A 288,358-nucleotide genomic window follows, 5' to 3' on the forward strand; every position below is an offset into this window, starting at 1 on the left:
GTAGCATAGTTGGGATAGACAGTAGCTAGCACATTGGTTTGATAGTAGCATAGTTGGGATGGACAGTAGCTAGCACATTGGTTTGCTAGTAGCATAGTTGGGATGGACAGTAGCTAGCACATTGGTTTGATAGTAGCGTAGTTGGGATGGACAGGAGCTAGCACATTGGTTTGATAGTAGCATAGTTGGGATGTACAGTAGCTAGCACATTGGTTTGATAGCATATTTGGGATGGACAGTAGCTAGCACATTGGTTTGATAGTAGCATAGTTGGGATGGACAACAGCTAGCACATTGGTTTGATAGTAGCATAGTTGGGATGGACAGGAGCTAGCACATTGGTTTGATAGTAGCATAGTTGGGATGTACAGTAGCTAGCACATTGGTTTGATAGCATAGTTGGGATGGACAGTAGCTAGCATATTGGTTTGATAGTAGCATAGTTGGGATGGACAGTAGCTAGCACATTGGTTTGATAGTAGCATAGTTGGGATGGACAGTAGCTAGCACATTGGTTTGATAGTAGCATAGTTGGGATGTACAGTAGCTAGCACATTGGTTTGATAGCATATTTGGGATGGACAGTAGCTAGCACATTGGTTTGATAGTAGCATAGTTGGGATGGACAGTAGCTATCACATTGGTTTGATATTAGCATAGTTGGGATGGACAGTAGCTAGCACATAGGTTTGATAGCATAGTTGGGATGGAAAGTAGCTAGCACATTGGTTTGATAGTAGCATAGTTGGGATGGACAGTAGCTAGCACATTGGTTTGATAGTAGCATAGTTGGGATGGACAGTAGCTAGCACATTGGTTTGATAGCATAGTTGGGATGGACAGTAGCTAGCACATTGGTTTGATAGTAGCATAGTTGGGATGGACAGTAGCTAGCACATTGGTTTGATAGTAGCATAGTTGGGATAGACAGTAGCTAGCACATTGGTTTGATAGTAGCATAGTTGGGATGGACAGTAGCTAGCACATTGGTTTGATAGTAGCATAGTTGGGATGGACAACAGCTAGCACATTGGTTTGATAGTAGCATAGTTGGGATGGACAGGAGCTAGCACATTGGTTTGATAGTAGCATAGTTGGGATGGACAGTAGCTAGCACATTGGTTTGATAGTAGCATAGTTGGGATTGACAGTAGCTAGCACATAGGTTTGATAGCATAGTTAGGATGGACAGTAGCTAGCACATTGGTTTGATAGTAGCATAGTTGGGATGGACAGTAGCTAGCACATTGGTTTGATAGTAGCATAGTTGGGATGGACAGTAGCTAGCACATTGGTTTGATAGTAGCATAGTTGGGATGTACAGTAGCTAGCACATTGGTTTGATAGCATATTTGGGATGGACAGTAGCTAGCACATTGGTTTGATAGTAGCATAGTTGGGATGGACAGTAGCTATCACATTGGTTTGATAGTAGCATAGTTGGGATGGACAGTAGCTAGCACATAGGTTTGATAGCATAGTTGGGATGGACAGTAGCTAGCACATTGGTTTGATAGTAGCATAGTTGGGATGGACAGTAGCTAGCACATTGGTTTGATAGTAGCATAGTTGGGATAGACAGTAGCTAGCACATTGGTTTGATAGTAGCATAGTTGGGATGGACAGTAGCTAGCACATTGGTTTGCTAGTAGCATAGTTGGGATGGACAGTAGCTAGCACATTGGTTTGATAGTAGCGTAGTTGGGATGGACAGGAGCTAGCACATTGGTTTGATAGTAGCATAGTTGGGATGGACAGTAGCTAGCACATTGGTTTGACAGTAGGATAGTTGGGATGGACAGTAGCTAGCACATAGGTTTGATAGCATAGTTGGGATGGACAGTAGCTAGCACATTGGTTTGATAGTAGCATAGTTGGGATGGACAGTAGCTAGCACATTGGTTTGATAGTAGCATAGTTGGGATGTACAGTAGCTAGCACATTGGTTTGATAGCATAGTTGGGATGGACAGTAGCTAGCATATTGGTTTGATAGTAGCATAGTTGGGATGGACAGTGGCTAGCACATTGGTTTGATAGTAGCATAGTTGGGATAGACAGTAGCTAGCACATTGGTTTGATAGTAGCATAGTTGGGATGGACAGTAGCTAGCACATTGGTTTGATAGTAGCATAGTTGGGATGGACAGTAGCTAGCACATTGGTTTGATAGTAGCATAGTTGGGATGGACAGTAGCTAGCACATTGGTTTGATAGTAGCATAGTTGGGATGGACAGTAGCTAGCACATTGGTTTGATAGTTGCATAGTTGGGATGGACAGTAGCTAGCACATTGGTTTGATAGCATAGTTGGGATGGACAGTAGCTAGCACATTGGTTTGATAGTAGCATAGTTGGGATGGACAGTAGCTAGCACATTGGTTTGATAGTAGCATAGTTGGGATAGACAGTAGCTAGCACATTGGTTTGATAGTAGCATAGTTGGGATGGACAGTAGCTAGCACATTGGTTTGATAGTAGCATAGTTGGGATGGACAACAGCTAGCACATTGGTTTGATAGTAGCATAGTTGGGATGGACAGGAGCTAGCACATTGGTTTGATAGTAGCATAGTTGGGATGGACAGTAGCTAGCACATAGGTTTGATAGTAGCATAGTTGGGATTGACAGTAGCTAGCACATAGGTTTGATAGCATAGTTAGGATGGACAGTAGCTAGCACATTGGTTTGATAGTAGCATAGTTGGGATGGACAGTAGCTAGCACATTGGTTTGATAGTAGCATAGTTGGGATGGACAGTAGCTAGCACATTGGTTTGATAGTAGCATAGTTGGGATGTACAGTAGCTAGCACATTGGTTTGATAGTAGCATAGTTGGGATGGACAGTAGCTATCACATTGGTTTGATAGTAGCATAGTTGGGATGGACAGTAGCTAGCACATAGGTTTGATAGCATAGTTGGGATGGACAGTAGCTAGCACATTGGTTTGATAGTAGCATAGTTGGGATGGACAGTAGCTAGCACATTGGTTTGATAGTAGCATAGTTGGGATAGACAGTAGCTAGAACATTGGTTTGATAGTAGCATAGTTGGGATGGACAGTAGCTAGCACATTGGTTTGCTAGTAGCATAGTTGGGATGGACAGTAGCTAGCACATTGGTTTGATAGTAGCGTAGTTGGGATGGACAGGAGCTAGCACATTGGTTTGATAGTAGCATAGTTGGGATGGACAGTAGCTAGCACATTGGTTTGACAGTAGGATAGTTGGGATGGACAGTAGCTAGCACATAGGTTTGATAGCATAGTTGGGATGGACAGTAGCTAGCACATTGGTTTGATAGTAGCATAGTTGGGATGGACAGTAGCTAGCACATTGGTTTGATAGTAGCATAGTTGGGATGTACAGTAGCTAGCACATTGGTTTGATAGCATAGTTGGGATGGACAGTAGCTAGCATATTGGTTTGATAGTAGCATAGTTGGGATGGACAGTAGCTAGCACATTGGTTTGATAGTAGCATAGTTGGGATAGACAGTAGCTAGCACATTGGTTTGATAGTAGCATAGTTGGGATGGACAGTAGCTAGCACATTGGTTTGATAGTAGCATAGTTGGGATGGACAGTAGCTAGCACATTGGTTTGATAGTAGCATAGTTGGGATGGACAGTAGCTAGCACATTGGTTTGATAGTAGCATAGTTGGGATAGACAGTAGCTAGCACATTGGTTTGATAGTAGCATAGTTGGGATGGACAGTAGCTAGCACATTGGTTTGATAGTAGCATAGTTGGGATGGACAACAGCTAGCACATTGGTTTGATAGTAGCATAGTTGGGATGGACAGGAGCTAGCACATTGGTTTGATAGTAGCATAGTTGGGATGGACAGTAGCTAGCACATTGGTTTGATAGTAGCATAGTTGGGATTGACAGTAGCTAGCACATAGGTTTGATAGCATAGTTAGGATGGACAGTAGCTAGCACATTGGTTTGATAGTAGCATAGTTGGGATGGACAGTAGCTAGCACATTGGTTTGATAGTAGCATAGTTGGGATGGACAGTAGCTAGCACATTGGTTTGATAGTAGCATAGTTGGGATGTACAGTAGCTAGCACATTGGTTTGATAGCATATTTGGGATGGACAGTAGCTAGCACATTGGTTTGATAGTAGCATAGTTGGGATGGACAGTAGCTATCACATTGGTTTGATAGTAGCATAGTTGGGATGGACAGTAGCTAGCACATAGGTTTGATAGCATAGTTGGGATGGACAGTAGCTAGCACATTGGTTTGATAGTAGCATAGTTGGGATGGACAGTAGCTAGCACATTGGTTTGATAGTAGCATAGTTGGGATAGACAGTAGCTAGCACATTGGTTTGATAGTAGCATAGTTGGGATGGACAGTAGCTAGCACATTGGTTTGCTAGTAGCATAGTTGGGATGGACAGTAGCTAGCACATTGGTTTGATAGTAGCATAGTTGGGATGTACAGTAGCTAGCACATTGGTTTGATAGCATATTTGGGATGGACAGTAGCTAGCACATTGGTTTGATAGTAGCATAGTTGGGATGGACAGTAGCTATCACATTGGTTTGATATTAGCATAGTTGGGATGGACAGTAGCTAGCACATAGGTTTGATAGCATAGTTGGGATGGACAGTAGCTAGCACATTGGTTTGATAGTAGCATAGTTGGGATGGACAGTAGCTAGCACATTGGTTTGATAGTAGCATAGTTGGGATGGACAGTAGCTAGCACATTGGTTTGATAGTAGCATAGTTGGGATAGACAGTAGCTAGCACATTGGTTTGATAGTAGCATAGTTGGGATGGACAGTAGCTAGCACATTGGTTTGATAGTAGCATAGTTGGGATGGACAACAGCTAGCACATTGGTTTGATAGTAGCATAGTTGGGATGGACAGGAGCTAGCACATTGGTTTGATAGTAGCATAGTTGGGATGTACAGTAGCTAGCACATTGGTTTAATAGCATAGTTGGGATGGACAGTAGCTAGCATATTGGTTTGATAGTAGCATAGTTGGGATGGACAGTAGCTAGCACATTGGTTTGATAGTAGCATAGTTGGGATTGACAGTAGCTAGCACATAGGTTTGATAGCATAGTTGGGATGGACAGTAGCTAGCACATTGGTTTGATAGTAGCATAGTTGGGATGGACAGTAGCTAGCACATTGGTTTGATAGTAGCATAGTTGGGATGGACAGTAGCTAGCACATTGGTTTGATAGTAGCATAGTTGGGATGTACAGTAGCTAGCACATTGGTTTGATAGCATATTTGGGATGGACAGTAGCTAGCACATTGGTTTGATAGTAGCATAGTTGGGATGGACAGTAGCTATTACATTGGTTTGATATTAGCATAGTTGGGATGGACAGTAGCTAGCACATAGGTTTGATAGCATAGTTGGGATGGACAGTAGCTAGCACATTGGTTTGATAGTAGCATAGTTGGGATGGACAGTAGCTAGCACATTGGTTTGATAGTAGCATAGTTGGGATGGACAGTAGCTAGCACATTGGTTTGATAGTTGCATAGTTGGGATGGACAGTAGCTAGCACATTGGTTTGATAGCATAGTTGGGATGGACAGTAGCTAGCACATTGGTTTGATAGTAGCATAGTTGGGATGGACAGTAGCTAGCACATTGGTTTGATAGTAGCATAGTTGGGATAGACAGTAGCTAGCACATTGGTTTGATAGTAGCATAGTTGGGATGGACAGTAGCTAGCACATTGGTTTGATAGTAGCATAGTTGGGATGGACAACAGCTAGCACATTGGTTTGATAGTAGCATAGTTGGGATGGACAGGAGCTAGCACATTGGTTTGATAGTAGCATAGTTGGGATGGACAGTAGCTAGCACATAGGTTTGATAGTAGCATAGTTGGGATTGACAGTAGCTAGCACATAGGTTTGATAGCATAGTTAGGATGGACAGTAGCTAGCACATTGGTTTGATAGTAGCATAGTTGGGATGGACAGTAGCTAGCACATTGGTTTGATAGTAGCATAGTTGGGATGGACAGTAGCTAGCACATTGGTTTGATAGTAGCATAGTTGGGATGTACAGTAGCTAGCACATTGGTTTGATAGTAGCATAGTTGGGATGGACAGTAGCTATCACATTGGTTTGATAGAAGCATAGTTGGGATGGACAGTAGCTAGCACATAGGTTTGATAGCATAGTTGGGATGGACAGTAGCTAGCACATTGGTTTGATAGTAGCATAGTTGGGATGGACAGTAGCTAGCACATTGGTTTGATAGTAGCATAGTTGGGATAGACAGTAGCTAGCACATTGGTTTGATAGTAGCATAGTTGGGATGGACAGTAGCTAGCACATTGGTTTGCTAGTAGCATAGTTGGGATGGACAGTAGCTAGCACATTGGTTTGATAGTAGCGTAGTTGGGATGGACAGGAGCTAGCACATTGGTTTGATAGTAGCATAGTTGGGATGGACAGTAGCTAGCACATTGGTTTGACAGTAGGATAGTTGGGATGGACAGTAGCTAGCACATAGGTTTGATAGCATAGTTGGGATGGACAGTAGCTAGCACATTGGTTTGATAGTAGCATAGTTGGGATGGACAGTAGCTAGCACATTGGTTTGATAGTAGCATAGTTGGGATGTACAGTAGCTAGCACATTGGTTTGATAGCATAGTTGGGATGGACAGTAGCTAGCATATTGGTTTGATAGTAGCCTAGTTGGGATGGACAGTAGCTAGCACATTGGTTTGATAGTAGCATAGTTGGGATAGACAGTAGCTAGCACATTGGTTTGATAGTAGCATAGTTGGGATGGACAGTAGCTAGCACATTGGTTTGATAGTAGCATAGTTGGGATGGACAGTAGCTAGCACATTGGTTTGATAGTAGCATAGTTGGGATGGACAGTAGCTAGCACATTGGTTTGATAGTAGCATAGTTGGGATGGACAGTAGCTAGCACATTGGTTTGATAGTAGCAGAGTTGGGATGGACAGTAGTTAGCACATTGGTTTGATAGTGGCATAGTTGGGATAGACAGTAGCTAGCACATTGGTTTGATAGTAGCATAGTTGGGATGGACAGTAGCTAGCACATTGGTTTGATAGTAGCATAGTTGGGATGGACAGTAGCTAGCACATTGGTTTGATAGTAGCATAGTTGGGATGGACAGTAGCTAGCACATAGGTTTGATAGCATAGTTGGGATGGACAGTAGCTAGCACATTGGTTTGATAGTAGCATAGTTGGGATGGACAGTAGCTAGCACATTGGTTTGATAGTAGCATAGTTGGGATAGACAGTAGCTAGCACATTGGTTTGATAGTAGCATAGTTGGGATGGACAGTAGCTAGCACATTGGTTTGCTAGTAGCATAGTTGGGATGGACAGTAGCTAGCACATTGGTTTGATAGTAGCGTAGTTGGGATGGACAGGAGCTAGCACATTGGTTTGATAGTAGCATAGTTGGGATGGACAGTAGCTAGCACATTGGTTTGACAGTAGGATAGTTGGGATGGACAGTAGCTAGCACATAGGTTTGATAGCATAGTTGGGATGGACAGTAGCTAGCACATTGGTTTGATAGTAGCATAGTTGGGATGGACAGTAGCTAGCACATTGGTTTGATAGTAGCATAGTTGGGATGTACAGTAGCTGGCACATTGGTTTGATAGCATAGTTGGGATGGACAGTAGCTAGCATATTGGTTTGATAGTAGCATAGTTGGGATGGACAGTAGCTAGCACATTGGTTTGATAGTAGCATAGTTGGGATAGACAGTAGCTAGCACATTGGTTTGATAGTAGCATAGTTGGGATGGACAGTAGCTAGCACATTGGTTTGATAGTAGCATAGTTGGGATGGACAGTAGCTAGCACATTGGTTTGATAGTAGCATAGTTGGGATGGACAGTAGCTAGCACATTGGTTTGATAGTAGCATAGTTGGGATGGACAGTAGCTAGCACATTGGTTTGATAGTAGCAGAGTTGGGATGGACAGTAGTTAGCACATTGGTTTGATAGTGGCATAGTTGGGATAGACAGTAGCTAGCACATTGGTTTGATAGTAGCATAGTTGGGATGGACAGTAGCTAGCACATTGGTTTGATAGTAGCATAGTTGGGATGGACAGTAGCTAGCACATTGGTTTGATAGTAGCATAGTTGGGATGGACAGTAGCTAGCACATTGGTTTGATAGTAGCATAGTTGGGATGGACAGTAGCTAGCACATTGGTTTGATAGTAGCATAGTTGGGATGGACAGTAGCTAGCACATTGGTTTGATAGTAGCATAGTTGGGATGGACAGTAGCTAGCACATTGGTTTGATAGTAGCATAGTTGGGATGGACAGTAGCTAGCACATAGGTTTGATAGCATAGTTGGGATGGACAGTAGCTAGCACATTGGTTTGATAGTAGCATAGTTGGGATGGACAGTTGCTAGCACATTGGTTTGATAGTAGCATAGTTGGGATGGACAGTAGCTAGCACATTGGTTTGATAGTAGCATAGTTGGGATGGACAGTAGCTAGCACATTGGTTTGATAGTAGCATAGTTGGGATGGACAGTAGCTAGCACATTGGTTTGATAGTAGCATAGTTGGGATGGACAGTAGCTAGCACATAGGTTTGATAGCATAGTTGGGATGGACAGTAGCTAGCACATTGGTTTGATAGTAGCATAGTTGGGATGGACAGTAGCTAGCACATAGGTTTGATAGCATAGTTGGGATGGACAGTAGCTAGCACATTGGTTTGATAGTAGCATAGTTGGGATGGACAGTTGCTAGCACATTGGTTTGATAGTGGCATAGTTGGGATAGACAGTAGCTAGCACATTGGTTTGATAGCATAGTTGGGATGGACAGTAGCTAGCACATTGGTTTGATAGTAGCATAGTTGGGATAGACAGTAGCTAGCACATTGGTTTGATAGTAGCATAGTTGGGATAGACAGTAGCTAGCACATTGGTTTGATAGTAGCATAGTTGGGATGGACAGTAGCTAGCACATTGGTTTGCTAGTAGCATAGTTGGGATGGACAGTAGCTAGCACATTGGTTTGATAGTAGCATAGTTGGGATGGACAGGAGCTAGCACATTGGTTTGATAGTAGCATAGTTGGGATGGACAGTAGCTAGCACATTGGTTTGATAGTAGGATAGTTGGGATGGACAGTAGCTAGCACATAGGTTTGATAGCATAGTTGGGATGGACAGTAGCTAGCACATTGGTTTGATAGTAGCATAGTTGGGATGGACAGTAGCTAGCACATTGGTTTGATAGTAGCATAGTTGGGATGTACAGTAGCTAGCACATTGGTTTGATAGCATAGTTGGGATGGACAGTAGCTAGCATATTGGTTTGATAGTAGCATAGTTGGGATAGACAGTAGCTAGCACATTGGTTTGATAGTAGCATAGTTGGGATGGACAGTAGCTAGCACATTGGTTTGCTAGTAGCATAGTTGGGATGGACAGTAGCTAGCACATTGGTTTGATAGTAGCATAGTTGGGATGTACAGTAGCTAGCACATTGGTTTGATAGCATATTTGGGATGGACAGTAGCTAGCACATTGGTTTGATAGTAGCATAGTTGGGATGGACAACAGCTAGCACATTGGTTTGATAGTAGCATAGTTGGGATGGACAGGAGCTAGCACATTGGTTTGATAGTAGCATAGTTGGGATGTACAGTAGCTAGCACATTGGTTTGATAGCATAGTTGGGATGGACAGTAGCTAGCATATTGGTTTGATAGTAGCATAGTTGGGATGGACAGTAGCTAGCACATTGGTTTGATAGTAGCATAGTTGGGATGGACAGTAGCTAGCACATTGGTTTGATAGTAGCATAGTTGGGATGTACAGTAGCTAGCACATTGGTTTGATAGCATATTTGGGATGGACAGTAGCTAGCACATTGGTTTGATAGTAGCATAGTTGGGATGGACAGTAGCTATCACATTGGTTTGATATTAGCATAGTTGGGATGGACAGTAGCTAGCACATAGGTTTGATAGCATAGTTGGGATGGAAAGTAGCTAGCACATTGGTTTGATAGTAGCATAGTTGGGATGGACAGTAGCTAGCACATTGGTTTGATAGTAGCATAGTTGGGATGGACAGTAGCTAGCACATTGGTTTGATAGCATAGTTGGGATGGACAGTAGCTAGCACATTGGTTTGATAGTAGCATAGTTGGGATGGACAGTAGCTAGCACATTGGTTTGATAGTAGCATAGTTGGGATAGACAGTAGCTAGCACATTGGTTTGATAGTAGCATAGTTGGGATGGACAGTAGCTAGCACATTGGTTTGATAGTAGCATAGTTGGGATGGACAACAGCTAGCACATTGGTTTGATAGTAGCATAGTTGGGATGGACAGGAGCTAGCACATTGGTTTGATAGTAGCATAGTTGGGATGGACAGTAGCTAGCACATTGGTTTGATAGTAGCATAGTTGGGATTGACAGTAGCTAGCACATAGGTTTGATAGCATAGTTAGGATGGACAGTAGCTAGCACATTGGTTTGATAGTAGCATAGTTGGGATGGACAGTAGCTAGCACATTGGTTTGATAGTAGCATAGTTGGGATGGACAGTAGCTAGCACATTGGTTTGATAGTAGCATAGTTGGGATGTACAGTAGCTAGCACATTGGTTTGATAGCATATTTGGGATGGACAGTAGCTAGCACATTGGTTTGATAGTAGCATAGTTGGGATGGACAGTAGCTATCACATTGGTTTGATAGTAGCATAGTTGGGATGGACAGTAGCTAGCACATAGGTTTGATAGCATAGTTGGGATGGACAGTAGCTAGCACATTGGTTTGATAGTAGCATAGTTGGGATGGACAGTAGCTAGCACATTGGTTTGATAGTAGCATAGTTGGGATAGACAGTAGCTAGCACATTGGTTTGATAGTAGCATAGTTGGGATGGACAGTAGCTAGCACATTGGTTTGCTAGTAGCATAGTTGGGATGGACAGTAGCTAGCACATTGGTTTGATAGTAGCGTAGTTGGGATGGACAGGAGCTAGCACATTGGTTTGATAGTAGCATAGTTGGGATGGACAGTAGCTAGCACATTGGTTTGACAGTAGGATAGTTGGGATGGACAGTAGCTAGCACATAGGTTTGATAGCATAGTTGGGATGGACAGTAGCTAGCACATTGGTTTGATAGTAGCATAGTTGGGATGGACAGTAGCTAGCACATTGGTTTGATAGTAGCATAGTTGGGATGTACAGTAGCTAGCACATTGGTTTGATAGCATAGTTGGGATGGACAGTAGCTAGCATATTGGTTTGATAGTAGCATAGTTGGGATGGACAGTGGCTAGCACATTGGTTTGATAGTAGCATAGTTGGGATAGACAGTAGCTAGCACATTGGTTTGATAGTAGCATAGTTGGGATGGACAGTAGCTAGCACATTGGTTTGATAGTAGCATAGTTGGGATGGACAGTAGCTAGCACATTGGTTTGATAGTAGCATAGTTGGGATGGACAGTAGCTAGCACATTGGTTTGATAGTAGCATAGTTGGGATGGACAGTAGCTAGCACATTGGTTTGATAGTAGCAGAGTTGGGATGGACAGTAGTTAGCACATTGGTTTGATAGTGGCATAGTTGGGATAGACAGTAGCTAGCACATTGGTTTGATAGTAGCATAGTTGGGATGTACAGTAGCTAGCACATTGGTTTGATAGCATATTTGGGATGGACAGTAGCTAGCACATTGGTTTGATAGTAGCATAGTTGGGATGGACAGTAGCTATCACATTGGTTTGATAGTAGCATAGTTGGGATGGACAGTAGCTAGCACATAGGTTTGATAGCATAGTTGGGATGGACAGTAGCTAGCACATTGGTTTGATAGTAGCATAGTTGGGATGGACAGTAGCTAGCACATTGGTTTGATAGTAGCATAGTTGGGATGGACAGTAGCTAGCACATTGGTTTGATAGTTGCATAGTTGGGATGGACAGTAGCTAGCACATTGGTTTGATAGCATAGTTGGGATGGACAGTAGCTAGCACATTGGTTTGATAGTAGCATAGTTGGGATAGACAGTAGCTAGCACATTGGTTTGATAGTAGCATAGTTGGGATAGACAGTAGCTAGCACATTGGTTTGATAGTAGCATAGTTGGGATGGACAGTAGCTAGCACATTGGTTTGATAGTAGCATAGTTGGGATGGACAGGAGCTAGCACATTGGTTTGATAGTAGCATAGTTGGGATGTACAGTAGCTAGCACATTGGTTTGATAGCATAGTTGGGATGGACAGTAGCTAGCATATTGGTTTGATAGTAGCATAGTTGGGATGGACAGTAGCTAGCACATTGGTTTGATAGTAGCATAGTTGGGATGGACAGTAGCTAGCACATTGGTTTGATAGTAGCATAGTTGGGATGTACAGTAGCTAGCACATTGGTTTGATAGCATATTTGGGATGGACAGTAGCTAGCACATTGGTTTGATAGTAGCATAGTTGGGATGGACAGTAGCTATCACATTGGTTTGATATTAGCATAGTTGGGATGGACAGTAGCTAGCACATAGGTTTGATAGCATAGTTGGGATGGAAAGTAGCTAGCACATTGGTTTGATAGTAGCATAGTTGGGATGGACAGTAGCTAGCACATTGGTTTGATAGTAGCATAGTTGGGATGGACAGTAGCTAGCACATTGGTTTGATAGCATAGTTGGGATGGACAGTAGCTAGCACATTGGTTTGATAGTAGCATAGTTGGGATGGACAGTAGCTAGCACATTGGTTTGATAGTAGCATAGTTGGGATAGACAGTAGCTAGCACATTGGTTTGATAGTAGCATAGTTGGGATGGACAGTAGCTAGCACATTGGTTTGATAGTAGCATAGTTGGGATGGACAACAGCTAGCACATTGGTTTGATAGTAGCATAGTTGGGATGGACAGGAGCTAGCACATTGGTTTGATAGTAGCATAGTTGGGATGGACAGTAGCTAGCACATTGGTTTGATAGTAGCATAGTTGGGATTGACAGTAGCTAGCACATAGGTTTGATAGCATAGTTAGGATGGACAGTAGCTAGCACATTGGTTTGATAGTAGCATAGTTGGGATGGACAGTAGCTAGCACATTGGTTTGATAGTAGCATAGTTGGGATGGACAGTAGCTAGCACATTGGTTTGATAGTAGCATAGTTGGGATGTACAGTAGCTAGCACATTGGTTTGATAGCATATTTGGGATGGACAGTAGCTAGCACATTGGTTTGATAGTAGCATAGTTGGGATGGACAGTAGCTATCACATTGGTTTGATAGTAGCATAGTTGGGATGGACAGTAGCTAGCACATAGGTTTGATAGCATAGTTGGGATGGACAGTAGCTAGCACATTGGTTTGATAGTAGCATAGTTGGGATGGACAGTAGCTAGCACATTGGTTTGATAGTAGCATAGTTGGGATAGACAGTAGCTAGCACATTGGTTTGATAGTAGCATAGTTGGGATGGACAGTAGCTAGCACATTGGTTTGCTAGTAGCATAGTTGGGATGGACAGTAGCTAGCACATTGGTTTGATAGTAGCGTAGTTGGGATGGACAGGAGCTAGCACATTGGTTTGATAGTAGCATAGTTGGGATGGACAGTAGCTAGCACATTGGTTTGACAGTAGGATAGTTGGGATGGACAGTAGCTAGCACATAGGTTTGATAGCATAGTTGGGATGGACAGTAGCTAGCACATTGGTTTGATAGTAGCATAGTTGGGATGGACAGTAGCTAGCACATTGGTTTGATAGTAGCATAGTTGGGATGTACAGTAGCTAGCACATTGGTTTGATAGCATAGTTGGGATGGACAGTAGCTAGCATATTGGTTTGATAGTAGCATAGTTGGGATGGACAGTGGCTAGCACATTGGTTTGATAGTAGCATAGTTGGGATAGACAGTAGCTAGCACATTGGTTTGATAGTAGCATAGTTGGGATGGACAGTAGCTAGCACATTGGTTTGATAGTAGCATAGTTGGGATGGACAGTAGCTAGCACATTGGTTTGATAGTAGCATAGTTGGGATGGACAGTAGCTAGCACATTGGTTTGATAGTAGCATAGTTGGGATGGACAGTAGCTAGCACATTGGTTTGATAGTAGCAGAGTTGGGATGGACAGTAGTTAGCACATTGGTTTGATAGTGGCATAGTTGGGATAGACAGTAGCTAGCACATTGGTTTGATAGTAGCATAGTTGGGATGTACAGTAGCTAGCACATTGGTTTGATAGCATATTTGGGATGGACAGTAGCTAGCACATTGGTTTGATAGTAGCATAGTTGGGATGGACAGTAGCTATCACATTGGTTTGATAGTAGCATAGTTGGGATGGACAGTAGCTAGCACATAGGTTTGATAGCATAGTTGGGATGGACAGTAGCTAGCACATTGGTTTGATAGTAGCATAGTTGGGATGGACAGTAGCTAGCACATTGGTTTGATAGTAGCATAGTTGGGATGGACAGTAGCTAGCACATTGGTTTGATAGTTGCATAGTTGGGATGGACAGTAGCTAGCACATTGGTTTGATAGCATAGTTGGGATGGACAGTAGCTAGCACATTGGTTTGATAGTAGCATAGTTGGGATAGACAGTAGCTAGCACATTGGTTTGATAGTAGCATAGTTGGGATAGACAGTAGCTAGCACATTGGTTTGATAGTAGCATAGTTGGGATGGACAGTAGCTAGCACATTGGTTTGATAGTAGCATAGTTGGGATGGACAACAGCTAGCACATTGGTTTGATAGTAGCATAGTTGGGATGGACAGGAGCTAGCACATTGGTTTGATAGTAGCATAGTTGGGATGGACAGTAGCTAGCACATTGGTTTGATAGTAGCATAGTTGGGATTGACAGTAGCTAGCACATAGGTTTGATAGCATAGTTAGGATGGACAGTAGCTAGCACATTGGTTTGATAGTAGCATAGTTGGGATGGACAGTAGCTAGCACATTGGTTTGATAGTAGCATAGTTGGGATGGACAGTAGCTAGCACATTGGTTTGATAGTAGCATAGTTGGGATGTACAGTAGCTAGCACATTGGTTTGATAGCATATTTGGGATGGACAGTAGCTAGCACATTGGTTTGATAGTAGCATAGTTGGGATGGACAGTAGCTATCACATTGGTTTGATAGTAGCATAGTTGGGATGGACAGTAGCTAGCACATAGGTTTGATAGCATAGTTGGGATGGACAGTAGCTAGCACATTGGTTTGATAGTAGCATAGTTGGGATGGACAGTAGCTAGCACATTGGTTTGATAGTAGCATAGTTGGGATAGACAGTAGCTAGCACATTGGTTTGATAGTAGCATAGTTGGGATGGACAGTAGCTAGCACATTGGTTTGCTAGTAGCATAGTTGGGATGGACAGTAGCTAGCACATTGGTTTGATAGTAGCATAGTTGGGATGTACAGTAGCTAGCACATTGGTTTGATAGCATATTTGGGATGGACAGTAGCTAGCACATTGGTTTGATAGTAGCATAGTTGGGATGGACAGTAGCTATCACATTGGTTTGATATTAGCATAGTTGGGATGGACAGTAGCTAGCACATAGGTTTGATAGCATAGTTGGGATGGACAGTAGCTAGCACATTGGTTTGATAGTAGCATAGTTGGGATGGACAGTAGCTAGCACATTGGTTTGATAGTAGCATAGTTGGGATGGACAGTAGCTAGCACATTGGTTTGATAGTTGCATAGTTGGGATGGACAGTAGCTAGCACATTGGTTTGATAGCATAGTTGGGATGGACAGTAGCTAGCACATTGGTTTGATAGTAGCATAGTTGGGATGGACAGTAGCTAGCACATTGGTTTGATAGTAGCATAGTTGGGATAGACAGTAGCTAGCACATTGGTTTGATAGTAGCATAGTTGGGATTGACAGTAGCTAGCACATAGGTTTGATAGCATAGTTGGGATGGACAGTAGCTAGCACATTGGTTTGATAGTAGCATAGTTGGGATGGACAGTAGCTAGCACATTGGTTTGATAGTAGCATAGTTGGGATGGACAGTAGCTAGAACATTGGTTTGATAGTAGCTTAGTTGGGATGTACAGTAGCTAGCACATTGGTTTGATAGCATATTTGGGATGGACAGTAGCTAGCACATTGGTTTGATAGTAGCATAGTTGGGATGGACAGTAGCTATCACATTGGTTTGATATTAGCATAGTTGGGATGGACAGTAGCTAGCACATAGGTTTGATAGCATAGTTGGGATGGACAGTAGCTAGCACATTGGTTTGATAGTAGCATAGTTGGGATGGACAGTAGCTAGCACATTGGTTTGATAGTAGCATAGTTGGGATGGACAGTAGCTAGCACATTGGTTTGATAGTTGCATAGTTGGGATGGACAGTAGCTAGCACATTGGTTTGATAGCATAGTTGGGATGGACAGTAGCTAGCACATTGGTTTGATAGTAGCATAGTTGGGATGGACAGTAGCTAGCACATTGGTTTGATAGTAGCATAGTTGGGATAGACAGTAGCTAGCACATTGGTTTGATAGTAGCATAGTTGGGATGGACAGTAGCTAGCACATTGGTTTGATAGTAGCATAGTTGGGATGGACAACAGCTAGCACATTGGTTTGATAGTAGCATAGTTGGGATGGACAGGAGCTAGCACATTGGTTTGATAGTAGCATAGTTGGGATGTACAGTAGCTAGCACATTGGTTTAATAGCATAGTTGGGATGGACAGTAGCTAGCATATTGGTTTGATAGTAGCATAGTTGGGATGGACAGTAGCTAGCACATTGGTTTGATAGTAGCATAGTTGGGATTGACAGTAGCTAGCACATAGGTTTGATAGCATAGTTGGGATGGACAGTAGCTAGCACATTGGTTTGATAGTAGCATAGTTGGGATGGACAGTAGCTAGCACATTGGTTTGATAGTAGCATAGTTGGGATGGACAGTAGCTAGCACATTGGTTTGATAGTAGCATAGTTGGGATGTACAGTAGCTAGCACATTGGTTTGATAGCATATTTGGGATGGACAGTAGCTAGCACATTGGTTTGATAGTAGCATAGTTGGGATGGACAGTAGCTATTACATTGGTTTGATATTAGCATAGTTGGGATGGACAGTAGCTAGCACATAGGTTTGATAGCATAGTTGGGATGGACAGTAGCTAGCACATTGGTTTGATAGTAGCATAGTTGGGATGGACAGTAGCTAGCACATTGGTTTGATAGTAGCATAGTTGGGATGGACAGTAGCTAGCACATTGGTTTGATAGTTGCATAGTTGGGATGGACAGTAGCTAGCACATTGGTTTGATAGCATAGTTGGGATGGACAGTAGCTAGCACATTGGTTTGATAGTAGCATAGTTGGGATGGACAGTAGCTAGCACATTGGTTTGATAGTAGCATAGTTGGGATAGACAGTAGCTAGCACATTGGTTTGATAGTAGCATAGTTGGGATGGACAGTAGCTAGCACATTGGTTTGATAGTAGCATAGTTGGGATGGACAACAGCTAGCACATTGGTTTGATAGTAGCATAGTTGGGATGGACAGGAGCTAGCACATTGGTTTGATAGTAGCATAGTTGGGATGGACAGTAGCTAGCACATAGGTTTGATAGTAGCATAGTTGGGATTGACAGTAGCTAGCACATAGGTTTGATAGCATAGTTAGGATGGACAGTAGCTAGCACATTGGTTTGATAGTAGCATAGTTGGGATGGACAGTAGCTAGCACATTGGTTTGATAGTAGCATAGTTGGGATGGACAGTAGCTAGCACATTGGTTTGATAGTAGCATAGTTGGGATGTACAGTAGCTAGCACATTGGTTTGATAGTAGCATAGTTGGGATGGACAGTAGCTATCACATTGGTTTGATAGTAGCATAGTTGGGATGGACAGTAGCTAGCACATAGGTTTGATAGCATAGTTGGGATGGACAGTAGCTAGCACATTGGTTTGATAGTAGCATAGTTGGGATGGACAGTAGCTAGCACATTGGTTTGATAGTAGCATAGTTGGGATAGACAGTAGCTAGAACATTGGTTTGATAGTAGCATAGTTGGGATGGACAGTAGCTAGCACATTGGTTTGCTAGTAGCATAGTTGGGATGGACAGTAGCTAGCACATTGGTTTGATAGTAGCGTAGTTGGGATGGACAGGAGCTAGCACATTGGTTTGATAGTAGCATAGTTGGGATGGACAGTAGCTAGCACATTGGTTTGACAGTAGGATAGTTGGGATGGACAGTAGCTAGCACATAGGTTTGATAGCATAGTTGGGATGGACAGTAGCTAGCACATTGGTTTGATAGTAGCATAGTTGGGATGGACAGTAGCTAGCACATTGGTTTGATAGTAGCATAGTTGGGATGTACAGTAGCTAGCACATTGGTTTGATAGCATAGTTGGGATGGACAGTAGCTAGCATATTGGTTTGATAGTAGCATAGTTGGGATGGACAGTAGCTAGCACATTGGTTTGATAGTAGCATAGTTGGGATAGACAGTAGCTAGCACATTGGTTTGATAGTAGCATAGTTGGGATGGACAGTAGCTAGCACATTGGTTTGATAGTAGCATAGTTGGGATGGACAGTAGCTAGCACATTGGTTTGATAGTAGCATAGTTGGGATGGACAGTAGCTAGCACATTGGTTTGATAGTAGCATAGTTGGGATAGACAGTAGCTAGCACATTGGTTTGATAGTAGCATAGTTGGGATGGACAGTAGCTAGCACATTGGTTTGATAGTAGCATAGTTGGGATGGACAACAGCTAGCACATTGGTTTGATAGTAGCATAGTTGGGATGGACAGGAGCTAGCACATTGGTTTGATAGTAGCATAGTTGGGATGGACAGTAGCTAGCACATTGGTTTGATAGTAGCATAGTTGGGATTGACAGTAGCTAGCACATAGGTTTGATAGCATAGTTAGGATGGACAGTAGCTAGCACATTGGTTTGATAGTAGCATAGTTGGGATGGACAGTAGCTAGCACATTGGTTTGATAGTAGCATAGTTGGGATGGACAGTAGCTAGCACATTGGTTTGATAGTAGCATAGTTGGGATGTACAGTAGCTAGCACATTGGTTTGATAGCATATTTGGGATGGACAGTAGCTAGCACATTGGTTTGATAGTAGCATAGTTGGGATGGACAGTAGCTATCACATTGGTTTGATAGTAGCATAGTTGGGATGGACAGTAGCTAGCACATAGGTTTGATAGCATAGTTGGGATGGACAGTAGCTAGCACATTGGTTTGATAGTAGCATAGTTGGGATGGACAGTAGCTAGCACATTGGTTTGATAGTAGCATAGTTGGGATAGACAGTAGCTAGCACATTGGTTTGATAGTAGCATAGTTGGGATGGACAGTAGCTAGCACATTGGTTTGCTAGTAGCATAGTTGGGATGGACAGTAGCTAGCACATTGGTTTGATAGTAGCATAGTTGGGATGTACAGTAGCTAGCACATTGGTTTGATAGCATATTTGGGATGGACAGTAGCTAGCACATTGGTTTGATAGTAGCATAGTTGGGATGGACAGTAGCTATCACATTGGTTTGATATTAGCATAGTTGGGATGGACAGTAGCTAGCACATAGGTTTGATAGCATAGTTGGGATGGACAGTAGCTAGCACATTGGTTTGATAGTAGCATAGTTGGGATGGACAGTAGCTAGCACATTGGTTTGATAGTAGCATAGTTGGGATGGACAGTAGCTAGCACATTGGTTTGATAGTAGCATAGTTGGGATAGACAGTAGCTAGCACATTGGTTTGATAGTAGCATAGTTGGGATGGACAGTAGCTAGCACATTGGTTTGATAGTAGCATAGTTGGGATGGACAACAGCTAGCACATTGGTTTGATAGTAGCATAGTTGGGATGGACAGGAGCTAGCACATTGGTTTGATAGTAGCATAGTTGGGATGTACAGTAGCTAGCACATTGGTTTAATAGCATAGTTGGGATGGACAGTAGCTAGCATATTGGTTTGATAGTAGCATAGTTGGGATGGACAGTAGCTAGCACATTGGTTTGATAGTAGCATAGTTGGGATTGACAGTAGCTAGCACATAGGTTTGATAGCATAGTTGGGATGGACAGTAGCTAGCACATTGGTTTGATAGTAGCATAGTTGGGATGGACAGTAGCTAGCACATTGGTTTGATAGTAGCATAGTTGGGATGGACAGTAGCTAGCACATTGGTTTGATAGTAGCATAGTTGGGATGTACAGTAGCTAGCACATTGGTTTGATAGCATATTTGGGATGGACAGTAGCTAGCACATTGGTTTGATAGTAGCATAGTTGGGATGGACAGTAGCTATTACATTGGTTTGATATTAGCATAGTTGGGATGGACAGTAGCTAGCACATAGGTTTGATAGCATAGTTGGGATGGACAGTAGCTAGCACATTGGTTTGATAGTAGCATAGTTGGGATGGACAGTAGCTAGCACATTGGTTTGATAGTAGCATAGTTGGGATGGACAGTAGCTAGCACATTGGTTTGATAGTTGCATAGTTGGGATGGACAGTAGCTAGCACATTGGTTTGATAGCATAGTTGGGATGGACAGTAGCTAGCACATTGGTTTGATAGTAGCATAGTTGGGATGGACAGTAGCTAGCACATTGGTTTGATAGTAGCATAGTTGGGATAGACAGTAGCTAGCACATTGGTTTGATAGTAGCATAGTTGGGATGGACAGTAGCTAGCACATTGGTTTGATAGTAGCATAGTTGGGATGGACAACAGCTAGCACATTGGTTTGATAGTAGCATAGTTGGGATGGACAGGAGCTAGCACATTGGTTTGATAGTAGCATAGTTGGGATGGACAGTAGCTAGCACATAGGTTTGATAGTAGCATAGTTGGGATTGACAGTAGCTAGCACATAGGTTTGATAGCATAGTTAGGATGGACAGTAGCTAGCACATTGGTTTGATAGTAGCATAGTTGGGATGGACAGTAGCTAGCACATTGGTTTGATAGTAGCATAGTTGGGATGGACAGTAGCTAGCACATTGGTTTGATAGTAGCATAGTTGGGATGTACAGTAGCTAGCACATTGGTTTGATAGTAGCATAGTTGGGATGGACAGTAGCTATCACATTGGTTTGATAGTAGCATAGTTGGGATGGACAGTAGCTAGCACATAGGTTTGATAGCATAGTTGGGATGGACAGTAGCTAGCACATTGGTTTGATAGTAGCATAGTTGGGATGGACAGTAGCTAGCACATTGGTTTGATAGTAGCATAGTTGGGATAGACAGTAGCTAGCACATTGGTTTGATAGTAGCATAGTTGGGATGGACAGTAGCTAGCACATTGGTTTGCTAGTAGCATAGTTGGGATGGACAGTAGCTAGCACATTGGTTTGATAGTAGCGTAGTTGGGATGGACAGGAGCTAGCACATTGGTTTGATAGTAGCATAGTTGGGATGGACAGTAGCTAGCACATTGGTTTGACAGTAGGATAGTTGGGATGGACAGTAGCTAGCACATAGGTTTGATAGCATAGTTGGGATGGACAGTAGCTAGCACATTGGTTTGATAGTAGCATAGTTGGGATGGACAGTAGCTAGCACATTGGTTTGATAGTAGCATAGTTGGGATGTACAGTAGCTAGCACATTGGTTTGATAGCATAGTTGGGATGGACAGTAGCTAGCATATTGGTTTGATAGTAGCCTAGTTGGGATGGACAGTAGCTAGCACATTGGTTTGATAGTAGCATAGTTGGGATAGACAGTAGCTAGCACATTGGTTTGATAGTAGCATAGTTGGGATGGACAGTAGCTAGCACATTGGTTTGATAGTAGCATAGTTGGGATGGACAGTAGCTAGCACATTGGTTTGATAGTAGCATAGTTGGGATGGACAGTAGCTAGCACATTGGTTTGATAGTAGCATAGTTGGGATGGACAGTAGCTAGCACATTGGTTTGATAGTAGCAGAGTTGGGATGGACAGTAGTTAGCACATTGGTTTGATAGTGGCATAGTTGGGATAGACAGTAGCTAGCACATTGGTTTGATAGTAGCATAGTTGGGATGGACAGTAGCTAGCACATTGGTTTGATAGTAGCATAGTTGGGATGGACAGTAGCTAGCACATTGGTTTGATAGTAGCATAGTTGGGATGGACAGTAGCTAGCACATAGGTTTGATAGCATAGTTGGGATGGACAGTAGCTAGCACATTGGTTTGATAGTAGCATAGTTGGGATGGACAGTAGCTAGCACATTGGTTTGATAGTAGCATAGTTGGGATAGACAGTAGCTAGCACATTGGTTTGATAGTAGCATAGTTGGGATGGACAGTAGCTAGCACATTGGTTTGCTAGTAGCATAGTTGGGATGGACAGTAGCTAGCACATTGGTTTGATAGTAGCGTAGTTGGGATGGACAGGAGCTAGCACATTGGTTTGATAGTAGCATAGTTGGGATGGACAGTAGCTAGCACATTGGTTTGACAGTAGGATAGTTGGGATGGACAGTAGCTAGCACATAGGTTTGATAGCATAGTTGGGATGGACAGTAGCTAGCACATTGGTTTGATAGTAGCATAGTTGGGATGGACAGTAGCTAGCACATTGGTTTGATAGTAGCATAGTTGGGATGTACAGTAGCTGGCACATTGGTTTGATAGCATAGTTGGGATGGACAGTAGCTAGCATATTGGTTTGATAGTAGCATAGTTGGGATGGACAGTAGCTAGCACATTGGTTTGATAGTAGCATAGTTGGGATAGACAGTAGCTAGCACATTGGTTTGATAGTAGCATAGTTGGGATGGACAGTAGCTAGCACATTGGTTTGATAGTAGCATAGTTGGGATGGACAGTAGCTAGCACATTGGTTTGATAGTAGCATAGTTGGGATGGACAGTAGCTAGCACATTGGTTTGATAGTAGCATAGTTGGGATGGACAGTAGCTAGCACATTGGTTTGATAGTAGCAGAGTTGGGATGGACAGTAGTTAGCACATTGGTTTGATAGTGGCATAGTTGGGATAGACAGTAGCTAGCACATTGGTTTGATAGTAGCATAGTTGGGATGGACAGTAGCTAGCACATTGGTTTGATAGTAGCATAGTTGGGATGGACAGTAGCTAGCACATTGGTTTGATAGTAGCATAGTTGGGATGGACAGTAGCTAGCACATTGGTTTGATAGTAGCATAGTTGGGATGGACAGTAGCTAGCACATTGGTTTGATAGTAGCATAGTTGGGATGGACAGTAGCTAGCACATTGGTTTGATAGTAGCATAGTTGGGATGGACAGTAGCTAGCACATTGGTTTGATAGTAGCATAGTTGGGATGGACAGTAGCTAGCACATAGGTTTGATAGCATAGTTGGGATGGACAGTAGCTAGCACATTGGTTTGATAGTAGCATAGTTGGGATGGACAGTTGCTAGCACATTGGTTTGATAGTAGCATAGTTGGGATGGACAGTAGCTAGCACATTGGTTTGATAGTAGCATAGTTGGGATGGACAGTAGCTAGCACATTGGTTTGATAGTAGCATAGTTGGGATGGACAGTAGCTAGCACATTGGTTTGATAGTAGCATAGTTGGGATGGACAGTAGCTAGCACATAGGTTTGATAGCATAGTTGGGATGGACAGTAGCTAGCACATTGGTTTGATAGTAGCATAGTTGGGATGGACAGTAGCTAGCACATAGGTTTGATAGCATAGTTGGGATGGACAGTAGCTAGCACATTGGTTTGATAGTAGCATAGTTGGGATGGACAGTTGCTAGCACATTGGTTTGATAGTGGCATAGTTGGGATAGACAGTAGCTAGCACATTGGTTTGATAGCATAGTTGGGATGGACAGTAGCTAGCACATTGGTTTGATAGTAGCATAGTTGGGATAGACAGTAGCTAGCACATTGGTTTGATAGTAGCATAGTTGGGATAGACAGTAGCTAGCACATTGGTTTGATAGTAGCATAGTTGGGATGGACAGTAGCTAGCACATTGGTTTGCTAGTAGCATAGTTGGGATGGACAGTAGCTAGCACATTGGTTTGATAGTAGCATAGTTGGGATGGACAGGAGCTAGCACATTGGTTTGATAGTAGCATAGTTGGGATGGACAGTAGCTAGCACATTGGTTTGATAGTAGGATAGTTGGGATGGACAGTAGCTAGCACATAGGTTTGATAGCATAGTTGGGATGGACAGTAGCTAGCACATTGGTTTGATAGTAGCATAGTTGGGATGGACAGTAGCTAGCACATTGGTTTGATAGTAGCATAGTTGGGATGTACAGTAGCTAGCACATTGGTTTGATAGCATAGTTGGGATGGACAGTAGCTAGCATATTGGTTTGATAGTAGCATAGTTGGGATAGACAGTAGCTAGCACATTGGTTTGATAGTAGCATAGTTGGGATGGACAGTAGCTAGCACATTGGTTTGCTAGTAGCATAGTTGGGATGGACAGTAGCTAGCACATTGGTTTGATAGTAGCATAGTTGGGATGTACAGTAGCTAGCACATTGGTTTGATAGCATATTTGGGATGGACAGTAGCTAGCACATTGGTTTGATAGTAGCATAGTTGGGATGGACAGTAGCTATCACATTGGTTTGATATTAGCATAGTTGGGATGGACAGTAGCTAGCACATAGGTTTGATAGCATAGTTGGGATGGACAGTAGCTAGCACATTGGTTTGATAGTAGCATAGTTGGGATGGACAGTAGCTAGCACATTGGTTTGATAGTAGCATAGTTGGGATGGACAGTAGCTAGCACATTGGTTTGATAGTAGCATAGTTGGGATAGACAGTAGCTAGCACATTGGTTTGATAGTAGCATAGTTGGGATGGACAGTAGCTAGCACCTTGGTTTGATAGTAGCATAGTTGGGATGGACAGTAGCTAGCACATTGGTTTGATATTAGCATAGTTGGGATGGACAGTAGCTAGCACATTGGTTTGATAGTAGCATAGTTGGGATGTACAGTAGCTAGCACATTGGTTTGATAGTAGCATAGTTGGGATGGACAGTAGCTAGCACATAGGTTTGATAGCATAGTTGGGATGGACAGTAGCTAGCACATTGGTTTGATAGTAGCATAGTTGGGATGGACAGTTGCTAGCACATTGGCTTGATAGTAGCATAGTTGGGATGGACAATAGCTAGCACATTGGTTTGATAGTAGCATAGTTGGGATGGACAGTAGCTAGCACATTGGTTTGATAGTAGCATAGTTGGGATGGACAGTAGCTAGCACATTGGTTTGATAGTAGCATAGTTGGGATGGACAGTAGCTAGCACATTGGTTTGATAGTAGGATAGTTGGGATGGACAGTAGCTAGCACATAGGTTTGATAGCATAGTTGGGATGGACAGTAGCTAGCACATTGGTTTGATAGTAGCATAGTTGGGATGGACAGTAGCTAGCACATTGGTTTGATAGTAGCATAGTTGGGATGTACAGTAGCTAGCACATTGGTTTGATAGCATAGTTGGGATGGACAGTAGCTAGCATATTGGTTTGATAGTAGCATAGTTGGGATAGACAGTAGCTAGCACATTGGTTTGATAGTAGCATAGTTGGGATGGACAGTAGCTAGCACATTGGTTTGCTAGTAGCATAGTTGGGATGGACAGTAGCTAGCACATTGGTTTGATAGTAGCATAGTTGGGATGTACAGTAGCTAGCACATTGGTTTGATAGCATATTTGGGATGGACAGTAGCTAGCACATTGGTTTGATAGTAGCATAGTTGGGATGGACAGTAGCTATCACATTGGTTTGATATTAGCATAGTTGGAATGGACAGTAGCTAGCACATAGGTTTGATAGCATAGTTGGGATGGACAGTAGCTAGCACATTGGTTTGATAGTAGCATAGTTGGGATGGACAGTAGCTAGCACATTGGTTTGATAGTAGCATAGTTGGGATGGACAGTAGCTAGCACATTGGTTTGATAGTAGCATAGTTGGGATAGACAGTAGCTAGCACATTGGTTTGATAGTAGCATAGTTGGGATGGACAGTAGCTAGCACATTGGTTTGATAGTAGCATAGTTGGGATGGACAACAGCTAGCACATTGGTTTGATAGTAGCATAGTTGGGATGGACAGGAGCTAGCACATTGGTTTGATAGTAGCATAGTTGGGATGTACAGTAGCTAGCACATTGGTTTAATAGCATAGTTGGGATGGACAGTAGCTAGCATATTGGTTTGATAGTAGCATAGTTGGGATGGACAGTAGCTAGCACATTGGTTTGATAGTAGCATAGTTGGGATTGACAGTAGCTAGCACATAGGTTTGATAGCATAGTTGGGATGGACAGTAGCTAGCACATTGGTTTGATAGTAGCATAGTTGGGATGGACAGTAGCTAGCACATTGGTTTGATAGTAGCATAGTTGGGATGGACAGTAGCTAGCACATTGGTTTGATAGTAGCATAGTTGGGATGTACAGTAGCTAGCACATTGGTTTGATAGCATATTTGGGATGGACAGTAGCTAGCACATTGGTTTGATAGTAGCATAGTTGGGATGGACAGTAGCTATTACATTGGTTTGATATTAGCATAGTTGGGATGGACAGTAGCTAGCACATAGGTTTGATAGCATAGTTGGGATGGACAGTAGCTAGCACATTGGTTTGATAGTAGCATAGTTGGGATGGACAGTAGCTAGCACATTGGTTTGATAGTAGCATAGTTGGGATGGACAGTAGCTAGCACATTGGTTTGATAGTTGCATAGTTGGGATGGACAGTAGCTAGCACATTGGTTTGATAGCATAGTTGGGATGGACAGTAGCTAGCACATTGGTTTGATAGTAGCATAGTTGGGATGGACAGTAGCTAGCACATTGGTTTGATAGTAGCATAGTTGGGATAGACAGTAGCTAGCACATTGGTTTGATAGTAGCATAGTTGGGATGGACAGTAGCTAGCACATTGGTTTGATAGTAGCATAGTTGGGATGGACAACAGCTAGCACATTGGTTTGATAGTAGCATAGTTGGGATGGACAGGAGCTAGCACATTGGTTTGATAGTAGCATAGTTGGGATGGACAGTAGCTAGCACATAGGTTTGATAGTAGCATAGTTGGGATTGACAGTAGCTAGCACATAGGTTTGATAGCATAGTTAGGATGGACAGTAGCTAGCACATTGGTTTGATAGTAGCATAGTTGGGATGGACAGTAGCTAGCACATTGGTTTGATAGTAGCATAGTTGGGATGGACAGTAGCTAGCACATTGGTTTGATAGTAGCATAGTTGGGATGTACAGTAGCTAGCACATTGGTTTGATAGTAGCATAGTTGGGATGGACAGTAGCTATCACATTGGTTTGATAGTAGCATAGTTGGGATGGACAGTAGCTAGCACATAGGTTTGATAGCATAGTTGGGATGGACAGTAGCTAGCACATTGGTTTGATAGTAGCATAGTTGGGATGGACAGTAGCTAGCACATTGGTTTGATAGTAGCATAGTTGGGATAGACAGTAGCTAGCACATTGGTTTGATAGTAGCATAGTTGGGATGGACAGTAGCTAGCACATTGGTTTGCTAGTAGCATAGTTGGGATGGACAGTAGCTAGCACATTGGTTTGATAGTAGCGTAGTTGGGATGGACAGGAGCTAGCACATTGGTTTGATAGTAGCATAGTTGGGATGGACAGTAGCTAGCACATTGGTTTGACAGTAGGATAGTTGGGATGGACAGTAGCTAGCACATAGGTTTGATAGCATAGTTGGGATGGACAGTAGCTAGCACATTGGTTTGATAGTAGCATAGTTGGGATGGACAGTAGCTAGCACATTGGTTTGATAGTAGCATAGTTGGGATGTACAGTAGCTAGCACATTGGTTTGATAGCATAGTTGGGATGGACAGTAGCTAGCATATTGGTTTGATAGTAGCCTAGTTGGGATGGACAGTAGCTAGCACATTGGTTTGATAGTAGCATAGTTGGGATAGACAGTAGCTAGCACATTGGTTTGATAGTAGCATAGTTGGGATGGACAGTAGCTAGCACATTGGTTTGATAGTAGCATAGTTGGGATGGACAGTAGCTAGCACATTGGTTTGATAGTAGCATAGTTGGGATGGACAGTAGCTAGCACATTGGTTTGATAGTAGCATAGTTGGGATGGACAGTAGCTAGCACATTGGTTTGATAGTAGCAGAGTTGGGATGGACAGTAGTTAGCACATTGGTTTGATAGTGGCATAGTTGGGATAGACAGTAGCTAGCACATTGGTTTGATAGTAGCATAGTTGGGATGGACAGTAGCTAGCACATTGGTTTGATAGTAGCATAGTTGGGATGGACAGTAGCTAGCACATTGGTTTGATAGTAGCATAGTTGGGATGGACAGTAGCTAGCACATAGGTTTGATAGCATAGTTGGGATGGACAGTAGCTAGCACATTGGTTTGATAGTAGCATAGTTGGGATGGACAGTAGCTAGCACATTGGTTTGATAGTAGCATAGTTGGGATAGACAGTAGCTAGCACATTGGTTTGATAGTAGCATAGTTGGGATGGACAGTAGCTAGCACATTGGTTTGCTAGTAGCATAGTTGGGATGGACAGTAGCTAGCACATTGGTTTGATAGTAGCGTAGTTGGGATGGACAGGAGCTAGCACATTGGTTTGATAGTAGCATAGTTGGGATGGACAGTAGCTAGCACATTGGTTTGACAGTAGGATAGTTGGGATGGACAGTAGCTAGCACATAGGTTTGATAGCATAGTTGGGATGGACAGTAGCTAGCACATTGGTTTGATAGTAGCATAGTTGGGATGGACAGTAGCTAGCACATTGGTTTGATAGTAGCATAGTTGGGATGTACAGTAGCTAGCACATTGGTTTGATAGCATAGTTGGGATGGACAGTAGCTAGCATATTGGTTTGATAGTAGCATAGTTGGGATGGACAGTAGCTAGCACATTGGTTTGATAGTAGCATAGTTGGGATAGACAGTAGCTAGCACATTGGTTTGATAGTAGCATAGTTGGGATGGACAGTAGCTAGCACATTGGTTTGATAGTAGCATAGTTGGGATGGACAGTAGCTAGCACATTGGTTTGATAGTAGCATAGTTGGGATGGACAGTAGCTAGCACATTGGTTTGATAGTAGCATAGTTGGGATGGACAGTAGCTAGCACATTGGTTTGATAGTAGCAGAGTTGGGATGGACAGTAGTTAGCACATTGGTTTGATAGTGGCATAGTTGGGATAGACAGTAGCTAGCACATTGGTTTGATAGTAGCATAGTTGGGATGGACAGTAGCTAGCACATTGGTTTGATAGTAGCATAGTTGGGATGGACAGTAGCTAGCACATTGGTTTGATAGTAGCATAGTTGGGATGGACAGTAGCTAGCACATTGGTTTGATAGTAGCATAGTTGGGATGGACAGTAGCTAGCACATTGGTTTGATAGTAGCATAGTTGGGATGGACAGTAGCTAGCACATTGGTTTGATAGTAGCATAGTTGGGATGGACAGTAGCTAGCACATTGGTTTGATAGTAGCATAGTTGGGATGGACAGTAGCTAGCACATAGGTTTGATAGCATAGTTGGGATGGACAGTAGCTAGCACATTGGTTTGATAGTAGCATAGTTGGGATGGACAGTTGCTAGCACATTGGTTTGATAGTAGCATAGTTGGGATGGACAGTAGCTAGCACATTGGTTTGATAGTAGCATAGTTGGGATGGACAGTAGCTAGCACATTGGTTTGATAGTAGCATAGTTGGGATGGACAGTAGCTAGCACATTGGTTTGATAGTAGCATAGTTGGGATGGACAGTAGCTAGCACATAGGTTTGATAGCATAGTTGGGATGGACAGTAGCTAGCACATTGGTTTGATAGTAGCATAGTTGGGATGGACAGTAGCTAGCACATAGGTTTGATAGCATAGTTGGGATGGACAGTAGCTAGCACATTGGTTTGATAGTAGCATAGTTGGGATGGACAGTTGCTAGCACATTGGTTTGATAGTGGCATAGTTGGGATAGACAGTAGCTAGCACATTGGTTTGATAGCATAGTTGGGATGGACAGTAGCTAGCACATTGGTTTGATAGTAGCATAGTTGGGATAGACAGTAGCTAGCACATTGGTTTGATAGTAGCATAGTTGGGATAGACAGTAGCTAGCACATTGGTTTGATAGTAGCATAGTTGGGATGGACAGTAGCTAGCACATTGGTTTGCTAGTAGCATAGTTGGGATGGACAGTAGCTAGCACATTGGTTTGATAGTAGCATAGTTGGGATGGACAGGAGCTAGCACATTGGTTTGATAGTAGCATAGTTGGGATGGACAGTAGCTAGCACATTGGTTTGATAGTAGGATAGTTGGGATGGACAGTAGCTAGCACATAGGTTTGATAGCATAGTTGGGATGGACAGTAGCTAGCACATTGGTTTGATAGTAGCATAGTTGGGATGGACAGTAGCTAGCACATTGGTTTGATAGTAGCATAGTTGGGATGTACAGTAGCTAGCACATTGGTTTGATAGCATAGTTGGGATGGACAGTAGCTAGCATATTGGTTTGATAGTAGCATAGTTGGGATGGACAGTAGCTAGCACATTGGTTTGATAGTAGCATAGTTGGGATAGACAGTAGCTAGGACATTGGTTTGATAGTAGCATAGTTGGGATGGACAGTAGCTAGCACATTGGTTTGATAGTAGCATAGTTGGGATGGACAGTAGCTAGCACATTGGTTTGATAGTAGCATAGTTGGGATGGACAGTAGCTAGCACATTGGTTTGATAGTAGCAGAGTTGGGATGGACAGTAGCTAGCACATTGGTTTGATAGTGGCATAGTTGGGATAGACAGTAGCTAGCACATTGGTTTGATAGCATAGTTGGGATGGACAGTAGCTAGCACCTTGGTTTGATAGTAGCATAGTTGGGATGGACAGTAGCTAGCACATTGGTTTGATATTAGCATAGTTGGGATGGACAGTAGCTAGCACATTGGTTTGATAGTAGCATAGTTGGGATGTACAGTAGCTAGCACATTGGTTTGATAGTAGCATAGTTGGGATGGACAGTAGCTAGCACATAGGTTTGATAGCATAGTTGGGATGGACAGTAGCTAGCACATTGGTTTGATAGTAGCATAGTTGGGATGGACAGTTGCTAGCACATTGGCTTGATAGTAGCATAGTTGGGATGGACAATAGCTAGCACATTGGTTTGATAGTAGCATAGTTGGGATGGACAGTAGCTAGCACATTGGTTTGATAGTAGCATAGTTGGGATGGACAGTAGCTAGCACATTGGTTTGATAGTAGCATAGTTGGGATAGACAGTAGCTAGCACATTGGTTTGATAGTAGCATAGTTGGGATGGACAGTAGCTAGCACATTGGTTTGCTAGTAGCATAGTTGGGATGGACAGTAGCTAGCACATTGGTTTGATAGTAGCGTAGTTGGGATGGACAGGAGCTAGCACATTGGTTTGATAGTAGCATAGTTGGGATGGACAGTAGCTAGCACATTGGTTTGATAGTAGGATAGTTGGGATGGACAGTAGCTAGCACATAGGTTTGATAGCATAGTTGGGATGGACAGTAGCTAGCACATTGGTTTGATAGTAGCATAGTTGGGATGGACAGTAGCTAGCACATTGGTTTGATAGTAGCATAGTTGGGATGGACAGTAGCTATCACATTGGTTTGATAGCATAGTTGGGATGGACAGTAGCTAGCACATTGGTTTGATAGTAGCATAGTTGGGATGGACAGTAGCTAGCACATAGGTTTGATAGCATAGTTGGGATGGACAGTAGCTAGCACATAGGTTTGATAGCATAGTTGGGATGGACAGTAGCTAGCACATTGGTTTGATAGTAGCATAGTTGGGATGGACAGTTGCTAGCACATTGGTTTGATAGTAGCATAGTTGGGATGGACAGTAGCTAGCACATTGGTTTGATAGTAGCATAGTTGGGATGGACAGTAGCTAGCACATTGGTTTGATAGTAGCATAGTTGGGATGGACAGTAGCTAGCACATTGGTTTGATAGTAGCATAGTTGGGATAGACAGTAGCTAGCACATTGGTTTGATAGTAGCATAGTTGGGATAGACAGTAGCTAGCACATTGGTTTGATAGTAGCATAGTTGGGATGGACAGTAGCTAGCACATTGGTTTGCTAGTAGCATAGTTGGGATGGACAGTAGCTAGCACATTGGTTTGATAGTAGCATAGTTGGGATGGACAGGAGCTAGCACATTGGTTTGATAGTAGCATAGTTGGGATGGACAGTAGCTAAAACATTGGTTTGATAGTAGCATAGTTGGGATTGACAGTAGCTAGCACATAGGTTTGATAGCATAGTTGGGATGGACAGTAGCTAGCACATTGGTTTGCTAGTAGCATAGTTGGGATGGACAGTAGCTAGCACATTGGTTTGATAGTAGCATAGTTGGGATGGACAGGAGCTAGCACATTGGTTTGATAGTAGCATTTTTGGGATGGACAGTAGCTAGCACATTGGTTTGATAGTAGCATAGTTGGGATTGACAGTAGCTAGCACATAGGTTTGATAGCATAGTTGGGATGGACAGTAGCTAGCACATTGGTTTGATAGTAGCATAGTTGGGATGGACAGTAGCTAGCACATTGGTTTGATAGTAGCATAGTTGGGATGGACAGTAGCTAGCACATTGGTTTGATAGGAGCATAGTTGGGATGTACAGTAGCTAGCACATTGGTTTGATAGCATATTTGGGATGGACAGTAGCTAGCACATTGGTTTGATAGTAGCATAGTTGGGATGGACAGTAGCTATCACATTGGTTTGATATTAGCATAGTTGGGATAGACAGTAGCTAGCACATAGGTTTGATAGCATAGTTGGGATGGACAGTAGCTAGCACATTGGTTTGATAGTAGCATAGTTGGGATGGACAGTAGCTAGCACATTGGTTTGATAGTAGCATAGTTGGGATGGACAGTAGCTAGCACATTGGTTTGATAGTTGCATAGTTGGGATGGACAGTAGCTAGCACATTGGTTTGATAGCATAGTTGGGATGGACAGTAGCTAGCACATTGGTTTGATAGTAGCATAGTTGGGATGGACAGTAGCTAGCACATTGGTTTGATAGTAGCATAGTTGGGATAGACAGTAGCTAGCACATTGGTTTGATAGTAGCATAGTTGGGATGGACAGTAGCTAGCACATTGGTTTGATAGTAGCATAGTTGGGATGGACAACAGCTAGCACATTGGTTTGATAGTAGCATAGTTGGGATGGACAGGAGCTAGCACATTGGTTTGATAGTAGCATAGTTGGGATGTACAGTAGCTAGCACATTGGTTTGATAGCATAGTTGGGATGGACAGTAGCTAGCATATTGGTTTGATAGTAGCATAGTTGGGATGGACAGTAGCTAGCACATTGGTTTGATAGTAGCATAGTTGGGATGGACAGTAGCTAGCACATTGGTTTGATAGTAGCATAGTTGGGATGTACAGTAGCTAGCACATTGGTTTGATAGCATATTTGGGATGGACAGTAGCTAGCACATTGGTTTGATAGTAGCATAGTTGGGATGGACAGTAGCTATCACATTGGTTTGATATTAGCATAGTTGGGATGGACAGTAGCTAGCACATAGGTTTGATAGCATAGTTGGGATGGACAGTAGCTAGCACATTGGTTTGATAGTAGCATAGTTGGGATGGACAGTAGCTAGCACATTGGTTTGATAGTAGCATAGTTGGGATGGACAGTAGCTAGCACATTGGTTTGATAGCATAGTTGGGATGGACAGTAGCTAGCACATTGGTTTGATAGTAGCATAGTTGGGATGGACAGTAGCTAGCACATTGGTTTGATAGTAGCATAGTTGGGATAGACAGTAGCTAGCACATTGGTTTGATAGTAGCATAGTTGGGATGGACAGTAGCTAGCACATTGGTTTGCTAGTAGCATAGTTGGGATGGACAGTAGCTAGCACATTGGTTTGATAGTAGCGTAGTTGGGATGGACAGGAGCTAGCACATTGGTTTGATAGTAGCATAGTTGGGATGGACAGTAGCTAGCACATTGGTTTGATAGTAGGATAGTTGGGATGGACAGTAGCTAGCACATAGGTTTGATAGCATAGTTGGGATGGACAGTAGCTAGCACATTGGTTTGATAGTAGCATAGTTGGGATGGACAGTAGCTAGCACATTGGTTTGATAGTAGCATAGTTGGGATGGACAGTAGCTAGCACATTGGTTTGATAGTAGCATAGTTGGGATGGACAGTAGCTATCACATTGGTTTGATAGCATAGTTGGGATGGACAGTAGCTAGCACATTGGTTTGATAGTAGCATAGTTGGGATGGACAGTAGCTAGCACATAGGTTTGATAGCATAGTTGGGATGGACAGTAGCTAGCACATAGGTTTGATAGCATAGTTGGGATGGACAGTAGCTAGCACATTGGTTTGATAGTAGCATAGTTGGGATGGACAGTTGCTAGCACATTGGTTTGATAGTAGCATAGTTGGGATGGACAGTAGCTAGCACATTGGTTTGATAGTAGCATAGTTGGGATGGACAGTAGCTAGCACATTGGTTTGATAGTAGCATAGTTGGGATGGACAGTAGCTAGCACATTGGTTTGATAGTAGCATAGTTGGGATAGACAGTAGCTAGCACATTGGTTTGATAGTAGCATAGTTGGGATAGACAGTAGCTAGCACATTGGTTTGATAGTAGCATAGTTGGGATGGACAGTAGCTAGCACATTGGTTTGCTAGTAGCATAGTTGGGATGGACAGTAGCTAGCACATTGGTTTGATAGTAGCATAGTTGGGATGGACAGGAGCTAGCACATTGGTTTGATAGTAGCATAGTTGGGATGGACAGTAGCTAAAACATTGGTTTGATAGTAGCATAGTTGGGATTGACAGTAGCTAGCACATAGGTTTGATAGCATAGTTGGGATGGACAGTAGCTAGCACATTGGTTTGCTAGTAGCATAGTTGGGATGGACAGTAGCTAGCACATTGGTTTGATAGTAGCATAGTTGGGATGGACAGGAGCTAGCACATTGGTTTGATAGTAGCATTTTTGGGATGGACAGTAGCTAGCACATTGGTTTGATAGTAGCATAGTTGGGATTGACAGTAGCTAGCACATAGGTTTGATAGCATAGTTGGGATGGACAGTAGCTAGCACATTGGTTTGATAGTAGCATAGTTGGGATGGACAGTAGCTAGCACATTGGTTTGATAGTAGCATAGTTGGGATGGACAGTAGCTAGCACATTGGTTTGATAGGAGCATAGTTGGGATGTACAGTAGCTAGCACATTGGTTTGATAGCATATTTGGGATGGACAGTAGCTAGCACATTGGTTTGATAGTAGCATAGTTGGGATGGACAGTAGCTATCACATTGGTTTGATATTAGCATAGTTGGGATAGACAGTAGCTAGCACATAGGTTTGATAGCATAGTTGGGATGGACAGTAGCTAGCACATTGGTTTGATAGTAGCATAGTTGGGATGGACAGTAGCTAGCACATTGGTTTGATAGTAGCATAGTTGGGATGGACAGTAGCTAGCACATTGGTTTGATAGTTGCATAGTTGGGATGGACAGTAGCTAGCACATTGGTTTGATAGCATAGTTGGGATGGACAGTAGCTAGCACATTGGTTTGATAGTAGCATAGTTGGGATGGACAGTAGCTAGCACATTGGTTTGATAGTAGCATAGTTGGGATAGACAGTAGCTAGCACATTGGTTTGATAGTAGCATAGTTGGGATGGACAGTAGCTAGCACATTGGTTTGATAGTAGCATAGTTGGGATGGACAACAGCTAGCACATTGGTTTGATAGTAGCATAGTTGGGATGGACAGGAGCTAGCACATTGGTTTGATAGTAGCATAGTTGGGATGTACAGTAGCTAGCACATTGGTTTGATAGCATAGTTGGGATGGACAGTAGCTAGCATATTGGTTTGATAGTAGCATAGTTGGGATGGACAGTAGCTAGCACATTGGTTTGATAGTAGCATAGTTGGGATGGACAGTAGCTAGCACATTGGTTTGATAGTAGCATAGTTGGGATGTACAGTAGCTAGCACATTGGTTTGATAGCATATTTGGGATGGACAGTAGCTAGCACATTGGTTTGATAGTAGCATAGTTGGGATGGACAGTAGCTATCACATTGGTTTGATATTAGCATAGTTGGGATGGACAGTAGCTAGCACATAGGTTTGATAGCATAGTTGGGATGGACAGTAGCTAGCACATTGGTTTGATAGTAGCATAGTTGGGATGGACAGTAGCTAGCACATTGGTTTGATAGTAGCATAGTTGGGATGGACAGTAGCTAGCACATTGGTTTGATAGCATAGTTGGGATGGACAGTAGCTAGCACATTGGTTTGATAGTAGCATAGTTGGGATGGACAGTAGCTAGCACATTGGTTTAATAGTAGCATAGTTGGGATAGACAGTAGCTAGCACATTGGTTTGATAGTAGCATAGTTGGGATGGACAGTAGCTAGCACATTGGTTTGATAGTAGCATAGTTGGGATGGACAACAGCTAGCACATTGGTTTGATAGTAGCATAGTTGGGATGGACAGGAGCTAGCACATTGGTTTGATAGTAGCATAGTTGGGATGGACAGTAGCTAGCACATTGGTTTGATAGTAGCATAGTTGGGATTGACAGTAGCTAGCACATAGGTTTGATAGCATAGTTAGGATGGACAGTAGCTAGCACATTGGTTTGATAGTATGATAGTTGGGATGGACAGTAGCTAGCACATTGGTTTGATAGTAGCATAGTTGGGATGGACAGTAGCTAGCACATTGGTTTGATAGTAGCATAGTTGGGATGTACAGTAGCTAGCACATTGGTTTGATAGCATATTTGGGATGGACAGTAGCTAGCACATTGGTTTGATAGTAGCATAGTTGGGATGGACAGTAGCTATCACATTGGTTTGATAGTAGCATAGTTGGGATGGACAGTAGCTAGCACATAGGTTTGATAGCATAGTTGGGATGGACAGTAGCTAGCACATTGGTTTGATAGTAGCATAGTTGGGATGGACAGTAGCTAGCACATTGGTTTGATAGTAGCATAGTTGGGATAGACAGTAGCTAGCACATTGGTTTGATAGTAGCATAGTTGGGATGGACAGTAGCTAGCACATTGGTTTGCTAGTAGCATAGTTGGGATGGACAGTAGCTAGCACATTGGTTTGATAGTAGCGTAGTTGGGATGGACAGGAGCTAGCACATTGGTTTGATAGTAGCATAGTTGGGATGGACAGTAGCTAGCACATTGGTTTGACAGTAGGATAGTTGGGATGGACAGTAGCTAGCACATAGGTTTGATAGCATAGTTGGGATGGACAGTAGCTAGCACATTGGTTTGATAGTAGCATAGTTGGGATGGACAGTAGCTAGCACATTGGTTTGATAGTAGCATAGTTGGGATGTACAGTAGCTAGCACATTGGTTTGATAGCATAGTTGGGATGGACAGTAGCTAGCATATTGGTTTGATAGTAGCATAGTTGGGATGGACAGTGGCTAGCACATTGGTTTGATAGTAGCATAGTTGGGATAGACAGTAGCTAGCACATTGGTTTGATAGTAGCATAGTTGGGATGGACAGTAGCTAGCACATTGGTTTGATAGTAGCATAGTTGGGATGGACAGTAGCTAGCACATTGGTTTGATAGTAGCATAGTTGGGATGGACAGTAGCTAGCACATTGGTTTGATAGTAGCAGAGTTGGGATGGACAGTAGTTAGCACATTGGTTTGATAGTGGCATAGTTGGGATAGACAGTAGCTAGCACATTGGTTTGATAGTAGCATAGTTGGGATGTACAGTAGCTAGCACATTGGTTTGATAGCATATTTGGGATGGACAGTAGCTAGCACATTGGTTTGATAGTAGCATAGTTGGGATGGACAGTAGCTATCACATTGGTTTGATAGTAGCATAGTTGGGATGGACAGTAGCTAGCACATAGGTTTGATAGCATAGTTGGGATGGACAGTAGCTAGCACATTGGTTTGATAGTAGCATAGTTGGGATGGACAGTAGCTAGCACATTGGTTTGATAGTAGCATAGTTGGGATGGACAGTAGCTAGCACATTGGTTTGATAGTTGCATAGTTGGGATGGACAGTAGCTAGCACATTGGTTTGATAGCATAGTTGGGATGGACAGTAGCTAGCACATTGGTTTGATAGTAGCATAGTTGGGATGGACAGTAGCTAGCACATTGGTTTGATAGTAGCATAGTTGGGATAGACAGTAGCTAGCACATTGGTTTGATAGTAGCATAGTTGGGATGGACAGTAGCTAGCACATTGGTTTGATAGTAGCATAGTTGGGATGGACAACAGCTAGCACATTGGTTTGATAGTAGCATAGTTGGGATGGACAGGAGCTAGCACATTGGTTTGATAGTAGCATAGTTGGGATGGACAGGAGCTAGCACATTGGTTTGATAGTAGCATAGTTGGGATGGACAGTAGCTAGCACATTGGTTTGATAGTAGCATAGTTGGGATTGACAGTAGCTAGCACATAGGTTTGATAGCATAGTTAGGATGGACAGTAGCTAGCACATTGGTTTGATAGTAGCATAGTTGGGATGGACAGTAGCTAGCACATTGGTTTGATAGTAGCATAGTTGGGATGGACAGTAGCTAGCACATTGGTTTGATAGTAGCATAGTTGGGATGTACAGTAGCTAGCACATTGGTTTGATAGCATATTTGGGATGGACAGTAGCTAGCACATTGGTTTGATAGTAGCATAGTTGGGATGGACAGTAGCTATCACATTGGTTTGATAGTAGCATAGTTGGGATGGACAGTAGCTAGCACATAGGTTTGATAGCATAGTTGGGATGGACAGTAGCTAGCACATTGGTTTGATAGTAGCATAGTTGGGATGGACAGTAGCTAGCACATTGGTTTGATAGTAGCATAGTTGGGATAGACAGTAGCTAGCACATTGGTTTGATAGTAGCATAGTTGGGATGGACAGTAGCTAGCACATTGGTTTGCTAGTAGCATAGTTGGGATGGACAGTAGCTAGCACATTGGTTTGATAGTAGCGTAGTTGGGATGGACAGGAGCTAGCACATTGGTTTGATAGTAGCATAGTTGGGATGGACAGTAGCTAGCACATTGGTTTGACAGTAGGATAGTTGGGATGGACAGTAGCTAGCACATAGGTTTGATAGCATAGTTGGGATGGACAGTAGCTAGCACATTGGTTTGATAGTAGCATAGTTGGGATGGACAGTAGCTAGCACATTGGTTTGATAGTAGCATAGTTGGGATGTACAGTAGCTAGCACATTGGTTTGATAGCATAGTTGGGATGGACAGTAGCTAGCATATTGGTTTGATAGTAGCATAGTTGGGATGGACAGTGGCTAGCACATTGGTTTGATAGTAGCATAGTTGGGATAGACAGTAGCTAGCACATTGGTTTGATAGTGGCATAGTTGGGATGGACAGTAGCTAGCACATAGGTTTGATAGCATAGTTGGGATGGACTGTAGCTAGCACATTGGTTTGATAGTAGCATAGTTGGGATGGACAGTTGCTAGCACATTGGCTTGATAGTAGCATAGTTGGGATGGACAATAGCTAGCACATTGGTTTGATAGTAGCATAGTTGGGATGGACAGTAGCTAGCACATTGGTTTGATAGTAGCATAGTTGGGATGGACAGTAGCTAGCACATTGGTTTGATAGTAGCATAGTTGGGATAGACAGTAGCTAGCACATTGGTTTGATAGTAGCATAGTTGGGATGGACAGTAGCTAGCACATTGGTTTGCTAGTAGCATAGTTGGGATGGACAGTAGCTAGCACATTGGTTTGATAGTAGCGTAGTTGGGATGGACAGGAGCTAGCACATTGGTTTGATAGTAGCATAGTTGGGATGGACAGTAGCTAGCACATTGGTTTGATAGTAGGATAGTTGGGATGGACAGTAGCTAGCACATAGGTTTGATAGCATAGTTGGGATGGACAGTAGCTAGCACATTGGTTTGATAGTAGCATAGTTGGGATGGACAGTAGCTAGCACATTGGTTTGATAGTAGCATAGTTGGGATGGACAGTAGCTAGCACATTGGTTTGATAGTAGCATAGTTGGGATGGACAGTAGCTATCACATTGGTTTGATAGCATAGTTGGGATGGACAGTAGCTAGCACATTGGTTTGATAGTAGCATAGTTGGGATGGACAGTAGCTAGCACATAGGTTTGATAGCATAGTTGGGATGGACAGTAGCTAGCACATTGGTTTGATAGTAGCATAGTTGGGATGGACAGTTGCTAGCACATTGGTTTGATAGTAGCATAGTTGGGATGGACAGTAGCTAGCACATTGGTTTGATAGTAGCATAGTTGGGATGGACAGTAGCTAGCACATTGGTTTGATAGTAGCATAGTTGGGATGGACAGTAGCTAGCACATTGGTTTGATAGTAGCATAGTTGGGATAGACAGTAGCTAGCACATTGGTTTGATAGTAGCATAGTTGGGATGGACAGGAGCTAGCACATTGGTTTGATAGTAGCATAGTTGGGATGGACAGTAGCTAAAACATTGGTTTGATAGTAGCATAGTTGGGATTGACAGTAGCTAGCACATAGGTTTGATAGCATAGTTGGGATGGACAGTAGCTAGCACATTGGTTTGCTAGTAGCATAGTTGGGATGGACAGTAGCTAGCACATTGGTTTGATAGTAGCATAGTTGGGATGGACAGGAGCTAGCACATTGGTTTGATAGTAGCATTTTTGGGATGGACAGTAGCTAGCACATTGGTTTGATAGTAGCATAGTTGGGATTGACAGTAGCTAGCACATAGGTTTGATAGCATAGTTGGGATGGACAGTAGCTAGCACATTGGTTTGATAGTAGCATAGTTGGGATGGACAGTAGCTAGCACATTGGTTTGATAGTAGCATAGTTGGGATGGACAGTAGCTAGCACATTGGTTTGATAGGAGCATAGTTGGGATGTACAGTAGCTAGCACATTGGTTTGATAGCATATTTGGGATGGACAGTAGCTAGCACATTGGTTTGATAGTAGCATAGTTGGGATGGACAGTAGCTATCACATTGGTTTGATATTAGCATAGTTGGGATAGACAGTAGCTAGCACATAGGTTTGATAGCATAGTTGGGATGGACAGTAGCTAGCACATTGGTTTGATAGTAGCATAGTTGGGATGGACAGTAGCTAGCACATTGGTTTGATAGTAGCATAGTTGGGATGGACAGTAGCTAGCACATTGGTTTGATAGTTGCATAGTTGGGATGGACAGTAGCTAGCACATTGGTTTGATAGCATAGTTGGGATGGACAGTAGCTAGCACATTGGTTTGATAGTAGCATAGTTGGGATGGACAGTAGCTAGCACATTGGTTTGATAGTAGCATAGTTGGGATAGACAGTAGCTAGCACATTGGTTTGATAGTAGCATAGTTGGGATGGACAGTAGCTAGCACATTGGTTTGATAGTAGCATAGTTGGGATGGACAACAGCTAGCACATTGGTTTGATAGTAGCATAGTTGGGATGGACAGGAGCTAGCACATTGGTTTGATAGTAGCATAGTTGGGATGTACAGTAGCTAGCACATTGGTTTGATAGCATAGTTGGGATGGACAGTAGCTAGCATATTGGTTTGATAGTAGCATAGTTGGGATGGACAGTAGCTAGCACATTGGTTTGATAGTAGCATAGTTGGGATGGACAGTAGCTAGCACATTGGTTTGATAGTAGCATAGTTGGGATGTACAGTAGCTAGCACATTGGTTTGATAGCATATTTGGGATGGACAGTAGCTAGCACATTGGTTTGATAGTAGCATAGTTGGGATGGACAGTAGCTATCACATTGGTTTGATATTAGCATAGTTGGGATGGACAGTAGCTAGCACATAGGTTTGATAGCATAGTTGGGATGGACAGTAGCTAGCACATTGGTTTGATAGTAGCATAGTTGGGATGGACAGTAGCTAGCACATTGGTTTGATAGTAGCATAGTTGGGATGGACAGTAGCTAGCACATTGGTTTGATAGCATAGTTGGGATGGACAGTAGCTAGCACATTGGTTTGATAGTAGCATAGTTGGGATGGACAGTAGCTAGCACATTGGTTTGATAGTAGCATAGTTGGGATAGACAGTAGCTAGCACATTGGTTTGATAGTAGCATAGTTGGGATGGACAGTAGCTAGCACATTGGTTTGCTAGTAGCATAGTTGGGATGGACAGTAGCTAGCACATTGGTTTGATAGTAGCGTAGTTGGGATGGACAGGAGCTAGCACATTGGTTTGATAGTAGCATAGTTGGGATGGACAGTAGCTAGCACATTGGTTTGATAGTAGGATAGTTGGGATGGACAGTAGCTAGCACATAGGTTTGATAGCATAGTTGGGATGGACAGTAGCTAGCACATTGGTTTGATAGTAGCATAGTTGGGATGGACAGTAGCTAGCACATTGGTTTGATAGTAGCATAGTTGGGATGGACAGTAGCTAGCACATTGGTTTGATAGTAGCATAGTTGGGATGGACAGTAGCTATCACATTGGTTTGATAGCATAGTTGGGATGGACAGTAGCTAGCACATTGGTTTGATAGTAGCATAGTTGGGATGGACAGTAGCTAGCACATAGGTTTGATAGCATAGTTGGGATGGACAGTAGCTAGCACATAGGTTTGATAGCATAGTTGGGATGGACAGTAGCTAGCACATTGGTTTGATAGTAGCATAGTTGGGATGGACAGTTGCTAGCACATTGGTTTGATAGTAGCATAGTTGGGATGGACAGTAGCTAGCACATTGGTTTGATAGTAGCATAGTTGGGATGGACAGTAGCTAGCACATTGGTTTGATAGTAGCATAGTTGGGATGGACAGTAGCTAGCACATTGGTTTGATAGTAGCATAGTTGGGATAGACAGTAGCTAGCACATTGGTTTGATAGTAGCATAGTTGGGATAGACAGTAGCTAGCACATTGGTTTGATAGTAGCATAGTTGGGATGGACAGTAGCTAGCACATTGGTTTGCTAGTAGCATAGTTGGGATGGACAGTAGCTAGCACATTGGTTTGATAGTAGCATAGTTGGGATGGACAGGAGCTAGCACATTGGTTTGATAGTAGCATAGTTGGGATGGACAGTAGCTAAAACATTGGTTTGATAGTAGCATAGTTGGGATTGACAGTAGCTAGCACATAGGTTTGATAGCATAGTTGGGATGGACAGTAGCTAGCACATTGGTTTGCTAGTAGCATAGTTGGGATGGACAGTAGCTAGCACATTGGTTTGATAGTAGCATAGTTGGGATGGACAGGAGCTAGCACATTGGTTTGATAGTAGCATTTTTGGGATGGACAGTAGCTAGCACATTGGTTTGATAGTAGCATAGTTGGGATTGACAGTAGCTAGCACATAGGTTTGATAGCATAGTTGGGATGGACAGTAGCTAGCACATTGGTTTGATAGTAGCATAGTTGGGATGGACAGTAGCTAGCACATTGGTTTGATAGTAGCATAGTTGGGATGGACAGTAGCTAGCACATTGGTTTGATAGGAGCATAGTTGGGATGTACAGTAGCTAGCACATTGGTTTGATAGCATATTTGGGATGGACAGTAGCTAGCACATTGGTTTGATAGTAGCATAGTTGGGATGGACAGTAGCTATCACATTGGTTTGATATTAGCATAGTTGGGATAGACAGTAGCTAGCACATAGGTTTGATAGCATAGTTGGGATGGACAGTAGCTAGCACATTGGTTTGATAGTAGCATAGTTGGGATGGACAGTAGCTAGCACATTGGTTTGATAGTAGCATAGTTGGGATGGACAGTAGCTAGCACATTGGTTTGATAGTTGCATAGTTGGGATGGACAGTAGCTAGCACATTGGTTTGATAGCATAGTTGGGATGGACAGTAGCTAGCACATTGGTTTGATAGTAGCATAGTTGGGATGGACAGTAGCTAGCACATTGGTTTGATAGTAGCATAGTTGGGATAGACAGTAGCTAGCACATTGGTTTGATAGTAGCATAGTTGGGATGGACAGTAGCTAGCACATTGGTTTGATAGTAGCATAGTTGGGATGGACAACAGCTAGCACATTGGTTTGATAGTAGCATAGTTGGGATGGACAGGAGCTAGCACATTGGTTTGATAGTAGCATAGTTGGGATGTACAGTAGCTAGCACATTGGTTTGATAGCATAGTTGGGATGGACAGTAGCTAGCATATTGGTTTGATAGTAGCATAGTTGGGATGGACAGTAGCTAGCACATTGGTTTGATAGTAGCATAGTTGGGATGGACAGTAGCTAGCACATTGGTTTGATAGTAGCATAGTTGGGATGTACAGTAGCTAGCACATTGGTTTGATAGCATATTTGGGATGGACAGTAGCTAGCACATTGGTTTGATAGTAGCATAGTTGGGATGGACAGTAGCTATCACATTGGTTTGATATTAGCATAGTTGGGATGGACAGTAGCTAGCACATAGGTTTGATAGCATAGTTGGGATGGACAGTAGCTAGCACATTGGTTTGATAGTAGCATAGTTGGGATGGACAGTAGCTAGCACATTGGTTTGATAGTAGCATAGTTGGGATGGACAGTAGCTAGCACATTGGTTTGATAGCATAGTTGGGATGGACAGTAGCTAGCACATTGGTTTGATAGTAGCATAGTTGGGATGGACAGTAGCTAGCACATTGGTTTAATAGTAGCATAGTTGGGATAGACAGTAGCTAGCACATTGGTTTGATAGTAGCATAGTTGGGATGGACAGTAGCTAGCACATTGGTTTGATAGTAGCATAGTTGGGATGGACAACAGCTAGCACATTGGTTTGATAGTAGCATAGTTGGGATGGACAGGAGCTAGCACATTGGTTTGATAGTAGCATAGTTGGGATGGACAGTAGCTAGCACATTGGTTTGATAGTAGCATAGTTGGGATTGACAGTAGCTAGCACATAGGTTTGATAGCATAGTTAGGATGGACAGTAGCTAGCACATTGGTTTGATAGTATGATAGTTGGGATGGACAGTAGCTAGCACATTGGTTTGATAGTAGCATAGTTGGGATGGACAGTAGCTAGCACATTGGTTTGATAGTAGCATAGTTGGGATGTACAGTAGCTAGCACATTGGTTTGATAGCATATTTGGGATGGACAGTAGCTAGCACATTGGTTTGATAGTAGCATAGTTGGGATGGACAGTAGCTATCACATTGGTTTGATAGTAGCATAGTTGGGATGGACAGTAGCTAGCACATAGGTTTGATAGCATAGTTGGGATGGACAGTAGCTAGCACATTGGTTTGATAGTAGCATAGTTGGGATGGACAGTAGCTAGCACATTGGTTTGATAGTAGCATAGTTGGGATAGACAGTAGCTAGCACATTGGTTTGATAGTAGCATAGTTGGGATGGACAGTAGCTAGCACATTGGTTTGCTAGTAGCATAGTTGGGATGGACAGTAGCTAGCACATTGGTTTGATAGTAGCGTAGTTGGGATGGACAGGAGCTAGCACATTGGTTTGATAGTAGCATAGTTGGGATGGACAGTAGCTAGCACATTGGTTTGACAGTAGGATAGTTGGGATGGACAGTAGCTAGCACATAGGTTTGATAGCATAGTTGGGATGGACAGTAGCTAGCACATTGGTTTGATAGTAGCATAGTTGGGATGGACAGTAGCTAGCACATTGGTTTGATAGTAGCATAGTTAGGATGTACAGTAGCTAGCACATTGGTTTGATAGCATAGTTGGGATGGACAGTAGCTAGCATATTGGTTTGATAGTAGCATAGTTGGGATGGACAGTGGCTAGCACATTGGTTTGATAGTAGCATAGTTGGGATAGACAGTAGCTAGCACATTGGTTTGATAGTAGCATAGTTGGGATGGACAGTAGCTAGCACATTGGTTTGATAGTAGCATAGTTAAGATGGACAGTAGCTAGCACATTGGTTTGATAGTAGCATAGTTGGGATGGACAGTAGCTAGCACATTGGTTTGATAGTAGCATAGTTGGGATGGACAGTAGCTAGCACATTGGTTTGATAGTAGCAGAGTTGGGATGGACAGTAGTTAGCACATTGGTTTGATAGTGGCATAGTTGGGATAGACAGTAGCTAGCACATTGGTTTGATAGTAGCATAGTTGGGATGTACAGTAGCTAGCACATTGGTTTGATAGCATATTTGGGATGGACAGTAGCTAGCACATTGGTTTGATAGTAGCATAGTTGGGATGGACAGTAGCTATCACATTGGTTTGATAGTAGCATAGTTGGGATGGACAGTAGCTAGCACATAGGTTTGATAGCATAGTTGGGATGGACAGTAGCTAGCACATTGGTTTGATAGTAGCATAGTTGGGATGGACAGTAGCTAGCACATTGGTTTGATAGTAGCATAGTTGGGATGGACAGTAGCTAGCACATTGGTTTGATAGTTGCATAGTTGGGATGGACAGTAGCTAGCACATTGGTTTGATAGCATAGTTGGGATGGACAGTAGCTAGCACATTGGTTTGATAGTAGCATAGTTGGGATGGACAGTAGCTAGCACATTGGTTTGATAGTAGCATAGTTGGGATAGACAGTAGCTAGCACATTGGTTTGATAGTAGCATAGTTGGGATGGACAGTAGCTAGCACATTGGTTTGATAGTAGCATAGTTGGGATGGACAACAGCTAGCACATTGGTTTGATAGTAGCATAGTTGGGATGGACAGGAGCTAGCACATTGGTTTGATAGTAGCATAGTTGGGATGGACAGGAGCTAGCACATTGGTTTGATAGTAGCATAGTTGGGATGGACAGTAGCTAGCACATTGGTTTGATAGTAGCATAGTTGGGATTGACAGTAGCTAGCACATAGGTTTGATAGCATAGTTAGGATGGACAGTAGCTAGCACATTGGTTTGATAGTAGCATAGTTGGGATGGACAGTAGCTAGCACATTGGTTTGATAGTAGCATAGTTGGGATGGACAGTAGCTAGCACATTGGTTTGATAGTAGCATAGTTGGGATGTACAGTAGCTAGCACATTGGTTTGATAGCATATTTGGGATGGACAGTAGCTAGCACATTGGTTTGATAGTAGCATAGTTGGGATGGACAGTAGCTATCACATTGGTTTGATAGTAGCATAGTTGGGATGGACAGTAGCTAGCACATAGGTTTGATAGCATAGTTGGGATGGACAGTAGCTAGCACATTGGTTTGATAGTAGCATAGTTGGGATGGACAGTAGCTAGCACATTGGTTTGATAGTAGCATAGTTGGGATAGACAGTAGCTAGCACATTGGTTTGATAGTAGCATAGTTGGGATGGACAGTAGCTAGCACATTGGTTTGCTAGTAGCATAGTTGGGATGGACAGTAGCTAGCACATTGGTTTGATAGTAGCGTAGTTGGGATGGACAGGAGCTAGCACATTGGTTTGATAGTAGCATAGTTGGGATGGACAGTAGCTAGCACATTGGTTTGACAGTAGGATAGTTGGGATGGACAGTAGCTAGCACATAGGTTTGATAGCATAGTTGGGATGGACAGTAGCTAGCACATTGGTTTGATAGTAGCATAGTTGGGATGGACAGTAGCTAGCACATTGGTTTGATAGTAGCATAGTTGGGATGTACAGTAGCTAGCACATTGGTTTGATAGCATAGTTGGGATGGACAGTAGCTAGCATATTGGTTTGATAGTAGCATAGTTGGGATGGACAGTGGCTAGCACATTGGTTTGATAGTAGCATAGTTGGGATAGACAGTAGCTAGCACATTGGTTTGATAGTGGCATAGTTGGGATGGACAGTAGCTAGCACATAGGTTTGATAGCATAGTTGGGATGGACTGTAGCTAGCACATTGGTTTGATAGTAGCATAGTTGGGATGGACAGTTGCTAGCACATTGGCTTGATAGTAGCATAGTTGGGATGGACAATAGCTAGCACATTGGTTTGATAGTAGCATAGTTGGGATGGACAGTAGCTAGCACATTGGTTTGATAGTAGCATAGTTGGGATGGACAGTAGCTAGCACATTGGTTTGATAGTAGCATAGTTGGGATAGACAGTAGCTAGCACATTGGTTTGATAGTAGCATAGTTGGGATGGACAGTAGCTAGCACATTGGTTTGCTAGTAGCATAGTTGGGATGGACAGTAGCTAGCACATTGGTTTGATAGTAGCGTAGTTGGGATGGACAGGAGCTAGCACATTGGTTTGATAGTAGCATAGTTGGGATGGACAGTAGCTAGCACATTGGTTTGATAGTAGGATAGTTGGGATGGACAGTAGCTAGCACATAGGTTTGATAGCATAGTTGGGATGGACAGTAGCTAGCACATTGGTTTGATAGTAGCATAGTTGGGATGGACAGTAGCTAGCACATTGGTTTGATAGTAGCATAGTTGGGATGGACAGTAGCTAGCACATTGGTTTGATAGTAGCATAGTTGGGATGGACAGTAGCTATCACATTGGTTTGATAGCATAGTTGGGATGGACAGTAGCTAGCACATTGGTTTGATAGTAGCATAGTTGGGATGGACAGTAGCTAGCACATAGGTTTGATAGCATAGTTGGGATGGACAGTAGCTAGCACATTGGTTTGATAGTAGCATAGTTGGGATGGACAGTTGCTAGCACATTGGTTTGATAGTAGCATAGTTGGGATGGACAGTAGCTAGCACATTGGTTTGATAGTAGCATAGTTGGGATGGACAGTAGCTAGCACATTGGTTTGATAGTAGCATAGTTGGGATGGACAGTAGCTAGCACATTGGTTTGATAGTAGCATAGTTGGGATAGACAGTAGCTAGCACATTGGTTTGATAGTAGCATAGTTGGGATAGACAGTAGCTAGCACATTGGTTTGATAGTAGCATAGTTGGGATGGACAGTAGCTAGCACATTGGTTTGCTAGTAGCATAGTTGGGATGGACAGTAGCTAGCACATTGGTTTGATAGTAGCATAGTTGGGATGGACAGGAGCTAGCACATTGGTTTGATAGTAGCATAGTTGGGATGGACAGTAGCTAGCACATTGGTTTGATAGTAGCATAGTTGGCATTGACAGTAGCTAGCACATAGGTTTGATAGCATAGTTGGGATGGACAGTAGCTAGCACATTGGTTTGCTAGTAGCATAGTTGGGATGGACAGTAGCTAGCACATTGGTTTGATAGTAGCATAGTTGGGATGGACAGGAGCTAGCACATTGGTTTGATAGTAGCATTTTTGGGATGGACAGTAGCTAGCACATTGGTTTGATAGTAGCATAGTTGGGATTGACAGTAGCTAGCACATAGGTTTGATAGCATAGTTGGGATGGACAGTAGCTAGCACATTGGTTTGATAGTAGCATAGTTGGGATGGACAGTAGCTAGCACATTGGTTTGATAGTAGCATAGTTGGGATGGACAGTAGCTAGCACATTGGTTTGATAGGAGCATAGTTGGGATGTACAGTAGCTAGCACATTGGTTTGATAGCATATTTGGGATGGACAGTAGCTAGCACATTGGTTTGATAGTAGCATAGTTGGGATGGACAGTAGCTATCACATTGGTTTGATATTAGCATAGTTGGGATAGACAGTAGCTAGCACATAGGTTTGATAGCATAGTTGGGATGGACAGTAGCTAGCACATTGGTTTGATAGTAGCATAGTTGGGATGGACAGTAGCTAGCACATTGGTTTGATAGTAGCATAGTTGGGATGGACAGTAGCTAGCACATTGGTTTGATAGTTGCATAGTTGGGATGGACAGTAGCTAGCACATTGGTTTGATAGCATAGTTGGGATGGACAGTAGCTAGCACATTGGTTTGATAGTAGCATAGTTGGGATGGACAGTAGCTAGCACATTGGTTTGATAGTAGCATAGTTGGGATAGACAGTAGCTAGCACATTGGTTTGATAGTAGCATAGTTGGGATGGACAGTAGCTAGCACATTGGTTTGATAGTAGCATAGTTGGGATGGACAACAGCTAGCACATTGGTTTGATAGTAGCATAGTTGGGATGGACAGGAGCTAGCACATTGGTTTGATAGTAGCATAGTTGGGATGTACAGTAGCTAGCACATTGGTTTGATAGCATAGTTGGGATGGACAGTAGCTAGCATATTGGTTTGATAGTAGCATAGTTGGGATGGACAGTAGCTAGCACATTGGTTTGATAGTAGCATAGTTGGGATAGACAGTAGCTAGCACATTGGTTTGATAGTAGCATAGTTGGGATGGACAGTAGCTAGCACATTGGTTTGATAGTAGCATAGTTGGGATGGACAACAGCTAGCACATTGGTTTGATAGTAGCATAGTTGGGATGGACAGGAGCTAGCACATTGGTTTGATAGTAGCATAGTTGGGATGGACAGGAGCTAGCACATTGGTTTGATAGTAGCATAGTTGGGATGGACAGTAGCTAGCACATTGGTTTGATAGTAGCATAGTTGGGATTGACAGTAGCTAGCACATAGGTTTGATAGCATAGTTAGGATGGACAGTAGCTAGCACATTGGTTTGATAGTAGCATAGTTGGGATGGACAGTAGCTAGCACATTGGTTTGATAGTAGCATAGTTGGGATGGACAGTAGCTAGCACATTGGTTTGATAGCATATTTGGGATGGACAGTAGCTAGCACATTGGTTTGATAGTAGCATAGTTGGGATGGACAGTAGCTATCACATTGGTTTGATAGTAGCATAGTTGGAATGGACAGTAGCTAGCACATAGGTTTGATAGCATAGTTGGGATGGACAGTAGCTAGCACATTGGTTTGATAGTAGCATAGTTGGGATGGACAGTAGCTAGCACATTGGTTTGATAGTAGCATAGTTGGGATAGACAGTAGCTAGCACATTGGTTTGATAGTAGCATAGTTGGGATGGACAGTAGCTAGCACATTGGTTTGCTAGTAGCATAGTTGGGATGGACAGTAGCTAGCACATTGGTTTGATAGTAGCGTAGTTGGGATGGACAGGAGCTAGCACATTGGTTTGATAGTAGCATAGTTGGGATGGACAGTAGCTAGCACATTGGTTTGACAGTAGGATAGTTGGGATGGACAGTAGCTAGCACATAGGTTTGATAGCATAGTTGGGATGGACAGTAGCTAGCACATTGGTTTGATAGTAGCATAGTTGGGATGGACAGTAGCTAGCACATTGGTTTGATAGTAGCATAGTTGGGATGTACAGTAGCTAGCACATTGGTTTGATAGCATAGTTGGGATGGACAGTAGCTAGCATATTGGTTTGATAGTAGCATAGTTGGGATGGACAGTGGCTAGCACATTGGTTTGATAGTAGCATAGTTGGGATAGACAGTAGCTAGCACATTGGTTTGATAGTAGCATAGTTGGGATGGACAGTAGCTAGCACATTGGTTTGATAGTAGCATATTTGGGATGGACAGTAGCTAGCACATTGGTTTGATAGTAGCATAGTTGGGATGGACAGTAGCTAGCACATTGGTTTGATAGTAGCATAGTTGGGATGTACAGTAGCTAGCACATTGGTTTGATAGCATATTTGGGATGGACAGTAGCTAGCACATTGGTTTGATAGTAGCATAGTTGGGATGGACAGTAGCTATCACATTGGTTTGATAGTAGCATAGTTGGGATGGACAGTAGCTAGCACATTGGTTTGATAGTAGCATAGTTGGGATGGACAGTAGCTAGCACATTGGTTTGATAGTAGCATAGTTGGGATTGACAGTAGCTAGCACATAGGTTTGATAGTAGCATAGTTGGGATGGACAGTAGCTAGCACATTGGTTTGATAGTAGCATAGTTGGGATGGACAGTAGCTAGCACATTGGTTTGATAGTAGCATAGTTGGGATGGACAGTAGCTAGCACATTGGTTTGATAGTAGCATAGTTGGGATGTACAGTAGCTAGCACATTGGTTTGATAGCATATTTGGGATGGACAGTAGCTAGCACATTGGTTTGATAGTAGCATAGTTGGGATGGACAGTAGCTATCACATTGGTTTGATAGTAGCATAGTTGGGATGGACAGTAGCTAGCACATAGGTTTGATAGCATAGTTGGGATGGACAGTAGCTAGCACATTGGTTTGATAGTAGCATAGTTGGGATGGACAGTAGCTAGCACATTGGTTTGATAGTAGCATAGTTGGGATAGACAGTAGCTAGCACATTGGTTTGATAGTAGCATAGTTGGGATGGACAGTAGCTAGCACATTGGTTTGCTAGTAGCATAGTTGGGATGGACAGTAGCTAGCACATTGGTTTGATAGTAGCGTAGTTGGGATGGACAGGAGCTAGCACATTGGTTTGATAGTAGCATAGTTGGGATGGACAGTAGCTAGCACATTGGTTTGACAGTAGGATAGTTGGGATGGACAGTAGCTAGCACATAGGTTTGATAGCATAGTTGGGATGGACAGTAGCTAGCACATTGGTTTGATAGTAGCATAGTTGGGATGGACAGTAGCTAGCACATTGGTTTGATAGTAGCATAGTTGGGATGTACAGTAGCTAGCACATTGGTTTGATAGCATAGTTGGGATGGACAGTAGCTAGCATATTGGTTTGATAGTAGCATAGTTGGGATGGACAGTGGCTAGCACATTGGTTTGATAGTAGCATAGTTGGGATAGACAGTAGCTAGCACATTGGTTTGATAGTAGCATAGTTGGGATGGACAGTAGCTAGCACATTGGTTTGATAGTAGCATAGTTGGGATGGACAGTAGCTAGCACATTGGTTTGATAGTAGCATAGTTGGGATGGACAGTAGCTAGCACATTGGTTTGATAGTAGCATAGTTGGGATGGACAGTAGCTAGCACATTGGTTTGATAGTAGCAGAGTTGGGATGGACAGTAGTTAGCACATTGGTTTGATAGTGGCATAGTTGGGATAGACAGTAGCTAGCACATTGGTTTGATAGTAGCATAGTTGGGATGTACAGTAGCTAGCACATTGGTTTGATAGCATATTTGGGATGGACAGTAGCTAGCACATTGGTTTGATAGTAGCATAGTTGGGATGGACAGTAGCTATCACATTGGTTTGATAGTAGCATAGTTGGGATGGACAGTAGCTAGCACATAGGTTTGATAGCATAGTTGGGATGGACAGTAGCTAGCACATTGGTTTGATAGTAGCATAGTTGGGATGGACAGTAGCTAGCACATTGGTTTGATAGTAGCATAGTTGGGATGGACAGTAGCTAGCACATTGGTTTGATAGTTGCATAGTTGGGATGGACAGTAGCTAGCACATTGGTTTGATAGCATAGTTGGGATGTACAGTAGCTAGCACATTGGTTTGATAGCATATTTGGGATGGACAGTAGCTAGCACATTGGTTTGATAGTAGCATAGTTGGGATGGACAGTAGCTATCACATTGGTTTGATAGTAGCATAGTTGGGATGGACAGTAGCTAGCACATAGGTTTGATAGCATAGTTGGGATGGACAGTAGCTAGCACATTGGTTTGATAGTAGCATAGTTGGGATGGACAGTAGCTAGCACATTGGTTTGATAGTAGCATAGTTGGGATAGACAGTAGCTAGCACATTGGTTTGATAGTAGCATAGTTGGGATGGACAGTAGCTAGCACATTGGTTTGCTAGTAGCATAGTTGGGATGGACAGTAGCTAGCACATTGGTTTGATAGTAGCGTAGTTGGGATGGACAGGAGCTAGCACATTGGTTTGATAGTAGCATAGTTGGGATGGACAGTAGCTAGCACATTGGTTTGACAGTAGGATAGTTGGGATGGACAGTAGCTAGCACATAGGTTTGATAGCATAGTTGGGATGGACAGTAGCTAGCACATTGGTTTGATAGTAGCATAGTTGGGATGGACAGTAGCTAGCACATTGGTTTGATAGTAGCATAGTTGGGATGTACAGTAGCTAGCACATTGGTTTGATAGCATAGTTGGGATGGACAGTAGCTAGCATATTGGTTTGATAGTAGCATAGTTGGGATGGACAGTGGCTAGCACATTGGTTTGATAGTAGCATAGTTGGGATAGACAGTAGCTAGCACATTGGTTTGATAGTAGCATAGTTGGGATGGACAGTAGCTAGCACATTGGTTTGATAGTAGCATAGTTGGGATGGACAGTAGCTAGCACATTGGTTTGATAGTAGCATAGTTGGGATGGACAGTAGCTAGCACATTGGTTTGATAGTAGCATAGTTGGGATGGACAGTAGCTAGCACATTGGTTTGATAGTAGCAGAGTTGGGATGGACAGTAGTTAGCACATTGGTTTGATAGTGGCATAGTTGGGATAGACAGTAGCTAGCACATTGGTTTGATAGTAGCATAGTTGGGATGTACAGTAGCTAGCACATTGGTTTGATAGCATATTTGGGATGGACAGTAGCTAGCACATTGGTTTGATAGTAGCATAGTTGGGATGGACAGTAGCTATCACATTGGTTTGATAGTAGCATAGTTGGGATGGACAGTAGCTAGCACATAGGTTTGATAGCATAGTTGGGATGGACAGTAGCTAGCACATTGGTTTGATAGTAGCATAGTTGGGATGGACAGTAGCTAGCACATTGGTTTGATAGTAGCATAGTTGGGATGGACAGTAGCTAGCACATTGGTTTGATAGTTGCATAGTTGGGATGGACAGTAGCTAGCACATTGGTTTGATAGCATAGTTGGGATGGACAGTAGCTAGCACATTGGTTTGATAGTAGCATAGTTGGGATGGACAGTAGCTAGCACATTGGTTTGATAGTAGCATAGTTGGGATAGACAGTAGCTAGCACATTGGTTTGATAGTAGCATAGTTGGGATGGACAGTAGCTAGCACATTGGTTTGATAGTAGCATAGTTGGGATGGACAACAGCTAGCACATTGGTTTGATAGTAGCATAGTTGGGATGGACAGGAGCTAGCACATTGGTTTGATAGTAGCATAGTTGGGATGGACAGGAGCTAGCACATTGGTTTGATAGTAGCATAGTTGGGATGGACAGTAGCTAGCACATTGGTTTGATAGTAGCATAGTTGGGATTGACAGTAGCTAGCACATAGGTTTGATAGCATAGTTAGGATGGACAGTAGCTAGCACATTGGTTTGATAGTAGCATAGTTGGGATGGACAGTAGCTAGCACATTGGTTTGATAGTAGCATAGTTGGGATGGACAGTAGCTAGCACATTGGTTTGATAGTAGCATAGTTGGGATGTACAGTAGCTAGCACATTGGTTTGATAGCATATTTGGGATGGACAGTAGCTAGCACATTGGTTTGATAGTAGCATAGTTGGGATGGACAGTAGCTATCACATTGGTTTGATAGTTGCCTAGTTGGGATGGACAGTAGCTAGCACATAGGTTTGATAGCATAGTTGGGATGGACAGTAGCTAGCACATTGGTTTGATAGTAGCATAGTTGGGATGGACAGTAGCTAGCACATTGGTTTGATAGTAGCATAGTTGGGATAGACAGTAGCTAGCACATTGGTTTGATAGTAGCATAGTTGGGATGGACAGTAGCTAGCACATTGGTTTGCTAGTAGCATAGTTGGGATGGACAGTAGCTAGCACATTGGTTTGATAGTAGCGTAGTTGGGATGGACAGGAGCTAGCACATTGGTTTGATAGTAGCATAGTTGGGATGGACAGTAGCTAGCACATTGGTTTGACAGTAGGATAGTTGGGATGGACAGTAGCTAGCACATTGGTTTGATAGTAGCATAGTTGGGATGGACAGTAGCTAGCACATTGGTTTGATAGTAGCATAGTTGGGATGGACAGTAGCTAGCACATTGGTTTGATAGTAGCATAGTTGGGATGTACAGTAGCTAGCACATTGGTTTGATAGCATAGTTGGGATGGACAGTAGCTAGCATATTGGTTTGATAGTAGCATAGTTGGGATGGACAGTGGCTAGCACATTGGTTTGATAGTAGCATAGTTGGGATAGACAGTAGCTAGCACATTGGTTTGATAGTAGCATAGTTGGGATGGACAGTAGCTAGCACATTGGTTTGATAGTAGCATAGTTGGGATGGACAGTAGCTAGCACATTGGTTTGATAGTAGCATAGTTGGGATGGACAGTAGCTAGCACATTGGTTTGATAGTAGCATAGTTGGGATGGACAGTAGCTAGCACATTGGTTTGATAGTAGCAGAGTTGGGATGGACAGTAGTTAGCACATTGGTTTGATAGTGGCATAGTTGGGATAGACAGTAGCTAGCACATTGGTTTGATAGTAGCATAGTTGGGATGTACAGTAGCTAGCACATTGGTTTGATAGCATATTTGGGATGGACAGTAGCTAGCACATTGGTTTGATAGTAGCATAGTTGGGATGGACAGTAGCTATCACATTGGTTTGATAGTAGCATAGTTGGGATGGACAGTAGCTAGCACATAGGTTTGATAGCATAGTTGGGATGGACAGTAGCTAGCACATTGGTTTGATAGTAGCATAGTTGGGATGGACAGTAGCTAGCACATTGGTTTGATAGTAGCATAGTTGGGATGGACAGTAGCTAGCACATTGGTTTGATAGTTGCATAGTTGGGATGGACAGTAGCTAGCACATTGGTTTGATAGCATAGTTGGGATGGACAGTAGCTAGCACATTGGTTTGATAGTAGCATAGTTGGGATGGACAGTAGCTAGCACATTGGTTTGATAGTAGCATAGTTGGGATAGACAGTAGCTAGCACATTGGTTTGATAGTAGCATAGTTGGGATGGACAGTAGCTAGCACATTGGTTTGATAGTAGCATAGTTGGGATGGACAACAGCTAGCACATTGGTTTGATAGTAGCATAGTTGGGATGGACAGGAGCTAGCACATTGGTTTGATAGTAGCATAGTTGGGATGGACAGTAGCTAGCACATTGGTTTGATAGTAGCATAGTTGGGATTGACAGTAGCTAGCACATAGGTTTGATAGCATAGTTAGGATGGACAGTAGCTAGCACATTGGTTTGATAGTAGCATAGTTGGGATGGACAGTAGCTAGCACATTGGTTTGATAGTAGCATAGTTGGGATGGACAGTAGCTAGCACATTGGTTTGATAGTAGCATAGTTGGGATGTACAGTAGCTAGCACATTGGTTTGATAGCATATATGGGATAGACAGTAGCTAGCACATTGGTTTGATAGTAGCATAGTTGGGATGGACAGTAGCTATCACATTGGTTTGATAGTAGCATAGTTGGGATGGACAGTAGCTAGCACATAGGTTTGATAGCATAGTTGGGATGGACAGTAGCTAGCACATTGGTTTGATAGTAGCATAGTTGGGATAGACAGTAGCTAGCACATTGGTTTGATAGTAGCATAGTTGGGATAGACAGTAGCTAGCACATTGGTTTGATAGTAGCATAGTTGGGATGGACAGTAGCTAGCACATTGGTTTGCTAGTAGCATAGTTGGGATGGACAGTAGCTAGCACATTGGTTTGATAGTAGCGTAGTTGGGATGGACAGGAGCTAGCACATTGGTTTGATAGTAGCATAGTTGGGATGGACAGTAGCTAGCACATTGGTTTGACAGTAGGATAGTTGGGATGGACAGTAGCTAGCACATAGGTTTGATAGCATAGTTGGGATGGACAGTAGCTAGCACATTGGTTTGATAGTAGCATAGTTGGGATGGACAGTAGCTAGCACATTGGTTTGATAGTAGCATAGTTGGGATGTACAGTAGCTAGCACATTGGTTTGATAGCATAGTTGGGATGGACAGTAGCTAGCATATTGGTTTGATAGTAGCATAGTTGGGATGGACAGTAGCTAGCACATTGGTTTGATAGTAGCATAGTTGGGATAGACAGTAGCTAGCACATTGGTTTGATAGTAGCATAGTTGGGATGGACAGTAGCTAGCACATTGGTTTGATAGTAGCATAGTTGGGATGGACAGTAGCTAGCACATTGGTTTGATAGTAGCATAGTTGGGATGGACAGTAGCTAGCACATTGGTTTGATAGTAGCATAGTTGGGATGGACAGTAGCTAGCACATAGGTTTGATAGCATAGTTGGGATGGACAGTAGCTAGCACATTGGTTTGATAGTAGCATAGTTGGGATGGACAGTAGCTAGCACATAGGTTTGATAGCATAGTTGGGATGGACAGTAGCTAGCACATTGGTTTGATAGTAGCATAGTTGGGATGGACAGTTGCTAGCACATTGGTTTGATAGTAGCATAGTTGGGATGGACAGTAGCTAGCACATTGGTTTGATAGTAGCATAGTTGGGATGGACAGTAGCTAGCACATTGGTTTGATAGTAGCATAGTTGGGATGTACAGTAGCTAGCACATTGGTTTGATAGCATATTTGGGATGGACAGTAGCTAGCACATTGGTTTGATAGTAGCATAGTTGGGATGGACAGTAGCTATCACATTGGTTTGATAGTAGCAGAGTTGGGATGGACAGTAGCTAGCACATAGGTTTGATAGCATAGTTGGGATGGACAGTAGCTAGCACATTGGTTTGATAGTAGCATAGTTGGGATGGACAGTAGCTAGCACATTGGTTTGAAAGTAGCATAGTTGGGATGGACAGTAGCTAGCACATTGGTTTGATAGTTGCATAGTTGGGATGGACAGTAGCTAGCACATTGGTTTGATAGCATAGTTGGGATGGACAGTAGCTAGCACATTGGTTTGATAGTAGCATAGTTGGGATGGACAGTTGCTAGCACATTGGTTTGATAGTAGCATAGTTGGGATGGACAGTAGCTAGCACATTGGTTTGATAGTAGCATAGTTGGGATGGACAGTAGCTAGCACATTGGTTTGATAGTAGCATAGTTGGGATGGACAGGAGCTAGCACATTGGTTTGATAGTAGCATAGTTGGGATGGACAGTAGCTAGCACATTGGTTTGATAGTTGCATAGTTGGGATGGACAGTAGCGCTAGCACATTGGTTTGATAGTAGCATAGTTGGGATGGACAGTAGCTAGCACATTGGTTTGATAGTAGCATAGTTGGGATGGACAGCAGCTAGCACATTGGTTTGATAGCATAGTTGGGATGGACAGTAGCTAGCACATTGGTTTGATAGTAGCATAGTTGGGATGGACAGTAGCTAGCACATTGGTTTAATAGTAGCATAGTTGGGATGGACAGTAGCTAGCACATTGGTTTGATAGTAGCATAGTTGGGATAGACAGTAGCTAGCACATTGGTTTGATAGTAGCATAGTTGGGATGGACAGTAGCTAGCACATTGGTTTGATAGTAGCATAGTTGGGATGGACAGTAGCTAGCACATTGGTTTGATAGTAGCATAGTTGGGATGGACAGTAGCTAGCACATTGGTTTGATAGTAGCATAGTTGGGATGTACAGTAGTTAGCACATTGGTTTGATAGCATATTTGGGATGGACAGTAGCTAGCACATTGGTTTGATAGTAGCATAGTTGGGATGGACAGTAGCTAGCACATTGGTTTGATAGTAGCATTGTTGGGATGGACAGTAGCTAGCACATTGGTTTGATAGTAGCATAGTTGGGATGGACAGTAGCTAGCACATTGGTTTGATAGTAGCATAGTTGGGATGGACAGTAGCTAGCACATTGGTTTGATAGCATAGTTGGGATGGACAGTAGCTAGCACATAGGTTTGATAGCATAGTTGGGATGGACAGTAGCTAGCACATTGGTTTGATAGTAGCATAGTTGGGATGGACAGTTGCTAGCACATTGGTTTGATAGTAGCATAGTTGGGATGGACAGTAGCTAGCACATTGGTTTGATAGTAGCATAGTTGGGATGGACAGTAGCTAGCACATTGGTTTGATAGTAGCATAGTTGGGATGGACAGTAGCTAGCACATTGGTTTGATAGCATAGTTGGGATGGACAGTAGCTAGCACATTGGTTTGATAGTAGCATAGTTGGGATGGACAGTAGCTAGCACATTGGTTTGATAGTAGCATAGTTGGGATGGACAGTAGCTAGCACATTGGTTTGATAGTAGCATAGTTGGGATGGACAGTAGCTAGCACATTGGTTTGATAGTAGCATTGTTGGGATGGACAGTAGCTAGCACATTGGTTTGATAGTAGCATAGTTGGGATGGACAGTAGCTAGCACATTGGTTTGATAGTAGCATAGTTGGGATGGACAGTAGCTAGCACATTGGTTTGATAGCATAGTTGGGATGGACAGTAGCTAGCACATTGGTTTGATAGTAGCATAGTTGGGATGGACAGTAGCTAGCACATAGGTTTGATAGCATAGTTGGGATGGACAGTAGCTAGCACATTGGTTTGATAGTAGCATAGTTGGGATGGACAGTTGCTAGCACATTGGTTTGATAGTAGCATAGTTGGGATGGACAGTAGCTAGCACATTGGTTTGATAGAAGCATAGTTGGGATGGACAGTAGCTAGCACATTGGTTTGATAGTAGCATAGTTGGGATGGACAGTAGCTAGCACATTGGTTTGATAGCATAGTTGGGATGGACAGTAGCTAGCACATTGGTTTGATAGTAGCATAGTTGGGATGGACAGTAGCTAGCACATTGGTTTGATAGTAGCATAGTTGGGATGGACAGTAGCTAGCACATTGGTTTGATAGTAGCATAGTTGGGATGGACAGTAGCTAGCACATTGGTTTGCTAGTAGCATAGTTGGGATGGACAGTAGCTAGCACATTGGTTTGATAGTAGCGTAGTTGGGATGGACAGGAGCTAGCACATTGGTTTGATAGTAGCATAGTTGGGATGGACAGTAGCTAGCACATTGGTTTGACAGTAGGATAGTTGGGATGGACAGTAGCTAGCACATAGGTTTGATAGCATAGTTGGGATGGACAGTAGCTAGCACATTGGTTTGATAGTAGCATAGTTGGGATGGACAGTAGCTAGCACATTGGTTTGATAGTAGCATAGTTGGGATGTACAGTAGCTAGCACATTGGTTTGATAGCATAGTTGGGATGGACAGTAGCTAGCATATTGGTTTGATAGTAGCATAGTTGGGATGGACAGTAGCTAGCACATTGGTTTGATAGTAGCATAGTTGGGATAGACAGTAGCTAGCACATTGGTTTGATAGTAGCATAGTTGGGATGGACAGTAGCTAGCACATTGGTTTGATAGTAGCATAGTTGGGATGGACAGTAGCTAGCACATTGGTTTGATAGTAGCATAGTTGGGATGGACAGTAGCTAGCACATTGGTTTGTTAGTAGCATAGTTGGGATGGACAGTAGCTAGCACATTGGTTTGATAGTAGCGTAGTTGGGATGGACAGTAGCTAGCACATTGGTTTGATAGCATAGTTGGGATGGACAGTAGCTAGCACATTGGTTTGATAGTAGCATAGTTGGGATGGACAGTAGCTAGCACATAGGTTTGATAGCATAGTTGGGATGGACAGTAGCTAGCACATTGGTTTGATAGTAGCATAGTTGGGATGGACAGTTGCTAGCACATTGGTTTGATAGTAGCATAGTTGGGATGGACAGTAGCTAGCACATTGGTTTGATAGAAGCATAGTTGGGATGGACAGTAGCTAGCACATTGGTTTGATAGTAGCATAGTTGGGATGGACAGTAGCTAGCACATTGGTTTGATAGCATAGTTGGGATGGACAGTAGCTAGCACATTGGTTTGATAGTAGCATAGTTGGGATGGACAGTAGCTAGCACATTGGTTTGATAGTAGCATAGTTGGGATGGACAGCAGCTAGCACATTGGTTTGATAGCATAGTTGGGATGGACAGTAGCTAGCACATTGGTTTGATAGTAGCATAGTTGGGATGGACAGTAGCTAGCACATTGGTTTAATAGTAGCATAGTTGGGATGGACAGTAGCTAGCACATTGGTTTGATAGTAGCATAGTTGGGATAGACAGTAGCTAGCACATTGGTTTGATAGTAGCATAGTTGGGATGGACAGTAGCTAGCACATTGGTTTGATAGTAGCATAGTTGGGATGGACAGTAGCTAGCACATTGGTTTGATAGTAGCATAGTTGGGATGGACAGTAGCTAGCACATTGGTTTGATAGTAGCATAGTTGGGATGTACAGTAGTTAGCACATTGGTTTGATAGCATATTTGGGATGGACAGTAGCTAGCACATTGGTTTGATAGTAGCATAGTTGGGATGGACAGTAGCTAGCACATTGGTTTGATAGTAGCATTGTTGGGATGGACAGTAGCTAGCACATTGGTTTGATAGTAGCATAGTTGGGATGGACAGTAGCTAGCACATTGGTTTGATAGTAGCATAGTTGGGATGGACAGTAGCTAGCACATTGGTTTGATAGCATAGTTGGGATGGACAGTAGCTAGCACATAGGTTTGATAGCATAGTTGGGATGGACAGTAGCTAGCACATTGGTTTGATAGTAGCATAGTTGGGATGGACAGTTGCTAGCACATTGGTTTGATAGTAGCATAGTTGGGATGGACAGTAGCTAGCACATTGGTTTGATAGTAGCATAGTTGGGATGGACAGTAGCTAGCACATTGGTTTGATAGTAGCATAGTTGGGATGGACAGTAGCTAGCACATTGGTTTGATAGCATAGTTGGGATGGACAGTAGCTAGCACATTGGTTTGATAGTAGCATAGTTGGGATGGACAGTAGCTAGCACATTGGTTTGATAGTAGCATAGTTGGGATGGACAGTAGCTAGCACATTGGTTTGATAGTAGCATAGTTGGGATGGACAGTAGCTAGCACATTGGTTTGATAGTAGCATTGTTGGGATGGACAGTAGCTAGCACATTGGTTTGATAGTAGCATAGTTGGGATGGACAGTAGCTAGCACATTGGTTTGATAGTAGCATAGTTGGGATGGACAGTAGCTAGCACATTGGTTTGATAGCATAGTTGGGATGGACAGTAGCTAGCACATTGGTTTGATAGTAGCATAGTTGGGATGGACAGTAGCTAGCACATAGGTTTGATAGCATAGTTGGGATGGACAGTAGCTAGCACATTGGTTTGATAGTAGCATAGTTGGGATGGACAGTTGCTAGCACATTGGTTTGATAGTAGCATAGTTGGGATGGACAGTAGCTAGCACATTGGTTTGATAGAAGCATAGTTGGGATGGACAGTAGCTAGCACATTGGTTTGATAGTAGCATAGTATGGATGGACAGTAGCTAGCACATTGGTTTGATAGCATAGTTGGGATGGACAGTAGCTAGCACATTGGTTTGATAGTAGCATAGTTGGGATGGACAGTAGCTAGCACATTGGTTTGATAGTAGCATAGTTGGGATGGACAGCAGCTAGCACATTGGTTTGATAGCATAGTTGGGATGGACAGTAGCTAGCACATTGGTTTGATAGTAGCATAGTTGGGATGGACAGTAGCTAGCACATTGGTTTAATAGTAGCATAGTTGGGATGGACAGTAGCTAGCACATTGGTTTGATAGTAGCATAGTTGGGATAGACAGTAGCTAGCACATTGGTTTGATAGTAGCATAGTTGGGATGGACAGTAGCTAGCACATTGGTTTGATAGTAGCATAGTTGGGATGGACAGTAGCTAGCACATTGGTTTGATAGTAGCATAGTTGGGATGGACAGTAGCTAGCACATTGGTTTGATAGTAGCATAGTTGGGATGTACAGTAGCTAGCACATTGGTTTGATAGTAGCATAGTTGGGATGGACAGTAGTTAGCACATTGGTTTGATAGTGGCATAGTTGGGATAGACAGTAGCTAGCACATTGGTTTGATAGTAGCATAGTTGGGATGGACAGTAGCTAGCACATTGGTTTGATAGTAGCATAGTTGGGATGGACAGTAGCTAGCACATTGGTTTGATAGTAGCATAGTTGGGATGGACAGTAGCTAGCACATTGGTTTGATAGTAGCATAGTTGGGATGGACAGTAGCTAGCACATTGGTTTGATAGTAGCATAGTTGGGATGGACAGTAGCTAGCACATAGGTTTGATAGCATAGTTGGGATGGACAGTAGCTAGCACATTGGTTTGATAGTAGCATAGTTGGGATGGACAGTAGCTAGCACATAGGTTTGATAGCATAGTTGGGATGGACAGTAGCTAGCACATTGGTTTGATAGTAGCATAGTTGGGATGGACAGTAGCTAGCACATTGGTTTGATAGTAGCATAGTTGGGATGGACAGTAGCTAGCACATTGGTTTGATAGCATAGTTGGGATGGACAGTAGCTAGCACATTGGTTTGATAGTAGCATAGTTGGGATGGACAGTAGCTAGCACATTGGTTTGATAGTAGCATAGTTGGGATGGACAGTAGCTAGCACATTGGTTTGATAGCATAGTTGGGATGGACAGTAGCTAGCACATAGGTTTGATAGCATAGTTGGGATGGACAGTAGCTAGCACATTGGTTTGATAGTAGCATAGTTGGGATGGACAGTTGCTAGCACATTGGTTTGATAGTAGCATAGTTGGGATGGACAGTAGCTAGCACATTGGTTTGATAGTAGCATAGTTGGGATGGACAGTAGCTAGCACATTGGTTTGATAGTAGCATAGTTGGGATGGACAGTAGCTAGCACATTGGTTTGATAGCATAGTTGGGATGGACAGTAGCTAGCACATTGGTTTGATAGTAGCATAGTTGGGATGGACAGTAGCTAGCACATTGGTTTGATAGTAGCATAGTTGGGATGGACAGTAGCTAGCACATTGGTTTGATAGTAGCATAGTTGGGATGGACAGTAGCTAGCACATTGGTTTGATAGTAGCATTGTTGGGATGGACAGTAGCTAGCACATTGGTTTGATAGTAGCATAGTTGGGATGGACAGTAGCTAGCACATTGGTTTGATAGTAGCATAGTTGGGATGGACAGTAGCTAGCACATTGGTTTGATAGCATAGTTGGGATGGACAGTAGCTAGCACATTGGTTTGATAGTAGCATAGTTGGGATGGACAGTAGCTAGCACATAGGTTTGATAGCATAGTTGGGATGGACAGTAGCTAGCACATTGGTTTGATAGTAGCATAGTTGGGATGGACAGTTGCTAGCACATTGGTTTGATAGTAGCATAGTTGGGATGGACAGTAGCTAGCATATTGGTTTGATAGAAGCATAGTTGGGATGGACAGTAGCTAGCACATTGGTTTGCTAGTAGCATAGTTGGGATGGACAGTAGCTAGCACATTGGTTTGATAGCATAGTTGGGATGGACAGTAGCTAGCACATTGGTTTGATAGTAGCATAGTTGGGATGGACAGTAGCTAGCACATTGGTTTGATAGTAGCATAGTTGGGATGGACAGCAGCTAGCACATTGGTTTGATAGCATAGTTGGGATGGACAGTAGCTAGCACATTGGTTTGATAGTAGCATAGTTGGGATGGACAGTAGCTAGCACATTGGTTTAATAGTAGCATAGTTGGGATGGACAGTAGCTAGCACATTGGTTTGATAGTAGCATAGTTGGGATAGACAGTAGCTAGCACATTGGTTTGATAGTAGCATAGTTGGGATGGACAGTAGCTAGCACATTGGTTTGATAGTAGCATAGTTGGGATGGACAGTAGCTAGCACATTGGTTTGATAGTAGCATAGTTGGGATGGACAGTAGCTAGCACATTGGTTTGATAGTAGCATAGTTGGGATGTACAGTAGCTAGCACATTGGTTTGATAGTAGCATAGTTGGGATGGACAGTAGTTAGCACATTGGTTTGATAGTGGCATAGTTGGGATAGACAGTAGCTAGCACATTGGTTTGATAGTAGCATAGTTGGGATGGACAGTAGCTAGCACATTGGTTTGATAGTAGCATAGTTGGGATGGACAGTAGCTAGCACATTGGTTTGATAGTAGCATAGTTGGGATGGACAGTAGCTAGCACATTGGTTTGATAGTAGCATAGTTGGGATGGACAGTAGCTAGCACATTGGTTTGATAGTAGCATAGTTGGGATGGACAGTAGCTAGCACATAGGTTTGATAGCATAGTTGGGATGGACAGTAGCTAGCACATTGGTTTGATAGTAGCATAGTTGGGATGGACAGTAGCTAGCACATAGGTTTGATAGCATAGTTGGGATGGACAGTAGCTAGCACATTGGTTTGATAGTAGCATAGTTGGGATGGACAGTAGCTAGCACATTGGTTTGATAGTAGCATAGTTGGGATGGACAGTAGCTAGCACATTGGTTTGCTAGTAGCATAGTTGGGATGGACAGTAGCTAGCACATTGGTTTGATAGTAGCGTAGTTGGGATGGACAGTAGCTAGCACATTGGTTTGATAGCATAGTTGGGATGGACAGTAGCTAGCACATTGGTTTGATAGTAGCATAGTTGGGATGGACAGTAGCTAGCACATAGGTTTGATAGCATAGTTGGGATGGACAGTAGCTAGCACATTGGTTTGATAGTAGCATAGTTGGGATGGACAGTTGCTAGCACATTGGTTTGATAGTAGCATAGTTGGGATGGACAGTAGCTAGCACATTGGTTTGATAGAAGCATAGTTGGGATGGACAGTAGCTAGCACATTGGTTTGATAGTAGCATAGTTGGGATGGACAGTAGCTAGCACATTGGTTTGATAGCATAGTTGGGATGGACAGTAGCTAGCACATTGGTTTGATAGTAGCATAGTTGGGATGGACAGTAGCTAGCACATTGGTTTGATAGTAGCATAGTTGGGATGGACAGCAGCTAGCACATTGGTTTGATAGCATAGTTGGGATGGACAGTAGCTAGCACATTGGTTTGATAGTAGCATAGTTGGGATGGACAGTAGCTAGCACATTGGTTTAATAGTAGCATAGTTGGGATGGACAGTAGCTAGCACATTGGTTTGATAGTAGCATAGTTGGGATAGACAGTAGCTAGCACATTGGTTTGATAGTAGCATAGTTGGGATGGACAGTAGCTAGCACATTGGTTTGATAGTAGCATAGTTGGGATGGACAGTAGCTAGCACATTGGTTTGATAGTAGCATAGTTGGGATGGACAGTAGCTAGCACATTGGTTTGATAGTAGCATAGTTGGGATGTACAGTAGCTAGCACATTGGTTTGATAGTAGCATAGTTGGGATGGACAGTAGTTAGCACATTGGTTTGATAGTGGCATAGTTGGGATAGACAGTAGCTAGCACATTGGTTTGATAGTAGTATAGTTGGGATGGACAGTAGCTAGCACATTGGTTTGATAGTAGCATAGTTGGGATGGACAGTAGCTAGCACATTGGTTTGATAGTAGCATAGTTGGGATGGACAGTAGCTAGCACATTGGTTTGATAGTAGCATAGTTGGGATGGACAGTAGCTAGCACATTGGTTTGATAGTAGCATAGTTGGGATGGACAGTAGCTAGCACATAGGTTTGATAGCATAGTTGGGATGGACAGTAGCTAGCACATTGGTTTGATAGTAGCATAGTTGGGATGGACAGTAGCTAGCACATAGGTTTGATAGCATAGTTGGGATGGACAGTAGCTAGCACATTGGTTTGATAGTAGCATAGTTGGGATGGACAGTAGCTAGCACATTGGTTTGATAGTAGCATAGTTGGGATGGACAGTAGCTAGCACATTGGTTTGCTAGTAGCATAGTTGGGATGGACAGTAGCTAGCACATTGGTTTGATAGTAGCGTAGTTGGGATGGACAGGAGCTAGCACATTGGTTTGATAGTAGCATAGTTGGGATGGACAGTAGCTAGCACATTGGTTTGACAGTAGGATAGTTGGGATGGACAGTAGCTAGCACATAGGTTTGATAGCATAGTTGGGATGGACAGTAGCTAGCACATTGGTTTGATAGTAGCATAGTTGGGATGGACAGTAGCTAGCACATTGGTTTGATAGTAGCATAGTTGGGATGTACAGTAGCTAGCACATTGGTTTGATAGCATAGTTGGGATGGACAGTAGCTAGCATATTGGTTTGATAGTAGCATAGTTGGGATGGACAGTAGCTAGCACATTGGTTTGATAGTAGCATAGTTGGGATAGACAGTAGCTAGCACATTGGTTTGATAGTAGCATAGTTGGGATGGACAGTAGCTAGCACATTGGTTTGATAGTAGCATAGTTGGGATGGACAGTAGCTAGCACATTGGTTTGATAGTAGCATAGTTGGGATGGACAGTAGCTAGCACATTGGTTTGATAGTAGCATAGTTGGGATGGACAGTAGCTAGCACATTGGTTTGATAGTAGCAGAGTTGGGATGGACAGTAGTTAGCACATTGGTTTGATAGTGGCATAGTTGGGATAGACAGTAGCTAGCACATTGGTTTGATAGTAGCATAGTTGGGATGTACAGTAGCTAGCACATTGGTTTGATAGCATATTTGGGATGGACAGTAGCTAGCACATTGGTTTGATAGTAGCATAGTTGGGATGGACAGTAGCTATCACATTGGTTTGATAGTAGCATAGTTGGGATGGACAGTAGCTAGCACATAGGTTTGATAGCATAGTTGGGATGGACAGTAGCTAGCACATTGGTTTGATAGTAGCATAGTTGGGATGGACAGTAGCTAGCACATTGGTTTGATAGTAGCATAGTTGGGATGGACAGTAGCTAGCACATTGGTTTGATAGTAGCATAGTTGGGATGGACAACAGCTAGCACATTGGTTTGATAGTAGCATAGTTGGGATGGACAGTAGCTAGCACATTGGTTTGATAGTAGCATAGTTGGGATGGACAGTAGCTAGCACATTGGTTTGATAGTTGCATAGTTGGGATGGACAGTAGCTAGCACATTGGTTTGATAGCATAGTTGGGATGGACAGTAGCTAGCACATTGGTTTGATAGTAGCATAGTTGGGATGGACAGTAGCTAGCACATTGGTTTGATAGTAGCATAGTTGGGATAGACAGTAGCTAGCACATTGGTTTGATAGTAGCATAGTTGGGATGGACAGTAGCTAGCACATTGGTTTGATAGTAGCATAGTTGGGATGGACAACAGCTAGCACATTGGTTTGATAGTAGCATAGTTGGGATGGACAGGAGCTAGCACATTGGTTTGATAGTAGCATAGTTGGGATGGACAGTAGCTAGCACATTGGTTTGATAGTAGCATAGTTGGGATTGACAGTAGCTAGCACATAGGTTTGATAGCATAGTTAGGATGGACAGTAGCTAGCACATTGGTTTGATAGTAGCATAGTTGGGATGGACAGTAGCTAGCACATTGGTTTGATTGTAGCATAGTTGGGATGGACAGTAGCTAGCACATTGGTTTGATAGTAGCATAGTTGGGATGTACAGTAGCTAGCACATTGGTTTGATAGCATATTTGGGATGGACAGTAGCTAGCACATTGGTTTGATAGTAGCATAGTTGGGATGGACAGTAGCTATCACATTGGTTTGATAGTAGCATAGTTGGGATGGACAGTAGCTAGCACATAGGTTTGATAGCATAGTTGGGATGGACAGTAGCTAGCACATTGGTTTGATAGTAGCATAGTTGGGATGGACAGTAGCTAGCACATTGGTTTGATAGTAGCATAGTTGGGATAGACAGTAGCTAGCACATTGGTTTGATAGTAGCATAGTTGGGATGGACAGTAGCTAGCACATTGGTTTGCTAGTAGCATAGTTGGGATGGACAGTAGCTAGCACATTGGTTTGATAGAAGCGTAGTTGGGATGGACAGGAGCTAGCACATTGGTTTGATAGTAGCATAGTTGGGATGGACAGTAGCTAGCACATTGGTTTGACAGTAGGATAGTTGGGATGGACAGTAGCTAGCACATAGGTTTGATAGCATAGTTGGGATGGACAGTAGCTAGCACATTGGTTTGATAGTAGCATAGTTGGGATGGACAGTAGCTAGCACATTGGTTTGATAGTAGCATAGTTGGGATGTACAGTAGCTAGCACATTGGTTTGATAGCATAGTTGGGATGGACAGTAGCTAGCATATTGGTTTGATAGTAGCATAGTTGGGATGGACAGTAGCTAGCACATAGGTTTGATAGCATAGTTGGGATGGACAGTAGCTAGCACATTGGTTTGATAGTAGCATAGTTGGGATGGACAGTTGCTAGCACATTGGTTTGATAGTAGCATAGTTGGGATGGACAGTAGCTAGCACATTGGTTTGATAGTAGCATAGTTGGGATGGACAGTAGCTAGCACATTGGTTTGATAGTAGCATAGTTGGGATGGACAGTAGCTAGCACATTGGTTTGATAGTAGCATAGTTGGGATAGACAGTAGCTAGCACATTGGTTTGATAGTAGCATAGTTGGGATAGACAGTAGCTAGCACATTGGTTTGATAGTAGCATAGTTGGGATGGACAGTAGCTAGCACATTGGTTTGCTAGTAGCATAGTTGGGATGGACAGTAGCTAGCACATTGGTTTGATAGTAGCATAGTTGGGATGGACAGGAGCTAGCACATTGGTTTGATAGTAGCATAGTTGGGATGGACAGTAGCTAGCACATTGGTTTGATAGTAGCATAGTTGGGATTGACAGTAGCTAGCACATAGGTTTGATAGCATAGTTGGGATGGACAGTAGCTAGCACATTGGTTTGATAGTAGCATAGTTGGGATGGACAGTAGCTAGCACATTGGTTTGATAGTAGCATAGTTGGGATGGACAGTAGCTAGCACATTGGTTTGATAGTAGCATAGTTGGGATGTACAGTAGCTAGCACATTGGTTTGATAGCATATTTGGGATGGACAGTAGCTAGCACATTGGTTTGATAGTAGCATAGTTGGGATGGACAGTAGCTATCACATTGGTTTGATAGTAGCATAGTTGGGATGGACAGTAGCTAGCACATAGGTTTGATAGCATAGTTGGGATGGACAGTAGCTAGCACATTGGTTTGATAGTAGCATAGTTGGGATGGACAGTAGCTAGCACATTGGTTTGATAGTAGCATAGTTGGGATGGACAGTAGCTAGCACATTGGTTTGATAGTTGCATAGTTGGGATGGACAGTAGCTAGCACATTGGTTTGATAGCATAGTTGGGATGGACAGTAGCTAGCACATTGGTTTGATAGTAGCATAGTTGGGATGGACAGTAGCTAGCACATTGGTTTGATAGTAGCATAGTTGGGATAGACAGTAGCAAGCACATTGGTTTGATAGTAGCATAGTTGGGATGGACAGTAGCTAGCACATTGGTTTGATAGTAGCATAGTTGGGATGTACAGTAGCTAGCACATTGGTTTGATAGCATAGTTGGGATGGACAGTAGCTAGCATATTGGTTTGATAGTAGCATAGTTGGGATGGACAGTAGCTAGCACATTGGTTTGATAGTAGCATAGTTGGGATAGACAGTAGCTAGCACATTGGTTTGATAGTAGCATAGTTGGGATGGACAGTAGCTAGCACATTGGTTTGATAGTAGCATAGTTGGGATGGACAGTAGCTAGCACATTGGTTTGATAGTAGCATAGTTGGGATGGACAGTAGCTAGCACATTGGTTTGATAGTAGCATAGTTGGGATGGACAGTAGCTAGCACATAGGTTTGATAGCATAGTTGGGATGGACAGTAGCTAGCACATTGGTTTGATAGTAGCATAGTTGGGATGGACAGTAGCTAGCACATAGGTTTGATAGCATAGTTGGGATGGACAGTAGCTAGCACATTGGTTTGATAGTAGCATAGTTGGGATGGACAGTTGCTAGCACATTGGTTTGATAGTAGCATAGTTGGGATGGACAGTAGCTAGCACATTGGTTTGATAGTAGCATAGTTGGGATGGACAGTAGCTAGCACATTGGTTTGATAGTAGCATAGTTGGGATGGACAGTAGCTAGCACATTGGTTTGATAGTAGCATAGTTGGGATAGACAGTAGCTAGCACATTGGTTTGATAGTAGCATAGTTGGGATAGACAGTAGCTAGCACATTGGTTTGATAGTAGCATAGTTGGGATGGACAGTAGCTAGCACATTGGTTTGCTAGTAGCATAGTTGGGATGGACAGTAGCTAGCACATTGGTTTGATAGTAGCATAGTTGGGATGGACAGGAGCTAGCACATTGGTTTGATAGTAGCATAGTTGGGATGGACAGTAGCTAGCACATTGGTTTGATAGTAGCATAGTTGGGATTGACAGTAGCTAGCACATAGGTTTGATAGCATAGTTGGGATGGACAGTAGCTAGCACATTGGTTTGATAGTAGCATAGTTGGGATGGACAGTAGCTAGCACATTGGTTTGATAGTAGCATAGTTGGGATGGACAGTAGCTAGCACATTGGTTTGATAGTAGCATAGTTGGGATGTACAGTAGCTAGCACATTGGTTTGATAGCATATTTGGGATGGACAGTAGCTAGCACATTGGTTTGATAGTAGCATAGTTGGGATGGACAGTAGCTATCACATTGGTTTGATAGTAGCATAGTTGGGATGGACAGTAGCTAGCACATAGGTTTGATAGCATAGTTGGGATGGACAGTAGCTAGCACATTGGTTTGATAGTAGCATAGTTGGGATGGACAGTAGCTAGCACATTGGTTTGATAGTAGCATAGTTGGGATGGACAGTAGCTAGCACATTGGTTTGATAGTTGCATAGTTGGGATGGACAGTAGCTAGCACATTGGTTTGATAGCATAGTTGGGATGGACAGTAGCTAGCACATTGGTTTGATAGTAGCATAGTTGGGATGGACAGTAGCTAGCACATTGGTTTGATAGTAGCATAGTTGGGATAGACAGTAGCTAGCACATTGGTTTGATAGTAGCATAGTTGGGATGGACAGTAGCTAGCACATTGGTTTGATAGTAGCATAGTTGGGATGGACAGTAGCTAGCACATTGGTTTGATAGTAGCATAGTTGGGATGGACAGGAGTTGGACATTGGTTTGATAGTAGCATAGTTGGGATGGACAGTAGCTAGCACATTGGTTTGATAGTAGCATAGTTGGGATTGACAGTAGCTAGCACATAGGTTTGATAGCATAGTTGGGATGGACAGTAGCTAGCACATTGGTTTGATAGTAGCATAGTTGGGATGGACAGTAGCTAGCACATTGGTTTGATAGTAGCATAGTTGGGATGGACAGTAGCTAGCACATTGGTTTGATAGTAGCATAGTTGGGATGTACAGTAGTTAGCACATTGGTTTGATAGCATATTTGGGATGGACAGTAGCTAGCACATTGGTTTGATAGTAGCATAGTTGGGATGGACAGTAGCTAGCACATTGGTTTGATAGTAGCATTGTTGGGATGGACAGTAGCTAGCACATTGGTTTGATAGCATAGTTGGGATGGACAGTAGCTAGCACATTGGTTTGATAGTAGCATAGTTGGGATGGACAGTAGCTACCACATTGGTTTGATAGTAGCATAGTTGGGATAGACAGTAGCTAGCACATTGGTTTGATAGTAGCATAGTTGGGATGGACAGTAGCTAGCACATTGGTTTGATAGTAGCATAGTTGGGATGGACAGTAGCTAGCACATTGGTTTGATAGTAGCATAGTTGGGATGGACAGGAGTTGGACATTGGTTTGATAGTAGCATAGTTGGGATGGACAGTAGCTAGCACATTGGTTTGATAGTAGCATAGTTGGGATTGACAGTAGCTAGCACATAGGTTTGATAGCATAGTTGGGATGGACAGTAGCTAGCACATTGGTTTGATAGTAGCATAGTTGGGATGGACAGTAGCTAGCACATTGGTTTGATAGTAGCATAGTTGGGATGGACAGTAGCTAGCACATTGGTTTGATAGTAGCATAGTTGGGATGTACAGTAGTTAGCACATTGGTTTGATAGCATATTTGGGATGGACAGTAGCTAGCACATTGGTTTGATAGTAGCATAGTTGGGATGGACAGTAGCTAGCACATTGGTTTGATAGTAGCATTGTTGGGATGGACAGTAGCTAGCACATTGGTTTGATAGTAGCATAGTTGGGATGGACAGTAGCTAGCACATTGGTTTGATAGTAGCATAGTTGGGATGGACAGTAGCTAGCACATTGGTTTGATAGCATAGTTGGGATGGACAGTAGCTAGCACATAGGTTTGATAGCATAGTTGGGATGGACAGTAGCTAGCACATTGGTTTGATAGTAGCATAGTTGGGATGGACAGTTGCTAGCACATTGGTTTGATAGTAGCATAGTTGGGATGGACAGTAGCTAGCACATTGGTTTGATAGTAGCATAGTTGGGATGGACAGTAGCTAGCACATTGGTTTGATAGTAGCATAGTTGGGATGGACAGTAGCTAGCACATTGGTTTGATAGCATAGTTGGGATGGACAGTAGCTAGCACATTGGTTTGATAGTAGCATAGTTGGGATGGACAGTAGCTAGCACATTGGTTTGATAGTAGCATAGTTGGGATGGACAGTAGCTAGCACATTGGTTTGATAGTAGCATAGTTGGGATGGACAGTAGCTAGCACATTGGTTTGATAGTAGCATTGTTGGGATGGACAGTAGCTAGCACATTGGTTTGATAGTACCATAGTTGGGATGGACAGTAGCTAGCACATTGGTTTGATAGTAGCATAGTTGGGATGGACAGTAGCTAGCACATTGGTTTGATAGCATAGTTGGGATGGACAGTAGCTAGCACATTGGTTTGATAGTAGCATAGTTGGGATGGACAGTAGCTAGCACATAGGTTTGATAGCATAGTTGGGATGGACAGTAGCTAGCACATTGGTTTGATAGTAGCATAGTTGGGATGGACAGTTGCTAGCACATTGGTTTGATAGTAGCATAGTTGGGATGGACAGTAGCTAGCACATTGGTTTGATAGAAGCATAGTTGGGATGGACAGTAGCTAGCACATTGGTTTGATAGTAGCATAGTTGGGATGGACAGTAGCTAGCACATTGGTTTGATAGCATAGTTGGGATGGACAGTAGCTAGCACATTGGTTTGATAGTAGCATAGTTGGGATGGACAGTAGCTAGCACATTGGTTTGATAGTAGCATAGTTGGGATGGACAGCAGCTAGCACATTGGTTTGATAGCATAGTTGGGATGGACAGTAGCTAGCACATTGGTTTGATAGTAGCATAGTTGGGATGGACAGTAGCTAGCACATTGGTTTAATAGTAGCATAGTTGGGATGGACAGTAGCTAGCACATTGGTTTGATAGTAGCATAGTTGGGATAGACAGTAGCTAGCACATTGGTTTGATAGTAGCATAGTTGGGATGGACAGTAGCTAGCACATTGGTTTGATAGTAGCATAGTTGGGATGGACAGTAGCTAGCACATTGGTTTGATAGTAGCATAGTTGGGATGGACAGTAGCTAGCACATTGGTTTGATAGTAGCATAGTTGGGATGGACAGTAGTTAGCACATTGGTTTGATAGTGGCATAGTTGGGATAGACAGTAGCTAGCACATTGGTTTGATAGTAGCATAGTTGGGATGGACAGTAGCTAGCACATTGGTTTGATAGTAGCATAGTTGGGATGGACAGTAGCTAGCACATTGGTTTGATAGTAGCATAGTTGGGATGGACAGTAGCTAGCACATTGGTTTGATAGTAGCATAGTTGGGATGGACAGTAGCTAGCACATTGGTTTGATAGTAGCATAGTTGGGATGGACAGTAGCTAGCACATAGGTTTGATAGCATAGTTGGGATGGACAGTAGCTAGCACATTGGTTTGATAGTAGCATAGTTGGGATGGACAGTAGCTAGCACATAGGTTTGATAGCATAGTTGGGATGGACAGTAGCTAGCACATTGGTTTGATAGTAGCATAGTTGGGATGTACAGTAGCTAGCACATTGGTTTGATAGTAGCATAGTTGGGATGGACAGTAGCTAGCACATTGGTTTGATAGTAGCATAGTTGGGATGGACAGTAGCTAGCACATTGGTTTGATAGTAGCATAGTTGGGATGGACAGTAGCTAGCACATTGGTTTGATAGTAGCATAGTTGGGATGGACAGGAGCTAGCACATTGGTTTGATAGTAGCATAGTTGGGATGGACAATAGCTAGCACATTGGTTTGTTAGTAGCATAGTTGGGATGGACAGTAGCTAGCACATTGGTTTGATAGTAGCATAGTTGGGATGGACAGTAGCTAGCACATTGGTTTGATAGTAGCATAGTTGGGATGGACAGTAGCTAGCACATTGGTTTGATAGTAGCATAGTTGGGATGGATAGTAGCTAGCACATAGGTTTGATAGCATAGTTGGGATGGACAGTAGCTAGCACATTGGTTTGATAGTAGCATAGTTGGGATGGACAGTAGCTAGCACATAGGTTTGATAGCATAGTTGGGATGAACAGTAGCTAGCACATTGGTTTGATAGTAGCATAGTTGGGATGGACAGTAGCTAGCACATTGGTTTGATAGTAGCATAGTTGGGATGGACAGTAGTTAGCACATTGGTTTGATAGTAGCATAGTTGGGATGGACAGTAGCTAGCACATAGGTTTGATAGCATAGTTGGGATGGACAGTAGCTAGCACATTGGTTTGATAGTAGCATAGTTGGGATGGACAGTAGCTAGCACATTGGTTTGATAGTAGCATAGTTGGGATGGACAGTAGCTAGCACATTGGTTTGATAGTAGCATAGTTGGGATGGACAGTAGCTAGCACATTGGTTTGATAGTAGCAGAGTTGGGATGGACAGTAGTTAGCACATTGGTTTGATAGTGGCATAGTTGGGATAGACAGTAGCTAGCACATTGGTTTGATAGTAGCATAGTTGGGATGGACAGTAGCTAGCACATTGGTTTGATAGTAGCATAGTTGGGAGGTACAGTAGCTAGCACATTGGTTTTATAGCATAGTTGGGATGGACAGTAGCTAGCACATTGGTTTGATAGTAGCATAGTTGGGATGGACAGTAGCTAGCACATTGGTTTGATAGTAGCATAGTTGGGATGTACAGTAGCTAGCACATTGGTTTGATAGTAGCATAGTTGGGATGGACAGTAGCTAGCACATTGGTTTGATAGTAGCATAGTTGGGATGGACAGTAGCTAGCACATTGGTTTGATAGTAGCATAGTTGGGATGGACAGTAGCTAGCACATTGGTTTGATAGTAGCATAGTTGGGATGGACAGTAGCTAGCACATTGGTTTGATAGTAGCATAGTTGGGATGGACAGGAGCTAGCACATTGGTTTGATAGTAGCATAGTTGGGATGGACAGTAGCTAGCACATTGGTTTGATAGTAGCATAGTTGGGATGGACAGTTGCTAGCACATTGGTTTGATAGTAGCATAGTTGGGATGGACAGTAGCTAGCACATTGGTTTGATAGAAGCATAGTTGGGATGGACAGTAGCTAGCACATTGGTTTGATAGTAGCATAGTTGGGATGGACAGTAGCTAGCACATTGGTTTGATAGCATAGTTGGGATGGACAGTAGCTAGCACATTGGTTTGATAGTAGCATAGTTGGGATGGACAGTAGCTAGCACATTGGTTTGATAGTAGCATAGTTGGGATGGACAGCAGCTAGCACATTGGTTTGATAGCATAGTTGGGATGGACAGTAGCTAGCACATTGGTTTGATAGTAGCATAGTTGGGATGGACAGTAGCTAGCACATTGGTTTAATAGTAGCATAGTTGGGATGGACAGTAGCTAGCACATTGGTTTGATAGTAGCATAGTTGGGATAGACAGTAGCTAGCACATTGGTTTGATAGTAGCATAGTTGGGATGGACAGTAGCTAGCACATTGGTTTGATAGTAGCATAGTTGGGATGGACAGTAGCTAGCACATTGGTTTGATAGTAGCATAGTTGGGATGGACAGTAGCTAGCACATTGGTTTGATAGTAGCATAGTTGGGATGTACAGTAGCTAGCACATTGGTTTGATAGTAGCATAGTTGGGATGGACAGTAGTTAGCACATTGGTTTGATAGTGGCATAGTTGGGATAGACAGTAGCTAGCACATTGGTTTGATAGTAGCATAGTTGGGATGGACAGTAGCTAGCACATTGGTTTGATAGTAGCATAGTTGGGATGGACAGTAGCTAGCACATTGGTTTGATAGTAGCATAGTTGGGATGGACAGTAGCTAGCACATTGGTTTGATAGTAGCATAGTTGGGATGGACAGTAGCTAGCACATTGGTTTGATAGTAGCATAGTTGGGATGGACAGTAGCTAGCACATAGGTTTGATAGCATAGTTGGGATGAACAGTAGCTAGCACATTGGTTTGATAGTAGCATAGTTGGGATGGACAGTAGCTAGCACATTGTTTTGATAGTAGCATAGTTGGGATGGACAGTAGTTAGCACATTGGTTTGATAGTAGCATAGTTGGGATGGACAGTAGCTAGCACATAGGTTTGATAGCATAGTTGGGATGGACAGTAGCTAGCACATTGGTTTGATAGTAGCATAGTTGGGATGGACAGTAGCTAGCACATTGGTTTGATAGTAGCATAGTTGGGATGGACAGTAGCTAGCACATTGGTTTGATAGTAGCATAGTTGGGATGGACAGTAGCTAGCACATTGGTTTGATAGTAGCAGAGTTGGGATGGACAGTAGTTAGCACATTGGTTTGATAGTGGCATAGTTGGGATAGACAGTAGCTAGCACATTGGTTTGATAGTAGCATAGTTGGGATGGACAGTAGCTAGCACATTGGTTTGATAGTAGCATAGTTGGGAGGTACAGTAGCTAGCACATTGGTTTTATAGCATAGTTGGGATGGACAGTAGCTAGCACATTGGTTTGATAGTAGCATAGTTGGGATGGACAGTAGCTAGCACATTGGTTTGATAGTAGCATAGTTGGGATGTACAGTAGCTAGCACATTGGTTTGATAGTAGCATAGTTGGGATGGACAGTAGCTAGCACATTGGTTTGATAGTAGCATAGTTGGGATGGACAGTAGCTAGCACATTGGTTTGATAGTAGCATAGTTGGGATGGACAGTAGCTAGCACATTGGTTTGATAGTAGCATAGTTGGGATGGACAGTAGCTAGCACATTGGTTTGATAGTAGCATAGTTGGGATGGACAGGAGCTAGCACATTGGTTTGATAGTAGCATAGTTGGGATGGACAGTAGCTAGCACATTGGTTTGATAGTAGCATAGTTGGGATGGACAGTTGCTAGCACATTGGTTTGATAGTAGCATAGTTGGGTTGGACAGTAGCTAGCACATTGGTTTGATAGAAGCATAGTTGGGATGGACAGTAGCTAGCACATTGGTTTGATAGTAGCATAGTTGGGATGGACAGTAGCTAGCACATTGGTTTGATAGCATAGTTGGGATGGACAGTAGCTAGCACATTGGTTTGATAGTAGCATAGTTGGGATGGACAGTAGCTAGCACATTGGTTTGATAGTAGCATAGTTGGGATGGACAGCAGCTAGCACATTGGTTTGATAGCATAGTTGGGATGGACAGTAGCTAGCACATTGGTTTGATAGTAGCATAGTTGGGATGGACAGTAGCTAGCACATTGGTTTAATAGTAGCATAGTTGGGATGGACAGTAGCTAGCACATTGGTTTGATAGTAGCATAGTTGGGATAGACAGTAGCTAGCACATTGGTTTGATAGTAGCATAGTTGGGATGGACAGTAGCTAGCACATTGGTTTGATAGTAGCATAGTTGGGATGGACAGTAGCTAGCACATTGGTTTGATAGTAGCATAGTTGGGATGGACAGTAGCTAGCACATTGGTTTGATAGTAGCATAGTTGGGATGTACAGTAGCTAGCACATTGGTTTGATAGTAGCATAGTTGGGATGGACAGTAGTTAGCACATTGGTTTGATAGTGGCATAGTTGGGATAGACAGTAGCTAGCACATTGGTTTGATAGTAGCATAGTTGGGATGGACAGTAGCTAGCACATTGGTTTGATAGTAGCATAGTTGGGATGGACAGTAGCTAGCACATTGGTTTGATAGTAGCATAGTTGGGATGGACAGTAGCTAGCACATTGGTTTGATAGTAGCATAGTTGGGATGGACAGTAGCTAGCACATTGGTTTGATAGTAGCATAGTTGGGATGGACAGTAGCTAGCACATAGGTTTGATAGCATAGTTGGGATGGACAGTAGCTAGCACATTGGTTTGATAGTAGCATAGTTGGGATGGACAGTAGCTAGCACATAGGTTTGATAGCATAGTTGGGATGGACAGTAGCTAGCACATTGGTTTGATAGTAGCATAGTTGGGATGGACAGTAGCTAGCACATTGGTTTGATAGTAGCATAGTTGGGATGGACAGTAGTTAGCACATTGGTTTGATAGTAGCATAGTTGGGATGGACAGTAGCTAGCACATAGGTTTGATAGCATAGTTGGGATGGACAGTAGCTAGCACATTGGTTTGATAGTAGCATAGTTGGGATGGACAGTAGCTAGCACATTGGTTTGATAGTAGCATAGTTGGGATGGACAGTAGCTAGCACATTGGTTTGATAGTAGCATAGTTGGGATGGACAGTAGCTAGCACATTGGTTTGATAGTAGCAGAGTTGGGATGGACAGTAGTTAGCACATTGGTTTGATAGTGGCATAGTTGGGATAGACAGTAGCTAGCACATTGGTTTGATAGTAGCATAGTTGGGATGGACAGTAGCTAGCACATTGGTTTGATAGTAGCATAGTTGGGATGTACAGTAGCTAGCACATTGGTTTGATAGCATAGTTGGGATGGACAGTAGCTAGCACATTGGTTTGATAGTAGCATAGTTGGGATGGACAGTAGCTAGCACATTGGTTTGATAGTAGCATAGTTGGGATGGACAGTAGCTAGCACATTGGTTTGATAGTAGCATAGTTGGGATGGACAGGAGCTAGCACATTGGTTTGATAGTAGCATAGTTGGGATGGACAGCAGCTAGCACATTGGTTTGATAGCATAGTTGGGATGGACAGTAGCTAGCACATTGGTTTGATAGTAGCATAGTTGGGATAGACAGTAGCTAGCACATTGGTTTGATAGTAGCATAGTTGGGATGGACAGTAGCTAGCACATTGGTTTGCTAGTAGCATAGTTGGGATGGACAGTAGCTAGCACATTGGTTTGATAGTAGCATAGTTGGGATGGACAGGAGCTAGCACATTGGTTTGATAGTAGCATAGTTGGGATGGACAGTAGCTAGCACATTGGTTTGATAGTAGCATAGTTGGGATTGACAGTAGCTAGCACATAGGTTTGATAGCATAGTTGGGATGGACAGTAGCTAGCACATTGGTTTGATAGTAGCATAGTTGGGATGGACAGTAGCTAGCACATTGGTTTGATAGTAGCATAGTTGGGATGGACAGTAGCTAGCACATTGGTTTGATAGTAGCATAGTTGGGATGTACAGTAGCTAGCACATTGGTTTGATAGCATATTTGGGATGGACAGTAGCTAGCACATTGGTTTGATAGTAGCATAGTTGGGATGGACAGTAGCTATCACATTGGTTTGATAGTAGCATAGTTGGGATGGACAGTAGCTAGCACATAGGTTTGATAGCATAGTTGGGATGGACAGTAGCTAGCACATTGGTTTGATAGTAGCATAGTTGGGATGGACAGTAGCTAGCACATTGGTTTGATAGTAGCATAGTTGGGATGGACAGTAGCTAGCACATTGGTTTGATAGTTGCATAGTTGGGATGGACAGTAGCTAGCACATTGGTTTGATAGCATAGTTGGGATGGACAGTAGCTAGCACATTGGTTTGATAGTAGCATAGTTGGGATGGACAGTAGCTAGCACATTGGTTTGATAGTAGCATAGTTGGGATAGACAGTAGCAAGCACATTGGTTTGATAGTAGCATAGTTGGGATGGACAGTAGCTAGCACATTGGTTTGATAGTAGCATAGTTGGGATGTACAGTAGCTAGCACATTGGTTTGATAGCATAGTTGGGATGGACAGTAGCTAGCATATTGGTTTGATAGTAGCATAGTTGGGATGGACAGTAGCTAGCACATTGGTTTGATAGTAGCATAGTTGGGATAGACAGTAGCTAGCACATTGGTTTGATAGTAGCATAGTTGGGATGGACAGTAGCTAGCACATTGGTTTGATAGTAGCATAGTTGGGATGGACAGTAGCTAGCACATTGGTTTGATAGTAGCATAGTTGGGATGGACAGTAGCTAGCACATTGGTTTGATAGTAGCATAGTTGGGATGGACAGTAGCTAGCACATAGGTTTGATAGCATAGTTGGGATGGACAGTAGCTAGCACATTGGTTTGATAGTAGCATAGTTGGGATGGACAGTAGCTAGCACATAGGTTTGATAGCATAGTTGGGATGGACAGTAGCTAGCACATTGGTTTGATAGTAGCATAGTTGGGATGGACAGTTGCTAGCACATTGGTTTGATAGTAGCATAGTTGGGATGGACAGTAGCTAGCACATTGGTTTGATAGTAGCATAGTTGGGATGGACAGTAGCTAGCACATTGGTTTGATAGTAGCATAGTTGGGATGGACAGTAGCTAGCACATTGGTTTGATAGTAGCATAGTTGGGATAGACAGTAGCTAGCACATTGGTTTGATAGTAGCATAGTTGGGATAGACAGTAGCTAGCACATTGGTTTGATAGTAGCATAGTTGGGATGGACAGTAGCTAGCACATTGGTTTGCTAGTAGCATAGTTGGGATGGACAGTAGCTAGCACATTGGTTTGATAGTAGCATAGTTGGGATGGACAGGAGCTAGCACATTGGTTTGATAGTAGCATAGTTGGGATGGACAGTAGCTAGCACATTGGTTTGATAGTAGCATAGTTGGGATTGACAGTAGCTAGCACATAGGTTTGATAGCATAGTTGGGATGGACAGTAGCTAGCACATTGGTTTGATAGTAGCATAGTTGGGATGGACAGTAGCTAGCACATTGGTTTGATAGTAGCATAGTTGGGATGGACAGTAGCTAGCACATTGGTTTGATAGTAGCATAGTTGGGATGTACAGTAGCTAGCACATTGGTTTGATAGCATATTTGGGATGGACAGTAGCTAGCACATTGGTTTGATAGTAGCATAGTTGGGATGGACAGTAGCTATCACATTGGTTTGATAGTAGCATAGTTGGGATGGACAGTAGCTAGCACATAGGTTTGATAGCATAGTTGGGATGGACAGTAGCTAGCACATTGGTTTGATAGTAGCATAGTTGGGATGGACAGTAGCTAGCACATTGGTTTGATAGTAGCATAGTTGGGATGGACAGTAGCTAGCACATTGGTTTGATAGTTGCATAGTTGGGATGGACAGTAGCTAGCACATTGGTTTGATAGCATAGTTGGGATGGACAGTAGCTAGCACATTGGTTTGATAGTAGCATAGTTGGGATGGACAGTAGCTAGCACATTGGTTTGATAGTAGCATAGTTGGGATAGACAGTAGCTAGCACATTGGTTTGATAGTAGCATAGTTGGGATGGACAGTAGCTAGCACATTGGTTTGATAGTAGCATAGTTGGGATGGACAGTAGCTAGCACATTGGTTTGATAGTAGCATAGTTGGGATGGACAGGAGTTGGACATTGGTTTGATAGTAGCATAGTTGGGATGGACAGTAGCTAGCACATTGGTTTGATAGTAGCATAGTTGGGATTGACAGTAGCTAGCACATAGGTTTGATAGCATAGTTGGGATGGACAGTAGCTAGCACATTGGTTTGATAGTAGCATAGTTGGGATGGACAGTAGCTAGCACATTGGTTTGATAGTAGCATAGTTGGGATGGACAGTAGCTAGCACATTGGTTTGATAGTAGCATAGTTGGGATGTACAGTAGTTAGCACATTGGTTTGATAGCATATTTGGGATGGACAGTAGCTAGCACATTGGTTTGATAGTAGCATAGTTGGGATGGACAGTAGCTAGCACATTGGTTTGATAGTAGCATTGTTGGGATGGACAGTAGCTAGCACATTGGTTTGATAGCATAGTTGGGATGGACAGTAGCTAGCACATTGGTTTGATAGTAGCATAGTTGGGATGGACAGTAGCTACCACATTGGTTTGATAGTAGCATAGTTGGGATAGACAGTAGCTAGCACATTGGTTTGATAGTAGCATAGTTGGGATGGACAGTAGCTAGCACATTGGTTTGATAGTAGCATAGTTGGGATGGACAGTAGCTAGCACATTGGTTTGATAGTAGCATAGTTGGGATGGACAGTAGCTAGCACATTGGTTTGATAGTAGCATAGTTGGGATTGACAGTAGCTAGCACATAGGTTTGATAGCATAGTTGGGATGGACAGTAGCTAGCACATTGGTTTGATAGTAGCATAGTTGGGATGGACAGTAGCTAGCACATTGGTTTGATAGTAGCATAGTTGGGATGGACAGTAGCTAGCACATTGGTTTGATAGTAGCATAGTTGGGATGTACAGTAGTTAGCACATTGGTTTGATAGCATATTTGGGATGGACAGTAGCTAGCACATTGGTTTGATAGTAGCATAGTTGGGATGGACAGTAGCTAGCACATTGGTTTGATAGTAGCATTGTTGGGATGGACAGTAGCTAGCACATTGGTTTGATAGTAGCATAGTTGGGATGGACAGTAGCTAGCACATTGGTTTGATAGTAGCATAGTTGGGATGGACAGTAGCTAGCACATTGGTTTGATAGCATAGTTGGGATGGACAGTAGCTAGCACATAGGTTTGATAGCATAGTTGGGATGGACAGTAGCTAGCACATTGGTTTGATAGTAGCATAGTTGGGATGGACAGTTGCTAGCACATTGGTTTGATAGTAGCATAGTTGGGATGGACAGTAGCTAGCACATTGGTTTGATAGTAGCATAGTTGGGATGGACAGTAGCTAGCACATTGGTTTGATAGTAGCATAGTTGGGATGGACAGTAGCTAGCACATTGGTTTGATAGCATAGTTGGGATGGACAGTAGCTAGCACATTGGTTTGATAGTAGCATAGTTGGGATGGACAGTAGCTAGCACATTGGTTTGATAGTAGCATAGTTGGGATGGACAGTAGCTAGCACATTGGTTTGATAGTAGCATAGTTGGGATGGACAGTAGCTAGCACATTGGTTTGATAGTAGCATTGTTGGGATGGACAGTAGCTAGCACATTGGTTTGATAGTACCATAGTTGGGATGGACAGTAGCTAGCACATTGGTTTGATAGTAGCATAGTTGGGATGGACAGTAGCTAGCACATTGGTTTGATAGCATAGTTGGGATGGACAGTAGCTAGCACATTGGTTTGATAGTAGCATAGTTGGGATGGACAGTAGCTAGCACATAGGTTTGATAGCATAGTTGGGATGGACAGTAGCTAGCACATTGGTTTGATAGTAGCATAGTTGGGATGGACAGTTGCTAGCACATTGGTTTGATAGTAGCATAGTTGGGATGGACAGTAGCTAGCACATTGGTTTGATAGAAGCATAGTTGGGATGGACAGTAGCTAGCACATTGGTTTGATAGTAGCATAGTTGGGATGGACAGTAGCTAGCACATTGGTTTGATAGCATAGTTGGGATGGACAGTAGCTAGCACATTGGTTTGATAGTAGCATAGTTGGGATGGACAGTAGCTAGCACATTGGTTTGATAGTAGCATAGTTGGGATGGACAGCAGCTAGCACATTGGTTTGATAGCATAGTTGGGATGGACAGTAGCTAGCACATTGGTTTGATAGTAGCATAGTTGGGATGGACAGTAGCTAGCACATTGGTTTAATAGTAGCATAGTTGGGATGGACAGTAGCTAGCACATTGGTTTGATAGTAGCATAGTTGGGATAGACAGTAGCTAGCACATTGGTTTGATAGTAGCATAGTTGGGATGGACAGTAGCTAGCACATTGGTTTGATAGTAGCATAGTTGGGATGGACAGTAGCTAGCACATTGGTTTGATAGTAGCATAGTTGGGATGGACAGTAGCTAGCACATTGGTTTGATAGTAGCATAGTTGGGATGGACAGTAGTTAGCACATTGGTTTGATAGTGGCATAGTTGGGATAGACAGTAGCTAGCACATTGGTTTGATAGTAGCATAGTTGGGATGGACAGTAGCTAGCACATTGGTTTGATAGTAGCATAGTTGGGATGGACAGTAGCTAGCACATTGGTTTGATAGTAGCATAGTTGGGATGGACAGTAGCTAGCACATTGGTTTGATAGTAGCATAGTTGGGATGGACAGTAGCTAGCACATTGGTTTGATAGTAGCATAGTTGGGATGGACAGTAGCTAGCACATAGGTTTGATAGCATAGTTGGGATGGACAGTAGCTAGCACATTGGTTTGATAGTAGCATAGTTGGGATGGACAGTAGCTAGCACATAGGTTTGATAGCATAGTTGGGATGGACAGTAGCTAGCACATTGGTTTGATAGTAGCATAGTTGGGATGGACAGTAGCTAGCACATTGGTTTGATAGTAGCATAGTTGGGATGGACAGTAGTTAGCACATTGGTTTGATAGTAGCATAGTTGGGATGGACAGTAGCTAGCACATAGGTTTGATAGCATAGTTGGGATGGACAGTAGCTAGCACATTGGTTTGATAGTAGCATAGTTGGGATGGACAGTAGCTAGCACATTGGTTTGATAGTAGCATAGTTGGGATGGACAGTAGCTAGCACATTGGTTTGATAGTAGCATAGTTGGGATGGACAGTAGCTAGCACATTGGTTTGATAGTAGCAGAGTTGGGATGGACAGTAGTTAGCACATTGGTTTGATAGTGGCATAGTTGGGATAGACAGTAGCTAGCACATTGGTTTGATAGTAGCATAGTTGGGATGGACAGTAGCTAGCACATTGGTTTGATAGTAGCATAGTTGGGATGTACAGTAGCTAGCACATTGGTTTGATAGCATAGTTGGGATGGACAGTAGCTAGCACATTGGTTTGATAGTAGCATAGTTGGGATGGACAGTAGCTAGCACATTGGTTTGATAGTAGCATAGTTGGGATGTACAGTAGCTAGCACATTGGTTTGATAGTAGCATAGTTGGGATGGACAGTAGCTAGCACATTGGTTTGATAGTAGCATAGTTGGGATGGACAGTAGCTAGCACATTGGTTTGATAGTAGCATAGTTGGGATGGACAGTAGCTAGCACATTGGTTTGATAGTAGCATAGTTGGGATGGACAGGAGCTAGCACATTGGTTTGATAGTAGCATAGTTGGGATGGACAGTAGCTAGCACATTGGTTTGATAGTAGCATAGTTGGGATGGACAGTAGCTAGCACATTGGTTTGATAGCATAGTTGGGATGGACAGTAGCTAGCACATTGGTTTGATAGTAGCATAGTTGGGATGGACAGTAGCTAGCACATTGGTTTGATAGTAGCATAGTTGGGATGTACAGTAGCTAGCACATTGGTTTGATAGTAGCATAGTTGGGATGGACAGTAGCTAGCACATTGGTTTGATAGTAGCATAGTTGGGATGGACAGTAGCTAGCACATTGGTTTGATAGTAGCATAGTTGGGATGGACAGTAGCTAGCACATTGGTTTGATAGTAGCATAGTTGGGATGGACAGGAGCTAGCACATTGGTTTGATAGTAGCATAGTTGGGATGGACAGTAGCTAGCACATTGGTTTGTTAGTAGCATAGTTGGGATGGACAGTAGCTAGCACATTGGTTTGATAGTAGCATAGTTGGGATGGACAGTAGCTAGCACATTGGTTTGATAGTAGCATAGTTGGGATGGACAGTAGCTAGCACATTGGTTTGATAGTAGCATAGTTGGGATGGATAGTAGCTAGCACATAGGTTTGATAGCATAGTTGGGATGGACAGTAGCTAGCACATTGGTTTGATAGTAGCATAGTTGGGATGGACAGTAGCTAGCACATAGGTTTGATAGCATAGTTGGGATGAACAGTAGCTAGCACATTGGTTTGATAGTAGCATAGTTGGGATGGACAGTAGCTAGCACATTGGTTTGATAGTAGCATAGTTGGGATGGACAGTAGTTAGCACATTGGTTTGATAGTAGCATAGTTGGGATGGACAGTAGCTAGCACATAGGTTTGATAGCATAGTTGGGATGGACAGTAGCTAGCACATTGGTTTGATAGTAGCATAGTTGGGATGGACAGTAGCTAGCACATTGGTTTGATAGTAGCATAGTTGGGATGGACAGTAGCTAGCACATTGGTTTGATAGTAGCATAGTTGGGATGGACAGTAGCTAGCACATTGGTTTGATAGTAGCAGAGTTGGGATGGACAGTAGTTAGCACATTGGTTTGATAGTGGCATAGTTGGGATAGACAGTAGCTAGCACATTGGTTTGATAGTAGCATAGTTGGGATGGACAGTAGCTAGCACATTGGTTTGATAGTAGCATAGTTGGGAGGTACAGTAGCTAGCACATTGGTTTTATAGCATAGTTGGGATGGACAGTAGCTAGCACATTGGTTTGATAGTAGCATAGTTGGGATGGACAGTAGCTAGCACATTGGTTTGATAGTAGCATAGTTGGGATGTACAGTAGCTAGCACATTGGTTTGATAGTAGCATAGTTGGGATGGACAGTAGCTAGCACATTGGTTTGATAGTAGCATAGTTGGGATGGACAGTAGCTAGCACATTGGTTTGATAGTAGCATAGTTGGGATGGACAGTAGCTAGCACATTGGTTTGATAGTAGCATAGTTGGGATGGACAGTAGCTAGCACATTGGTTTGATAGTAGCATAGTTGGGATGGACAGGAGCTAGCACATTGGTTTGATAGTAGCATAGTTGGGATAGACAGTAGCTAGCACATTGGTTTGATAGTAGCATAGTTGGGATGGACAGTAGCTAGCACATTGGTTTGATAGTAGCATAGTTGGGATGGACAGTAGCTAGCACATTGGTTTGATAGTAGCATTGTTGGGATGGACAGTAGCTAGCACATTGGTTTGATAGTACCATAGTTGGGATGGACAGTAGCTAGCACATTGGTTTGATAGTAGCATAGTTGGGATGGACAGTAGCTAGCACATTGGTTTGATAGCATAGTTGGGATGGACAGTAGCTAGCACATTGGTTTGATAGTAGCATAGTTGGGATGGACAGTAGCTAGCACATAGGTTTGATAGCATAGTTGGGATGGACAGTAGCTAGCACATTGGTTTGATAGTAGCATAGTTGGGATGGACAGTTGCTAGCACATTGGTTTGATAGTAGCATAGTTGGGATGGACAGTAGCTAGCACATTGGTTTGATAGAAGCATAGTTGGGATGGACAGTAGCTAGCACATTGGTTTGATAGTAGCATAGTTGGGATGGACAGTAGCTAGCACATTGGTTTGATAGCATAGTTGGGATGGACAGTAGCTAGCACATTGGTTTGATAGTAGCATAGTTGGGATGGACAGTAGCTAGCACATTGGTTTGATAGTAGCATAGTTGGGATGGACAGCAGCTAGCACATTGGTTTGATAGCATAGTTGGGATGGACAGTAGCTAGCACATTGGTTTGATAGTAGCATAGTTGGGATGGACAGTAGCTAGCACATTGGTTTAATAGTAGCATAGTTGGGATGGACAGTAGCTAGCACATTGGTTTGATAGTAGCATAGTTGGGATAGACAGTAGCTAGCACATTGGTTTGATAGTAGCATAGTTGGGATGGACAGTAGCTAGCACATTGGTTTGATAGTAGCATAGTTGGGATGGACAGTAGCTAGCACATTGGTTTGATAGTAGCATAGTTGGGATGGACAGTAGCTAGCACATTGGTTTGATAGTAGCATAGTTGGGATGGACAGTAGTTAGCACATTGGTTTGATAGTGGCATAGTTGGGATAGACAGTAGCTAGCACATTGGTTTGATAGTAGCATAGTTGGGATGGACAGTAGCTAGCACATTGGTTTGATAGTAGCATAGTTGGGATGGACAGTAGCTAGCACATTGGTTTGATAGTAGCATAGTTGGGATGGACAGTAGCTAGCACATTGGTTTGATAGTAGCATAGTTGGGATGGACAGTAGCTAGCACATTGGTTTGATAGTAGCATAGTTGGGATGGACAGTAGCTAGCACATAGGTTTGATAGCATAGTTGGGATGGACAGTAGCTAGCACATTGGTTTGATAGTAGCATAGTTGGGATGGACAGTAGCTAGCACATAGGTTTGATAGCATAGTTGGGATGGACAGTAGCTAGCACATTGGTTTGATAGTAGCATAGTTGGGATGGACAGAAGCTAGCACATTGGTTTGATAGTAGCATAGTTGGGATGGACAGTAGTTAGCACATTGGTTTGATAGTAGCATAGTTGGGATGGACAGTAGCTAGCACATAGGTTTGATAGCATAGTTGGGATGGACAGTAGCTAGCACATTGGTTTGATAGTAGCATAGTTGGGATGGACAGTAGCTAGCACATTGGTTTGATAGTAGCATAGTTGGGATGGACAGTAGCTAGCACATTGGTTTGATAGTAGCATAGTTGGGATGGACAGTAGCTAGCACATTGGTTTGATAGTAGCAGAGTTGGGATGGACAGTAGTTAGCACATTGGTTTGATAGTGGCATAGTTGGGATAGACAGTAGCTAGCACATTGGTTTGATAGTAGCATAGTTGGGATGGACAGTAGCTAGCACATTGGTTTGATAGTAGCATAGTTGGGATGTACAGTAGCTAGCACATTGGTTTGATAGCATAGTTGGGATGGACAGTAGCTAGCACATTGGTTTGATAGTAGCATAGTTGGGATGGACAGTAGCTAGCACATTGGTTTGATAGTAGCATAGTTGGGATGTACAGTAGCTAGCACATTGGTTTGATAGTAGCATAGTTGGGATGGACAGTAGCTAGCACATTGGTTTGATAGTAGCATAGTTGGGATGGACAGTAGCTAGCACATTGGTTTGATAGTAGCATAGTTGGGATGGACAGTAGCTAGCACATTGGTTTGATAGTAGCATAGTTGGGATGGACAGGAGCTAGCACATTGGTTTGATAGTAGCATAGTTGGGATGGACAGTAGCTAGCACATTGGTTTGATAGTAGCATAGTTGGGATGGACAGTAGCTAGCACATTGGTTTGATAGCATAGTTGGGATGGACAGTAGCTAGCACATTGGTTTGATAGTAGCATAGTTGGGATGGACAGTAGCTAGCACATTGGTTTGATAGTAGCATAGTTGGGATGTACAGTAGCTAGCACATTGGTTTGATAGTAGCATAGTTGGGATGGACAGTAGCTAGCACATTGGTTTGATAGTAGCATAGTTGGGATGGACAGTAGCTAGCACATTGGTTTGATAGTAGCATAGTTGGGATGGACAGTAGCTAGCACATTGGTTTGATAGTAGCATAGTTGGGATGGACAGGAGCTAGCACATTGGTTTGATAGTAGCATAGTTGGGATGGACAGTAGCTAGCACATTGGTTTGTTAGTAGCATAGTTGGGATGGACAGTAGCTAGCACATTGGTTTGATAGTAGCATAGTTGGGATGGACAGTAGCTAGCACATTGGTTTGATAGTAGCATAGTTGGGATGGACAGTAGCTAGCACATTGGTTTGATAGTAGCATAGTTGGGATGGATAGTAGCTAGCACATAGGTTTGATAGCATAGTTGGGATGGACAGTAGCTAGCACATTGGTTTGATAGTAGCATAGTTGGGATGGACAGTAGCTAGCACATAGGTTTGATAGCATAGTTGGGATGAACAGTAGCTAGCACATTGGTTTGATAGTAGCATAGTTGGGATGGACAGTAGCTAGCACATTGGTTTGATAGTAGCATAGTTGGGATGGACAGTAGTTAGCACATTGGTTTGATAGTAGCATAGTTGGGATGGACAGTAGCTAGCACATAGGTTTGATAGCATAGTTGGGATGGACAGTAGCTAGCACATTGGTTTGATAGTAGCATAGTTGGGATGGACAGTAGCTAGCACATTGGTTTGATAGTAGCATAGTTGGGATGGACAGTAGCTAGCACATTGGTTTGATAGTAGCATAGTTGGGATGGACAGTAGCTAGCACATTGGTTTGATAGTAGCAGAGTTGGGATGGACAGTAGTTAGCACATTGGTTTGATAGTGGCATAGTTGGGATAGACAGTAGCTAGCACATTGGTTTGATAGTAGCATAGTTGGGATGGACAGTAGCTAGCACATTGGTTTGATAGTAGCATAGTTGGGAGGTACAGTAGCTAGCACATTGGTTTTATAGCATAGTTGGGATGGACAGTAGCTAGCACATTGGTTTGATAGTAGCATAGTTGGGATGGACAGTAGCTAGCACATTGGTTTGATAGTAGCATAGTTGGGATGTACAGTAGCTAGCACATTGGTTTGATAGTAGCATAGTTGGGATGGACAGTAGCTAGCACATTGGTTTGATAGTAGCATAGTTGGGATGGACAGTAGCTAGCACATTGGTTTGATAGTAGCATAGTTGGGATGGACAGTAGCTAGCACATTGGTTTGATAGTAGCATAGTTGGGATGGACAGTAGCTAGCACATTGGTTTGATAGTAGCATAGTTGGGATGGACAGGAGCTAGCACATTGGTTTGATAGTAGCATAGTTGGGATGGACAGTAGCTAGCACATTGGTTTGATAGTAGCATAGTTGGGATGGACAGTTGCTAGCACATTGGTTTGATAGTAGCATAGTTGGGATGGACAGTAGCTAGCACATTGGTTTGATAGAAGCATAGTTGGGATGGACAGTAGCTAGCACATTGGTTTGATAGTAGCATAGTTGGGATGGACAGTAGCTAGCACATTGGTTTGATAGCATAGTTGGGATGGACAGTAGCTAGCACATTGGTTTGATAGTAGCATAGTTGGGATGGACAGTAGCTAGCACATTGGTTTGATAGTAGCATAGTTGGGATGGACAGCAGCTAGCACATTGGTTTGATAGCATAGTTGGGATGGACAGTAGCTAGCACATTGGTTTGATAGTAGCATAGTTGGGATGGACAGTAGCTAGCACATTGGTTTAATAGTAGCATAGTTGGGATGGACAGTAGCTAGCACATTGGTTTGATAGTAGCATAGTTGGGATAGACAGTAGCTAGCACATTGGTTTGATAGTAGCATAGTTGGGATGGACAGTAGCTAGCACATTGGTTTGATAGTAGCATAGTTGGGATGGACAGTAGCTAGCACATTGGTTTGATAGTAGCATAGTTGGGATGGACAGTAGCTAGCACATTGGTTTGATAGTAGCATAGTTGGGATGTACAGTAGCTAGCACATTGGTTTGATAGTAGCATAGTTGGGATGGACAGTAGTTAGCACATTGGTTTGATAGTGGCATAGTTGGGATAGACAGTAGCTAGCACATTGGTTTGATAGTAGCATAGTTGGGATGGACAGTAGCTAGCACATTGGTTTGATAGTAGCATAGTTGGGATGGACAGTAGCTAGCACATTGGTTTGATAGTAGCATAGTTGGGATGGACAGTAGCTAGCACATTGGTTTGATAGTAGCATAGTTGGGATGGACAGTAGCTAGCACATTGGTTTGATAGTAGCATAGTTGGGATGGACAGTAGCTAGCACATAGGTTTGATAGCATAGTTGGGATGAACAGTAGCTAGCACATTGGTTTGATAGTAGCATAGTTGGGATGGACAGTAGCTAGCACATTGTTTTGATAGTAGCATAGTTGGGATGGACAGTAGTTAGCACATTGGTTTGATAGTAGCATAGTTGGGATGGACAGTAGCTAGCACATAGGTTTGATAGCATAGTTGGGATGGACAGTAGCTAGCACATTGGTTTGATAGTAGCATAGTTGGGATGGACAGTAGCTAGCACATTGGTTTGATAGTAGCATAGTTGGGATGGACAGTAGCTAGCACATTGGTTTGATAGTAGCATAGTTGGGATGGACAGTAGCTAGCACATTGGTTTGATAGTAGCAGAGTTGGGATGGACAGTAGTTAGCACATTGGTTTGATAGTGGCATAGTTGGGATAGACAGTAGCTAGCACATTGGTTTGATAGTAGCATAGTTGGGATGGACAGTAGCTAGCACATTGGTTTGATAGTAGCATAGTTGGGAGGTACAGTAGCTAGCACATTGGTTTTATAGCATAGTTGGGATGGACAGTAGCTAGCACATTGGTTTGATAGTAGCATAGTTGGGATGGACAGTAGCTAGCACATTGGTTTGATAGTAGCATAGTTGGGATGTACAGTAGCTAGCACATTGGTTTGATAGTAGCATAGTTGGGATGGACAGTAGCTAGCACATTGGTTTGATAGTAGCATAGTTGGGATGGACAGTAGCTAGCACATTGGTTTGATAGTAGCATAGTTGGGATGGACAGTAGCTAGCACATTGGTTTGATAGTAGCATAGTTGGGATGGACAGTAGCTAGCACATTGGTTTGATAGTAGCATAGTTGGGATGGACAGGAGCTAGCACATTGGTTTGATAGTAGCATAGTTGGGATGGACAGTAGCTAGCACATTGGTTTGATAGTAGCATAGTTGGGATGGACAGTTGCTAGCACATTGGTTTGATAGTAGCATAGTTGGGTTGGACAGTAGCTAGCACATTGGTTTGATAGAAGCATAGTTGGGATGGACAGTAGCTAGCACATTGGTTTGATAGTAGCATAGTTGGGATGGACAGTAGCTAGCACATTGGTTTGATAGCATAGTTGGGATGGACAGTAGCTAGCACATTGGTTTGATAGTAGCATAGTTGGGATGGACAGTAGCTAGCACATTGGTTTGATAGTAGCATAGTTGGGATGGACAGCAGCTAGCACATTGGTTTGATAGCATAGTTGGGATGGACAGTAGCTAGCACATTGGTTTGATAGTAGCATAGTTGGGATGGACAGTAGCTAGCACATTGGTTTAATAGTAGCATAGTTGGGATGGACAGTAGCTAGCACATTGGTTTGATAGTAGCATAGTTGGGATAGACAGTAGCTAGCACATTGGTTTGATAGTAGCATAGTTGGGATGGACAGTAGCTAGCACATTGGTTTGATAGTAGCATAGTTGGGATGGACAGTAGCTAGCACATTGGTTTGATAGTAGCATAGTTGGGATGGACAGTAGCTAGCACATTGGTTTGATAGTAGCATAGTTGGGATGTACAGTAGCTAGCACATTGGTTTGATAGTAGCAAAGTTGGGATGGACAGTAGTTAGCACATTGGTTTGATAGTGGCATAGTTGGGATAGACAGTAGCTAGCACATTGGTTTGATAGTAGCATAGTTGGGATGGACAGTAGCTAGCACATTGGTTTGATAGTAGCATAGTTGGGATGGACAGTAGCTAGCACATTGGTTTGATAGTAGCATAGTTGGGATGGACAGTAGCTAGCACATTGGTTTGATAGTAGCATAGTTGGGATGGACAGTAGCTAGCACATTGGTTTGATAGTAGCATAGTTGGGATGGACAGTAGCTAGCACATAGGTTTGATAGCATAGTTGGGATGGACAGTAGCTAGCACATTGGTTTGATAGTAGCATAGTTGGGATGGACAGTAGCTAGCACATAGGTTTGATAGCATAGTTGGGATGGACAGTAGCTAGCACATTGGTTTGATAGTAGCATAGTTGGGATGGACAGTAGCTAGCACATTGGTTTGATAGTAGCATACTTGGGATGGACAGTAGTTAGCACATTGGTTTGATAGTAGCATAGTTGGGATGGACAGTAGCTAGCACATAGGTTTGATAGCATAGTTGGGATGGACAGTAGCTAGCACATTGGTTTGATAGTAGCATAGTTGGGATGGACAGTAGCTAGCACATTGGTTTGATAGTAGCATAGTTGGGATGGACAGTAGCTAGCACATTGGTTTGATAGTAGCATAGTTGGGATGGACAGTAGCTAGCACATTGGTTTGATAGTAGCAGAGTTGGGATGGACAGTAGTTAGCACATTGGTTTGATAGTGGCATAGTTGGGATAGACAGTAGCTAGCACATTGGTTTGATAGTAGCATAGTTGGGATGGACAGTAGCTAGCACATTGGTTTGATAGTAGCATAGTTGGGATGTACAGTAGCTAGCACATTGGTTTGATAGCATAGTTGGGATGGACAGTAGCTAGCACATTGGTTTGATAGTAGCATAGTTGGGATGGACAGTAGCTAGCACATTGGTTTGATAGTAGCATAGTTGGGATGTACAGTAGCTAGCACATTGGTTTGATAGTAGCATAGTTGGGATGGACAGTAGCTAGCACATTGGTTTGATAGTAGCATAGTTGGGATGGACAGTAGCTAGCACATTGGTTTGATAGTAGCATAGTTGGGATGGACAGTAGCTAGCACATTGGTTTGATAGTAGCATAGTTGGGATGGACAGGAGCTAGCACATTGGTTTGATAGTAGCATAGTTGGGATGGACAGTAGCTAGCACATTGGTTTGATAGTAGCATAGTTGGGATGGACAGTAGCTAGCACATTGGTTTGATAGCATAGTTGGGATGGACAGTAGCTAGCACATTGGTTTGATAGTAGCATAGTTGGGATGGACAGTAGCTAGCACATTGGTTTGATAGTAGCATAGTTGGGATGTACAGTAGCTAGCACATTGGTTTGATAGTAGCATAGTTGGGATGGACAGTAGCTAGCACATTGGTTTGATAGTAGCATAGTTGGGATGGACAGTAGCTAGCACATTGGTTTGATAGTAGCATAGTTGGGATGGACAGTAGCTAGCACATTGGTTTGATAGTAGCATAGTTGGGATGGACAGGAGCTAGCACATTGGTTTGATAGTAGCATAGTTGGGATGGACAGTAGCTAGCACATTGGTTTGTTAGTAGCATAGTTGGGATGGACAGTAGCTAGCACATTGGTTTGATAGTAGCATAGTTGGGATGGACAGTAGCTAGCACATTGGTTTGATAGTAGCATAGTTGGGATGGACAGTAGCTAGCACATTGGTTTGATAGTAGCATAGTTGGGATGGATAGTAGCTAGCACATAGGTTTGATAGCATAGTTGGGATGGACAGTAGCTAGCACATTGGTTTGATAGTAGCATAGTTGGGATGGACAGTAGCTAGCACATAGGTTTGATAGCATAGTTGGGATGAACAGTAGCTAGCACATTGGTTTGATAGTAGCATAGTTGGGATGGACAGTAGCTAGCACATTGGTTTGATAGTAGCATAGTTGGGATGGACAGTAGTTAGCACATTGGTTTGATAGTAGCATAGTTGGGATGGACAGTAGCTAGCACATTGGTTTGATAGTAGCATAGTTGGGATGGACAGTAGCTAGCACATTGGTTTGATAGTAGCATAGTTGGGATGTACAGTAGCTAGCACATTGGTTTGATAGCATAGTTGGGATGGACAGTAGCTAGCACATTGGTTTGATAGTAGCATAGTTGGGATGGACAGTAGCTAGCACATTGGTTTGATAGTAGCATAGTTGGGATGGACAGTAGTTAGCACATTGGTTTGATAGTGGCATAGTTGGGATAGACAGTAGCTAGCACATTGGTTTGATAGTAGCATAGTTGGGATGGACAGTAGCTAGCACATTGGTTTGATAGTAGCATAGTTGGGATGGACAGCAGCTAGCACATTGGTTTGATAGCATAGTTGGGATGGACAGTAGCTAGCACATTGGTTTGATAGTAGCATAGTTGGGATGGACAGTAGCTAGCACATTGGTTTAATAGTAGCATAGTTGGGATGGACAGTAGCTAGCACATTGGTTTGATAGTAGCATAGTTGGGATAGACAGTAGCTAGCACATTGGTTTGATAGTAGCATAGTTGGGATGGACAGTAGCTAGCACATTGGTTTGATAGTAGCATAGTTGGGATGGACAGTAGCTAGCACATTGGTTTGATAGTAGCATAGTTGGGATGGACAGTAGCTAGCACATTGGTTTGATAGTAGCATAGTTGGGATGTACAGTAGCTAGCACATTGGTTTGATAGTAGCATAGTTGGGATGGACAGTAGTTAGCACATTGGTTTGATAGTGGCATAGTTGGGATAGACAGTAGCTAGCACATTGGTTTGATAGTAGCATAGTTGGGATGGACAGTAGCTAGCACATTGGTTTGATAGTAGCATAGTTGGGATGGACAGTAGCTAGCACATTGGTTTGATAGTAGCATAGTTGGGATGGACAGTAGCTAGCACATTGGTTTGATAGTAGCATAGTTGGGATGGACAGTAGCTAGCACATTGGTTTGATAGTAGCATAGTTGGGATGGACAGTAGCTAGCACATAGGTTTGATAGCATAGTTGGGATGGACAGTAGCTAGCACATTGGTTTGATAGTAGCATAGTTGGGATGGACAGTAGCTAGCACATAGGTTTGATAGCATAGTTGGGATGGACAGTAGCTAGCACATTGGTTTGATAGTAGCATAGTTGGGATGGACAGTAGCTAGCACATTGGTTTGATAGTAGCATAGTTGGGATGGACAGTAGTTAGCACATTGGTTTGATAGTAGCATAGTTGGGATGGACAGTAGCTAGCACATAGGTTTGATAGCATAGTTGGGATGGACAGTAGCTAGAACATTGGTTTGATAGTAGCATAGTTGGGATGGACAGTAGCTAGCACATTGGTTTGATAGTAGCATAGTTGGGATGGACAGTAGCTAGCACATTGGTTTGATAGTAGCATAGTTGGGATGGACAGTAGCTAGCACATTGGTTTGATAGTAGCAGAGTTGGGATGGACAGTAGTTAGCACATTGGTTTGATAGTGGCATAGTTGGGATAGACAGTAGCTAGCACATTGGTTTGATAGTAGCATAGTTGGGATGGACAGTAGCTAGCACATTGGTTTGATAGTAGCATAGTTGGGATGTACAGTAGCTAGCACATTGGTTTGATAGCATAGTTGGGATGGACAGTAGCTAGCACATTGGTTTGATAGTAGCATAGTTGGGATGGACAGTAGCTAGCACATTGGTTTGATAGTAGCATAGTTGGGATGTACAGTAGCTAGCACATTGGTTTGATAGTAGCATAGTTGGGATGGACAGTAGCTAGCACATTGGTTTGATAGTAGCATAGTTGGGATGGACAGTAGCTAGCACATTGGTTTGATAGTAGCATAGTTGGGATGGACAGTAGCTAGCACATTGGTTTGATAGTAGCATAGTTGGGATGGACAGGAGCTAGCACATTGGTTTGATAGTAGCATAGTTGGGATGGACAGTAGCTAGCACATTGGTTTGATAGTAGCATAGTTGGGATGGACAGTAGCTAGCACATTGGTTTGATAGCATAGTTGGGATGGACAGTAGCTAGCACATTGGTTTGATAGTAGCATAGTTGGGATGGACAGTAGCTAGCACATTGGTTTGATAGTAGCATAGTTGGGATGTACAGTAGCTAGCACATTGGTTTGATAGTAGCATAGTTGGGATGGACAGTAGCTAGCACATTGGTTTGATAGTAGCATAGTTGGGATGGACAGTAGCTAGCACATTGGTTTGATAGTAGCATAGTTGGGATGGACAGTAGCTAGCACATTGGTTTGATAGTAGCATAGTTGGGATGGACAGGAGCTAGCACATTGGTTTGATAGTAGCATAGTTGGGATGGACAGTAGCTAGCACATTGGTTTGTTAGTAGCATAGTTGGGATGGACAGTAGCTAGCACATTGGTTTGATAGTAGCATAGTTGGGATGGACAGTAGCTAGCACATTGGTTTGATAGTAGCATAGTTGGGATGGACAGTAGCTAGCACATTGGTTTGATAGTAGCATAGTTGGGATGGATAGTAGCTAGCACATAGGTTTGATAGCATAGTTGGGATGGACAGTAGCTAGCACATTGGTTTGATAGTAGCATAGTTGGGATGGACAGTAGCTAGCACATAGGTTTGATAGCATAGTTGGGATGAACAGTAGCTAGCACATTGGTTTGATAGTAGCATAGTTGGGATGGACAGTAGCTAGCACATTGGTTTGATAGTAGCATAGTTGGGATGGACAGTAGTTAGCACATTGGTTTGATAGTAGCATAGTTGGGATGGACAGTAGCTAGCACATAGGTTTGATAGCATAGTTGGGATGGACAGTAGCTAGCACATTGGTTTGATAGTAGCATAGTTGGGATGGACAGTAGCTAGCACATTGGTTTGATAGTAGCATAGTTGGGATGGACAGTAGCTAGCACATTGGTTTGATAGTAGCATAGTTGGGATGGACAGTAGCTAGCACATTGGTTTGATAGTAGCAGAGTTGGGATGGACAGTAGTTAGCACATTGGTTTGATAGTGGCATAGTTGGGATAGACAGTAGCTAGCACATTGGTTTGATAGTAGCATAGTTGGGATGGACAGTAGCTAGCACATTGGTTTGATAGTAGCATAGTTGGGAGGTACAGTAGCTAGCACATTGGTTTTATAGCATAGTTGGGATGGACAGTAGCTAGCACATTGGTTTGATAGTAGCATAGTTGGGATGGACAGTAGCTAGCACATTGGTTTGATAGTAGCATAGTTGGGATGTACAGTAGCTAGCACATTGGTTTGATAGTAGCATAGTTGGGATGGACAGTAGCTAGCACATTGGTTTGATAGTAGCATAGTTGGGATGGACAGTAGCTAGCACATTGGTTTGATAGTAGCATAGTTGGGATGTACAGTAGCTAGCACATTGGTTTGATAGTAGCATAGTTGGGATGGACAGTAGTTAGCACATTGGTTTGATAGTGGCATAGTTGGGATAGACAGTAGCTAGCACATTGGTTTGATAGTAGCATAGTTGGGATGGACAGTAGCTAGCACATTGGTTTGATAGTAGCATAGTTGGGATGGACAGTAGCTAGCACATTGGTTTGATAGTAGCATAGTTGGGATGGACAGTAGCTAGCACATTGGTTTGATAGTAGCATAGTTGGGATGGACAGTAGCTAGCACATTGGTTTGATAGTAGCATAGTTGGGATGGACAGTAGCTAGCACATAGGTTTGATAGCATAGTTGGGATGGACAGTAGCTAGCACATTGGTTTGATAGTAGCATAGTTGGGATGGACAGTAGCTAGCACATAGGTTTGATAGCATAGTTGGGATGGACAGTAGCTAGCACATTGGTTTGATAGTAGCATAGTTGGGATGGACAGTAGCTAGCACATTGGTTTGATAGTAGCATAGTTGGGATGGACAGTAGTTAGCACATTGGTTTGATAGTAGCATAGTTGGGATGGACAGTAGCTAGCACATAGGTTTGATAGCATAGTTGGGATGGACAGTAGCTAGCACATTGGTTTGATAGTAGCATAGTTGGGATGGACAGTAGCTAGCACATTGGTTTGATAGTAGCATAGTTGGGATGGACAGTAGCTAGCACATTGGTTTGATAGTAGCATAGTTGGGATGGACAGTAGCTAGCACATTGGTTTGATAGTAGCATAGTTGGGATGGACAGTAGCTAGCACATTGGTTTGATAGTAGCATAGTTGGGATGGATAGTAGCTAGCACATAGGTTTGATAGCATAGTTGGGATGGACAGTAGCTAGCACATTGGTTTGATAGTAGCATAGTTGGGATGGACAGTAGCTAGCACATAGGTTTGATAGCATAGTTGGGATGAACAGTAGCTAGCACATTGGTTTGATAGTAGCATAGTTGGGATGGACAGTAGCTAGCACATTGGTTTGATAGTAGCATAGTTGGGATGGACAGTAGTTAGCACATTGGTTTGATAGTAGCATAGTTGGGATGGACAGTAGCTAGCACATAGGTTTGATAGCATAGTTGGGATGGACAGTAGCTAGCACATTGGTTTGATAGTAGCATAGTTGGGATGGACAGTAGCTAGCACATTGGTTTGATAGTAGCATAGTTGGGATGGACAGTAGCTAGCACATTGGTTTGATAGTAGCATAGTTGGGATGGACAGTAGCTAGCACATTGGTTTGATAGTAGCAGAGTTGGGATGGACAGTAGTTAGCACATTGGTTTGATAGTGGCATAGTTGGGATAGACAGTAGCTAGCACATTGGTTTGATAGTAGCATAGTTGGGATGGACAGTAGCTAGCACATTGGTTTGATAGTAGCATAGTTGGGAGGTACAGTAGCTAGCACATTGGTTTTATAGCATAGTTGGGATGGACAGTAGCTAGCACATTGGTTTGATAGTAGCATAGTTGGGATGGACAGTAGCTAGCACATTGGTTTGATAGTAGCATAGTTGGGATGTACAGTAGCTAGCACATTGGTTTGATAGTAGCATAGTTGGGATGGACAGTAGCTAGCACATTGGTTTGATAGTAGCATAGTTGGGATGGACAGTAGCTAGCACATTGGTTTGATAGTAGCATAGTTGGGATGTACAGTAGCTAGCACATTGGTTTGATAGTAGCATAGTTGGGATGGACAGTAGTTAGCACATTGGTTTGATAGTGGCATAGTTGGGATAGACAGTAGCTAGCACATTGGTTTGATAGTAGCATAGTTGGGATGGACAGTAGCTAGCACATTGGTTTGATAGTAGCATAGTTGGGATGGACAGTAGCTAGCACATTGGTTTGATAGTAGCATAGTTGGGATGGACAGTAGCTAGCACATTGGTTTGATAGTAGCATAGTTGGGATGGACAGTAGCTAGCACATTGGTTTGATAGTAGCATAGTTGGGATGGACAGTAGCTAGCACATAGGTTTGATAGCATAGTTGGGATGGACAGTAGCTAGCACATTGGTTTGATAGTAGCATAGTTGGGATGGACAGTAGCTAGCACATAGGTTTGATAGCATAGTTGGGATGGACAGTAGCTAGCACATTGGTTTGATAGTAGCATAGTTGGGATGGACAGTAGCTAGCACATTGGTTTGATAGTAGCATAGTTGGGATGGACAGTAGTTAGCACATTGGTTTGATAGTAGCATAGTTGGGATGGACAGTAGCTAGCACATAGGTTTGATAGCATAGTTGGGATGGACAGTAGCTAGCACATTGGTTTGATAGTAGCATAGTTGGGATGGACAGTAGCTAGCACATTGGTTTGATAGTAGCATAGTTGGGATGGACAGTAGCTAGCACATTGGTTTGATAGTAGCATAGTTGGGATGGACAGTAGCTAGCACATTGGTTTGATAGTAGCATAGTTGGGATGGACAGTAGCTAGCACATTGGTTTGATAGTAGCATAGTTGGGATGGACAGTAGCTAGCACATTGGTTTGATAGTAGCATAGTTGGGATGGACAGTAGCTAGCACATTGGTTTGATAGTAGCATAGTTGGGATGTACAGTAGCTAGCACATTGGTTTGATAGTAGCACAGTTGGGATGGACAGTAGTTAGCACATTGGTTTGATAGTGGCATAGTTGGGATAGACAGTAGCTAGCACATTGGTTTGATAGTAGCATAGTTGGGATGGACAGTAGCTAGCACATTGGTTTGATAGTAGCATAGTTGGGATGGACAGTAGCTAGCACATTGGTTTGATAGTAGCATAGTTGGGATGGACAGTAGCTAGCACATTGGTTTGATAGTAGCATAGTTGGGATGGACAGTAGCTAGCACATTGGTTTGATAGTAGCATAGTTGGGATGGACAGTAGCTAGCACATAGGTTTGATAGCATAGTTGGGATGGACAGTAGCTAGCACATTGGTTTGATAGTAGCATAGTTGGGATGGACAGTAGCTAGCACATAGGTTTGATAGCATAGTTGGGATGGACAGTAGCTAGCACATTGGTTTGATAGTAGCATAGTTGGGATGGACAGTAGCTAGCACATTGGTTTGATAGTAGCATAGTTGGGATGGACAGTAGTTAGCACATTGGTTTGATAGTAGCATAGTTGGGATGGACAGTAGCTAGCACATAGGTTTGATAGCATAGTTGGGATGGACAGTAGCTAGCACATTGGTTTGATAGTAGCATAGTTGGGATGGACAGTAGCTAGCACATTGGTTTGATAGTAGCATAGTTGGGATGGACAGTAGCTAGCACATTGGTTTGATAGTAGCATAGTTGGGATGTACAGTAGCTAGCACATTGGTTTGATAGTAGCATAGTTGGGATGGACAGTAGCTAGCACATTGGTTTGATAGTAGCATAGTTGGGATGGACAGTAGCTAGCACATTGGTTTGATAGTAGCATAGTTGGGATGGACAGTAGCTAGCACATTGGTTTGATAGTAGCATAGTTGGGATGGACAGTAGCTAGCACATTGGTTTGATAGTAGCATAGTTGGGATGGACAGTAGCTAGCACATTGGTTTGATAGTAGCATAGTTGGGATGTACAGTAGCTAGCACATTGGTTTGATAGTAGCATAGTTGGGATGGACAGTAGTTAGCACATTGGTTTGATAGTGGCATAGTTGGGATAGACAGTAGCTAGCACATTGGTTTGATAGTAGCATAGTTGGGATGGACAGTAGCTAGCACATTGGTTTGATAGTAGCATAGTTGGGATGGACAGTAGCTAGCACATTGGTTTGATAGTAGCATAGTTGGGATGGACAGTAGCTAGCACATTGGTTTGATAGTAGCATAGTTGGGATGGACAGTAGCTAGCACATTGGTTTGATAGTAGCATAGTTGGGATGGACAGTAGCTAGCACATAGGTTTGATAGCATAGTTGGGATGGACAGTAGCTAGCACATTGGTTTGATAGTAGCATAGTTGGGATGGACAGTAGCTAGCACATAGGTTTGATAGCATAGTTGGGATGGACAGTAGCTAGCACATTGGTTTGATAGTAGCATAGTTGGGATGGACAGTAGCTAGCACATTGGTTTGATAGTAGCATAGTTGGGATGGACAGTAGTTAGCACATTGGTTTGATAGTAGCATAGTTGGGATGGACAGTAGCTAGCACATAGGTTTGATAGCATAGTTGGGATGGACAGTAGCTAGCACATTGGTTTGATAGTAGCATAGTTGGGATGGACAGTAGCTAGCACATTGGTTTGATAGTAGCATAGTTGGGATGGACAGTAGCTAGCACATTGGTTTGATAGTAGCATAGTTGGGATGGACAGTAGCTAGCACATTGGTTTGATAGTAGCATAGTTGGGATGGACAGTAGCTAGCACATTGGTTTGATAGTAGCATAGTTGGGATGGACAGTAGCTAGCACATTGGTTTGATAGTAGCATAGTTGGGATGGACAGTAGCTAGCACATTGGTTTGATAGTAGCATAGTTGGGATGTACAGTAGCTAGCACATTGGTTTGATAGTAGCATAGTTGGGATGGACAGTAGTTAGCACATTGGTTTGATAGTGGCATAGTTGGGATAGACAGTAGCTAGCACATTGGTTTGATAGTAGCATAGTTGGGATGGACAGTAGCTAGCACATTGGTTTGATAGTAGCATAGTTGGGATGGACAGTAGCTAGCACATTGGTTTGATAGTAGCATAGTTGGGATGGACAGTAGCTAGCACATTGGTTTGATAGTAGCATAGTTGGGATGGACAGTAGCTAGCACATTGGTTTGATAGTAGCATAGTTGGGATGGACAGTAGCTAGCACATATGTTTGATAGCATAGTTGGGATGGACAGTAGCTAGCACATTGGTTTGATAGTAGCATAGTTGGGATGGACAGTAGCTAGCACATAGGTTTGATAGCATAGTTGGGATGGACAGTAGCTAGCACATTGGTTTGATAGTAGCATAGTTGGGATGGACAGTAGCTAGCACATTGGTTTGATAGTAGCATAGTTGGGATGGACAGTAGTTAGCACATTGGTTTGATAGTAGCATAGTTGGGATGGACAGTAGCTAGCACATAGGTTTGATAGCATAGTTGGGATGGACAGTAGCTAGCACATTGGTTTGATAGTAGCATAGTTGGGATGGACAGTAGCTAGCACATTGGTTTGATAGTAGCATAGTTGGGATGGACAGTAGCTAGCACATTGGTTTGATAGTAGCATAGTTGGGATGGACAGTAGCTAGCACATTGGTTTGATAGTAGCATAGTTGGGATGGACAGTAGTTAGCACATTGGTTTGATAGTGGCATAGTTGGGATAGACAGTAGCTAGCACATTGGTTTGATAGTAGCATAGTTGGGATGGACAGTAGCTAGCACATTGGTTTGATAGTAGCATAGTTGGGAGGTACAGTAGCTAGCACATTGGTTTTATAGCATAGTTGGGATGGACAGTAGCTAGCACATTGGTTAGATAGTAGCATAGTTGGGATGGACAGTAGCTAGCACATTGGTTTGATAGTAGCATAGTTGGGATGTACAGTAGCTAGCACATTGGTTTGATAGTAGCATAGTTGGGATGGACAGTAGCTAGCACATTGGTTTGATAGTAGCATAGTTGGGATGGACAGTAGCTAGCACATTGGTTTGATAGTAGCATAGTTGGGATGGACAGTAGCTAGCACATTGGTTTGATAGTAGCATAGTTGGGATGGACAGTAGCTAGCACATTGGTTTGATAGTAGCATAGTTGGGATGGACAGGAGCTAGCACATTGGTTTGATAGTAGCATAGTTGGGATGGACAGTAGCTAGCACATTGGTTTGATAGTAGCATAGTTGGGATGGACAGTAGCTAGCACATTGGTTTGATAGCATAGTTGGGATGGACAGTAGCTAGCACATTGGTTTGATAGTAGCATAGTTGGGATGGACAGTAGCTAGCACATTGGTTTGATAGTAGCATAGTTGGGATGTACAGTAGCTAGCACATTGGTTTGATAGTAGCATAGTTGGGATGGACAGTAGCTAGCACATTGGTTTGATAGTAGCATAGTTGGGATGGACAGTAGCTAGCACATTGGTTTGATAGTAGCATAGTTGGGATGGACAGTAGCTAGCACATTGGTTTGATAGTAGCATAGTTGGGATGGACAGGAGCTAGCACATTGGTTTGATAGTAGCATAGTTGGGATGGACAGTAGCTAGCACATTGGTTTGTTAGTAGCATAGTTGGGATGGACAGTAGCTAGCACATTGGTTTGATAGTAGCATAGTTGGGATGGACAGTAGCTAGCACATTGGTTTGATAGTAGCATAGTTGGGATGGACAGTAGCTAGCACATTGGTTTGATAGTAGCATAGTTGGGATGGATAGTAGCTAGCACATAGGTTTGATAGCATAGTTGGGATGGACAGTAGCTAGCACATTGGTTTGATAGTAGCATAGTTGGGATGGACAGTAGCTAGCACATAGGTTTGATAGCATAGTTGGGATGAACAGTAGCTAGCACATTGGTTTGATAGTAGCATAGTTGGGATGGACAGTAGCTAGCACATTGGTTTGATAGTAGCATAGTTGGGATGGACAGTAGTTAGCACATTGGTTTGATAGTAGCATAGTTGGGATGGACAGTAGCTAGCACATTGGTTTGATAGTAGCATAGTTGGGATGGACAGGAGCTAGCACATTGGTTTGATAGTAGCATAGTTGGGATGGACAGTAGCTAGCACATTGGTTTGATAGTAGCATAGTTGGGATAGACAGTAGCTAGCACATTGGTTTGATAGTAGCATAGTTGGGATGGACAGTAGCTAGCACATTGGTTTGCTAGTAGCATAGTTGGGATGGACAGTAGCTAGCACATTGGTTTGATAGTAGCATAGTTGGGATGGACAGGAGCTAGCACATTGGTTTGATAGTAGCATAGTTGGGATGGACAGTAGCTAGCACATTGGGTTGATAGTAGCATAGTTGGGATTGACAGTAGCTAGCACATAGGTTTGATAGCATAGTTGGGATGGACAGTAGCTAGCACATTGGTTTGATAGTAGCATAGTTGGGATGGACAGTAGCTAGCACATTGGTTTGATAGTAGCATAGTTGGGATGGACAGTAGCTAGCACATTGGTTTGATAGTAGCATAGTTGGGATGGACAGTAGCTAGCACATTGGTTTGATAGTAGCATAGTTGGGATGTACAGTAGCTAGCACATTGGTTTGGTAGCATATTTGGGATGGACAGTAGCTAGCACATTGGTTTGATAGTAGCATAGTTGGGATGGACAGTAGCTATCACATTGGTTTGATAGTAGCATAGTTGGGATGGACAGTAGCTAGCACATAGGTTTGATAGCATAGTTGGGATGGACAGTAGCTAGCACATTGGTTTGATAGTAGCATAGTTGGGATGGACAGTAGCTAGCACATTGGTTTGATAGTAGCATAGTTGGGATGGACAGTAGCTAGCACATTGGTTTGATAGTAGCATAGTTGGGATGGACAGTAGCTAGCACATAGGTTTGATAGCATAGTTGGGATGGACAGTAGCTAGCACATTGGTTTGATAGTAGCATAGTTGGGATGGACAGTAGCTAGCACATAGGTTTGATAGCATAGTTGGGATGGACAGTAGCTAGCACATTGGTTTGATAGTAGCATAGTTGGGATGGACAGTAGCTAGCACATTGGTTTGATAGTAGCATAGTTGGGATGGACAGTAGCTAGCACATTGGTTTGATAGTAGCATAGTTGGGATGGACAGTAGCTAGCACATTGGTTTGATAGTAGCATAGTTGGGATGGACAGTAGCTAGCACATAGGTTTGATAGCATAGTTGGGATGGACAGTAGCTAGCACATTGGTTTGATAGTAGCATAGTTGGGATGGACAGTAGCTAGCACATAGGTTTGATAGCATAGTTGGGATGGACAGTAGCTAGCACATTGGTTTGATAGTAGCATAGTTGGGATGGACAGTAGCTAGCACATTGGTTTGATAGTAGCATAGTTGGGATGGACAGAAGTTAGCACATTGGTTTGATAGTAGCATAGTTGGGATGGACAGTAGCTAGCACATAGGTTTGATAGCATAGTTGGGATGGACAGTAGCTAGCACATTGGTTTGATAGTAGCATAGTTGGGATGGACAGTAGCTAGCACATTGGTTTGATAGTAGCATAGTTGGGATGGACAGTAGCTAGCACATTGGTTTGATAGTAGCATAGTTGGGATGGACAGTAGCTAGCACATTGGTTTGATAGTAGCAGAGTTGGGATGGACAGTAGTTAGCACATTGGTTTGATAGTGGCATAGTTGGGATAGACAGTAGCTAGCACATTGGTTTGATAGTAGCATAGTTGGGATGGACAGTAGCTAGCACATTGGTTTGATAGTAGCATAGTTGGGATGTACAGTAGCTAGCACATTGGTTTGATAGCATAGTTGGGATGGACAGTAGCTAGCACATTGGTTTGATAGTAGCATAGTTGGGATGGACAGTAGCTAGCACATTGGTTTGATAGTAGCATAGTTGGGATGTACAGTAGCTAGCACATTGGTTTGATAGTAGCATAGTTGGGATGGACAGTAGCTAGCACATTGGTTTGATAGTAGCATAGTTGGGATGGACAGTAGCTAGCACATTGGTTTGATAGTAGCATAGTTGGGATGGACAGTAGCTAGCACATTGGTTTGATAGTAGCATAGTTGGGATGGACAGGAGCTAGCACATTGGTTTGATAGTAGCATAGTTGGGATGGACAGTAGCTAGCACATTGGTTTGATAGTAGCATAGTTGGGATGGACAGTAGCTAGCACATTGGTTTGATAGTAGCATAGTTGGGATGTACAGTAGCTAGCACATTGGTTTGGTAGCATATTTGGGATGGACAGTAGCTAGCACATTGGTTTGATAGTAGCATAGTTGGGATGGACAGTAGCTATCACATTGGTTTGATAGTAGCATAGTTGGGATGGACAGTAGCTAGTACATAGGTTTGATAGCATAGTTGGGATGGACAGTAGCTAGCACATTGGTTTGATAGTAGCATAGTTGGGATGGACAGTAGCTAGCACATTGGTTTGATAGTAGCATAGTTGGGATGGACAGTAGCTAGCACATTGGTTTGATAGTAGCATAGTTGGGATGTACAGTAGCTAGCACATTGGTTTGATAGTAGCATAGTTGGGATGGACAGTAGCTAGCACATTGGTTTGATAGTAGCATAGTTGGGATGGACAGTAGCTAGCACATTGGTTTGATAGTAGCATAGTTGGGATGGACAGTAGCTAGCACATTGGTTTGATAGTAGCATAGTTGGGATGGACAGGAGCTAGCACATTGGTTTGATAGTAGCATAGTTGGGATGGACAGTAGCTAGCACATTGGTTTGTTAGTAGCATAGTTGGGATGGACAGTAGCTAGCACATTGGTTTGATAGTAGCATAGTTGGGATGGACAGTAGCTAGCACATTGGTTTGATAGTAGCATAGTTGGGATGGACAGTAGCTAGCACATTGGTTTGATAGTAGCATAGTTGGGATGGATAGTAGCTAGCACATAGGTTTGATAGCATAGTTGGGATGGACAGTAGCTAGCACATTGGTTTGATAGTAGCATAGTTGGGATGGACAGTAGCTAGCACATAGGTTTGATAGCATAGTTGGGATGAACAGTAGCTAGCACATTGGTTTGATAGTAGCATAGTTGGGATGGACAGTAGCTAGCACATTGGTTTGATAGTAGCATAGTTGGGATGGACAGTAGTTAGCACATTGGTTTGATAGTAGCATAGTTGGGATGGACAGTAGCTAGCACATTGGTTTGATAGTAGCATAGTTGGGATGGACAGGAGCTAGCACATTGGTTTGATAGTAGCATAGTTGGGATGGACAGTAGCTAGCACATTGGTTTGATAGTAGCATAGTTGGGATAGACAGTAGCTAGCACATTGGTTTGATAGTAGCATAGTTGGGATGGACAGTAGCTAGCACATTGGTTTGCTAGTAGCATAGTTGGGATGGACAGTAGCTAGCACATTGGTTTGATAGTAGCATAGTTGGGATGGACAGGAGCTAGCACATTGGTTTGATAGTAGCATAGTTGGGATGGACAGTAGCTAGCACATTGGGTTGATAGTAGCATAGTTGGGATTGACAGTAGCTAGCACATAGGTTTGATAGCATAGTTGGGATGGACAGTAGCTAGCACATTGGTTTGATAGTAGCATAGTTGGGATGGACAGTAGCTAGCACATTGGTTTGATAGTAGCATAGTTGGGATGGACAGTAGCTAGCACATTGGTTTGATAGTAGCATAGTTGGGATGGACAGTAGCTAGCACATTGGTTTGATAGTAGCATAGTTGGGATGTACAGTAGCTAGCACATTGGTTTGGTAGCATATTTGGGATGGACAGTAGCTAGCACATTGGTTTGATAGTAGCATAGTTGGGATGGACAGTAGCTATCACATTGGTTTGATAGTAGCATAGTTGGGATGGACAGTAGCTAGCACATAGGTTTGATAGCATAGTTGGGATGGACAGTAGCTAGCACATTGGTTTGATAGTAGCATAGTTGGGATGGACAGTAGCTAGCACATTGGTTTGATAGTAGCATAGTTGGGATGGACAGTAGCTAGCACATTGGTTTGATAGTAGCATAGTTGGGATGGACAGTAGCTAGCACATAGGTTTGATAGCATAGTTGGGATGGACAGTAGCTAGCACATTGGTTTGATAGTAGCATAGTTGGGATGGACAGTAGCTAGCACATAGGTTTGATAGCATAGTTGGGATGGACAGTAGCTAGCACATTGGTTTGATAGTAGCATAGTTGGGATGGACAGTAGCTAGCACATTGGTTTGATAGTAGCATAGTTGGGATGGACAGTAGCTAGCACATTGGTTTGATAGTAGCATAGTTGGGATGGACAGTAGCTAGCACATTGGTTTGATAGTAGCATAGTTGGGATGGACAGTAGCTAGCACATAGGTTTGATAGCATAGTTGGGATGGACAGTAGCTAGCACATTGGTTTGATAGTAGCATAGTTGGGATGGACAGTAGCTAGCACATAGGTTTGATAGCATAGTTGGGATGGACAGTAGCTAGCACATTGGTTTGATAGTAGCATAGTTGGGATGGACAGTAGCTAGCACATTGGTTTGATAGTAGCATAGTTGGGATGGACAGAAGTTAGCACATTGGTTTGATAGTAGCATAGTTGGGATGGACAGTAGCTAGCACATAGGTTTGATAGCATAGTTGGGATGGACAGTAGCTAGCACATTGGTTTGATAGTAGCATAGTTGGGATGGACAGTAGCTAGCACATTGGTTTGATAGTAGCATAGTTGGGATGGACAGTAGCTAGCACATTGGTTTGATAGTAGCATAGTTGGGATGGACAGTAGCTAGCACATTGGTTTGATAGTAGCAGAGTTGGGATGGACAGTAGTTAGCACATTGGTTTGATAGTGGCATAGTTGGGATAGACAGTAGCTAGCACATTGGTTTGATAGTAGCATAGTTGGGATGGACAGTAGCTAGCACATTGGTTTGATAGTAGCATAGTTGGGATGTACAGTAGCTAGCACATTGGTTTGATAGCATAGTTGGGATGGACAGTAGCTAGCACATTGGTTTGATAGTAGCATAGTTGGGATGGACAGTAGCTAGCACATTGGTTTGATAGTAGCATAGTTGGGATGTACAGTAGCTAGCACATTGGTTTGATAGTAGCATAGTTGGGATGGACAGTAGCTAGCACATTGGTTTGATAGTAGCATAGTTGGGATGGACAGTAGCTAGCACATTGGTTTGATAGTAGCATAGTTGGGATGGACAGTAGCTAGCACATTGGTTTGATAGTAGCATAGTTGGGATGGACAGGAGCTAGCACATTGGTTTGATAGTAGCATAGTTGGGATGGACAGTAGCTAGCACATTGGTTTGATAGTAGCATAGTTGGGATGGACAGTAGCTAGCACATTGGTTTGATAGTAGCATAGTTGGGATGTACAGTAGCTAGCACATTGGTTTGGTAGCATATTTGGGATGGACAGTAGCTAGCACATTGGTTTGATAGTAGCATAGTTGGGATGGACAGTAGCTATCACATTGGTTTGATAGTAGCATAGTTGGGATGGACAGTAGCTAGTACATAGGTTTGATAGCATAGTTGGGATGGACAGTAGCTAGCACATTGGTTTGATAGTAGCATAGTTGGGATGGACAGTAGCTAGCACATTGGTTTGATAGTAGCATAGTTGGGATGGACAGTAGCTAGCACATTGGTTTGATAGTAGCATAGTTGGGATGGACAGTAGCTAGCACATAGGTTTGATAGCATAGTTGGGATGGACAGTAGCTAGCACATTGGTTTGATAGTAGCATAGTTGGGATGGACAGTAGCTAGCACATAGGTTTGATAGCATAGTTGGGATGGACAGTAGCTAGCACATTGGTTTGATAGTAGCATAGTTGGGATGGACAGTAGCTAGCACATTGGTTTGATAGTAGCATAGTTGGGATGGACAGTAGCTAGCACATTGGTTTGATAGTAGCATAGTTGGGATGGACAGTAGCTAGCACATTGGTTTGATAGTAGCATAGTTGGGATGGACAGTAGCTAGCACATAGGTTTGATAGCATAGTTGGGATGGACAGTAGCTAGCACATTGGTTTGATAGTAGCATAGTTGGGATGGACAGTAGCTAGCACATAGGTTTGATAGCATAGTTGGGATGGACAGTAGCTAGCACATTGGTTTGATAGTAGCATAGTTGGGATGGACAGTAGCTAGCACATTGGTTTGATAGTAGCATAGTTGGGATGGACAGAAGTTAGCACATTGGTTTGATAGTAGCATAGTTGGGATGGACAGTAGCTAGCACATAGGTTTGATAGCATAGTTGGGATGGACAGTAGCTAGCACATTGGTTTGATAGTAGCATAGTTGGGATGGACAGTAGCTAGCACATTGGTTTGATAGTAGCATAGTTGGGATGGACAGTAGCTAGCACATTGGTTTGATAGTAGCATAGTTGGGATGGACAGTAGCTAGCACATTGGTTTGATAGTAGCAGAGTTGGGATGGACAGTAGTTAGCACATTGGTTTGATAGTGGCATAGTTGGGATAGACAGTAGCTAGCACATTGGTTTGATAGTAGCATAGTTGGGATGGACAGTAGCTAGCACATTGGTTTGATAGTAGCATAGTTGGGATGTACAGTAGCTAGCACATTGGTTTGATAGCATAGTTGGGATGGACAGTAGCTAGCACATTGGTTTGATAGTAGCATAGTTGGGATGGACAGTAGCTAGCACATTGATTTGATAGTAGCATAGTTGGGATGTACAGTAGCTAGCACATTGGTTTGATAGTAGCATAGTTGGGATGGACAGTAGCTAGCACATTGGTTTGATAGTAGCATAGTTGGGATGGACAGTAGCTAGCACATTGGTTTGATAGTAGCATAGTTGGGATGGACAGTAGCTAGCACATTGGTTTGATAGTAGCATAGTTGGGATGGACAGGAGCTAGCACATTGGTTTGATAGTAGCATAGTTGGGATGGACAGTAGCTAGCACATTGGTTTGATAGTAGCATAGTTGGGATGTACAGTAGCTAGCACATTGGTTTGATAGTAGCATAGTTGGGATGGACAGTAGCTAGCACATTGGTTTGATAGTAGCATAGTTGGGATGGACAGTAGCTAGCACATTGGTTTGATAGTAGCATAGTTGGGATGGACAGTAGCTAGCACATTGGTTTGATAGTAGCATAGTTGGGATGGACAGGAGCTAGCACATTGGTTTGATAGTAGCATAGTTGGGATGGACAGTAGCTAGCACATTGGTTTGTTAGTAGCATAGTTGGGATGGACAGTAGCTAGCACATTGGTTTGATAGCATAGTTGGGATGGACAGTAGCTAGCACATTGGTTTGATAGTAGCATAGTTGGGATAGACAGTAGCTAGCACATTGGTTTGATAGTAGCATAGTTGGGATAGACAGTAGCTAGCACATTGGTTTGATAGTAGCATAGTTGGGATGGACAGTAGCTAGCACATTGGTTTGATAGTAGCATAGTTGGGATGGACAGTAGCTAGCACATTGGTTTAATAGTAGCATAGTTGGGATGGATAGTAGCTAGCACATAGGTTTGATAGCATAGTTGGGATGGACAGTAGCTAGCACATTGGTTTGATAGTAGCATAGTTGGGATGGACAGTAGCTAGCACATAGGTTTGATAGCATAGTTGGGATGAACAGTAGCTAGCACATTGGTTTGATAGTAGCATAGTTGGGATGGACAGTAGCTAGCACATTGGTTTGATAGTAGCATAGTTGGGATGGACAGTAGTTAGCACATTGGTTTGATAGTAGCATAGTTGGGATGGACAGTAGCTAGCACATAGGTTTGATAGCATAGTTGGGATGGACAGTAGCTAGCACATTGGTTTGATAGTAGCATAGTTGGGATGGACAGTAGCTAGCACATTGGTTTGATAGTAGCATAGTTGGGATGGACAGTAGCTAGCACATTGGTTTGATAGTAGCATAGTTGGGATGGACAGTAGCTAGCACATTGGTTTGATAGTAGCAGAGTTGGGATGGACAGTAGTTAGCACATTGGTTTGATAGTGGCATAGTTGGGATAGACAGTAGCTAGCACATTGGTTTGATAGTAGCATAGTTGGGATGGACAGTAGCTAGCACATTGGTTTGATAGTAGCATAGTTGGGAGGTACAGTAGCTAGCACATTGGTTTTATAGCATAGTTGGGATGGACAGTAGCTAGCACATTGGTTTGATAGTAGCATAGTTGGGATGGACAGTAGCTAGCACATTGGTTTGATAGTAGCATAGTTGGGATGTACAGTAGCTAGCACATTGGTTTGATAGTAGCATAGTTGGGATGGACAGTAGCTAGCACATTGGTTTGATAGTAGCATAGTTGGGATGGACAGTAGCTAGCACATTGGTTTGATAGTAGCATAGTTGGGATGGACAGTAGCTAGCACATTGGTTTGATAGTAGCATAGTTGGGATGGACAGGAGCTAGCACATTGGTTTGATAGTAGCATAGTTGGGATGGACAGTAGCTAGCACATTGGTTTGATAGTAGCATAGTTGGGATAGACAGTAGCTAGCACATTGGTTTGATAGTAGCATAGTTGGGATGGACAGTAGCTAGCACATTGGTTTGCTAGTAGCATAGTTGGGATGGACAGTAGCTAGCACATTGGTTTGATAGTAGCATAGTTGGGATGGACAGGAGCTAGCACATTGGTTTGATAGTAGCATAGTTGGGATGGACAGTAGCTAGCACATTGGGTTGATAGTAGCATAGTTGGGATTGACAGTAGCTAGCACATAGGTTTGATAGCATAGTTGGGATGGACAGTAGCTAGCACATTGGTTTGATAGTAGCATAGTTGGGATGGACAGTAGCTAGCACATTGGTTTGATAGTAGCATAGTTGGGATGGACAGTAGCTAGCACATTGGTTTGATAGTAGCATAGTTGGGATGGACAGTAGCTAGCACATTGGTTTGATAGTAGCATAGTTGGGATGTACAGTAGCTAGCACATTGGTTTGGTAGCATATTTGGGATGGACAGTAGCTAGCACATTGGTTTGATAGTAGCATAGTTGGGATGGACAGTAGCTATCACATTGGTTTGATAGTAGCATAGTTGGGATGGACAGTAGCTAGCACATAGGTTTGATAGCATAGTTGGGATGGACAGTAGCTAGCACATTGGTTTGATAGTAGCATAGTTGGGATGGACAGTAGCTAGCACATTGGTTTGATAGTAGCATAGTTGGGATGGACAGTAGCTAGCACATTGGTTTGATAGTAGCATAGTTGGGATGGACAGGAGCTAGCACATTGGTTTGATAGTAGCATAGTTGGGATGGACAGTAGCTAGCACATTGGGTTGATAGTAGCATAGTTGGGATTGACAGTAGCTAGCACATAGGTTTGATAGCATAGTTGGGATGGACAGTAGCTAGCACATTGGTTTGATAGTAGCATAGTTGGGATGGACAGTAGCTAGCACATTGGTTTGATAGTAGCATAGTTGGGATGGACAGTAGCTAGCACATTGGTTTGATAGTAGCATAGTTGGGATGGACAGTAGCTAGCACATTGGTTTGATAGTAGCATAGTTGGGATGTACAGTAGCTAGCACATTGGTTTGGTAGCATATTTGGGATGGACAGTAGCTAGCACATTGGTTTGATAGTAGCATAGTTGGGATGGACAGTAGCTATCACATTGGTTTGATAGTAGCATAGTTGGGATGGACAGTAGCTAGCACATAGGTTTGATAGCATAGTTGGGATGGACAGTAGCTAGCACATTGGTTTGATAGTAGCATAGTTGGGATGGACAGTAGCTAGCACATTGGTTTGATAGTAGCATAGTTGGGATGGACAGTAGCTAGCACATTGGTTTGATAGTAGCATAGTTGGGATGGACAGTAGCTAGCACATAGGTTTGATAGCATAGTTGGGATGGACAGTAGCTAGCACATTGGTTTGATAGTAGCATAGTTGGGATGGACAGTAGCTAGCACATAGGTTTGATAGCATAGTTGGGATGGACAGTAGCTAGCACATTGGTTTGATAGTAGCATAGTTGGGATGGACAGTAGCTAGCACATTGGTTTGATAGTAGCATAGTTGGGATGGACAGTAGCTAGCACATTGGTTTGATAGTAGCATAGTTGGGATGGACAGTAGCTAGCACATTGGTTTGATAGTAGCATAGTTGGGATGGACAGTAGCTAGCACATAGGTTTGATAGCATAGTTGGGATGGACAGTAGCTAGCACATTGGTTTGATAGTAGCATAGTTGGGATGGACAGTAGCTAGCACATAGGTTTGATAGCATAGTTGGGATGGACAGTAGCTAGCACATTGGTTTGATAGTAGCATAGTTGGGATGGACAGTAGCTAGCACATTGGTTTGATAGTAGCATAGTTGGGATGGACAGAAGTTAGCACATTGGTTTGATAGTAGCATAGTTGGGATGGACAGTAGCTAGCACATAGGTTTGATAGCATAGTTGGGATGGACAGTAGCTAGCACATTGGTTTGATAGTAGCATAGTTGGGATGGACAGTAGCTAGCACATTGGTTTGATAGTAGCATAGTTGGGATGGACAGTAGCTAGCACATTGGTTTGATAGTAGCATAGTTGGGATGGACAGTAGCTAGCACATTGGTTTGATAGTAGCAGAGTTGGGATGGACAGTAGTTAGCACATTGGTTTGATAGTGGCATAGTTGGGATAGACAGTAGCTAGCACATTGGTTTGATAGTAGCATAGTTGGGATGGACAGTAGCTAGCACATTGGTTTGATAGTAGCATAGTTGGGATGTACAGTAGCTAGCACATTGGTTTGATAGCATAGTTGGGATGGACAGTAGCTAGCACATTGGTTTGATAGTAGCATAGTTGGGATGGACAGTAGCTAGCACATTGGTTTGATAGTAGCATAGTTGGGATGTACAGTAGCTAGCACATTGGTTTGATAGTAGCATAGTTGGGATGGACAGTAGCTAGCACATTGGTTTGATAGTAGCATAGTTGGGATGGACAGTAGCTAGCACATTGGTTTGATAGTAGCATAGTTGGGATGGACAGTAGCTAGCACATTGGTTTGATAGTAGCATAGTTGGGATGGACAGGAGCTAGCACATTGGTTTGATAGTAGCATAGTTGGGATGGACAGTAGCTAGCACATTGGTTTGATAGTAGCATAGTTGGGATGGACAGTAGCTAGCACATTGGTTTGATAGTAGCATAGTTGGGATGTACAGTAGCTAGCACATTGGTTTGGTAGCATATTTGGGATGGACAGTAGCTAGCACATTGGTTTGATAGTAGCATAGTTGGGATGGACAGTAGCTATCACATTGGTTTGATAGTAGCATAGTTGGGATGGACAGTAGCTAGTACATAGGTTTGATAGCATAGTTGGGATGGACAGTAGCTAGCACATTGGTTTGATAGTAGCATAGTTGGGATGGACAGTAGCTAGCACATTGGTTTGATAGTAGCATAGTTGGGATGGACAGTAGCTAGCACATTGGTTTGATAGTAGCATAGTTGGGATGGACAGTAGCTAGCACATAGGTTTGATAGCATAGTTGGGATGGACAGTAGCTAGCACATTGGTTTGATAGTAGCATAGTTGGGATGGACAGTAGCTAGCACATAGGTTTGATAGCATAGTTGGGATGGACAGTAGCTAGCACATTGGTTTGATAGTAGCATAGTTGGGATGGACAGTAGCTAGCACATTGGTTTGATAGTAGCATAGTTGGGATGGACAGTAGCTAGCACATTGGTTTGATAGTAGCATAGTTGGGATGGACAGTAGCTAGCACATTGGTTTGATAGTAGCATAGTTGGGATGGACAGTAGCTAGCACATAGGTTTGATAGCATAGTTGGGATGGACAGTAGCTAGCACATTGGTTTGATAGTAGCATAGTTGGGATGGACAGTAGCTAGCACATAGGTTTGATAGCGTAGTTGGGATGGACAGTAGCTAGCACATTGGTTTGATAGTAGCATAGTTGGGATGGACAGTAGCTAGCACATTGGTTTGATAGTAGCATAGTTGGGATGGACAGAAGTTAGCACATTGGTTTGATAGTAGCATAGTTGGGATGGACAGTAGCTAGCACATAGGTTTGATAGCATAGTTGGGATGGACAGTAGCTAGCACATTGGTTTGATAGTAGCATAGTTGGGATGGACAGTAGCTAGCACATTGGTTTGATAGTAGCATAGTTGGGATGGACAGTAGCTAGCACATTGGTTTGATAGTAGCATAGTTGGGATGGACAGTAGCTAGCACATTGGTTTGATAGTAGCAGAGTTGGGATGGACAGTAGTTAGCACATTGGTTTGATAGTGGCATAGTTGGGATAGACAGTAGCTAGCACATTGGTTTGATAGTAGCATAGTTGGGATGGACAGTAGCTAGCACATTGGTTTGATAGTAGCATAGTTGGGATGTACAGTAGCTAGCACATTGGTTTGATAGCATAGTTGGGATGGACAGTAGCTAGCACATTGGTTTGATAGTAGCATAGTTGGGATGGACAGTAGCTAGCACATTGGTTTGATAGTAGCATAGTTGGGATGTACAGTAGCTAGCACATTGGTTTGATAGTAGCATAGTTGGGATGGACAGTAGCTAGCACATTGGTTTGATAGTAGCATAGTTGGGATGGACAGTAGCTAGCACATTGGTTTGATAGTAGCATAGTTGGGATGGACAGTAGCTAGCACATTGGTTTGATAGTAGCATAGTTGGGATGGACAGGAGCTAGCACATTGGTTTGATAGTAGCATAGTTGGGATGGACAGTAGCTAGCACATTGGTTTGATAGTAGCATAGTTGGGATGTACAGTAGCTAGCACATTGGTTTGATAGTAGCATAGTTGGGATGGACAGTAGCTAGCACATTGGTTTGATAGTAGCATAGTTGGGATGGACAGTAGCTAGCACATTGGTTTGATAGTAGCATAGTTGGGATGGACAGTAGCTAGCACATTGGTTTGATAGTAGCATAGTTGGGATGGACAGGAGCTAGCACATTGGTTTGATAGTAGCATAGTTGGGATGGACAGTAGCTAGCACATTGGTTTGTTAGTAGCATAGTTGGGATGGACAGTAGCTAGCACATTGGTTTGATAGCATAGTTGGGATGGACAGTAGCTAGCACATTGGTTTGATAGTAGCATAGTTGGGATAGACAGTAGCTAGCACATTGGTTTGATAGTAGCATAGTTGGGATAGACAGTAGCTAGCACATTGGTTTGATAGTAGCATAGTTGGGATGGACAGTAGCTAGCACATTGGTTTGATAGTAGCATAGTTGGGATGGACAGTAGCTAGCACATTGGTTTAATAGTAGCATAGTTGGGATGGATAGTAGCTAGCACATAGGTTTGATAGCATAGTTGGGATGGACAGTAGCTAGCACATTGGTTTGATAGTAGCATAGTTGGGATGGACAGTAGCTAGCACATAGGTTTGATAGCATAGTTGGGATGAACAGTAGCTAGCACATTGGTTTGATAGTAGCATAGTTGGGATGGACAGTAGCTAGCACATTGGTTTGATAGTAGCATAGTTGGGATGGACAGTAGTTAGCACATTGGTTTGATAGTAGCATAGTTGGGATGGACAGTAGCTAGCACATAGGTTTGATAGCATAGTTGGGATGGACAGTAGCTAGCACATTGGTTTGATAGTAGCATAGTTGGGATGGACAGTAGCTAGCACATTGGTTTGATAGTAGCATAGTTGGGATGGACAGTAGCTAGCACATTGGTTTGATAGTAGCATAGTTGGGATGGACAGTAGCTAGCACATTGGTTTGATAGTAGCAGAGTTGGGATGGACAGTAGTTAGCACATTGGTTTGATAGTGGCATAGTTGGGATAGACAGTAGCTAGCACATTGGTTTGATAGTAGCATAGTTGGGATGGACAGTAGCTAGCACATTGGTTTGATAGTAGCATAGTTGGGAGGTACAGTAGCTAGCACATTGGTTTTATAGCATAGTTGGGATGGACAGTAGCTAGCACATTGGTTTGATAGTAGCATAGTTGGGATGGACAGTAGCTAGCACATTGGTTTGATAGTAGCATAGTTGGGATGTACAGTAGCTAGCACATTGGTTTGATAGTAGCATAGTTGGGATGGACAGTAGCTAGCACATTGGTTTGATAGTAGCATAGTTGGGATGGACAGTAGCTAGCACATTGGTTTGATAGTAGCATAGTTGGGATGGACAGTAGCTAGCACATTGGTTTGATAGTAGCATAGTTGGGATGGACAGGAGCTAGCACATTGGTTTGATAGTAGCATAGTTGGGATGGACAGTAGCTAGCACATTGGTTTGATAGTAGCATAGTTGGGATAGACAGTAGCTAGCACATTGGTTTGATAGTAGCATAGTTGGGATGGACAGTAGCTAGCACATTGGTTTGCTAGTAGCATAGTTGGGATGGACAGTAGCTAGCACATTGGTTTGATAGTAGCATAGTTGGGATGGACAGGAGCTAGCACATTGGTTTGATAGTAGCATAGTTGGGATGGACAGTAGCTAGCACATTGGGTTGATAGTAGCATAGTTGGGATTGACAGTAGCTAGCACATAGGTTTGATAGCATAGTTGGGATGGACAGTAGCTAGCACATTGGTTTGATAGTAGCATAGTTGGGATGGACAGTAGCTAGCACATTGGTTTGATAGTAGCATAGTTGGGATGGACAGTAGCTAGCACATTGGTTTGATAGTAGCATAGTTGGGATGGACAGTAGCTAGCACATTGGTTTGATAGTAGCATAGTTGGGATGTACAGTAGCTAGCACATTGGTTTGGTAGCATATTTGGGATGGACAGTAGCTAGCACATTGGTTTGATAGTAGCATAGTTGGGATGGACAGTAGCTATCACATTGGTTTGATAGTAGCATAGTTGGGATGGACAGTAGCTAGCACATAGGTTTGATAGCATAGTTGGGATGGACAGTAGCTAGCACATTGGTTTGATAGTAGCATAGTTGGGATGGACAGTAGCTAGCACATTGGTTTGATAGTAGCATAGTTGGGATGGACAGTAGCTAGCACATTGGTTTGATAGTAGCATAGTTGGGATGGACAGTAGCTAGCACATAGGTTTGATAGCATAGTTGGGATGGACAGTAGCTAGCACATTGGTTTGATAGTAGCATAGTTGGGATGGACAGTAGCTAGCACATAGGTTTGATAGCATAGTTGGGATGGACAGTAGCTAGCACATTGGTTTGATAGTAGCATAGTTGGGATGGACAGTAGCTAGCACATTGGTTTGATAGTAGCATAGTTGGGATGGACAGTAGCTAGCACATTGGTTTGATAGTAGCATAGTTGGGATGGACAGTAGCTAGCACATTGGTTTGATAGTAGCATAGTTGGGATGGACAGTAGCTAGCACATAGGTTTGATAGCATAGTTGGGATGGACAGTAGCTAGCACATTGGTTTGATAGTAGCATAGTTGGGATGGACAGTAGCTAGCACATAGGTTTGATAGCATAGTTGGGATGGACAGTAGCTAGCACATTGGTTTGATAGTAGCATAGTTGGGATGGACAGTAGCTAGCACATTGGTTTGATAGAAGCATAGTTGGGATGGACAGAAGTTAGCACATTGGTTTGATAGTAGCATAGTTGGGATGGACAGTAGCTAGCACATAGGTTTGATAGCATAGTTGGGATGGACAGTAGCTAGCACATTGGTTTGATAGTAGCATAGTTGGGATGGACAGTAGCTAGCACATTGGTTTGATAGTAGCATAGTTGGGATGGACAGTAGCTAGCACATTGGTTTGATAGTAGCATAGTTGGGATGGACAGTAGCTAGCACATTGGTTTGATAGTAGCAGAGTTGGGATGGACAGTAGTTAGCACATTGGTTTGATAGTGGCATAGTTGGGATAGACAGTAGCTAGCACATTGGTTTGATAGTAGCATAGTTGGGATGGACAGTAGCTAGCACATTGGTTTGATAGTAGCATAGTTGGGATGTACAGTAGCTAGCACATTGGTTTGATAGCATAGTTGGGATGGACAGTAGCTAGCACATTGGTTTGATAGTAGCATAGTTGGGATGGACAGTAGCTAGCACATTGGTTTGATAGTAGCATAGTTGGGATGTACAGTAGCTAGCACATTGGTTTGATAGTAGCATAGTTGGGATGGACAGTAGCTAGCACATTGGTTTGATAGTAGCATAGTTGGGATGGACAGTAGCTAGCACATTGGTTTGATAGTAGCATAGTTGGGATGGACAGTAGCTAGCACATAGGTTTGATAGCATAGTTGGGATGGACAGTAGCTAGCACATTGGTTTGATAGTAGCATAGTTGGGATGGACAGTAGCTAGCACATTGGTTTGATAGTAGCATAGTTGGGATGGACAGTAGCTAGCACATTGGTTTGATAGTAGCATAGTTGGGATGGACAGTAGCTAGCACATTGGTTTGATAGTAGCATAGTTGGGATGGACAGTAGCTAGCACATAGGTTTGATAGCATAGTTGGGATGGACAGTAGCTAGCACATTGGTTTGATAGTAGCATAGTTGGGATGGACAGTAGCTAGCACATAGGTTTGATAGCATAGTTGGGATGGACAGTAGCTAGCACATTGGTTTGATAGTAGCATAGTTGGGATGGACAGTAGCTAGCACATTGGTTTGATAGTAGCATAGTTGGGATGGACAGAAGTTAGCACATTGGTTTGATAGTAGCATAGTTGGGATGGACAGTAGCTAGCACATAGGTTTGATAGCATAGTTGGGATGGACAGTAGCTAGCACATTGGTTTGATAGTAGCATAGTTGGGATGGACAGTAGCTAGCACATTGGTTTGATAGTAGCATAGTTGGGATGGACAGTAGCTAGCACATTGGTTTGATAGTAGCATAGTTGGGATGGACAGTAGCTAGCACATTGGTTTGATAGTAGCAGAGTTGGGATGGACAGTAGTTAGCACATTGGTTTGATAGTGGCATAGTTGGGATAGACAGTGGCTAGCACATTGGTTTGATAGTAGCATAGTTGGGATGGACAGTAGCTAGCACATTGGTTTGATAGTAGCATAGTTGGGATGTACAGTAGCTAGCACATTGGTTTGATAGCATAGTTGGGATGGACAGTAGCTAGCACATTGGTTTGATAGTAGCATAGTTGGGATGGACAGTAGCTAGCACATTGGTTTGATAGTAGCATAGTTGGGATGTACAGTAGCTAGCACATTGGTTTGATAGTAGCATAGTTGGGATGGACAGTAGCTAGCACATTGGTTTGATAGTAGCATAGTTGGGATGGACAGTAGCTAGCACATTGGTTTGATAGTAGCATAGTTGGGATGGACAGTAGCTAGCACATTGGTTTGATAGTAGCATAGTTGGGATGGACAGGAGCTAGCACATTGGTTTGATAGTAGCATAGTTGGGATGGACAGTAGCTAGCACATTGGTTTGATAGTAGCATAGTTGGGATGTACAGTAGCTAGCACATTGGTTTGATAGTAGCATAGTTGGGATGGACAGTAGCTAGCACATTGGTTTGATAGTAGCATAGTTGGGATGGACAGTAGCTAGCACATTGGTTTGATAGTAGCATAGTTGGGATGGACAGTAGCTAGCACATTGGTTTGATAGTAGCATAGTTGGGATGGACAGGAGCTAGCACATTGGTTTGATAGTAGCATAGTTGGGATGGACAGTAGCTAGCACATTGGTTTGTTAGTAGCATAGTTGGGATGGACAGTAGCTAGCACATTGGTTTGATAGCATAGTTGGGATGGACAGTAGCTAGCACATTGGTTTGATAGTAGCATAGTTGGGATAGACAGTAGCTAGCACATTGGTTTGATAGTAGCATAGTTGGGATAGACAGTAGCTAGCACATTGGTTTGATAGTAGCATAGTTGGGATGGACAGTAGCTAGCACATTGGTTTGATAGTAGCATAGTTGGGATGGACAGTAGCTAGCACATTGGTTTGATAGTAGCATAGTTGGGATGGATAGTAGCTAGCACATAGGTTTGATAGCATAGTTGGGATGGACAGTAGCTAGCACATTGGTTTGATAGTAGCATAGTTGGGATGGACAGTAGCTAGCACATAGGTTTGATAGCATAGTTGGGATGAACAGTAGCTAGCACATTGGTTTGATAGTAGCATAGTTGGGATGGACAGTAGCTAGCACATTGGTTTGATAGTAGCATAGTTGGGATGGACAGTAGCTAGCACATAGGTTTGATAGCATAGTTGGGATGAACAGTAGCTAGCACATTGGTTTGATAGTAGCATAGTTGGGATGGACAGTAGCTAGCACATTGGTTTGATAGTAGCATAGTTGGGATGGACAGTAGTTAGCACATTGGTTTGATAGTAGCATAGTTGGGATGGACAGTAGCTAGCACATAGGTTTGATAGCATAGTTGGGATGGACAGTAGCTAGCACATTGGTTTGATAGTAGCATAGTTGGGATGGACAGTAGCTAGCACATTGGTTTGATAGTAGCATAGTTGGGATGGACAGTAGCTAGCACATTGGTTTGATAGTAGCATAGTTGGGATGGACAGTAGCTAGCACATTGGTTTGATAGTAGCAGAGTTGGGATGGACAGTAGTTAGCACATTGGTTTGATAGTGGCATAGTTGGGATAGACAGTAGCTAGCACATTGGTTTGATAGTAGCATAGTTGGGATGGACAGTAGCTAGCACATTGGTTTGATAGTAGCATAGTTGGGAGGTACAGTAGCTAGCACATTGGTTTTATAGCATAGTTGGGATGGACAGTAGCTAGCACATTGGTTTGATAGTAGCATAGTTGGGATGGACAGTAGCTAGCACATTGGTTTGATAGTAGCATAGTTGGGATGTACAGTAGCTAGCACATTGGTTTGATAGTAGCATAGTTGGGATGGACAGTAGCTAGCACATTGGTTTGATAGTAGCATAGTTGGGATGGACAGTAGCTAGCACATTGGTTTGATAGTAGCATAGTTGGGATGGACAGTAGCTAGCACATTGGTTTGATAGTAGCATAGTTGGGATGGACAGTAGCTAGCACATTGGTTTGATAGTAGCATAGTTGGGATAGACAGTAGCTAGCACATTGGTTTGATAGTAGCATAGTTGGGATGGACAGTAGCTAGCACATTGGTTTGCTAGTAGCATAGTTGGGATGGACAGTAGCTAGCACATTGGTTTGATAGTAGCATAGTTGGGATGGACAGGAGCTAGCACATTGGTTTGATAGTAGCATAGTTGGGATGGACAGTAGCTAGCACATTGGGTTGATAGTAGCATAGTTGGGATTGACAGTAGCTAGCACATAGGTTTGATAGCATAGTTGGGATGGACAGTAGCTAGCACATTGGTTTGATAGTAGCATAGTTGGGATGGACAGTAGCTAGCACATTGGTTTGATAGTAGCATAGTTGGGATGGACAGTAGCTAGCACATTGGTTTGATAGTAGCATAGTTGGGATGGACAGTAGCTAGCACATTGGTTTGATAGTAGCATAGTTGGGATGTACAGTAGCTAGCACATTGGTTTGGTAGCATATTTGGGATGGACAGTAGCTAGCACATTGGTTTGATAGTAGCATAGTTGGGATGGACAGTAGCTATCACATTGGTTTGATAGTAGCATAGTTGGGATGGACAGTAGCTAGCACATAGGTTTGATAGCATAGTTGGGATGGACAGTAGCTAGCACATTGGTTTGATAGTAGCATAGTTGGGATGGACAGTAGCTAGCACATTGGTTTGATAGTAGCATAGTTGGGATGGACAGTAGCTAGCACATTGGTTTGATAGTAGCATAGTTGGGATGGACAGTAGCTAGCACATAGGTTTGATAGCATAGTTGGGATGGACAGTAGCTAGCACATTGGTTTGATAGTAGCATAGTTGGGATGGACAGTAGCTAGCACATAGGTTTGATAGCATAGTTGGGATGGACAGTAGCTAGCACATTGGTTTGATAGTAGCATAGTTGGGATGGACAGTAGCTAGCACATTGGTTTGATAGTAGCATAGTTGGGATGGACAGTAGCTAGCACATTGGTTTGATAGTAGCATAGTTGGGATGGACAGTAGCTAGCACATTGGTTTGATAGTAGCATAGTTGGGATGGACAGTAGCTAGCACATTGGTTTGATAGTAGCATAGTTGGGATGGACAGTAGCTAGCACATAGGTTTGATAGCATAGTTGGGATGGACAGTAGCTAGCACATTGGTTTGATAGTAGCATAGTTGGGATGGACAGTAGCTAGCACATAGGTTTGATAGCATAGTTGGGATGGACAGTAGCTAGCACATTGGTTTGATAGTAGCATAGTTGGGATGGACAGTAGCTAGCACATTGGTTTGATAGTAGCATAGTTGGGATGGACAGAAGTTAGCACATTGGTTTGATAGTAGCATAGTTGGGATGGACAGTAGCTAGCACATAGGTTTGATAGCATAGTTGGGATGGACAGTAGCTAGCACATTGGTTTGATAGTAGCATAGTTGGGATGGACAGTAGCTAGCACATTGGTTTGATAGTAGCATAGTTGGGATGGACAGTAGCTAGCACATTGGTTTGATAGTAGCATAGTTGGGATGGACAGTAGCTAGCACATTGGTTTGATAGTAGCAGAGTTGGGATGGACAGTAGTTAGCACATTGGTTTGATAGTGGCATAGTTGGGATAGACAGTAGCTAGCACATTGGTTTGATAGTAGCATAGTTGGGATGGACAGTAGCTAGCACATTGGTTTGATAGTAGCATAGTTGGGATGTACAGTAGCTAGCACATTGGTTTGATAGCATAGTTGGGATGGACAGTAGCTAGCACATTGGTTTGATAGTAGCATAGTTGGGATGGACAGTAGCTAGCACATTGGTTTGATAGTAGCATAGTTGGGATGTACAGTAGCTAGCACATTGGTTTGATAGTAGCATAGTTGGGATGGACAGTAGCTAGCACATTGGTTTGATAGTAGCATAGTTGGGATGGACAGTAGCTAGCACATTGGTTTGATAGTAGCATAGTTGGGATGGACAGTAGCTAGCACATTGGTTTGATAGTAGCATAGTTGGGATGGACAGGAGCTAGCACATTGGTTTGATAGTAGCATAGTTGGGATGGACAGTAGCTAGCACATTGGTTTGATAGTAGCATAGTTGGGATGGACAGTAGCTAGCACATTGGTTTGATAGTAGCATAGTTGGGATGTACAGTAGCTAGCACATTGGTTTGGTAGCATATTTGGGATGGACAGTAGCTAGCACATTGGTTTGATAGTAGCATAGTTGGGATGGACAGTAGCTATCACATTGGTTTGATAGTAGCATAGTTGGGATGGACAGTAGCTAGCACATAGGTTTGATAGCATAGTTGGGATGGACAGTAGCTAGCACATTGGTTTGATAGTAGCATAGTTGGGATGGACAGTAGCTAGCACATTGGTTTGATAGTAGCATAGTTGGGATGGACAGTAGCTAGCACATTGGTTTGATAGTAGCATAGTTGGGATGGACAGTAGCTAGCACATAGGTTTGATAGCATAGTTGGGATGGACAGTAACTAGCACATTGGTTTGATAGTAGCATAGTTGGGATGGACAGTAGCTAGCACATAGGTTTGATAGCATAGTTGGGATGGACAGTAGCTAGCACATTGGTTTGATAGTAGCATAGTTGGGATGGACAGTAGCTAGCACATTGGTTTGATAGTAGCATAGTTGGGATGGACAGTAGCTAGCACATTGGTTTGATAGTAGCATAGTTGGGATGGACAGTAGCTAGCACATTGGTTTGATAGTAGCATAGTTGGGATGGACAGTAGCTAGCACATAGGTTTGATAGCATAGTTGGGATGGACAGTAGCTAGCACATTGGTTTGATAGTAGCATAGTTGGGATGGACAGTAGCTAGCACATAGGTTTGATAGCATAGTTGGGATGGACAGTAGCTAGCACATTGGTTTGATAGTAGCATAGTTGGGATGGACAGTAGCTAGCACATTGGTTTGATAGTAGCATAGTTGGGATGGACAGAAGTTAGCACATTGGTTTGATAGTAGCATAGTTGGGATTGACAGTAGCTAGCACATAGGTTTGATAGCATAGTTGGGATGGACAGTAGCTAGCACATTGGTTTGATAGTAGCATAGTTGGGATGGACAGTAGCTAGCACATTGGTTTGATAGTAGCATAGTTGGGATGGACAGTAGCTAGCACATTGGTTTGATAGTAGCATAGTTGGGATGGACAGTAGCTAGCACATTGGTTTGATAGTAGCAGAGTTGGGATGGACAGTAGTTAGCACATTGGTTTGATAGTGGCATAGTTGGGATAGACAGTAGCTAGCACATTGGTTTGATAGTAGCATAGTTGGGATGGACAGTAGCTAGCACATTGGTTTGATAGTAGCATAGTTGGGATGTACAGTAGCTAGCACATTGGTTTGATAGCATAGTTGGGATGGACAGTAGCTAGCACATTGGTTTGATAGTAGCATAGTTGGGATGGACAGTAGCTAGCACATTGGTTTGATAGTAGCATAGTTGGGATGGACAGTAGCTAGCACATTGGTTTGATAGTAGCATAGTTGGGATGGACAGTAGCTAGCACATTGGTTTGATAGTAGCATAGTTGGGATGGACAGTAGCTAGCACATTGGTTTGATAGTAGCATAGTTGGGATGGACAGGAGCTAGCACATTGGTTTGATAGTAGCATAGTTGGGATGGACAGTAGCTAGCACATTGGTTTGATAGTAGCATAGTTGGGATGGACAGTAGCTAGCACATTGGTTTGATAGCATAGTTGGGATGGACAGTAGCTAGCACATTGGTTTGATAGTAGCATAGTTGGGATGGACAGGAGCTAGCACATTGGTTTGATAGTAGCATAGTTGGGATGGACAGTAGCTAGCACATTGGTTTGATAGTAGCATAGTTGGGATGGACAGTAGCTAGCACATTGGTTTGATAGCATAGTTGGGATGGACAGTAGCTAGCACATTGGTTTGATAGTAGCATAGTTGGGATGGACAGTAGCTAGCACATTGGTTTGATAGTAGCATAGTTGGGATGGACAGTAGCTAGCACATTGGTTTGATAGTAGCATAGTTGGGATGGACAGTAGCTAGCACATTGGTTTGATAGTAGCATAGTTGGGATGGACAGTAGCTAGCACATTGGTTTGATAGTAGCATAGTTGGGATGGACAGGAGCTAGCACATTGGTTTGATAGTAGCATAGTTGGGATGGACAGTAGCTAGCACATTGGTTTGATAGTAGCATAGTTGGGATGGACAGTAGCTAGCACATTGGTTTGATAGCATAGTTGGGATGGACAGTAGCTAGCACATTGGTTTGATAGTAGCATAGTTGGGATGGACAGTAGCTAGCACATTGGTTTGATAGTAGCATAGTTGGGATGTACAGTAGCTAGCACATTGGTTTGATAGTAGCATAGTTGGGATGGACAGTAGCTAGCACATTGGTTTGATAGTAGCATAGTTGGGATGGACAGTAGCTAGCACATTGGTTTGATAGTAGCATAGTTGGGATGGACAGTAGCTAGCACATTGGTTTGATAGTAGCATAGTTGGGATGGACAGGAGCTAGCACATTGGTTTGATAGTAGCATAGTTGGGATGGACAGTAGCTAGCACATTTGTTTGATAGTAGCATAGTTGGGATGGACAGTAGCTAGCACATTGGTTTGATAGCATAGTTGGGATGGACAGTAGCTAGCACATTGGTTTGATAGTAGCATAGTTGGGATGGACAGTAGCTAGCACATTGGTTTGATAGTAGCATAGTTGGGATGTACAGTAGCTAGCACATTGGTTTGATAGTAGCATAGTTGGGATGGACAGTAGCTAGCACATTGGTTTGATAGTAGCATAGTTGGGATGGACAGTAGCTAGCACATTGGTTTGATAGTAGCATAGTTGGGATGGACAGTAGCTAGCACATTGGTTTGATAGTAGCATAGTTGGGATGGACAGTAGCTAGCACATTGGTTTGATAGTAGCATAGTTGGGATGGACAGTAGCTAGCACATTGGTTTGATAGTAGCATAGTTGGGATGGACAGTAGCTAGCACATTGGTTTGATAGTAGCATAGTTGGGATGGACAGTAGCTAGCACATTGGTTTGATAGTAGCATAGTTGGGATGGATAGTAGCTAGCACATAGGTTTGATAGCATAGTTGGGATGGACAGTAGCTAGCACATTGGTTTGATAGTAGCATAGTTGGGATGGACAGTAGCTAGCACATAGGTTTGATAGCATAGTTGGGATGGACAGTAGCTAGCACATTGGTTTGATAGTAGCATAGTTGGGATGGACAGTAGCTAGCACATTGGTTTGATAGTAGCATAGTTGGGATGGACAGTAGTTAGCACATTGGTTTGATAGTAGCATAGTTGGGATGGACAGTAGCTAGCACATTGGTTTGATAGTAGCATAGTTGGGATGGACAGTAGCTAGCACATTGGTTTGATAGTAGCATAGTTGGGATGGACAGTAGCTAGCACATTGGTTTGATAGTAGCAGAGTTGGGATGGACAGTAGTTAGCACATTGGTTTGATAGTGGCATAGTTGGGATAGACAGTAGCTAGCACATTGGTTTGATAGTAGCATAGTTGGGATGGACAGTAGCTAGCACATTGGTTTGATAGTAGCATAGTTGGGAGGTACAGTAGCTAGCACATTGGTTTTATAGCATAGTTGGGATGGACAGTAGCTAGCACATTGGTTTGATAGTAGCATAGTTGGGATGGACAGTAGCTAGCACATTGGTTTGATAGTAGCATAGTTGGGATGTACAGTAGCTAGCACATTGGTTTGATAGTAGCATAGTTGGGATGGACAGTAGCTAGCACATTGGTTTGATAGTAGCATAGTTGGGATGGACAGTAGCTAGCACATTGGTTTGATAGTAGCATAGTTGGGATGGACAGTAGCTAGCACATTGGTTTGATAGTAGCATAGTTGGGATGGACAGGAGCTAGCACATTGGTTTGATAGTAGCATAGTTGGGATGGACAGTAGCTAGCACATTGGTTTGATAGTAGCATAGTTGGGATAGACAGTAGCTAGCACATTGGTTTGATAGTAGCATAGTTGGGATGGACAGTAGCTAGCACATTGGTTTGCTAGTAGCATAGTTGGGATGGACAGTAGCTAGCACATTGGTTTGATAGTAGCATAGTTGGGATGGACTGGAGCTAGCACATTGGTTTGATAGTAGCATAGTTGGGATGGACAGTAGCTAGCACATTGGTTTGATAGTAGCATAGTTGGGATTGACAGTAGCTAGCACATAGGTTTGATAGCATAGTTGGGATGGACAGTAGCTAGCACATTGATTTGATAGTAGCATAGTTGGGATGGACAGTAGCTAGCACATTGGTTTGATAGTAGCATAGTTGGGATGGACAGTAGCTAGCACATTGGTTTGATAGTAGCATAGTTGGGATGGACAGTAGCTAGCACATTGGTTTGATAGTAGCATAGTTGGGATGGACAGTAGCTAGCACATAGGTTTGATAGCATAGTTGGGATGGACAGTAGCTAGCACATTGGTTTGATAGTAGCATAGTTGGGATGGACAGTAGCTAGCACATTGGTTTGATAGTAGCATAGTTGGGATGGACAGTAGCTAGCACATTGGTTTGATAGTTGCATAGTTGGGATGGACAGTAGCTAGCACATTGGTTTGATAGCATAGTTGGGATGGACAGTAGCTAGCACATTGGTTTGATAGTAGCATAGTTGGGATGGACAGTAGCTAGCACATTGGTTTGATAGTAGCATAGTTGGGATAGACAGTAGCTAGCACATTGGTTTGATAGTAGCATAGTTGGGATGGACAGTAGCTAGCACATTGGTTTGATAGTAGCATAGTTGGGATGGACAGTAGCTAGCACATTGGTTTGATAATAGCATAGTTGGGATGTACAGTAGCTAGCACATTGGTTTGATAGCATATTTGGGATGGACAGTAGCTAGCACATTGGTTTGATAGTAGCATAGTTGGGATGGACAGTAGCTAGCACATTGGTTTGATAATAGCATAGTTGGGATGTACAGTAGCTAGCACATTGGTTTGATAGCATATTTGGGATGGACAGTAGCTAGCACATTGGTTTGATAGTAGCATAGTTGGGATGGACAGTAGCTAGCACATAGGTTTGATAGCATAGTTGGGATGGACAGTAGCTAGCACATTGGTTTGATAGTAGCATAGTTGGGATGGACAGTAGCTAGCACATAGGTTTGATAGCATAGTTGGGATGGACAGTAGCTAGCACATTGGTTTGATAGTAGCATAGTTGGGATGGACAGTAGCTAGCACATAGGTTTGATAGTAGCATAGTTGGGATGGACAGTAGCTAGCACATTGGTTTGATAGTAGCATAGTTGGGATGGACAGTAGCTAGCACATTGGTTTGATAGTAGCATTGTTGGGATGGACAGTAGCTAGCACATTGGTTTGATAGTAGCATAGTTGGGATGGACAGTAGCTAGCACATTGGTTTGATAGTAGCATAGTTGGGATGGACAGTAGCTAGCACATTGGTTTGATAGTAGCATAGTTGGGATGGACAGTAGCTAGCACATTGGTTTGATAGTAGCATTGTTGGGATGGACAGTAGCTAGCACATTGGTTTGATAGTAGCATAGTTTGGATGATCAGTAGCTAGCACATTGGTTTGATAGTAGCATAGTTGGGATGGACAGTAGCTAGCACATTGGTTTGATAGTAGCATAGTTGGGATGGACAGTAGCTAGCACATTGGTTTGATAGTAGCATAGTTGGGATGGACAGTAGCTAGCACATTGGTTTGATAGCATAGTTGGGATGGACAGTAGCTAGCACATTGGTTTGATAGTAGCATAGTTGGGATAGACAGTAGCTAGCACATTGGTTTGATAGTAGCATAGTTGGGATGGACAGTAGCTAGCACATTGGTTTGATAGTAGCATAGTTGGGATGGACAGTAGCTAGCACATTGGTTTGATAGTAGCATAGTTGGGATGGACAGTAGCTAGCACATTGGTTTGATAGTAGCATAGTTGGGATGTACAGTAGCTAGCACATTGGTTTGATAGCATAGTTGGGATGGACAGTAGCTAGCACATTGGTTTGATAGTAGCATAGTTGGGATGGACAGTAGCTAGCACATTGGTTTGATAGTAGCATAGTTGGGATGTACAGTAGCTAGCACATTGGTTTGATAGTAGCATAGTTGGGATGGACAGTAGTTAGCACATTGGTTTGATAGTGGCATAGTTGGGATAGACAGTAGCTAGCACATTGGTTTGATAGTAGCATAGTTGGGATGGACAGTAGCTAGCACATTGGTTTGATAGTAGCATAGTTGGGATGGACAGTAGCTAGCACATTGGTTTGATAGTAGCATAGTTGGGATGGACAGTAGCTAGCACATTGGTTTGATAGTAGCATAGTTGGGATGGACAGTAGCTAGCACATTGGTTTGATAGTAGCATAGTTGGGATGGACAGTAGCTAGCACATAGGTTTGATAGCATAGTTGGGATGGACAGTAGCTAGCACATTGGTTTGATAGTAGCATAGTTGGGATGGACAGTAGCTAGCACATAGGTTTGATAGCATAGTTGGGATGGACAGTAGCTAGCACATTGGTTTGATAGTAGCATAGTTGGGATGGACAGTTGCTAGCACATTGGTTTGATAGTAGCATAGTTGGGATGGACAGTAGCTAGCACATTGGTTTGATAGTAGGATAGTTGGGATGGACAGTAGCTAGCACATAGGTTTGATAGCATAGTTGGGATGGACAGTAGCTAGCACATTGGTTTGATAGTAGCATAGTTGGGATGGACAGTAGCTAGCACATTGGTTTGATAGTAGCATAGTTGGGATGTACAGTAGCTAGCACATTGGTTTGATAGCATAGTTGGGATGGACAGTAGCTAGCATATTGGTTTGATAGTAGCATAGTTGGGATGGACAGTAGCTAGCACATTGGTTTGATAGTAGCATAGTTGGGATAGACAGTAGCTAGCACATTGGTTTGATAGTAGCATAGTTGGGATGGACAGTAGCTAGCACATTGGTTTGATAGTAGCATAGTTGGGATGGACAGTAGCTAGCACATTGGTTTGATAGTAGCATAGTTGGGATGGACAGTAGCTAGCACATTGGTTTGATAGTAGCAGAGTTGGGATGGACAGTAGCTAGCACATTGGTTTGATAGTGGCATAGTTGGGATAGACAGTAGCTAGCACATTGGTTTGATAGCATAGTTGGGATGGACAGTAGCTAGCACATTGGTTTGATAGTAGCATAGTTGGGATAGACAGTAGCTAGCACATTGGTTTGATAGCATAGTTGGGATGGACAGTAGCTAGCACATTGGTTTGATAGTAGCATAGTTGGGATAGACAGTAGCTAGCACATTGGTTTGATAGTAGCATAGTTGGGATGGACAGTAGCTAGCACATTGGTTTGATAGTAGCATAGTTGGGATGGACAGTAGCTAGCACATTGGTTTGATAGTAGCATAGTTGGGATGGACAGTAGCTAGCACATTGGTTTGATAGTAGCATAGTTGGGATGTACAGTAGCTAGCACATTGGTTTGATAGCATAGTTGGGATGGACAGTAGCTAGCACATTGGTTTGATAGTAGCATAGTTGGGATGGACAGTAGCTAGCACATTGGTTTGATAGTAGCATAGTTGGGATGTACAGTAGCTAGCACATTGGTTTGATAGTAGCATAGTTGGGATGGACAGTAGTTAGCACATTGGTTTGATAGTGGCATAGTTGGGATAGACAGTAGCTAGCACATTGGTTTGATAGTAGCATAGTTGGGATGGACAGTAGCTAGCACATTGGTTTGATAGTAGCATAGTTGGGATGGACAGTAGCTAGCACATTGGTTTGATAGTAGCATAGTTGGGATGGACAGTAGCTAGCACATTGGTTTGATAGTAGCATAGTTGGGATGGACAGTAGCTAGCACATTGGTTTGATAGTAGCATAGTTGGGATGGACAGTAGCTAGCACATAGGTTTGATAGCATAGTTGGGATGGACAGTAGCTAGCACATTGGTTTGATAGTAGCATAGTTGGGATGGACAGTAGCTAGCACATAGGTTTGATAGCATAGTTGGGATGGACAGTAGCTAGCACATTGGTTTGATAGTAGCATAGTTGGGATGGACAGTTGCTAGCACATTGGTTTGATAGTAGCATAGTTGGGATGGACAGTAGCTAGCACATTGGTTTGATAGTAGGATAGTTGGGATGGACAGTAGCTAGCACATAGGTTTGATAGCATAGTTGGGATGGACAGTAGCTAGCACATTGGTTTGATAGTAGCATAGTTGGGATGGACAGTAGCTAGCACATTGGTTTGATAGTAGCATAGTTGGGATGTACAGTAGCTAGCACATTGGTTTGATAGCATAGTTGGGATGGACAGTAGCTAGCATATTGGTTTGATAGTAGCATAGTTGGGATGGACAGTAGCTAGCACATTGGTTTGATAGTAGCATAGTTGGGATAGACAGTAGCTAGCACATTGGTTTGATAGTAGCATAGTTGGGATGGACAGTAGCTAGCACATTGGTTTGATAGTAGCATAGTTGGGATGGACAGTAGCTAGCACATTGGTTTGATAGTAGCATAGTTGGGATGGACAGTAGCTAGCACATTGGTTTGATAGTAGCAGAGTTGGGATGGACAGTAGCTAGCACATTGGTTTGATAGTGGCATAGTTGGGATAGACAGTAGCTAGCACATTGGTTTGATAGCATAGTTGGGATGGACAGTAGCTAGCACATTGGTTTGATAGTAGCATAGTTGGGATAGACAGTAGCTAGCACATTGGTTTGATAGTAGCATAGTTGGGATAGACAGTAGCTAGCACATTGGTTTGATAGTAGCATAGTTGGGATGGACAGTAGCTAGCACATTGGTTTGCTAGTAGCATAGTTGGGATGGACAGTAGCTAGCACATTGGTTTGATAGCATAGTTGGGATGGACAGTAGCTAGCACATTGGTTTGATAGTAGCATAGTTGGGATGGACAGTAGCTAGCACATTGGTTTGATAGTAGCATAGTTGGGATGTACAGTAGGTAGCACATTGGTTTGATAGTAGCATAGTTGGGATGGACAGTAGCTAGCACATTGGTTTGATAGTAGCATAGTTGGGATGGACAGTAGCTAGCACATTGGTTTGATAGTAGCATAGTTGGGATGGACAGTAGCTAGCACATTGGTTTGATAGTAGCATAGTTGGGATGGACAGTAGCTAGCACATTGGTTTGATAGTAGCATAGTTGGGATGGACAGTAGCTAGCACATTGGTTTGATAGTAGCATAGTTGGGATGGACAGTAGCTAGCACATTGGTTTGATAGTAGCATAGTTGGGATGGACAGGAGCTAGCACATTGGTTTGATAGTAGCATAGTTGGGATGGACAGTAGCTAGCACATTGGTTTGATAGTAGCATAGTTGGGATGGACAGTAGCTAGCACATTGGTTTGATAGCATAGTTGGGATGGACAGTAGCTAGCACATTGGTTTGATAGTAGCATAGTTGGGATGGACAGTAGCTAGCACATTGGTTTGATAGTAGCATAGTTGGGATGTACAGTAGCTAGCACATTGGTTTGATAGTAGCATAGTTGGGATGGACAGTAGCTAGCACATTGGTTTGATAGTAGCATAGTTGGGATGGACAGTAGCTAGCACATTGGTTTGATAGTAGCATAGTTGGGATGGACAGTAGCTAGCACATTGGTTTGATAGTAGCATAGTTGGGATGGACAGTAGCTAGCACATTGGTTTGATAGTAGCATAGTTGGGATGGACAGTAGCTAGCACATTGGTTTGATAGTAGCATAGTTGGGATGGATAGTAGCTAGCACATAGGTTTGATAGCATAGTTGGGATGGACAGTAGCTAGCACATTGGTTTGATAGTAGCATAGTTGGGATGGACAGTAGCTAGCACATAGGTTTGATAGCATAGTTGGGATGGACAGTAGCTAGCACATTGGTTTGATAGTAGCATAGTTGGGATGGACAGTAGCTAGCACATTGGTTTGATAGTAGCATAGTTGGGATGGACAGTAGTTAGCACATTGGTTTGATAGTAGCATAGTTGGGATGGACAGTAGCTAGCACATTGGTTTGATAGTAGCATAGTTGGGATGGACAGTAGCTAGCACATTGGTTTGATAGTAGCATAGTTGGGATGGACAGTAGCTAGCACATTGGTTTGATAGTAGCAGAGTTGGGATGGACAGTAGTTAGCACATTGGTTTGATAGTGGCATAGTTGGGATAGACAGTAGCTAGCACATTGGTTTGATAGTAGCATAGTTGGGATGGACAGTAGCTAGCACATTGGTTTGATAGTAGCATAGTTGGGAGGTACAGTAGCTAGCACATTGGTTTTATAGCATAGTTGGGATGGACAGTAGCTAGCACATTGGTTTGATAGTAGCATAGTTGGGATGGACAGTAGCTAGCACATTGGTTTGATAGTAGCATAGTTGGGATGTACAGTAGCTAGCACATTGGTTTGATAGTAGCATAGTTGGGATGGACAGTAGCTAGCACATTGGTTTGATAGTAGCATAGTTTGGATGGACAGTAGCTAGCACATTGGTTTGATAGTAGCATAGTTGGGATGGACAGTAGCTAGCACATTGGTTTGATAGTAGCATAGTTGGGATGGACAGGAGCTAGCACATTGGTTTGATAGTAGCATAGTTGGGATGGACAGTAGCTAGCACATTGGTTTGATAGTAGCATAGTTGGGATAGACAGTAGCTAGCACATTGGTTTGATAGTAGCATAGTTGGGATGGACAGTAGCTAGCACATTGGTTTGCTAGTAGCATAGTTGGGATGGACAGTAGCTAGCACATTGGTTTGATAGTAGCATAGTTGGGATGGACTGGAGCTAGCACATTGGTTTGATAGTAGCATAGTTGGGATGGACAGTAGCTAGCACATTGGTTTGATAGTAGCATAGTTGGGATTGACAGTAGCTAGCACATAGGTTTGATAGCATAGTTGGGATGGACAGTAGCTAGCACATTGGTTTGATAGTAGCATAGTTGGGATGGACAGTAGCTAGCACATTGGTTTGATAGTAGCATAGTTGGGATGGACAGTAGCTAGCACATTGGTTTGATAGTAGCATAGTTGGGATGGACAGTAGCTAGCACATTGGTTTGATAGTAGCATAGTTGGGATGGACAGTAGCTAGCACATAGGTTTGATAGCATAGTTGGGATGGACAGTAGCTAGCACATTGGTTTGATAGTAGCATAGTTGGGATGGACAGTAGCTAGCACATTGGTTTGATAGTAGCATAGTTGGGATGGACAGTAGCTAGCACATTGGTTTGATAGTTGCATAGTTGGGATGGACAGTAGCTAGCACATTGGTTTGATAGCATAGTTGGGATGGACAGTAGCAAGCACATTGGTTTGATAGTAGCATAGTTGGGATGGACAGTAGCTAGCACATTGGTTTGATAGTAGCATAGTTGGGATAGACAGTAGCTAGCACATTGGTTTGATAGTAGCATAGTTGGGATGGACAGTAGCTAGCACATTGGTTTGATAGTAGCATAGTTGGGATGGACAGTAGCTAGCACATTGGTTTGATAATAGCATAGTTGGGATGTACAGTAGCTAGCACATTGGTTTGATAGCATATTTGGGATGGACAGTAGCTAGCACATTGGTTTGATAGTAGCATAGTTGGGATGGACAGTAGCTAGCACATTGGTTTGATAATAGCATAGTTGGGATGTACAGTAGCTAGCACATTGGTTTGATAGCATATTTGGGATGGACAGTAGCTAGCACATTGGTTTGATAGTAGCATAGTTGGGATGGACAGTAGCTAGCACATAGGTTTGATAGCATAGTTGGGATGGACAGTAGCTAGCACATTGGTTTGATAGTAGCATAGTTGGGATGGACAGTAGCTAGCACATAGGTTTGATAGCATAGTTGGGATGGACAGTAGCTAGCACATTGGTTTGATAGTAGCATAGTTGGGATGGACAGTAGCTAGCACATAGGTTTGATAGTAGCATAGTTGGGATGGACAGTAGCTAGCACATTGGTTTGATAGTAGCATAGTTGGGATGGACAGTAGCTAGCACATTGGTTTGATAGTAGCATTGTTGGGATGGACAGTAGCTAGCACATTGGTTTGATAGTAGCATAGTTGGGATGGACAGTAGCTAGCACATTGGTTTGATAGTAGCATAGTTGGGATGGACAGTAGCTAGCACATTGGTTTGATAGTAGCATAGTTGGGATGGACAGTAGCTAGCACATTGGTTTGATAGTAGCATTGTTGGGATGGACAGTAGCTAGCACATTGGTTTGATAGTAGCATAGTTTGGATGATCAGTAGCTAGCACATTGGTTTGATAGTAGCATAGTTGGGATGGACAGTAGCTAGCACATTGGTTTGATAGTAGCATAGTTGGGATGGACAGTAGCTAGCACATTGGTTTGATAGTAGCATAGTTGGGATGGACAGTAGCTAGCACATTGGTTTGATAGCATAGTTGGGATGGACAGTAGCTAGCACATTGGTTTGATAGTAGCATAGTTGGGATAGACAGTAGCTAGCACATTGGTTTGATAGTAGCATAGTTGGGATGGACAGTAGCTAGCACATTGGTTTGATAGTAGCATAGTTGGGATGGACAGTAGCTAGCACATTGGTTTGATAGTAGCATAGTTGGGAAGGACAGTAGCTAGCACATTGGTTTGATAGTAGCATAGTTGGGATGTACAGTAGCTAGCACATTGGTTTGATAGCATAGTTGGGATGGACAGTAGCTAGCACATTGGTTTGATAGTAGCATAGTTGGGATGGACAGTAGCTAGCACATTGGTTTGATAGTAGCATAGTTGGGATGTACAGTAGCTAGCACATTGGTTTGATAGTAGCATAGTTGGGATGGACAGTAGTTAGCACATTGGTTTGATAGTGGCATAGTTGGGATAGACAGTAGCTAGCACATTGGTTTGATAGTAGCATAGTTGGGATGGACAGTAGCTAGCACATTGGTTTGATAGTAGCATAGTTGGGATGGACAGTAGCTAGCACATTGGTTTGATAGTAGCATAGTTGGGATGGACAGTAGCTAGCACATTGGTTTGATAGTAGCATAGTTGGGATGGACAGTAGCTAGCACATTGGTTTGATAGTAGCATAGTTGGGATGGACAGTAGCTAGCACATAGGTTTGATAGCATAGTTGGGATGGACAGTAGCTAGCACATTGGTTTGATAGTAGCATAGTTGGGATGGACAGTAGCTAGCACATAGGTTTGATAGCATAGTTGGGATGGACAGTAGCTAGCACATTGGTTTGATAGTGGCATAGTTGGGATAGACAGTAGCTAGCACATTGGTTTGATAGTAGCATAGTTGGGATAGACAGTAGCTAGCACATTGGTTTGATAGTAGCATAGTTGGGATGGACAGTAGCTAGCACATTGGTTTGCTAGTAGCATAGTTGGGATGGACAGTAGCTAGCACATTGGTTTGATAGCATAGTTGGGATGGACAGTAGCTAGCACATTGGTTTGATAGTAGCATAGTTGGGATGGACAGTAGCTAGCACATTGGTTTGATAGTAGCATAGTTGGGATGTACAGTAGCTAGCACATTGGTTTGATAGTAGCATAGTTGGGATGGACAGTAGCTAGCACATTGGTTTGATAGTAGCATAGTTGGGATGGACAGTAGCTAGCACATTGGTTTGATAGTAGCATAGTTGGGATGGACAGTAGCTAGCACATTGGTTTGATAGTAGCATAGTTGGGATGGACAGGAGCTAGCACATGGGTTTGATAGTAGCATAGTTGGGATGGACAGTAGCTAGCACATTGGTTTGATAGTAGCATAGTTGGGATGGACAGTAGCTAGCACATTGGTTTGATAGTAGCATAGTTGGGATGGACAGTAGCTAGCACATTGGTTTGATAGTAGCATAGTTGGGATGGACAGTAGCTAGCACATTGGTTTGATAGTAGCATAGTTGGGATGGATAGTAGCTAGCACATAGGTTTGATAGCATAGTTGGGATGGACAGTAGCTAGCACATTGGTTTGATAGTAGCATAGTTGGGATGGACAGTAGCTAGCACATAGGTTTGATAGCATAGTTGGGATGGACAGTAGCTAGCACATTGGTTTGATAGTAGCATAGTTGGGATGGACAGTAGCTAGCACATTGGTTTGATAGTAGCATAGTTGGGATGGACAGTAGTTAGCACATTGGTTTGATAGTAGCATAGTTGGGATGGACAGTAGCTAGCACATAGGTTTGATAGCATAGTTGGGATGGACAGTAGCTAGCACATTGGTTTGATAGTAGCATAGTTGGGATGGACAGTAGCTAGCACATTGGTTTGATAGTAGCATAGTTGGGATGGACAGTAGCTAGCACATTGGTTTGATAGTAGCATAGTTGGGATGGACAGTAGCTAGCACATTGGTTTGATAGTAGCAGAGTTGGGATGGACAGTAGTTAGCACATTGGTTTGATAGTGGCATAGTTGGGATAGACAGTAGCTAGCACATTGGTTTGATAGTAGCATAGTTGGGATGGACAGTAGCTAGCACATTGGTTTGATAGTAGCATAGTTGGGAGGTACAGTAGCTAGCACATTGGTTTTATAGCATAGTTGGGATGGACAGTAGCTAGCACATTGGTTTGATAGTAGCATAGTTGGGATGGACAGTAGCTAGCACATTGGTTTGATAGTAGCATAGTTGGGATGTACAGTAGCTAGCACATTGGTTTGATAGTAGCATAGTTGGGATGGACAGTAGCTAGCACATTGGTTTGATAGTAGCATAGTTGGGATGGACAGTAGCTAGCACATTGGTTTGATAGTAGCATAGTTGGGATGGACAGTAGCTAGCACATTGGTTTGATAGTAGCATAGTTGGGATGGACAGGAGCTAGCACATTGGTTTGATAGTAGCATAGTTGGGATGGACAGTAGCTAGCACATTGGTTTGATAGTAGCATAGTTGGGATAGACAGTAGCTAGCACATTGGTTTGATAGTAGCATAGTTGGGATGGACAGTAGCTAGCACATTGGTTTGCTAGTAGCATAGTTGGGATGGACAGTAGCTAGCACATTGGTTTGATAGTAGCATAGTTGGGATGGACAGGAGCTAGCACATTGGTTTGATAGTAGCATAGTTGGGATGGACAGTAGCTAGCACATTGGTTTGATAGTAGCATAGTTGGGATTGACAGTAGCTAGCACATAGGTTTGATAGCATAGTTGGGATGGACAGTAGCTAGCACATTGGTTTGATAGTAGCATAGTTGGGATGGACAGTAGCTAGCACATTGGTTTGATAGTAGCATAGTTGGGATGGACAGTAGCTAGCACATTGGTTTGATAGTAGCATAGTTGGGATGGACAGTAGCTAGCACATTGGTTTGATAGTAGCATAGTTGGGATGTACAGTAGCTAGCACATTGGTTTGGTAGCATATTTGGGATGGACAGTAGCTAGCACATTGGTTTGATAGTAGCATAGTTGTGATGGACAGTAGCTATCACATTGGTTTGATAGTAGCATAGTTGGGATGGACAGTAGCTAGCACATAGGTTTGATAGCATAGTTGGGATGGACAGTAGCTAGCACATTGGTTTGATAGTAGCATAGTTGGGATGGACAGTAGCTAGCACATTGGTTTGATAGTAGCATAGTTGGGATGGACAGTAGCTAGCACATTGGTTTGATAGTTGCATAGTTGGGATGGACAGTAGCTAGCACATTGGTTTGATAGCATAGTTGGGATGGACAGTAGCTAGCACATTGGTTTGATAGTAGCATAGTTGGGATGGACAGTAGCTAGCACATTGGTTTGATAGTAGCATAGTTGGGATAGACAGTAGCTAGCACATTGGTTTGATAGTAGCATAGTTGGGATGGACAGTAGCTAGCACATTGGTTTGATAGTAGCATAGTTGGGATGGACAGTAGCTAGCACATTGGTTTGATAATAGCATAGTTGGGATGTACAGTAGCTAGCACATTGGTTTGATAGCATATTTGGGATGGACAGTAGCTAGCACATTGGTTTGATAGTAGCATAGTTGGGATGGACAGTAGCTAGCACATTGGTTTGATAATAGCATAGTTGGGATGTACAGTAGCTAGCACATTGGTTTGATAGCATATTTGGGATGGACAGTAGCTAGCACATTGGTTTGATAGTAGCATAGTTGGGATGGACAGTAGCTAGCACATAGGTTTGATAGCATAGTTGGGATGGACAGTAGCTAGCACATTGGTTTGATAGTAGCATAGTTGGGATGGACAGTAGCTAGCACATAGGTTTGATAGCATAGTTGGGATGGACAGTAGCTAGCACATTGGTTTGATAGTAGCATAGTTGGGATGGACAGTAGCTAGCACATAGGTTTGATAGTAGCATAGTTGGGATGGACAGTAGCTAGCACATTGGTTTGATAGTAGCATAGTTGGGATGGACAGTAGCTAGCACATTGGTTTGATAGTAGCATTGTTGGGATGGACAGTAGCTAGCACATTGGTTTGATAGTAGCATAGTTGGGATGGACAGTAGCTAGCACATTGGTTTGATAGTAGCATAGTTGGGATGGACAGTAGCTAGCACATTGGTTTGATAGTAGCATAGTTGGGATGGACAGTAGCTAGCACATTGGTTTGATAATAGCATTGTTGGGATGGACAGTAGCTAGCACATTGGTTTGATAGTAGCATAGTTTGGATGATCAGTAGCTAGCACATTGGTTTGATAGTAGCATAGTTGGGATGGACAGTAGCTAGCACATTGGTTTGATAGCATAGTTGGGATGGACAGTAGCTAGCACATTGGTTTGATAGCATAGTTGGGATGGACAGTAGCTAGCACATTGGTTTGATAGTAGCATAGTTGGGATGGACAGTAGCTAGCACATTGGTTTGATAGTAGCATAGTTGGGATGGACAGTAGCTAGCACATTGGTTTGATAGTAGCATAGTTGGGATGTACAGTAGCTAGCACATTGGTTTGATAGCATAGTTGGGATGGACAGTAGCTAGCACATTGGTTTGATAGTAGCATAGTTGGGATGGACAGTAGCTAGCACATTGGTTTGATAGTAGCATAGTTGGGATGTACAGTAGCTAGCACATTGGTTTGATAGTAGCATAGTTGGGATGGACAGTAGTTAGCACATTGGTTTGATAGTGGCATAGTTGGGATAGACAGTAGCTAGCACATTGGTTTGATAGTAGCATAGTTGGGATGGACAGTAGCTAGCACATTGGTTTGATAGTAGCATAGTTGGGATGGACAGTAGCTAGCACATTGGTTTGATAGTAGCATAGTTGGGATGGACAGTAGCTAGCACATTGGTTTGATAGTAGCATAGTTGGGATGGACAGTAGCTAGCACATTGGTTTGATAGTAGCATAGTTGGGATGGACAGTAGCTAGCACATAGGTTTGATAGCATAGTTGGGATGGACAGTAGCTAGCACATTGGTTTGATAGTAGCATAGTTGGGATGGACAGTAGCTAGCACATAGGTTTGATAGCATAGTTGGGATGGACAGTAGCTAGCACATTGGTTTGATAGTAGCATAGTTGGGATGGACAGTTGCTAGCACATTGGTTTGATAGTAGCATAGTTGGGATGGACAGTAGCTAGCACATTGGTTTGATAGTAGGATAGTTGGGATGGACAGTAGCTAGCACATAGGTTTGATAGCATAGTTGGGATGGACAGTAGCTAGCACATTGGTTTGATAGTAGCATAGTTGGGATGGACAGTAGCTAGCACATAGGTTTGATAGCATAGTTGGGATGGACAGTAGCTAGCACATTGGTTTGATAGTAGCATAGTTGGGATGGACAGTAGCTAGCACATTGGTTTGATAGTAGCATAGTTGGGATGGACAGTAGCTAGCACATTGGTTTGATAGTTGCATAGTTGGGATGGACAGTAGCTAGCACATTGGTTTGATAGCATAGTTGGGATGGACAGTAGCTAGCACATTGGTTTGATAGTAGCATAGTTGGGATGGACAGTAGCTAGCACATTGGTTTGATAGTAGCATAGTTGGGATAGACAGTAGCTAGCACATTGGTTTGATAGTAGCATAGTTGGGATGGACAGTAGCTAGCACATTGGTTTGATAGTAGCATAGTTGGGATGGACAGTAGCTAGCACATTGGTTTGATAATAGCATAGTTGGGATGTACAGTAGCTAGCACATTGGTTTGATAGCATATTTGGGATGGACAGTAGCTAGCACATTGGTTTGATAGTAGCATAGTTGGGATGGACAGTAGCTAGCACATTGGTTTGATAATAGCATAGTTGGGATGTACAGTAGCTAGCACATTGGTTTGATAGCATATTTGGGATGGACAGTAGCTAGCACATTGGTTTGATAGTAGCATAGTTGGGATGGACAGTAGCTAGCACATAGGTTTGATAGCATAGTTGGGATGGACAGTAGCTAGCACATTGGTTTGATAGTAGCATAGTTGGGATGGACAGTAGCTAGCACATAGGTTTGATAGCATAGTTGGGATGGACAGTAGCTAGCACATTGGTTTGATAGTAGCATAGTTGGGATGGACAGTAGCTAGCACATAGGTTTGATAGTAGCATAGTTGGGATGGACAGTAGCTAGCACATTGGTTTGATAGTAGCATAGTTGGGATGGACAGTAGCTAGCACATTGGTTTGATAGTAGCATTGTTGGGATGGACAGTAGCTAGCACATTGGTTTGATAGTAGCATAGTTGGGATGGACAGTAGCTAGCACATTGGTTTGATAGTAGCATAGTTGGGATGGACAGTAGCTAGCACATTGGTTTGATAGTAGCATAGTTGGGATGGACAGTAGCTAGCACATTGGTTTGATAATAGCATTGTTGGGATGGACAGTAGCTAGCACATTGGTTTGATAGTAGCATAGTTTGGATGATCAGTAGCTAGCACATTGGTTTGATAGTAGCATAGTTGGGATGGACAGTAGCTAGCACATTGGTTTGATAGCATAGTTGGGATGGACAGTAGCTAGCACATTGGTTTGATAGCATAGTTGGGATGGACAGTAGCTAGCACATTGGTTTGATAGTAGCATAGTTGGGATGGACAGTAGCTAGCACATTGGTTTGATAGTAGCATAGTTGGGATGGACAGTAGCTAGCACATTGGTTTGATAGTAGCATAGTTGGGATGTACAGTAGCTAGCACATTGGTTTGATAGCATAGTTGGGATGGACAGTAGCTAGCACATTGGTTTGATAGTAGCATAGTTGGGATGGACAGTAGCTAGCACATTGGTTTGATAGTAGCATAGTTGGGATGTACAGTAGCTAGCACATTGGTTTGATAGTAGCATAGTTGGGATGGACAGTAGTTAGCACATTGGTTTGATAGTGGCATAGTTGGGATAGACAGTAGCTAGCACATTGGTTTGATAGTAGCATAGTTGGGATGGACAGTAGCTAGCACATTGGTTTGATAGTAGCATAGTTGGGATGGACAGTAGCTAGCACATTGGTTTGATAGTAGCATAGTTGGGATGGACAGTAGCTAGCACATTGGTTTGATAGTAGCATAGTTGGGATGGACAGTAGCTAGCACATTGGTTTGATAGTAGCATAGTTGGGATGGACAGTAGCTAGCACATAGGTTTGATAGCATAGTTGGGATGGACAGTAGCTAGCACATTGGTTTGATAGTAGCATAGTTGGGATGGACAGTAGCTAGCACATAGGTTTGATAGCATAGTTGGGATGGACAGTAGCTAGCACATTGGTTTGATAGTAGCATAGTTGGGATGGACAGTTGCTAGCACATTGGTTTGATAGTAGCATAGTTGGGATGGACAGTAGCTAGCACATTGGTTTGATAGTAGGATAGTTGGGATGGACAGTAGCTAGCACATAGGTTTGATAGCATAGTTGGGATGGACAGTAGCTAGCACATTGGTTTGATAGTAGCATAGTTGGGATGGACAGTAGCTAGCACATTGGTTTGATAGTAGCATAGTTGGGATGTACAGTAGCTAGCACATTGGTTTGATAGCATAGTTGGGATGGACAGTAGCTAGCATATTGGTTTGATAGTAGCATAGTTGGGATGGACAGTAGCTAGCACATTGGTTTGATAGTAGCATAGTTGGGATAGACAGTAGCTAGCACATTGGTTTGATAGTAGCATAGTTGGGATGGACAGTAGCTAGCACATTGGTTTGATAGTAGCATAGTTGGGATGGACAGTAGCTAGCACATTGGTTTGATAGTAGCATAGTTGGGATGGACAGTAGCTAGCACATTGGTTTGATAGTAGCAGAGTTGGGATGGACAGTAGCTAGCACATTGGTTTGATAGTGGCATAGTTGGGATAGACAGTAGCTAGCACATTGGTTTGATAGCATAGTTGGGATGGACAGTAGCTAGCACATTGGTTTGATAGTAGCATAGTTGGGATAGACAGTAGCTAGCACATTGGTTTGATAGTAGCATAGTTGGGATAGACAGTAGCTAGCACATTGGTTTGATAGTAGCATAGTTGGGATTGACAGTAGCTAGCACATTGGTTTGCTAGTAGCATAGTTGGGATGGACAGTAGCTAGCACATTGGTTTGATAGTAGCATAGTTGGGATGGACAGGAGCTAGCACATTGGTTTGATAGTAGCATAGTTGGGATGGACAGTAGCTAGCACATTGGTTTGATAGTAGGATAGTTGGGATGGACAGTAGCTAGCACATAGGTTTGATAGCATAGTTGGGATGGACAGTAGCTAGCACATTGGTTTGATAGTAGCATAGTTGGGATGGACAGAAGCTAGCACATTGGTTTGATAGTAGCATAGTTGGGATGGACAGTAGCTAGCACATTGGTTTGATAGTAGCATAGTTGGGATGGACAGTAGCTAGCACATTGGTTTGATAGTAGCATAGTTGGGATGGATAGTAGCTAGCACATAGGTTTGATAGCATAGTTGGGATGGACAGTAGCTAGCACATTGGTTTGATAGTAGCATAGTTGGGATGGACAGTAGCTAGCACATTGGTTTGATAGTAGCATATTTGGGATGGACAGTAGCTAGCACATTGGTTTGATAGTAGCATAGTTGGGATGGACAGTAGTTAGCACATTGGTTTGATAGTAGCATAGTTGGGATGGACAGTAGCTAGCACATAGGTTTGATAGCATAGTTGGGATGGACAGTAGCTAGCACATTGGTTTGATAGTAGCATAGTTGGGATGGACAGTAGCTAGCACATTGGTTTGATAGTAGCATAGTTGGGATGGACAGTAGCTAGCACATTGGTTTGATAGTAGCATAGTTGGGATGGACAGTAGCTAGCACATTGGTTTGATAGTAGCAGAGTTGGGATGGACAGTAGTTAGCACATTGGTTTGATAGTGGCATAGTTGGGATAGACAGTAGCTAGCACATTGGTTTGATAGTAGCATAGTTGGGATGGACAGTAGCTAGCACATTGGTTTGATAGTAGCATAGTTGGGAGGTACAGTAGCTAGCACATTGGTTTTATAGCATAGTTGGGATGGACAGTAGCTAGCACATTGGTTTGATAGTAGCATAGTTGGGATGGACAGTAGCTAGCACATTGGTTTGATAGTAGCATAGTTGGGATGTACAGTAGCTAGCACATTGGTTTGATAGTAGCATAGTTGGGATGGACAGTAGCTAGCACATTGGTTTGATAGTAGCATAGTTGGGATGGACAGTAGCTAGCACATTGGTTTGATAGTAGCATAGTTGGGATGGACAGTAGCTAGCACATTGGTTTGATAGTAGCATAGTTGGGATGGACAGGAGCTAGCACATTGGTTTGATAGTAGCATAGTTGGGATGGACAGTAGCTAGCACATTGGTTTGATAGTAGCATAGTTGGGATAGACAGTAGCTAGCACATTGGTTTGATAGTAGCATAGTTGGGATGGACAGTAGCTAGCACATTGGTTTGCTAGTAGCATAGTTGGGATGGACAGTAGCTAGCACATTGGTTTGATAGTAGCATAGTTGGGATGGACAGGAGCTAGCACATTGGTTTGATAGTAGCATAGTTGGGATGGACAGTAGCTAGCACATTGGTTTGATAGTAGCATAGTTGGGATTGACAGTAGCTAGCACATAGGTTTGATAGCATAGTTGGGATGGACAGTAGCTAGCACATTGGTTTGATAGTAGCATAGTTGGGATGGACAGTAGCTAGCACATTGGTTTGATAGTAGCATAGTTGGGATGGACAGTAGCTAGCACATTGGTTTGATAGTAGCATAGTTGGGATGGACAGTAGCTAGCACATTGGTTTGATAGTAGCATAGTTGGGATGTACAGTAGCTAGCACATTGGTTTGGTAGCATATTTGGGATGGACAGTAGCTAGCACATTGGTTTGATAGTAGCATAGTTGGGATGGACAGTAGCTATCACATTGGTTTGATAGTAGCATAGTTGGGATGGACAGTAGCTAGCACATAGGTTTGATAGCATAGTTGGGATGGACAGTAGCTAGCACATTGGTTTGATAGTAGCATAGTTGGGATGGACAGTAGCTAGCACATTGGTTTGATAGTAGCATAGTTGGGATGGACAGTAGCTAGCACATTGGTTTGATAGTTGCATAGTTGGGATGGACAGTAGCTAGCACATTGGTTTGATAGCATAGTTGGGATGGACAGTAGCTAGCACATTGGTTTGATAGTAGCATAGTTGGGATGGACAGTAGCTAGCACATTGGTTTGATAGTAGCATAGTTGGGATAGACAGTAGCTAGCACATTGGTTTGATAGTAGCATAGTTGGGATGGACAGTAGCTAGCACATTGGTTTGATAGTAGCATAGTTGGGATGGACAGTAGCTAGCACATTGGTTTGATAATAGCATAGTTGGGATGTACAGTAGCTAGCACATTGGTTTGATAGCATATTTGGGATGGACAGTAGCTAGCACATTGGTTTGATAGTAGCATAGTTGGGATGGACAGTAGCTAGCACATTGGTTTGATAATAGCATAGTTGGGATGTACAGTAGCTAGCACATTGGTTTGATAGCATATTTGGGATGGACAGTAGCTAGCACATTGGTTTGATAGTAGCATAGTTGGGATGGACAGTAGCTAGCACATAGGTTTGATAGCATAGTTGGGATGGACAGTAGCTAGCACATTGGTTTGATAGTAGCATAGTTGGGATGGACAGTAGCTACCACATAGGTTTGATAGCATAGTTGGGATGGACAGTAGCTAGCACATTGGTTTGATAGTAGCATAGTTGGGATGGACAGTAGCTAGCACATAGGTTTGATAGCATAGTTGGGATGGACAGTAGCTAGCACATTGGTTTGATAGTAGCATAGTTGGGATGGACAGTAGCTAGCACATTGGTTTGATAGTAGCATTGTTGGGATGGACAGTAGCTTGCACATTGGTTTGATAGTAGCATAGTTGGGATGGACAGTAGCTAGCACATTGGTTTGATAGTAGCATAGTTGGGATGGACAGTAGCTAGCACATTGGTTTGATAGTAGCATTGTTGGGATGGACAGTAGCTAGCACATTGGTTTGATAGTAGCATAGTTTGGATGATCAGTAGCTAGCACATTGGTTTGATAGTAGCATAGTTGGGATGGACAGTAGCTAGCACATTGGTTTGATAGCATAGTTGGGATGGACAGTAGCTAGCACATTGGTTTGATAGTAGCATAGTTGGGATGGACAGTAGCTAGCACATAGGTTTGATAGCATAGTTGGGATGGACAGTAGCTAGCACATTGGTTTGATAGTAGCATAGTTGGGATGGACAGTTGCTAGCACATTGGTTTGATAGTAGCATAGTTGGGATGGACAGTAGCTAGCACATTGGTTTGATAGTAGCATAGTTGGGATGGACAGTAGCTAGCACATTGGTTTGATAGCATAGTTGGGATGGACAGTAGCTAGCACATTGGTTTGATAGCATAGTTGGGATGGACAGTAGCTAGCACATTGGTTTGATAGTAGCATAGTTGGGATGGACAGTAGCTAGCACATTGGTTTGATAGTAGCATAGTTGGGATGGACAGTAGCTAGCACATTGGTTTGATAGTAGCATAGTTGGGATGTACAGTAGCTAGCACATTGGTTTGATAGCATAGTTGGGATGGACAGTAGCTAGCACATTGGTTTGATAGTAGCATAGTTGGGATGGACAGTAGCTAGCACATTGGTTTGATAGTAGCATAGTTGGGATGTACAGTAGCTAGCACATTGGTTTGATAGTAGCATAGTTGGGATGGACAGTAGTTAGCACATTGGTTTGATAGTGGCATAGTTGGGATAGACAGTAGCTAGCACATTGGTTTGATAGTAGCATAGTTGGGATGGACAGTAGCTAGCACATTGGTTTGATAGTAGCATAGTTGGGATGGACAGTAGCTAGCACATTGGTTTGATAGTAGCATAGTTGGGATGGACAGTAGCTAGCACATTGGTTTGATAGTAGCATAGTTGGGATGGACAGTAGCTAGCACATTGGTTTGATAGTAGCATAGTTGGGATGGACAGTAGCTAGCACATAGGTTTGATAGCATAGTTGGGATGGACAGTAGCTAGCACATTGGTTTGATAGTAGCATAGTTGGGATGGACAGTAGCTAGCACATAGGTTTGATAGCATAGTTGGGATGGACAGTAGCTAGCACATTGGTTTGATAGTAGCATAGTTGGGATGGACAGTTGCTAGCACATTGGTTTGATAGTAGCATAGTTGGGATGGACAGTAGCTAGCACATTGGTTTGATAGTAGGATAGTTGGGATGGACAGTAGCTAGCACATAGGTTTGATAGCATAGTTGGGATGGACAGTAGCTAGCACATTGGTTTGATAGTAGCATAGTTGGGATGGACAGTAGCTAGCACATTGGTTTGATAGTAGCATAGTTGGGATGTACAGTAGCTAGCACATTGGTTTGATAGCATAGTTGGGATGGACAGTAGCTAGCATATTGGTTTGATAGTAGCATAGTTGGGATGGACAGTAGCTAGCACATTGGTTTGATAGTAGCATAGTTGGGATAGACAGTAGCTAGCACATTGGTTTGATAGTAGCATAGTTGGGATGGACAGTAGCTAGCACATTGGTTTGATAGTAGCATAGTTGGGATGGACAGTAGCTAGCACATTGGTTTGATAGTAGCATAGTTGGGATGGACAGTAGCTAGCACATTGGTTTGATAGTAGCAGAGTTGGGATGGACAGTAGCTAGCACATTGGTTTGATAGTGGCATAGTTGGGATAGACAGTAGCTAGCACATTGGTTTGATAGCATAGTTGGGATGGACAGTAGCTAGCACATTGGTTTGATAGTAGCATAGTTGGGATAGACAGTAGCTAGCACATTGGTTTGATAGTAGCATAGTTGGGATAGACAGTAGCTAGCACATTGGTTTGATAGTAGCATAGTTGGGATTGACAGTAGCTAGCACATTGGTTTGCTAGTAGCATAGTTGGGATGGACAGTAGCTAGCACATTGGTTTGATAGTAGCATAGTTGGGATGGACAGGAGCTAGCACATTGGTTTGATAGTAGCATAGTTGGGATGGACAGTAGCTAGCACATTGGTTTGATAGTAGGATAGTTGGGATGGACAGTAGCTAGCACATAGGTTTGATAGCATAGTTGGGATGGACAGTAGCTAGCACATTGGTTTGATAGTAGCATAGTTGGGATGGACAGAAGCTAGCACATTGGTTTGATAGTAGCATAGTTGGGATGTACAGTAGCTAGCACATTGGTTTGATAGCATAGTTGGGATGGACAGTAGCTAGCACATTGGTTTGATAGTAGCATAGTTGGGATGGACAGTAGCTAGCACATTGGTTTGATAGCATAGTTGGGATGGACAGTAGCTAGCACATTGGTTTGATAGTAGCATAGTTGGGATGGACAGTAGCTAGCACATTGGTTTGATAGTAGCATAGTTGGGATGTACAGTAGCTAGCACATTGGTTTGATAGCATAGTTGGGATGGACAGTAGCTAGCATATTGGTTTGATAGTAGCATAGTTGGGATGGACAGTAGCTAGCACATTGGTTTGATAGTAGCATAGTTGGGATAGACAGTAGCTAGCACATTGGTTTGATAGTAGCATAGTTGGGATGGACAGTAGCTAGCACATTGGTTTGATAGTAGCATAGTTGGGATGGACAGTAGCTAGCACATTGGTTTGATAGTAGCATAGTTGGGATGGACAGTAGCTAGCACATTGGTTTGATAGTAGCAGAGTTGGGATGGACAGTAGCTAGCACATTGGTTTGATAGTGGCATAGTTGGGATAGACAGTAGCTAGCACATTGGTTTGATAGCATAGTTGGGATGGACAGTAGCTAGCACATTGGTTTGATAGTAGCATAGTTGGGATAGACAGTAGCTAGCACATTGGTTTGATAGTAGCATAGTTGGGATAGACAGTAGCTAGCACATTGGTTTGATAGTAGCATAGTTGGGATTGACAGTAGCTAGCACATTGGTTTGCTAGTAGCATAGTTGGGATGGACAGTAGCTAGCACATTGGTTTGATAGTAGCATAGTTGGGATGGACAGGAGCTAGCACATTGGTTTGATAGTAGCATAGTTGGGATGGACAGTAGCTAGCACATTGGTTTGATAGTAGGATAGTTGGGATGGACAGTAGCTAGCACATAGGTTTGATAGCATAGTTGGGATGGACAGTAGCTAGCACATTGGTTTGATAGTAGCATAGTTGGGATGGACAGAAGCTAGCACATTGGTTTGATAGTAGCATAGTTGGGATGTACAGTAGCTAGCACATTGGTTTGATAGCATAGTTGGGATGGACAGTAGCTAGCACATTGGTTTGATAGTAGCATAGTTGGGATGGACAGTAGCTAGCACATTGGTTTGATAGTAGCATAGTTGGGATAGACAGTAGCTAGCACATTGGTTTGATAGTAGCATAGTTGGGATGGACAGTAGCTAGCACATTGGTTTGATAGTAGCATAGTTGGGATGGACAGTAGCTAGCACATTGGTTTGATAGTAGCATAGTTGGGATGGACAGTAGCTAGCACATTGGTTTGATAGTAGCATAGTTGGGATGGACAGTAGCTAGCACATTGGTTTGATAGTAGCATAGTTGGGATGGACAGTAGCTAGCACATTGGTTTGATAGTAGCATAGTTGGGATGGACAGTAGCTAGCACATTGGTTTGATAGTAGGATAGTTGGGATGGACAGTAGCTAGCACATAGGTTTGATAGCATAGTTGGGATGGACAGTAGCTAGCACATTGGTTTGATAGTAGCATAGTTGGGATGGACAGTAGCTAGCACATTGGTTTGATAGTAGCATAGTTGGGATGTACAGTAGCTAGCACATTGGTTTGATAGTAGCATAGTTGGGATGGACAGTAGCTAGCATATTGGTTTGATAGTAGCATAGTTGGGATGGACAGTAGCTAGCACATTGGTTTGATAGTAGCATAGTTGGGATAGACAGTAGCTAGCACATTGGTTTGATAGTAGCATAGTTGGGATGGACAGTAGCTAGCACATTGGTTTGATAGTAGGACAGTAGCTAGCACATTGGTTTGATAGTTGCATAGTTGGGATGGACAGTAGCTAGCACATTGGTTTGATAGCATAGTTGGGATGGACAGTAGCTAGCACATTGGTTTGATAATAGCATAGTTGGGATGTACAGTAGCTAGCACATTGGTTTGATAGCATATTTGGGATGGACAGTAGCTAGCACATTGGTTTGATAGTAGCATAGTTGGGATGGACAGTAGCTAGCACATAGGTTTGATAGTAGCATAGTTGGGATGGACAGTAGCTAGCACATTGGTTTGATAGTAGCATAGTTGGGATGGACAGTAGCTAGCACATATGTTTGATAGCATAGTTGGGATGGACAGTAGCTAGCACATTGGTTTGATAGTAGCATAGTTGGGATGGACAGTAGCTAGCACATTGGTTTGATAGTAGCATAGTTGGGATGGACAGTAGCTAGCACATAGGTTTGATAGTAGCATAGTTGGGATGGACAGTAGCTAGCACATAGGTTTGCTAGCATAGTTGGGATGGACAGTAGCTAGCACATTGGTTTGATAGTAGCATAGTTGGGATGGACAGTAGCTAGCACATTGGTTTGATAGCAGCATAGTTGGGATGGACAGTAGTTAGCACATTGGTTTGATAGTAGCATTGTTGGGATGGACAGTAGCTAGCACATAGGTTTGATAGCATAGTTGGGATGGACAGTAGCTAGCACATTGGTTTGATAGTAGCATAGTTGGGATGGACAGTAGCTAGCACATTGGTTTGATAGTAGCATAGTTGGGATGGACAGTAGCTAGCACATTGGTTTGATAGTAGGATAGTTGGGATGGACAGTAGCTAGCACATAGGTTTGATAGCATAGTTGGGATGGACAGTAGCTAGCACATTGGTTTGATAGTAGCATAGTTGGGATGGACAGTAGCTAGCACATTGGTTTGATAGTAGCATAGTTGGGATGTACAGTAGCTAGCACATTGGTTTGATAGCATAGTTGGGATGGACAGTAGCTAGCATATTGGTTTAATAGTAGCATAGTTGGGATGGACAGTTGCTAGCACATTGGTTTGATAGTAGCATAGTTGGGATGGACAGTAGCTAGCACATTGGTTTGATAGTAGCATAGTTGGGATGTACAGTAGCTAGCACATTGGTTTGATAGCATATTTGGGATGGACAGTAGCTAGCACATTGGTTTGATAGTAGCATAGTTGGGATGGACAGTAGCTATCACATTGGTTTGATAGTAGCATAGTTGGGATGGACAGTAGCTAGCACATAGGTTTGATAGCATAGTTGGGATGGACAGTAGCTAGCACATTGGTTTGATAGTAGCATAGTTGGGATGGACAGTAGCTAGCACATTGGTTTGATAGTAGCATAGTTGGGATGGACAGTAGCTAGCACATTGGTTTGATAGTAGCATAGTTGGGATTGACAGTAGCTAGCACATAGGTTTGATAGCATAGTTGGGATGGACAGTAGCTAGCACATTGGTTTGATAGTAGCATAGTTGGGATGGACAGTAGCTAGCACATTGGTTTGATAGTAGCATAGTTGGGATGGACAGTAGCTAGCACATTGGTTTGATAGTAGCATAGTTGGGATGGACAGTAGCTAGCACATTGGTTTGATAGTAGCATAGTTGGGATGTACAGTAGCTAGCACATTGGTTTGATAGTAGCATAGTTGGGATGGACAGTAGCTAGCATATTGGTTTGATAGTAGCATAGTTGGGATGGACAGTAGCTAGCACATTGGTTTGATAGTAGCATAGTTGGGATAGACAGTAGCTAGCACATTGGTTTGATAGTAGCATAGTTGGGATGGACAGTAGCTAGCACATTGGTTTGATAGTAGGACAGTAGCTAGCACATTGGTTTGATAGTTGCATAGTTGGGATGGACAGTAGCTAGCACATTGGTTTGATAGCATAGTTGGGATGGACAGTAGCTAGCACATTGGTTTGATAATAGCATAGTTGGGATGTACAGTAGCTAGCACATTGGTTTGATAGCATATTTGGGATGGACAGTAGCTAGCACATTGGTTTGATAGTAGCATAGTTGGGATGGACAGTAGCTAGCACATAGGTTTGATAGTAGCATAGTTGGGATGGACAGTAGCTAGCACATTGGTTTGATAGTAGCATAGTTGGGATGGACAGTAGCTAGCACATATGTTTGATAGCATAGTTGGGATGGACAGTAGCTAGCACATTGGTTTGATAGTAGCATAGTTGGGATGGACAGTAGCTAGCACATTGGTTTGATAGTAGCATAGTTGGGATGGACAGTAGCTAGCACATAGGTTTGATAGTAGCATAGTTGGGATGGACAGTAGCTAGCACATAGGTTTGCTAGCATAGTTGGGATGGACAGTAGCTAGCACATTGGTTTGATAGTAGCATAGTTGGGATGGACAGTAGCTAGCACATTGGTTTGATAGTAGCATAGTTGGGATGGACAGTAGTTAGCACATTGGTTTGATAGTAGCATTGTTGGGATGGACAGTAGCTAGCACATAGGTTTGATAGCATAGTTGGGATGGACAGTAGCTAGCACATTGGTTTGATAGTAGCATAGTTGGGATGGACAGTAGCTAGCACATTGGTTTGATAGTAGCATAGTTGGGATGGACAGTAGCTAGCACATTGGTTTGATAGTAGGATAGTTGGGATGGACAGTAGCTAGCACATAGGTTTGATAGCATAGTTGGGATGGACAGTAGCTAGCACATTGGTTTGATAGTAGCATAGTTGGGATGGACAGTAGCTAGCACATTGGTTTGATAGTAGCATAGTTGGGATGTACAGTAGCTAGCACATTGGTTTGATAGCATAGTTGGGATGGACAGTAGCTAGCATATTGGTTTAATAGTAGCATAGTTGGGATGGACAGTTGCTAGCACATTGGTTTGATAGTAGCATAGTTGGGATGGACAGTAGCTAGCACATTGGTTTGATAGTAGCATAGTTGGGATGTACAGTAGCTAGCACATTGGTTTGATAGCATATTTGGGATGGACAGTAGCTAGCACATTGGTTTGATAGTAGCATAGTTGGGATGGACAGTAGCTATCACATTGGTTTGATAGTAGCATAGTTGGGATGGACAGTAGCTAGCACATAGGTTTGATAGCATAGTTGGGATGGACAGTAGCTAGCACATTGGTTTGATAGTAGCATAGTTGGGATGGACAGTAGCTAGCACATTGGTTTGATAGTAGCATAGTTGGGATGGACCGTAGCTAGCACATTGGTTTGATAGTAGCATAGTTGGGATGGACAGTAGCTAGCACATTGGTTTGATAGTTGCATAGTTGGGATGGACAGTAGCTAGCACATTGGTTTGATAGCATAGTTGGGATGGACAGTAGCTAGCACATTGGTTTGATAATAGCATAGTTGGGATGTACAGTAGCTAGCACATTGGTTTGATAGCATATTTGGGATGGACAGTAGCTAGCACATTGGTTTGATAGTAGCATAGTTGGGATGGACAGTAGCTAGCACATAGGTTTGATAGTAGCATAGTTGGGATGGACAGTAGCTAGCACATTGGTTTGATAATAGCATAGTTGGGATGGACAGTAGCTAGCACATATGTTTGAAAGCATAGTTGGGATGGACAGTAGCTAGCACATTGGTTTGATAGTAGCATAGTTGGGATGGACAGAAGCTAGCACATTGGTTTGATAGTAGCATAGTTGGGATGGACAGTAGCTAGCACATTGGTTTGATAGTAGCATAGTTGGGATGGACAGTAGCTAGCACATAGGTTTGATAGCATAGTTGGGATGGACAGTAGCTAGCACATTGGTTTGATAGTAGCATAGTTGGGATGGACAGTAGCTAGCACATTGGTTTGATAGTAGCATAGTTGGGATGGACAGTAGTTAGCACATTGGTTTGATAGTAGCATTGTTGGGATGGACAGTAGCTAGCACATAGGTTTGATAGCATAGTTGGGATGGACAGTAGCTAGCACATTGGTTTGATAGTAGCATAGTTGGGATGTACAGTAGCTAGCACATTGGTTTGATAGTAGCATAGTTGGGATGGACAGTAGCTAGCACATTGGTTTGATAGCATATTTGGGATGGACAGTAGCTAGCACATTGGTTTGATAGTAGCATAGTTGGGATGGACAGTAGCTATCACATTGGTTTGATAGTAGCATAGTTGGGATGGACAGTAGCTAGCACATAGGTTTGATAGCATAGTTGGGATGGACAGTAGCTAGCACATTGGTTTGATAGTAGCATAGTTGGGATGGACAGTAGCTAGCACATTGGTTTGATAGTAGCATAGTTGGGATGGACAGTAGCTAGCACATTGGTTTGATAGTAGCATAGTTGGGATGGACAGTAGCTAGCACATTGGTTTGATAGTTGCATAGTTGGGATGGACAGTAGCTAGCACATTGGTTTGATAGCATAGTTGGGATGGACAGTAGCTAGCACATTGGTTTGATAATAGCATAGTTGGGATGTACAGTAGCTAGCACATTGGTTTGATAGCATATTTGGGATGGACAGTAGCTAGCACATTGGTTTGATAGTAGCATAGTTGGGATGGACAGTAGCTAGCACATAGGTTTGATAGTAGCATAGTTGGGATGGACAGTAGCTAGCACATTGGTTTGATAATAGCATAGTTGGGATGGACAGTAGCTAGCACATATGTTTGAAAGCATAGTTGGGATGGACAGTAGCTAGCACATTGGTTTGATAGTAGCATAGTTGGGATGGACAGAAGCTAGCACATTGGTTTGATAGTAGCATAGTTGGGATGGACAGTAGCTAGCACATTGGTTTGATAGTAGCATAGTTGGGATGGACAGTAGCTAGCACATAGGTTTGATAGCATAGTTGGGATGGACAGTAGCTAGCACATTGGTTTGATAGTAGCATAGTTGGGATGGACAGTAGCTAGCACATTGGTTTGATAGTAGCATAGTTGGGATGGACAGTAGTTAGCACATTGGTTTGATAGTAGCATTGTTGGGATGGACAGTAGCTAGCACATAGGTTTGATAGCATAGTTGGGATGGACAGTAGCTAGCACATTGGTTTGATAGTAGCATAGTTGGGATGGACAGTAGCTAGCACATTGGTTTGATAGTAGCATAGTTGGGATGGACAGTAGCTAGCACATTGGTTTGATAGTAGGATAGTTGGGATGGACAGTAGCTAGCACATAGGTTTGATAGCATAGTTGGGATGGACAGTAGCTAGCACATTGGTTTGATAGTAGTATAGTTGGGATGGACAGTAGCTAGCACATTGGTTTGATATTAGCATAGTTGGGATGTACAGTAGCTAGCACATTGGTTTGATAGCATAGTTGGGATGGACAGTAGCTAGCATATTGGTTTAATAGTAGCATAGTTGGGATGGACAGTAGCTAGCACATTGGTTTGATAGTAGCATAGTTGGGATAGACAGTAGCTAGCACATTGGTTTGATAGTAGCATAGTTGGGATGGACAGTAGCTAGCACATTGGTTTGATAGTAGCATAGTTGGGATGGACAGTAGCTAGCACATTGGTTTGATAGTAGCATAGTTGGGATGGACAGTAGCTAGCACATTGGTTTGATAGTAGCATAGTTGGGATGGACAGTAGCTAGCACATTGGTTTGATAGTGGCATAGTTGGGATAGACAGTAGCTAGCACATTGGTTTGATAGCATAGTTGGGATGGACAGTAGCTAGCACATTGGTTTGATAGTAGCATGATTGGGATGGACAGTAGCTAGCACATTGGTTTGATAGTAGCATAGTTGGGATGGACAGTAGCTAGCACATTGGTTTGATAGTAGCATAGTTGGGATGGACAGTAGCTAGCACATTGGTTTGATAGTAGCATAGTTGGGATTGACAGTAGCTAGCACATAGGTTTGATAGCATAGTTGGGATGGACAGTAGCTAGCACATTGGTTTGATAGTAGCATAGTTGGGATGGACAGTAGCTAGCACATTGGTTTGATAGTAGCATAGTTGGGATGGACAGTAGCTAGCACATTGGTTTGATAGTAGCATAGTTGGGATGGACAGTAGCTAGCACATTGGTTTGATAGTAGCATAGTTGGGATGTACAGTAGCTAGCACATTGGTTTGATAGCATAGTTGGGATGGACAGTAGCTAGCACATTGGTTTGATAGTAGCAAAGTTGGGATAGACAGTAGCTAGCACATTGGTTTGATAGTAGCATAGTTGGGATGGACAGTAGCTAGCACATTGGTTTGATAGTAGCATAGTTGGGATGGACAGTAGCTAGAACATTGGTTTGATAGTAGCATAGTTGGGATGGACAGTAGCTAGCACATTGGTTTGATAGTAGCATAGTTGGGATGGACAGTAGCTAGCACATTGGTTTGATGGTAGCATAGTTGGGATGGACAGTAGCTAGCACATAGGTTTGATAGCATAGTTGGGATGGACAGTAGCTAGCACATTGGTTTGATAGTAGCATAGTTGGGATGGACAGTAGCTAGCACATTGGTTTGATAGTAGCATAGTTGGGATGTACAGTAGCTAGCACATTGGTTTGATAGCATATTTGGGATGGACAGTAGCTAGCACATTGGTTTGATAGTAGCATAGTTGGGATGGACAGTAGCTATCACATTGGTTTGATAGTAGCATAGTTGGGATGGACAGTAGCTAGCACATAGGTTTGATAGCATAGTTGGGATGGACAGTAGCTAGCACATTGGTTTGATAGTAGCATAGTTGGGATGGACAGTAGCTAGCACATTGGTTTGATAGTAGCATAGTTGGGATGGACAGTAGCTAGCACATTGGTTTGATAGTAGCATAGTTGGGATGGACAGTAGCTAGCACATTGGTTTGATAGTAGCATAGTTGGGATGGACAGTAGCTAGCACATTGGTTTGATAGTTGCATAGTTGGGATGGACAGTAGCTAGCACATTGGTTTGATAGCATAGTTGGGATGGACAGTAGCTAGCACATTGGTTTGATAATAGCATAGTTGGGATGTACAGTAGCTAGCACATTGGTTTGATAGCATATTTGGGATGGACAGTAGCTAGCACATTGGTTTGATAGTAGCATAGTTGGGATGGACAGTAGCTAGCACATTGGTTTGATAGTAGCATAGTTGGGATGGACAGTAGCTAGCACATTGGTTTGATAGCATAGTTGGGATGGACAGTAGCTAGCACATTGGTTTGATAGTAGCATAGTTGGGATGGACAGTAGCTAGCACATTGGTATGATAGTAGCATAGTTGGGATGGACAGTAGCTAGCACATTGGTTTGATAGTAGCATAGTTGGGATGGACAGTAGCTAGCACATTGGTTTGATAGTAGCATAGTTGGGATGGACAGTAGCTAGCACATAGGTTTGATAGCATAGTTGGGATGGACAGTAGCTAGCACATTGGTTTGATAGTAGCATAGTTGGGATGGACAGTAGCTAGCACATTGGTTTGATAGTAGCATAGTTGGGATGGACAGTAGCTAGCACATTGGTTTGATAGTAGCATTGTTGGGATGGACAGTAGCTAGCACATTGGTTTGATAGTAGCATAGTTGGGATGGACAGTAGCTAGCACATTGGTTTGATAGTAGCATAGTTGGGATGGACAGTAGCTAGCACATTGGTTTGATAGCATAGTTGGGATGGACAGTAGCTAGCACATTGGTTTGATAGTAGCATAGTTGGGATGGACAGTAGCTAGCACATTGGTTTGATAGTAGCATAGTTGGGATGGACAGCAGCTAGCACATTGGTTTGATAGCATAGTTGGGATGGACAGTAGCTAGCACATTGGTTTGATAGTAGCATAGTTGGGATGGACAGTAGCTAGCACATTGGTTTAATAGTAGCATAGTTGGGATGGACAGTAGCTAGCACATTGGTTTGATAGTAGCATAGTTGGGATAGACAGTAGCTAGCACATTGGTTTGATAGTAGCATAGTTGGGATGGACAGTAGCTAGCACATTGGTTTGATAGTAGCATAGTTGGGATGGACAGTAGCTAGCACATTGGTTTGATAGTAGCATAGTTGGGATGTACAGTAGCTAGCACATTGGTTTGATAGCATAGTTGGGATGGACAGTAGCTAGCACATTGGTTTGATAGTAGCAAAGTTGGGATAGACAGTAGCTAGCACATTGGTTTGATAGTAGCATAGTTGGGATGGACAGTAGCTAGCACATTGGTTTGATAGTAGCATAGTTGGGATTGACAGTAGCTAGCACATAGGTTTGATAGCATAGTTGGGATGGACAGTAGCTAGCACATTGGTTTGATAGTAGCATAGTTGGGATGGACAGTAGCTAGCACATTGGTTTGATAGTAGCATAGTTGGGATGGACAGTAGCTAGCACATTGGTTTGATAGTAGCATAGTTGGGATGGACAGTAGCTAGCACATTGGTTTGATAGTAGCATAGTTGGGATGTACAGTAGCTAGCACATTGGTTTGATAGCATAGTTGGGATGGACAGTAGCTAGCACATTGGTTTGATAGTAGCAAAGTTGGGATAGACAGTAGCTAGCACATTGGTTTGATAGTAGCATAGTTGGGATGGACAGTAGCTAGCACATTGGTTTGATAGTAGCATAGTTGGGATGGACAGTAGCTAGAACATTGGTTTGATAGTAGCATAGTTGGGATGGACAGGAGCTAGCACATTGGTTTGATAGTAGCATAGTTGGGATGGACAGTAGCTAGCACATTGGTTTGATGGTAGCATAGTTGGGATGGACAGTAGCTAGCACATAGGTTTGATAGCATAGTTGGGATGGACAGTAGCTAGCACATTGGTTTGATAGTAGCATAGTTGGGATGGACAGTAGCTAGCACATTGGTTTGATAGTAGCATAGTTGGGATGTACAGTAGCTAGCACATTGGTTTGATAGCATATTTGGGATGGACAGTAGCTAGCACATTGGTTTGATAGTAGCATAGTTGGGATGGACAGTAGCTATCACATTGGTTTGATAGTAGCATAGTTGGGATGGACAGTAGCTAGCACATAGGTTTGATAGCATAGTTGGGATGGACAGTAGCTAGCACATTGGTTTGATAGTAGCATAGTTGGGATGGACAGTAGCTAGCACATTGGTTTGATAGTAGCATAGTTGGGATGGACAGTAGCTAGCACATTGGTTTGATAGTAGCATAGTTGGGATGGACAGTAGCTAGCACATTGGTTTGATAGTTGCATAGTTGGGATGGACAGTAGCTAGCACATTGGTTTGATAGCATAGTTGGGATGGACAGTAGCTAGCACATTGGTTTGATAATAGCATAGTTGGGATGTACAGTAGCTAGCACATTGGTTTGATAGCATATTTGGGATGGACAGTAGCTAGCACATTGGTTTGATAGTAGCATAGTTGGGATGGACAGTAGCTAGCACATTGGTTTGATAGTAGCATAGTTGGGATGGACAGTAGCTAGCACATTGGTTTGATAGCATAGTTGGGATGGACAGTAGCTAGCACATTGGTTTGATAGTAGCATAGTTGGGATGGACAGTAGCTAGCACATTGGTATGATAGTAGCATAGTTGGGATGGACAGTAGCTAGCACATTGGTTTGATAGTAGCATAGTTGGGATGGACAGTAGCTAGCACATTGGTTTGATAGTAGCATAGTTGGGATGGACAGTAGCTAGCACATAGGTTTGATAGCATAGTTGGGATGGACAGTAGCTAGCACATTGGTTTGATAGTAGCATAGTTGGGATGGACAGTAGCTAGCACATTGGTTTGATAGTAGCATAGTTGGGATGGACAGTAGCTAGCACATTGGTTTGATAGTAGCATTGTTGGGATGGACAGTAGCTAGCACATTGGTTTGATAGTAGCATAGTTGGGATGGACAGTAGCTAGCACATTGGTTTGATAGTAGCATAGTTGGGATGGACAGTAGCTAGCACATTGGTTTGATAGCATAGTTGGGATGGACAGTAGCTAGCACATTGGTTTGATAGTAGCATAGTTGGGATGGACAGTAGCTAGCACATTGGTTTGATAGTAGCATAGTTGGGATGGACAGCAGCTAGCACATTGGTTTGATAGCATAGTTGGGATGGACAGTAGCTAGCACATTGGTTTGATAGTAGCATAGTTGGGATGGACAGTAGCTAGCACATTGGTTTAATAGTAGCATAGTTGGGATGGACAGTAGCTAGCACATTGGTTTGATAGTAGCATAGTTGGGATAGACAGTAGCTAGCACATTGGTTTGATAGTAGCATAGTTGGGATGGACAGTAGCTAGCACATTGGTTTGATAGTAGCATAGTTGGGATGGACAGTAGCTAGCACATTGGTTTGATAGTAGCATAGTTGGGATGTACAGTAGCTAGCACATTGGTTTGATAGCATAGTCGGGATGGACAGTAGCTAGCACATTGGTTTGATAGTAGCATAGTTGGGATGGACAGTAGCTAGCACATTGGTTTGATAGTGGCATAGTTGGGATAGACAGTAGCTAGCACATTGGTTTGATAGCATAGTTGGGATGGACAGTAGCTAGCACATTGGTTTGATAGTAGCATGATTGGGATGGACAGTAGCTAGCACATTGGTTTGATAGTAGCATAGTTGGGATGGACAGTAGCTAGCACATTGGTTTGATAGTAGCATAGTTGGGATGGACAGTAGCTAGCACATTGGTTTGATAGTAGCATAGTTGGGATTGACAGTAGCTAGCACATAGGTTTGATAGCATAGTTGGGATGGACAGTAGCTAGCACATTGGTTTGATAGTAGCATAGTTGGGATGGACAGTAGCTAGCACATTGGTTTGATAGTAGCATAGTTGGGATGGACAGTAGCTAGCACATTGGTTTGATAGTAGCATAGTTGGGATGGACAGTAGCTAGCACATTGGTTTGATAGTAGCATAGTTGGGATGTACAGTAGCTAGCACATTGGTTTGATAGCATAGTTGGGATGGACAGTAGCTAGCACATTGGTTTGATAGTAGCAAAGTTGGGATAGACAGTAGCTAGCACATAGGTTTGATAGCATAGTTGGGATGGACAGTAGCTAGCACATTGGTTTGATAGTAGCATAGTTGGGATGGACAGTAGCTAGCACATTGGTTTGATAGTAGCATAGTTGGGATGGACAGTAGCTAGCACATTGGTTTGATAGTAGCATAGTTGGGATGGACAGTAGCTAGCACATTGGTTTGATAGTAGCATAGTTGGGATGGACAGTAGCTAGCACATTGGTTTGATAGCATAGTTGGGATGGACAGTAGCTAGCACATTGGTTTGATAGTAGCATAGTTGGGATGGACAGTAGCTAGCACATTGGTTTGATAGTAGCATAGTTGGGATGGACAGCAGCTAGCACATTGGTTTGATAGCATAGTTGGGATGGACAGTAGCTAGCACATTGGTTTGATAGTAGCATAGTTGGGATGGACAGTAGCTAGCACATTGGTTTGATAGTAGCATAGTTGGGATGGACAGTAGCTAGCACATTGGTTTGATAGTAGCATTGTTGGGATGGACAGTAGCTAGCACATTGGTTTGATAGTAGCATAGTTGGGATGGACAGTAGCTAGCACATTGGTTTGATAGTAGCATAGTTGGGATGGACAGCAGCTAGCACATTGGTTTGATAGCATAGTTGGGATGGACAGTAGCTAGCACATTGGTTTGATAGTAGCATAGTTGGGATGGACAGCAGCTAGCACATTGGTTTGATAGCATAGTTGGGATGGACAGTAGCTAGCACATTGGTTTGATAGTAGCATAGTTGGGATGGACAGTAGCTAGCACATTGGTTTGATAGTAGCATAGTTGGGATGGACAGTAGCTAGCACATTGGTTTGATAGTAGCATAGTTGGGATGGACAGTAGCTAGCACATTGGTTTGATAGTAGCATTGTTGGGATGGACAGTAGCTAGCACATTGGTTTGATAGTAGCATAGTTGGGATGGACAGTAGCTAGCACATTGGTTTGATAGTAGCATAGTTGGGATGGACAGTAGCTAGCACATTGGTTTGATAGCATAGTTGGGATGGACAGTAGCTAGCACATTGGTTTGATAGTAGCATAGTTGGGATGGACAGTAGCTAGCACATTGGTTTGATAGTAGCATAGTTGGGATGGACAGCAGCTAGCACATTGGTTTGATAGCATAGTTGGGATGGACAGTAGCTAGCACATTGGTTTGATAGTAGCATAGTTGGGATGGACAGTAGCTAGCACATTGGTTTGATAGTAGCATAGTTGGGATGGACAGTAGCTAGCACATTGGTTTGATAGTAGCATTGTTGGGATGGACAGTAGCTAGCACATTGGTTTGATAGTAGCATAGTTGGGATGGACAGTAGCTAGCACATTGGTTTGATAGTAGCATAGTTGGGATGGACAGTAGCTAGCACATTGGTTTGATAGCATAGTTGGGATGGACAGTAGCTAGCACATTGGTTTGATAGTAGCATAGTTGGGATGGACAGTAGCTAGCACATTGGTTTGATAGTAGCATAGTTGGGATGGACAGCAGCTAGCACATTGGTTTGATAGCATAGTTGGGATGGACAGTAGCTAGCACATTGGTTTAATAGTAGCATAGTTGGGATGGACAGTAGCTAGCACATTGCTTTGATAGTAGCATAGTTGGGATAGACAGTAGCTAGCACATTGGTTTGATAGTAGCATAGTTGGGATGGACAGTAGCTAGCACATTGGTTTGATAGTAGCATAGTTGGGATGGACAGTAGCTAGCACATTGGTTTGATAGTAGCATAGTTGGGATGTACAGTAGCTAGCACATTGGTTTGATAGCATAGTTGGGATGGACAGTAGCTAGCACATTGGTTTGATAGTAGCAAAGTTGGGATAGACAGTAGCTAGCACATTGGTTTGATAGTAGCATAGTTGGGATGGACAGTAGCTAGCACATTGGTTTGATAGTAGCATAGTTGGGATTGACAGTAGCTAGCACATAGGTTTGATAGCATAGTTGGGATGGACAGTAGCTAGCACATTGGTTTGATAGTAGCATAGTTGGGATGGACAGTAGCTAGCACATTGGTTTGATAGTAGCATAGTTGGGATGGACAGTAGCTAGCACATTGGTTTGATAGTAGCATAGTTGGGATGGACAGTAGCTAGCACATTGGTTTGATAGTAGCATAGTTGGGATGTACAGTAGCTAGCACATTGGTTTGATAGCATAGTTGGGATGGACAGTAGCTAGCACATTGGTTTGATAGTAGCAAAGTTGGGATAGACAGTAGCTAGCACATTGGTTTGATAGTAGCATAGTTGGGATGGACAGTAGCTAGCACATTGGTTTGATAGTAGCATAGTTGGGATGGACAGTAGCTAGAACATTGGTTTGATAGTAGCATAGTTGGGATGGACAGTAGCTAGCACATTGGTTTGATAGTAGCATAGTTGGGATGGACAGTAGCTAGCACATTGGTTTGATGGTAGCATAGTTGGGATGGACAGTAGCTAGCACATAGGTTTGATAGCATAGTTGGGATGGACAGTAGCTAGCACATTGGTTTGATAGTAGCATAGTTGGGATGGACAGTAGCTAGCACATTGGTTTGATAGTAGCATAGTTGGGATGTACAGTAGCTAGCACATTGGTTTGATAGCATATTTGGGATGGACAGTAGCTAGCACATTGGTTTGATAGTAGCATAGTTGGGATGGACAGTAGCTATCACATTGGTTTGATAGTAGCATAGTTGGGATGGACAGTAGCTAGCACATAGGTTTGATAGCATAGTTGGGATGGACAGTAGCTAGCACATTGGTTTGATAGTAGCATAGTTGGGATGGACAGTAGCTAGCACATTGGTTTGATAGTAGCATAGTTGGGATGGACAGTAGCTAGCACATTGGTTTGATAGTAGCATAGTTGGGATGGACAGTAGCTAGCACATTGGTTTGATAGTTGCATAGTTGGGATGGACAGTAGCTAGCACATTGGTTTGATAGCATAGTTGGGATGGACAGTAGCTAGCACATTGGTTTGATAATAGCATAGTTGGGATGTACAGTAGCTAGCACATTGGTTTGATAGCATATTTGGGATGGACAGTAGCTAGCACATTGGTTTGATAGTAGCATAGTTGGGATGGACAGTAGCTAGCACATTGGTTTGATAGTAGCATAGTTGGGATGGACAGTAGCTAGCACATTGGTTTGATAGCATAGTTGGGATGGACAGTAGCTAGCACATTGGTTTGATAGTAGCATAGTTGGGATGGACAGTAGCTAGCACATTGGTATGATAGTAGCATAGTTGGGATGGACAGTAGCTAGCACATTGGTTTGATAGTAGCATAGTTGGGATGGACAGTAGCTAGCACATTGGTTTGATAGTAGCATAGTTGGGATGGACAGTAGCTAGCACATAGGTTTGATAGCATAGTTGGGATGGACAGTAGCTAGCACATTGGTTTGATAGTAGCATAGTTGGGATGGACAGTAGCTAGCACATTGGTTTGATAGTAGCATAGTTGGGATGGACAGTAGCTAGCACATTGGTTTGATAGTAGCATTGTTGGGATGGACAGTAGCTAGCACATTGGTTTGATAGTAGCATAGTTGGGATGGACAGTAGCTAGCACATTGGTTTGATAGTAGCATAGTTGGGATGGACAGTAGCTAGCACATTGGTTTGATAGCATAGTTGGGATGGACAGTAGCTAGCACATTGGTTTGATAGTAGCATAGTTGGGATGGACAGTAGCTAGCACATTGGTTTGATAGTAGCATAGTTGGGATGGACAGCAGCTAGCACATTGGTTTGATAGCATAGTTGGGATGGACAGTAGCTAGCACATTGGTTTGATAGTAGCATAGTTGGGATGGACAGTAGCTAGCACATTGGTTTAATAGTAGCATAGTTGGGATGGACAGTAGCTAGCACATTGGTTTGATAGTAGCATAGTTGGGATAGACAGTAGCTAGCACATTGGTTTGATAGTAGCATAGTTGGGATGGACAGTAGCTAGCACATTGGTTTGATAGTAGCATAGTTGGGATGGACAGTAGCTAGCACATTGGTTTGATAGTAGCATAGTTGGGATGTACAGTAGCTAGCACATTGGTTTGATAGCATAGTTGGGATGGACAGTAGCTAGCACATTGGTTTGATAGTAGCATAGTTGGGATGGACAGTAGCTAGCACATTGGTTTGATAGTGGCATAGTTGGGATAGACAGTAGCTAGCACATTGGTTTGATAGCATAGTTGGGATGGACAGTAGCTAGCACATTGGTTTGATAGTAGCATGATTGGGATGGACAGTAGCTAGCACATTGGTTTGATAGTAGCATAGTTGGGATGGACAGTAGCTAGCACATTGGTTTGATAGTAGCATAGTTGGGATGGACAGTAGCTAGCACATTGGTTTGATAGTAGCATAGTTGGGATTGACAGTAGCTAGCACATAGGTTTGATAGCATAGTTGGGATGGACAGTAGCTAGCACATTGGTTTGATAGTAGCATAGTTGGGATGGACAGTAGCTAGCACATTGGTTTGATAGTAGCATAGTTGGGATGGACAGTAGCTAGCACATTGGTTTGATAGTAGCATAGTTGGGATGGACAGTAGCTAGCACATTGGTTTGATAGTAGCATAGTTGGGATGTACAGTAGCTAGCACATTGGTTTGATAGCATAGTTGGGATGGACAGTAGCTAGCACATTGGTTTGATAGTAGCAAAGTTGGGATAGACAGTAGCTAGCACATTGGTTTGATAGTAGCATAGTTGGGATGGACAGTAGCTAGCACATTGGTTTGATAGTAGCATAGTTGGGATGGACAGTAGCTAGAACATTGGTTTGATAGTAGCATAGTTGGGATGGACAGTAGCTAGCACATTGGTTTGATAGTAGCATAGTTGGGATGGACAGTAGCTAGCACATTGGTTTGATGGTAGCATAGTTGGGATGGACAGTAGCTAGCACATAGGTTTGATAGCATAGTTGGGATGGACAGTAGCTAGCACATTGGTTTGATAGTAGCATAGTTGGGATGGACAGTAGCTAGCACATTGGTTTGATAGTAGCATAGTTGGGATGTACAGTAGCTAGCACATTGGTTTGATAGCATATTTGGGATGGACAGTAGCTAGCACATTGGTTTGATAGTAGCATAGTTGGGATGGACAGTAGCTATCACATTGGTTTGATAGTAGCATAGTTGGGATGGACAGTAGCTAGCACATAGGTTTGATAGCATAGTTGGGATGGACAGTAGCTAGCACATTGGTTTGATAGTAGCATAGTTGGGATGGACAGTAGCTAGCACATTGGTTTGATAGTAGCATAGTTGGGATGGACAGTAGCTAGCACATTGGTTTGATAGTAGCATAGTTGGGATGGACAGTAGCTAGCACATTGGTTTGATAGTTGCATAGTTGGGATGGACAGTAGCTAGCACATTGGTTTGATAGCATAGTTGGGATGGACAGTAGCTAGCACATTGGTTTGATAATAGCATAGTTGGGATGTACAGTAGCTAGCACATTGGTTTGATAGCATATTTGGGATGGACAGTAGCTAGCACATTGGTTTGATAGTAGCATAGTTGGGATGGACAGTAGCTAGCACATTGGTTTTATAGTAGCATAGTTGGGATGGACAGTAGCTAGCACATTGGTTTGATAGCATAGTTGGGATGGACAGTAGCTAGCACATTGGTTTGATAGTAGCATAGTTGGGATGGACAGTAGCTAGCACATTGGTATGATAGTAGCATAGTTGGGATGGACAGTAGCTAGCACATTGGTTTGATAGTAGCATAGTTGGGATGGACAGTAGCTAGCACATTGGTTTGATAGTAGCATAGTTGGGATGGACAGTAGCTAGCACATAGGTTTGATAGCATAGTTGGGATGGACAGTAGCTAGCACATTGGTTTGATAGTAGCATAGTTGGGATGGACAGTAGCTAGCACATTGGTTTGATAGTAGCATAGTTGGGATGGACAGTAGCTAGCACATTGGTTTGATAGTAGCATTGTTGGGATGGACAGTAGCTAGCACATTGGTTTGATAGTAGCATAGTTGGGATGGACAGTAGCTAGCACATTGGTTTGATAGTAGCATAGTTGGGATGGACAGTAGCTAGCACATTGGTTTGATAGCATAGTTGGGATGGACAGTAGCTAGCACATTGGTTTGATAGTAGCATAGTTGGGATGGACAGTAGCTAGCACATTGGTTTGATAGTAGCATAGTTGGGATGGACAGCAGCTAGCACATTGGTTTGATAGCATAGTTGGGATGGACAGTAGCTAGCACATTGGTTTGATAGTAGCATAGTTGGGATGGACAGTAGCTAGCACATTGGTTTAATAGTAGCATAGTTGGGATGGACAGTAGCTAGCACATTGGTTTGATAGTAGCATAGTTGGGATAGACAGTAGCTAGCACATTGGTTTGATAGTAGCATAGTTGGGATGGACAGTAGCTAGCACATTGGTTTGATAGTAGCATAGTTGGGATGGACAGTAGCTAGCACATTGGTTTGATAGTAGCATAGTTGGGATGGACAGTAGCTAGCACATTGGTTTGATAGTAGCATAGTTGGGATGTACAGTAGCTAGCACATTGGTTTGATAGCATAGTTGGGATGGACAGTAGCTAGCACATTGGTTTGATAGTAGCATAGTTGGGATGGACAGTAGCTAGCACATTGGTTTGATAGCATAGTTGGGATGGACAGTAGCTAGCACATTGGTTTGATAATAGCATAGTTGGGATGTACAGTAGCTAGCACATTGGTTTGATAGCATATTTGGGATGGACAGTAGCTAGCACATTGGTTTGATAGTAGCATAGTTGGGATGGACAGTAGCTAGCACATAGGTTTGATAGTAGCATAGTTGGGATGGACAGTAGCTAGCACATTGGTTTGATAATAGCATAGTTGGGATGGACAGTAGCTAGCACATATGTTTGAAAGCATAGTTGGGATGGACAGTAGCTAGCACATTGGTTTGATAGTAGCATAGTTGGGATGGACAGTAGCTAGCACATTGGTTTGATAGTAGCATAGTTGGGATGGACAGTAGCTAGCACATTGGTTTGATAGTAGCATAGTTGGGATGGACAGTAGCTAGCACATAGGTTTGATAGCATAGTTGGGATGGACAGTAGCTAGCACATTGGTTTGATAGTAGCATAGTTGGGATGGACAGTAGCTAGCACATTGGTTTGATAGTAGCATAGTTGGGATGGACAGTAGTTAGCACATTGGTTTGATAGTAGCATTGTTGGGATGGACAGTAGCTAGCACATAGGTTTGATAGCATAGTTGGGATGGACAGTAGCTAGCACATTGGTTTGATAGTAACATAGTTGGGATGGACAGTAGCTAGCACATTGGTTTGATAGTAGCATAGTTGGGATGGACAGTAGCTAGCACATTGGTTTGATAGTAGGATAGTTGGGATGGACAGTAGCTAGCACATAGGTTTGATAGCATAGTTGGGATGGACAGTAGCTAGCACATTGGTTTGATAGTAGTATAGTTGGGATGGACAGTAGCTAGCACATTGGTTTGATATTAGCATAGTTGGGATGTACAGTAGCTAGCACATTGGTTTGATAGCATAGTTGGGATGGACAGTAGCTAGCATATTGGTTTAATAGTAGCATAGTTGGGATGGACAGTAGCTAGCACATTGGTTTGATAGTAGCATAGTTGGGATAGACAGTAGCTAGCACATTGGTTTGATAGTAGCATAGTTGGGATGGACAGTAGCTAGCACATTGGTTTGATAGTAGCATAGTTGGGATGGACAGTAGCTAGCACATTGGTTTGATAGTAGCATAGTTGGGATGGACAGTAGCTAGCACATTGGTTTGATAGTAGCATAGTTGGGATGGACAGTAGCTAGCACATTGGTTTGATAGTGGCATAGTTGGGATAGACAGTAGCTAGCACATTGGTTTGATAGCATAGTTGGGATGGACAGTAGCTAGCACATTGGTTTGATAGTAGCATGATTGGGATGGACAGTAGCTAGCACATTGGTTTGATAGTAGCATAGTTGGGATGGACAGTAGCTAGCACATTGGTTTGATAGTAGCATAGTTGGGATGGACAGTAGCTAGCACATTGGTTTGATAGTAGCATAGTTGGGATTGACAGTAGCTAGCACATAGGTTTGATAGCATAGTTGGGATGGACAGTAGCTAGCACATTGGTTTGATAGTAGCATAGTTGGGATGGACAGTAGCTAGCACATTGGTTTGATAGTAGCATAGTTGGGATGGACAGTAGCTAGCACATTGGTTTGATAGTAGCATAGTTGGGATGGACAGTAGCTAGCACATTGGTTTGATAGTAGCATAGTTGGGATGTACAGTAGCTAGCACATTGGTTTGATAGCATAGTTGGGATGGACAGTAGCTAGCACATTGGTTTGATAGTAGCAAAGTTGGGATAGACAGTAGCTAGCACATTGGTTTGATAGTAGCATAGTTGGGATGGACAGTAGCTAGCACATTGGTTTGATAGTAGCATAGTTGGGATGGACAGTAGCTAGAACATTGGTTTGATAGTAGCATAGTTGGGATGGACAGTAGCTAGCACATTGGTTTGATAGTAGCATAGTTGGGATGGACAGTAGCTAGCACATTGGTTTGATAGTAGCAGAGTTGGGATGGACAGTAGTTAGCACATTGGTTTGATAGTAGCATAGTTGGGATGGACAGTAGCTAGCACATTGGTTTGATAGTAGCATAGTTGGGATGGACAGTAGCTAGCACATTGGTTTGATAGTAGCATAGTTGGGATGGACAGTAGCTAGCACATTGGTTTGATAGTAGCATAGTTGGGATGGACAGTAGCTAGCACATTGGTTTGATAGTAGCATAGTTGGGATGTACAGTAGCTAGCACATAGGTTTGATAGCATAGTTGGGATGGACAGTAGCTAGCACATTGGTTTGATAGTAGCATAGTTGGGATGGACAGTAGCTAGCACATTGGTTTGATGGTAGCATAGTTGGGATGGACAGTAGCTAGCACATAGGTTTGATAGCATAGTTGGGATGGACAGTAGCTAGCACATTGGTTTGATAGTAGCATAGTTGGGATGGACAGTAGCTAGCACATTGGTTTGATAGTAGCATAGTTGGGATGTACAGTAGCTAGCACATTGGTTTGATAGCATATTTGGGATGGACAGTAGCTAGCACATTGGTTTGATAGTAGCATAGTTGGGATGGACAGTAGCTATCACATTGGTTTGATAGTAGCATAGTTGGGATGGACAGTAGCTAGCACATAGGTTTGATAGCATAGTTGGGATGGACAGTAGCTAGCACATTGGTTTGATAGTAGCATAGTTGGGATGGACAGTAGCTAGCACATTGGTTTGATAGTAGCATAGTTGGGATGGACAGTAGCTAGCACATTGGTTTGATAGTAGCATAGTTGGGATGGACAGTAGCTAGCACATTGGTTTGATAGTTGCATAGTTGGGATGGACAGTAGCTAGCACATTGGTTTGATAGCATAGTTGGGATGGACAGTAGCTAGCACATTGGTTTGATAATAGCATAGTTGGGATGTACAGTAGCTAGCACATTGGTTTGATAGCATATTTGGGATGGACAGTAGCTAGCACATTGGTTTGATAGTAGCATAGTTGGGATGGACAGTAGCTAGCACATTGGTTTGATAGTAGCATAGTTGGGATGGACAGTAGCTAGCACATTGGTTTGATAGCATAGTTGGGATGGACAGTAGCTAGCACATTGGTTTGATAGTAGCATAGTTGGGATGGACAGTAGCTAGCACATTGGTATGATAGTAGCATAGTTGGGATGGACAGTAGCTAGCACATTGGTTTGATAGTAGCATAGTTGGGATGGACAGTAGCTAGCACATTGGTTTGATAGTAGCATAGTTGGGATGGACAGTAGCTAGCACATAGGTTTGATAGCATAGTTGGGATGGACAGTAGCTAGCACATTGGTTTGATAGTAGCATAGTTGGGATGGACAGTAGCTAGCACATTGGTTTGATAGTAGCATAGTTGGGATGGACAGTAGCTAGCACATTGATTTGATAGTAGCATTGTTGGGATGGACAGTAGCTAGCACATTGGTTTGATAGTAGCATAGTTGGGATGGACAGTAGCTAGCACATTGGTTTGATAGTAGCATAGTTGGGATGGACAGTAGCTAGCACATTGGTTTGATAGCATAGTTGGGATGGACAGTAGCTAGCACATTGGTTTGATAGTAGCATAGTTGGGATGGACAGTAGCTAGCACATTGGTTTGATAGTAGCATAGTTGGGATGGACAGCAGCTAGCACATTGGTTTGATAGCATAGTTGGGATGGACAGTAGCTAGCACATTGGTTTGATAGTAGCATAGTTGGGATGGACAGTAGCTAGCACATTGGTTTAATAGTAGCATAGTTGGGATGGACAGTAGCTAGCACATTGGTTTGATAGTAGCATAGTTGGGATAGACAGTAGCTAGCACATTGGTTTGATAGTAGCATAGTTGGGATGGACAGTAGCTAGCACATTGGTTTGATAGTAGCATAGTTGGGATGGACAGTAGCTAGCACATTGGTTTGATAGTAGCATAGTTGGGATGGACAGTAGCTAGCACATTGGTTTGATAGTAGCATAGTTGGGATGTACAGTAGCTAGCACATTGGTTTGATAGCATAGTTGGGATGGACAGTAGCTAGCACATTGGTTTGATAGTAGCATAGTTGGGATGGACAGTAGCTAGCACATTGGTTTGATAGTAGCATAGTTGGGATGTACAGTAGCTAGCACATTGGTTTGATAGTAGCATAGTTGGGATGGACAGTAGTTAGCACATTGGTTTGATAGTGGCATAGTTGGGATAGACAGTAGCTAGCACATTGGTTTGATAGTAGCATAGTTGGGATGGACAGTAGCTAGCACATTGGTTTGATAGTAGCATAGTTGGGATGGACAGTAGCTAGCACATTGGTTTGATAGTAGCATAGTTGGGATGGAAAGTAGCTAGTACATTGGTTTGATAGTAGCATAGTTGGGATGGACAGTAGCTAGCACATTGGTTTGATAGTAGCATAGTTGGGATGGACAGTAGCTAGCACATAGGTTTGATAGCATAGTTGGGATGGACAGTAGCTAGCACATTGGTTTGATAGTAGCATAGTTGGGATGGACAGTAGCTAGCACATAGGTTTGATAGCATAGTTAGGATGGACAGTAGCTAGCACATTGGTTTGATAGTAGCATAGTTGGGATGGACAGTTGCTAGCACATTGGTTTGATAGTAGCATAGTTGGGATGGACAGTAGCTAGCACATTGGTTTGATAGTAGCATAGTTGGGATAGACAGTAGCTAGCACATTGGTTTGATAGTAGCATAGTTGGGATGGACAGTAGCTAGCACATAGGTTTGATAGCATAGTTGGGATGGACAGTAGCTAGCACATTGGTTTGATAGTAGCATAGTTGGGATGGACAGTAGCTAGCACATTGGTTTAATAGTAGCATAGTTGGGATGGACAGTAGCTAGCACATTGGTTTGATAGTAGCATAGTTGGGATGGACAGTAGCTAGCACATTGGTTTGATAGTAGCATAGTTGGGATGGACAGTAGCTAGCACATTGGTTTGATAGTAGGATAGTTGGGATGGACAGTAGCTAGCACATAGGTTTGATAGCATAGTTGGGATGGACAGTAGCTAGCACATTGGTTTGATAGTAGCATAGTTGGGATGGACAGTAGCTAGCACATTGGTTTGATAGTAGCATAGTTGGGATGTACAGTAGCTAGCACATTGGTTTGATAGCATAGTTGGGATGGACAGTAGCTAGCATATTGGTTTAATAGTAGCATAGTTGGGATAGACAGTAGCTAGCACATTGGTTTGATAGTAGCATAGTTGGGATGGACAGTAGCTAGCACATTGGTTTGATAGTAGCATAGTTGGGATGGACAGTAGCTAGCACATTGGTTTGATAGTAGAATAGTTGGGATGGACAGTAGCTAGCACATTGGTTTGATAGTAGCATAGTTGGGATGGACAGTAGCTAGCACATTGGTTTGATAGTGGCATAGTTGGGATAGACAGTAGCTAGCACATTGGTTTGATAGCATAGTTGGGATGGACAGTAGCTAGCACATTGGTTTGATAGTAGCATAGTTGGGATGGACAGTAGCTAGCACATTGGTTTGATAGTAGAATAGTTGGGATGGACAGTAGCTAGCACATTGGTTTGATAGTAGCATAGTTGGGATGGACAGTAGCTAGCACATTGGTTTGATAGTGGCATAGTTGGGATAGACAGTAGCTAGCACATTGGTTTGATAGCATAGTTGGGATGGACAGTAGCTAGCACATTGGTTTGATAGTAGCATAGTTGGGATGGACAGTAGCTAGCACATTGGTTTGATAGTAGCATAGTTGGGATGGACAGTAGCTAGCACATTGGTTTGATAGTAGCATAGTTGGGATGGACAGTAGCTAGCACATTGGTTTGATAGCATATTTGGGATGGACAGTAGCTAGCACATTGGTTTGATAGTAGCATAGTTGGGATGGACAGTAGCTATCACATTGGTTTGATAGTAGCATAGTTGGGATGGACAGTAGCTAGCACATAGGTTTGATAGCATAGTTGGGATGGACAGTAGCTAGCACATTGGTTTGATAGTAGCATAGTTGGGATGGACAGTAGCTAGCACATTGGTTTGATAGTAGCATAGTTGGGATGGACAGTAGCTAGCACATTGGTTTGATAGTAGCATAGTTGGGATGGACAGTAGCTAGCACATTGGTTTGATAGTTGCATAGTTGGGATGGACAGTAGCTAGCACATTGGTTTGATAGCATAGTTGGGATGGACAGTAGCTAGCACATTGGTTTGATAATAGCATAGTTGGGATGTACAGTAGCTAGCACATTGGTTTGATAGCATATTTGGGATGGACAGTAGCTAGCACATTGGTTTGATAGTAGCATAGTTGGGATGGACAGTAGCTAGCACATAGGTTTGATAGTAGCATAGTTGGGATGGACAGTAGCTAGCACATTGGTTTGATAGTAGCATAGTTGGGATGGACAGTAGCTCGCACATATGTTTGATAGCATAGTTGGGATGGACAGTAGCTAGCACATTGGTTTGATAGTAGCATAGTTGGGATGGACAGTAGCTAGCACATTGGTTTGATAGTAGCATAGTTGGGATGGACAGTAGCTAGCACATTGGTTTGATAGTAGCATAGTTGGGATGGACAGTAGCTAGCACATAGGTTTGATAGCATAGTTGGGATGGACAGTAGCTAGCACATTGGTTTGATAGTAGCATAGTTGGGATGGACAGTAGCTAGCACATTGGTTTGATAGTAGCATAGTTGGGATGGACAGTAGCTAGCACATTGGTTTGATAGTAGCATTGTTGGGATGGACAGTAGCTAGCACATTGGTTTGATAGTAGCATAGTTGGGATGGACAGTAGCTAGCACATTGGTTTGATAGTAGCATAGTTGGGATGGACAGTAGCTAGCACATTGGTTTGATAGCATAGTTGGGATGGACAGTAGCTAGCACATTGGTTTGATAGTAGCATAGTTGGGATGGACAGTAGCTAGCACATTGGTTTGATAGTAGCATAGTTGGGATGGACAGCAGCTAGCACATTGGTTTGATAGCATAGTTGGGATGGACAGTAGCTAGCACATTGGTTTTATAGTAGCATAGTTGGGATGGACAGTAGCTAGCACATTGGTTTAATACTAGCATAGTTGGGATGGACAGTAGCTAGCACATTGGTTTGATAGTAGCATAGTTGGGATAGACAGTAGCTAGCACATTGGTTTGATAGTAGCATAGTTGGGATGGACAGTAGCTAGCACATTGGTTTGATAGTAGCATAGTTGGGATGGACAGTAGCTAGCACATTGGTTTGATAGTAGCATAGTTGGGATGGACAGTAGCTAGCACATTGGTTTGATAGTAGCATAGTTGGGATGTACAGTAGCTAGCACATTGGTTTGATAGCATAGTTGGGATGGACAGTAGCTAGCACATTGGTTTGATAGTAGCATAGTTGGGATGTACAGTAGCTAGCACATTGGTTTGATAGTAGCATAGTTGGGATGGACAGTAGTTAGCACATTGGTTTGATAGTGGCATAGTTGGGATAGACAGTAGCTAGCACATTGGTTTGATAGTAGCATAGTTGGGATGGACAGTAGCTAGCACATTGGTTTGATAGTAGCATAGTTGGGATGGACAGTAGCTAGCACATTGGTTTGATAGTAGCATAGTTGGGATGGACAGTAGCTAGTACATTGGTTTGATAGTAGCATAGTTGGGATGGACAGTAGCTAGCACATTGGTTTGATAGTAGCATAGTTGGGATGGACAGTAGCTAGCACATAGGTTTGATAGCATAGTTGGGATGGACAGTAGCTAGCACATTGGTTTGATAGTAGCATAGTTGGGATGGACAGTAGCTAGCACATAGGTTTGATAGCATAGTTAGGATGGACAGTAGCTAGCACATTGGTTTGATAGTAGCATAGTTGGGATGGACAGTTGCTAGCACATTGGTTTGATAGTAGCATAGTTGGGATGGACAGTAGCTAGCACATTGGTTTGATAGTAGCATAGTTGGGATAGACAGTAGCTAGCACATTGGTTTGATAGTAGCATAGTTGGGATGGACAGTAGCTAGCACATAGGTTTGATAGCATAGTTGGGATGGACAGTAGCTAGCACATTGGTTTGATAGTAGCATAGTTGGGATGGACAGTAGCTAGCACATTGGTTTAATAGTAGCATAGTTGGGATGGACAGTAGCTAGCACATTGGTTTGATAGTAGCATAGTTGGGATGGACAGTAGCTAGCACATTGGTTTGATAGTAGCATAGTTGGGATGGACAGTAGCTAGCACATTGGTTTGATAGTAGGATAGTTGGGATGGACAGTAGCTAGCACATAGGTTTGATAGCATAGTTGGGATGGACAGTAGCTAGCACATTGGTTTGATAGTAGCATAGTTGGGATGGACAGTAGCTAGCACATTGGTTTGATAGTAGCATAGTTGGGATGTACAGTAGCTAGCACATTGGTTTGATAGCATAGTTGGGATGGACAGTAGCTAGCATATTGGTTTAATAGTAGCATAGTTGGGATGGACAGTAGCTAGCACATTGGTTTGATAGTAGCATAGTTGGGATAGACAGTAGCTAGCACATTGGTTTGATAGTAGCATAGTTGGGATGGACAGTAGCTAGCACATTGGTTTGATAGTAGCATAGTTGGGATGGACAGTAGCTAGCACATTGGTTTGATAGTAGAATAGTTGGGATGGACAGTAGCTAGCACAATGGTTTGATAGTAGCATAGTTGGGATGGACAGTAGCTAGCACATTGGTTTGATAGTGGCATAGTTGGGATAGACAGTAGCTAGCACATTGGTTTGATAGCATAGTTGGGATGGACAGTAGCTAGCACATTGGTTTGATAGTAGCATAGTTGGGATGGACAGTAGCTAGCACATTGGTTTGATAGTAGCATAGTTGGGATGGACAGTAGCTAGCACATTGGTTTGATAGTAGCATAGTTGGGATGGACAGTAGCTAGCACATTGGTTTGATAGTAGCATAGTTGGGATTGACAGTAGCTAGCACATAGGTTTGATAGCATAGTTGGGATGGACAGTAGCTAGCACATTGGTTTGATAGTAGCATAGTTGGGATGGACAGTAGCTAGCACATTGGTTTGATAGTAGCATAGTTGGGATGGACAGTAGCTAGCACATTGGTTTGATAGTAGCATAGTTGGGATGGACAGTAGCTAGCACATTGGTTTGATAGTAGCATAGTTGGGATGTACAGTAGCTAGCACATTGGTTTGATAGCATAGTTGGGATGGACAGTAGCTAGCACATTGGTTTGATAGTAGCATAGTTGGGATAGACAGTAGCTAGCACATTGGTTTGATAGTAGCATAGTTGGGATGGACAGTAGCTAGCACATTGGTTTGATAGTAGCATAGTTGGGATGGACAGTAGCTAGCACATTGGTTTGATAGTAGCATAGTTGGGATGGACAGTAGCTAGTACATTGGTTTGATAGTAGCATAGTTGGGATGGACAGTAGCTAGCACATTGGTTTGATAGTAGCAGAGTTGGGATGGACAGTAGCTAGCACATTGGTTTGATAGTAGCAGAGTTGGGATGGACAGTAGCTAGCACATTGGTTTGATAGTAGCATAGTTGGGATGGACAGTAGCTAGCACATTGGTTTGATAGTAGCATAGTTGGGATGGACAGTAGCTAGCACATTGGTTTGATAGTAGCATAGTTGGGATGGACAGTAGCTAGCACATTGGTTTGATAGTAGCATAGTTGGGATGGACAGTAGCTAGCACATAGGTTTGATAGCATAGTTGGGATGGACAGTAGCTAGCACATTGGTTTGATAGTAGCATAGTTGGGATGGACAGTAGCTAGCACATTGGTTTGATGGTAGCATAGTTGGGATGGACAGTAGCTAGCACATAGGTTTGATAGCATAGTTGGGATGGACAGTAGCTAGCACATTGGTTTGATAGTAGCATAGTTGGGATGGACAGTAGCTAGCACATTGGTTTGATAGTAGCATAGTTGGGATGTACAGTAGCTAGCACATTGGTTTGATAGCATATTTGGGATGTACAGTAGCTAGCGCATTGGTTTGATAGCATATTTGGGATGGACAGTAGCTAGCACATTGGTTTGATAGTAGCATAGTTGGGATGGACAGTAGCTATCACATTGGTTTGATAGTAGCATAGTTGGGATGGACAGTAGCTAGCACATAGGTTTGATAGCATAGTTGGGATGGACAGTAGCTAGCACATTGGTTTGATAGTAGCATAGTTGGGATGGACAGTAGCTAGCACATTGGTTTGATAGTAGCATAGTTGGGATGGACAGTAGCTAGCACATTGGTTTGATAGTAGCATAGTTGGGATGGACAGTAGCTAGCACATTGGTTTGATAGTTGCATAGTTGGGATGGACAGTAGCTAGCACATTGGTTTGATAGCATAGTTGGGATGGACAGTAGCTAGCACATTGGTTTGATAATAGCATAGTTGGGATGTACAGTAGCTAGCACATTGGTTTGATAGCATATTTGGGATGGACAGTAGCTAGCACATTGGTTTGATAGTAGCATAGTTGGGATGGACAGTAGCTAGCACATAGGTTTGATAGTAGCATAGTTGGGATGGACAGTAGCTAGCACATTGGTTTGATAGTAGCATAGTTGGGATGGACAGTAGCTAGCACATATGTTTGATAGCATAGTTGGGATGGACAGTAGCTAGCACATTGGTTTGATAGTAGCATAGTTGGGATGGACAGTAGCTAGCACATTGGTTTGATAGTAGCATAGTTGGGATGGACAGTAGCTAGCACATAGGTTTGATAGCATAGTTGGGATGGACAGTAGCTAGCACATTGGTTTGATAGTAGCATAGTTGGGATGGACAGTAGCTAGCACATTGGTTTGATAGTAGCATAGTTGGGATGGACAGTAGCTAGCACATTGGTTTGATAGTAGCATTGTTGGGATGGACAGTAGCTAGCACATTGGTTTGATAGTAGCATAGTTGGGATGGACAGTAGCTAGCACATTGGTTTGATAGTAGCATAGTTGGGATGGACAGTAGCTAGCACATTGGTTTGATAGCATAGTTGGGATGGACAGTAGCTAGCACATTGGTTTGATAGTAGCATAGTTGGGATGGACAGTAGCTAGCACATTGTTAAGATAGTAGCATAGTTGGGATGGACAGCAGCTAGCACATTGGTTTGATAGCATAGTTGGGATGGACAGTAGCTAGCACATTGGTTTGATAGTAGCATAGTTGGGATGGACAGTAGCTAGCACATTGGTTTGATAGTAGCATAGTTGGGATGGACAGTAGCTAGCACATTGGTTTGATAGCATATTTGGGATGGACAGTAGCTAGCACATTGGTTTGATAGTAGCATAGTTGGGATGGACAGTAGCTATCACATTGGTTTGATAGTAGCATAGTTGGGATGGACAGTAGCTAGCACATAGGTTTGATAGCATAGTTGGGATGGACAGTAGCTAGCACATTGGTTTGATAGTAGCATAGTTGGGATGGACAGTAGCTAGCACATTGGTTTGATAGTAGCATAGTTGGGATGGACAGTAGCTAGCACATTGGTTTGATAGTAGCATAGTTGGGATGGACAGTAGCTAGCACATTGGTTTGATAGTTGCATAGTTGGGATGGACAGTAGCTAGCACATTGGTTTGATAGCATAGTTGGGATGGACAGTAGCTAGCACATTGGTTTGATAATAGCATAGTTGGGATGTACAGTAGCTAGCACATTGGTTTGATAGCATATTTGGGATGGACAGTAGCTAGCACATTGGTTTGATAGTAGCATAGTTGGGATGGACAGTAGCTAGCACATAGGTTTGATAGTAGCATAGTTGGGATGGACAGTAGCTAGCACATTGGTTTGATAGTAGCATAGTTGGGATGGACAGTAGCTCGCACATATGTTTGATAGCATAGTTGGGATGGACAGTAGCTAGCACATTGGTTTGATAGTAGCATAGTTGGGATGGACAGTAGCTAGCACATTGGTTTGATAGTAGCATAGTTGGGATGGACAGTAGCTAGCACATTGGTTTGATAGTAGCATAGTTGGGATGGACAGTAGCTAGCACATAGGTTTGATAGCATAGTTGGGATGGACAGTAGCTAGCACATTGGTTTGATAGTAGCATAGTTGGGATGGACAGTAGCTAGCACATTGGTTTGATAGTAGCATAGTTGGGATGGACAGTAGCTAGCACATTGGTTTGATAGTAGCATTGTTGGGATGGACAGTAGCTAGCACATTGGTTTGATAGTAGCATAGTTGGGATGGACAGTAGCTAGCACATTGGTTTGATAGTAGCATAGTTGGGATGGACAGTAGCTAGCACATTGGTTTGATAGCATAGTTGGGATGGACAGTAGCTAGCACATTGGTTTGATAGTAGCATAGTTGGGATGGACAGTAGCTAGCACATTGGTTTGATAGTAGCATAGTTGGGATGGACAGCAGCTAGCACATTGGTTTGATAGCATAGTTGGGATGGACAGTAGCTAGCACATTGCTTTTATAGTAGCATAGTTGGGATGGACAGTAGCTAGCACATTGGTTTAATACTAGCATAGTTGGGATGGACAGTAGCTAGCACATTGGTTTGATAGTAGCATAGTTGGGATGGACAGTAGCTAGCACATTGGTTTGATAGTAGCATAGTTGGGATGGACAGTAGCTAGCACATTGGTTTGATAGTAGCATAGTTGGGATGGACAGTAGCTAGTACATTGGTTTGATAGTAGCATAGTTGGGATGGACAGTAGCTAGCACATTGGTTTGATAGTAGCATAGTTGGGATGGACAGTAGCTAGCACATAGGTTTGATAGCATAGTTGGGATGGACAGTAGCTAGCACATTGGTTTGATAGTAGCATAGTTGGGATGGACAGTAGCTAGCACATTGGTTTGATAGTAGCATAGTTGGGATGGACAGTAGCTAGCACATTGGTTTGATAGTAGCATTGTTGGGATGGACAGTAGCTAGCACATTGGTTTGATAGTAGCATAGTTGGGATGGACAGTAGCTAGCACATTGGTTTGATAGTAGCATAGTTGGGATGGACAGTAGCTAGCACATTGGTTTGATAGCATAGTTGGGATGGACAGTAGCTAGCACATTGGTTTGATAGTAGCATAGTTGGGATGGACAGTAGCTAGCACATTGTTAAGATAGTAGCATAGTTGGGATGGACAGCAGCTAGCACATTGGTTTGATAGCATAGTTGGGATGGACAGTAGCTAGCACATTGGTTTGATAGTAGCATAGTTGGGATGGACAGTAGCTAGCACATTGGTTTGATAGTAGCATAGTTGGGATGGACAGTAGCTAGCACATTGGTTTGATAGCATATTTGGGATGGACAGTAGCTAGCACATTGGTTTGATAGTAGCATAGTTGGGATGGACAGTAGCTATCACATTGGTTTGATAGTAGCATAGTTGGGATGGACAGTAGCTAGCACATAGGTTTGATAGCATAGTTGGGATGGACAGTAGCTAGCACATTGGTTTGATAGTAGCATAGTTGGGATGGACAGTAGCTAGCACATTGGTTTGATAGTAGCATAGTTGGGATGGACAGTAGCTAGCACATTGGTTTGATAGTAGCATAGTTGGGATGGACAGTAGCTAGCACATTGGTTTGATAGTTGCATAGTTGGGATGGACAGTAGCTAGCACATTGGTTTGATAGCATAGTTGGGATGGACAGTAGCTAGCACATTGGTTTGATAATAGCATAGTTGGGATGTACAGTAGCTAGCACATTGGTTTGATAGCATATTTGGGATGGACAGTAGCTAGCACATTGGTTTGATAGTAGCATAGTTGGGATGGACAGTAGCTAGCACATAGGTTTGATAGTAGCATAGTTGGGATGGACAGTAGCTAGCACATTGGTTTGATAGTAGCATAGTTGGGATGGACAGTAGCTCGCACATATGTTTGATAGCATAGTTGGGATGGACAGTAGCTAGCACATTGGTTTGATAGTAGCATAGTTGGGATGGACAGTAGCTAGCACATTGGTTTGATAGTAGCATAGTTGGGATGGACAGTAGCTAGCACATTGGTTTGATAGTAGCATAGTTGGGATGGACAGTAGCTAGCACATAGGTTTGATAGCATAGTTGGGATGGACAGTAGCTAGCACATTGGTTTGATAGTAGCATAGTTGGGATGGACAGTAGCTAGCACATTGGTTTGATAGTAGCATAGTTGGGATGGACAGTAGCTAGCACATTGGTTTGATAGTAGCATTGTTGGGATGGACAGTAGCTAGCACATTGGTTTGATAGTAGCATAGTTGGGATGGACAGTAGCTAGCACATTGGTTTGATAGTAGCATAGTTGGGATGGACAGTAGCTAGCACATTGGTTTGATAGCATAGTTGGGATGGACAGTAGCTAGCACATTGGTTTGATAGTAGCATAGTTGGGATGGACAGTAGCTAGCACATTGGTTTGATAGTAGCATAGTTGGGATGGACAGCAGCTAGCACATTGGTTTGATAGCATAGTTGGGATGGACAGTAGCTAGCACATTGGTTTTATAGTAGCATAGTTGGGATGGACAGTAGCTAGCACATTGGTTTAATACTAGCATAGTTGGGATGGACAGTAGCTAGCACATTGGTTTGATAGTAGCATAGTTGGGATGGACAGTAGCTAGCACATTGGTTTGATAGTAGCATAGTTGGGATGGACAGTAGCTAGCACATTGGTTTGATAGTAGCATAGTTGGGATGGACAGTAGCTAGTACATTGGTTTGATAGTAGCATAGTTGGGATGGACAGTAGCTAGCACATTGGTTTGATAGTAGCATAGTTGGGATGGACAGTAGCTAGCACATAGGTTTGATAGCATAGTTGGGATGGACAGTAGCTAGCACATTGGTTTGATAGTAGCATAGTTGGGATGGACAGTAGCTAGCACATAGGTTTGATAGCATAGTTAGGATGGACAGTAGCTAGCACATTGGTTTGATAGTAGCATAGTTGGGATGGACAGTTGCTAGCACATTGGTTTGATAGTAGCATAGTTGGGATGGACAGTAGCTAGCACATTGGTTTGATAGTAGCATAGTTGGGATAGACAGTAGCTAGCACATTGGTTTGATAGTAGCATAGTTGGGATGGACAGTAGCTAGCACATAGGTTTGATAGCATAGTTGGGATGGACAGTAGCTAGCACATTGGTTTGATAGTAGCATAGTTGGGATGGACAGTAGCTAGCACATTGGTTTAATAGTAGCATAGTTGGGATGGACAGTAGCTAGCACATTGGTTTGATAGTAGCATAGTTGGGATGGACAGTAGCTAGCACATTGGTTTGATAGTAGCATAGTTGGGATGGACAGTAGCTAGCACATTGGTTTGATAGTAGGATAGTTGGGATGGACAGTAGCTAGCACATAGGTTTGATAGCATAGTTGGGATGGACAGTAGCTAGCACATTGGTTTGATAGTAGCATAGTTGGGATGGACAGTAGCTAGCACATTGGTTTGATAGTAGCATAGTTGGGATGTACAGTAGCTAGCACATTGGTTTGATAGCATAGTTGGGATGGACAGTAGCTAGCATATTGGTTTAATAGTAGCATAGTTGGGATGGACAGTAGCTAGCACATTGGTTTGATAGTAGCATAGTTGGGATAGACAGTAGCTAGCACATTGGTTTGATAGTAGCATAGTTGGGATGGACAGTAGCTAGCACATTGGTTTGATAGTAGCATAGTTGGGATGGACAGTAGCTAGCACATTGGTTTGATAGTAGAATAGTTGGGATGGACAGTAGCTAGCACAATGGTTTGATAGTAGCATAGTTGGGATGGACAGTAGCTAGCACATTGGTTTGATAGTGGCATAGTTGGGATAGACAGTAGCTAGCACATTGGTTTGATAGCATAGTTGGGATGGACAGTAGCTAGCACATTGGTTTGATAGTAGCATAGTTGGGATGGACAGTAGCTAGCACATTGGTTTGATAGTAGCATAGTTGGGATGGACAGTAGCTAGCACATTGGTTTGATAGTAGCATAGTTGGGATGGACAGTAGCTAGCACATTGGTTTGATAGTAGCATAGTTGGGATTGACAGTAGCTAGCACATAGGTTTGATAGCATAGTTGGGATGGACAGTAGCTAGCACATTGGTTTGATAGTAGCATAGTTGGGATGGACAGTAGCTAGCACATTGGTTTGATAGTAGCATAGTTGGGATGGACAGTAGCTAGCACATTGGTTTGATAGTAGCATAGTTGGGATGGACAGTAGCTAGCACATTGGTTTGATAGTAGCATAGTTGGGATGTACAGTAGCTAGCACATTGGTTTGATAGCATAGTTGGGATGGACAGTAGCTAGCACATTGGTTTGATAGTAGCATAGTTGGGATAGACAGTAGCTAGCACATTGGTTTGATAGTAGCATAGTTGGGATGGACAGTAGCTAGCACATTGGTTTGATAGTAGCATAGTTGGGATGGACAGTAGCTAGCACATTGGTTTGATAGTAGCATAGTTGGGATGGACAGTAGCTAGTACATTGGTTTGATAGTAGCATAGTTGGGATGGACAGTAGCTAGCACATTGGTTTGATAGTAGCAGAGTTGGGATGGACAGTAGCTAGCACATTGGTTTGATAGTAGCAGAGTTGGGATGGACAGTAGCTAGCACATTGGTTTGATAGTAGCATAGTTGGGATGGACAGTAGCTAGCACATTGGTTTGATAGTAGCATAGTTGGGATGGACAGTAGCTAGCACATTGGTTTGATAGTAGCATAGTTGGGATGGACAGTAGCTAGCACATTGGTTTGATAGTAGCATAGTTGGGATGGACAGTAGCTAGCACATAGGTTTGATAGCATAGTTGGGATGGACAGTAGCTAGCACATTGGTTTGATAGTAGCATAGTTGGGATGGACAGTAGCTAGCACATTGGTTTGATGGTAGCATAGTTGGGATGGACAGTAGCTAGCACATAGGTTTGATAGCATAGTTGGGATGGACAGTAGCTAGCACATTGGTTTGATAGTAGCATAGTTGGGATGGACAGTAGCTAGCACATTGGTTTGATAGTAGCATAGTTGGGATGTACAGTAGCTAGCACATTGGTTTGATAGCATATTTGGGATGTACAGTAGCTAGCGCATTGGTTTGATAGCATATTTGGGATGGACAGTAGCTAGCACATTGGTTTGATAGTAGCATAGTTGGGATGGACAGTAGCTATCACATTGGTTTGATAGTAGCATAGTTGGGATGGACAGTAGCTAGCACATAGGTTTGATAGCATAGTTGGGATGGACAGTAGCTAGCACATTGGTTTGATAGTAGCAGAGTTGGGATGGACAGTAGCTAGCACATTGGTTTGATAGTAGCAGAGTTGGGATGGACAGTAGCTAGCACATTGGTTTGATAGTAGCATAGTTGGGATGGACAGTAGCTAGCACATTGGTTTGATAGTAGCATAGTTGGGATGGACAGTAGCTAGCACATTGGTTTGATAGTAGCATAGTTGGGATGGACAGTAGCTAGCACATTGGTTTGATAGTAGCATAGTTGGGATGGACAGTAGCTAGCACATAGGTTTGATAGCATAGTTGGGATGGACAGTAGCTAGCACATTGGTTTGATGGTAGCATAGTTGGGATGGACAGTAGCTAGCACATAGGTTTGATAGCATAGTTGGGATGGACAGTAGCTAGCACATTGGTTTGATAGTAGCATAGTTGGGATGGACAGTAGCTAGCACATTGGTTTGATAGTAGCATAGTTGGGATGTACAGTAGCTAGCACATTGGTTTGATAGCATATTTGGGATGTACAGTAGCTAGCGCATTGGTTTGATAGCATATTTGGGATGGACAGTAGCTAGCACATTGGTTTGATAGTAGCATAGTTGGGATGGACAGTAGCTATCACATTGGTTTGATAGTAGCATAGTTGGGATGGACAGTAGCTAGCACATAGGTTTGATAGCATAGTTGGGATGGACAGTAGCTAGCACATTGGTTTGATAGTAGCATAGTTGGGATGGACAGTAGCTAGCACATTGGTTTGATAGTAGCATAGTTGGGATGGACAGTAGCTAGCACATTGGTTTGATAGTAGCATAGTTGGGATGGACAGTAGCTAGCACATTGGTTTGATAGTTGCATAGTTGGGATGGACAGTAGCTAGCACATTGGTTTGATAGCATAGTTGGGATGGACAGTAGCTAGCACATTGGTTTGATAATAGCATAGTTGGGATGTACAGTAGCTAGCACATTGGTTTGATAGCATATTTGGGATGGACAGTAGCTAGCACATTGGTTTGATAGTAGCATAGTTGGGATGGACAGTAGCTAGCACATAGGTTTGATAGTAGCATAGTTGGGATGGACAGTAGCTAGCACATTGGTTTGATAGTAGCATAGTTGGGATGGACAGTAGCTAGCACATATGTTTGATAGCATAGTTGGGATGGACAGTAGCTAGCACATTGGTTTGATAGTAGCATAGTTGGGATGGACAGTAGCTAGCACATTGGTTTGATAGTAGCATAGTTGGGATGGACAGTAGCTAGCACATTGGTTTGATAGTAGCATAGTTGGGATGGACAGTAGCTAGCACATAGGTTTGATAGCATAGTTGGGATGGACAGTAGCTAGCACATTGGTTTGATAGTAGCATAGTTGGGATGGACAGTAGCTAGCACATTGGTTTGATAGTAGCATAGTTGGGATGGACAGTAGCTAGCACATTGGTTTGATAGTAGCATTGTTGGGATGGACAGTAGCTAGCACATTGGTTTGATAGTAGCATAGTTGGGATGGACAGTAGCTAGCACATTGGTTTGATAGTAGCATAGTTGGGATGGACAGTAGCTAGCACATTGGTTTGATAGCATAGTTGGGATGGACAGTAGCTAGCACATTGGTTTGATAGTAGCATAGTTGGGATGGACAGTAGCTAGCACATTGGTTAGATAGTAGCATAGTTGGGATGGACAGCAGCTAGCACATTGGTTTGATAGCATAGTTGGGATGGACAGTAGCTAGCACATTGGTTTGATAGTAGCATAGTTGGGATGGACAGTAGCTAGCACATTGGTTTAATAGTAGCATAGTTGGGATGGACAGTAGCTAGCACATTGGTTTGATAGTAGCATAGTTGGGATAGACAGTAGCTAGCACATTGGTTTGATAGTAGCATAGTTGGGATGGACAGTAGCTAGCACATTGGTTTGATAGTAGCATAGTTGGGATGGACAGTAGCTAGCACATTGGTTTGATAGTAGCATAGTTGGGATGGACAGTAGCTAGCACATTGGTTTGATAGTAGCATAGTTGGGATGTACAGTAGCTAGCACATTGGTTTGATAGCATAGTTGGGATGGACAGTAGCTAGCACATTGGTTTGATAGTAGCATAGTTGGGATGGACAGTAGCTAGCACATTGGTTTGATAGTAGCATAGTTGGGATGTACAGTAGCTAGCACATTGGTTTGATAGTAGCATAGTTGGGATGGACAGTAGTTAGCACATTGGTTTGATAGTGGCATAGTTGGGATAGACAGTAGCTAGCACATTGGTTTGATAGTAGCATAGTTGGGATGGACAGTAGCTAGCACATTGGTTTGATAGTAGCATAGTTGGGATGGACAGTAGCTAGCACATTAGTTTGATAGTAGCATAGTTGGGATGGACAGTAGCTAGTACATTGGTTTGATAGTAGCATAGTTGGGATGGACAGTAGCTAGCACATTGGTTTGATAGTAGCATAGTTGGGATGGACAGTAGCTAGCACATAGGTTTGATAGCATAGTTGGGATGGACAGTAGCTAGCACATTGGTTTGATAGTAGCATAGTTGGGATGGACAGTAGCTAGCACATTGGTTTGATAGTAGCATAGTTGGGATGGACAGGAGCTAGCACATTGGTTTGATAGTAGCATAGTTGGGATGGACAGTAGCTAGCACATTGGTTTGATAGTAGGATAGTTGGGATGGACAGTAGCTAGCACATAGGTTTGATAGCATAGTTGGGATGGACAGTAGCTAGCACATTGGTTTGATAGTAGCATAGTTGGGATGGACAGTAGCTAGCACATTGGTTTGATAGTAGCATAGTTGGGATGTACAGTAGCTAGCACATTGGGTTGATAGCATAGTTGGGATGGACAGTAGCTAGCATATTGGTTTGATAGTAGCATAGTTGGGATGGACAGTAGCTAGCACATTGGTTTGATAGTAGCATAGTTGGGATGGACAGTAGCTAGCACATTGGTTTGATAGTAGCATAGTTGGGATGGACAGTAGCTAGCACATTGGTTTGATAGTAGCATAGTTGGGATGGACAGTAGCTAGCACATTGGTTTGATAGTAGCATAGTTGGGATGGACAGTAGCTAGCACATTGGTTTGATAGTAGCATAGTTGGGATGGACAGTAGCTAGCACATTGGTTTGATAGTAGCAGAGTTGGGATGGACAGTAGTTAGCACATTGGTTTGATAGTAGCATAGTTGGGATGGACAGTAGCTAGCACATTGGTTTGATAGTAGCATAGTTGGGATGGACAGTAGCTAGCACATTGGTTTGATAGTAGCATAGTTGGGATGGACAGTAGCTAGCACATTGGTTTGATAGTAGCATAGTTGGGATGGACAGTAGCTAGCACATTGGTTTGATAGTAGCATAGTTGGGATGGACAGTAGCTAGCACATAGGTTTGATAGCATAGTTGGGATGGACAGTAGCTAGCACATTGGTTTGATAGTAGCATAGTTGGGATGGACAGTTGCTAGCACATTGGTTTGATAGTAGCATAGTTGGGATGGACAGTAGCTTGCACATTGGTTTGATAGTAGCATAGTTGGGATGTACAGTAGCTAGCACATTGGTTTGATAGCATATTTGGGATGGACAGTAGCTAGCACATTGGTTTGATAGTAGCATAGTTGGGATGGACAGTAGCTATCACATTGGTTTGATAGTAGCATAGTTGGGATGGACAGTAGCTAGCACATAGGTTTGATAGCATAGTTGGGATGGACAGTAGCTAGCACATTGGTTTGATAGTAGCATAGTTGGGATGGACAGTAGCTAGCACATTGGTTTGATAGTAGCATAGTTGGGATGGACAGTAGCTAGCACATTGGTTTGATAGTAGCATAGTTGGGATGGACAGTAGCTAGCACATTGGTTTGATAGTAGCATAGTTGGGATGGACAGTAGCTAGCACATTGGTTTGATAGCATAGTTGGGATGGACAGTAGCTAGCACATTGGTTTGATAATAGCATAGTTGGGATGTACAGTAGCTAGCACATTGGTTTGATAGCATATTTGGGATGGACAGTAGCTAGCACATTGGTTTGATAGTAGCATAGTTGGGATGGACAGTAGCTAGCACATAGGTTTGATAGTAGCATAGTTGGGATGGACAGTAGCTAGCACATTGGTTTGATAGTAGCATAGTTGGGATGGACAGTAGCTAGCACATATGTTTGATAGCATAGTTGGGATGGACAGTAGCTAGCACATTGGTTTGATAGTAGCATAGTTGGGATGGACAGTAGCTAGCACATTGGTTTGATAGTAGCATAGTTGGGATGGACAGTAGCTAGCACATTGGTTTGATAGTAGCATAGTTGGGATGGACAGTAGCTAGCACATAGGTTTGATAGCATAGTTGGGATGGACAGTAGCTAGCACATTGGTTTGATAGTAGCATAGTTGGGATGGACAGTAGCTAGCACATTGGTTTGATAGTAGCATAGTTGGGATGGACAGTAGCTAGCACATTGGTTTGATAGTAGCATTGTTGGGATGGACAGTAGCTAGCACATTGGTTTGATAGTAGCATAGTTGGGATGGACAGTAGCTAGCACATTGGTTTGATAGCATAGTTGGGATGGACAGTAGCTAGCACATTGGTTTGATAGTAGCATAGTTGGGATGGACAGTAGCTAGCACATTGGTTTCATAGTAGCATAGTTGGGATGGACAGCAGCTAGCACATTGGTTTGATAGCATAGTTGGGATGGACAGTAGCTAGCACATTGGTTTGATAGTAGCATAGTTGGGATGGACAGTAGCTAGCACATTGGTTTAATAGTAGCATAGTTGGGATGGACAGTAGCTAGCACATTGGTTTGATAGTAGCATAGTTGGGATAGACAGTAGCTAGCACATTGGTTTGATAGTAGCATAGTTGGGATGGACAGTAGCTAGCACATTGGTTTGATAGTAGCATAGTTGGGATGGACAGTAGCTAGCACATTGGTTTGATAGTAGCATAGTTGGGATGGACAGTAGCTAGCACATTGGTTTGATAGTAGCATAGTTGGGATGTACAGTAGCTAGCACATTGGTTTGATAGCATAGTTGGGATAAACAGTAGCTAGCACATTGGTTTGATAGTAGCATAGTTGGGATGGACAGTAGCTAGCACATTAGTTTGATAGTAGCATAGTTGGGATGGACAGTAGTTAGCACATTGGTTTGATAGTGGCATAGTTGGGATAGACAGTAGCTAGCACATTGGTTTGATAGTAGCATAGTTGGGATGGACAGTAGCTAGCACATTGGTTTGATAGTAGCATAGTTGGGATGGACAGTAGCTAGCACATTGGTTTGATAGTAGCATAGTTGGGATGGACAGTAGCTAGCACATTGGTTTGATAGTAGCATAGTTGGGATGTACAGTAGCTAGCACATTGGTTTGATAGCATATTTGGGATGTACAGTAGCTAGCGCATTGGTTTGATAGCATATTTGGGATGGACAGTAGCTAGCACATTGGTTTGATAGTAGCATAGTTGGGATGGACAGTAGCTATCACATTGGTTTGATAGTAGCATAGTTGGGATGGACAGTAGCTAGCACATAGGTTTGATAGCATAGTTGGGATGGACAGTAGCTAGCACATTGGTTTGATAGTAGCATAGTTGGGATGGACAGTAGCTAGCACATTGGTTTGATAGTAGCATAGTTGGGATGGACAGTAGCTAGCACATTGGTTTGATAGTAGCATAGTTGGGATGGACAGTAGCTAGCACATTGGTTTGATAGTTGCATAGTTGGGATGGACAGTAGCTAGCACATTGGTTTGATAGCATAGTTGGGATGGACAGTAGCTAGCACATTGGTTTGATAATAGCATAGTTGGGATGTACAGTAGCTAGCACATTGGTTTGATAGCATATTTGGGATGGACAGTAGCTAGCACATTGGTTTGATAGTAGCATAGTTGGGATGGACAGTAGCTAGCACATAGGTTTGATAGTAGCATAGTTGGGATGGACAGTAGCTAGCACATTGGTTTGATAGTAGCATAGTTGGGATGGACAGTAGCTAGCACATATGTTTGATAGCATAGTTGGGATGGACAGTAGCTAGCACATAGGTTTGATAGTAGCATAGTTGGGATGGACAGTAGCTAGCACATTGGTTTGATAGTAGCATAGTTGGGATGGACAGTAGCTAGCACATATGTTTGATAGTAGCATAGTTGGGATGGACAGTAGCTAGCACATAGGTTTGATAGTAGCATAGTTGGGATGGACAGTAGCTAGCACATTGGTTTGATAGTAGCATAGTTGGGATGGACAGTAGCTAGCACATTGGTTTGATAGTAGCATAGTTGGGATGGACAGTAGCTAGCACATAGGTTTGATAGCATAGTTGGGATGGACAGTAGCTAGCACATTGGTTTGATAGTAGCATAGTTGGGATGGACAGTAGCTAGCACATTGGTTTGATAGTAGCATAGTTGGGATGGACAGTAGCTAGCACATTGGTTTGATAGCATAGTTGGGATGGACAGTAGCTAGCACATTGGTTTGATAGTAGCATAGTTGGGATGGACAGTAGCTAGCACATTGGTTTGATAGTAGCATAGTTGGGATGGACAGCAGCTAGCACATTGGTTTGATAGCATAGTTGGGATGGACAGTAGCTAGCACATTGGTTTGATAGTAGCATAGTTGGGATGGACAGTAGCTAGCACATTGGTTTAATAGTAGCATAGTTGGGATGGACAGTAGCTAGCACATTGGTTTGATAGTAGCATAGTTGGGATAGACAGTAGCTAGCACATTGGTTTGATAGTAGCATAGTTGGGATGGACAGTAGCTAGCACATTGGTTTGATAGTAGCATAGTTGGGATGGACAGTAGCTAGCACATTGGTTTGATAGTAGCATAGTTGGGATGGACAGTAGCTAGCACATTGGTTTGATAGTAGCATAGTTGGGATGTACAGTAGCTAGCACATTGGTTTGATAGCATAGTTGGGATGGACAGTAGCTAGCACATTGGTTTGATAGTAGCATAGTTGGGATGGACAGTAGCTAGCACATTGGTTTGATAGTAGCATAGTTGGGATGTACAGTAGCTAGCACATTGGTTTGATAGTAGCATAGTTGGGATGGACAGTAGTTAGCACATTGGTTTGATAGTGGCATAGTTGGGATAGACAGTAGCTAGCACATTGGTTTGATAGTAGCATAGTTGGGATGGACAGTAGCTAGCACATTGGTTTGATAGTAGCATAGTTGGGATGGACAGTAGCTAGCACATTAGTTTGATAGTAGCATAGTTGGGATGGACAGTAGCTAGTACATTGGTTTGATAGTAGCATAGTTGGGATGGACAGTAGCTAGCACATTGGTTTGATAGTAGCATAGTTTGGATGGACAGTAGCTAGCACATAGGTTTGATAGCATAGTTGGGATGGACAGTAGCTAGCACATTGGTTTGATAGTAGCATAGTTGGGATGGACAGTAGCTAGCACATTGGTTTGATAGTAGCATAGTTGGGATGGACAGGAGCTAGCACATTGGTTTGATAGTAGCATAGTTGGGATGGACAGTAGCTAGCACATTGGTTTGATAGTAGGATAGTTGGGATGGACAGTAGCTAGCACATAGGTTTGATAGCATAGTTGGGATGGACAGTAGCTAGCACATTGGTTTGATAGTAGCATAGTTGGGATGTACAGTAGCTAGCACATTGGGTTGATAGCATAGTTGGGATGGACAGTAGCTAGCATATTGGTTTGATAGTAGCATAGTTGGGATGGACAGTAGCTAGCACATTGGTTTGATAGTAGCATAGTTGGGATGGACAGTAGCTAGCACATTGGTTTGATAGTAGCATAGTTGGGATGGACAGTAGCTAGCACATTGGTTTGATAGTAGCATAGTTGGGATGGACAGTAGCTAGCACATTGGTTTGATAGTAGCATAGTTGGGATGGACAGTAGCTAGCACATTGGTTTGATAGTAGCATAGTTGGGATGGACAGTAGCTAGCACATTGGTTTGATAGTAGCAGAGTTGGGATGGACAGTAGTTAGCACATTGGTTTGATAGTAGCATAGTTGGGATGGACAGTAGCTAGCACATTGGTTTGATAGTAGCATAGTTGGGATGGACAGTAGCTAGCACATTGGTTTGATAGTAGCATAGTTGGGATGGACAGTAGCTAGCACATTGGTTTGATAGTAGCATAGTTGGGATGGACAGTAGCTAGCACATTGGTTTGATAGTAGCATAGTTGGGATGGACAGTAGCTAGCACATAGGTTTGATAGCATAGTTGGGATGGACAGTAGCTAGCACATTGGTTTGATAGTAGCATAGTTGGGATGGACAGTTGCTAGCACATTGGTTTGATAGTAGCATAGTTGGGATGGACAGTAGCTTGCACATTGGTTTGATAGTAGCATAGTTGGGATGTACAGTAGCTAGCACATTGGTTTGATAGCATATTTGGGATGGACAGTAGCTAGCACATTGGTTTGATAGTAGCATAGTTGGGATGGACAGTAGCTATCACATTGGTTTGATAGTAGCATAGTTGGGATGGACAGTAGCTAGCACATAGGTTTGATAGCATAGTTGGGATGGACAGTAGCTAGCACATTGGTTTGATAGTAGCATAGTTGGGATGGACAGTAGCTAGCACATTGGTTTGATAGTAGCATAGTTGGGATGGACAGTAGCTAGCACATTGGTTTGATAGTAGCATAGTTGGGATGGACAGTAGCTAGCACATTGCTTTGATAGTAGCATAGTTGGGATGGACAGTAGCTAGCACATTGGTTTGATAGCATAGTTGGGATGAACAGTAGCTAGCACATTGGTTTGATAATAGCATAGTTGGGATGTACAGTAGCTAGCACATTGGTTTGATAGCATATTTGGGATGGACAGTAGCTAGCACATTGGTTTGATAGTAGCATAGTTGGGATGGACAGTAGCTAGCACATAGGTTTGATAGTAGCATAGTTGGGATGGACAGTAGCTAGCACATTGGTTTGATAGTAGCATAGTTGGGATGGACAGTAGCTAGCACATATGTTTGATAGCATAGTTGGGATGGACAGTAGCTAGCACATTGGTTTGATAGTAGCATAGTTGGGATGGACAGTAGCTAGCACATTGGTTTGATAGTAGCATAGTTGGGATGGACAGTAGCTAGCACATTGGTTTGATAGTAGCATAGTTGGGATGGACAGTAGCTAGCACATAGGTTTGATAGCATAGTTGGGATGGACAGTAGCTAGCACATTGGTTTGATAGTAGCATAGTTGGGATGGACAGTAGCTAGCACATTGGTTTGATAGTAGCATAGTTGGGATGGACAGTAGCTAGCACATTGGTTTGATAGTAGCATTGTTGGGATGGACAGTAGCTAGCACATTGGTTTGATAGTAGCATAGTTGGGATGGACAGTAGCTAGCACATTGGTTTGATAGCATAGTTGGGATGGACAGTAGCTAGCACATTGGTTTGATAGTAGCATAGTTGGGATGGACAGTAGCTAGCACATTGGTTTCATAGTAGCATAGTTGGGATGGACAGCAGCTAGCACATTGGTTTGATAGCATAGTTGGGATGGACAGTAGCTAGCACATTGGTTTGATAGTAGCATAGTTGGGATGGACAGTAGCTAGCACATTGGTTTAATAGTAGCATAGTTGGGATGGACAGTAGCTAGCACATTGGTTTGATAGTAGCATAGTTGGGATAGACAGTAGCTAGCACATTGGTTTGATAGTAGCATAGTTGGGATGGACAGTAGCTAGCACATTGGTTTGATAGTAGCATAGTTGGGATGGACAGTAGCTAGCACATTGGTTTGATAGTAGCATAGTTGGGATGGACAGTAGCTAGCACATTGGTTTGATAGTAGCATAGTTGGGATGTACAGTAGCTAGCACATTGGTTTGATAGCATAGTTGGGATGGACAGTAGCTAGCACATTGGTTTGATAGTAGCATAGTTGGGATGGACAGTAGCTAGCACATTAGTTTGATAGTAGCATAGTTGGGATGGACAGTAGTTAGCACATTGGTTTGATAGTGGCATAGTTGGGATAGACAGTAGCTAGCACATTGGTTTGATAGTAGCATAGTTGGGATGGACAGTAGCTAGCACATTGGTTTGATAGTAGCATAGTTGGGATGGACAGTAGCTAGCACATTGGTTTGATAGTAGCATAGTTGGGATGGACAGTAGCTAGCACATTGGTTTGATAGTAGCATAGTTGGGATGGACAGTAGCTAGCACATTGGTTTGATAGTAGCATAGTTGGGATGGACAGTAGCTAGCACATAGGTTTGATAGCATAGTTGGGATGGACAGTAGCTAGCACATTGGTTTGATAGTAGCATAGTTGGGATGGACAGTAGCTAGCACATAGGTTTGATAGCATAGTTGGGATGGACAGTAGCTAGCACATTGGTTTGATAGTAGCATAGTTGGGATGGACAGTTGCTAGCACATTGGTTTGATAGTAGCATAGTTGGGATGGACAGTAGCTAGCACATTGGTTTGATAGTAGCATAGTTGGGATAGACAGTAGCTAGCACATTGGTTTGATAGTAGCATAGTTGGGATAGACAGTAGCTAGCACATTGGTTTGATAGTAGCATAGTTGGGATGGACAGGAGCTAGCACATTGGTTTGATAGTAGCATAGTTGGGATGGACAGTAGCTAGCACATTGGTTTGATAGTAGGATAGTTGGCATGGACAGTAGCTAGCACATAGGTTTGATAGCATAGTTGGGATGGACAGTAGCTAGCACATTGGTTTGATAGTAGCATAGTTGGGATGGACAGTAGCTAGCACATTGGTTTGATAGTAGCATAGTTGGGATGTACAGTAGCTAGCACATTGGTTTGATAGCATAGTTGGGATGGACAGTAGCTAGCATATTGGTTTGATAGTAGCATAGTTGGGATGGACAGTAGCTAGCACATTGGTTTGATAGTAGCATAGTTGGGATAGACAGTAGCTAGCACATTGGTTTGATAGTAGCATAGTTGGGATGGACAGTAGCTAGCACATTGGTTTGATAGTAGCAGAGTTGGGATGGACAGTAGCTAGCACATTGGTTTGATAGTGGCATAGTTGGGATAGACAGTAGCTAGCACATTGGTTTGATAGCATAGTTGGGATGGACAGTAGCTAGCACATTGGTTTGATAGTAGCATAGTTGGGATGGACAGTAGCTAGCACATTGGTTTGATATTAGCATAGTTGGGATGGACAGTAGCTAGCACATTGGTTTGATAGTAGCATAGTTGGGATGTACAGTAGCTAGCACATTGGTTTGATAGTAGCATAGTTGGGATGGACAGTAGCTAGCACATAGGTTTGATAGCATAGTTAGGATGGACAGTAGCTAGCACATTGGTTTGATAGTAGCATAGTTGGGATGGACAGTTGCTAGCACATTGGTTTGATAGTAGCATAGTTGGGATGGACAGTAGCTAGCACATTGGTTTGATAGTAGCATAGTTGGGATAGACAGTAGCTAGCACATTGGTTTGATAGTAGCATAGTTGGGATGGACAGTAGCTAGCACATAGGTTTGATAGCATAGTTGGGATGGACAGTAGCTAGCACATTGGTTTGATAGTAGCATAGTTGGGATGGACAGTAGCTAGCACATTGGTTTGATAGTAGGATAGTTGGGATGGACAGTAGCTAGCACATAGGTTTGATAGTAGCATAGTTGGGATGGACAGTAGCTAGCACATTGGTTTGATAGTAGCATAGTTGGGATGGACAGTAGCTAGCCCATTGGTTTGATAGTAGCATAGTTGGGATAGACAGTAGCTAGCACATTGGTTTGATAGTAGCATAGTTGGGATAGACAGTAGCTAGCACATTGGTTTGATAGTAGCATAGTTGGGATGGACAGTAGCTAGCACATTGGTTTGATAGTAGCATAGTTGGGATGGACAGTAGCTAGCACATTGGTTTGATAGTAGCATAGTTGGGATGTACAGTAGCTAGCACATTGGTTTGATAGCATAGTTGGGATGGACAGTAGCTAGCACATTGGTTTGATAGTAGCATAGTTGGGATGGACAGTAGCTAGCACATTAGTTTGATAGTAGCATAGTTGGGATGGACAGTAGTTAGCACATTGGTTTGATAGTGGCATAGTTGGGATAGACAGTAGCTAGCACATTGGTTTGATAGTAGCATAGTTGGGATGGACAGTAGCTAGCACATTGGTTTGATAGTAGCATAGTTGGGATGGACAGTAGCTAGCACATTGGTTTGATAGTAGCATAGTTGGGATGGACAGTAGCTAGCACATTGGTTTGATAGTAGCATAGTTGGGATGGACAGTAGCTAGCACATAGGTTTGATAGCATAGTTGGGATGGACAGTAGCTAGCACATTGGTTTGATAGTAGCATAGTTGGGATGGACAGTAGCTAGCACATAGGTTTGATAGCATAGTTGGGATGGACAGTAGCTAGCACATTGGTTTGATAGTAGCATAGTTGGGATGGACAGTTGCTAGCACATTGGTTTGATAGTAGCATAGTTGGGATGGACAGTAGCTAGCACATTGGTTTGATAGTAGCATAGTTGGGATAGACAGTAGCTAGCACATTGGTTTGATAGTAGCATAGTTGGGATAGACAGTAGCTAGCACATTGGTTTGATAGTAGCATAGTTGGGATGGACAGGAGCTAGCACATTGGTTTGATAGTAGCATAGTTGGGATGGACAGTAGCTAGCACATTGGTTTGATAGTAGGATAGTTGGCATGGACAGTAGCTAGCACATAGGTTTGATAGCATAGTTGGGATGGACAGTAGCTAGCACATTGGTTTGATAGTAGCATAGTTGGGATGGACAGTAGCTAGCACATTGGTTTGATAGTAGCATAGTTGGGATGTACAGTAGCTAGCACATTGGTTTGATAGCATAGTTGGGATGGACAGTAGCTAGCATATTGGTTTGATAGTAGCATAGTTGGGATGGACAGTAGCTAGCACATTGGTTTGATAGTAGCATAGTTGGGATAGACAGTAGCTAGCACATTGGTTTGATAGTAGCATAGTTGGGATGGACAGTAGCTAGCACATTGGTTTGATAGTAGCAGAGTTGGGATGGACAGTAGCTAGCACATTGGTTTGATAGTGGCATAGTTGGGATAGACAGTAGCTAGCACATTGGTTTGATAGCATAGTTGGGATGGACAGTAGCTAGCACATTGGTTTGATAGTAGCATAGTTGGGATGGACAGTAGCTAGCACATTGGTTTGATATTAGCATAGTTGGGATGGACAGTAGCTAGCACATTGGTTTGATAGTAGCATAGTTGGGATGTACAGTAGCTAGCACATTGGTTTGATAGTAGCATAGTTGGGATGGACAGTAGCTAGCACATAGGTTTGATAGCATAGTTAGGATGGACAGTAGCTAGCACATTGGTTTGATAGTAGCATAGTTGGGATGGACAGTTGCTAGCACATTGGTTTGATAGTAGCATAGTTGGGATGGACAGTAGCTAGCACATTGGTTTGATAGTAGCATAGTTGGGATAGACAGTAGCTAGCACATTGGTTTGATAGTAGCATAGTTGGGATGGACAGTAGCTAGCACATAGGTTTGATAGCATAGTTGGGATGGACAGTAGCTAGCACATTGGTTTGATAGTAGCATAGTTGGGATGGACAGTAGCTAGCACATTGGTTTGATAGTAGGATAGTTGGGATGGACAGTAGCTAGCACATAGGTTTGATAGCATAGTTGGGATGGACAGTAGCTAGCACATTGGTTTGATAGTAGCATAGTTGGGATGGACAGTAGCTAGCACATTGGTTTGATAGTAGCATAGTTGGGATGTACAGTAGCTAGCACATTGGTTTGATAGCATAGTTGGGATGGACAGTAGCTAGCATATTGGTTTAATAGTAGCATAGTTGGGATGGACAGTAGCTAGCACATTGGTTTGATAGTAGCATAGTTGGGATAGACAGTAGCTAGCACATTGGTTTGATAGTAGCATAGTTGGGATGGACAGTAGCTAGCACATTGGTTTGATAGTAGAATAGTTGGGATGGACAGTAGCTAGCACATTGGTTTGATAGTAGCATAGTTGGGATGGACAGTAGCTAGCACATTGGTTTGATAGTGGCATAGTTGGGATAGACAGTAGCTAGCACATTGGTTTGATAGCATAGTTGGGATGAACAGTAGCTAGCACATTGGTTTGATAGTAGCATAGTTGGGATGGACAGTAGCTAGCACATTGGTTTGATAGTAGCATAGTTGGGATGGACAGTAGCTAGCACATTGGTTTGATAGTAGCATAGTTGGGATGGACAGTAGCTAGCACATTGGTTTGATAGTAGCATAGTTGGGATTGACAGTAGCTAGCACATAGGTTTGATAGCATAGTTGGGATGGACAGTAGCTAGCACATTGGTTTGATAGTAGCATAGTTGGGATGGACAGTAGCTAGCACATTGGTTTGATAGTAGCATAGTTGGGATGGACAGTAGCTAGCACATTGGTTTGATAGTAGCATAGTTGGGATGGACAGTAGCTAGCACATTGGTTTGATAGTAGCATAGTTGGGATGTACAGTAGCTAGCACATTGGTTTGATAGCATAGTTGGGATGGACAGTAGCTAGCACATTGGTTTGATAGTAGCATAGTTGGGATAGACAGTAGCTAGCACATTGGTTTGATAGTAGCAGAGTTGGGATGGACAGTAGCTAGCACATTGGTTTGATAGTAGCATAGTTGGGATGGACAGTAGCTAGCACATTGGTTTGATAGTAGCATAGTTGGGATGGACAGTAGCTAGTACATTGGTTTGATAGTAGCATAGTTGGGATGGACAGTAGCTAGCACATTGGTTTGATAGTAGCAGAGTTGGGATGGACAGTAGCTAGCACATTGGTTTGATAGTAGCAGAGTTGGGATGGACAGTAGCTAGCACATTGGTTTGATAGTAGCATAGTTGGGATGGACAGTAGCTAGCACATTGGTTTGATAGTAGCATAGTTGGGATGGACAGTAGCTAGCACATTGGTTTGATAGTAGCATAGTTGGGATGGACAGTAGCTAGCACATTGGTTTGATAGTAGCATAGTTGGGATGTACAGTAGCTAGCACATTGGTTTGATAGCATAGTTGGGATGGACAGTAGCTAGCATATTGGTTTAATAGTAGCATAGTTGGGATGGACAGTAGCTAGCACATTGGTTTGATAGTAGCATAGTTGGGATAGACAGTAGCTAGCACATTGGTTTGATAGTAGCATAGTTGGGATGGACAGTAGCTAGCACATTGGTTTGATAGTAGCATAGTTGGGATGGACAGTAGCTAGCACATAGGTTTGATAGCATAGTTGGGATGGACAGTAGCTAGCACATTGGTTTGATAGTAGCATAGTTGGGATGGACAGTAGCTAGCACATTGGTTTGATAGTAGCATAGTTGGGATGTACAGTAGCTAGCACATTGGTTTGATAGCATAGTTGGGATGGACAGTAGCTAGCATATTGGTTTAATAGTAGCATAGTTGGGATGGACAGTAGCTAGCACATTGGTTTGATAGTAGCATAGTTGGGATAGACAGTAGCTAGCACATTGGTTTGATAGTAGCATAGTTGGGATGGACAGTAGCTAGCACATTGGTTTGATAGTAGCATAGTTGGGATGGACAGTAGCTAGCACATTGGTTTGATAGTAGAATAGTTGGGATGGACAGTAGCTAGCACATTGGTTTGATAGTAGCATAGTTGGGATGGACAGTAGCTAGCACATTGGTTTGATAGTGGCATAGTTGGGATAGACAGTAGCTAGCACATTGGTTTGATAGCATAGTTGGGATGAACAGTAGCTAGCACATTGGTTTGATAGTAGCATAGTTGGGATGGACAGTAGCTAGCACATTGGTTTGATAGTAGCATAGTTGGGATGGACAGTAGCTAGCACATTGGTTTGATAGTAGCATAGTTGGGATGGACAGTAGCTAGCACATTGGTTTGATAGTAGCATAGTTGGGATTGACAGTAGCTAGCACATAGGTTTGATAGCATAGTTGGGATGGACAGTAGCTAGCACATTGGTTTGATAGTAGCATAGTTGGGATGGACAGTAGCTAGCACATTGGTTTGATAGTAGCATAGTTGGGATGGACAGTAGCTAGCACATTGGTTTGATAGTAGCATAGTTGGGATGGACAGTAGCTAGCACATTGGTTTGATAGTAGCATAGTTGGGATGTACAGTAGCTAGCACATTGGTTTGATAGCATAGTTGGGATGGACAGTAGCTAGCACATTGGTTTGATAGTAGCATAGTTGGGATAGACAGTAGCTAGCACATTGGTTTGATAGTAGCATAGTTGGGATGGACAGTAGCTAGCACATTGGTTTGATAGTAGCATAGTTGGGATGGACAGTAGCTAGCACATTGGTTTGATAGTAGCATAGTTGGGATGGACAGTAGCTAGTACATTGGTTTGATAGTAGCATAGTTGGGATGGACAGTAGCTAGCACATTGGTTTGATAGTAGCAGAGTTGGGATGGACAGTAGCTAGCACATTGGTTTGATAGTAGCAGAGTTGGGATGGACAGTAGCTAGCACATTGGTTTGATAGTAGCATAGTTGGGATGGACAGTAGCTAGCACATTGGTTTGATAGTAGCATAGTTGGGATGGACAGTAGCTAGCACATTGGTTTGATAGTAGCATAGTTGGGATGGACAGTATCTAGCACATTGGTTTGATAGTAGCATAGTTGGGATGGACAGTAGCTAGCACATAGGTTTGATAGCATAGTTGGGATGGACAGTAGCTAGCACATTGGTTTTATAGTAGCATAGTTGGGATGGACAGTAGCTAGCACATTGGTTTGATAGTAGCATAGTTGGGATGGACAGTAGCTAGCACATTGGTTTGATAGTAGCATAGTTGGGATGGACAGTAGCTAGCACATTGGTTTGATAGTAGCATAGTTGGGATGGACAGTATCTAGCACATTGGTTTGATAGTAGCATAGTTGGGATGGACAGTAGCTAGCACATAGGTTTGATAGCATAGTTGGGATGGACAGTAGCTAGCACATTGGTTTGATGGTAGCATAGTTGGGATGGACAGTAGCTCGCACATAGGTTTGATAGCATAGTTGGGATGGACAGTAGCTAGCACATTGGTTTGATAGTAGCATAGTTGGGATGGACAGTAGCTAGCACATTGGTTTGATAGTAGCATAGTTGGGATGTACAGTAGCTAGCACATTGGTTTGATAGTAGCATAGTTGGGATGTACAGTAGCTAGCACATTGGTTTGATAGCATATTTGGGATGGACAGTAGCTAGCACATTGGTTTGATAGTAGCATAGTTGGGATGGACAGTAGCTATCACATTGGTTTGATAGTAGCATAGTTGGGATGGACAGTAGCTAGCACATAGGTTTGATAGCATAGTTGGGATGGACAGTAGCTAGCACATTGGTTTGATAGTAGCATAGTTGGGATGGACAGTAGCTAGCACATTGGTTTGATAGTAGCATAGTTGTGATGGACAGTAGCTAGCACATTGGTTTGATAGTAGCATAGTTGGGATGGACAGTAGCTAGCACATTGGTTTGATAGTTGCATAGTTGGGATGGACAGTAGCTAGTACATTGGTTTGATAGCATAGTTGGGATGGACAGTAGCTAGCACATTGGTTTGATAATAGCATAGTTGGGATGTACAGTAGCTAGCACATTGGTTTGATAGCATATTTGGGATGGACAGTAGCTAGCACATTGGTTTGATAGTAGCATAGTTGGGATGGACAGTAGCTAGCACATAGGTTTGATAGTAGCATAGTTGGGATGGACAGTAGCTAGCACATTGGTTTGATAGTAGCATAGTTGGGATGGACAGTAGCTAGCACATAGGTTTGATAGCATAGTTGGGATGGACAGTAGCTAGCACATTGGTTTGATAGTAGCATAGTTGGGATGGACAGTAGCTAGCACATTGGTTTGATAGTAGCATAGTTGGGATGGACAGTAGCTAGCACATTGGTTTGATAGTAGCATTGTTGGGATGGACAGTAGCTAGCACATTGGTTTGATAGTAGCATAGTTGGGATGGACAGTAGCTAGCACATTGGTTTGATAGTAGCATAGTTGGGATGGACAGTAGCTAGCACATTGGTTTGATAGCATAGTTGGGATGGACAGTAGCTAGCACATTGGTTTGATAGTAGCATAGTTGGGATGGACAGTAGCTAGCACATTGGTTTGATAGTAGCATAGTTGGGATGGACAGCAGCTAGCACATTGGTTTGATAGCATAGTTGGGATGGACAGTAGCTAGCACATTGGTTTGATAGTAGCATAGTTGGGATGGACAGTAGCTAGCACATTGGTTTAATAGTAGCATAGTTGGGATGGACAGTAGCTAGCACATTGGTTTGATAGTAGCATAGTTGGGATAGACAGTAGCTAGCACATTGGTTTGATAGTAGCATAGTTGGGATGGACAGTAGCTAGCACATTGGTTTGATAGTAGCATAGTTGGGATGGACAGTAGCTAGCACATTGGTTTGATAGTAGCATAGTTGGGATGGACAGTAGCTAGCACATTGGTTTGATAGTAGCATAGTTGGGATGTACAGTAGCTAGCACATTGGTTTGATAGCATAGTTGGGATGGACAGTAGCTAGCACATTGGTTTGATAGTAGCATAGTTGGGATGGACAGTAGCTAGCACATTGGTTTGATAGTAGCATAGTTGGGATGTACAGTAGCTAGCACATTGGTTTGATAGTAGCATAGTTGGGATGGACAGTAGTTAGCACATTGGTTTGATAGTGGCATAGTTGGGATAGACAGTAGCTAGCACATTGGTTTGATAGTAGCATAGTTGGGATGGACAGTAGCTAGCACATTGGTTTGATAGTAGCATAGTTGGGATGGACAGTAGCTAGCACATTAGTTTGATAGTAGCATAGTTGGGATGGACAGTAGCTAGTACATTGGTTTGATAGTAGCATAGTTGGGATGGACAGTAGCTAGCACATTGGTTTGATAGTAGCATAGTTGGGATGGACAGTAGCTAGCACATAGGTTTGATAGCATAGTTGGGATGGACAGTAGCTAGCACATTGGTTTGATAGTAGCATAGTTGGGATGGACAGTAGCTAGCACATAGGTTTGATAGCATAGTTGGGATGGACAGTAGCTAGCACATTGGTTTGATAGTAGCATAGTTGGGATGGACAGTTGCTAGCACATTGGTTTGATAGTAGCATAGTTGGGATGGACAGTAGCTAGCACATTGGTTTGATAGTAGCATAGTTGGGATAGACAGTAGCTAGCACATTGGTTTGATAGTAGCATAGTTGGGATAGACAGTAGCTAGCACATTGGTTTGATAGTAGCATAGTTGGGATGGACAGGAGCTAGCACATTGGTTTGATAGTAGCATAGTTGGGATGGACAGTAGCTAGCACATTGGTTTGATAGTAGGATAGTTGGGATGGACAGTAGCTAGCACATAGGTTTGATAGCATAGTTGGGATGGACAGTAGCTAGCACATTGGTTTGATAGTAGCATAGTTGGGATGGACAGTAGCTAGCACATTGGTTTGATAGTAGCATAGTTGGGATGTACAGTAGCTAGCACATTGGGTTGATAGCATAGTTGGGATGGACAGTAGCTAGCATATTGGTTTGATAGTAGCATAGTTGGGATGGACAGTAGCTAGCACATTGGTTTGATAGTAGCATAGTTGGGATGGACAGTAGCTTGCACATTGGTTTGATAGTAGCATAGTTGGGATGGACAGTAGCTAGCACATTGGTTTGATAGTAGCATAGTTGGGATGGACAGTAGCTAGCACATTGGTTTGATAGTAGCATAGTTGGGATGGACAGTAGCTAGCACATAGGTTTGATAGCATAGTTGGGATGGACAGTAGCTAGCACATTGGTTTGATAGTAGCATAGTTGTGATGGACAGTTGCTAGCACATTGGTTTGATAGTAGCATAGTTGGGATGGACAGTAGCTAGCACATTGGTTTGATAGTAGCATAGTTGGGATAGACAGTAGCTAGCACATTGGTTTGATAGTAGCATAGTTGGGATAGACAGTAGCTAGCACATTGGTTTGATAGTAGCATAGTTGGGATGGACAGGAGCTAGCACATTGGTTTGATAGTAGCATAGTTGGGATGGACAGTAGCTAGCACATTGGTTTGATAGTAGGATAGTTGGCATGGACAGTAGCTAGCACATAGGTTTGATAGCATAGTTGGGATGGACAGTAGCTAGCACATTGGTTTGATAGTAGCATAGTTGGGATGGACAGTAGCTAGCACATTGGTTTGATAGTAGCATAGTTGGGATGTACAGTAGCTAGCACATTGGTTTGATAGCATAGTTGGGATGGACAGTAGCTAGCATATTGGTTTGATAGTAGCATAGTTGGGATGGACAGTAGCTAGCACATTGGTTTGACAGTAGCATAGTTGGGATAGACAGTAGCTAGCACATTGGTTTGATAGTAGCATAGTTGGGATGGACAGTAGCTAGCACATTGGTTTGATAGTAGCAGAGTTGGGATGGACAGTAGCTAGCACATTGGTTTGATAGTGGCATAGTTGGGATAGACAGTAGCTAGCACATTGGTTTGATAGCATAGTTGGGATGGACAGTAGCTAGCACATTGGTTTGATAGTAGCATAGTTGGGAAGGACAGTAACTAGCACATTGGTTTGATAATAGCATAGTTGGGATGGACAGTAGCTAGCACATTGGTTTGATAGTAGCATAGTTGTGATGGACAGTTGCTAGCACATTGGTTTGATAGTAGCATAGTTGGGATGGACAGTAGCTAGCACATTGGTTTGATAGTAGCATAGTTGGGATAGACAGTAGCTAGCACATTGGTTTGATAGTAGCATAGTTGGGATAGACAGTAGCTAGCACATTGGTTTGATAGTAGCATAGTTGGGATGGACAGGAGCTAGCACATTGGTTTGATAGTAGCATAGTTGGGATGGACAGTAGCTAGCACATTGGTTTGATAGTAGGATAGTTGGCATGGACAGTAGCTAGCACATAGGTTTGATAGCATAGTTGGGATGGACAGTAGCTAGCACATTGGTTTGATAGTAGCATAGTTGGGATGGACAGTAGCTAGCACATTGGTTTGATAGTAGCATAGTTGGGATGTACAGTAGCTAGCACATTGGTTTGATATCATAGTTGGGATGGACAGTAGCTAGCATATTGGTTTGATAGTAGCATAGTTGGGATGGACAGTAGCTAGCACATTGGTTTGATAGTAGCATAGTTGGGATAGACAGTAGCTAGCACATTGGTTTGATAGTAGCATAGTTGGGATGGACAGTAGCTAGCACATTGGTTTGATAGTAGCAGAGTTGGGATGGACAGTAGCTAGCACATTGGTTTGATAGTGGCATAGTTGGGATAGACAGTAGCTAGCACATTGGTTTGATAGCATAGTTGGGATGGACAGTAGCTAGCACATTGGTTTGAAAGTAGCATAGTTGGGATGGACAGTAGCTAGCACATTGGTTTGATATTAGCATAGTTGGGATGGACAGTAGCTAGCACATTGGTTTGATAGTAGCATAGTTGGGATGTACAGTAGCTAGCACATTGGTTTGATAGTAGCATAGTTGGGATGGACAGTAGCTAGCACATAGGTTTGATAGCATAGTTAGGATGGACAGTAGCTAGCACATTGGTTTGATAGTAGCATAGTTGGGATGGACAGTTGCTAGCACATTGGTTTGATAGTAGCATAGTTGGGATGGACAGTAGCTAGCACATTGGTTTGATAGTAGCATAGTTGGGATAGACAGTAGCTAGCACATTGGTTTGATAGTAGCATAGTTGGGATGGACAGTAGCTAGCACATAGGTTTGATAGCATAGTTGGGATGGACAGTAGCTAGCACATTGGTTTGATAGTAGCATAGTTGGGATGGACAGTAGCTAGCACATTGGTTTAATAGTAGCATAGTTGGGATGGACAGTAGCTAGCACATTGGTTTGATAGTAGCATAGTTGGGATGGACAGTAGCTAGCACATTGGTTTGATAGTAGCATAGTTGGGATGGACAGTAGCTAGCACATTGGTTTGATAGTAGGATAGTTGGGATGGACAGTAGCTAGCACATAGGTTTGATAGCATAGTTGGGATGGACAGTAGCTAGCACATTGGTTTGATAGTAGCATAGTTGGGATGGACAGTAGCTAGCACATTGGTTTGATAGTAGCATAGTTGGGATGTACAGTAGCTAGCACATTGGTTTGATAGCATAGTTGGGATGGACAGTAGCTAGCATATTGGTTTAATAGTAGCATAGTTGGGATGGACAGTAGCTAGCACATTGGTTTGATAGTAGCATAGTTGGGATAGACAGTAGCTAGCACATTGGTTTGATAGTAGCATAGTTGGGATGGACAGTAGCTAGCACATTGGTTTGATAGTAGCATAGTTGGGATGGACAGTAGCTAGCACATTGGTTTGATAGTAGAATAGTTGGGATGGACAGTAGCTAGCACATTGGTTTGATAGTAGCATAGTTGGGATGGACAGTAGCTAGCACATTGGTTTGATAGTGGCATAGTTGGGATAGACAGTAGCTAGCACATTGGTTTGATAGCATAGTTGGGATGAACAGTAGCTAGCACATTGGTTTGATAGTAGCATAGTTGGGATGGACAGTAGCTAGCACATTGGTTTGATAGTAGCATAGTTGGGATGGACAGTAGCTAGCACATTGGTTTGATAGTAGCATAGTTGGGATGGACAGTAGCTAGCACATTGGTTTGATAGTAGCATAGTTGGGATTGACAGTAGCTAGCACATAGGTTTGATAGCATAGTTGGGATGGACAGTAGCTAGCACATTGGTTTGATAGTAGCATAGTTGGGATGGACAGTAGCTAGCACATTGGTTTGATAGTAGCATAGTTGGGATGGACAGTAGCTAGCACATTGGTTTGATAGTAGCATAGTTGGGATGTACAGTAGCTAGCACATTGGTTTGATAGCATAGTTGGGATGGACAGTAGCTAGCACATTGGTTTGATAGTAGCATAGTTGGGATAGACAGTAGCTAGCACATTGGTTTGATAGTAGCATAGTTGGGATGGACAGTAGCTAGCACATTGGTTTGATAGTAGCATAGTTGGGATGGACAGTAGCTAGCACATTGGTTTGATAGTAGCATAGTTGGGATGGACAGTAGCTAGTACATTGGTTTGATAGTAGCATAGTTGGGATGGACAGTAGCTAGCACATTGGTTTGATAGTAGCAGAGTTGGGATGGACAGTAGCTAGCACATTGGTTTGATAGTAGCAGAGTTGGGATGGACAGTAGCTAGCACATTGGTTTGATAGTAGCATAGTTGGGATGGACAGTAGCTAGCACATTGGTTTGATAGTAGCATAGTTGGGATGGACAGTAGCTAGCACATTGGTTTGATAGTAGCATAGTTGGGATGGACAGTATCTAGCACATTGGTTTGATAGTAGCATAGTTGGGATGGACAGTAGCTAGCACATAGGTTTGATAGCATAGTTGGGATGGACAGTAGCTAGCACATTGGTTTTATAGTAGCATAGTTGGGATGCACAGTAGCTAGCACATTGGTTTGATGGTAGCATAGTTGGGATGGACAGTAGCTCGCACATAGGTTTGATAGCATAGTTGGGATGGACAGTAGCTAGCACATTGGTTTGATAGTAGCATAGTTGGGATGGACAGTAGCTAGCACATTGGTTTGATAGTAGCATAGTTGGGATGTACAGTAGCTAGCACATTGGTTTGATAGCATATTTGGGATGTACAGTAGCTAGCACATTGGTTTGATAGCATATTTGGGATGGACAGTAGCTAGCACATTGGTTTGATAGTAGCATAGTTGGGATGGACAGTAGCTATCACATTGGTTTGATAGTAGCATAGTTGGGATGGACAGTAGCTAGCACATAGGTTTGATAGCATAGTTGGGATGGACAGTAGCTAGCACATTGGTTTGATAGTAGCATAGTTGGGATGGACAGTAGCTAGCACATTGGTTTGATAGTAGCATAGTTGGGATGGACAGTAGCTAGCACATTGGTTTGATAGTAGCATAGTTGGGATGGACAGTAGCTAGCACATTGGTTTGATAGTTGCATAGTTGGGATGGACAGTAGCTAGCACATTGGTTTGATAGCATAGTTGGGATGGACAGTAGCTAGCACATTGGTTTGATAATAGCATAGTTGGGATGTACAGTAGCTAGCACATTGGTTTGATAGCATATTTGGGATGGACAGTAGCTAGCACATTGGTTTGATAGTAGCATAGTTGGGATGGACAGTAGCTAGCACATAGGTTTGATAGTAGCATAGTTGGGATGGACAGTAGCTAGCACATTGGTTTGATAGTAGCATAGTTGGGATGGACAGTAGCTAGCACATATGTTTGATAGCATAGTTGGGATGGACAGTAGCTAGCACATTGGTTTGATAGTAACATAGTTGGGATGGACAGTAGCTAGCACATTGGTTTGATAGTAGCATAGTTGGGATGGACAGTAGCTAGCACATTGGTTTGATAGTAGCATAGTTGGGATGGACAGTAGCTAGCACATAGGTTTGATAGCATAGTTGGGATGGACAGTAGCTAGCACATTGGTTTGATAGTAGCATAGTTGGGATGGACAGTAGCTAGCACATTGGTTTGATAGTAGCATAGTTGGGATGGACAGTAGCTAGCACATTGGTTTGATAGTAGCATTGTTGGGATGGACAGTAGCTAGCACATTGGTTTGATAGTAGCATAGTTGGGATGGACAGTAGCTAGCACATTGGTTTGATAGTAGCATAGTTGGGATGGACAGTAGCTAGCACATAGGTTTGATAGCATAGTTGGGATGGACAGTAGCTAGCACATTGGTTTGATAGTTGCATAGTTGGGATGGACAGTAGCTAGCACATTGGTTTGATAGCATAGTTGGGATGGACAGTAGCTAGCACATTGGTTTGATAATAGCATAGTTGGGATGTACAGTAGCTAGCACATTGGTTTGATAGCATATTTGGGATGGACAGTAGCTAGCACATTGGTTTGATAGTAGCATAGTTGGGATGGACAGTAGCTAGCACATAGGTTTGATAGTAGCATAGTTGGGATGGACAGTAGCTAGCACATTGGTTTGATAGTAGCATAGTTGGGATGGACAGTAGCTAGCACATATGTTTGATAGCATAGTTGGGATGGACAGTAGCTAGCACATTGGTTTGATAGTAACATAGTTGGGATGGACAGTAGCTAGCACATTGGTTTGATAGTAGCATAGTTGGGATGGACAGTAGCTAGCACATTGGTTTGATAGTAGCATAGTTGGGATGGACAGTAGCTAGCACATAGGTTTGATAGCATAGTTGGGATGGACAGTAGCTAGCACATTGGTTTGATAGTAGCATAGTTGGGATGGACAGTAGCTAGCACATTGGTTTGATAGTAGCATAGTTGGGATGGACAGTAGCTAGCACATTGGTTTGATAGTAGCATTGTTGGGATGGACAGTAGCTAGCACATTGGTTTGATAGTAGCATAGTTGGGATGGACAGTAGCTAGCACATTGGTTTGATAGTAGCATAGTTGGGATGGACAGTAGCTAGCACATTGGTTTGATAGTAGGATAGTTGGGATGGACAGTAGCTAGCACATAGGTTTGATAGCATAGTTGGGATGGACAGTAGCTAGCACATTGGTTTGATAGTAGCATAGTTGGGATGGACAGTAGCTAGCACATTGGTTTGATAGTAGCATAGTTGGGATGTACAGTAGCTAGCACATTGGGTTGATAGCATAGTTGGGATGGACAGTAGCTAGCATATTGGTTTGATAGTAGCATAGTTGGGATGGACAGTAGCTAGCACATTGGTTTGATAGTAGCATAGTTGGGATGGACAGTAGCTAGCACATTGGTTTGATAGTAGCATAGTTGGGATGGACAGTAGCTAGCACATTGGTTTGATAGTAGCATAGTTGGGATGGACAGTAGCTAGCACATTGGTTTGATAGTAGCATAGTTGGGATGGACAGTAGCTAGCACATTGGTTTGATAGTAGCATAGTTGGGATGGACAGTAGCTAGCACATTGGTTTGATAGTAGCAGAGTTGGGATGGACAGTAGTTAGCACATTGGTTTGATAGTAGCATAGTTGGGATGGACAGTAGCTAGCACATTGGTTTGATAGTAGCATAGTTGGGATGGACAGTAGCTAGCACATTGGTTTGATAGTAGCATAGTTGGGATGGACAGTAGCTAGCACATTGGTTTGATAGTAGCATAGTTGGGATGGACAGTAGCTAGCACATTGGTTTGATAGTAGCATAGTTGGGATGGACAGTAGCTAGCACATAGGTTTTATAGCATAGTTGGGATGGACAGTAGCTAGCACATTGGTTTGATAGTAGCATAGTTGGGATGGACAGTTACTAGCACATTGGTTTGATAGTAGCATAGTTGGGATGGACAGTAGCTTGCACATTGGTTTGATAGTAGCATAGTTGGGATGTACAGTAGCTAGCACATTGGTTTGATAGCATATTTGGGATGGACAGTAGCTAGCACATTGGTTTGATAGTAGCATAGTTGGGATGGACAGTAGCTATCACATTGGTTTGATAGTAGCATAGTTGGGATGGACAGTAGCTAGCACATAGGTTTGATAGCATAGTTGGGATGGACAGTAGCTAGCACATTGGTTTGATAGTAGCATAGTTGGGATGGACAGTAGCTAGCACATTGGTTTGATAGTAGCATAGTTGGGATGGACAGTAGCTAGCACATTGGTTTGATAGTAGCATAGTTGGGATGGACAGTAGCTAGCACATTGGTTTGATAGTCGCATAGTTGGGATGGACAGTAGCTAGCACATTGGTTTGATAGCATAGTTGGAATGGACAGTAGCTAGCACATTGGTTTGATAATAGCATAGTTGGGATGTACAGTAGCTAGCACATTGGTTTGATAGCATATTTGGGATGGACAGTAGCTAGCACATTGGTTTGATAGTAGCATAGTTGGGATGGACAGTAGCTAGCACATAGGTTTGATAGTAGCATAGTTGGGATGGACAGTAGCTAGCACATTGGTTTGATAGTAGCATAGTTGGGATGGACAGTAGCTAGCACATATGTTTGATAGCATAGTTGGGATGGACAGTAGCTAGCACATTGGTTTGATAGTAGCATAGTTGGGATGGACAGTAGCTAGCACATTGGTTTGATAGTAGCATAGTTGGGATGGACAGTAGCTAGCACATTGGTTTGATAGTAGCATAGTTGGGATGGACAGTAGCTAGCACATAGGTTTGATAGCATAGTTGGGATGGACAGTAGCTAGCACATTGGTTTGATAGTAGCATAGTTGGGATGGACAGTAGCTAGCACATTGGTTTGATAGTAGCATAGTTGGGATGGACAGTAGCTAGCACATTGGTTTGATAGTAGCATTGTTGGGATGGACAGTAGCTAGCACATTGGTTTGATAGTAGCATAGTTGGGATGGACAGTAGCTAGCACATTGGTTTGATAGTAGCATAGTTGGGATGGACAGTAGCTAGCACATTGGTTTGATAGCATAGTTGGGATGGACAGTAGCTAGCACATTGGTTTGATAGTAGCATAGTTGGGATGGACAGTAGCTAGCACATTGGTTTGATAGTAGCATAGTTGGGATGGACAGCAGCTAGCACATTGGTTTGATAGCATAGTTGGGATGGACAGTAGCTAGCACATTGGTTTGATAGTAGCATAGTTGGGATGGACAGTAGCTAGCACATTGGTTTAATAGTAGCATAGTTGGGATGGACAGTAGCTAGCACATTGGTTTGATAGTAGCATAGTTGGGATAGACAGTAGCTAGCACATTGGTTTGATAGTAGCATAGTTGGGATGGACAGTAGCTAGCACATTGGTTTGATAGTAGCATAGTTGGGATGGACAGTAGCTAGCACATTGGTTTGATAGTAGCATAGTTGGGATGGACAGTAGCTAGCACATTGGTTTGATAGTAGCATAGTTGGGATGTACAGTAGCTAGCACATTGGTTTGATAGCATAGTTGGGATGGACAGTAGCTAGCACATTGGTTTGATAGTAGCATAGTTGGGATGGACAGTAGCTAGCACATTAGTTTGATAGTAGCATAGTTGGGATGGACAGTAGTTAGCACATTGGTTTGATAGTGGCATAGTTGGGATAGACAGTAGCTAGCACATTGGTTTGATAGTAGCATAGTTGGGATGGACAGTAGCTAGCACATTGGTTTGATAGTAGCATAGTTGGGATGGACAGTAGCTAGCACATTGGTTTGATAGTAGCATAGTTGGGATGGACAGTAGCTAGCACATTGGTTTGATAGTAGCATAGTTGGGATGGACAGTAGCTAGCACATTGGTTTGATAGTAGCATAGTTGGGATGGACAGTAGCTAGCACATAGGTTTGATAGCATAGTTGGGATGGACAGTAGCTAGCACATTGGTTTGATAGTAGCATAGTTGGGATGGACAGTAGCTAGCACATAGGTTTGATAGCATAGTTGGGATGGACAGTAGCTAGCACATTGGTTTGATAGTAGCATAGTTGGGATGGACAGTTGCTAGCACATTGGTTTGATAGTAGCATAGTTGGGATGGACAGTAGCTAGCACATTGGTTTGATAGTAGCATAGTTGGGATAGACAGTAGCTAGCACATTGGTTTGATAGTAGCATAGTTGGGATAGACAGTAGCTAGCACATTGGTTTGATAGTAGCATAGTTGGGATGGACAGGAGCTAGCACATTGGTTTGATAGTAGCATAGTTGGGATGGACAGTAGCTAGCACATTGGTTTGATAGTAGGATAGTTGGGATGGACAGTAGCTAGCACATAGGTTTGATAGCATAGTTGGGATGGACAGTAGCTAGCACATTGGTTTGATAGTAGCATAGTTGGGATGGACAGTAGCTAGCACATTGGTTTGATAGTAGCATAGTTGGGATGTACAGTAGCTAGCACATTGGTTTGATAGCATAGTTGGGATGGACAGTAGCTAGCATATTGGTTTGATAGTAGCATAGTTGGGATGGACAGTAGCTAGCACATTGGTTTGATAGTAGCATAGTTGGGATAGACAGTAGCTAGCACATTGGTTTGATAGTAGCATAGTTGGGATGGACAGTAGCTAGCACATTGGTTTGATAGTAGCAGAGTTGGGATGGACAGTAGCTAGCACATTGGTTTGATAGTGGCATAGTTGGGATAGACAGTAGCTAGCACATTGGTTTGATAGCATAGTTGGGATGGACAGTAGCTAGCACATTGGTTTGATAGTAGCATAGTTGGGATGGACAGTAGCTAGCACATTGGTTTGATATTAGCATAGTTGGGATGGACAGTAGCTAGCACATTGGTTTGATAGTAGCATAGTTGGGATGTACAGTAGCTAGCACATTGGTTTGATAGTAGCATAGTTGGGATGGACAGTAGTTAGCACATTGGTTTGATAGTGGCATAGTTGGGATAGACAGTAGCTAGCACATTGGTTTGATAGTAGCATAGTTGGGATGGACAGTAGCTAGCACATTGGTTTGATAGTAGCATAGTTGGGATGGACAGTAGCTAGCACATTGGTTTGATAGTAGGATAGTTGGGATGGACAGTAGCTAGCACATAGGTTTGATAGCATAGTTGGGATGGACAGTAGCTAGCACATTGGTTTGATAGTAGCATAGTTGGGATGGACAGTAGTTAGCACATTGGTTTGATAGTGGCATAGTTGGGATAGACAGTAGCTAGCACATTGGTTTGATAGTAGCATAGTTGGGATGGACAGGAGCTAGCACATTGGTTTGATAGTAGCATAGTTGGGATGGACAGTAGCTAGCACATTGGTTTGATAGTAGGATAGTTGGGATGGACAGTAGCTAGCACATAGGTTTGATAGCATAGTTGGGATAGACAGTAGCTAGCACATTGGTTTGATAGTAGCATAGTTGGGATGGACAGTAGCTAGCACATTGGTTTGATAGTAGCATTGTTGGGATGGACAGTAGCTAGCACTTTGGTTTGATAGCATAGTTGGGATGGACAGTAGCTAGCATATTGGTTTGATAGTAGCATAGTTGGGATGGACAGTAGCTAGCACATTGGTTTGATAGTAGCATATTTGGGATAGACAGTAGCTAGCACATTGGTTTGATAGTAGCATAGTTGGGATGGACAGTAGCTAGCACATTGGTTTGATAGTAGCAGAGTTGGGATGGACAGTAGCTAGCACATTGGTTTGATAGTGGCATAGTTGGGATAGACAGTAGCTAGCACATTGGTTTGATAGCATAGTTGGGATGGACAGTAGCTAGCACATTGGTTTGATAGTAGCATAGTTGGGATGGACAGTAGCTAGCACATTGGTTTGATATTAGCATAGTTGGGATGGACAGTAGCTAGCACATTGGTTTGATAGTAGCATAGTTGGGATGTACAGTAGCTAGCACATTGGTTTGATAGTAGCATAGTTGGGATGGACAGTAGTTAGCACATTGGTTTGATAGTGGCATAGTTGGGATAGACAGTAGCTAGCACATTGGTTTGATAGTAGCATAGATGGGATGGACAGTAGCTAGCACATTGGTTTGATAGTAGCATAGTTGGGATGGACAGTAGCTAGCACATTGGTTTGATAGTAGCATAGTTGGGATGGACAGTAGCTAACACATTGGTTTGATAGTAGCATAGTTGGGATGGACAGTAGCTAGCACATTGGTTTGATAGTAGCATAGTTGGGATGGACAGTAGCTAGCACATAGGTTTGATAGCATAGTTGGGATGGACAGTAGCTAGCACATTGGTTTGATAGTAGCATAGTTGGGATGTACAGTAGCTAGCACATTGGTTTGATAGTAGCATAGTTGGGATGGACAGTAGTTAGCACATTGGTTTGATAGTGGCATAGTTGGGATAGACAGTAGCTAGCACATTGGTTTGATAGTAGCATAGATGGGATGGACAGTAGCTAGCACATTGGTTTGATAGTAGCATAGTTGGGATGGACAGTAGCTAGCACATTGGTTTGATAGTAGCATAGTTGGGATGGACAGTAGCTAACACATTGGTTTGATAGTAGCATAGTTGGGATGGACAGTAGCTAGCACATTGGTTTGATAGTAGCATAGTTGGGATGGACAGTAGCTAGCACATAGGTTTGATAGCATAGTTGGGATGGACAGTAGCTAGCACATTGGTTTGATAGTAGCATAGTTGGGATGGACAGTAGCTAGCACATAGGTTTGATAGCATAGTTGGGATGGACAGTAGCTAGCACATTGGTTTGATAGTAGCATAGTTGGGATGGACAGTAGCTAGCACATTGGTTTGATAGTAGCATAGTTGGGATGGACAGTAGCTAGCACATTGGTTTGATAGTAGCATAGTTGGGATGTACAGTAGCTAGCACATTGGTTTGATAGCATAGTTGGGATGGACAGTAGCTAGCATATTGGTTTGATAGTAGCATAGTTGGGATGGACAGTAGCTAGCACATTGGTTTGATAGTAGCATAGTTGGGATAGACAGTAGCTAGCACATTGGTTTGATAGTAGCATAGTTGGGATGGACAGTAGCTAGCACATTGGTTTGATAGTAGCATAGTTGGGATGGACAGTAGCTAGCACATTGGTTTGATAGTAGCATAGTTGGGATGGACAGTAGCTAGCACATTGGTTTGATAGTAGCATAGTTGGGATGGACAGTAGCTAGCACATAGGTTTGATAGCATAGTTGGGATGGACAGTAGCTAGCACATATGTTTGATAGCATAGTTGGGATGGACAGTAGCTAGCACATTGGTTTGATAGTAGCATAGTTGGGATGGACAGTAGCTAGCACATATGTTTGATAGCATAGTTGGGATGGACAGTAGCTAGCACATTGGTTTGATAGTAGCATAGTTGGGATGGACAGTAGCTAGCACATTGGTTTGATAGTAGCATAGTTGGGATGGACAGTAGCTAGCACATTGGTTTGATAGTAGCATAGTTGGGATGGACAGTAGCTAGCACATAGGTTTGATAGCATAGTTGGGATGGACAGTAGCTAGCACATTGGTTTGATAGTAGCATAGTTGGGATGGACAGTAGCTAGCACATTGGTTTGATAGTAGCATAGTTGGGATGGACAGTAGCTAGCACATTGGTTTGATAGTAGCATTGTTGGGATGGACAGTAGCTAGCACATTGGTTTGATAGTAGCATAGTTGGGATGGACAGTAGCTAGCACATTGGTTTGATAGTAGCATAGTTGGGATGGACAGTAGCTAGCACATTGGTTTGATAGCATAGTTGGGATGGACAGTAGCTAGCACATTGGTTTGATAGTAGCATAGTTGGGATGGACAGTAGCTAGCACATTGGTTTGATAGTAGCATAGTTGGGATGGACAGCAGCTAGCACATTGGTTTGATAGTAGCATAGTTGGGATGGACAGCAGCTAGCACATTGGTTTGATAGCATAGTTGGGATGGACAGTAGCTAGCACATTGGTTTAATAGTAGCATAGTTGGGATGGACAGTAGCTAGCACATTGGTTTGATAGTAGCATAGTTGGGATAGACAGTAGCTAGCACATTGGTTTGATAGTAGCATAGTTGGGATGGACAGTAGCTAGCACATTGGTTTGATAGTAGCATAGTTGGGATGGACAGTAGCTAGCACATTGGTTTGATAGTAGCATAGTTGGGATGGACAGTAGCTAGCACATTGGTTTGATAGTAGCATAGTTGGGATGGACAGTAGCTAGCACATTGGTTTGATAGTAGCATAGTTGGGATGGACAGTAGCTAGCACATTGGTTTGATAGTAGCATAGTTGGGATGGACAGTAGCTAGCACATTGGTTTGATAGTAGCATAGTTGGGATGGACAGTAGCTAGCACATTGGTTTGATAGTAGCATAGTTGGGATGGACAGTAGCTAGCACATTGGTTTGATAGTAGCATAGTTGGGATGTACAGTAGCTAGCACATTGGTTTGATAGCATAGTTGGGATGGACAGTAGCTAGCATATTGGTTTGATAGTAGCATAGTTGGGATGGACAGTAGCTAGCACATTGGTTTGATAGTAGCATAGTTGGGATAGACAGTAGCTAGCACATTGGTTTGATAGTAGCATAGTTGGGATGGACAGTAGCTAGCACATTGTTTTGATAGTAGCAGAGTTGGGATGGACAGTAGCTAGCACATTGGTTTGATAGTGGCATAGTTGGGATAGACAGTAGCTAGCACATTGGTTTGATAGCATAGTTGGGATGGACAGTAGCTAGCACATTGGTTTGATAGTAGCATAGTTGGGATGGACAGTAGCTAGCACATTGGTTTGATATTAGCATAGTTGGGATGGACAGTAGCTAGCACATTGGTTTGATAGTAGCATAGTTGGGATGTACAGTAGCTAGCACATTGGTTTGATAGTAGCATAGTTGGGATGGACAGTAGTTAGCACATTGGTTTGATAGTGGCATAGTTGGGATAGACAGTAGCTAGCACATTGGTTTGATAGTAGCATAGTTGGGATGGACAGTAGCTAGCACATTGGTTTGATAGTAGCATAGTTGGGATGGACAGTAGCTAGCACATTGGTTTGATAGTAGGATAGTTGGGATGGACAGTAGCTAGCACATAGGTTTGATAGCATAGTTGGGATGGACAGTAGCTAGCACATTGGTTTGATAGTAGCATAGTTGGGATGGACAGTAGTTAGCACATTGGTTTGATAGTGGCATAGTTGGGATAGACAGTAGCTAGCACATTGGTTTGATAGTAGCATAGTTGGGATGGACAGGAGCTAGCACATTGGTTTGATAGTAGCATAGTTGGGATGGACAGTAGCTAGCACATTGGTTTGATAGTAGGATAGTTGGGATGGACAGTAGCTAGCACATAGGTTTGATAGCATAGTTGGGATGGACAGTAGCTAGCACATTGGTTTGATAGTAGCATAGTTGGGATGGACAGTAGCTAGCACATTGGTTTGATAGTAGCATTGTTGGGATGGACAGTAGCTAGCACATTGGTTTGATAGCATAGTTGGGATGGACAGTAGCTAGCATATTGGTTTGATAGTAGCATAGTTGGGATGGACAGTAGCTAGCACATTGGTTTGATAGTAGCATATTTGGGATAGACAGTAGCTAGCACATTGGTTTGATAGTAGCATAGTTGGGATGGACAGTAGCTAGCACATTGGTTTGATAGTAGCAGAGTTGGGATGGACAGTAGCTAGCACATTGGTTTGATAGTGGCATAGTTGGGATAGACAGTAGCTAGCACATTGGTTTGATAGCATAGTTGGGATGGACAGTAGCTAGCACATTGGTTTGATAGTAGCATAGTTGGGATGGACAGTAGCTAGCACATTGGTTTGATATTAGCATAGTTGGGATGGACAGTAGCTAGCACATTGGTTTGATAGTAGCATAGTTGGGATGTACAGTAGCTAGCACATTGGTTTGATAGTAGCATAGTTGGGATGGACAGTAGTTAGCACATTGGTTTGATAGTGGCATAGTTGGGATAGACAGTAGCTAGCACATTGGTTTGATAGTAGCATAGATGGGATGGACAGTAGCTAGCACATTGGTTTGATAGTAGCATAGTTGGGATGGACAGTAGCTAGCACATTGGTTTGATAGTAGCATAGTTGGGATGGACAGTAGTAAACACATTGGTTTGATAGTAGCATAGTTGGGATGGACAGTAGCTAGCACATTGGTTTGATAGTAGCATAGTTGGGATGGACAGTAGCTAGCACATAGGTTTGATAGCATAGTTGGGATGGACAGTAGCTAGCACATTGGTTTGATAGTAGCATAGTTGGGATGGACAGTAGCTAGCACATAGGTTTGATAGCATAGTTGGGATGGACAGTAGCTAGCACATTGGTTTGATAGTAGCATAGTTGGGATGGACAGTTGCTAGCACATTGGTTTGATAGTAGCATAGTTGGGATGGACAGGAGCTAGCACATTGGTTTGATAGTAGCATAGTTGGGATGGACAGTAGCTAGCACATTGGTTTGATAGTAGGATAGTTGGGATGGACAGTAGCTAGCACATAGGTTTGATAGCATAGTTGGGATGGACAGTAGCTAGCACATTGGTTTGATAGTAGCATAGTTGGGATGGACAGTAGCTAGCACATAGGTTTGATAGCATAGTTGGGATGGACAGTAGCTAGCACATTGGTTTGATAGTAGCATAGTTGGGATGGACAGTTACTAGCACATTGGTTTGATAGTAGCATAGTTGGGATGGACAGTAGCTTGCACATTGGTTTGATAGTAGCATAGTTGGGATGTACAGTAGCTAGCACATTGGTTTGATAGCATATTTGGGATGGACAGTAGCTAGCACATTGGTTTGATAGTAGCATAGTTGGGATGGACAGTAGCTATCACATTGGTTTGATAGTAGCATAGTTGGGATGGACAGTAGCTAGCACATAGGTTTGATAGCATAGTTGGGATGGACAGTAGCTAGCACATTGGTTTGATAGTAGCATAGTTGGGATGGACAGTAGCTAGCACATTGGTTTGATAGTAGCATAGTTGGGATGGACAGTAGCTAGCACATTGGTTTGATAGTAGCATAGTTGGGATGGACAGTAGCTAGCACATTGGTTTGATAGTAGCATAGTTGGGATGGACAGTAGCTAGCACATTGGTTTGATAGCATAGTTGGGATGGACAGTAGCTAGCACATTGGTTTGATAATAGCATAGTTGGGATGTACAGTAGCTAGCACATTGGTTTGATAGCATATTTGGGATGGACAGTAGCTAGCACATTGGTTTGATAGTAGCATAGTTGGGATGGACAGTAGCTAGCACATAGGTTTGATAGTAGCATAGTTGGGATGGACAGTAGCTAGCACATTGGTTTGATAGTAGCATAGTTGGGATGGACAGTAGCTAGCACATATGTTTGATAGCATAGTTGGGATGGACAGTAGCTAGCACATTGGTTTGATAGTAGCATAGTTGGGATGGACAGTAGCTAGCACATTGGTTTGATAGTAGCATAGTTGGGATGGACAGTAGCTAGCACATTGGTTTGATAGTAGCATAGTTGGGATGGACAGTAGCTAGCACATAGGTTTGATAGCATAGTTGGGATGGACAGTAGCTAGCACATTGGTTTGATAGTAGCATAGTTGGGATGGACAGTAGCTAGCACATTGGTTTGATAGTAGCATAGTTGGGATGGACAGTAGCTAGCACATTGGTTTGATAGTAGCATTGTTGGGATGGACAGTAGCTAGCACATTGGTTTGATAGTAGCATAGTTGGGATGGACAGTAGCTAGCACATTGGTTTGATAGTAGCATAGTTGGGATGGACAGTAGCTAGCACATTGGTTTGATAGCATAGTTGGGATGGACAGTAGCTAGCACATTGGTTTGATAGTAGCATAGTTGGGATGGACAGTAGCTAGCACATTGGTTTGATAGTAGCATAGTTGGGATGGACAGCAGCTAGCACATTGGTTTGATAGCATAGTTGGGATGGACAGTAGCTAGCACATTGGTTTGATAGTAGCATAGTTGGGATGGACAGTAGCTAGCACATTGGTTTAATAGTAGCATAGTTGGGATGGACAGTAGCTAGCACATTGGTTTGATAGTAGCATAGTTGGGATAGACAGTAGCTAGCACATTGGTTTGATAGTAGCATAGTTGGGATGGACAGTAGCTAGCACATTGGTTTGATAGTAGCATAGTTGGGATGGACAGTAGCTAGCACATTGGTTTGATAGTAGCATAGTTGGGATGGACAGTAGCTAGCACATTGGTTTGATAGTAGCATAGTTGGGATGTACAGTAGCTAGCACATTGGTTTGATAGCATAGTTGGGATGGACAGTAGCTAGCACATTGGTTTGATAGTAGCATAGTTGGGATGGACAGTAGCTAGCACATTAGTTTGATAGTAGCATAGTTGGGATGGACAGTAGTTAGCACATTGGTTTGATAGTGGCATAGTTGGGATAGACAGTAGCTAGCACATTGGTTTGATAGTAGCATAGTTGGGATGGACAGTAGCTAGCACATTGGTTTGATAGTAGCATAGTTGGGATGGACAGTAGCTAGCACATTGGTTTGATAGTAGCATAGTTGGGATGGACAGTAGCTAGCACATTGGTTTGATAGTAGCATAGTTGGGATGGACAGTAGCTAGCACATTGGTTTGATAGTAGCATAGTTGGGATGGACAGTAGCTAGCACATAGGTTTGATAGCATAGTTGGGATGGACAGTAGCTAGCACATTGGTTTGATAGTAGCATAGTTGGGATAGACAGTAGCTAGCACATTGGTTTGATAGTAGCATAGTTGGGATGGACAGTAGCTAGCACATTGGTTTGATAGTAGCAGAGTTGGGATGGACAGTAGCTAGCACATTGGTTTGATAGTGGCATAGTTGGGATAGACAGTAGCTAGCACATTGGTTTGATAGCATAGTTGGGATGGACAGTAGCTAGCACATTGGTTTGATAGTAGCATAGTTGGGATGGACAGTAGCTAGCACATTGGTTTGATATTAGCATAGTTGGGATGGACAGTAGCTAGCACATTGGTTTGATAGTAGCATAGTTGGGATGTACAGTAGCTAGCACATTGGTTTGATAGTAGCATAGTTGGGATGGACAGTAGTTAGCACATTGGTTTGATAGTGGCATAGTTGGGATAGACAGTAGCTAGCACATTGGTTTGATAGTAGCATAGTTGGGATGGACAGTAGCTAGCACATTGGTTTGATAGTAGCATAGTTGGGATGGACAGTAGCTAGCACATTGGTTTGATAGTAGGATAGTTGGGATGGACAGTAGCTAGCACATAGGTTTGATAGCATAGTTGGGATGGACAGTAGCTAGCACATTGGTTTGATAGTAGCATAGTTGGGATGGACAGTAGCTAGCACATTGGTTTGATAGTAGCATATTTGGGATAGACAGTAGCTAGCACATTGGTTTGATAGTAGCATAGTTGGGATGGACAGTAGCTAGCACATTGGTTTGATAGTAGCAGAGTTGGGATGGACAGTAGCTAGCACATTGGTTTGATAGTGGCATAGTTGGGATAGACAGTAGCTAGCACATTGGTTTGATATTAGCATAGTTGGGATGGACAGTAGCTAGCACATTGGTTTGATAGTAGCATAGTTGGGATGTACAGTAGCTAGCACATTGGTTTGATAGTAGCATAGTTGGGATGGACAGTAGTTAGCACATTGGTTTGATAGTGGCATAGTTGGGATGGACAGTAGCTAGCACATTGGTTTGATAGTAGCATAGATGGGATGGACAGTAGCTAGCACATTGGTTTGATAGTAGCATAGTTGGGATGGACAGTAGCTAGCACATTGGTTTGATAGTAGCATAGTTGGGATGGACAGTAGCTAACACATTGGTTTGATAGTAGCATAGTTGGGATGGACAGTAGCTAGCACATTGGTTTGATAGTAGCATAGTTGGGATGGACAGTAGCTAGCACATAGGTTTGATAGCATAGTTGGGATGGACAGTAGCTAGCACATTGGTTTGATAGTAGCATAGTTGGGATGGACAGTTGCTAGCACATTGGTTTGATAGTAGCATAGTTGGGATGGACAGGAGCTAGCACATTGGTTTGATAGTAGCATAGTTGGGATGGACAGTAGCTAGCACATTGGTTTGATAGTAGGATAGTTGGGATGGACAGTAGCTAGCACATAGGTTTGATAGCATAGTTGGGATGGACAGTAGCTAGCACATTGGTTTGATAGTAGCATAGTTGGGATGGACAGTAGCTAGCACATAGGTTTGATAGCATAGTTGGGATGGACAGTAGCTATCACATTGGTTTGATAGTAGCATAGTTGGGATGGACAGTTACTAGCACATTGGTTTGATAGTAGCATAGTTGGGATGGACAGTAGCTTGCACATTGGTTTGATAGTAGCATAGTTGGGATGTACAGTAGCTAGCACATTGGTTTGATAGCATATTTGGGATGGACAGTAGCTAGCACATTGGTTTGATAGTAGCATAGTTGGGATGGACAGTAGCTATCACATTGGTTTGATAGTAGCATAGTTGGGATGGACAGTAGCTAGCACATAGGTTTGATAGCATAGTTGGGATGGACAGTAGCTAGCACATTGGTTTGATAGTAGCATAGTTGGGATGGACAGTAGCTAGCACATTGGTTTGATAGTAGCATAGTTGGGATGGACAGTAGCTAGCACATTGGTTTGATAGTAGCATAGTTGGGATGGACAGTAGCTAGCACATTGGTTTGATAGCATAGTTGGGATGGACAGTAGCTAGCACATTGGTTTGATAATAGCATAGTTGGGATGTACAGTAGCTAGCACATTGGTTTGATAGCATATTTGGGATGGACAGTAGCTAGCACATTGGTTTGATAGTAGCATAGTTGGGATGGACAGTAGCTAGCACATAGGTTTGATAGTAGCATAGTTGGGATGGACAGTAGCTAGCACATTGGTTTGATAGTAGCATAGTTGGGATGGACAGTAGCTAGCACATATGTTTGATAGCATAGTTGGGATGGACAGTAGCTAGCACATTGGTTTGATAGTAGCATAGTTGGGATGGACAGTAGCTAGCACATTGGTTTGATAGTAGCATAGTTGGGATGGACAGTAGCTAGCACATTGGTTTGATAGTAGCATAGTTGGGATGGACAGTAGCTAGCACATAGGTTTGATAGCATAGTTGGGATGGACAGTAGCTAGCACATTGGTTTGATAGTAGCATAGTTGGGATGGACAGTAGCTAGCACATTGGTTTGATAGTAGCATAGTTGGGATGGACAGTAGCTAGCACATTGGTTTGATAGTAGCATTGTTGGGATGGACAGTAGCTAGCACATTGGTTTGATAGTAGCATAGTTGGGATGGACAGTAGCTAGCACATTGGTTTGATAGTAGCATAGTTGGGATGGACAGTAGCTAGCACATTGGTTTGATAGCATAGTTGGGATGGACAGTAGCTAGCACATTGGTTTGATAGTAGCATAGTTGGGATGGACAGTAGCTAGCACATTGGTTTGATAGTAGCATAGTTGGGATGGACAGCAGCTAGCACATTGGTTTGATAGCATAGTTGGGATGGACAGTAGCTAGCACATTGGTTTGATAGTAGCATAGTTGGGATGGACAGTAGCTAGCACATTGGTTTAATAGTAGCATAGTTGGGATGGACAGTAGCTAGCACATTGGTTTGATAGTAGCATAGTTGGGATAGACAGTAGCTAGCACATTGGTTTGATAGTAGCATAGTTGGGATGGACAGTAGCTAGCACATTGGTTTGATAGTAGCATAGTTGGGATGGACAGTAGCTAGCACATTGGTTTGATAGCATATTTGGGATGGACAGTAGCTAGCACATTGGTTTGATAGTAGCATAGTTGGGATGGACAGTAGCTAGCACATAGGTTTGATAGTAGCATAGTTGGGATGGACAGTAGCTAGCACATTGGTTTGATAGTAGCATAGTTGGGATGGACAGTAGCTAGCACATATGTTTGATAGCATAGTTGGGATGGACAGTAGCTAGCACATTGGTTTGATAGTAGCATAGTTGGGATGGACAGTAGCTAGCACATTGGTTTGATAGTAGCATAGTTGGGATGGACAGTAGCTAGCACATAGGTTTGATAGTAGCATAGTTGGGATGGACAGTAGCTAGCACATTGGTTTGATAGTAGCATAGTTGGGATGGACAGTAGCTAGCACATATGTTTGATAGCATAGTTGGGATGGACAGTAGCTAGCACATTGGTTTGATAGTAGCATAGTTGGGATGGACAGTAGCTAGCACATTGGTTTGATAGTAGCATAGTTGGGATGGACAGTAGCTAGCACATTGGTTTGATAGCATAGTTGGGATGGACAGTAGCTAGCACATTGGTTTGATAGTAGCATAGTTGGGATGGACAGTAGCTAGCACATTGGTTTGATAGTAGCATAGTTGGGATGGACAGTAGCTAGCACATTGGTTTGATAGCATAGTTGGGATGGACAGTAGCTAGCACATTGGTTTGATAGTAGCATAGTTGGGATGGACAGTAGCTAGCACATTGGTTTGATAGTAGCATAGTTGGGATGGACAGCAGCTAGCACATTGGTTTGATAGCATAGTTGGGATGGACAGTAGCTAGCACATTGGTTTGATAGTAGCATAGTTGGGATGGACAGTAGCTAGCACATTGGTTTAATAGTAGCATAGTTGGGATGGACAGTAGCTAGCACATTGGTTTGATAGTAGCATAGTTGGGATAGACAGTAGCTAGCACATTGGTTTGATAGTAGCATAGTTGGGATGGACAGTAGCTAGCACATTGGTTTGATAGTAGCATAGTTGGGATGGACAGTAGCTAGCACATTGGTTTGATAGTAGCATAGTTGGGATGGACAGTAGCTAGCACATTGGTTTGATAGTAGCATAGTTGGGATGTACAGTAGCTAGCACATTGGTTTGATAGCATAGTTGGGATGGACAGTAGCTAGCACATTGGTTTGATAGTAGCATAGTTGGGATGGACAGTAGCTAGCACATTAGTTTGATAGTAGCATAGTTGGGATGGACAGTAGTTAGCACATTGGTTTGATAGTGGCATAGTTGGGATAGACAGTAGCTAGCACATTGGTTTGATAGTAGCATAGTTGGGATGGACAGTAGCTAGCACATTGGTTTGATAGCATAGTTGGGATGGACAGTAGCTAGCACATTGGTTTGATAGTAGCATAGTTGGGATGGACAGTAGCTAGCACATTGGTTTGATAGTAGCATAGTTGGGATGGACAGCAGCTAGCACATTGGTTTGATAGCATAGTTGGGATGGACAGTAGCTAGCACATTGGTTTGATAGTAGCATAGTTGGGATGGACAGTAGCTAGCACATTGGTTTAATAGTAGCATAGTTGGGATGGACAGTAGCTAGCACATTGGTTTGATAGTAGCATAGTTGGGATAGACAGTAGCTAGCACATTGGTTTGATAGTAGCATAGTTGGGATGGACAGTAGCTAGCACATTGGTTTGATAGTAGCATAGTTGGGATGGACAGTAGCTAGCACATTGGTTTGATAGTAGCATAGTTGGGATGGACAGTAGCTAGCACATTGGTTTGATAGTAGCATAGTTGGGATGTACAGTAGCTAGCACATTGGTTTGATAGCATAGTTGGGATGGACAGTAGCTAGCACATTGGTTTGATAGTAGCATAGTTGGGATGGACAGTAGCTAGCACATTAGTTTGATAGTAGCATAGTTGGGATGGACAGTAGTTAGCACATTGGTTTGATAGTGGCATAGTTGGGATAGACAGTAGCTAGCATATTGGTTTGATAGTAGCATAGTTGGGATGGACAGTAGCTAGCACATTGGTTTGATAGTAGCATAGTTGGGATGGACAGTAGCTAGCACATTGGTTTGATAGTAGCATAGTTGGGATGGACAGTAGCTAGCACATTGGTTTGATAGTAGCATAGTTAAGATGGACAGTAGCTAGCACATTGGTTTGATAGCATATTTGGGATGGACAGTAGCTAGCACATTGGTTTGATAGTAGCATTGTTGGGATGGACAGTAGCTAGCACATTGGTTTGATAGTAGCATAGTTGGGATGGACAGTAGCTAGCACATTGGTTTGATAGTAGCATAGTTGGGATGGACAGTAGCTAGCACATTGGTTTGATAGCATAGTTGGGATGGACAGTAGCTAGCACATTGGTTTGATAGTAGCATAGTTGGGATGGACAGTAGCTAGCACATTGGTTTGATAGTAGCATAGTTGGGATGGACAGCAGCTAGCACATTGGTTTGATAGCATAGTTGGGATGGACAGTAGCTAGCACATTGGTTTGATAGTAGCATAGTTGGGATGGACAGTAGCTAGCACATTGGTTTAATAGTAGCATAGTTGGGATGGACAGTAGCTAGCACATTGGTTTGATAGTAGCATAGTTGGGATAGACAGTAGCTAGCACATTGGTTTGATAGTAGCATAGTTGGGATGGACAGTAGCTAGCACATTGGTTTGATAGTAGCATAGTTGGGATGGACAGTAGCTAGCACATTGGTTTGATAGTAGCATAGTTGGGATGGACAGTAGCTAGCACATTGGTTTGATAGTAGCATAGTTGGGATGTACAGTAGCTAGCACATTGGTTTGATAGCATAGTTGGGATGGACAGTAGCTAGCACATTGGTTTGATAGTAGCATAGTTGGGATGGACAGTAGCTAGCACATTAGTTTGATAGTAGCATAGTTGGGATGGACAGTAGTTAGCACATTGGTTTGATAGTGGCATAGTTGGGATAGACAGTAGCTAGCACATTGGTTTGATAGTAGCATAGTTGGGATGGACAGTAGCTAGCACATTGGTTTGATAGTAGCATAGTTGGGATGGACAGTAGCTAGCACATTGGTTTGATAGTAGCATAGTTGGGATGGACAGTAGCTAGCACATTGGTTTGATAGTAGCATAGTTGGGATGGACAGTAGCTAGCACATTGGTTTGATAGTAGCATAGTTGGGATGGACAGTAGCTAGCACATAGGTTTGATAGCATAGTTGGGATGGACAGTAGCTAGCACATTGGTTTGATAGTAGCATAGTTGGGATAGACAGTAGCTAGCACATTGGTTTGATAGTAGCATAGTTGGGATGGACAGTAGCTAGCACATTGGTTTGATAGTAGCAGAGTTGGGATGGACAGTAGCTAGCACATTGGTTTGATAGTGGCATAGTTGGGATAGACAGTAGCTAGCACATTGGTTTGATAGCATAGTTGGGATGGACAGTAGCTAGCACATTGGTTTGATAGTAGCATAGTTGGGATGGACAGTAGCTAGCACATTGGTTTGATATTAGCATAGTTGGGATGGACAGTAGCTAGCACATTGGTTTGATAGTAGCATAGTTGGGATGTACAGTAGCTAGCACATTGGTTTGATAGTAGCATAGTTGGGATGGACAGTAGTTAGCACATTGGTTTGATAGTGGCATAGTTGGGATAGACAGTAGCTAGCACATTGGTTTGATAGTAGCATAGTTGGGATGGACAGTAGCTAGCACATTGGTTTGATAGTAGCATAGTTGGGATGGACAGTAGCTAGCACATTGGTTTGATAGTAGGATAGTTGGGATGGACAGTAGCTAGCACATAGGTTTGATAGCATAGTTGGGATGGACAGTAGCTAGCACATTGGTTTGATAGTAGCATAGTTGGGATGGACAGTAGTTAGCACATTGGTTTGATAGTGGCATAGTTGGGATAGACAGTAGCTAGCACATTGGTTTGATAGTAGCATAGTTGGGATGGACAGGAGCTAGCACATTGGTTTGATAGTAGCATAGTTGGGATGGACAGTAGCTAGCACATTGGTTTGATAGTAGGATAGTTGGGATGGACAGTAGCTAGCACATAGGTTTGATAGCATAGTTGGGATGGACAGTAGCTAGCACATTGGTTTGATAGTAGCATAGTTGGGATGGACAGTAGCTAGCACATTGGTTTGATAGTAGCATTGTTGGGATGGACAGTAGCTAGCACATTGGTTTGATAGCATAGTTGGGATGGACAGTAGCTAGCATATTGGTTTGATAGTAGCATAGTTGGGATGGACAGTAGCTAGCACATTGGTTTGATAGTAGCATATTTGGGATAGACAGTAGCTAGCACATTGGTTTGATAGTAGCATAGTTGGGATGGACAGTAGCTAGCACATTGGTTTGATAGTAGCAGAGTTGGGATGGACAGTAGCTAGCACATTGGTTTGATAGTGGCATAGTTGGGATAGACAGTAGCTAGCACATTGGTTTGATAGCATAGTTGGGATGGACAGTAGCTAGCACATTGGTTTGATAGTAGCATAGTTGGGATGGACAGTAGCTAGCACATTGGTTTGATATTAGCATAGTTGGGATGGACAGTAGCTAGCACATTGGTTTGATAGTAGCATAGTTGGGATGTACAGTAGCTAGCACATTGGTTTGATAGTAGCATAGTTGGGATGGACAGTAGTTAGCACATTGGTTTGATAGTGGCATAGTTGGGATAGACAGTAGCTAGCACATTGGTTTGATATTAGCATAGTTGGGATGGACAGTAGCTAGCACATTGGTTTGATAGTAGCATAGTTGGGATGTACAGTAGCTAGCACATTGGTTTGATAGTAGCATAGTTGGGATGGACAGTAGTTAGCACATTGGTTTGATAGTGGCATAGTTGGGATGGACAGTAGCTAGCACATTGGTTTGATAGTAGCATAGATGGGATGGACAGTAGCTAGCACATTGGTTTGATAGTAGCATAGTTGGGATGGACAGTAGCTAGCACATTGGTTTGATAGTAGCATAGTTGGGATGGACAGTAGCTAACACATTGGTTTGATAGTAGCATAGTTGGGATGGACAGTAGCTAGCACATTGGTTTGATAGTAGCATAGTTGGGATGGACAGTAGCTAGCACATAGGTTTGATAGCATAGTTGGGATGGACAGTAGCTAGCACATTGGTTTGATAGTAGCATAGTTGGGATGGACAGTTGCTAGCACATTGGTTTGATAGTAGCATAGTTGGGATGGACAGGAGCTAGCACATTGGTTTGATAGTAGCATAGTTGGGATGGACAGTAGCTAGCACATTGGTTTGATAGTAGCATAGTTGGGATGGACAGTAGCTAGCACATTGGTTTGATAGTAGCAGAGTTGGGATGGACAGTAGCTAGCACATTGGTTTGATAGTGGCATAGTTGGGATAGACAGTAGCTAGCACATAGGTTTGATAGTAGCATAGTTGGGATGGACAGTAGCTAGCACATTGGTTTGATAGTAGCATAGTTGGGATGGACAGTAGCTAGCACATATGTTTGATAGCATAGTTGGGATGGACAGTAGCTAGCACATTGGTTTGATAGTAGCATAGTTGGGATGGACAGTAGCTAGCACATTGGTTTGATAGTAGCATAGTTGGGATGGACAGTAGCTAGCACATTGGTTTGATAGTAGCATAGTTGGGATGGACAGTAGCTAGCACATAGGTTTGATAGCATAGTTGGGATGGACAATAGCTAGCACATTGGTTTGATAGTAGCATAGTTGGGATGGACAGTAGCTAGCACATTGGTTTGATAGTAGCATAGTTGGGATGGACAGTAGCTAGCACATTGGTTTGATAGTAGCATAGTTGGGATGGACAGTAGCTAGCACATTGGTTTGATAGTAGCATAGTTGGGATGGACAGTAGCTAGCACATTGGTTTGATAGCATAGTTGGGATGGACAGTAGCTAGCACATTGGTTTGATAGTAGCATAGTTGGGATGGACAGTAGCTAGCACATTGGTTTGATAGTAGCATAGTTGGGATGGACAGTAGCTAGCACATTGGTTTGATAGTAGCATAGTTGGGATGGACAGCAGCTAGCACATTGGTTTGATAGCATAGTTGGGATGGACAGTAGCTAGCACATTGGTTTGATAGTAGCATAGTTGGGATGGACAGTAGCTAGCACATTGGTTTGATAGCATATTTGGGATGGACAGTAGCTAGCACATTGGTTTGATAGTAGCATAGTTGGGATGGACAGTAGCTAGCACATAGGTTTGATAGTAGCATAGTTGGGATGGACAGTAGCTAGCACATTGGTTTGATAGTAGCATAGTTGGGATGGACAGTAGCTAGCACATATGTTTGATAGCATAGTTGGGATGGACAGTAGCTAGCACATTGGTTTGATAGTAGCATAGTTGGGATGGACAGTAGCTAGCACATTGGTTTGATAGTAGCATAGTTGGGATGGACAGTAGCTAGCACATAGGTTTGATAGTAGCATAGTTGGGATGGACAGTAGCTAGCACATTGGTTTGATAGTAGCATAGTTGGGATGGACAGTAGCTAGCACATATGTTTGATAGCATAGTTGGGATGGACAGTAGCTAGCACATTGGTTTGATAGTAGCATAGTTGGGATGGACAGTAGCTAGCACATTGGTTTGATAGTAGCATAGTTGGGATGGACAGTAGCTAGCACATTGGTTTGATAGCATAGTTGGGATGGACAGTAGCTAGCACATTGGTTTGATAGTAGCATAGTTGGGATGGACAGTAGCTAGCACATTGGTTTGATAGTAGCATAGTTGGGATGGACAGTAGCTAGCACATTGGTTTGATAGCATAGTTGGGATGGACAGTAGCTAGCACATTGGTTTGATAGTAGCATAGTTGGGATGGACAGTAGCTAGCACATTGGTTTGATAGTAGCATAGTTGGGATGGACAGCAGCTAGCACATTGGTTTGATAGCATAGTTGGGATGGACAGTAGCTAGCACATTGGTTTGATAGTAGCATAGTTGGGATGGACAGTAGCTAGCACATTGGTTTAATAGTAGCATAGTTGGGATGGACAGTAGCTAGCACATTGGTTTGATAGTAGCATAGTTGGGATAGACAGTAGCTAGCACATTGGTTTGATAGTAGCATAGTTGGGATGGACAGTAGCTAGCACATTGGTTTGATAGTAGCATAGTTGGGATGGACAGTAGCTAGCACATTGGTTTGATAGTAGCATAGTTGGGATGGACAGTAGCTAGCACATTGGTTTGATAGTAGCATAGTTGGGATGTACAGTAGCTAGCACATTGGTTTGATAGCATAGTTGGGATGGACAGTAGCTAGCACATTGGTTTGATAGTAGCATAGTTGGGATGGACAGTAGCTAGCACATTAGTTTGATAGTAGCATAGTTGGGATGGACAGTAGTTAGCACATTGGTTTGATAGTGGCATAGTTGGGATAGACAGTAGCTAGCACATTGGTTTGATAGTAGCATAGTTGGGATGGACAGTAGCTAGCACATTGGTTTGATAGTAGCATAGTTGGGATGGACAGTAGCTAGCACATTGGTTTGATAGTAGCATAGTTGGGATGGACAGTAGCTAGCACATTGGTTTGATAGTAGCATAGTTAAGATGGACAGTAGCTAGCACATTGGTTTGATAGCATATTTGGGATGGACAGTAGCTAGCACATTGGTTTGATAGTAGCATTGTTGGGATGGACAGTAGCTAGCACATTGGTTTGATAGTAGCATAGTTGGGATGGACAGTAGCTAGCACATTGGTTTGATAGTAGCATAGTTGGGATGGACAGTAGCTAGCACATTGGTTTGATAGCATAGTTGGGATGGACAGTAGCTAGCACATTGGTTTGATAGTAGCATAGTTGGGATGGACAGTAGCTAGCACATTGGTTTGATAGTAGCATAGTTGGGATGGACAGCAGCTAGCACATTGGTTTGATAGCATAGTTGGGATGGACAGTAGCTAGCACATTGGTTTGATAGTAGCATAGTTGGGATGGACAGTAGCTAGCACATTGGTTTGATAGTAGGATAGTTGGGATGGACAGTAGCTAGCACATAGGTTTGATAGCATAGTTGGGATGGACAGTAGCTAGCACATTGGTTTGATAGTAGCATAGTTGGGATGGACAGTAGTTAGCACATTGGTTTGATAGTGGCATAGTTGGGATAGACAGTAGCTAGCACATTGGTTTAATAGTAGCATAGTTGGGATGGACAGGAGCTAGCACATTGGTTTGATAGTAGCATAGTTGGGATGGACAGTAGCTAGCACATTGGTTTGATAGTAGGATAGTTGGGATGGACAGTAGCTAGCACATAGGTTTGATAGCATAGTTGGGATGGACAGTAGCTAGCACATTGGTTTGATAGTAGCATAGTTGGGATGGACAGTAGCTAGCACATTGGTTTGATAGTAGCATTGTTGGGATGGACAGTAGCTAGCACATTGGTTTGATAGCATAGTTGGGATGGACAGTAGCTAGCATATTGGTTTGATAGTAGCATAGTTGGGATGGACAGTAGCTAGCACATTGGTTTGATAGTAGCATATTTGGGATAGACAGTAGCTAGCACATTGGTTTGATAGTAGCATAGTTGGGATGGACAGTAGCTAGCACATTGGTTTGATAGTAGCAGAGTTGGGATGGACAGTAGCTAGCACATTGGTTTGATAGTGGCATAGTTGGGATAGACAGTAGCTAGCACATTGGTTTGATAGCATAGTTGGGATGGACAGTAGCTAGCACATTGGTTTGATAGTAGCATAGTTGGGATGGACAGTAGCTAGCACATTGGTTTGATATTAGCATAGTTGGGATGGACAGTAGCTAGCACATTGGTTTGATAGTAGCATAGTTGGGATGTACAGTAGCTAGCACATTGGTTTGATAGTAGCATAGTTGGGATGGACAGTAGTTAGCACATTGGTTTGATAGTGGCATAGTTGGGATAGACAGTAGCTAGCACATTGGTTTGATATTAGCATAGTTGGGATGGACAGTAGCTAGCACATTGGTTTGATAGTAGCATAGTTGGGATGTACAGTAGCTAGCACATTGGTTTGATAGTAGCATAGTTGGGATGGACAGTAGTTAGCACATTGGTTTGATAGTGGCATAGTTGGGATGGACAGTAGCTAGCACATTGGTTTGATAGTAGCATAGATGGGATGGACAGTAGCTAGCACATTGGTTTGATAGTAGCATAGTTGGGATGGACAGTAGCTAGCACATTGGTTTGATAGTAGCATAGTTGGGATGGACAGTAGCTAACACATTGGTTTGATAGTAGCATAGTTGGGATGGACAGTAGCTAGCACATTGGTTTGATAGTAGCATAGTTGGGATGGACAGTAGCTAGCACATAGGTTTGATAGCATAGTTGGGATGGACAGTAGCTAGCACATTGGTTTGATAGTAGCATAGTTGGGATGGACAGTTGCTAGCACATTGGTTTGATAGTAGCATAGTTGGGATGGACAGGAGCTAGCACATTGGTTTGATAGTAGCATAGTTGGGATGGACAGTAGCTAGCACATTGGTTTGATAGTAGCATAGTTGGGATGGACAGTAGCTAGCACATTGGTTTGATAGTAGCAGAGTTGGGATGGACAGTAGCTAGCACATTGGTTTGATAGTGGCATAGTTGGGATAGACAGTAGCTAGCACATAGGTTTGATAGTAGCATAGTTGGGATGGACAGTAGCTAGCACATTGGTTTGATAGTAGCATAGTTGGGATGGACAGTAGCTAGCACATATGTTTGATAGCATAGTTGGGATGGACAGTAGCTAGCACATTGGTTTGATAGTAGCATAGTTGGGATGGACAGTAGCTAGCACATTGGTTTGATAGTAGCATAGTTGGGATGGACAGTAGCTAGCACATTGGTTTGATAGTAGCATAGTTGGGATGGACAGTAGCTAGCACATAGGTTTGATAGCATAGTTGGGATGGACAGTAGCTAGCACATTGGTTTGATAGTAGCATAGTTGGGATGGACAGTAGCTAGCACATTGGTTTGATAGTAGCATAGTTGGGATGGACAGTAGCTAGCACATTGGTTTGATAGTAGCATAGTTGGGATGGACAGTAGCTAGCACATTGGTTTGATAGTAGCATAGTTGGGATGGACAGTAGCTAGCACATTGGTTTGATAGCATAGTTGGGATGGACAGTAGCTAGCACATTGGTTTGATAGTAGCATAGTTGGGATGGACAGTAGCTAGCACATTGGTTTGATAGTAGCATAGTTGGGATGGACAGTAGCTAGCACATTGGTTTGATAGTAGCATAGTTGGGATGGACAGCAGCTAGCACATTGGTTTGATAGCATAGTTGGGATGGACAGTAGCTAGCACATTGGTTTGATAGTAGCATAGTTGGGATGGACAGTAGCTAGCACATTGGTTTGATAGCATATTTGGGATGGACAGTAGCTAGCACATTGGTTTGATAGTAGCATAGTTGGGATGGACAGTAGCTAGCACATAGGTTTGATAGTAGCATAGTTGGGATGGACAGTAGCTAGCACATTGGTTTGATAGTAGCATAGTTGGGATGGACAGTAGCTAGCACATATGTTTGATAGCATAGTTGGGATGGACAGAAGCTAGCACATTGGTTTGATAGTAGCATAGTTGGGATGGACAGTAGCTAGCACATTGGTTTGATAGTAGCATAGTTGGGATGGACAGTAGCTAGCACATAGGTTTGATAGTAGCATAGTTGGGATGGACAGTAGCTAGCACATTGGTTTGATAGTAGCATAGTTGGGATGGACAGTAGCTAGCACATATGTTTGATAGCATAGTTGGGATGGACAGTAGCTAGCACATTGGTTTGATAGTAGCATAGTTGGGATGGACAGTAGCTAGCACATTGGTTTGATAGTAGCATAGTTGGGATGGACAGTAGCTAGCACATTGGTTTGATAGCATAGTTGGGATGGACAGTAGCTAGCACATTGGTTTGATAGTAGCATAGTTGGGATGGACAGTAGCTAGCACATTGGTTTGATAGTAGCATAGTTGGGATGGACAGTAGCTAGCACATTGGTTTGATAGCATAGTTGGGATGGACAGTAGCTAGCACATTGGTTTGATAGTAGCATAGTTGGGATGGACAGTAGCTAGCACATTGGTTTGATAGTAGCATAGTTGGGATGGACAGCAGCTAGCACATTGGTTTGATAGCATAGTTGGGATGGACAGTAGCTAGCACATTGGTTTGATAGTAGCATAGTTGGGATGGACAGTAGCTAGCACATTGGTTTAATAGTAGCATAGTTGGGATGGACAGTAGCTAGCACATTGGTTTGATAGTAGCATAGTTGGGATAGACAGTAGCTAGCACATTGGTTTGATAGTAGCATAGTTGGGATGGACAGTAGCTAGCACATTGGTTTGATAGTAGCATAGTTGGGATGGACAGTAGCTAGCACATTGGTTTGATAGTAGCATAGTTGGGATGGACAGTAGCTAGCACATTGGTTTGATAGTAGCATAGTTGGGATGTACAGTAGCTAGCACATTGGTTTGATAGCATAGTTGGGATGGACAGTAGCTAGCACATTGGTTTGATAGTAGCATAGTTGGGATGGACAGTAGCTAGCACATTAGTTTGATAGTAGCATAGTTGGGATGGACAGTAGTTAGCACATTGGTTTGATAGTGGCATAGTTGGGATAGACAGTAGCTAGCACATTGGTTTGATAGTAGCATAGTTGGGATGGACAGTAGCTAGCACATTGGTTTGATAGTAGCATAGTTGGGATGGACAGTAGCTAGCACATTGGTTTGATAGTAGCATAGTTGGGATGGACAGTAGCTAGCACATTGGTTTGATAGTAGCATAGTTAAGATGGACAGTAGCTAGCACATTGGTTTGATAGCATATTTGGGATGGACAGTAGCTAGCACATTGGTTTGATAGTAGCATTGTTGGGATGGACAGTAGCTAGCACATTGGTTTGATAGTAGCATAGTTGGGATGGACAGTAGCTAGCACATTGGTTTGATAGTAGCATAGTTGGGATGGACAGTAGCTAGCACATTGGTTTGATAGCATAGTTGGGATGGACAGTAGCTAGCACATTGGTTTGATAGTAGCATAGTTGGGATGGACAGTAGCTAGCACATTGGTTTGATAGTAGCATAGTTGGGATGGACAGCAGCTAGCACATTGGTTTGATAGCATAGTTGGGATGGACAGTAGCTAGCACATTGGTTTGATAGTAGCATAGTTGGGATGGACAGTAGCTAGCACATTGGTTTAATAGTAGCATAGTTGGGATGGACAGTAGCTAGCACATTGGTTTGATAGTAGCATAGTTGGGATGGACAGTAGCTAGCACATTGGTTTGATAGTAGCATAGTTGGGATGGACAGTAGCTAGCACATTGGTTTGATAGTAGCATAGTTGGGATGGACAGTAGCTAGCACATTGGTTTGATAGTAGCATAGTTGGGATGGACAGTAGCTAGCACATTGGTTTGATAGTAGCATAGTTGGGATGTACAGTAGCTAGCACATTGGTTTGATAGCATAGTTGGGATGGACAGTAGCTAGCACATTGGTTTGATAGTAGCATAGTTGGGATGGACAGTAGCTAGCACATTAGTTTGATAGTAGCATAGTTGGGATGGACAGTAGTTAGCACATTGGTTTGATAGTGGCATAGTTGGGATAGACAGTAGCTAGCACATTGGTTTGATAGTAGCATAGTTGGGATGGACAGTAGCTAGCACATTGGTTTGATAGTAGCATAGTTGGGATGGACAGTAGCTAGCACATTGGTTTGATAGTAGCATAGTTGGGATGGACAGTAGCTAGCACATTGGTTTGATAGTAGCATAGTTGGGATGGACAGTAGCTAGCACATTGGTTTGATAGTAGCATAGTTGGGATGGACAGTAGCTAGCACATAGGTTTGATAGCATAGTTGGGATGGACAGTAGCTAGCACATTGGTTTGATAGTAGCATAGTTGGGATAGACAGTAGCTAGCACATTGGTTTGATAGTAGCATAGTTGGGATGGACAGTAGCTAGCACATTGGTTTGATAGTAGCAGAGTTGGGATGGACAGTAGCTAGCACATTGGTTTGATAGTGGCATAGTTGGGATAGACAGTAGCTAGCACATTGGTTTGATAGCATAGTTGGGATGGACAGTAGCTAGCACATTGGTTTGATAGTAGCATAGTTGGGATGGACAGTAGCTAGCACATTGGTTTGATATTAGCATAGTTGGGATGGACAGTAGCTAGCACATTGGTTTGATAGTAGCATAGTTGGGATGTACAGTAGCTAGCACATTGGTTTGATAGTAGCATAGTTGGGATGGACAGTAGTTAGCACATTGGTTTGATAGTGGCATAGTTGGGATAGACAGTAGCTAGCACATTGGTTTGATAGTAGCATAGTTGGGATGGACAGTAGCTAGCACATTGGTTTGATAGTAGCATAGTTGGGATGGACAGTAGCTAGCACATTGGTTTGATAGTAGGATAGTTGGGATGGACAGTAGCTAGCACATAGGTTTGATAGCATAGTTGGGATGGACAGTAGCTAGCACATTGGTTTGATAGTAGCATAGTTGGGATGGACAGTAGTTAGCACATTGGTTTGATAGTGGCATAGTTGGGATAGACAGTAGCTAGCACATTGGTTTGATAGTAGCATAGTTGGGATGGACAGGAGCTAGCACATTGGTTTGATAGTAGCATAGTTGGGATGGACAGTAGCTAGCACATTGGTTTGATAGTAGGATAGTTGGGATGGACAGTAGCTAGCACATAGGTTTGATAGCATAGTTGGGATGGACAGTAGCTAGCACATTGGTTTGATAGTAGCATAGTTGGGATGGACAGTAGCTAGCACATTGGTTTGATAGTAGCATTGTTGGGATGGACAGTAGCTAGCACATTGGTTTGATAGCATAGTTGGGATGGACAGTAGCTAGCATATTGGTTTGATAGTAGCATAGTTGGGATGGACAGTAGCTAGCACATTGGTTTGATAGTAGCATATTTGGGATAGACAGTAGCTAGCACATTGGTTTGATAGTAGCATAGTTGGGATGGACAGTAGCTAGCACATTGGTTTGATAGTAGCAGAGTTGGGATGGACAGTAGCTAGCACATTGGTTTGATAGTGGCATAGTTGGGATAGACAGTAGCTAGCACATTGGTTTGATAGCATAGTTGGGATGGACAGTAGCTAGCACATTGGTTTGATAGTAGCATAGTTGGGATGGACAGTAGCTAGCACATTGGTTTGATATTAGCATAGTTGGGATGGACAGTAGCTAGCACATTGGTTTGATAGTAGCATAGTTGGGATGTACAGTAGCTAGCACATTGGTTTGATAGTAGCATAGTTGGGATGGACAGTAGTTAGCACATTGGTTTGATAGTGGCATAGTTGGGATAGACAGTAGCTAGCACATTGGTTTGATATTAGCATAGTTGGGATGGACAGTAGCTAGCACATTGGTTTGATAGTAGCATAGTTGGGATGTACAGTAGCTAGCACATTGGTTTGATAGTAGCATAGTTGGGATGGACAGTAGTTAGCACATTGGTTTGATAGTGGCATAGTTGGGATGGACAGTAGCTAGCACATTGGTTTGATAGTAGCATAGATGGGATGGACAGTAGCTAGCACATTGGTTTGATAGTAGCATAGTTGGGATGGACAGTAGCTAGCACATTGGTTTGATAGTAGCATAGTTGGGATGGACAGTAGCTAACACATTGGTTTGATAGTAGCATAGTTGGGATGGACAGTAGCTAGCACATTGGTTTGATAGTAGCATAGTTGGGATGGACAGTAGCTAGCACATAGGTTTGATAGCATAGTTGGGATGGACAGTAGCTAGCACATTGGTTTGATAGTAGCATAGTTGGGATGGACAGTTGCTAGCACATTGGTTTGATAGTAGCATAGTTGGGATGGACAGGAGCTAGCACATTGGTTTGATAGTAGCATAGTTGGGATGGACAGTAGCTAGCACATTGGTTTGATAGTAGGATAGTTGGGATGGACAGTAGCTAGCACATAGGTTTGATAGCATAGTTGGGATGGACAGTAGCTAGCACATTGGTTTGATAGTAGCATAGTTGGGATGGACAGTAGCTAGCACATAGGTTTGATAGCATAGTTGGGATGGACAGTAGCTAGCACATTGGTTTGATAGTAGCATAGTTGGGATGGACAGTTACTAGCACATTGGTTTGATAGTAGCATAGTTGGGATGGACAGTAGCTTGCACATTGGTTTGATAGTAGCATAGTTGGGATGTACAGTAGCTAGCACATTGGTTTGATAGCATATTTGGGATGGACAGTAGCTAGCACATTGGTTTGATAGTAGCATAGTTGGGATGGACAGTAGCTATCACATTGGTTTGATAGTAGCATAGTTGGGATGGACAGTAGCTAGCACATAGGTTTGATAGCATAGTTGGGATGGACAGTAGCTAGCACATTGGTTTGATAGTAGCATAGTTGGGATGGACAGTAGCTAGCACATTGGTTTGATAGTAGCATAGTTGGGATGGACAGTAGCTAGCACATTGGTTTGATAGTAGCATAGTTGGGATGGACAGTAGCTAGCACATTGGTTTGATAGTAGCATAGTTGGGATGGACAGTAGCTAGCACATTGGTTTGATAGCATAGTTGGGATGGACAGTAGCTAGCACATTGGTTTGATAATAGCATAGTTGGGATGTACAGTAGCTAGCACATTGGTTTGATAGCATATTTGGGATGGACAGTAGCTAGCACATTGGTTTGATAGTAGCATAGTTGGGATGGACAGTAGCTAGCACATAGGTTTGATAGTAGCATAGTTGGGATGGACAGTAGCTAGCACATTGGTTTGATAGTAGCATAGTTGGGATGGACAGTAGCTAGCACATATGTTTGATAGCATAGTTGGGATGGACAGTAGCTAGCACATTGGTTTGATAGTAGCATAGTTGGGATGGACAGTAGCTAGCACATTGGTTTGATAGTAGCATAGTTGGGATGGACAGTAGCTAGCACATTGGTTTGATAGTAGCATAGTTGGGATGGACAGTAGCTAGCACATAGGTTTGATAGCATAGTTGGGATGGACAGTAGCTAGCACATTGGTTTGATAGTAGCATAGTTGGGATGGACAGTAGCTAGCACATTGGTTTGATAGTAGCATAGTTGGGATGGACAGTAGCTAGCACATTGGTTTGATAGTAGCATTGTTGGGATGGACAGTAGCTAGCACATTGGTTTGATAGTAGCATAGTTGGGATGGACAGTAGCTAGCACATTGGTTTGATAGTAGCATAGTTGGGATGGACAGTAGCTAGCACATTGGTTTGATAGCATAGTTGGGATGGACAGTAGCTAGCACATTGGTTTGATAGTAGCATAGTTGGGATGGACAGTAGCTAGCACATTGGTTTGATAGTAGCATAGTTGGGATGGACAGCAGCTAGCACATTGGTTTGATAGCATAGTTGGGATGGACAGTAGCTAGCACATTGGTTTGATAGTAGCATAGTTGGGATGGACAGTAGCTAGCACATTGGTTTAATAGTAGCATAGTTGGGATGGACAGTAGCTAGCACATTGGTTTGATAGTAGCATAGTTGGGATAGACAGTAGCTAGCACATTGGTTTGATAGTAGCATAGTTGGGATGGACAGTAGCTAGCACATTGGTTTGATAGTAGCATAGTTGGGATGGACAGTAGCTAGCACATTGGTTTGATAGCATATTTGGGATGGACAGTAGCTAGCACATTGGTTTGATAGTAGCATAGTTGGGATGGACAGTAGCTAGCACATAGGTTTGATAGTAGCATAGTTGGGATGGACAGTAGCTAGCACATTGGTTTGATAGTAGCATAGTTGGGATGGACAGTAGCTAGCACATATGTTTGATAGCATAGTTGGGATGGACAGTAGCTAGCACATTGGTTTGATAGTAGCATAGTTGGGATGGACAGTAGCTAGCACATTGGTTTGATAGTAGCATAGTTGGGATGGACAGTAGCTAGCACATAGGTTTGATAGTAGCATAGTTGGGATGGACAGTAGCTAGCACATTGGTTTGATAGTAGCATAGTTGGGATGGACAGTAGCTAGCACATATGTTTGATAGCATAGTTGGGATGGACAGTAGCTAGCACATTGGTTTGATAGTAGCATAGTTGGGATGGACAGTAGCTAGCACATTGGTTTGATAGTAGCATAGTTGGGATGGACAGTAGCTAGCACATTGGTTTGATAGCATAGTTGGGATGGACAGTAGCTAGCACATTGGTTTGATAGTAGCATAGTTGGGATGGACAGTAGCTAGCACATTGGTTTGATAGTAGCATAGTTGGGATGGACAGTAGCTAGCACATTTGTTTGATAGCATAGTTGGGATGGACAGTAGCTAGCACATTGGTTTGATAGTAGCATAGTTGGGATGGACAGTAGCTAGCACATTGGTTTGATAGTAGCATAGTTGGGATGGACAGCAGCTAGCACATTGGTTTGATAGCATAGTTGGGATGGACAGTAGCTAGCACATTGGTTTGATAGTAGCATAGTTGGGATGGACAGTAGCTAGCACATTGGTTTAATAGTAGCATAGTTGGGATGGACAGTAGCTAGCACATTGGTTTGATAGTAGCATAGTTGGGATAGACAGTAGCTAGCACATTGGTTTGATAGTAGCATAGTTGGGATGGACAGTAGCTAGCACATTGGTTTGATAGTAGCATAGTTGGGATGGACAGTAGCTAGCACATTGGTTTGATAGTAGCATAGTTGGGATGGACAGTAGCTAGCACATTGGTTTGATAGTAGCATAGTTGGGATGTACAGTAGCTAGCACATTGGTTTGATAGCATAGTTGGGATGGACAGTAGCTAGCACATTGGTTTGATAGTAGCATAGTTGGGATGGACAGTAGCTAGCACATTAGTTTGATAGTAGCATAGTTGGGATGGACAGTAGTTAGCACATTGGTTTGATAGTGGCATAGTTGGGATAGACAGTAGCTAGCACATTGGTTTGATAGTAGCATAGTTGGGATGGACAGTAGCTAGCACATTGGTTTGATAGTAGCATAGTTGGGATGGACAGTAGCTAGCACATTGGTTTGATAGTAGCATAGTTGGGATGGACAGTAGCTAGCACATTGGTTTGATAGTAGCATAGTTAAGATGGACAGTAGCTAGCACATTGGTTTGATAGTAGCATAGTTGGGATGGACAGTAGCTAGCACATAGGTTTGATAGCATAGTTGGGATGGACAGTAGCTAGCACATTGGTTTGATAGTAGCATAGTTGGGATGGACAGTAGCTAGCACATAGGTTTGATAGCATAGTTGGGATGGACAGTAGCTAGCACATTGGTTTGATAGTAGCATAGTTGGGATGGACAGTTGCTAGCACATTGGTTTGATAGTAGCATAGTTGGGATGGACAGTAGCTAGCACATTGGTTTGATAGTAGCATAGTTGGGATAGACAGTAGCTAGCACATTGGTTTGATAGTAGCATAGTTGGGATAGACAGTAGCTAGCACATTGGTTTGATAGTAGCATAGTTGGGATGGACAGGAGCTAGCACATTGGTTTGATAGTAGCATAGTTGGGATGGACAGTAGCTAGCACATTGGTTTGATAGTAGGATAGTTGGGATGGACAGTAGCTAGCACATAGGTTTGATAGCATAGTTGGGATGGACAGTAGCTAGCACATTGGTTTGATAGTAGCATAGTTGGGATGGACAGTAGCTAGCACATTGGTTTGATAGTAGCATAGTTGGGATGTACAGTAGCTAGCACATTGGTTTGATAGCATAGTTGGGATGGACAGTAGCTAGCATATTGGTTTGATAGTAGCATAGTTGGGATGGACAGTAGCTAGCACATTGGTTTGATAGTAGCATAGTTGGGATAGACAGTAGCTAGCACATTGGTTTGATAGTAGCATAGTTGGGATGGACAGTAGCTAGCACATTGGTTTGATAGTAGCAGAGTTGGGATGGACAGTAGCTAGCACATTGGTTTGATAGTGGCATAGTTGGGATAGACAGTAGCTAGCACATTGGTTTGATAGCATAGTTGGGATGGACAGTAGCTAGCACATTGGTTTGATAGTAGCATAGTTGGGATGGACAGTAGCTAGCACATTGGTTTGATATTAGCATAGTTGGGATGGACAGTAGCTAGCACATTGGTTTGATAGTAGCATAGTTGGGATGTACAGTAGCTAGCACATTGGTTTGATAGTAGCATAGTTGGGATGGACAGTAGTTAGCACATTGGTTTGATAGTGGCATAGTTGGGATAGACAGTAGCTAGCACATTGGTTTGATAGTAGCATAGTTGGGATGGACAGTAGCTAGCACATTGGTTTGATAGTAGCATAGTTGGGATGGACAGTAGCTAGCACATTGGTTTGATAGTAGGATAGTTGGGATGGACAGTAGCTAGCACATAGGTTTGATAGCATAGTTGGGATGGACAGTAGCTAGCACATTGGTTTGATAGTAGCATAGTTGGGATGGACAGTAGTTAGCACATTGGTTTGATAGTGGCATAGTTGGGATAGACAGTAGCTAGCACATTGGTTTGATAGTAGCATAGTTGGGATGGACAGGAGCTAGCACATTGGTTTGATAGTAGCAGAGTTGGGATGGACAGTAGCTAGCACATTGGTTTGATAGTGGCATAGTTGGGATAGACAGTAGCTAGCACATTGGTTTGATAGCATAGTTGGGATGGACAGTAGCTAGCACATTGGTTTGATAGTAGCATAGTTGGGATGGACAGTAGCTAGCACATTGGTTTGATATTAGCATAGTTGGGATGGACAGTAGCTAGCACATTGGTTTGATAGTAGCATAGTTGGGATGTACAGTAGCTAGCACATTGGTTTGATAGTAGCATAGTTGGGATAGACAGTAGTTAGCACATTGGTTTGATAGTGGCATAGTTGGGATAGACAGTAGCTAGCACATTGGTTTGATAGTAGCATAGATGGGATGGACAGTAGCTAGCACATTGGTTTGATAGTAGCATAGTTGGGATGGACCGTAGCTAGCACATTGGTTTGATAGTAGCATAGTTGGGATGGACAGTAGCTAACACATTGGTTTGATAGTAGCATAGTTGGGATGGACAGTAGCTAGCACATTGGTTTGATAGTAGCATAGTTGGGATGGACAGTAGCTAGCACATAGGTTTGATAGCATAGTTGGGATGGACAGTAGCTAGCACATTGGTTTGATAGTAGCATAGTTGGGATGGACAGTAGCTAGCACATAGGTTTGATAGCATAGTTGGGATGGACAGTAGCTAGCACATTGGTTTGATAGTAGCATAGTTGGGATGGACAGTAGCTAGCACATTGGTTTGATATTAGCATAGTTGGGATGGACAGTAGCTAGCACATTGGTTTGATAGTAGCATAGTTGGGATGTACAGTAGCTAGCACATTGGTTTGATAGTAGCATAGTTGGGATGGACAGTAGTTAGCACATTGGTTTGATAGTGGCATAGTTGGGATAGACAGTAGCTAGCACATTGGTTTGATAGTAGCATAGTTGGGATGGACAGTAGCTAGCACATTGGTTTGATAGTAGCATAGTTGGGATGGACAGTAGCTAGCACATTGGTTTGATAGTAGGATAGTTGGGATGGACAGTAGCTAGCACATAGGTTTGATAGCATAGTTGGGATGGACAGTAGCTAGCACATTGGTTTGATAGTAGCATAGTTGGGATGGACAGTAGTTAGCACATTGGTTTGATAGTGGCATAGTTGGGATAGACAGTAGCTAGCACATTGGTTTGATAGTAGCATAGTTGGGATGGACAGGAGCTAGCACATTGGTTTGATAGTAGCAGAGTTGGGATGGACAGTAGCTAGCACATTGGTTTGATAGTGGCATAGTTGGGATAGACAGTAGCTAGCACATTGGTTTGATAGCATAGTTGGGATGGACAGTAGCTAGCACATTGGTTTGATAGTAGCATAGTTGGGATGGACAGTAGCTAGCACATTGGTTTGATATTAGCATAGTTGGGATGGACAGTAGCTAGCACATTGGTTTGATAGTAGCATAGTTGGGATGTACAGTAGCTAGCACATTGGTTTGATAGTAGCATAGTTGGGATGGACAGTAGTTAGCACATTGGTTTGATAGTGGCATAGTTGGGATAGACAGTAGCTAGCACATTGGTTTGATAGTAGCATAGATGGGATGGACAGTAGCTAGCACATTGGTTTGATAGTAGCATAGTTGGGATGGACCGTAGCTAGCACATTGGTTTGATAGTAGCATAGTTGGGATGGACAGTAGCTAACACATTGGTTTGATAGTAGCATAGTTGGGATGGACAGTAGCTAGCACATTGGTTTGATAGTAGCATAGTTGGGATGGACAGTAGCTAGCACATAGGTTTGATAGCATAGTTGGGATGGACAGTAGCTAGCACATTGGTTTGATAGTAGCATAGTTGGGATGGACAGTAGCTAGCACATAGGTTTGATAGCATAGTTGGGATGGACAGTAGCTAGCACATTGGTTTGATAGTAGCATAGTTGGGATGTACAGTAGCTAGCACATTGGTTTGATAGCATAGTTGGGATGGACAGTAGCTAGCACATTGGTTTGATAGTAGCATAGTTGGGATGGACAGTAGCTAGCACATTAGTTTGATAGTAGCATAGTTGGGATGGACAGTAGTTAGCACATTGGTTTGATAGTGGCATAGTTGGGATAGACAGTAGCTAGCACATTGGTTTGATAGTAGCATAGTTGGGATGGACAGTAGCTAGCACATTGGTTTGATAGTAGCATAGTTGGGATGGACAGTAGCTAGCACATTGGTTTGATAGTAGCATAGTTGGGATGGACAGTAGCTAGCACATTGGTTTGATAGTAGCATAGTTAAGATGGACAGTAGCTAGCACATTGGTTTGATAGTAGCATAGTTGGGATGGACAGTAGCTAGCACATAGGTTTGATAGCATAGTTGGGATGGACAGTAGCTAGCACATTGGTTTGATAGTAGCATAGTTGGGATGGACAGTAGCTAGCACATAGGTTTGATAGCATAGTTGGGATGGACAGTAGCTAGCACATTGGTTTGATAGTAGCATAGTTGGGATGGACAGTTGCTAGCACATTGGTTTGATAGTAGCATAGTTGGGATGGACAGTAGCTAGCACATTGGTTTGATAGTAGCATAGTTGGGATAGACAGTAGCTAGCACATTGGTTTGATAGTAGCATAGTTGGGATAGACAGTAGCTAGCACATTGGTTTGATAGTAGCATAGTTGGGATGGACAGGAGCTAGCACATTGGTTTGATAGTAGCATAGTTGGGATGGACAGTAGCTAGCACATTGGTTTGATAGTAGGATAGTTGGGATGGACAGTAGCTAGCACATAGGTTTGATAGCATAGTTGGGATGGACAGTAGCTAGCACATTGGTTTGATAGTAGCATAGTTGGGATGGACAGTAGCTAGCACATTGGTTTGATAGTAGCATAGTTGGGATGTACAGTAGCTAGCACATTGGTTTGATAGCATAGTTGGGATGGACAGTAGCTAGCATATTGGTTTGATAGTAGCATAGTTGGGATGGACAGTAGCTAGCACATTGGTTTGATAGTAGCATAGTTGGGATAGACAGTAGCTAGCACATTGGTTTGATAGTAGCATAGTTGGGATGGACAGTAGCTAGCACATTGGTTTGATAGTAGCAGAGTTGGGATGGACAGTAGCTAGCACATTGGTTTGATAGTGGCATAGTTGGGATAGACAGTAGCTAGCACATTGGTTTGATAGCATAGTTGGGATGGACAGTAGCTAGCACATTGGTTTGATAGTAGCATAGTTGGGATGGACAGTAGCTAGCACATTGGTTTGATATTAGCATAGTTGGGATGGACAGTAGCTAGCACATTGGTTTGATAGTAGCATAGTTGGGATGTACAGTAGCTAGCACATTGGTTTGATAGTAGCATAGTTGGGATGGACAGTAGTTAGCACATTGGTTTGATAGTGGCATAGTTGGGATAGACAGTAGCTAGCACATTGGTTTGATAGTAGCATAGTTGGGATGGACAGTAGCTAGCACATTGGTTTGATAGTAGCATAGTTGGGATGGACAGTAGCTAGCACATTGGTTTGATAGTAGGATAGTTGGGATGGACAGTAGCTAGCACATAGGTTTGATAGCATAGTTGGGATGGACAGTAGCTAGCACATTGGTTTGATAGTAGCATAGTTGGGATGGACAGTAGTTAGCACATTGGTTTGATAGTGGCATAGTTGGGATAGACAGTAGCTAGCACATTGGTTTGATAGTAGCATAGTTGGGATGGACAGGAGCTAGCACATTGGTTTGATAGTAGCATAGTTGGGATGGACAGTAGCTAGCACATTGGTTTGATAGTAGCAGAGTTGGGATGGACAGTAGCTAGCACATTGGTTTGATAGTGGCATAGTTGGGATAGACAGTAGCTAGCACATTGGTTTGATAGCATAGTTGGGATGGACAGTAGCTAGCACATTGGTTTGATAGTAGCATAGTTGGGATGGACAGTAGCTAGCACATTGGTTTGATATTAGCATAGTTGGGATGGACAGTAGCTAGCACATTGGTTTGATAGTAGCATAGTTGGGATGTACAGTAGCTAGCACATTGGTTTGATAGTAGCATAGTTGGGATGGACAGTAGTTAGCACATTGGTTTGATAGTGGCATAGTTGGGATAGACAGTAGCTAGCACATTGGTTTGATAGTAGCATAGTTGGGATGGACAGTAGCTAGCACATTGGTTTGATAGTAGCATAGTTGGGATGGACAGTAGCTAGCACATTGGTTTGATAGTAGGATAGTTGGGATGGACAGTAGCTAGCACATAGGTTTGATAGCATAGTTGGGATGGACAGTAGCTAGCACATTGGTTTGATAGTAGCATAGTTGGGATGGACAGTAGTTAGCACATTGGTTTGATAGTGGCATAGTTGGGATAGACAGTAGCTAGCACATTGGTTTGATAGTAGCATAGTTGGGATGGACAGGAGCTAGCACATTGGTTTGATAGTAGCAGAGTTGGGATGGACAGTAGCTAGCACATTGGTTTGATAGTGGCATAGTTGGGATAGACAGTAGCTAGCACATTGGTTTGATAGCATAGTTGGGATGGACAGTAGCTAGCACATTGGTTTGATAGTAGCATAGTTGGGATGGACAGTAGCTAGCACATTGGTTTGATATTAGCATAGTTGGGATGGACAGTAGCTAGCACATTGGTTTGATAGTAGCATAGTTGGGATGTACAGTAGCTAGCACATTGGTTTGATAGTAGCATAGTTGGGATGGACAGTAGTTAGCACATTGGTTTGATAGTGGCATAGTTGGGATAGACAGTAGCTAGCACATTGGTTTGATAGTAGCATAGATGGGATGGACAGTAGCTAGCACATTGGTTTGATAGTAGCATAGTTGGGATGGACCGTAGCTAGCACATTGGTTTGATAGTAGCATAGTTGGGATGGACAGTAGCTAACACATTGGTTTGATAGTAGCATAGTTGGGATGGACAGTAGCTAGCACATTGGTTTGATAGTAGCATAGTTGGGATGGACAGTAGCTAGCACATAGGTTTGATAGCATAGTTGGGATGGACAGTAGCTAGCACATTGGTTTGATAGTAGCATAGTTGGGATGGACAGTAGCTAGCACATAGGTTTGATAGCATAGTTGGGATGGACAGTAGCTAGCACATTGGTTTGATAGTAGCATAGTTGGGATGTACAGTAGCTAGCACATTGGTTTGATAGCATAGTTGGGATGGACAGTAGCTAGCACATTGGTTTGATAGTAGCATAGTTGGGATGGACAGTAGCTAGCACATTAGTTTGATAGTAGCATAGTTGGGATGGACAGTAGTTAGCACATTGGTTTGATAGTGGCATAGTTGGGATAGACAGTAGCTAGCACATTGGTTTGATAGTAGCATAGTTGGGATGGACAGTAGCTAGCACATTGGTTTGATAGTAGCATAGTTGGGATGGACAGTAGCTAGCACATTGGTTTGATAGTAGCATAGTTGGGATGGACAGTAGCTAGCACATTGGTTTGATAGTAGCATAGTTAAGATGGACAGTAGCTAGCACATTGGTTTGATAGTAGCATAGTTGGGATGGACAGTAGCTAGCACATAGGTTTGATAGCATAGTTGGGATGGACAGTAGCTAGCACATTGGTTTGATAGTAGCATAGTTGGGATGGACAGTAGCTAGCACATAGGTTTGATAGCATAGTTGGGATGGACAGTAGCTAGCACATTGGTTTGATAGTAGCATAGTTGGGATGGACAGTTGCTAGCACATTGGTTTGATAGTAGCATAGTTGGGATGGACAGTAGCTAGCACATTGGTTTGATAGTAGCATAGTTGGGATAGACAGTAGCTAGCACATTGGTTTGATAGTAGCATAGTTGGGATAGACAGTAGCTAGCACATTGGTTTGATAGTAGCATAGTTGGGATGGACAGGAGCTAGCACATTGGTTTGATAGTAGCATAGTTGGGATGGACAGTAGCTAGCACATTGGTTTGATAGTAGGATAGTTGGGATGGACAGTAGCTAGCACATAGGTTTGATAGCATAGTTGGGATGGACAGTAGCTAGCACATTGGTTTGATAGTAGCATAGTTGGGATGGACAGTAGCTAGCACATTGGTTTGATAGTAGCATAGTTGGGATGTACAGTAGCTAGCACATTGGTTTGATAGCATAGTTGGGATGGACAGTAGCTAGCATATTGGTTTGATAGTAGCATAGTTGGGATGGACAGTAGCTAGCACATTGGTTTGATAGTAGCATAGTTGGGATAGACAGTAGCTAGCACATTGGTTTGATAGTAGCATAGTTGGGATGGACAGTAGCTAGCACATTGGTTTGATAGTAGCAGAGTTGGGATGGACAGTAGCTAGCACATTGGTTTGATAGTGGCATAGTTGGGATAGACAGTAGCTAGCACATTGGTTTGATAGCATAGTTGGGATGGACAGTAGCTAGCACATTGGTTTGATAGTAGCATAGTTGGGATGGACAGTAGCTAGCACATTGGTTTGATATTAGCATAGTTGGGATGGACAGTAGCTAGCACATTGGTTTGATAGTAGCATAGTTGGGATGTACAGTAGCTAGCACATTGGTTTGATAGTAGCATAGTTGGGATGGACAGTAGTTAGCACATTGGTTTGATAGTGGCATAGTTGGGATAGACAGTAGCTAGCACATTGGTTTGATAGTAGCATAGTTGGGATGGACAGTAGCTAGCACATTGGTTTGATAGTAGCATAGTTGGGATGGACAGTAGCTAGCACATTGGTTTGATAGTAGGATAGTTGGGATGGACAGTAGCTAGCACATAGGTTTGATAGCATAGTTGGGATGGACAGTAGCTAGCACATTGGTTTGATAGTAGCATAGTTGGGATGGACAGTAGTTAGCACATTGGTTTGATAGTGGCATAGTTGGGATAGACAGTAGCTAGCACATTGGTTTGATAGTAGCATAGTTGGGATGGACAGGAGCTAGCACATTGGTTTGATAGTAGCATAGTTGGGATGGACAGTAGCTAGCACATTGGTTTGATAGTAGCAGAGTTGGGATGGACAGTAGCTAGCACATTGGTTTGATAGTGGCATAGTTGGGATAGACAGTAGCTAGCACATTGGTTTGATAGCATAGTTGGGATGGACAGTAGCTAGCACATTGGTTTGATAGTAGCATAGTTGGGATGGACAGTAGCTAGCACATTGGTTTGATATTAGCATAGTTGGGATGGACAGTAGCTAGCACATTGGTTTGATAGTAGCATAGTTGGGATGTACAGTAGCTAGCACATTGGTTTGATAGTAGCATAGTTGGGATGGACAGTAGTTAGCACATTGGTTTGATAGTGGCATAGTTGGGATAGACAGTAGCTAGCACATTGGTTTGATAGTAGCATAGTTGGGATGGACAGTAGCTAGCACATTGGTTTGATAGTAGCATAGTTGGGATGGACAGTAGCTAGCACATTGGTTTGATAGTAGGATAGTTGGGATGGACAGTAGCTAGCACATAGGTTTGATAGCATAGTTGGGATGGACAGTAGCTAGCACATTGGTTTGATAGTAGCATAGTTGGGATGGACAGTAGTTAGCACATTGGTTTGATAGTGGCATAGTTGGGATAGACAGTAGCTAGCACATTGGTTTGATAGTAGCATAGTTGGGATGGACAGGAGCTAGCACATTGGTTTGATAGTAGCAGAGTTGGGATGGACAGTAGCTAGCACATTGGTTTGATAGTGGCATAGTTGGGATAGACAGTAGCTAGCACATTGGTTTGATAGCATAGTTGGGATGGACAGTAGCTAGCACATTGGTTTGATAGTAGCATAGTTGGGATGGACAGTAGCTAGCACATTGGTTTGATATTAGCATAGTTGGGATGGACAGTAGCTAGCACATTGGTTTGATAGTAGCATAGTTGGGATGTACAGTAGCTAGCACATTGGTTTGATAGTAGCATAGTTGGGATGGACAGTAGTTAGCACATTGGTTTGATAGTGGCATAGTTGGGATAGACAGTAGCTAGCACATTGGTTTGATAGTAGCATAGATGGGATGGACAGTAGCTAGCACATTGGTTTGATAGTAGCATAGTTGGGATGGACCGTAGCTAGCACATTGGTTTGATAGTAGCATAGTTGGGATGGACAGTAGCTAACACATTGGTTTGATAGTAGCATAGTTGGGATGGACAGTAGCTAGCACATTGGTTTGATAGTAGCATAGTTGGGATGGACAGTAGCTAGCACATAGGTTTGATAGCATAGTTGGGATGGACAGTAGCTAGCACATTGGTTTGATAGTAGCATAGTTGGGATGGACAGTAGCTAGCACATAGGTTTGATAGCATAGTTGGGATGGACAGTAGCTAGCACATTGGTTTGATAGTAGCATAGTTGGGATGGACAGTTGCTAGCACATTGGTTTGATAGTAGCATAGTTGGGATGGACAGGAGCTAGCACATTGGTTTGATAGTAGCATAGTTGGGATGGACAGTAGCTAGCACATTGGTTTGATAGTAGGATAGTTGGGATGGACAGTAGCTAGCACATAGGTTTGATAGCATAGTTGGGATGGACAGTAGCTAGCACATTGGTTTGATAGTAGCATAGTTGGGATGGACAGTAGCTAGCACATTGGTTTGATAGTAGCATAGTTGGGATGTACAGTAGCTAGCACATTGGTTTGATAGCATAGTTGGGATGGACAGTAGCTAGCATATTGGTTTGATAGTAGCATAGTTGGGATGGACAGTAGCTAGCACATTGGTTTGATAGTAGCATAGTTGGGATAGACAGTAGCTAGCACATTGGTTTGATAGTAGCATAGTTGGGATGGACAGTAGCTAGCACATTGGTTTGATAGTAGCATAGTTGGGATGGACAGTAGCTAGCACATTGGTTTGATAGTAGCATAGTTGGGATGGACAGTAGCTAGCACATTGGTTTGATAGTAGCATAGTTGGGATGGACAGTAGCTAGCACATAGGTTTGATAGCATAGTTGGGATGGACAGTAGCTAGCACATATGTTTGATAGCATAGTTGGGATGGACAGTAGCTAGCACATTGGTTTGATAGTAGCATAGTTGGGATGGACAGTAGCTAGCACATATGTTTGATAGCATAGTTGGGATGGACAGTAGCTAGCACATTGGTTTGATAGTAGCATAGTTGGGATGGACAGTAGCTAGCACATTGGTTTGATAGTAGCATAGTTGGGATGGACAGTAGCTAGCACATTGGTTTGATAGTAGCATAGTTGGGATGGACAGTAGCTAGCACAAAGGTTTGATAGCATAGTTGGGATGGACAGTAGCTAGCACATTGGTTTGATAGTAGCATAGTTGGGATGGACAGTAGCTAGCACATTGGTTTGATAGTAGCATAGTTGGGATGGACAGTAGCTAGCACATTGGTTTGATAGTAGCATTGTTGGGATGGACAGTAGCTAGCACATTGGTTTGATAGTAGCATAGTTGGGATGGACAGTAGCTAGCACATTGGTTTGATAGTAGCATAGTTGGGATGGACAGTAGCTAGCACATTGGTTTGATAGCATAGTTGGGATGGACAGTTGCTAGCACATTGGTTTGATAGTAGCATAGTTGGGATGGACAGTAGCTAGCACATTGGTTTGATAGTAGCATAGTTGGGATGGACAGCAGCTAGCACATTGGTTTGATAGCATAGTTGGGATGGACAGTAGCTAGCACATTGGTTTGATAGTAGCATAGTTGGGATGGACAGTAGCTAGCACATTGGTTTAATAGTATCATAGTTGGGATGGACAGTAGCTAGCACATTGGTTTTATAGTAGCATAGTTGGGATAGACAGTAGCTAGCACATTGGTTTGATAGTAGCATAGTTGGGATGGACAGTAGCTAGCACATTGGTTTGATAGTAGCATAGTTGGGATGGACAGTAGCTAGCACATTGGTTTGATAGTAGCATAGTTGGGATGGACAGTAGCTAGCACATTGGTTTGATAGTAGCATAGTTGGGATGTACAGTAGCTAGCACATTGGTTTGATAGCATAGTTGGGATGGACAGTAGCTAGCACATTGGTTTGATAGTAGCATAGTTGGGATGGACAGTAGCTAGCACATTAGTTTGATAGTAGCATAGTTGGGATGGACAGTAGTTAGCACATTGGTTTGATAGTGGCATAGTTGGGATAGACAGTAGCTAGCACATTGGTTTGATAGTAGCATAGTTGGGATGGACAGTAGCTAGCACATTGGTTTGATAGTAGCATAGTTGGGATGGACAGTAGCTAGCACATTGGTTTGATAGTAGCATAGTTGAAATGGACAGTAGCTAGCACATAGGTTTGATAGTAGCATAGTTGGGATGGACAGTAGCTAGCACATTGGTTTGATAGTAGCATAGTTGGGATGGACAGTAGCTAGCACATAGGTTTGATAGCATAGTTGGGATGGACAGTAGCTAGCACATTGGTTTGATAGTAGCATAGTTGGGATGGACAGTAGCTAGCACATAGGTTTGATAGCATAGTTGGGATGGACAGTAGCTAGCACATTGGTTTGATAGTAGCATAGTTGGGATGAACAGTTGCTAGCACATTGGTTTGATAGTAGCATAGTTGGGATGGACAGTAGCTAGCACATTGGTTTGATAGTAGCATAGTTGGGATAGACAGTAGCTAGCACATTGGTTTGATAGTAGCATAGTTGGGATAGACAGTAGCTAGCACATTGGTTTGATAGTAGCATAGTTGGGATGGACAGGAGCTAGCACATTGGTTTGATAGTAGCATAGTTGGGATGGACAGTAGCTAGCACATTGGTTTGATAGTAGGATAGTTGGGATGGACAGTAGCTAGCACATAGGTTTGATAGACTAGTTGGGATGGACAGTAGCTAGCACATTGGTTTGATAGTAGCATAGTTGGGATGGACAGTAGCTAGCACATTGGTTTGATAGTAGCATAGTTGGGATGTACAGTAGCTAGCACATTGGTTTGATAGCATAGTTGGGATGGACAGTAGCTAGCATATTGGTTTGATAGTAGCATAGTTGGGATGGACAGTAGCTAGCACATTGGTTTGATAGTAGCATAGTTGGGATAGACAGTAGCTAGCACATTGGTTTGATAGTAGCATAGTTGGGATGGACAGTAGCTAGCACATTGGTTTGATAGTAGCAGAGTTGGGATGGACAGTAGCTAGCACATTGGTTTGATAGTGGCATAGTTGGGATAGACAGTAGCTAGCACATTGGTTTGATAGCATAGTTGGGATGGACAGTAGCTAGCACATTGGTTTGATAGTAGCATAGTTGGGATGGACAGTAGCTAGCACATTGGTTTGATATTAGCATAGTTGGGATGGACAGTAGCTAGCACATTGGTTTGATAGTAGCATAGTTGGGATGTACAGTAGCTAGCACATTGGTTTGATAGTAGCATAGTTGGGATGGACAGTAGTTAGCACATTGGTTTGATAGTGGCATAGTTGGGATAGACAGTAGCTAGCACATTGGTTTGATAGTAGCATAGTTGGGATGGACAGTAGCTAGCACATTGGTTTGATAGTAGCATAGTTGGGATGGACAGTAGCTAGCACATTGGTTTGATAGTAGGATAGTTGGGATGGACAGTAGCTAGCACATAGGTTTGATAGCATAGTTGGGATGGACAGTAGCTAGCACATTGGTTTGATAGTAGCATAGTTGGGATGGACAGTAGTTAGCACATTGGTTTGATAGTGGCATAGTTGGGATAGACAGTAGCTATCACATTGGTTTGATAGTAGCATAGTTGGGATGGACAGGAGCTAGCACATTGGTTTGATAGTAGCATAGTTGGGATGGACAGTAGCTAGCACATTGGTTTGATAGTAGGATAGTTGGGATGGACAGTAGCTAGCACATAGGTTTGATAGCATAGTTGGGATGGACAGTAGCTAGCACATTGGTTTGATAGTAGCATAGTTGGGATGGACAGTAGCTAGCACATTGGTTTGATAGTAGCATTGTTGGGATGGACAGTAGCTAGCACATTGGTTTGATAGCATAGTTGGGATGGACAGTAGCTAGCATATTGGTTTGATAGTAGCATAGTTGGGATGGACAGTAGCTAGCACATTGGTTTGATAGTAGCATATTTGGGATAGACAGTAGCTAGCACATTGGTTTGATAGTAGCATAGTTGGGATGGACAGGAGCTAGCACATTGGTTTGATAGTAGCATAGTTGGGATGGACAGTAGCTAGCACATTGGTTTGATAGTAGCATAGTTGGGATGGACAGTAGCTAGCACATTGGTTTGATAGTAGCATAGTTGGGATGGACAGTAGCTAGCACATTGGTTTGATAGTAGCAGAGTTGGGATGGACAGTAGCTAGCACATTGGTTTGATAGTGGCATAGTTGGGATAGACAGTAGCTAGCACATTGGTTTGATAGCATAGTTGGGATGGACAGTAGCTAGCACATTGGTTTGATAGTAGCATAGTTGGGATGGACAGTAGCTAGCACATTGGTTTGATATTAGCATAGTTGGGATGGACAGTAGCTAGCACATTGGTTTGATAGTAGCATAGTTGGGATGTACAGTAGCTAGCACATTGGTTTGATAGTAGCATAGTTGGGATGGACAGTAGTTAGCACATTGGTTTGATAGTGGCATAGTTGGGATAGACAGTAGCTAGCACATTGGTTTGATAGTAGCATAGATGGGATGGACAGTAGCTAGCACATTGGTTTGATAGTAGCATAGTTGGGATGGACAGTAGCTAGCACATTGGTTTGATAGTAGCATAGTTGGGATGGACAGTAGCTAACACATTGGTTTGATAGTAGCATAGTTGGGATGGACAGTAGCTAGCACATTGGTTTTATAGTAGCATAGTTGGGATGGACAGTAGCTAGCACAGAGGTTTGATAGCATAGTTGGGATGGACAGTAGCTAGCACATTGGTTTGATAGTAGCATAGTTGGGATGGACAGTAGCTAGCACATAGGTTTGATAGCATAGTTGGGATGGACAGTAGCTAGCACATTGGTTTGATAGTAGCATAGTTGGGATGGACAGTTGCTAGCACATTGGTTTGATAGTAGCATAGTTGGGATGGACAGGAGCTAGCACATTGGTTTGATAGTAGCATAGTTGGGATGGACAGTAGCTAGCACATTGGTTTGATAGTAGGATAGTTGGGATGGACAGTAGCTAGCACATAGGTTTGATAGCATAGTTGGGATGGACAGTAGCTAGCACATTGGTTTGATAGTAGCATAGTTGGGATGGACAGTAGCTAGCACATTGGTTTGATAGTAGCATAGTTGGGATGTACAGTAGCTAGCACATTGGTTTGATAGCATAGTTGGGATGGACAGTAGCTAGCATATTGGTTTGATAGTAGCATAGTTGGGATGGACAGTAGCTAGCACATTGGTTTGATAGTAGCATAGTTGGGATAGACAGTAGCTAGCACATTGGTTTGATAGTAGCATAGTTGGGATGGACAGTAGCTAGCACATTGGTTTGATAGTAGCATAGTTGGGATGGACAGTAGCTAGCACATTGGTTTGATAGTAGCATAGTTGGGATGGACAGTAGCTAGCACATTGGTTTGATAGTAGCATAGTTGGGATGGACAGTAGCTAGCACATAGGTTTGATAGCATAGTTGGGATGGACAGTAGCTAGCACATTGGTTTGATAGTAGCATAGTTGGGATGGACAGTAGCTAGCACATTGGTTTGATAGTAGCATAGTTGGGATGGACAGTAGCTAGCACATTGGTTTGATAGTAGCATTGTTGGGATGGACAGTAGCTAGCACATTGGTTTGATAGTAGCATAGTTGGGATGGACAGTAGCTAGCACATTGGTTTGATAGTAGCATAGTTGGGATGGACAGTAGCTAGCACATTGGTTTGATAGCATAGTTGGGATGGACAGTAGCTAGCACATTGGTTTGATAGTAGCATAGTTGGGATGGACAGTAGCTAGCACATTGGTTTGATAGTAGCATAGTTGGGATGGACAGCAGCTAGCACATTGGTTTGATAGCATAGTTGGGATGGACAGTAGCTAGCACATTGGTTTGATAGTAGCATAGTTGGGATGGACAGTAGCTAGCACATTGGTTTAATAGTAGCATAGTTGGGATGGACAGTAGCTAGCACATTGGTTTGATAGTAGCATAGTTGGGATAGACAGTAGCTAGCACATTGGTTTGATAGTAGCATAGTTGGGATGGACAGTAGCTAGCACATTGGTTTGATAGTAGCATAGTTGGGATGGACAGTAGCTAGCACATTGGTTTGATAGTAGCATAGTTGGGATGGACAGTAGCTAGCACATTGGTTTGATAGTAGCATAGTTGGGATGTACAGTAGCTAGCACATTGGTTTGATAGCATAGTTGGGATGGACAGTAGCTAGCACATTGGTTTGATAGTAGCATAGTTGGGATGGACAGTAGCTAGCACATTAGTTTGATAGTAGCATAGTTGGGATGGACAGTAGTTAGCACATTGGTTTGATAGTGGCATAGTTGGGATAGACAGTAGCTAGCACATTGGTTTGATAGTAGCATAGTTGGGATGGACAGTAGCTAGCACATTGGTTTGATAGTAGCATAGTTGGGATGGACAGTAGCTAGCACATTGGTTTGATAGTAGCATAGTTGGGATGGACAGTAGCTAGCACATTGGTTTGATAGTAGCATAGTTGGGATGGACAGTAGCTAGCACATTGGTTTGATAGTAGCATAGTTGGGATGGACAGTAGCTAGCACATAGGTTTGATAGCATAGTTGGGATGGACAGTAGCTAGCACATTGGTTTGATAGTAGCATAGTTGGGATGGACAGTAGCTAGCACATAGGTTTGATAGCATAGTTGGGATGGACAGTAGCTAGCACATTGGTTTGATAGTAGCATAGTTGGGATGGACAGTTGCTAGCACATTGGTTTGATAGTAGCATAGTTGGGATGGACAGTAGCTAGCACATTGGTTTAATAGTAGCATAGTTGGGATGGACAGTAGCTAGCACATTGGTTTGATAGTAGCATAGTTGGGATAGACAGTAGCTAGCACATTGGTTTGATAGTAGCATAGTTGGGATGGACAGTAGCTAGCACATTGGTTTGATAGTAGCATAGTTGGGATGGACAGTAGCTAGCACATTGGTTTGATAGTAGCATAGTTGGGATGGACAGTAGCTAGCACATTGGTTTGATAGTAGCATAGTTGGGATGTACAGTAGCTAGCACATTGGTTTGATAGCATAGTTGGGATGGACAGTAGCTAGCACATTGGTTTGATAGTAGCATAGTTGGGATGGACAGTAGCTAGCACATTAGTTTGATAGTAGCATAGTTGGGATGGACAGTAGTTAGCACATTGGTTTGATAGTGGCATAGTTGGGATAGACAGTAGCTAGCACATTGGTTTGATAGTAGCATAGTTGGGATGGACAGTAGCTAGCACATTGGTTTGATAGTAGCATAGTTGGGATGGACAGTAGCTAGCACATTGGTTTGATAGTAGCATAGTTGGGATGGACAGTAGCTAGCACATTGGTTTGATAGTAGCATAGTTGGGATGGACAGTAGCTAGCACATTGGTTTGATAGTAGCATAGTTGGGATGGACAGTAGCTAGCACATAGGTTTGATAGCATAGTTGGGATGGACAGTAGCTAGCACATTGGTTTGATAGTAGCATAGTTGGGATGGACAGTAGCTAGCACATAGGTTTGATAGCATAGTTGGGATGGACAGTAGCTAGCACATTGGTTTGATAGTAGCATAGTTGGGATGGACAGTTGCTAGCACATTGGTTTGATAGTAGCATAGTTGGGATGGACAGTAGCTAGCACATTGGTTTGATAGTAGCATAGTTGGGATAGACAGTAGCTAGCACATTGGTTTGATAGTAGCATAGTTGGGATAGACAGTAGCTAGCACATTGGTTTGATAGTAGCATAGTTGGGATGGACAGGAGCTAGCACATTGGTTTGATAGTAGCATAGTTGGGATGGACAGTAGCTAGCACATTGGTTTGATAGTAGGATAGTTGGGATGGACAGTAGCTAGCACATAGGTTTGATAGCATAGTTGGGATGGACAGTAGCTAGCACATTGGTTTGATAGTAGCATAGTTGGGATGGACAGTAGCTAGCACATTGGTTTGATAGTAGCATAGTTGGGATGTACAGTAGCTAGCACATTGGTTTGATAGCATAGTTGGGATGGACAGTAGCTAGCATATTGGTTTGATAGTAGCATAGTTGGGATGGACAGTAGCTAGCACATTGGTTTGATAGTAGCATAGTTGGGATAGACAGTAGCTAGCACATTGGTTTGATAGTAGCATAGTTGGGATGGACAGTAGCTAGCACATTGGTTTGATAGTAGCAGAGTTGGGATGGACAGTAGCTAGCACATTGGTTTGATAGTGGCATAGTTGGGATAGACAGTAGCTAGCACATTGGTTTGATAGCATAGTTGGGATGGACAGTAGCTAGCACATTGGTTTGATAGTAGCATAGTTGGGATGGACAGTAGCTAGCACATTGGTTTGATAGCATAGTTGGGATGGACAGTAGCTAGCACATTGGTTTGATAGTAGCATAGTTGGGATGGACAGTAGCTAGCACATTGGTTTGATAGTAGCATAGTTGGGATGGACAGCAGCTAGCACATTGGTTTGATAGCATAGTTGGGATGGACAGTAGCTAGCACATTGGTTTGATAGTAGCATAGTTGGGATGGACAGTAGCTAGCACATTGGTTTAATAGTAGCATAGTTGGGATGGACAGTAGCTAGCACATTGGTTTGATAGTAGCATAGTTGGGATAGACAGTAGCTAGCACATTGGTTTGATAGTAGCATAGTTGGGATGGACAGTAGCTAGCACATTGGTTTGATAGTAGCATAGTTGGGATGGACAGTAGCTAGCACATTGGTTTGATAGTAGCATAGTTGGGATGGACAGTAGCTAGCACATTGGTTTGATAGTAGCATAGTTGGGATGTACAGTAGCTAGCACATTGGTTTGATAGCAAAGTTGGGATGGACAGTAGCTAGCACATTGGTTTGATAGTAGCATAGTTGGGATGGACAGTAGCTAGCACATTAGTTTGATAGTAGCATAGTTGGGATGGACAGTAGTTAGCACATTGGTTTGATAGTGGCATAGTTGGGATAGACAGTAGCTAGCACATTGGTTTGATAGTAGCATAGTTGGGATGGACAGTAGCTAGCACATTGGTTTGATAGTAGCATAGTTGGGATGGACAGTAGCTAGCACATTGGTTTGATAGTAGCATAGTTGGGATGGACAGTAGCTAGCACATTGGTTTGATAGTAGCATAGTTGGGATGGACAGTAGCTAGCACATTGGTTTGATAGTAGCATAGTTGGGATGGACAGTAGCTAGCACATAGGTTTGATAGCATAGTTGGGATGGACAGTAGCTAGCACATTGGTTTGATAGTAGCATAGTTGGGATGGACAGTAGCTAGCACATAGGTTTGATAGCATAGTTGGGATGGACAGTAGCTAGCACATTGGTTTGATAGTAGCATAGTTGGGATGGACAGTTGCTAGCACATTGGTTTGATAGTAGCATAGTTGGGATGGACAGTAGCTAGCACATTGGTTTGATAGTAGCATAGTTGGGATAGACAGTAGCTAGCACATTGGTTTGATAGTAGCATAGTTGGGATAGACAGTAGCTAGCACATTGGTTTGATAGTAGCATAGTTGGGATGGACAGGAGCTAGCACATTGGTTTGATAGTAGCATAGTTGGGATGGACAGTAGCTAGCACATTGGTTTGATAGTAGGATAGTTGGGATGGACAGTAGCTAGCACATAGGTTTGATAGCATAGTTGGGATGGACAGTAGCTAGCACATTGGTTTGATAGTAGCATAGTTGGGATGGACAGTAGCTAGCACATTGGTTTGATAGTAGCATAGTTGGGATGTACAGTAGCTAGCACATTGGTTTGATAGCATAGTTGGGATGGACAGTAGCTAGCATATTGGTTTGATAGTAGCATAGTTGGGATGGACAGTAGCTAGCACATTGGTTTGATAGTAGCATAGTTGGGATAGACAGTAGCTAGCACATTGGTTTGATAGTAGCATAGTTGGGATGGACAGTAGCTAGCACATTGGTTTGATAGTAGCAGAGTTGGGATGGACAGTAGCTAGCACATTGGTTTGATAGTGGCATAGTTGGGATAGACAGTAGCTAGCACATTGGTTTGATAGCATAGTTGGGATGGACAGTAGCTAGCACATTGGTTTGATAGTAGCATAGTTGGGATGGACAGTAGCTAGCACATTGGTTTGATATTAGCATAGTTGGGATGGACAGTAGCTAGCACATTGGTTTGATAGTAGCATAGTTGGGATGTACAGTAGCTAGCACATTGGTTTGATAGTAGCATAGTTGGGATGGACAGTAGTTAGCACATTGGTTTGATAGTGGCATAGTTGGGATAGACAGTAGCTAGCACATTGGTTTGATAGTAGCATAGTTGGGATGGACAGTAGCTAGCACATTGGTTTGATAGTAGCATAGTTGGGATGGACAGTAGCTAGCACATAGGTTTGATAGCATAGTTGGGATGGACAGTAGCTAGCACATTGGTTTGATAGTAGCATAGTTGGGATGGACAGTAGCTAGCACATTGGTTTGATAGTAGCATAGTTGGGATGGACAGTAGCTAGCACATTGGTTTGATAGCATAGTTGGGATGGACAGTAGCTAGCATATTGGTTTGATAGTAGCATAGTTGGGATGGACAGTAGCTAGCACATTGGTTTGATAGTAGCATATTTGGGATAGACAGTAGCTAGCACATTGGTTTGATAGTAGCATAGTTGGGATGGACAGTAGCTAGCACATTGGTTTGATAGTAGCAGAGTTGGGATGGACAGTAGCTAGCACATTGGTTTGATAGTGGCATAGTTGGGATAGACAGTAGCTAGCACATTGGTTTGATAGCATAGTTGGGATGGACAGTAGCTAGCACATTGGTTTGATAGTAGCATAGTTGGGATGGACAGTAGCTAGCACATTGGTTTGATATTAGCATAGTTGGGATGGACAGTAGCTAGCACATTGGTTTGATAGTAGCATAGTTGGGATGTACAGTAGCTAGCACATTGGTTTGATAGTAGCATAGTTGGGATGGACAGTAGTTAGCACATTGGTTTGATAGTGGCATAGTTGGGATAGACAGTAGCTAGCACATTGGTTTGATAGTAGCATAGATGGGATGGACAGTAGCTAGCACATTGGTTTGATAGTAGCATAGTTGGGATGGACAGTAGCTAGCACATTGGTTTGATAGTAGCATAGTTGGGATGGACAGTAGCTAACACATTGGTTTGATAGTAGCATAGTTGGGATGGACAGTAGCTAGCACATTGGTTTGATAGTAGCATAGTTGGGATGGACAGTAGCTAGCACATAGGTTTGATAGCATAGTTGGGATGGACAGTAGCTAGCACATTGGTTTGATAGTAGCATAGTTGGGATGGACAGTAGCTAGCACATAGGTTTGATAGCATAGTTGGGATGGACAGTAGCTAGCACATTGGTTTGATAGTAGCATAGTTGGGATGGACAGTTGCTAGCACATTGGTTTGATAGTAGCATATTTGGGATGGACAGGAGCTAGCACATTGGTTTGATAGTAGCATAGTTGGGATGGACAGTAGCTAGCACATTGGTTTAATAGTAGGATAGTTGGGATGGACAGTAGCTAGCACATAGGTTTGATAGTATAGTTGGGATGGACAGTAGCTAGCACATTGGTTTGATAGTAGCATAGTTGGGATGGACAGTAGCTAGCACATTGGTTTGATAGTAGCATAGTTGGGATGTACAGTAGCTAGCACATTGGTTTGATAGCATAGTTGGGATGGACAGTAGCTAGCATATTGGTTTGATAGTAGCATAGTTGGGATGGACAGTAGCTAGCACATTGGTTTGATAGTAGCATAGTTGTGATAGACAGTAGCTAGCACATTGGTTTGATAGTAGCATAGTTGGGATGGACAGTAGCTAGCACATTGGTTTGATAGTAGCAGAGTTGGGATGGACAGTAGCTAGCACATTGGTCTGATAGTGGCATAGTTGGGATAGACAGTAGCTAGCACATTGGTTTGATAGCATAGTTGGGATGGACAGTAGCTAGCACATTGGTTTGATAGTAGCATAGTTGGGATGGACAGTAGCTAGCACATTGGTTTGATATTAGCATAGTTGGGATGGACAGTAGCTAGCACATTGGTTTGATAGTAGCATAGTTGGGATGTACAGTAGCTAGCACATTGGTTTGATAGTAGCATAGTTGGGATGGACAGTAGTTAGCACATTGGTTTGATAGTGGCATAGTTGGGATAGACAGTAGCTAGCACATTGGTTTGATAGTAGCATAGTTGGGATGGACAGTAGCTAGCACATTGGTTTGATAGTAGCATAGTTGGGATGGACAGTAGCTAGCACATTGGTTTGATAGTAGCATAGTTGGGATGGACAGTAGCTAGCACATTGGTTTGATAGTAGCATAGTTGGGATGGACAGTAGCTAGCACATTGGTTTGATAGTAGCATAGTTGGGATGGACAGTAGCTAGCACATAGGTTTGATAGCATAGTTGGGATGGACAGTAGCTAGCACATTGGTTTGATAGTAGCATAGTTGGGATGGACAGTAGCTAGCACATAGGTTTGATAGCATAGTTGGGATGGACAGTAGCTAGCACATTGGTTTGATAGTAGCATAGTTGGGATGGACAGTTGCTAGCACATTGGTTTGATAGTAGCATATTTGGGATGGACAGTAGGTAGCACATTGGTTTGATAGTAGCATAGTTGGGATGGACAGTAGCTAGCACATATGTTTGATAGCATAGTTGGGATGGACAGTAGCTAGCACATTGGTTTGATAGTAGCATAGTTGGGATGGACAGTAGCTAGCACATTGGTTTGATAGTAGCATAGTTGGGATGGACAGTAGCTAGCACATTGGTTTGATAGTAGCATAGTTGGGATGGACAGTAGCTAGCACATTGGTTTGATAGTAGCATAGTTGGGATGGACAGTAGCTAGCACATTGGTTTGATAGTAGCATAGTTGGGATGGACAGTAGCTAGCACATAGGTTTGATAGCATAGTTGGGATGGACAGTAGCTAGCACATTGGTTTGATAGTAGCATAGTTGGGATGGACAGTAGCTAGCACATAGGTTTGATAGCATAGTTGGGATGGACAGTAGCTAGCACATTGGTTTGATAGTAGCATAGTTGGGATGGACAGTTGCTAGCACATTGGTTTGATAGTAGCATAGTTGGGATGGACAGTAGCTAGCACATTGGTTTGATAGTAGCATAGTTGGGATAGACAGTAGCTAGCACATTGGTTTGATAGTAGCATAGTTGGGATAGACAGTAGCTAGCACATTGGTTTGATAGTAGCATAGTTGGGATGGACAGGAGCTAGCACATTGGTTTGATAGTAGCATAGTTGGGATGGACAGTAGCTAGCACATTGGTTTGATAGTAGGATAGTTGGGATGGACAGTAGCTAGCACATAGGTTTGATAGCATAGTTGGGATGGACAGTAGCTAGCACATTGGTTTGATAGTAGCATAGTTGGGATGGACAGTAGCTAGCACATTGGTTTGATAGTAGCATAGTTGGGATGTACAGTAGCTAGCACATTGGTTTGATAGCATAGTTGGGATGGACAGTAGCTAGCATATTGGTTTGATAGTAGCATAGTTGGGATGGACAGTAGCTAGCACATTGGTTTGATAGTAGCATAGTTGGGATAGACAGTAGCTAGCACATTGGTTTGATAGTAGCATAGTTGGGATGGACAGTAGCTAGCACATTGGTTTGATAGTAGCAGAGTTGGGATGGACAGTAGCTAGCACATTGGTTTGATAGTGGCATAGTTGGGATAGACAGTAGCTAGCACATTGGTTTGATAGCATAGTTGGGATGGACAGTAGCTAGCACATTGGTTTGATAGTAGCATAGTTGGGATGGACAGTAGCTAGCACATTGGTTTGATATTAGCATAGTTGGGATGGACAGTAGCTAGCACATTGGTTTGATAGTAGCATAGTTGGGATGTACAGTAGCTAGCACATTGGTTTGATAGTAGCATAGTTGGGATGGACAGTAGTTAGCACATTGGTTTGATAGTGGCATAGTTGGGATAGACAGTAGCTAGCACATTGGTTTGATAGTAGCATAGTTGGGATGGACAGTAGCTAGCACATTGGTTTGATAGTAGCATAGTTGGGATGGACAGTAGCTAGCACATTGGTTTGATAGTAGGATAGTTGGGATGGACAGTAGCTAGCACATAGGTTTGATAGCATAGTTGGGATGGACAGTAGCTAGCACATTGGTTTGATAGTAGCATAGTTGGGATGGACAGTAGTTAGCACATTGGTTTGATAGTGGCATAGTTGGGATAGACAGTAGCTAGCACATTGGTTTGATAGTAGCATAGTTGGGATGGACAGGAGCTAGCACATTGGTTTGATAGTAGCATAGTTGGGATGGACAGTAGCTAGCACATTGGTTTGATAGTAGGATAGTTGGGATGGACAGTAGCTAGCACATAGGTTTGATAGCATAGTTGGGATGGACAGTAGCTAGCACATTGGTTTGATAGTAGCATAGTTGGGATGGACAGTAGCTAGCACATTGGTTTGATAGTAGCATAGTTGGGATGGACAGTAGCTAGCACATTGGTTTGATAGCATAGTTGGGATGGACAGTAGCTAGCATATTGGTTTGATAGTAGCATAGTTGGGATGGACAGTAGCTAGCACATTGGTTTGATAGTAGCATATTTGGGATAGACAGTAGCTAGCACATTGGTTTGATAGTAGCATAGTTGGGATGGACAGTAGCTAGCACATTGGTTTGATAGTAGCAGAGTTGGGATGGACAGTAGCTAGCACATTGGTTTGATAGTGGCATAGTTGGGATAGACAGTAGCTAGCACATTGGTTTGATAGCATAGTTGGGATGGACAGTAGCTAGCACATTGGTTTGATAGTAGCATAGTTGGGATGGACAGTAGCTAGCACATTGGTTTGATATTAGCATAGTTGGGATGGACAGTAGCTAGCACATTGGTTTGATAGTAGCATAGTTGGGATGTACAGTAGCTAGCACATTGGTTTGATAGTAGCATAGTTGGGATGGACAGTAGTTAGCACATTGGTTTGATAGTGGCATAGTTGGGATAGACAGTAGCTAGCACATTGGTTTGATAGTAGCATAGATGGGATGGACAGTAGCTAGCACATTGGTTTGATAGTAGCATAGTTGGGATGGACAGTAGCTAGCACATTGGTTTGATAGTAGCATAGTTGGGATGGACAGTAGCTAACACATTGGTTTGATAGTAGCATAGTTGGGATGGACAGTAGCTAGCACATTGGTTTGATAGTAGCATAGTTGGGATGGACAGTAGCTAGCACATAGGTTTGATAGCATAGTTGGGATGGACAGTAGCTAGCACATTGGTTTGATAGTAGCATAGTTGGGATGGACAGTAGCTAGCACATAGGTTTGATAGCATAGTTGGGATGGACAGTAGCTAGCACATTGGTTTGATAGTAGCATAGTTGGGATGGACAGTTGCTAGCACATTGGTTTGATAGTAGCATATTTGGGATGGACAGGAGCTAGCACATTGGTTTGATAGTAGCATAGTTGGGATGGACAGTAGCTAGCACATTGGTTTGATAGTAGGATAGTTGGGATGGACAGTAGCTAGCACATAGGTTTGATAGTATAGTTGGGATGGACAGTAGCTAGCACATTGGTTTGATAGTAGCATAGTTGGGATGGACAGTAGCTAGCACATTGGTTTGATAGTAGCATAGTTGGGATGTACAGTAGCTAGCACATTGGTTTGATAGCATAGTTGGGATGGACAGTAGCTAGCATATTGGTTTGATAGTAGCATAGTTGGGATGGACAGTAGCTAGCACATTGGTTTGATAGTAGCATAGTTGGGATAGACAGTAGCTAGCACATTGGTTTGATAGTAGCATAGTTGGGATGGACAGTAGCTAGCACATTGGTTTGATAGTAGCAGAGTTGGGATGGACAGTAGCTAGCACATTGGTCTGATAGTGGCATAGTTGGGATAGACAGTAGCTAGCACATTGGTTTGATAGCATAGTTGGGATGGACAGTAGCTAGCACATTGGTTTGATAGTAGCATAGTTGGGATGGACAGTAGCTAGCACATTGGTTTGATATTAGCATAGTTGGGATGGACAGTAGCTAGCACATTGGTTTGATAGTAGCATAGTTGGGATGTACAGTAGCTAGCACATTGGTTTGATAGTAGCATAGTTGGGATGGACAGTAGTTAGCACATTGGTTTGATAGTGGCATAGTTGGGATAGACAGTAGCTAGCACATTGGTTTGATAGTAGCATAGTTGGGATGGACAGTAGCTAGCACATTGGTTTGATAGTAGCATAGTTGGGATGGACAGTAGCTAGCACATTGGTTTGATAGTAGCATAGTTGGGATGGACAGTAGCTAGCACATTGGTTTGATAGTAGCATAGTTGGGATGGACAGTAGCTAGCACATTGGTTTGATAGTAGCATAGTTGGGATGGACAGTAGCTAGCACATAGGTTTGATAGCATAGTTGGGATGGACAGTAGCTAGCACATTGGTTTGATAGTAGCATAGTTGGGATGGACAGTAGCTAGCACATAGGTTTGATAGCATAGTTGGGATGGACAGTAGCTAGCACATTGGTTTGATAGTAGCATAGTTGGGATGGACAGTTGCTAGCACATTGGTTTGATAGTAGCATATTTGGGATGGACAGTAGGTAGCACATTGGTTTGATAGTAGCATAGTTGGGATGGACAGTAGCTAGCACATATGTTTGATAGCATAGTTGGGATGGACAGTAGCTAGCACATTGGTTTGATAGTAGCATAGTTGGGATGGACAGTAGCTAGCACATTGGTTTGATAGTAGCATAGTTGGGATGGACAGTAGCTAGCACATTGGTTTGATAGTAGCATAGTTGGGATGGACAGTAGCTAGCACATAGGTTTGATAGCATAGTTGGGATGGACAGTAGCTAGCACATTGGTTTGATAGTAGCATAGTTGGGATGGACAGTAGCTAGCACATTGGTTTGATAGTAGCATAGTTGGGATGGACAGTAGCTAGCACATTGGTTTGATAGTAGCATTGTTGGGATGGACAGTAGCTAGCACATTGGTTTGATAGTAGCATAGTTGGGATGGACAGTAGCTAGCACATTGGTTTGATAGTAGCATAGTTGGGATGGACAGTAGCTAGCACATTGGTTTGATAGCATAGTTGGGATGGACAGTAGCTAGCACATTGGTTTGATAGTAGCATAGTTGGGATGGACAGTAGCTAGCACATTGGTTTGATAGTAGCATAGTTGGGATGGACAGCAGCTAGCACATTGGTTTGATAGCATAGTTGGGATGGACAGTAGCTAGCACATTGGTTTGATAGTAGCATAGTTGGGATGGACAGTAGCTAGCACATTGGTTTAATAGTAGCATAGTTGGGATGGACAGAAGGTAGCACATTGGTTTGATAGTAGCATAGTTGGGATAGACAGTAGCTAGCACATTGGTTTGATAGTAGCATAGTTGGGATGGACAGTAGCTAGCACATTGGTTTGATAGTAGCATAGTTGGGATGGACAGTAGCTAGCACATTGGTTTGATAGTAGCATAGTTGGGATGGACAGTAGCTAGCACATTGGTTTGATAGTAGCATAGTTGGGATGTACAGTAGCTAGCACATTGGTTTGATAGCATAGTTGGGATGGACAGTAGCTAGCACATTGGTTTGATAGTAGCATAGTTGGGATGGACAGTAGCTAGCACATTGGTTTGATAGTAGCATAGTTGGGATGGACAGTAGTTAGCACATTGGTTTGATAGTGGCATAGTTGGGATAGACAGTAGCTAGCACATTGGTTTGATAGTAGCATAGTTGGGATGGACAGTAGCTAGCACATTGGTTTGATAGTAGCATAGTTGGGATGGACAGTAGCTAGCACATTGGTTTGATAGTAGCATAGTTTGGATGGACAGTAGCTAGCACATTGGTTTGATAGTAGCATAGTTGGGATGGACAGTAGCTAGCACATAGGTTTGATAGCATAGTTGGGATGGACAGTAGCTAGCACATTGGTTTGATAGTAGCATAGTTGGGATGGACAGTAGCTAGCACATAGGTTTGATAGCATAGTTGGGATGGACAGTAGCTAGCACATTGGTTTGATAGTAGCATAGTTGGGATGGACAGTTGCTAGCACATTGGTTTGATAGTAGCATAGTTGGGATGGACAGTAGCTAGCACATTGGTTTGATAGTAGCATAGTTGGGATAGACAGTAGCTAGCACATTGGTTTGATAGTAGCATAGTTGGGATAGACAGTAGCTAGCACATTGGTTTGATAGTAGCATAGTTGGGATGGACAGGAGCTAGCACATTGGTTTGATAGTAGCATAGTTGGGATGGACAGTAGCTAGCACATTGGTTTGATAGTAGGATAGTTGGGATGGACAGTAGCTAGCACATAGGTTTGATAGCATAGTTAGGATGGACAGTAGCTAGCACATTGGTTTGATAGCATAGTTGGGATGGACAGTAGCTAGCACATTGGTTTGATAGTAGCATAGTTGGGATGTTCAGTAGCTAGCACATTGGTTTGATAGCATAGTTGGGATGGACAGTAGCTAGCATATTGGTTTGATAGTAGCATAGTTGGGATGGACAGTAGCTAGCACATTGGTTTGATAGTAGCATAGTTGGGATAGACAGTAGCTAGCACATTGGTTTGATAGTAGCATAGTTGGGATGGACAGTAGCTAGCACATTGGTTTGATAGTAGCAGAGTTGGGATGGACAGTAGCTAGCACATTGGTTTGATAGTGGCATAGTTGGGATAGACAGTAGCTAGCACATTGGTTTGATAGCAGAGTTGGGATGGACAGTAGCTAGCACATTGGTTTGATAGTAGCATAGTTGGGATGGAAAGTAGCTAGCACATTGGTTTGATATTAGCATAGTTGGGATGGACAGTAGCTAGCACATTGGTTTGATAGTAGCATAGTTGGGATGTACAGTAGCTAGCACATTGGTTTGATAGTAGCATAGTTGGGATGGACAGTAGTTAGCACATTGGTTTGATAGTGGCATAGTTGGGATAGACAGTAGCTAGCACATTGGTTTGATAGTAGCATAGTTGGGATGGACAGTAGCTAGCACATTGGTTTGATAGTAGCATAGTTGGGATGGACAGTAGCTAGCACATTGGTTTGATAGTAGGATAGTTGGGATGGACAGTAGCTAGCACATAGCTTTGATAGCATAGTTGGGATGGACAGTAGCTAGCACATTGGTTTGATAGTAGCATAGTTGGGATGGACAGTAGTTAGCACATTGGTTTGATAGTGGCATAGTTGGGATAGACAGTAGCTAGCACATTGGTTTGATAGTAGCATAGTTGGGATGGACAGGAGCTAGCACATTGGTTTGATAGTAGCATAGTTGGGATGGACAGTAGCTAGCACATTGGTTTGATAGTAGGATAGTTGGGATGGACAGTAGCTAGCACATAGGTTTGATAGCATAGTTGGGATGGACAGTAGCTAGCACATTGGTTTGATAGTAGCATAGTTGGGATGGACAGTAGCTAGCACATTGGTTTGATAGTAGCATAGTTGGGATGGACAGTAGCTAGCACATTGGTTTGATAGTAGCATAGTTGGGATGTACAGTAGCTAGCACATTGGTTTGATAGTAGCATAGTTGGGATGGACAGTAGTTAGCACATTGGTTTGATAGTGGCATAGTTGGGATAGACAGTAGCTAGCACATTGGTTTGATAGTAGCATAGATGGGATGGACAGTAGCTAGCACATTGGTTTGATAGTAGCATAGTTGGGATGGACAGTAGCTAGCACATTGGTTTGATAGTAGCATAGTTGGGATGGACAGTAGCTAGCACATTGGTTTGATAGTAGCATAGTTGGGATGGACAGTAGCTAGCACATTGGTTTGATAGTAGCATAGTTGGGATGGACAGTAGCTAGCACATAGGTTTGATAGCATAGTTGGGATGGACAGTAGCTAGCACATTGGTTTGATTGTAGCATAGTTGGGATGGACAGTAGCTAGCACATAGGTTTGATAGCATAGTTGGGATGGACAGTAGCTAGCACATTGGTTTGATAGTAGCATAGTTGGGATGGACAGTTGCTAGCACATTGGTTTGATAGTAGCATAGTTGGGATGGACAGGAGCTAGCACATTGGTTTGATAGTAGCATAGTTGGGATGGACAGTAGCTAGCACATAGGTTTGATAGCATAGTTGGGATGGACAGTAGCTAGCACATTGGTTTGATAGTAGCATAGTTGGGATGGACAGTAGCTAGCACATTGGTTTGATAGTAGCATAGTTGGGATGGACAGTAGCTAGCACATAGGTTTGATAGCATAGTTGGGATGGACAGTAGCTAGCACATTGGTTTGATAGTAGCATAGTTGGGATGGACAGTAGCTAGCACATAGGTTTGATAGCATAGTTGGGATAGACAGTAGCTAGCACATTGGTTTGATAGTAGCATAGTTGGGATGGACAGTTGCTAGCACATTGGTTTGATAGTAGCATAGTTGGGATGGACAGTAGCTAGCACATTGGTTTGATAGTAGCATAGTTGGGATGGACAGTAGCTAGCACATTGGTTTGATAGTAGCATAGTTGGGATAGACAGTAGCTAGCACATTGGTTTGATAGTAGCATAGTTGGGATAGACAGTAGCTAGCACATTGGTTTGATAGTAGCATAGTTGGGATGGACAGTAGCTAGCACATTGGTTTGCTAGTAGCATAGTTGGGATGGACAGTAGCTAGCACATTGGTTTGATAGTAGCATAGTTGGGATAGACAGTAGCTAGCACATTGGTTTGATAGTAGCATAGTTGGGATGGACAGTAGCTAGCACATTGGTTTGATAGTAGGATAGTTGGGATGGACAGTAGCTAGCACATTGGTTTGATAGTGGCATAGTTGGGATAGACAGTAGCTAGCACATTGGTTTGATAGCATAGTTGGGATGGACAGTAGCTAGCACATTGGTTTGATAGTAGCATAGTTGGGATGGACAGTAGCTAGCACATTGGTTTGATATTAGCATAGTTGGGATGGACAGTAGCTAGCACATTGGTTTGATAGTAGCATAGTTGGGATGGACAGTAGCTAGCACATTGGTTTGATAGTAGCATAGTTGGGATGGACAGTAGTTAGCACATTGGTTTGATAGTGGCATAGTTGGGATAGACAGTAGCTAGCACATTGGTTTGATAGTAGCATAGTTGGGATGGACAGTAGCTAGCACATTGGTTTGATAGTAGCATAGTTGGGATGGACAGTAGCTAGCACATTGGTTTGATAGTAGGATAGTTGGGATGGACAGTAGCTAGCACATAGGTTTGATAGCATAGTTGGGATGGACAGTAGCTAGCACATTGGTTTGATAGTAGCATAGTTGGGATGGACAGTAGTTAGCACATTGGTTTGATAGTGGCATAGTTGGGATAGACAGTAGCTAGCACATTGGTTTGATAGTAGCATAGTTGGGATGGACAGGAGCTAGCACATTGGTTTGATAGTAGCATAGTTGGGATGGACAGTAGCTAGCACATTGGTTTGATAGTAGGATAGTTGGGATGGACAGTAGCTAGCACATTGGTTTGATAGTAGCATAGTTGGGATGGACAGTAGCTAGCACATTGGTTTGATAGTAGCATAGTTGGGATGGACAGTAGCTAGCACATTGGTTTGATAGTAGCATAGTTGGGATGTACAGTAGCTAGCACATTGGTTTGATAGCATAGTTGGGATGGACAGTAGCTAGCATATTGGTTTGATAGTAGCATAGTTGGGATGGACAGTAGCTAGCACATTGGTTTGATAGTAGCATAGTTGGGATAGACAGTAGCTAGCACATTGGTTTGATAGTAGCATAGTTGGGATGGACAGTAGCTAGCACATTGGTTTGATAGTAGCAGAGTTGGGATGGACAGTAGCTAGCACATTGGTTTGATAGTGGCATAGTTGGGATAGACAGTAGCTAGCACATTGGTTTGATAGCATAGTTGGGATGGACAGTAGCTAGCACATTGGTTTGATAGTAGCATAGTTGGGATGGAAAGTAGCTAGCACATTGGTTTGATATTAGCATAGTTGGGATGGACAGTAGCTAGCACATTGGTTTGATAGTAGCATAGTTGGGATGTACAGTAGCTAGCACATTGGTTTGATAGTAGCATAGTTGGGATGGACAGTAGTTAGCACATTGGTTTGATAGTGGCATAGTTGGGATAGACAGTAGCTAGCACATTGGTTTGATAGTAGCATAGTTGGGATGGACAGTAGCTAGCACATTGGTTTGATAGTAGCATAGTTGGGATGGACAGTAGCTAGCACATTGGTTTGATAGTAGCATAGTTGGGATGGACAGTAGCTAGCACATTGGTTTGATAGTAGCATAGTTGGGATGGACAGTAGCTAGCACATTGGTTTGATAGTAGCATAGTTGGGATGGACAGTAGCTAGCACATAGGTTTGATAGCATAGTTGGGATGGACAGTAGCTAGCACATTGGTTTGATAGTAGCATAGTTGGGATGGACAGTAGCTAGCACATAGGTTTGATAGCATAGTTGGGATGGACAGTAGCTAGCACATTGGTTTGATAGTAGCATAGTTGGGATGGACAGTTGCTAGCACATTGGTTTGATAGTAGCATAGTTGGGATGGACAGTAGCTAGCACATTGGTTTGATAGTAGCATAGTTGGGATGGACAGTAGCTAGCACATTGGTTTGATAGTAGCATAGTTGGGATGGACAGTAGCTAGCACATTGGTTTGATAGTAGCATAGTTGGGATAGACAGTAGCTAGCACATTGGTTTGATAGTAGCATAGTTGGGATAGACAGTAGCTAGCACATTGGTTTGATAGTAGCATAGTTGGGATGGACAGTAGCTAGCACATTGGTTTGATAGTAGCATAGTTGGGATGGACAGTAGCTAGCACATTGGTTTGATAGTAGCATAGTTGGGATGGACAGGAGCTAGCACATTGGTTTGATAGTAGCATAGTTGGGATGGACAGTAGCTAGCACATTGGTTTGATAGTAGGATAGTTGGGATGGACAGTAGCTAGCACATAGGTTTGATAGCATAGTTGGGATGGACAGTAGCTAGCACATTGGTCTGATAGTAGCATAGTTGGGATGGACAGTAGCTAGCACATTGGTTTGATAGTAGCATAGTTGGGATGTACAGTAGCTAGCACATTGGTTTGATAGCATAGTTGGGATGGACAGTAGCTAGCACATTGGTTTGATAGCATAGTTGGGATGGACAGTAGCTAGCATATTGGTTTGATAGTAGCATAGTTGGTATGGACAGTAGCTAGCACATTGGTTTGATAGAAGCATAGTTGGGATAGACAGTAGCTAGCACATTGGTTTGATAGTAGCATAGTTGGGATGGACAGTAGCTAGCACATTGGTTTGATAGTAGCATAGTTGGGATGGACAGTAGCTAGCACATTGGTTTGATAGTAGCATAGTTGGGATGGACAGTAGCTAGCACATTGGTTTGATAGTAGCAGAGTTGGGATGGACAGTAGCTAGCACATTGGTTTGATAGTGGCATAGTTGGGATAGACAGTAGCTAGCACATTGGTTTGATAGCATAGTTGGGATGGACAGTAGCTAGCACATTGGTTTGATAGTAGCATAGTTGGGATAGACAGTAGCTAGCACATTGGTTTGATAGTAGCATAGTTGGGATAGACAGTAGCTAGCACATTGGTTTGATAGTAGCATAGTTGGGATGGACAGTAGCTAGCACATTGGTTTGCTAGTAGCATAGATGGGATGGACAGTAGCAAGCACATTGGTTTGATAGTAGCATAGTTGGGATGGACAGTAGCTAGCACATTGGTTTGATAGTAGCATAGTTGGGATGGACAGTAGCTAGCACATTGGTTTGATAGTAGGATAGTTGGGATGGACAGTAGCTAGCACATAGGTTTGATAGCATAGTTGGGATGGACAGTAGCTATCACATTGGTTTGATAGTAGCATAGTTGGGATGGACAGTAGCTAGCACATTGGTTTGATAGTAGCATAGTTGGGATGTACAGTAGCTAGCACATTGGTTTGATAGCATAGTTGGGATGGACAGTAGCTAGCATATTGGTTTGATAGTAGCATAGTTGGGATGGACAGTAGCTAGCACATTGGTTTGATAGTAGCATAGTTGGGATAGACAGTAGCTAGCACATTGGTTTAATAGTAGCATAGTTGGGATGGACAGTAGCTAGCACATTGGTTTGATAGTAGCATAGTTGGGATGGACAGTAGCTAGCACATTGGTTTGATAGTAGCATAGTTGGGATGGACAGTAGCTAGCACATTGGTTTGATAGTAGCAGAGTTGGGATGGACAGTAGCTAGCACATTGGTTTGATAGTGGCATAGTTGGGATAGACAGTAGCTAGCACATTGGTTTGATAGCATAGTTGGGATGGACAGTAGCTAGCACATTGGTTTGATAGTAGCATAGTTGGGATGGACAGTAGCTAGCACATTGGTTTGATATTAGCATAGTTGGGATGGACAGTAGCTAGCACATTGGTTTGTTAGTAGCATAGTTGGGATGTACAGTAGCTAGCACATTGGTTTGATAGTAGCATAGTTGGGATGGACAGTAGCTAGCACATAGGTTTGATAGCATAGTTGGGATGGACAGTAGCTAGCACATTGGTTTGATAGTAGCAAAGTTGGGATGGACAGTTGCTAGCACATTGGTTTGATAGTAGCATAGTTGGGATGGACAATAGCTAGCACATTGGTTTGATAGTAGCATAGTTGGGATGGACAGTAGCTAGCACATTGGTTTGATAGTAGCATAGTTGGGATAGACAGTAGCTAGCACATTGGTTTGATAGTAGCATAGTTGGGATAGACAGTAGCTAGCACATTGGTTTGATAGTAGCATAGTTGGGATGGACAGTAGCTAGCACATTGGTTTGCTAGTAGCATAGATGGGATGGACAGTAGCTAGCACATTGGTTTGATAGTAGCATAGTTGGGATGGACAGTAACTAGCACATTGGTTTGATAGTAGCATAGTTGGGATGGACAGTAGCTAGCACATTGGTTTGATAGTAGGATAGTTGGGATGGACAGTAGCTAGCACATAGGTTTGATAGCATAGTTGGGATGGACAGTAGCTATCACATTGGTTTGATAGTAGCATAGTTGGGATGGACAGTAGCTAGCACATTGGTTTGATAGTAGCATAGTTGGGATGTACAGTAGCTAGCACATTGGTTTGATAGCATAGTTGGGATGGACAGTAGCTAGCATATTGGTTTGATAGTAGCATAGTTGGGATGGACAGTAGCTAGCACATTGGTTTGATAGTAGCATAGTTGGGATAGACAGTAGCTAGCACATTGGTTTGATAGTAGCATAGTTGGGATGGACAGTAGCTAGCACATTGGTTTGATAGTAGCATAGTTGGGATGGACAGTAGCTAGCACATTGGTTTGATAGTAGCATAGTTGGGATGGACAGTAGCTAGCACATTGGTTTGATAGTAGCAGAGTTGGGATGGACAGTAGCTAGCACATTGGTTTGATAGTGGCATAGTTGGGATAGACAGTAGCTAGCACATTGGTTTGATAGCATAGTTGGGATGGACAGTAGCTAGCACATTGGTTTGATAGTAGCATAGTTGGGATGGACAGTAGCTAGCACATTGGTTTGATATTAGCATAGTTGGGATGGACAGTAGCTAGCACATTGGTTTGATAGTAGCATAGTTGGGATGTACAGTAGCTAGCACATTGGTTTGATAGTAGCATAGTTGGGATGGACAGTAGCTAGCACATAGGTTTGATAGCATAGTTGGGATGGACAGTAGCTAGCACATTGGTTTGATAGTAGCATAGTTGGGATGGACAGTTGCTAGCACATTGGTTTGATAGTAGCATAGTTGGGATGGACAATAGCTAGCACATTGGTTTGATAGTAGCATAGTTGGGATGGACAGTAGCTAGCACATTGGTTTGATAGTAGCATAGTTGGGATGGACAGTAGCTAGCACATTGGTTTGATAGTAGCATAGTTGGGATAGACAGTAGATAGCACATTGGTTTGATAGTAGCATAGTTGGGATGGACAGTAGCTAGCACATTGGTTTGCTAGTAGCATAGTTGGGATGGACAGTAGCTAGCACATTGGTTTGATAGTAGCATAGTTGGGATGGACAGGAGCTAGCACATTGGTTTGATAGTAGCATAGTTGGGATGGACAGTAGCTAGCACATTGGTTTGATAGTAGGATAGTTGGGATGGACAGTAGCTAGCACATAGGTTTGATAGCATAGTTGGGATGGACAGTAGCTAGCACATTGGTTTGATAGTAGCATAGTTGGGATGGACAGTAGCTAGCACATTGGTTTGATAGTAGCATAGTTGGGATGTACAGTAGCTAGCACATTGGTTTGATAGCATAGTTGGGATGGACAGTAGCTAGCATATTGGTTTGATAGTAGCATAGTTGGGATGGACAGTAGCTAGCACATTGGTTTGATAGTAGCATAGTTGGGATAGACAGTAGCTAGCACATTGGTTTGATAGTAGCATAGTTGGGATGGACAGTAGCTAGCACATTGGTTTGATAGTAGCATAGTTGGGATGGACAGTAGCTAGCACATTGGTTTGATAGTAGCATAGTTGGGATGGACAGTAGCTAGCACATTGGTTTGATAGTAGCATAGTTGGGATGGACAGTAGCTAGCACATTGGTTTGATAGTAGCATAGTTGGGATGGACAGTAGCTAGCACATTGGTTTGATAGTAGCATAGTTGGGATGGACAGTAGCTAGCACATTGGTTTGATAGTAGCATAGTTGGGATGGACAGTAGCTAGCACATAGGTTTGATAGCATAGTTGGGATGGACAGTAGCTAGCACATTGGTTTGATAGTAGCATAGTTGGGATGGACAGTAGCTAGCACATAGGTTTGATAGCATAGTTGGGATGGACAGTAGCTAGCACATTGGTTTGATAGTAGCATAGTTGGGATGGACAGTTGCTAGCACATTGGTTTGATAGTAGCATAGTTGGGATAGACAGTAGCTAGCACATTGGTTTGATAGTAGCATAGTTGGGATGGACAGTAGCTAGCACATTGGTTTGATAGTAGCAGAGTTGGGATGGACAGTAGCTAGCACATTGGTTTGATAGTGGCATAGTTGGGATAGACAGTAGCTAGCACATTGGTTTGATAGCATAGTTGGGATGGACAGTAGCTAGCACATTGGTTTGATAGTAGCATAGTTGGGATGGACAGTAGCTAGCACATTGGTTTGATATTAGCATAGTTGGGATGGACAGTAGCTAGCACATTGGTTTGATAGTAGCATAGTTGGGATGTACAGTAGCTAGCACATTGGTTTGATAGTGGCATAGTTGGGATAGACAGTAGCTAGCACATTGGTTTGATAGTAGCATAGTTGGGATGGACAGTAGCTAGCACATTGGTTTGATAGTAGCATAGTTGGGATGGACAGTAGCTAGCACATTGGTTTGATAGTAGCATAGTTGGGATGGACAGTAGCTAGCACATTGGTTTGATAGTAGCATAGTTGGGATGGACAGTAGCTAGCACATTGGTTTGATAGTAGCATAGTTGGGATGGACAGTAGCTAGCACATAGGTTTGATAGCATAGTTGGGATGGACAGTAGCTAGCACATTGGTTTGATAGTAGCATAGTTGGGATGGACAGTAGCTAGCACATTGGTTTGATAGTAGCATAGTTGGGATGGACAGTAGCTAGCACATTGGTTTGATAGTAGCATAGTTGGGATAGACAGTAGCTAGCACATTGGTTTGATAGTAGCATAGTTGGGATGGACAGTAGCTAGCACATTGGTTTGATAGTAGCAGAGTTGGGATGGACAGTAGCTAGCACATTGGTTTGATAGTGGCATAGTTGGGATAGACAGTAGCTAGCACATTGGTTTGATAGCATAGTTGGGATGGACAGTAGCTAGCACATTGGTTTGATAGTAGCATAGTTGGGATGGACAGTAGCTAGCACATTGGTTTGATATTAGCATAGTTGGGATGGACAGTAGCTAGCACATTGGTTTGATAGCATAGTTGGGATGGACAGTAGCTAGCACATTGGTTTGATAGTAGCATAGTTGGGATGGACAGTAGCTAGCACATTGGTTTGATATTAGCATAGTTGGGATGGACAGTAGCTAGCACATTGGTTTGATAGTAGCATAGTTGGGATGGACAGTAGCTAGCACATTGGTTTGATAGTAGCATAGTTGGGATGGACAATAGTTAGCACATTGGTTTGATAGTGGCATAGTTGGGATAGACAGTAGCTAGCACATTGGTTTGATAGTAGCATAGTTGGGATGGACAGTAGCTAGCACATTGGTTTGATAGTAGCATAGTTGGGATGGACAGTAGCTAGCACATTGGTTTGATAGTAGGATAGTTGGGATGGACAGTAGCTAGCACATAGGTTTGATAGCATAGTTGGGATGGACAGTAGCTAGCACATTGGTTTGATAGTAGCATAGTTGGGATGGACAGTAGTTAGCACATTGGTTTGATAGTGGCATAGTTGGGATAGACAGTAGCTAGCACATTGGTTTGATAGTAGCATAGTTGGGATGGACAGGAGCTAGCACATTGGTTTGATAGTAGCATAGTTGGGATGGACAGTAGCTAGCACATTGGTTTGATAGTAGGATAGTTGGGATGGACAGTAGCTAGCACATTGGTTTGATAGTAGCATAGTTGGGATGGACAGTAGCTAGCACATTGGTTTGATAGTAGCATAGTTGGGATGGACAGTAGCTAGCACATTGGTTTGCTAGTAGCATAGTTGGGATGTACAGTAGCTAGCACATTGGTTTGATAGCATAGTTGGGATGGACAGTAGCTAGCATATTGGTTTGATAGTAGCATAGTTGGGATGGACAGTAGCTAGCACATTGGTTTGATAGTAGCATAGTTGGGATAGACAGTAGCTAGCACATTGGTTTGATAGTAGCATAGTTGGGATGGACAGTAGCTAGCACATTGGCTTGATAGTAGCAGAGTTGGGATGGACAGTAGCTAGCACATTGGTTTGATAGTGGCATAGTTGGGATAGACAGTAGCTAGCACATTGGTTTGATAGCATAGTTGGGATGGACAGTAGCTAGCACATTGGTTTGATAGTAGCATAGTTGGGATGGACAGTAGCTAGCACATTGGTTTGATATTAGCATAGTTGGGATGGACAGTAGCTAGCACATTGGTTTGATAGTAGCATAGTTGGGATGTACAGTAGCTAGCACATTGGTTTGATAG

Source organism: Borostomias antarcticus, assembly GCF_949987555.1.
Source record: "Borostomias antarcticus genome assembly, chromosome: 20".
Taxonomy (NCBI): Eukaryota; Metazoa; Chordata; class Actinopteri; order Stomiiformes; family Stomiidae; genus Borostomias; species Borostomias antarcticus.